The 250,420-nt window shown below is 44.0% G+C and overlaps 4 protein-coding genes and 4 long non-coding RNA genes across 12 annotated transcripts; 4 read left to right on the top strand and 4 right to left on the bottom strand.

The window, feature by feature from the left end:
• Window positions 1-19,139: 19,139 nt before the first annotated feature.
• Window positions 19,140-21,956, bottom strand: LOC128781936 (uncharacterized). The gene is made up of 2 exons (XR_008428570.1): window positions 21,822-21,956; window positions 19,140-20,170 (listed from the first exon to the last, which is right to left on the bottom strand). It is a non-coding gene; the product is annotated as an uncharacterized LOC128781936 (long non-coding RNA).
• On the top strand, window positions 21,738-155,254 carry RASGRF2 (Ras protein specific guanine nucleotide releasing factor 2). The gene is made up of 27 exons (XM_053931976.1): window positions 21,738-22,022; window positions 62,374-62,480; window positions 74,038-74,185; window positions 75,247-75,336; window positions 76,553-76,806; window positions 77,887-77,966; window positions 78,416-78,609; window positions 79,784-79,893; window positions 82,156-82,274; window positions 87,541-87,701; window positions 88,686-88,752; window positions 89,594-89,730; window positions 92,936-93,018; window positions 95,416-95,664; window positions 95,963-96,351; window positions 103,023-103,151; window positions 104,406-104,495; window positions 121,191-121,297; window positions 130,685-130,797; window positions 140,792-140,852; window positions 141,335-141,438; window positions 143,242-143,326; window positions 144,370-144,567; window positions 147,251-147,330; window positions 148,333-148,450; window positions 149,382-149,450; window positions 150,809-155,254. The coding sequence occupies exons 1-27, from the start codon at window positions 21,738-21,740 to the stop codon at window positions 150,899-150,901; spliced, it is 3,720 nt and encodes a 1,239-aa protein (XP_053787951.1). The 3' UTR covers window positions 150,902-155,254.
• LOC128781934 (uncharacterized) lies at window positions 44,545-49,013 on the bottom strand. The gene is made up of 3 exons (XR_008428568.1): window positions 48,829-49,013; window positions 47,113-47,261; window positions 44,545-44,714 (listed from the first exon to the last, which is right to left on the bottom strand). It is a non-coding gene; the product is annotated as an uncharacterized LOC128781934 (long non-coding RNA).
• Window positions 58,037-64,842, bottom strand: LOC128781935 (uncharacterized). Its single transcript, XR_008428569.1, has 3 exons — window positions 63,985-64,842; window positions 58,757-58,994; window positions 58,037-58,166 (listed from the first exon to the last, which is right to left on the bottom strand). It is a non-coding gene; the product is annotated as an uncharacterized LOC128781935 (long non-coding RNA).
• A 5,478-nt stretch (window positions 155,255-160,732) lies between the features above and the next one.
• Window positions 160,733-196,443, top strand: CKMT2 (creatine kinase, mitochondrial 2). The gene is made up of 11 exons (XM_053931737.1): window positions 160,733-160,795; window positions 165,999-166,072; window positions 169,328-169,485; window positions 172,464-172,662; window positions 173,603-173,698; window positions 182,444-182,665; window positions 185,112-185,197; window positions 187,845-187,968; window positions 190,206-190,340; window positions 191,350-191,475; window positions 196,223-196,443. The coding sequence occupies exons 3-11, from the start codon at window positions 169,334-169,336 to the stop codon at window positions 196,340-196,342; spliced, it is 1,260 nt and encodes a 419-aa protein (XP_053787712.1). The 5' UTR covers window positions 160,733-160,795; window positions 165,999-166,072; window positions 169,328-169,333; the 3' UTR covers window positions 196,343-196,443.
• Window positions 196,444-206,444: 10,001 nt separating this feature from the next.
• ZCCHC9 (zinc finger CCHC-type containing 9) lies at window positions 206,445-218,058 on the top strand. 3 transcript variants are annotated; one of them, XR_008435406.1, is made up of 6 exons: window positions 206,445-207,265; window positions 208,491-208,641; window positions 208,868-208,960; window positions 209,877-209,945; window positions 215,537-215,690; window positions 217,643-218,058. XR_008435406.1 is itself a non-coding variant. In XM_053968725.1 (5 exons), exons 1-5 carry the CDS (start codon window positions 206,984-206,986, stop codon window positions 212,185-212,187), a joined length of 930 nt encoding a protein of 309 aa, XP_053824700.1. In that variant the 5' UTR covers window positions 206,448-206,983; the 3' UTR covers window positions 212,188-212,845. The 3 variants fall into 3 exon arrangements, 2 of the variants coding, with proteins under 2 accessions (XP_053824700.1, XP_053824701.1); XM_053968725.1 differs by lacking the exons at window positions 215,537-215,690; window positions 217,643-218,058 and adding an exon at window positions 211,853-212,845 and having other exon boundaries at window positions 206,448-207,265; XM_053968726.1 differs by lacking the exons at window positions 215,537-215,690; window positions 217,643-218,058 and adding an exon at window positions 211,848-212,053 and having other exon boundaries at window positions 206,451-207,265.
• Window positions 214,780-239,924, bottom strand: ACOT12 (acyl-CoA thioesterase 12). Its single transcript, XM_053968724.1, has 15 exons — window positions 239,219-239,924; window positions 236,562-236,631; window positions 233,264-233,324; window positions 232,517-232,618; window positions 230,474-230,606; window positions 228,143-228,293; window positions 225,371-225,490; window positions 223,947-224,097; window positions 222,765-222,820; window positions 222,343-222,403; window positions 220,979-221,062; window positions 219,020-219,153; window positions 217,390-217,518; window positions 216,252-216,378; window positions 214,780-215,458 (listed from the first exon to the last, which is right to left on the bottom strand). Exons 1-15 carry the CDS (start codon window positions 239,391-239,393, stop codon window positions 215,324-215,326), a joined length of 1,689 nt encoding a protein of 562 aa, XP_053824699.1. The 5' UTR covers window positions 239,394-239,924; the 3' UTR covers window positions 214,780-215,323.
• Window positions 239,925-240,114: 190 nt separating this feature from the next.
• On the top strand, window positions 240,115-245,630 carry LOC128802401 (uncharacterized). Of its 3 annotated transcripts, none has more exons than XR_008435409.1 (4): window positions 240,115-240,877; window positions 241,636-241,701; window positions 242,351-242,472; window positions 245,554-245,630. It is a non-coding gene; the product is annotated as an uncharacterized LOC128802401 (long non-coding RNA). The 3 variants fall into 3 exon arrangements; XR_008435408.1 differs by lacking the exon at window positions 245,554-245,630 and adding an exon at window positions 243,081-243,251; XR_008435407.1 differs by lacking the exon at window positions 245,554-245,630 and adding an exon at window positions 242,722-243,251.
• Window positions 245,631-250,420: the final 4,790 nt, after the last annotated feature.

Below are 250,420 nucleotides of genomic sequence, written 5' to 3'. Positions count from 1 at the left end.
AGGAGGGGATTGGGGTGTAATCAAGGAGAATGCCATTGTCAGGAAAATTAACCCACAAACACCAGAGGTTTATGTCCAAAAAGGAGACAGAGGAGCCCTTTTACTGTATTTGAATAAAGGGCGAGGCCATGGGGCATTCCCCTTGGATCTTTCTGGTTTTTGGAGGATGCAGTCTCCTTTTTATCCCAATTTCCCAGCCACATTTCCCTTCTCTCTTTCCCCATTGGCTGAGGTACTTGAGAGGTACTGTAATATATGATTTAGAATGAATTCATGCTCAGGAAATTGATTCATTTATAACAGTACAGACTTCCCAGAACGCCTGATACCAAAGATTTCCCTCTAATGTATAACCCTCCCTTTCAATTTTTAATTCTTATGGAATTTTGGGTTTTTCCCCATTGTTTATTTCATCTTTCAATGTCCAATTTCATTTATCAGCAAACCTAAAGTTTATGTGTAAAAGCGAGTATCTTTTTCCATTCATCAATCACTGGAATCCTTCCCATTGTTTCTTTTATCTCCCAGTGCTGGTTTTATCTACCAGCAGACCCACAGCTTGTTTGTAAAGACAAATCCACTATTCCTCCTACCCTGAAACAGCATTTTGGTCCTGGTTTAAGCCACCCTACCCACAAAGTGCATCACCAGGGAGTGATGCAGCTTGTAATTCGGATTTCTTCTTTTCCCCAAACGGATGTCAAAGTAATTAAGTTTTACTAATGCAAGGAACAGATCACCAAGGTGCCCCGAGCCAGCCTTCCCAAGAACATTCCCAGTGCTGAGGCTGTTACACTGCAGGCAGGACAGTGTCCCTGGGACCACCCTCTGTGGCCCACAGCTTTGTCTGGGTTCTGTGCCCACCCTGAGCTCACCTCAGCTCACTCACAAGTGTTTCTGCATGGATTGAAATGCTGGATCTATTTGCAGTATTTTGCCTAAGCAAAGGCTCTATTAATGCAATTAAGCAGCTATGTTAAATGAGCTGATTTTCTAGGTAAGTTCCTATTCTGAATAGCTCCCACATAGGAAAAGAAAACTTTGCTAATCCTTTAATTAAATTGCAAACTAAATCTGTGTAAGCCTTTTGACACTTTTTTTTTGGAGAAGCAATTAAGGCTTAGAAGGGATCTGTGGCTGATGATACCTTTGGTCTGTCCCACAAACCATCAGGCAGCTTTCCTTTGCCCCTTTACCCCAAGAGTGAGAAAAAAATCTCAAAAATCAAAAATCTCACCTTTCCTCCCCTTTGTAACTGTTACAACATGTTTTGTTTTCTGTTCTTCACATCCAGTGGTGTGTGCTACAACCATCTCATCTACAATTGCCTTTTCATTCCTCATGGTATAGAAGGAGGCTGCTCAAAAGAAAATACATATTCTTTAAAAAGCCCTAGATCCTGTAATTTAAAGGATTTCAGTTTAAACTTTATTTAAATAAAAATTTAAATTAATGTAAACTTTCCCCTATACAGGAGCTCCTTGCAACTAAGGGGAATCCCTCTCCTTCAGTGGAGGCTCCAGCAGTGCTCTGGATTTTATATTCCCCACACTTTGGTGTGAATCTGGGACATTCCCTGTGGTGCTGTGTGTTCTGCATTCTGCCCTGCCCGGGGTGGGCAGAGCCCTGCCCTGGCTCACAGCAGGACCTGAATCCTCAGTGTCCCTTAAAAATGTGCCCAGGGACTTCAGAAGGGTCTGTCTGGGCTCTGTTAATTTATTTCCCTTGTGTTTCACCAAATCTCAGCTGACGTCCTCTGTCCACCTGTTTGCAAGTTGCTACACATTTAATAATTTCTGTATTTCTGAACTGTAGGTAAGAGAACAACAAGGAGAAGCATTTTGACTCTGTGCCACCTTTGCACACCAATCCTTTAATGCTCTGCTGATCACCACAGTATTGCAATGAAGCAGTAACAATATGGCATATTTTCAAATAAAAATAATCTGATTTATTTTCAGATCTCAGTCTCTCTTGTTTCTCAGGTTTAGGTCTCCAGAGTTTTGAGACAAGTTCACAGCAAGTATCCAGTGCTGTGTGTGAGTTTCCCTGAGCTCAGCAGATCTCTGTGGTCCCCATCAGGGATTTAAAACCTTCCCTTCTCTCTCCTGTGCCATTTCCTTTCTGCATCACTGACAGCTGCCCTGCCCAGCACTGCAGGAGCTGGGCACAGCGTTTGGGCTGGGATTGCAAGTGAGGAAATGGAGCTTCTGACAGGACCCGAGGCAACACAACCTTTCCTTTGCTGGCAGCACGAGGCAGGAGTGTCAGAAGAGTTTATAATGCTCACAACAGGGAGCGCAGAGGAATTATTTGCAAGAGCAAATCCTGGTCCTGCACCAGTGCCAAAGTGGTTTTGTCACACAGAGGTTATGAGCTACACAGTGTGCTCCTGTGAGTGCTTGCCTTAATGTTTACAAGCTATTGGAAGGAAAGTTATGGACAGAACTGCACTGAAAAGTGCACTTTTTGTTGCCTGATCCTGTTCTTTTTTCAGCATCCAAGGGCTGCACATGGTGCACACGCCTTCTGAGTGTCCCAGCACAAGCCCTTGACTCACTTCAGCTGCACTCCTTGTTACACTTCCAAAGAAATTCATACTTGGGTAGTCAGGCCCCTGCAGTGATTTGGAATCTACAGTTTTGTATGATTGGAAGAGATTGTCCAAAAGTAAACAGGATCCAAAATGAAGTGAGGGTAGAAACACGTTTATGAACAGTAAAACATTTTCAGCTGGTGCCACCCTATCTTGGTTTGGAAAGACACGTGTTTGCCAAGGAAGGCAGGAGCCTCCCCTGAAAGAGGAAAAAAAAAAAAAATGTAGACCCCCCCCTCCCTCCGAATTGTTATAAATTAGGAGTTATGTGGGGCTCTCAGGCAGAAATATGGGAGCAAGAATAACAGTTCTTTATTAGGGAAGAAAATAAAAAGATAAAATAAACAATGCAGTGAACCAAAACAACACGGACAGAGTCAGAACACAACCTGACACCCTGTTAGGGTGTTGGCTGCAGCCCTCCTGGAGTGTCAGCTGTGGTTCTGTTGGAGCAGGGATCCTGTAGAAAAGGGTGCAGTCTGGGCTTCCTCTGGGAATGCAGTGGGCAAAGGCTGCTGTGGTGTTCCCAAAACCTCAAATTGTATCCAGGTAGGAATGCTTGGCTCCTCCCCTGGGCGGAGCCTCTCCCTATGGGTTGATGGAATTTTATCAGCCATGCAGGGACACTCACTGGGCCTGAACAGGAGATAATTCATAATAGCCCATTAACAGAAGATATCTCCTGGAGGGAGGACTGGGTTGTCGAAGAGATAAAGAAAAAACTGCCCCATCTTGTTTTAACAGGTGGTGATGGAATACACACTTTGGTTACGTCTTGCATTGCAACCTAAGACATGCCCTCGTGGTCACACCACCCTGGTGGCCACACCACCCCTCACTGCTGCCCCTCACCTCCCTCCCAGCCCTGCAGCTTTTCCTGGCCGTGTTCCAGGCCAGGCTGTGCGGCGTTCTCTCTTTCTCCCTGGTCGGGGGCAGCTCCGGCGCCCTCCGGCGCCGCCTCCCCCCAGAATTCCAGGTTCGCCGCTTCTCTCCCGCGTGCCGCTGGAGAGATGGAACAGTGGAGAAATGGAGAAATGAAAACAGTGAAGAATCCTAGACTGTGCCCGCTGGCACCGGCACGCGGGTCAGGCTCTGCCGGGTTCTGTCGCCCGCGCTATGGGATCCGAGGTGAAGAGGGAAGGAATGTCCAGATCACCCACGAGGAGAGCAGGAAGGCTTTATTGTCGCTGAGAGCTGCAGTGGGGGGGGAGTGACCCGCGCTTCCCACTCCACGTGGGGGAAATGGCCCCGGGACCCGGGAGGGAGTGGGATGATGCAGGGGATGTGATAGGGAGGGCAGACGCCGCCCCGCAGTGATGACAGAGGACAGCGACCAACCAGAGAACCCCGCAGGGGCGGGCACCGAGCCTTGGGCTGAGTGGGATCGTGGGGATGGGGTGGCGGACACGGGGGTTTTCGGGGCTGGACGGGGGAGTGGTCACCGGAGCAACAGGGGGGGGAAATCCAACAGCAGGCAGCCTGGGGCCAGAAACTGCAGAGGGGGGAATACACGGGGAAAGCGCGGGGGTACGCAGGACTCGGCTGGCTAACACAAATAAGAACCCCTAAAACCCAATCCCAGGATGCAACAAGGCTGGACTGGGGCTTGGAGCAACCTGGGGCAGTGGGAGGTGTGAATGGGGGGTGTCGCAGGCACATTCTTCTCTCTCTCAGCATTTTTTCATAGAGGAGCACAGAGGAAAGAAAGAGAAAACTATTTCTATTCCTGCTCCTTGTTTTTCCCATGTGGAATGTGTTTGGAGAATTGTTTCCCTGGGGTGATTGCTGGGTTGGATTCTGGTGAGGATTGTTTGGGGCTGGTGGCCAATCCAATCCAATCCAATCCAATCCAATCCAATCCAATCCAATCCAATCCAACCCAACCTGTGGCTGGACTCTCAGAGAGGGGCACGAGCTGTGAGTGAGTTAGATATGGGAGTTAGAACAAGTTGGTTTGTAGTTTTAGTATCTTCTTTAAATAATAAGTTAATGAATTATAGCATAGTTCTAATAAAGAAATCATTCAGCCTTCTGAGCTGGAGTCACACATCAGCATTTCTTCCCACCAGGTTCACCTGCATTTACAATACGGGGGTGAACAGGGATGGGCTCGGGGGTCCCTTCAGCCTAAACTAATCTGGGATGATTCTGAGCCTCAGTTGGGAAGATGCAGCTAGCATCAGCCTGGATGCTTTAACTTCCAGCAGCTGATTGTACCTGAGCCTCTTACCCAAGAGTAATCTACCAACAGCAAATCTCACTGAGAGACAGCTTGTCTATTTTGATTCTTACCAAGGCTTTTTTTTTTTCCCTTCCCCACATTCATCAGGAATTTATATTGTGCTGTAAACAAAATGTAGTTCAAGGATTTTTATTTTTTTTTTTTCTGAATGGAAGGCCATCTGATGCTATGTGGAAAGCGAAAGCTTTCAAGAGGGTAATTCATTACAACCTTTGTAGAAAATACAAAACTAATCTATGCAGCCCTCAGCTGAGGGTTGTTTATGTGCTGCAGCAGTGAACTGTTGGCAGAAACCTTCACCTCACACACAAATAGGAGGCAACAGTCTGTCAGTCATGTCCTTTAGGAGCAGACATTGTTTGGATAGCATCGGCATCGGTTTCATATTTTTGCAGTCTTGTCAAGGTAAATCTCTCTGAGGTGCACAGAACGAGTATTTTAACATTGCTGTAAGCAGCAGCATTACCCACTGCTCCCAGCCCCGAGCTGGGAAAATCCAAATTCTGCTCTGGGGATTGCTCTTGGCTGCTCATTCAGCTCCCCAGAGGGGCAGGGCAGGGATGCTCAGTGTTGGGGTGCTGGGATGTGCCTCACGGTGAGCACAGAGGCAGCTCCTGCAGCACGTGGTGTGCACGGAGAGGGGTCAGCAGCTGAGAGCCAGCCTGCAGGAAAGCCCCACACCACACAGCTGCTGCCTCTCTCATTGCTCCTCGTCACTTCTCATACGCTGAATGATAAAAAGCAGGACGAGATTGCCCAAAGCACACGTTTTAGGCCAAAAAGGCCCTCTGCACACAGAGCAGGACACGGGAGGAGGAAATGTCCAAACGTGCCCTTTGGTCCTTGGGTGTCTGCTCTTGGACTCACAAGAGCCCAGACTATTTTGGGTTGGAAGGAGCCCTAAAATCCCATCCCATTCCACCCCAGCCATGGCAGGGACACCTCCCACTGTCCCAGGTGCTCCCAGCCCCAGTGTCCAACCTGGCCTTGGGCACTGCCAGGGATCCAGGGGCAGCCCCAGCTGTGCCAGGGCCTGCCCACCCTGCCAGGGAACAACTCCTGACTGCCAATGTCCCATCCAGCCCTGCCCTGTGGCAGTGGGAAGCCACTCCCTGTGTCCTTGTCCCCAGTCCCTCTCCAGCTCTCCTGGAGCCCCTCTGGGCACTCAGGTGGGGGCTCTCAGGTGTCCCTGGAACTTCTCCAGGCTGAACAATTCCTCTGTCTGCCTCCTTCCTGCCTCCAAGTTCCCTTCTCCACAGTTAACTCTTCCTCTGCCAGCAGGTCCAAGAGCACGGTGTGCCCAGAGTTTGGCAGCCCAGGTACCCCACAGCTCTCTCCAAAGGTTTTTGATTCTTCCCCCAAACCAGACACAGGTGGGTAACATCATGTGTGGCACGTTAGCAGAGACTTCAGGTCTTGCTCCCTGCCTTCAGATCTTGCCTTTTTTCTCTTTTTGGAGCTTTTTTTCTGGTCAGTTCTGAGGGCTGTGACAGTCAGAGGCATGGGGGTTGTGCAGAGCCATGGCTGGCACAGGTGTGAAAAACACCAATCACTGCTTTTTTTAAATCTTAAAAGTTTATTAGTAATAAAATAGTCAAAAAATAGGAATGAAATTAGAGTAATAAAAATGTGGACAGTGAGGATTAGGACACGAGGAGACAATAAAAATCAAAGAATTTCAGATGTCTGGATGTTTTTGGGCACTCAGCTGCCAAAAACACACCTTGTGAACAAAGGAACAGCCCTTAAAAGCAACAGCCTGCTGCATGTTCATATATCTCATACATGGTGCATAAATCCCTTGCAAATTAAGATTTTTTTCTGTTTTTTCTCAACTTCTTCCCCTTGGTGGCATCTTCAGGGCTGGGTGAGGCAGGAAGAAGAAGTTAGTTTCTTCTAATTAGGGAGCCATAAATATTTTCCTCTGGAAGATTTAGGTGTCCTGCGGCTGCTATCTCGATGCAAGTTCCTTCCTTCCCACGTGCATAGTTTCTGTTTTAACTACAAAAGCTCTATTGTAACTAGAAAACTGCGTCTACCATACCATTAAAATGTTAATACAGCACTTCTAATCAATGTAAAATAATACATATAGTGCTCAATTTAATATTTGCGAAAAGCCAGCCACAAAATACGCATTTTTCACGCCTCCAGTGGGTGCTCTGCCACCAGGGCCTCTGCAGAGCTGGTGGTCCTGGGAGGGGAGCAGGGCATTCCCAGCAGGGCTGGGGACACAGGGGGTGCTGAGTGCCTGGGACAGCCAGGGCTGCTGCACAGAGAGGAGTTAATGACAAACCCCTTGTCCCGTGACTTTACATGAGGAAAAGGGAGCTGCTGTTTGCACATGGGATAAGGGATGGCTCGTTTGTTTTCTAATTTGCATCATTAGAGGTATAATTTTTTTCTTAGCCATCTCTAGAGCCTGTTATTCACATAGCTGTTACAGCTACGAATGAGATAAAGCCTGTCTCTGCTCCCACACCTTAAAAAACCATCATTTTTTTTTTTGCATAAAGTTAGTTCTCTGGGTTCACAGAGTGGTGAGGGCAGAAAGCAGCTTCCCAGGGCAATAGGAATGGCATCGATTCTCACCTCCCCACCCCTTAATCACCAGCTGGGAAAGTGCAAACCAGGAAAAGCTCTTGGAGGAAAAAAGGCTCCAGGCTGAGCAGGAACCACCAGCAGCTGCCCAGGCTCGGGGCGGAGGCTCAGCTGAAATCAGCCCCTGGAAGCTGAAAATCCAGGCTGGTGCCAGTAGCACCTTCCCAAACCACGCGGCCGAGAATCCCAGAATGGTTGGGGCTGGAAAGGACCTTGAGGGTCAGCTCATTCCATGGGCAGGGACACCTTCCACAGGAAGAGCAGGAGTCGTGGATGGCTCTGGGGAATTCTCCGTTTTTGGGTATTTTTTACCGGCACGTGAGTGGAAGCTTTCGCAGGAGAGAGGGAAATTGATTTAAGTCTGAAAAGAACACTGCTTTTCCTGCAGAACTGCATTTGTGAATCAAAAGCACAGATAAAATCAGTAATAAGGGAAAAACTGAATAATGGAAAGAAGAGCTGGAAGCTGGGCAAAAGTAGGTGAGATTAACTTCAGTGCAAATAGTCTGCAGCAGTCATGGAGGGAGATTTCTGTAGAAATTGAAAGATGAAAATAAACTCTCACAACACAGTGCAAGTTCTCCTGCAGGAATATATGCTGATTTTTTTTTTTCCTTCACTTTTATGGATTTTTACTTTTGCATAGCTTTATTTCTCAGATTTTCACACACCAAAACTACATTTTCTCAATTAACAAATCAGCTTGTTTGACTGGCCCAGAGGATTCACAGGTGGATTACTTCAACAAAAGACACAGAGATTTAGAATGAAGGACACAAATGAAAAAAAAAAATCAGTCTTGTTTCTCCTGGTTTCAAAGCAGAATCTTTTGTTGAACCATGGTGTGTGTGTGTGTGGTACTTCACAGAAAATAAAGGAATATTAACTTATCTTTTCAGCATATGGAAGCCACAGTGTCTCATAACTCAGCTAAAGTTGTTAAGAACTGAAACCAACCAATGCAATACCATCTCAAGGGTTTCAAGATGAGTTTTTAATGCATTCTGCAAACAGAATCACGTTGATTTCTTTCAGAAACAATGAAAAAATTTCATCTACTGTTGCTAATAAAATCACAGTATGTCTCACTACAGTTACGGGCTGCAAATTGTATTTATTTTTCACAAAACAAATTATATTATGTCAGGCTGCTGGAGTGAACAATAGTTATTGTTGGGAAATAGGTTCAGATAAGTTGTACAAGCTACACTTCCTCCCTTAGAGTTTCCCAAATGGAAATTGCAGGTTGTGGCTTGGGGACAGAGTGTACCCTGAGCCCTGGAGGCTCCAGGACTTCAGTCCTGGCAGGTTTCCTTGGGGTCCGTGGGGGTGTGAAATAATTAGCACAGCAGCCCAGGTCTTTTCTTATTTCATGAATGTGAAAGACACCAATCACTTGGTTTTTAAAATTTAAAAAGTTTAATAATAATAAAATGGCTGTAAAAACAGTAATACAATTAGAGTAATAAAAATTTAGAGTTAGGACAATTACAAGACAATAAAAAGCAAAGAATTTTGGACGTCCGGATGTTTTTGGGCACTGAACTGCCGAAAACACGCCTTGTGAACAAAGGAACAACCCTTAAAAAACCATACACTGCTGCATATTCATACAAACTTCATGGTTATGCATACATTCTATTTAAAACAAGAAACTCTGTCTGGAATATGTCAACTCCTTTCAATCCCCACGGCGTCTTTGAGTCTGAGCAAGGCCTGAAGCAATTCCCTTCTTCTGATAAGAAAACCATAAATTCCTCTTCTCTGGGAGATTTAGGTGTTCTGTGACTGTTATCTCGAAGCGAGTATCTCATTCCTTTAAAAAAGAAAACCCACATACATAGCTTCTATTTTAACATTATGTTATAACCTAAAACTACATTTAGCACACTACTTAAGGGAATTAATACAGCATAACTTTCTAACATTACACATATAATATTCATTGTAACATTCGCGAAAAGCCAATCATAAAATGCGCGTTTTTCACAGTGAATAAAGCACACCAGTAACGAGGTTTTCCCTTCTCCCCACCTGGCTAACCCAGCACAGCAGCGTTGACAGAGAGCAGAGTTTTCACTGGGTAAAACCCAATTTCCACCAGCGTGTCCCACGTAAAAGTGTCACGGGGGCAGCTGGAGGGACAGGGCTGCGGGAGGAGCCCAGCCACCAGGGACTGCTCAGCTTTCTAGGTCAGTTCCTCGGGCCTTGCTGATGTGTTCAGGGAATTCCCCACAAGGAATGAGGAAGAGGAGCTGCAGGGGAGTCTGGCTGCTCTCCCCGTTCAGTTTCCAGCTGTCCGGAGCGTCCCTGCAGCACTGCTGGGCTGCAAGGAGCAGACAGAGCCACCTGAACTCGTTATTTGGGATCATTTCACATCCCCTCCCCGTGTCCATCTCCCCTCTGCTGCCACAAACCTGCTGGAGAAAAGATGGCACAAAATATTCTGGCATCATCCTCCACCTCTTCGTTGCCTGAGGTCCCTTTCCTTATTCCTTTTCCCTTCTCAGGCAGGTAACTAGATGAATAAAAATAAGTTTAATTTTTTTCTTCTGCATCCATTTATCAAATTGTATGTAGGATGCATTGGCCATTGTTCTGTATGTCCAGGAAGGCATTTTAATAAATTAATACACAAATATGGTTCCTGAAGTAAGAGTAATTATCTAAAACAACTATAAACTGTTCAAAGTCACCTTTATTATTATTATTGGCAAAAGAAGGTCATATATAAACACTCTCACTCTGACTGTGATTTGACTGTTCCTATATGAGAAATAAGTACTAAAATGGTGTGGCAGAAATGCTGACTTTCTCCTGGAAAATAGGAGTCTGAGGTATGTCTCGTGAGCTGGATTAATTTTTAAAACTGATATTTGGCAGTGATACTTTGTTGGCACTTGATGCAAGGAAGGTTTAGTTTCATGAAATGCATTTATGTCCCTTCAGAAATGATTTCACGTCCCCAAAACTGAATCATGGAATCAGAGAGCAGTTTGGGTTGGAAGGGACCTTAAAGGGCATCTATTTCCAACCCCCTGCTGTGGGCAGGGATCCCACTCACTGCACATGAGATTTTTGTGAGGCTTTGTTCCAATTTGAAAGCTCCAGCAGCAGCCTGTCATGTCATCTGGCTGGAGTGTGTGAAAAATGTGTATTTTATGATTGGCTTTTCGCAAATATTAAAATGAATATTATGTGTGTAATGTTGGAAAGTTATGCTGTATTAATTCTCTCAAGTAGTGCGTTAAATACAGTTTTAGGTTATAATGTAATGTTAAAATAGAAACTATGAGATGTAAGATATTTTACTAGCTCAAGAAAGGGGATGAGATAATCAAGAAACTCTTCACACAGAGATAACAGCGACAGGAAACCTGAAGAGTTACAGCCTCCTTATCAGAAAAGACAAACATCCTTCCACCTTCTCTCCTCTTTATGGAACCACCAGGATTAAGGGGAAGAAGCTGACAAAAACCAGGAAAAATTCTTAATTTGCAAGGAATTTATGCACCATGTATGAGATATATGAACATGCAACAGTGTATGGTTTTTAAGGGTTGCTCCTTTGTTCACAAGGCGTTTTTTTGGCAGCTCAGTGCCCAAAAACATCCAGACGTCCAAAATTCTTTGCTTTTTATTGTCTTGTAATTGTCCAAACTCTACATTTTTATTACTCTACTTGTATTACTGTTTTTATAACCACTTTATTATTATTAAACTTTTAAAAATTCTAAAAACAAGTGGCTGGCGTTCTTCAAACAGTGTTTGAGGGGAAAACTCCTCAAACTGAGGCGAGGAGGGCTGGTCACTCACAGAGATGGTGTGCAGCACCTGGGGGGGAAATCCACAGCCTTGGAGCCCCCTGAGCCTGCAGAGCTGCTGCTGCTGCTGCTGCCTTTGCTGGGCCTGCCCCGGGAAGCAGAGTGAGCTCCTCTGGTCCTGCCAGGCTTGTTCCTACTTAGTTTGAGATGTCACACACACAGGGCTGCATCGTGGACAGCATTCCCGGGTTTTAGCCACTCTGTGATTGCAGGAGTGAGGGAAGATTGCCGTCCTGCAAAAACCCTTCCTCAAAGGCTCGAGGGTGTAAGTTACATTTTTTTTTTTATTAATTTTTTTTTTTTAATATTTTTTTTTTTTTTTTTTTTGGTCACAAGAGGAAAAACCATTTGGAGCTGCTTAAGGACAAAAAGACCAGAGGGTGTTGGTGCTTGCAGGACATGAATTCGCTGTAGTGTGCCTTCTGTGTCTCTGTGTAAACGACAAAACTGCTGCCTGAACCTTTTCAGCACGAGCTTTGCCCCAGGTGAGGGGTGTGCAGCAGAGGTGTTGGGGTGTCCGGTGTTTCTTTGAGGGGTCTGGTGTTTGAGGGGGTCTGTTTTTGAGGGGTCTGTTTTTGAGGGGTCTGTTTTTGAGGGGGTCTGGTTTTGCTGATGGGTTTGGTGCCTCGAGGACGAGGGGAGCACTGAGAACTTGGCGTGTGGCCAAGGCTGTGCAGGTTCTGTGGCCCCGTGCCCAGGTGCCACCACGCCCTGCCCAGTTCCCCTGGGGATTGTGACAGGCGTGGCTGCACCGTGACACCACAGCCAAGCTTCCTTATTACTCCTTATTATTATTATTATTTCTTCCTAAATAATTTTTATTTTGAGCATATGATTGTTTTTACCACAAGCTGTGTTTGGCCTAAACTTCCAATATAATTGATTGTAATGAAAAACATGTCTGGGGAATGAACTCTTATTTGTAATGCAAATAGATTAATATTTCTGCTCTTACTTTTTTTTTTTTTTTTTTTTTTTTTTAAATTTTTAATCCGGGTAGAGGAGCGCTGCAGGAAACCGGTGCGTAGCTGTACTTTTGTTAGATTAATTAAGAAGATTAGCTGAGAAAAGCATGTTTTATCAGTAGCAGAATTAACAAGCACTTTGAGATTTTATTTTCCTGATTGTTCTCTTTACGAAGTGTCTTGCTCCATATGGGAAGAAAACAGCAGAGAGAATGGCAAGAGTGAATATTACTGGGAAATCCAAATGAAAGCAGCATAATTTTGTTTCAGCCTTTTCTACTGAACTTCTTTACCCAACTCCTTTTCTTGACTGTTCCTCAGTTGTGCTTGTACTTCTAATTTTAACAGCTATTCTGATGCATATATGTTAATAGACTTATATAATTCATAGGGTACATCCCTGTTAGGCTGACAAGGTACAGCTCAGAGCTCAGCTCAAGTTGGAGCAATAATAATGCAAGACAACAGAGCAGAGAAATGGTGCAGAGAAATGAAATCAAAACAATAGTTTTTATATAAATTATATATATTTCATCTATATTTCATACCCATTTTTATGTAATACTCAGTTTTAGTCCTATCTGATGTCTCTAATTTTAGGCAATTAAGATCTTTTAACTGTTACGAAGAAAGGACAGGCTGCACAGAACAAAAAAACCTTTATAAAACACTGGGAACAATAAAACCTTCACCTCTAGCTATCTGTATGTTATGTGACAGATCCAGATGCGAGCCAATAATTTACCAGAGGTATAAAGTATTCCTGCAGCCGTAGACGAACAGGCAACATGACAAAATTAGCCCAGCTGTGAGAGCTGCCTAAAGCTCTTGCACGTGTGTAGGTAGGATTAATCGCACAGGATTCATTTCAAGCCAGCAGGAAAAGGCATGGGATGCTTTGCTTTTAGGAATGCCATTTTGCGACTGCTAAAGTGCAGTCACTGCCCCGGGGGGCTGGCACAGGGACAAGGAGATGCCAGAAGCACCGGGAGGAGCCTGTTCCCTACCCGGAGGATTCCCCAGGGCTGTTGGGGTGCTTCTCCCCATTTTCTGAGCCCGGGGCCACAGGAAGGTGCTGGGCATGTTCCCACGCTGCCCAGACAGCAGGTAACCAAGCGGGGATGAATGACCGGTCACTTACTGCCGTGTAATTTCAAAAGTCGCGGCAGGATCTGTGCTGATTACTGTCTGTAGCTGAACGTGGCCCGGTGGCTGGAGGGCGTAAAGCTCTGTGTGCCACGGCTAACTCCACCTGCCATTCTCTGTCCTCGCTCTGAGCGTCTTGAAAGCTTTCCTGAGAAGAGATTGGAAACGCTGTACGTGGCTGCTGGGGGGGGGGGGGGGGTGTGGGGTTGTGAGGAAGAACCCCCAAGTCCGTCCCGCACAGACCCCAGACCCCGCCTGCTGCCCCGGAGAAACCCGGAGCAAACCCGTGACCGGACCCACTGAGGCAGCCGGGTGTGTGTGGCCAGCATCCTTCCCTTGCCCGGATCGGCCTGGCTGCCAGCCCGCATTACCGGGCAGGAACGCGGAGACACGGGGACAAGCCCTGCGGAGGGGAGCGCGTCCCTGCCGCGGCACGGGCGGGCAGCCCCCCAAAAACGCCCCCTCGCTCCAAAGGAACACGCAGAGGGAGGCTGATAGACGAGCAGCTCATGGGGATGATGGCCGTGATGTGGGTTAAGGGGATGTGTAAAACACAGAGACAGAAGAGGTCTCTGTCGGAAGTTATTGAGGATGATGTTTCTCGGATACAGGTTAAGCCTCACCGCCACTGCGGATGCCGCGGAGAGCTACCCAGGATGTGTTCTCCATCAGCATGGGGGAAATTGTTGAAAAATACGATTACCCTCATCCATTTCTTCCCCAGAGTATTGGAGAACCTTTTTTCAGAGGTTTCTGCACACCCCTGCTCTTCCTGTGCTGTGGGCTCCCGTGCCTGTAGGACGTGTTACTTACAGATATTTTCTACTCTTCTTGAGGAATACTCTAAGGGCATTATCTAATTAGCCTTTCTTCATATATGACAAAACTACTATGCAATAGCTGTGTCAGATCTGTGTGTCTACATGTGGCAGAAATTTAGAATTATTTCCCCAAAGCCATTAAACACCAGAGCGAGAAATAGAAAGAGTACAGATCATCAAGAGAAGTATTTTCATGTTGCCTTTTTCTTTGGTGAAAAAAGCACCACTCAAACAAGGAATAGTCTCACTCAAAATCCTCGAATATTGACAATCTAAGTTTATTATTGATGCAATCAAGCAGGATGGCAACTTGGAATAAATACAATTTTCAGCACTCCTTGCAACCATCATTGTATAACAAAAGGGTTAACGTTTGAAACAATACAAGTGACCCAAGAATTAAAACCAAACATAATAATAAAGGGCTGAACACAAATTTTATTTTTATTATTTACTGGTAAAATTATTTTAATTTTATGTTATTACTATGCATCCAAGGGGAACCTATTTGTGAAATAAACTCAATTTCTGCGTTAAAAGGACCAAGTGTACTTTGATATGGATTCAGGCCTTTGCTCATTTTAGCATGTAGCAGTAGTGGCTTTGTGACAAGTACAATAAATGTTTAGTTTTGTATTCTGTTTAAAAAAATATATATGCATAAATTTGAAGTGCAATTAATATACATATCCCCTGGAAAGCTTTCTAATATTATGATGAAGTTACAAATTTTATGGAAGTTGTTGATACAATTACAGATGGATTTTTTTCACTTTTAAATTATGTTTCTCTGAGCTATTTTTCCACTTTTTTTCCTCTTCATTTTCTTCCCCCCCCACCAGAAAATTGCAACCCACACCTCCCAGGCAGCCACAGAACTTCTCAGCTGAGAATGTGATCAACACAAACATGGTACCAGGAAGAATGTACATTATCAGCAGTGGGTCAGCAGTTACAGACACCTGCTGTGCACTTCCCACCTGCCCAGAAATCCCCAAAATAAACAGGGACTGATGTTAAGCTCAATTTCTTTGCTCTTGTTTAACAAGATGTTATTTGGTATATCTTTGCTTGCATGTGAGGGGTGAAAACATTGGCTCAGATCACTGTTGTCAGGGCTGCTCTGCCTACAGCCTTTTAAGACTGTTTTTTTTTTTTTTTTTTCTGCCGTTACACACATTTTCTCCAGGCGCTTGTACAGCCCCAGCTGCATTTGAACAGATTCATTATAATGATTTTCAGTGTATTGCATCCGTATCAAAAACAAAAGCATTGTTCCCCTGTGGAGGCATTGTCTCAGAATTTTCACACCGCCCTGAGAGGATGTGGGTGCCCTGGCAATGTTTGATCTCTGGCAAGTGGCTCCCACTTGCCACAAACCCCATTTTTACGGTCTGTGGGTCTGCCTGCCCTCCAAGCTGGGTGCAGGGAGGAGCTGCTCAGCTGCACCGGGCATTAAATGTCTCTTTCAAGGTTTCCACGGGGAATGCAACTTGTAGCTTATCAAACCTGCTTCTGTTGAATTATGCACCCCTGTGGCAGATTAGTTGCAGGCTTCATGCCAGATGGAGAGAATTCTCTGTATCAGCATCAGGCCTTGTAAACATCACCATTTCTTCCCAGGGTTACTTACTTATTCCAGATGGCACCCGCTGCGCTCTCTGTATCTTTCTTCCAATCTGTGGGGCTTACTTTTTCCCAAGAAATGAGAGTGCTTTAATATTTTACACATTTTTCCTATTTCTATGCCAATACGTGAGAGTATCTTGACAGAATAAGCAAAGAGTGTTTTACGTTTATACCCGGTTCACATGGAATAAGAAAAAAAGAAAGGAAATTTTATCCTACTATGTATTTTTAATTCTAAAGTCATTTTCCCATCTACCAAGGGCTTTCTGAAACTGAGAGCAATCACAGCCCAGTGTCTGCTGATCCCCCTGCTCTCAGGAGCTCAGCCATCACACTGCCTCTCCCGACTCACATTTGGAGAGCATTATGAAATCTGTGTAGGGGCATGCCAAAGCCTTTGGAACACTGAGAGCACTAACTTGAGATATCTCCCCAGAACGTCGAGACAGTTTCATGCTTTAGCAATTTGTGAGCTGTGGGACAATATCCTTCTTAAGGACACCGCAGTAATCACAGGGTCTGTGAAATTCTCATTACACAGCTCCCAGGGCAGGGGGAAAGGGGGTAATCTCTACTAACTTTCAAATTCAGGGCTCAGCTCTGGCACTCATATTTCCAAGAAGCGAGTGTGTGTCTCCATATGAAAATTTTAGTCATGTGAATAAAGTTTTGAAGCATTGTTGTCACTACATTTTGCATTTAGCGCTTAGCTAATGCTTGTTGCATCTGTATTAAATAAAATAGTCCTGTAACTTTTAATTAACATGTCTGGTCAACAAGCAGAATCCTGGCTCTTCCCTTTTAATCCCAGCTGGCAAACCTTTGCTGAAAAGGAACCAGCTGAAAACAGGCTTAAGGAGAAAAGCTGCTGTCTTTCCTTCCCCACGTGATTTTAGTGCTGATTTGGACTATCAGCATTTCCACATTTGAAACGCCACTTTCCTTCCCAGCATTACCCTCGACCTAATCCCTTCACTCCACGTACTGCACTGACCCTACACGACCCTCCTCTTCCTCTCCCATTTGTTGCCCACTCCCCTCCTCACTTTGCCCACGTGCTGGCCTCTTCTCGTCCTGCTGCAGAGTCCTGCTCTCACCCCCAGCACCTCAGTGGGTGTTTCCCAGCTCTTCTTTACCCCTGGTCCAGCCATGCCAAGCATCTAGGGCTCTCCTGCCACTGCTGCTTTGCTTTCTCCACGACTCCCTGCCCACCCTGCCCCAGCTCCCCCCTGCCCTGCCCTGGTTCTGTCTCCTGCAGCCCCACAGCTCACACGGTTTCCCTCTGCTCTCTGCCCACCATACTCTCATTACCATTCCTCTTCCAGCCAGGCTGAGTTCTCCCTCAGCCCACTCGCCTTTGCCTCCTGCCTTACTAGTGGTATTTCTCCAGTTTAATTGAGTCCCTTGATTCCAGCTTTTCTCTCTCTCTTTTTTTTCTTTTTTTTTTTTTTTTTTTTTTTTTTTTTTTTTTTTTTTTTTTTTTTTTTACTTCTGCTTTTGATTTCCTCCAGCCTGACTGTGAGACACCTTCTGCATTGCATTTATTTTTCTCGTTTCTTTTCAACAGTCCTTTGTATTCTCTCATGCTGTCCTTGACCACAGGCAAGAACTCACCAATGACCTCTGCAGACACACCAAACTGTTTCTTTCAAAAGTTGCTCTATAACCTTATTTAGCTATTCTTCTCCCAAAATACCAGCAGCAAATGTGCCAGCTGTGTCCTGGGGATGCTGCCTGTCACAAAGGGCAGCACGTAGTCCCTGTACTTATTTCTTGCCTCTAGGGATCTGATCCTGTGCTTATTCTAAGTGCCTTCTGACTTGGATGGTTCTCCTGTGGTTCTGCAACATTTTGCATGAAGAGGTTAAGGCACAATCATAAAAAATGATGATGATGATGACAATGGTGATGATGATGTTATGCTCACCTGCATAACATACATAGGTGATTTCCAGTTGTCTGCCTTCTGCTGGAGCTCCCACTGAGTTTTGGGCTGGGATTCCTGAAGGAGGGAATCTCATGGACACCTGTGTCACCACAGTCCATGTGTCTCACAACACTGAGCAGCCACAAGTCAATTCATCAGGAATGAATTGCCACTGTGGTATACACAGTGACTTAAAATTGATTTAACGAGAAAATTCCCCCCCAGAAATGTCTCCACAAAACAGGAACAGTTAATCTCATCAGCTGTATTAAACCCAAAGTTGTTTGCCAGATATTCAGGACTTAGAATGGCAGTGATGTGCAGCGTGTATTTCAAAATTTTCCTGCTTTATCAGATAACTGTATCTTAGCTGAATATTACAAATACCTTTCAAGTAGCCAAGTTATACTCTGTGCCTCGAAGAGCAATTAGATCAGCAAAAGTGAGTAAAGTCACAGAGAAGAGACTGGTTCAGTTCTGCTTCTCAAACAATCTGCAAGAGGAGACACAGAGGTGCATTCTTAGTGAAACTGGGCTTTTCCCCCAGAAGTTATTGCAGCACTTCTTCAACAGCTTTACTACATTGTTTTGTGTTTGATAGATTACTTTGATATGAAAACACAAATAGTGATTTAGTGACAAATAAACATATTAAAAATACAGCATGTATATACAAAACCAGACATAAAAATGGTATTATAACAACTTTTCCTCCATTGCTTTAGTCAGTTTTTATTACGTTTACATTAACAGTACTTTTCCCAAAGTGTTTTTTAGGATAGAGGCCTAAATTTTACATTATTTCTAAACTAGATTTTCTAGTTTTTTTTTTTGTTTTTTTTGTTTTTTTTTTTTTGTTTTTTTTTTTTTTTTTGTTTTTGTTTTTGTTTTTTTTTTTTTGTTGTTGTTGTTGTTACGCAGATGATTGACAACTCGCTGCCCTGCCCCCCAAATTCCCAGGGTCACTTCTGGGTATGGGACTCAGCAATTCCACTGTTGTGGAACACAACACAATGCATTTCCCTGCTTATGACAGCTTTGAGCACCTTGCACTGGACTAGTTCCCAGAGGAATAATTTCAGGTTAAATGTAGGCTAATTGGGTCAAATTATCTCTGCTGATACAGGACCACAACTTTCCCCTATAGCTCTACAGCAAGGTCCTCGAAGCCCATCCTGGCAGCACTTGGGAATGTGTTTTATAAATGAATCCTCCGGAATTAAAATACAATAAAATGAAGGTTAGGATATAAAATAAAGTAAAACAGAGTGCTTGTCTGTATGGTTTTTTCCGCAGAGCCCTATGGAATAAATTACATCCACGGATCCCTTTACATCTGTTTGCACATATAACTCGATCGTGTTCATACATATGAATTTGGCCTAGAATTCCTTCTTTTAAAAGCACAAGCAAGCCCTTCTTTAATGTTGATAATGAAGAATTTTAAAAAATAATCCCATATGGATACATAGATACATTTGGATGTATTAGATAGTATATACATTCGTATATATGTTGTAGACATTTAAAGCAAGAAAAAGTAGGTTGTCCTAGTATGAGAATGATCAGTGATAAGTAATAAAGATAATATAATGGAGAGAACTAAATCATGCTTGAACAATAAAGGACAGAGTGATGATTATACAAAGAGCATTCACTGTAGTGACCAGGAATATTAGACACCTTTTAATTCCTATAGATTGCTGTGCAATGACATATTCAACATTTTCAGCTGAGGAAAAGTGCCTGCATGTCTAGGAGAAAATTATGTAGTCAAAGAAAACCCTCTCTTTCTTTCTTTATAAATAAAATTCAACTCCTGTAATTTATTTTTCCCGTGTGTCTCAGGTGACCTGGTGGAACAGACGATGTGTGATCATTCGTGATTTGTGCAAAAGCTTTATTAAAGTACAAATTACGTCAGCTGGGACAAAAGCCTGCAACTTTATCTTGGCAAAGGTGGGTCCTTGCTGTAGGATTTCATCGTGATGTACGGCGTGCTTGTTCTGGAAGGCTCCAGCTCCTCACTGAGTGTCAGATGCCTGGGTGGCAGTTTGCTGCTCTCCCTGGTTTGGCTGCCTTGCCCTTTGCTCCCACGGTATTCCATGGAATTTTGCACAGGAGCTGATGCGCTGCCTCGGCGCTGGCTGGGAGGAGCCCGGGGGCAGGTGAGGACGCATCCACAGGGGCAGGTGAGTGCCCGGCCGGATGGACACGAGGCCGGTCACACATTCCAGGCGCTGCCCAAGCCCTGCCCAACGCCTGGCCTTGATGTGCCGGGCTCAGATTTCACTGTGTGAAGGCGCCGGGCAAACGAGGCCAATTCCAGCAGGGTTTGTGTATCTGTTTGTGTTTTTCTAATACAAAATTGTCCGCTGACAAGATGAGGGCCTTGCAACCCTGCACGGGCCCGTAGTTCCTGCAAATAATACACAAAACCACAGGTGCTGACACAGATCACGCAGGAAATATTTTCTAACTCATTCTGTGCCTTGTACAGCATTACTGAATATTGTAACTTCCACATTTTTATTTCTTTTTCTTTTTTACTCATGAGACGCAGTAAAGCAAAAGAGAGCGAAAGCTACATATGCAAAATATGTTTTCAAACGAAAGAGTTCCAAGGCTTTTCCCGAAAGAACCCTAAGAGGAAGTTTAAGTCTCTAAATTAAAGGTGCAGTGCGCTGTAGTTGGGTAGAAATTTCCACACTGGCGTGTTTTTATGTGAAACAATTCTGGACGCCAGCTCCCTGGCCAAAGTTTATTGCCTATAATGAAGCTGCGCAGGTACCGCTGTGCAGGAGCCAGCACCTGCTGCCGTCCCCGCAGCCCGGGCTGGGAGCACACCCGCCGCACTCCCGGAGGTTTTCCCTTCGCCGCCCTCTCTCTCTCGCCCCCTCTGCCCCGCGCTGCAGCCGCCAGCTGGGCTCTGTAAGTGGCCCCACTTGCGGCAAGGCGAGCCCCGGCGCACGGCGGGGGCCCCGCAGCCCGTGCCGGGCGCTCTCTGCGCGCACCGCGGTGCCCAAGGACGCGCGGGGTTGGGGTTCCCCCGGGGTGACACCTGGGGCGCTCCCCCGCGCCTTTATGGGCGTGAATTTCGGGTTAAAAGCGGCAGGTTTCTGGTGTTTCTCTCGGGTTTCTCTGCTGCCTTTTGCTTTAATTCTTCCGCCGCAGCTCGAGAGCGAAGTTAAGCGGCTCCGGAGGCCGCGCTCGCCCGGCCCTGCCGCTTTCCAAGATTTTCGCTCGAAGAATGGAAAAGGCGGAAACTATCGAGAAACCACGGGGCAGCCCCAAATCACCCCGCGGCTCCCGGCCCGGCCCGGCCAGCGCTGCGCTGCCCGCGGGGTCCTCCGCCCGACCCCCGCTCCGCATCCCGGAGGGATGGAGGGATGGAGGGATTTGGGATGGAGGGATGGGGAATGGAGGGATGGGGGACGGAGGGATGCAGGGATGGGGGGAAGGAGGGATGGAGGATGGAGGATGGAGGGATGGAGGGATGGAGGAAAGAGGGATGGGGATGGAGGATGGAGGGATGGAGGGATGGAGGGATGGAGGAAGGAGGGATGGAGGGATGAAGGAAAGAGGGATAGGGGATGGAGGATGGAGGGATGGAGGGATTTGGGATGGAGGAAGGAGGGATGGGGGATGGAGGGATGGAAGGATAGAGAGCGGAGGGATGCGGGGATGGGGGGAAGGGTGGCGGGGGGCAGGGACCCGGGCGCTGCGGCGGCGGCGACTTTGCTCTTTAAATCGCTCTCCAAAGCGGATTTACGGCTGATCCCCCACGTCAGCGCCCGGGGGGCCGCTCGCCGCCGCCGCCGGTGCCTGGGGCGGTGGGAGGCGGCGCGGGGCGGGGCGGGGCGGGGGCCGGGGGACACTCGGGCGGGGCGCGGGGCCGGGGCCGCCCCGTCGGTGCGTGCCGGAGCCCATGAATTGCTCCGTGAGCGCCCGGCGAGGCTGCGCCGCGGCCGCGGGCTCCGGGCACGATGCAGAAGAGCGTGCGGTACAACGAGGGGCACGCCCTGTACCTGGCGCTGCTGGCCCGCAAGGAGGGCACCAAGCGCGGCTACCTCAGCAAGAAGACGGCGGAGACCAACCGCTGGCACGAGAAGTGGTTCGCCCTCTACCAAAACGTGCTCTTCTACTTCGAGGGCGAGCAGAGCGCCCGCCCCGCCGGCATGTACATGCTGGAGGGCTGCAACTGCGAGCGGGTGCCCGCTCCCAAGGGATGCGCGGCGGGCAGCGCCAAGGATGCCGCGCTGGACAAGCAGGTACCGCCCCGCGGGTGGAGGGCAGGCGGGGAGGGACAGCCGGGCGCTCGGGCCGCCCCCTCGCACCCCTGGCGGTGCCGCCCCCGGCCCGGCCCCGCCAGGAGCTCCTGCGGCTGCCGGGGCGCGGGCGGGAGCTGCAGGCGCTGGCAGAGTGGCGGAGCCGGGGGGGGGGGGGGGGGGGTCCTTGAGTCCTCACTGGTGACTCTTCGTTCCTCCCTGGCCCTTCTGTCCCCACCCCCAGGGACGGCACGCCGAGTTCCAGTGAGGTGCCCCTCGCAAAGCAGGTGTTCAGTCCTCTCGATGCCGACAGCCCCTGCCGTGCAGCTGTGGATTTCTCAGGAAACTCAGCACGGCGAGGCTGCGAGGGGCCCAAAGTCCCAAAGCAGCACAGGGGCACTCTGAGGAGGCACTGAGCCCTTCCCTGTGGGGCTGTTGCCTCTCCCAGCGATAGCTCTGGTGGGCGAAACAGGCTCTCGGTCCCCCCCGGGGACGCGTGTGGCAGCCGGGCAGGTGGCTGGGCGGCCCGGGCGAGCCCGTGCCCTGATTGCAGCCTGCCACATCCCACGGGAGCGGGAGGGTTCCTTGCCAGGCAGGTGTGGCGAGGCCGGCCGTGCCCGAGGTGGGGATGGTGGCACAGCGCCCGAGCCGGGTCTGGCCCGGCTGCCGTGGGGCGGGGACCGCGGAGGGCTCGGGTGGGACTCCTTCCCCGCGAACTGCCAAATTCCTGCCCTTCTCCTGCCCCTGCCGGCGCCAGCTGATCCTCCCCAAGCTGATCTGTGTGACATGCGTGTGTCAGAGCAGCGAGTGGTTAAATACTCCCGTGCATTACATAACCGGCGAGGAAAGGACGCTGTGGTTGCTCGGCGTGGATAGAGATCGGGTGTCTTACCCACACACCTCCTGCTGCCTCATCTGAATTCTTGATCTTGTCTGAAATGTGCTCCAATCTGGTCCTGGCGTGCTCGGGTGCCTTTCTCCCCGCACGGGAGCAGCCCGGCGGCTGCCGGACTGGTTTGGGGAAGTTTGGGCGGCTGTAGGAGCGTGGCTTCGGGCTGGCTGCAGGTGCTTCCTCACGCTCGTGAGAAAGTGACACAGACCGCAGCCATGTCCTGAAACCCAGCTCATCTCTGAGCTCTCCTGGAGTGCTAACTTTGCAAGGAGAGCTCAGATCCTCGTCTTACACTTGTGCCTTTCCACCCCACCTATAAATAATCCCTGTGTGCTCAGGCAGCCTCCGGGTGTTTCACGGTTAAGTGAGCAAACTTTGGGGAGCTGGGATGGTTGTAGTTCTGTCATATTCACCCTCCAATTCTTGCTTATTGCTTTGAGGCATGTTTTTATAGCGTTATAAATGGAGCACTGGAGGATCCCCAGATGATATTAAACATGGATGTTGCCCTGCCTTCTTTACATTGGCTTACTACACTTATTTATCAGCGGGGTTGTTAAATTACAGCTTGACTGAGAGAGCTGCCTGAAAACAAATCCCTTCCATGTCTGTTCTCTGGGAGCCTTAAGTTGTGCTTTTACAGTGATGAATGAGTTGTTCATAATTACATCTAGTAATAATTACAGGGCAGGAAGCCGAGCTTTTATTGCTTCAGACATCAACTATGTTGGTGCTTTCAAGAATAGCAGACTGCTATTAAAGGGGCAGAAGAATGCTGTCTTTTTTTTTTTTTTTTTTCATGGGATGCTCATTTCAATTTTCAAGAGAGATCATCAGGAAATATCCTTTTCTGTTCACCTTTTGCTTGATCTCAAGCTTTATTCAAAGCTTTTGAGTGTCAGTAGCTTTTACAGATGTTTAATCATTGAAGTGCACCCTTGTTTGTATATACCCATACAGGCAAAAATCTTTGCTGAGGTGTACAGGAAATTCCCAATTCCCTCAGTGACCAAAACTGATCCAAGGCAAGGAAAAAAAAAAAAAAAAAGATTTGAAAATTAAGCAGTCTCTTTCATTGAGAAAATGTGCTCACATTCTTAAAGGTGTAAAGCAATAAGCAATAAGCCATGAACCTTCAGTTTATTAACAGAGGCAGGCAAACTTTAATCAGATGGTAACAAAAAGTCGATATTGCACATGCTAACTCCTGGCAGTGAAAAAATACTGCATAGATTTAATTTGCTTTGATTTCGCCAAACAAATGTATTAATGGAATGGAAAAAAAAAAATGAGAAGCTCTGTGGCTGTTTTGAAGAATCAGATCTCTCTTCTGCAAAGGAGGAACAAAAGACAAAAGTTTTCTCCTTTAGTCTGGGTTTTATTTACCTGACTAACTCAGATATTAGAGTGGTGTGTGCTACAGAATTACACAAATGAGGGAGAGAAAGAGGAATTAAGCACATGAGAGAGCTTCCTCAGCATACCTTGAGTGGATATTTGAAAAAGCAATGCATTTTCTCCAAGTTACATAATAAAGATTATGGAAAATGCTTGGAGGACAAATAGATTTTGTTTTCCTTATCTTGCAGATCCTCTCAGTGTTGGTTTTCAGTTGTTTGGGCATGGATTGTCAGGTCTTGTGCCTCGTGAAACTCTGTAAATTGTCAGAGCTGAGTGGGACGAGTGCTGGGCTGTGCTGTCCTGCACAGGACACAGAATTTTGGCCATCAGGTGTGTCCAGGTGTGGTGTCCCATCTCCCAGCCAGCCCAGCTGCTGGACAGTGACACGTTCCACCCTGCTGGGGACGTTAAGGTGTGACAGGAAGATGCCAAATGCCTTCATAAGATTTGTTCTGGTTTTGCAGCATTAAGGGCTTGAGAAACAATTGCAATGGCAGAATGCGCTTATTTTGCCTTTTCCACTACCATATTAGTATGGTTCTTTTTCCCTTCAGAGGGATATTTGCTTCAAAGAAAAATCTGTTGAAAGTACAGAACCTGTTTTAATAATGACAGCACAAAGAGTGAATCGACTGATATTCTGGAAATGTGTGATCAAATTGGGTATGCTGCATATTCTAAATGATCTGCAGAGGGAATTCTTGTTTTTAAAGAAAAGTGTTTTGATCTCCCTCAGATTTTAGAAGAGTTTTCCTAAACCCCAAACAGGTGTTGCTGCACACTCTGATTTCACATTTCAGGCCAAAAAAGAAGACATAGACTTATTGAAAGAATAACAAGGTGGAAGAGGCTGAGTTTCGAATCAGCAAATTAGGACATGTAAATACCACATGCAGATAGCTTCTGATTTTAGTTAAACTGCCTCTTCCCAGGGGAATTGAGGGTTGTAAACAAGTGCAGGTCCCAATAAATCCTTAACTGTGGCACTGAGAGTGAGAGTGTGGCAATGAGAATAGATTTCAGCTTTTCTTTCAGAAACTCTGGAAAGAGAATGGCTGGCTCTGTCTCAGTGAAGGGTCAGTCTCTTTCAAAAGTAAAGCAAAATGCCCCAAATAATGCTTTTTGCAGCGCTTCACAGAAGGCTGGCACTCATTATCCAGCAAGTTCACAGATACTTTTAAAAATACTACTGGAAACAAGTGATTAGAGGAATGTAAATATTAACATTATTATTATTGTCCGCGTTGGGAGGAGGCCCGTGTGTTTAGTTTCTTTCATAACTGTGCATTGAATACATGGAAATGTTCTGATACTGTTATTAATAAATGTCTCAGAGTATTTAAGGTTGTAAATGTTGCATGATTGGAGCAGAGACATTCTTTGTATCTTGCCTGCAATAATCTTCCTGCCACTTAGCAAAATTAAATGCAGTATTAGGTCCGTGTCCCCACAGATTAACAGAATCCAATAATTTGAATTTTTTTCTGCCTGCTGCAGCTCTGGTTTTGTGGAGTGATTTTGTGGATCCTCTCTGTTTTACACTTACTGCTTGGCACATGCCACCAACAGCTTTTGCTGTACCTTCAGCTACTTTAGTTATGTTTAACCAAGCAACAGCACTTAAAGGACATTTTTTAATGAAGATGAACTTAATTAATTAAAGGTTATTCAATTTTTTTGGGCAACACCCCCGCCCCAGAGTTGTTCAGCATCCTGTGCATGTTTAATGTTGTAGATGGCTGAGGGTTTTTTTGGCACCTTCGGGATTTTTATTGTCCATGAATCTTACTGCTTGCATGTGAGCAGGGAGTTCCCTGTGATGTTCCAGTGAAAGGTAGGCCAGAGACCACCACATTAAAAAAAAAATTCAGGAGAAATTAAGAAATAACAGATGAATTTTTCTTCTCATCACCTGAGAAGAAATAAAAAGATGTGTTGTGCTTTTGTTTTCTCTAAAGTTTTGTGTTTTTAATGGATTACCTCCAGCAGAAAGAGTTAATTAGAAAAGATGGCCACTAGTGCTCTTGGGGTTAATGTTTCTGTAAGATCTTCTCATGGCAGAGTCTCTAAATGGTTCTTGTGTGAAGACAGCTTTGGGGTAACCTGCTCTTGGTCACTTTCCCAGGTTGTCCCTGTCCCCCTGCTGTCCCTCAGTCACTGTCATGGGACATCAGAGCTCGTGGGCACATTCCCCAGAGACTTCAGACTCTTCTGCTCTGTGTTTGAGGGGCAGCAGAACACGAGTCACTGGCACTGTGCTTCATGCAAGCTTCAGCCAAGGGGTGGCCTCTTTCTCCTTGTGAAGAAATGAAAAGCGAATTTACGGCGTCCCCTGTGACCTAAGGCAACAGGTGGGAAATAAATGCAAAAATCAACAAAACCCCCAAACAAGCGAGCAAACTAAAAAGAACCCAACCCAAACCATCAACCAAACAAACAAGCCAAACCCCCCCTGTGATCCATCCAGGGACTGAGCTCTGCTCTTTGATAAATGTTTTGTGTTTGCTCAGCAGTGAGCACACTTCGTGAATAAGGAGAAGGAGAGGAAGATCTCACAGCCATATTTATTTGCAGTTTTGCCAAAATTTAGGCGTTTCCTCCTAACTTTTGAAAATGTATGTTTCTTCTGTCGTGTTACCAAAAGGGTTGTTTGTAACTGTGCATGTGTGGGGAACCTACACAGCTGATAATCAAATTACAGGTAGGCTTTTTTTTTGTTTTTTTTTTGACATGCCTCCTCAAAGGTTAGTTGAATCCGCACAGACATAGCTTGGAGAACATTGATGACATTTAATAGTTTATTATTTAACCTTTGGCAACCTTCATGCACGTCAAGTGGTTTTGGCCAGGAACCTGAGCCTGGTCCATTTTGGTTTCTGGTCTATGACTTTTGGTCCCCCTTGAGGGTGAAAGGCAGTAAGAGACCCCACCTGAATGTCTGAGAGTAATTAAAAGGACTGAAGGTAATGAGATCAGATTTTGGTGAGACAAAGTTTTATTGGATAGAAAACATGGACTGAGGTCCTCAGCTTTTCCCTGCGAGGCATTGTAGGATCCTGAAATATTACAGTGTGCTCTAACAGAAGTGCATAACCTGTAATTAAGTTATTGGATGATAATTAGATCCCAAGACAGATGACATTTGGCAAGGGCTTGTTTGTGGAGTTGCTGGGAAATGCTTTTGGCCAACAGGTGAAATGTCAGAGATTGGAAGCACGGGTTAGACCTCACTTGGAAATGCAAAATCCCAGAGCCCGAAGACTGAAAATGTCACTCAGTCACTTCGTTGTAGGAATGGTATCTGATAGTCACAGTCCCAGCCTCAAACACGCCAGGTGACCAGAAGCTCCTGCTGCAGGGCAGCTCATGGTGGGGATGAGAACCCTCGAATAAATTTCAGAAAAAGCACTCTAACAGTTTAACGGGAATTTCATTCTTCCACCTGTCTTGCAGCCAGTGCTGCTGCTCATTTCATTTTGTCTCCTTTATTGATGGAGTGGCATCGATTTGGCCTTATCTGTTTAGTTCCTCAAACATGCCAGGAGATCTACAGAAAGCAAATTCTGAGCACAGAAATAGCAACTCAGTCCCTAATTACTGAATAATTGCACTTCATTTATCTTAATTTACCTTGATTTAACTTTTAAACTCGATTTTTTTTTTCCCCCACTGTTTTTTTGGGCAGGGTTTGTCAGGGTGGAGAACAGTCCTGGTGCAGGTGGGGCTGTGGGTCAGCAGCTGCCTGCCCCTGTCCCTGCAGGAACATGAGATTTTGGGGAGCACCTCTTCCCAGTTGTTTCTGTGTACCAGTCATTACTGATTGAGGGATGGGTTTTTTTTAACACTGTGCCTCTGCTCTAAATGTTTAGGAACATATGCTTCCAATTGAGCTTCCAAAAAATTTTTTTTTTTTTTTGATTTACCAATCCCGCAAGGTTTTCTGTTTGAGCTACAGAATCAGTATTTATAGAAGCAGAGGCTTCCCCAAGTCAGTCCAGCCATTTGAGTTTCCTTTGGTGTTTGCCATGAGCTCAGAACCAACTGAGTTTTTTTTTGGAAGTGTTATAAACTGCCAATTCTGAACTGAGCTCTATTACAATTTTTAATTTTACTTCTGGAAGGGTTTATTTTGGTGTTTTTTTTTTTTTTTCTTTATGGTAGATCTGATCAGCTCCACTACATCTTAAAAAAAAAGGGTTGCATTTTAAGAGGTAAATGCTGTAACTATTGAAAAAAATCTGGAATTATATTCTCTCCTTTTTGCTCATGGTGCTGTGGAACTGTGACTTTTGTCCATTTTTTGCCTTCTGAGATTTTTGAGTGTGATATAATGTCTGAGCAACAGAAATGATCTGATTAATTATTCTGCAGGCTTGAACTGGTGTGATTCAAGTTCTTGAATTACTGCAAGATTTCCACTGCACTGCACCGTGCCCTTTGCAGTCATTCAAGCTCAGCAAGCTCACTGAATTGCTTTAATTCATTGCATTTAGTTCATTATGCTGCATTTTTAAGATGCTGTGCCTCTATCGGACATTCTGTGAGTAAATTTCTGGCTGTCTCTAGATGTCTGTACCTGTGCAGAGGTGGGGGGAACAGGAGAGTGCAGGACAGGTGCTGCTGGCAGGATTTTGGGAGCCCCACCTGAGCTGGATCCAGGGAAGTCCTGGACAGTGGGGCCAGTTCTGAGGAATTTGCCACCCCATCCCAAACCGGGTGTTTGCCTCTGTTCTGACATTCCCCGTGTTGGATCCTGAACCACACCACACTACTGGTGTTTCCTCTCTTGTGAAAAATGAGTTTTGCTACTCAAAAAATTTTTAATGAAAGTTTAGTAGGGTATAAAAGGGACAGTATCCAGTAGTGGGGTGCCTTGCCAAAATGCCAGAAGCACACCATTAGCTTAAAACAATTTCCCCATGTACTTCTCATTACAGTGGTTAAATGCATATTAATGAGAGTTATGCATATTCAAACATTTCAGTGAGTTTAGATGTTCCAGGAATTTCTTTTGCTTGGTTTTAACCTTTGACTGGTCTGCATGCCATCCTGTAGATTAAATCAATATATTTCATTCCTTCTTGAGGCTCCATTCTGTTGTTTTGACACTGCTTGATAACTGGAGGGTGGGTAGTAAATTTTTCCCTTGGTGTCCTGGTTTTTGTCACTGTAATCTCATCATTCAGATAATGTAGTCTACATAAATGTGAGAAACAACATAGCTATTTCACACTATTGTTTGAGTTACTTACACAAATAAAAGCATTTTACCATTACATAGTGTCTGTTTTAATATTATGCTAAGGCCTAAGATATAATACATATTTATCACACTACTATTTCTATAAGCTATACATATTATATGTATGTACATATGCACATATACATACATATATATGTATATATAAGCTGGCAGATCACATATATTTATCTTAATTTACCTTGATTTATATATATACACCAAAAAGCAGTTAACAGGAATTACAAATAGTACTATGTCAGAATATTTGTGATCAGTTACAACTTGCAAAAGGCAATACATAAATGTGAAAGCAAATAACTATATTTGTCATTCATAACACTCTGATGTCTCAGGACTATGCTGGGTCCTCACCTGTTGGAAATTTAGGATGGCTGCAGGTGACCACAGTTTCTGTTCCTTTCTGATTTCTCTTCACCTCCTCTGCCTTGCGCAGGTTGTTTTTTTAATATTCTTCTCTGGAATTGTGGGGATCATGTTCAACACCTTTGACAGGATGTCTCTGATGCCCTCCAGAATGGAGTCAGAATTTATTTTTAACCCTGTGCATTCATGGGGGATCAGGCATGACAAGAAAATTGCAACCTTCTTTTGCACTAGTCATGTTCTCTTCAATTTGGTGCTCACAGAACAATTTCAGTGAACTATTAAAAATGCTTCCTCCTAATAAATCTGCTGGGGAGAACTAAAATTGTGTAGGCCAACTGCAAAGGTCTCTTGAGAGAACGGTGGAAAAGAAGTGAGGGAGGAGTGGAGGGCTCCAGCAGGGACACCTGTGCAGTACCAGCTCTGTCTTGCAGGTGTTTTGTGTGCAGGTGAAGGGAACAGCAGTGCTGATGGCCCTGGGGTGATCCATGCAGGAGCTGATCACCAGTTGATAATCAATTGCATTTGACTTCTGAAGCATTGTGTCCTGTTCTGAGAGCTTGGGCAGGAGCAGCGGGCGAGGGAGGGCTCCTGGAGTGGAACTGAGCCCTGTGTGTGAGATTTTTCCCGATTTTTACGTTGATTTTGTGTCACTGAGGTCTTGCAGTTGCGCTTTCTTGGCCCAACACGTACATGATGGCTGAGAGAAAACAGCAGGGCCTCCTTTCATGTAAAGTACGCAGGAAGGAATTGTGGTTGTGATTAATAATGGCAATTAATGCCTGTTTTGGGGACCCAGCTTGGCTCAGGAGGGAGGCATGCTGTGAGGCAGAACCAATCCCTGTGAACGGAGTGGCTGAAATATAAAAGTGCCGCTTGAACACCAAAGATCAATGGCTGTATCTCACCAGGCATCCAAGCTGAGTTGCATCAGACCTGCTGGGGTATGTGCTGACCATTGTTGCAGCAATTCCTTCTTACCCCACTGGCTGTTGTGAAAATAAATGCATTAATTGTAGGGGAGCGATGAATGATGTGATGACAGGAGTCACAGGACATGGTGTGAGAATTTCTGAACTCTGCTGATCAGTGCACAGGAGATGTGCATCAGAACAGGTCTCACCTGCGTGTGGTGGCTGGGGCAGGGTCTTCTGAGAGGAGAAAGCTCCCAAAAAGGGCTGCAGTCACTGTGTTTGCACACCTGGGACTTGAATGCACGCTGCACCAGGCAGCCTCAAAGACAGCGCTCCTGTACCTGCCTTTGCAACCGAATGCAAAGAAAGGAACCCCAAAAACAAAACCAAAGAAACAACCCACTAAAACCCCCAAACTGAACATGAAACTGACAAACAAAAGCTTTTGAGAAGTGGAGTTTTTGACCCACGGGAGCATCACCTGCTGGCCCCAGGGCAGCCCGGGCTCGCTGGTGTGCAGCGCTTCCAGCCCGGGTGCAGTGACCTGTGATGGATGAGTGATGCCATGACTGACTCTCACAATTAACAGGCAAATATCATCTATACAGAAGAAATTAACAGGCAAATATCATCTCTACTTTAAGAAAAGTTGTATAGATTTATAGCTATGTTTTAACCCCCTTGTGTTATCAGGGGCTGGCCTGGGTTTGGGACATCTGGGAGGGTTGGCTCGTTACGGTGGCAACAGATGATCTCCAATTAAGATTTAAGGAAGGGATCTCCACCCCTGGGCAGCAAAGGAGGAGTCGGTGGACAGAACTTTGGGAGGGGCCGAAGGGTTAAAAGGCGAAACCCCCATTGTGGGGGGAGCACATGGTGGGAAAAATCCTCTGCTCCCGGCGCTGTGGTATTTTCTCTCTTCAGTCTTCTGTTGTGTTTTTGATAGGGTTTAATAAACCTTTCTAAATTTATTAAAAATGTGTAGCTATTTCTCACACCTGGGAGAGCTCTGCTGTCAGCAGGGTCACCCTGCCCAGAGCTGTCTGCACCCCTGGATGATGCTGGAGGTGTTTACAGACACAGGGTCTTGCCTGGGTGCTGCTCTGCATCCCTGTGGCTTTGGGCCAGCGAAGGGAGTGAGGCACGGCGGCCACTCTGAGACACCTCGATGCCTTAGGATATTAACTTTTATATTTTTTAATGATTTTGTGATCCTGCAGTTCTTTAGTGAATAACTCTAAACTCCACATTCAGTGTCAGCTGCTGCTTCCCCATTTTGGGCAGACACAGCAATTCCTGTCCAGGCCTGGCAATCAAGGACACCTCACTGCCTAAGGGCCCAGAAATGCAAACAAAAGTCAGCTGGGGAGAGAAACTTGGGCTAAATGACTTCATTAGCTGAAGCTGTAATTGGAGGATTAACACCCAATGTGCAAATGGACCAAGCTTACAAAATTATGAAAACTCATGACCTGTTGTTCATTTTGGGTGCAGCCCTTGGGGGAGTTTGTCTGCCCAAAATGTACCTGAAGGCTTTTCAATAAATGTAACTGCTTTTTATTCTCTTAACTTTGTCTGGCCCCTGTTTTTAGTAACCAAAAAGCCATCAGCCTGACAAACTGAGAGGGATGCCAGGTGGTTCTGTGTGAAACAAATAGATATATTTACCTCCCATGAAAAGGAAGGGGGGAAAAGTAAAGTGTCTTCTCAGCACTGCTTCAAACAGGTTTTCCTAAAGATCATTGACTTTCTGCAAAAGTGTCTTTGATTTTTTCCATTTACTTTCACCTTTTCTGAGGGTGTTTGAGTGTATATCTGACGTGTGTTCATTACCTGGGTGATCCAGAGCAGAAGGAAGCTTAGCTGGGCTATCTGTGTCCTGAGTTACTTGCCTCGTGAGCCCCTCTCACCCCGTGGCCTCCTGGTGAATCAGTTTCCTGTCTCTGCTGTAACTTCTGCAAACCAGCCTGAAATGTGGAATTCCATCCCATCTGCTGGCATGTGGGTGGCACCACCTGCACGGGGATGTTTGTTTATCCCTGCAGCCTTCCCGGTGCTCAGCTGTGGGTGACACAGGAGTGGCTCCCCCGAGGTGTCACCTGCAAGTTTCTGCACACAGCAACACCTGAGGAGTGCCAGGTCCCCTGTCCAGTGTCTGGGCTGTTCCTCCTCCAGTTCGTGGCTTCATTTTCCTCTGGGACCTGTTGGGTGCACCTTGCAGGTTTGTCCTTCCAGGCAAGAGGCTCTCCCTGGTCCTGCTGATCTCAGTTCTTCCACATTGTTTCAGGCAGCTGGGGTTCGATGCAGTTGGCTGCAATTTGTAAGAGTTTTTATTCCTACTACTTATTTTGTGAGTAAGTTATTTGTAATTGTAGCAGGTCCCCTTGATACCACTTGCATTAGAAGGGTGAACGTATGACTTTTTTAATAATTGACATTCCTCGCCAGGGTAATGTCAAGTGTTTGTTGACACATTTGCTCCCTCTTTGTGGTGTCCCCCTCTTTGACCTTTTCCCTCCAGCGTTTGTTTTGCTTCATGCACATTTCAAACTGCTTTTGGTGCATGTTCCTGGCCTGGTTTCTGCCCCACAAAGGTGAATGTGGTGCTTCCAGGCTGCCCCGTGTGCAGTGCTGGGAGCTCTGGGTCAGTCTCTGTGCTGTTCTCACCAGGAGCAGGACAGAAAGGGGCTCCAGCTGTGAGCAGGAGCAGAACAAGAACCTGTGCAGGGCTTTGTCCATCATTTGTGTCCTTTCCCATGGATTCTCCAACTCTTTGTGTCCTGCTGGTGCAGCTCCTTCAGCAGCTTCCAGGGCAACCACACTTTTATTTCTTGCTGTGAGCATTTCTTGCTCTCCAGAAAGAAATTCTGACTTTCTGCTGCTGTTTTTAATGTGGGTGGAGAAGTGTAAGCAACCAAGTCCTCTTATTCTGAGCAGTGTAAGGCACCTCATCTTTTTGAATTGTGTTTTTCATCTTTGCTAACAAGTTTTGATATTTATACTTTCCCACCTTACAATAATGTCAGCGTTTGACAGCTACATGCAGTAAAAACAGACAATTTTTTTTTTTCTCTAGGTTACCGTGGTGTAATACAAAAAAAATCAGATTTTTTTAAATTCTTGAGTGACTCAGGAACACGAACCTGTTTGACTTTGAATCCATCCATATTCTTCAATGATTTCCTAGTGCAGCCCAGTGGCACCCAGACTTTTTGCTTGAGCGAGCCTTGACAAGTGTGGAGTGGTCCCAGTGTCTGGGAGAGAGGTTCCTGAGGACTGGGAGAGGGCAGATATCTCCCAGATGTCATCCCTCACATCTCCAGGGATGGGCAGGACAGGGCAGGACCATCAGTCTCACTGCAGTCCCTGGGAAGGTGATGAGGAAAATCCTCCTGGGATGCATTTCCACAGACATGGGGGTAAGAGTGGGGGACTTGGAGTGGTCAGTGGGATCCACAAAGGGAAAATCACGCCTGAGCAGCGTGATAGCCTCCAGCAGGGATGTGGATTAAAACTCTCTGAATGACCAGGACAGTGAAAGATGATATTGAACCTTCACCCAGGACATTTAGTTCTAAGATGGGACTGCTGGCCCAGATAGTAGGAATTTTTTTTTTTTTTTTTTTTTTTTTTTGGTAAGGAAAACCAGCAAGGCTTCCCACTCTGCTTTTTTTAAATTTTCCTCTGTGCTTGCTGTCAGGAAGTGGAATCACGTGTGAAAAGAAATATATATGCCAGGACATTGTTTCAAGTTGCTGTACAGCGATCAGTCTCATCTTCTTTCTGGAAGAAATTTACTATTGGCTCAGAACCATAACCAAAAAATTCAGAATTCTTATGAGTTTATTACAAAATAAAAAGATGAAAACTTTCTGTCTTTCTGTGCTTTGACCATGCTTTCTTTTCTTTAATGCACATGTTAGTGCACCATGTATGTGGCATGTATTTTCTGTTTCACTTCTTTTTTTTTTTTTTTTTTTTTTTTTTTTTGCTAGGAGAGTAAAAGAGGTTGTTTTCTTTTTTAATCGCTTCCCATCTGATTTGAATTTGAAGTAGTCATTCTGGCTTGGCTCACGTTTAAACTGTAGCAGGAAAAAATTGTGCAACTAGAATAAACTTAACTTTAAACTTTTATGCACTAATGAACAGAATGTGATATAACTGCTGCTAACTCAAGCTGAAGCCTTTTTTCCTTGTCTTGAGTTACTTGGAATATATCCGTAATTCAGTGGTTTTCTGCCTTTTGTATTCTCCTTGTGCTGAGCAGTAACAATATTTTTAAAAAATACCAAGTTCTGCTGCCCTGGGGAATGTAAAATAAATTCTTTGGGCTGGGTTATTGCAGAGGTGGAAGCACAGAGGGGGACGTGGTTGTTCAGCTTCGCGACGTCCAGACACTGCCGGGTCTCACCTTGGCTCCAGTGTGTGTCACTTCCTTACCCATTTTCTTTCCTATTTTTCCCTCACTCTTTCCTTGTCCCTGCTGTTCACTCAGGTGGCTTTTTATTTAATCTCTTCCCCCTGGGGTATATTTGGGGAATCCCTACCTGGTACTGAAGGTGCATCACGTATAAAGCTGGGACACCCCCTAGCACAGGCCAGCATTGTGAAGATTTGTTTATTCCTACTCCACTTACTTTCGTAAAATATATAAATGGTGTTTCTTACATCAAAGACATGAATTAAATGTCTGTCCTTTACCTGATGTAATTTCACAGCGGTGGATTATTTAATCTAAGTGACTTCAGTAGACTTTTCTAAATATATCAAGTGGGACCAGGTGCCTGATCTGCTTTAATACCATGTACCTTTTATTAAGGGTTGATCAGCTGCCATTTCCATTTATATTTCCTGATGTTTTTTCTTGATTCAAGGTTATTTTTAAGTCACCCAGGTCAGGAAGGATATGAGTGGGGTGGAGTGCTGAGGGAAGTGTGGATAATTAATGGAGAACATATTTGAAAGGGAGTTTTGAGAGCTTCCAAAGAACAGTATTCAAATGTGATTGACTCATTTGATTAAAAACACTTACTAGATTCAGGCTGCCCCCTTTGCCCTCTTAAGACCTCCCGAATCATGAACCCATCAAATTAATTATTACTAAGTAATACTTATCAATAGTAGTATCTAGTTCTGCATGTATTTTATGTATAACCTGCAGCTTCTGTTGTAGATTACTCATGTAATGAAAATGTCAGTATATGTTCATTTTTAGTTGTTATTTGGAAACTGGATTGTGTTAAATGTGCTTAGAGTACCAGCACTTTCCACGAGCTATTTGAAAAAAGCATGGTGCTGCTAAGGTAAAATTATGGAAAGTTTCAGCCTGGAATTATTGGCACCCTGTCTTGTTGTCAGCGTTGGGATCACAATGTGGCACAATAGAGTATGTAATAACATTGTTTCTTGGGGTGATTTTTAATTTTTTTTTTTTTTTAATAAGGACTTAAAGGGCAACAACAAATTTAGTGAGATACTGGAAAGTCATTTTGTCAGTGAGGGCAGGCTTGGTTGTGGACAGTGTTTATATTGAATGTCTCATGGAATAAATTCTTATGGCTATAACTGTATGTAGGCTACAATATCCTTCTCTACCAGCAAACAGTCTCATTACCTCTCCTGCTTTCCTTCTATGCACCTTGTCCTCTGTCAGGTGGATGTGCTGGAAATCTTTGGTCTCTCCCTGCCTCAATAAAGTCCTTCTTCACAGGCAGGAGTAGCTGCAGGTTTTAATTAAGCAGATGGTATTGGGTGTTCCTGGAGCTGCCTGGCCCTGTGAGAGAGGAAATTTGGGGTGCTGTGAACTCCCTGCAGTGAGCGTGGGTCTGTGTGTGGATCAGAGCTGGGCCACCCTGTGCTGCTGTGATGTCCCTGGGGCACCCGTGAGCTCAGCCCTGCTGCTGACACCGGGCTGCTGTTCGTATTTATTTGTGTCACCAAAACCTCCCAAGCAGCAAAGCTCTCTGTGCCACATGGTATAGCACGTCCATCATCCATCCATCCATCATCCATCCATCATCCATCATCCATCCATCATCCATCCATCCATCATCCATCATCCATCCATCCATCCATCCATCCATCCATCCATCCATCCATCCATCATCCATCCATCATCCATCCATCATCCATCCATCCATCCATCATCCATCCATCCATCCATCCATCCATCATCCATCATCCATCATCCATCCATCATCCATCCATCCATCCATCCATCATCCATCCATCATCCATCATCCATCATCCATCCATCCATCATCCATCCATCCATCATCCATCCATCATCCATCATCCATCATCCATCCATCCATCCATCATCCATCCATCATCCATCATCCATCATCCATCCATCCATCATCCATCCATCCATCATCCATCCATCATCCATCCATCCATCATCCATCCATCATCCATCATCCATCATCCATCCATCCATCATCCATCCATCCATCCATCCATCCATCCATCCATCATCCATCATCCATCATCCATCCATCATCCATCCATCATCCATCATCCATCCATCATCCATCAATCCATCCATCCATCCATCATCCATCATCCATCATCCATCCATCATCCATCCATCATCCATCATCCATCCATCATCCATCCATCCATCCATCCATCATCCATCCATCCATCATCCATCATCCATCCATCCATCCATCCATCCATCATCCATCCATCCATCCATCATCCATCCATCCATCATCCATCCATCCATCATCCATCCATCCATCCATCCATCCATCATCCATCATCCATCCATCCATCATCCATCCATCATCCATCCATCATCCATCCATCATCCATCATCCATCCATCCATCCATCATCCATCATCCATCCATCATCCATCCATCCATCCATCCATCCATCATCCATCCATCCATCCATCATCCATCATCCATCCATCATCCATCCATCCATCCATCCATCCATCCATCCATCCATCCATAATCCATCCATCCATCCATCCATCCATCATCCATCCATCCATCCATCATCCATCATCCATCCATCATCCATCCATCCATCCATCCATCATCCATCCATCCATCCATCCATCCATCCATCATCCATCCATCATCCATCATCCATCACCCATCCATCCATCATCCATCCATCCATCATCCATCCATCCATCCATCATCCATCCATCATCCATCATCCATCCATCATCCATCCATCCATCATCCATCCATCATCCATCCATCCATCATCCATCCATCACCCATCCATCCATCATCCATCCATCCATCATCCATCCATCCATCCATCATCCATCCATCATCCATCATCCATCCATCATCCATCCATCCATCATCCATCCATCATCCATCCATCCATCATCCATCCATCCATCCATCATCCATCCATCATCCATCATCCATCCATCATCCATCCATCCATCATCCATCCATCATCCATCCATCCATCATCCATCCATCACCCATCCATCCATCATCCATCCATCCATCATCCATCCATCCATCCATCCATCCATCCATCCATCCATCCATCATCCATCCATCCATCATCCATCATCCATCCATCATCCATCCATCATCCATCCATCATCCATCCATCATCCATCCATCCATCCATCCATCCATCCTAAGGATGTCCTTACGCTTAGCAGTTGAAATATTTGCTTAAAAAACTTATGTTGGATTATTTTCTTGAGTTCTGGATGAGAAGCATTGTCTTCATGTTTGGCTTGGTTTGCTGATGCTCGCTATAGGTTGTTTCTGGAGCTGGAACATGCTGGGGTCTAAGAATGTTCTAAAATGTTCTAAAAATATTCTAAAAATGGCATTTTTGGTGTTATTAAATATTACATAAAATTTAATATATTTTGTGTTAGTAAATACCAAATTTATTAACTTTTAGAGCGTGGCACTGTATCCCAAAGCTTAGGAAAATTTTTAAGTTACGTTTCCAAATAAACCCATTCAACCCTTTCTCTTCACCTGGAAGAGCTCCTTCTCGCAGTCCTGCAATGTACTTAAACATTTAATACATTTAACACTTAGTTAAATGTATTTTTTGAGGCGTGCCTACATAACTCCTATCATCAAGGTCCTCCAAATGTGGCAGGAATAATTCTTTCCTACTGTACTTGTCACCCATTACACACTTAGTGTTGCCCTGTGTTTTTTTAATTTTTATGTAATTTCCATGTCCCTACCACAGGCTGTGATTTAAAAATAATGCTTGCACATCTCCTGTAGAGTTAGCCACAGCTAACGCCTGTAGAGTTAGCTGGCCAGAATTTCTGGTTTTCCAGGACCAGTTGACAACCAGCAGGAATAATATCTTTGTTTTAAGTATATACTGTCATCTAATCTATTAAAAAAAAAAAAAAAAAAGAAAAAAGGGATAGAAATAACCTGTTGAAAAAACTAGCACTACAACTGGCCTCCCAGTCAGACACCCACACTCAGATCTGGAAGCTGATGCCTGGTGTGTGGTCTGAGCTGTTCCGAGGGCTGCAGCACAGGAGGTCACTGACAATTACGGCGCTGCTGCCTGGCTCAGCATTTCACCACGAGCTCCAAAGCCCCCAGTTTGTTTTTTTCTGAATTGCCGTGTGCCAGGGCTGCACCCCTGCCTTTGAACGGAGCAGCTCTGCTGCCTTCTCTTAGCGGAGTGTGAGCCCTGGCTGTTTCCCTGGGGCAGCGCTGATGCCCAGCCCGCGGAGGTTTGAGGTGGTTTGAACCTCACACTGCGGTTTGAGTTTGTTTGAGAGCCTCTGAACACTTGTGCATGGCTGCAGACCTTTCATTTAGGGCACTTTTTGGTCGAACAAAAGAAAAAGGGACTGCGGTGCTCCTGTAGCGATGCCGTGCGTGGCAGCTTTTTGTCAGCGGACGATGTTTGCCTCCTGATGGCCTGCCCTGAGAGATGAGTGAGGCCAAAAATACCTCCGTTTTTGAGGCCAGAAAAAGCTTCAGTTGTGCTTGCAGAGCCCCAGGCAAAGCAGCTGAGGGCTGTGGGTTGGTGTGGCGGGGCGCAGAGCACCCCTGAGAGCAGGTTTAGGGACAGAGAGCACGAGACAACCTCTGCAGAGGTGGCACAGGCACTTGGAGTGTCAGCCCTAAGCTGTAAGTCACTAATTACCTGCCATTCATAATTGTTATGTAATTAATGTGGGACGTTTCCAGCCTGGCTCCTGCAGCAGATGGAGTGTGGATTATGTCAAAGCAGCTTCACCACCACACACCAAGAGTTTGATCTCCACTCTCTCCTGGGCTCAGCAACTGGTGGCTGGGTAGAGTTTTCCAGGGAATTGCATGAATTGGAGACATTGTACGTGATGTAAATATGCTGGTTTAATAAGCAATTATTGTCCCACAACATGCCTTAAACATACACAATAATTTCACAACAAAAGAGGACAGTAATTTTCAAGGAAAAACAGTTTTTCTGGGTATGTGTATGATACATTTAGCCTTTCTTTTACTTAAAAAATACAAGGGAAACTATATGGTAGCAGCCTTCCTATTTAGCAGTCAGAGCTTTCTTTTGTGGTCCAGGAAATTTTCACATTGGACTTCCGCCAAATTTTGTTATACGCCTTAAATACTTGAAATATTTGGAATGGCCACTTACAATGAAAGTAAGCAAGCACAAATTCGCAATGAATGACTTCCCAGGCAGTTAGTCACACAAAATCCAGTGATTTTTTGGTCTGGATTGCCACCTGAACTAGAATTAGCAGAAGTCAGGAAAAGGGCTTGAGGTCACCTGGAGGCTGAGCATGGTGCCTGTGGGAATAGGGCACTGGTTGTGGGAAGCAGGGAAGAGCTTTTGGGACTTGCTATGGGATGACTCCAGGTGGAGCCTAAGGCAGGGAAAGAGAGGGAGAAATAATGGAATAAGGTAAAGAGACCAGTCTGGCCTGCCCAGGTGTGTGATCAGCACAGTGGGTCCTGTCCTTGCGCTGAGCTCCGAGGTACAGGATATGATCAGCCCTGAGCAGCACAGCACTGAGGTGCTGATCAAAAACCAAGAGGTGTTTCTTTGTGATAGTGATGCCTTCAAATTTTAGCTTTTATAGTTTTCATGTGTTTGTAATCCTGCAGCTCTTTAGTGTATAACTCTCAGCTCCACATTCAGTGTGAGCTGCTGCTGTCCCATTTTGGGCAGACACAACAATTCCTCTCCAGGCCTGGCAATCAAGGACACCTCACTGCTTCAGGGCCCAGAAATACAAACAAAAGTCAGCTGGGGGAGAAACTTGGGCTAAATTACTTCATTAGCTGAAGCTGTAATTGTTAGATCAACCCCCAATGTGCAAATGGACCAAACTTATAAAAGTGTGAAAACCTGTGACCCGTGTCACAGGTTTTGGGTGCAGCCCTGGGGGACTTTGCCTGCCCAAAATGTACCTGAAAGCCCTTCAATAATATATCTGTTTTTTATTCTCTTAACTTTGTCTGGCCCCTGTTTTTAGGTAGCCCCAAAAGCCATCAATAGCTTGGAGTGATCCCTCAAACTGCCGGCAGCTGCTGAGGTTGGCAGGTAGGGATTCAAGAAAAAAGCATTTGGCAAGGTCTGAGGAGGAAGATGGCTATGAACAGCTCTTTACAAGTGTATCTGAATTGCAAAAATCACTGGAAAACCCTGTCCTGTGTCACTGCAGCTCTGTCCCCACACTGAGCTGTGTGAAGGTCACTTGTGCACCTCAGCAAGGATCTTTCTGGGGTGAAGAGTCAGGAACCTGGGCAAATCACAGCTGTGGTGGTTCAGCTCTCAATGTAAGATAGTTTAGTATCAGAATCAGTAGCAAGATCTTTTACCTCAGGACCAGATTGTTTTTGTTGTTGCTTCAATTACTTGCTGTAAGAATTTTATGCTCTGCTGTCCTGAAACGAGCTCTTTTCCACCCTGGCTTTGGTGTGAAGGTGGAGAGAGAAGGTTTTGCCCCATCAGCATTACAAACTGTGCCCGTGGCCCAGGAACAGTTTTTTGTTTTCTTGAATTGTGGGAAGCTCCCACATTACATTAAAAATAAATTCCTCCTACTTCTTGCACCTATAAAAATCTTCAAAAAAGATACTAATTATTATTTTTCCAACTCTTTGATTTGTTTTATGAGTCTGCCTGATATGAAGCACGTAGTATTTATTTTCTTTAATATTCAAGGATGGAAAAGAATTAGGATAGCAGACAGAATAATGCAAATTTTCTATTCCTAAGATACCTGCATCATGATGATAACATGCTTGTTGATCTGTGTTTGTGTCTGGTTTATGCCTTGTGGTTTCTTTTCTTTCAGAACTAATAGATAAAAACTTCAGTACTTTGTAATAACATGTTTTCTCTTCTTTGTACTGAATAAATAAGGGCTGGTAGGTTCTGATTGTCTCTGTTGAGGTTTTGCAAGTGAGCAGGTGATGTGACCTGCTGCTCCTCACACCTACACAGAGGACAGTGAAAACCCAGTGAGCAGTGGGGGTGGAGCACAGCAAGGGCTGGGCAAAAAACCCCAATAATCCCTGTAAGGAAACTGTGGTGTATTTGCTGTGCCTAGAAACTTGTTTGGGAGATAGTGCAGGAGGGAAAGATGCTGGGAATGGTGGGTGATGCAGACTGGAATCGCACCTTTTTAACCTCAGTGACATCAGAGTCAGACACGAAGGCCCCAGAGTCCTCTGCATTTAGGTGGAGCTTTGCATTTATTTTGGTGATTATAAGGTTTCAGCATGGTGGTCCTAAATCAGCCAGCTAAATCAGAGGACACATTGCTGGGAGTTAAACACCCACTCTCCTTAATTATTCTGGTGCTGTTGGATGAGTGGTTGACAGAAGCACACTGAAAATCTTCATCCCAACTCTCCACCCAGCAGTGTAAATAGCTGTATTTGGATGACTGACCTTCTTAGCAGGACATGGTGTTTTTCCTGTACACAGGCCCCAAATTATAGTGGGACATCTGTCACTTTGTTAGGCTGCAGAATTGCCTGCAGCTGGTTTTATTAGGACTCTGCTGCATAACCCCTTTAGCTGAGTGACATTATCACTGCATGTGTGCTTCAGAGGAATTGTGAGCACGTTGCTGTTCAGTTTGTCACCTTTAAATGGTCGTCATTTAGCTGGAGCAATGGCATAGACCAGCACTTGTGGAAATTTAAAGATTTATCTGATATAAATATTTACAAGATATGGGTTTCCCTGGTAACTTGAAATGTCTAAAAGGCAAACCTGTAAAAATGTAGGGAGCTGTGACGTGTCTCTTAGTGTTAAGATTTGTGCAACTATTCAAGCTGTTGTACTAGAAAACCATTTTTTTTTTTTTTTTTTTTTTTTTAGGGAAAAGCAAACTTATTTAGTTGTGCTGCAAAACAAAATTAGGTTCGTATCTCTTATGAAAAGAATAAGCTCCTTGCAGTACTGATAGTGCAAGTAAAGCATTTGCTTTGTAATAGCACATGCCTTCATTCTAAAATTATTAGAAAGAGAATAACTCTGGCATCTCAGTCACAGAGTAGCCACTGAAAGCAGCCCCTAAAAGTTGTTGTTTTGTGATTTTATGGCCCGTTTTTGGGAACGCTCTACTCTTGCCTCATTCTCTGGACCATTTAAGGACCAGCAGGTGGCTGTGGCCACTGAGAGGTGGCTAATTTGAGCCAGGATAGCAACACCTGCAACCACAGCTGGTGGCTATCTGTCACGCCTCTGTGCTGTATTCTTGTACACAAATTATTTTATAACACTGTTATATATGTGGTTTTACTCAGCAGCTCTTGAGACAACTGTAGCTTGTGTTCACAGAGCCAACAATGTTCTGTTGTAAGGAAGAGGTGTGGGAGGAGAATAAAAACGATCCTGTGGGTCTTGTCAACTGAGTTTAAAGTGGTTTTTGTGCTTTTTGATTGTACTTGGAGTTCCTCTGAGGCGGAGGAGGATGAGAAAGAAGCCCTCACACATCACAGTGGCACTGGAACTGTTTGGTGGTAGTCACACAAGGCTTGGGACACTGGGTGTGGACCCAGAATTTGGGTTGAAGTTTGGGCTTGGTGATCCTGGGGTTCATTTCCAGCCCTGTTGGTCCTGTGGTTCTCTGTGTGCCCCCCCTGCCTCCTCCACACCGGCCAGGAACTGATGCATCACTGAAGGTTTCACTCCCAAATTGCCAAAATCAGGGCAGCACCTTTGCTCCGGGTTGGTTCTCTGTGGCTGAATCCCACAGAACCCCTCCCCAAAACTTCCTGATGGAAATTTGTCTGCATGTGATGACAGTGATGGGAATGTCACTTGGCACTGAGCAGTATTCTTCCTCTTCTCTTTTGTCTCCCTTATTGCATCTGGTTGCATTAGTTTTGTCTGTACAGCAGGCTTTTCATGCTTTTTTTTTTTTTTTTTTTTTTTTTTTTTTTTAACATGGGGAAACAAAACTGGGATGTTACAAGACAGTACGTTTCCCCAGCTGTGTTCAAAATGTGAACTTTGAATCTTCTCTCTTTAGTTATCCAAGGCACTTCTGCACTGTTTTGTCTTTGGAAAAGATAATTTTATGCGCTTGGTAGAGATTGCTTTGTGGGTTTCTTTTTCCTAAGAAGCCTGAATTAACCTGGTTATCTTTCTGACACCAGTGTCAGGCAGTAGGATGGCAATCTCCATAATTACTACAACTCTTGCAGTAGTAGCAGTGGTATCCCATTTTATGTAAGCGCTAGAACAAAGAAGTTTATTAATGTTTTACATTACAAAAGTTAGAGAGGAGGTGTCAGAAATAGAATTCTAAGAATGAATGCATGAAGTGGGGAATCCAAGGGGAGGTGTCCCTGCTTGCTGCTCTTCACCTTTTTGTTAGAATGATTTTGCGTGGAAATAAGAGTTTCAAAGGACCTGGAGGAAAAAAAAAATCAACTCAATTGATTCAATAAACAAAAAGTGCTTTTATTTTTGCTTTGATTTTGTGTTTCTAAACAACTACTGATGCAGAGAAACATTTAAATTTCCTTTGGGATAGAAAGGTGTGGGGTTTTTAACCTGTTGCTACCCCCTACCCATCCCTTGCCCAACTCTGGTGTAAATCAGAGCAAAAGATTTCAGTAGTATTTTTCCTCTTGTTAGAAATAGTTTTTAAGGAAAGATGACTTAAGGAATATTTTATCTGTTGCTGCGGAAAAAAAAGTGCATTTTCAGCAAGAAAGTGATCGAGGCATTTCACTGACCTGAAAGCTGTAGCTGAATTCCTACTGTATTTTTTACATTATGCCCTGTATGCCTGCTAATGCAGAAAATTAGGTTTTTTATGGTTTCCCTTTCTAGTTATCAGCAGCAAAACTGGATGGCTTTTCCATCCTTACACACTGCTGTGTGTTTCTCTGCCTTTGATAAGGGTAATATTCATGTGGGCTACAAAGCTCTAAAAAAATGAGAGGATTTTGAGAGGAGAAATTGAATTTCTGACATAGTCTTCCCACAATACATTCCAGTGAGTTAAGAACAAAAAACAACAGAAACTGTTTGTATTTAGATGCAGCTCTGAGTGATAAACTGCTTCTCAGACATTTTGATGGAAACTGATGGCTTAAAAATTGGGTATTTTTCTGTATTTAAGAAAAAAAAAAAAGATCAGTTTGGATTACATTTAAAAGAAAAAAACAGGCAATATACTTTGCTTAACAGGAGGAGGGATTTCAGCTAAAACCAAGACTTTTATGTGCAAATGGAAAAAAGAGATGAGAAGCAAATTGAATTTCAACGTTTGCCATGTGGATACTTCTTTGATCATTCCGGCTGTACTATTACATGATATAAGATACGTGGATCTTTACTAGAGTTTATCAAAACTCCAGTAGAAGGGAAGAAATCACGACTTCTAAAACTTGGTATTGGCACCACTAAAAGGAAATGCAGTAACATCCCCCAGAATAATTCTGTTTGTATCCAAGCTGAAGCTGGTTTTGCCACTCTGCTTCATTTGCTGTTCCAGATTTTTTCAGCAATTTGTTTTGAAAAGCACTGTGAAGGAAACATAGTGGAAAGCAGAGCTTTACTTAAAAGTTTCTTCAATTGTATGGCAAGTTCAAGACTTAATGAACTGCAGCTATCAAACACAACTGTCAAACTGGCAAGAAACAGTAAATTTGGCCTTTTTCCTGCCACAGAGGAGAGATGAGGATGCTGTTCTGCACTTCTCAAGCCAGGGCTTCACAGGATTTATTGTGGAAGAGCAACAATGGGAAGGCTTTCCCTGCTCAGAGATGATGTCCCCTGGGAGCCCAAAATCTCTGTGTTTATTCAGGTTAGCTTGAGAAAGCTCTTGCTGCTGGGGATGTGTATTGACACAGAAAGCAAAATTTGAGGTTGCATAAGAAGGAGGAACATAAAATATTCTCTTTGTGGAAAATGAACAGAAAATCCCATTGTCTTGCATGCAATTTACTCATTCTGGGAGAGAGAAAGTGCAGCCTCTCTGCCCCCTCCCTTTTCAACCCTTCTGTAACTCTGTCCTCTCCAGAATGGTGCTGCCTGCTTAGGATTGCTCTTGGTTGCCACTGCCACCTGTGCCTTGCAGGGAGGTGACGTTCCCAAATGAATTCTCCAGTTCCCAAATCCCCTCTGTGTGCACAGCAGGGTCAGGCTCTGCTCTGCCCAGGGTGTTAGAACCCTGACTACTGTGGATTTTAAACTTTCTGTGCTGACAGACCCTGACCCCCTCCCAAAAAAACCCCACCATATTCGACCTGAGGCTGTAAAAAAGTCTTCTAAAATTAAATTATAAAACTGAGATTATGAGTGTATCATTTACATAAAAGTACATAATATCACACAGTAGAAAACTTAGAGTTTAAAGTTTTAGAATATAATAATAATACAACAACAATAGATATAATTTTTATATATTATTTATAATACACATATATAATATACTACATATTTATAATATATATTATTTATAATATATATAAAACAAAACAGAAGTTTTAAAACACAGGCTTGTCCTTCGTCACCTTCTTTTGCATGTGTTTGAGTAATATTGTGTAATTAGATAAAAAAGTTTATATTATGAGCCATGAACAGTTAGTTATTAAGTTAAAAATCAAAATAATTTAAGTATAATTTCTTAATTAAGCTGTTCATTTCTAAAGAAACCTTGTAAAAAAAGAAATACAACTCTATTGTTAATTTGTTAAGAGTGAATTACTGTAGAACTCACGCTTTGTGAGACTGTAATATAAATAAGAACTAATAAATATCTAAGGCCAAAAAAAAAAAAACACCAAACATCTCATACATGTAATCGTGACAGCAGAGTGGCCTGTGAGGGGACAGGAGCACGGTCCCTGGGACGCACAGGGACCTTGGGCACAGGGTTCTGCTTTGCTCTGGGCAGCTCTGGAGTGGATCTGCACTGGAAGTGGCTGTCAAAGTATTCCAGAAAACCTGTGAAAGAAAATGGCACTGAATTGTCACAGGGACATTGTTCTTTCTCTCGGGATTTTTCACACAGCAGCACAGAGGACAGAAAGAGAAAACAATTTCTATTTCTGCTCCTTGTTTTTCCCATGTGGAATGTGCTTGGAGAATTGTTTCCCTGGGGTGATTGCTGGGTTGGATTCTGGTGAGGATTGTTTGAGTCTGGTGGCCAATCCAACCCAATCCAACCCAACCCAATCCAACCCAACCCAACCCAATCCAACCCAACCCAACCCAATCCAACCCAACCCAACCCAATCCAACCCAACCCAACCCAATCCAATCCAATCCAATCCAATCCAATCCAACCCAATCCAGTCCAATCCAATCCAATCCAACCCAACCCAACCCAATCCAATCCAATCCAATCCAATCCAACCCAACCCAATCCAATCCAACCCAACCCAACCCAATCCAGTCCAATCCAATCCAACCCAATCCAATCCAACCCAATCCAACCCAATCCAACCCAACCCAATCCAACCCAATCCAATCCAATCCAATCCAATCCAATCCAATCCAATCCAACCCAATCCAATCCCATCCAACCCAACCCAACCCAATCCAATCCAATCCAACCCAATCCAACCCAATCCAATCCAATCCAATCCAATCCAACCCAATCCAATCCAATCCAATCCAATCCAACCCAATCCAATCCAATCCAATCCAATCCAACCCAATCCAACCCAATCCAATCCAACCCAACCCAATCCAATCCAACCCAACCCAACCCAATCCAGTCCAATCCAATCCAACCCAATCCAATCCAACCCAATCCAACCCAATCCAACCCAACCCAACCCAATCCAACCCAATCCAATCCAATCCAATCCAATCCAATCCAATCCAACCCAATCCAATCCCATCCAACCCAACCCAACCCAATCCAATCCAATCCAACCCAATCCAACCCAATCCAATCCAACCCAATCCAATCCAATCCAATCCAATCCAATCCAATCCAATCCAATCCAATCCAACCCATCCAATCCAATCCAATCCAATCCAATCCAACCCAATCCAATCCAATCCAATCCAATCCAATCCAATCCAACCCAATCCAACCCAATCCAATCCAATCCAACCCAATCCAACCCAATCCAATCCAATCCAATCCAATCCAATCCAATCCAATCCAACCCAATCCAACCCAATCCAATCCAATCCAATCCAATCCAATCCAACCCAATCCAATCCAATCCAATCCAATCCAATCCAATCCAATCCAGCCCACCTGTGGCTGGGCTCTCGGAGAGGGGCACGAGTTGTGAGTGAGTTAGAAATGGCAGTTAGAAAAGTAGGTTTGTAGTTTTAGTATCTCCTTTAAATAGTAAATTAATGTATTATAGCAGAGTTATAGTAAAGAAATCATTCAGCCTTCTGGAGTCAGACACCAGCATTTCTTCCCACCGGGCTCGCCTGCGTTTACAATAGTAAGTGACAGCAGTCCAACAGCAGTGTTGGCATGCAGGTGACATGGAGTGTGCCCGTGAAGGGCACTGCTGAGGGACTCAGCCCATGCTGCACTCACCTGTGCCCAGGGACACAGCACAGCTCCACCTCAGAGCTGGCAGTGACAAGGGCTGTGCCATCACAAAGGTGCTTCCAGAGATCAGGATCGACCAGCAGTGCCAAAATATGCCTGTGGGATGGAAGGGAAGCTAATGCTTCAACAGGGAGGTTCTGTGGATATTCTCAGTTCAGTCAGAGAGAAAAAGAGAAAGATTTCTGCCAGGCTAAGCCTGGGGAAAAGTCCAAGAGGAATGTAAACAATCTGTTATCTTGCTTTCTGTTCATATTGTTTATAGATATGTTCCACCACACTGACCTAAGTCCAGTGCACCAATCAGGTGAAATGTTTTTACTGTAAAAACAATGGAATTAATGTTCACGATGTTCTCTATAAAAGAGAGAAGTGCTTTTGAATAAACGCTCATTTTGCCTTCTGAAATTGTGTGAGTCATTTCACCCATCCCTGGCTCAACAGCATCAAGGTTCTTCAACTTTTCGATCACAAATTCTGTGAAAAAAAAAAAAAACCCAAAAAAAAAAAACCCAAAAAAAACCAAAAAAAAAATCTCTTTGCTCAACACCCAGAATTGCAACAGCTCCGGGGGAAAGAGTTGATTGATGGAAAGGTATCCTCAGTTACTGGGTGTTGGAAAGGAGCTCAGCAATGGAGCTGGGAAGGGGCTGGAGAACTCCTGAGGGAGCTGGGAAGGGGCTCAACCTGGAGAAAAGGAGGCTCAGGGGGGACCTTGTGGCTCTGCACAGCTCCTGCCAGGAGGGGACAGCCGGGGGAGAGGGAACAGGGACAGGAGGAGAGGGAACAGCCTCAGGCCAGGCCAGGGCAGGCTCAGGGTGGATATTAAGGATATTCCTTCATGGAAAAGGCTGCCCAGCCCTGGTCCAGCTACCCCAGGGCAGGGGTGTGATGCTGTTGAGCCAGGGATGGGCGAAACTCCTCGCACTATTTCAGAAGGCAAAGAATGAACTTTATTCAAAAGCACTTCTCTCTTTTATAGAGAACATTGTGAACGTTAATTCCATTGGTCTTACAGTAAAACCATTTCACCTGATTGGTACACTGGACTTAGGTCAGTGTGGTAGAACACATCTATAAACAATGTGAATGGAAAACAAGATAACAGATTGTTTACATTCCTCTCGGACTTTTTCCCAGGCTTAGCCTGGCAGAAATCTTTCTCTTTTTCTCTCTGACTGAACTGAGAATATCCTCAGGGGTGGTCTCCCCATCCCCGGGGGGATTTCAAAGCCCTGTGGATGTGGCACTTGGGGACAGGGGTCAGTGGTGGCCGTGGCAGTGCTGGGGAAGGGTTGGGCTCTGATCTTCGAGGGCTTTTCCGACCTAAAGTATTCCATGATTCTGTGATCCTGTAGCTCCTCCTGGTCTGTTTGGTTTAAGCCCCTTCTCCTCTCTCTCTCAGGGAAGTTTGGGTGGGTGGGAGGTTCTGCCACGGGGTGAGAACAGTGCAAAATGAGTGCAGTGGGTGAGGAAGAGATTGTACTTCCTACCGTGAGTAATTTACCTCTTGTACAAACTTTGCTGCTCTTTTAGTGGTGCTGGGGTGACAGGTGTGGCTGAAACCACAATTTGTGGGGGAACAGAAATCCAGGCATTCTCTGTAAGCTGTGAAAAGTTTCTACACTGTTATCAGAGAATATGAGTAATTGTTGAATTACTTACAGAGCAAAACTTCAACATGCCCTTTGATATATCATGACACTAATTTGGGTGAGTATTAGGAATATTGTGCACTGCACACTGAAAAACCTTCAAACTGAATCAACTCCAAAATCTATGTTACTAAGCTATTGGGTGCAGCACAGATAATACAACTGGGGACATATTAGTAAAAACCTGAAAAGAAAACGTGCTGTTATTCTAGTTGGGTAAATTGTTGGAAACTGAATGTGTGCTTAAGTGGGTCTTTGACAGTCAATATTATAAAATGAGGATTCTATCTGTAATGCTATTGGTTTTACAGCCTGAACATAATTTTATTTGACATAAAGCCTCAACATATTTCAGCAATCTCCAGCCAGATTTTGAAAACTTAATTTTCAGCTCACAATTGGTGTAGTGGAACTCAGTTCTTACCCTTCTTACAAAATGTTGGTGGCTGTGACCCTTGTCAGTGTGAGATTTTTTTTCCTATATTTGCAAGGTGGAGCAGTGGAGCATTTACCATTACAGCATGTCCAAATAATGTCAACAGTTAAGGAAATTTCAGACAATCTTTATGCAAAACCAGAAACTGAAAATGGACAGTCAGAAGTCCTGGGGGTTAGGGAAGGATTGTCATATGATGGAATCATCCTAATTGTTGCTTGGCCAAGGTGAGGTGCATTGGTTTGTATTTGTTTGTTTGTTTTGTTTTTGTTGGTTTTTTGGGGTTTTTTTTTTTGGTGGGTTTTTGGGGTTTTTTTTTCTTTGTGTGTGGTTTGTGGTTTGTTTGTTTTGTTGGTTTTTTTTTTTTGGTTTTTTTTTCTTTTTTGGTTAGTTTTGTTAGCTTGGATTTTTTTTCATTGCAAATTTGGAGAATTCAAAGGACAGTGGATTGAAGAATGCGTGTAGAAATGTCATGGAAATTTCATCCAGATTTCTTGGTGGGTGAGACAGGACAGGACTCAGTCACTGGATCTTTGATGTGCTGAGGTGAGGCCAGTGATTTATCTCCCTGTGCATCTGAGTGAACCCCATCTGCTCAGGGGGTCGGTGCAGCAGTCCAGACCATCCCCAGATGTGCTGGAGCGTCCAGATGTGCTGAGAGAGGCAGTTACAGGTTCCCTAAACGGGAACTTTTCTACTCATGGTCCCTGGGGGCGAGGTTGGGAAATGTCCTTTTAATGAAGAACCCGTTTCTCTGGGAGCTGTGGTTGGAGCAGCTCTGTGTTCTGCTCTGGAATGTCCCTCCCTGCCCTCCTGGGTTGGATCCAGGTGCCAGAGCAGCCAGTGCTCCTCTGGTGGGCTGTGAGTACAGGGAAGGTGGAGGTCGAGGCCTTTTCTTGCTCAAAACCAGAGTCTGTCACTTCTCTTGCCAATTTTTTTACAGGGTTATAATGAGGCTCCGACCCTTCAGGGCTCCTTAACCACAGAGTGTGGCAGCCACGGGGCATGGTGACAACAAAAGGTTGTTTTCCTGTGCAATAAAATCATTCAGGTGTCATGAAAACCTTGTATTTGGCTCTTTGCAGTGGTCTTTGATTTTCCATCAGAGCCCTGTCGGTCTCTGGTGTTGGTGTGTGTCTGTACCAGCCTTGTCCTCCATCTCACACCAAACTGCAGTTGCTTGAAATTTCAAGTGTTTGTTTTTTTTCCTTGAAAATGTTTATAGATAGAAATTATTATATATAACAGGGATGTAACAAGGTCTGAGATGTGCTGACTTCTTATTCTTGCCTCCCTATCGTGTGTTGGCTCTCTTCAGGGAGAGAAGATCTGTTTATAGCAGTCTTGAGTTGAACTCTTTTACAGCAGATCTATATTTGGGCATCTTTGCACATATCCTGGTGTCTAAAATGGGCATCATAATTCTTACCTTGTAGAGGAGCTCAGAGATTAGTTCTGTAAAGAGCTTTGAAAATGTCAAATGCTGCGTTTGCATATTTTGAGAATATAATTAGAAGACAGTCAATTAATCTGCTTCCTGTAAATAATTACATCAAAATTGTTTGCTCTGTAGAAATTGTTTGTGTGAATGCTTTGGGGTGGATTTATCTTTGTTCCTTTTTATTTGTGGTACATATGTGATGCTGAGGAAGCAAGGCTTCACTCTTGCAGTGCACAGTATAGGGATGCAATCTTCAAAATCCAGGCTGTTCATATAATTTTATTATTTACCTGCCTGCTCATTCTTTAAAATGGACCTGCATGTTTTCAGCAGAGAGGGTAATCATTACCTAGAAAATTTTAACTTGGGCTCAGGAGGGTTTTCCATTACTTTCTGTGTTAGGGTTGCTGAAGGAGGGTGTGTGTCTCTCATCTTGATCCTGTATGTTTGATGCAGGAGCTCTCTGGAGAGATTTTTCTGGTCCATATTACATAAGTAATCAAAACAGAAGGTTATAAATGTTCGTTCTGGCCTTTAAAGTCTGATCTTTTAATTAAAATACAGGGATGTCTTCTGCATGGCAAACCAGATGCTGATGTTTGTGTCAGAATTTGTGTGGAGGAGCTCTCAGCACTGACAGGTTTCAGAGGAAAGAGCTGGAATGCTCTGGCTGCTGTTTGGACAAGGAGGGCAAGGCTGTCAGTATGTGGAGAAAGGTTAAGGTTGTGACAACTGCTGAACAAATGAGACAGCGTGAAAAAAAAAGAGCAAAACACAGAAAGCTTTGAGTCCTGAAAAATGCTTAACACTGCAAATGATTACAGTACTCCCTTTGGTCTGTTTCTGTCTGTTTTCCCCATCTGTCCTTTCTGTGCCAGCTTGAACACCACGTTTTTTTTTAGTGATACAACTCTATTTCTATTAATTTAGTTGGATTTCTACTAATTTATTTGTATTGTGCTTAGTTATGTGGTCGGGCTGTAGTCCTGGTTCGCGTCACCTGTGCCATGCTCGAGGAGGGACCAAAACCTGGAGTGAGTTGAGTGTTCATTCCCTGCAGTTTGGGCCAAATGGAAGCTGCTGAAACCCTGAAAGGGGGGCAGGGACAAGGAGTGAGGGGCTGTGCCCCCAGCCCACCTGCTGGGTTAGGTCATCAGTGGGGAAAATGGGATTTCTGTGCTCCCTCTCCATCACTTGCACTGCAAACATTTCACTGCCGCGGTCCCCACAGGTACCTGCCCGTTTGTTGAACTCTCCACATGAGTGGGTGTGCCCTGAAAAACCTCTCAAATCACCATTGTAACCAACACTTTCCAAGAAAGTGGTTGTTCCCTTGCCAGCATAAGGAATATTTTACAGAGGAACCGAAGACTGGGAGGGAGCAGAGGCAACAAGTGGTGGCTGGAATACTTTTGTGTTTAAGAGTGAGCTGCAGCTCTGAGTGCTGTGTCCCGGTGCTTGGGAGGATCAGAACCCTGGGGATGGGGTTGAGGGTGAGCACAGGGCTGGCTGTGTCCACCACCAGGTCTTTGGAGCAGTTCTGCCTGTCTCTGGCCTTGGGCAGGCTGGATTTGGCCGTGCTTTGTAGGAATGCAGCCTGCAGAAGTGTCCTCAGGGCACATCTCAGCATCAGTCACCTGGGGAAATGAGATGCAGAGATGTGTCAGTGGCAGTCCCAGGAGCCCTGGTGCACGTGGGAGGGAGGCAGCAGCCCTGGCAGGGCTGTGAGTGTTTACTAGAGACTGTGCTGTCACTGCAAGGCAGCTCTCAGGTCCCTGGGAAGCAAGTGGCTTGTGGTTTCTGGCAGGAAATTCCCACTGGACTGTGTCAAATGCACTTTGAGATGAAGGTACCCGTGTTCAGTTTATTATGAGTGAATAATTTAGCTGCACTTACTTGTTGTACCCATTCCTGTAGGTTTTACTTGTTAAATTTTTCCTTTTATGTGGCAGAATTTTCCCCTGTTGATAAACTGCTGCTGAAGTACAAATGGTCTGCATTGAAAATAGAGCAGATGGGCCCATATTAGCCTGGTTCTCTCATCCATGAAAACAAGTGCTATAACCATTGTAATTTGGTGTAATTTCTATGCAACTCAACAGAGTTGCAGGAGGATTTAGGTCCTCAGTGACCTTTGTGTATTCCTTGACTTCTTCTTTGCATGCAAGTTGGTATTTTCTAATTGACAGAGTAAGAGTTTATAACACAGGGTGCATTTATGTGTAATCTCCCTAACTGGAAAACTGTTGATTGCATAATTACATATAATTACCTCAGTTGTTCTTGGCCTGACAATATTTGCAGGATGGCTCAGGAAGGCAGTCCACTGTCAGATGTCAGAATAGATTTTATGGAGCAGGCTGGCAATTGATTAATTCAATATTGGCCTAAGAAAGGAGACATCAAGCCGTCCCTCACCCAGTACAAGATATTTTGTATTTGTTCAGTTTGAAGCTAAACCTGGAGCAGATACCACAGCCCATCTCTGAATATCCTCAGTGTGGAAGATCCAAATCTGTACCTTCTAATGTGCTGTTGGCAGATAAAAGCCCTGTTCTCATTTACCTCTGGAATATTTTTCTCCCTAGTTCTGTTCAGTATCAGATGTCTACCTGTCAGGGATGATGAAGTAATACCAAAATGGTAAAAAAAAAAAAAACCCTCCTTAATCCCCAGGTGTCACCAGAAAGAAACACAGAACCTGAAATACTCCAGTGTGTCTCTACCAGGTTTGCAAATTACTTCCTTTTTTTTTTTTTTTTTTTTTAAAAGAACCAAAATCGAACCCAAAATCATCAAGAAAACCCCCAGGAAACTTGTTAGAGCCAGAACTTCGTGAAGGCACCAGCACATCTCATTTATAATCAGGTGCAGATCAATCTGTAGGCTGTAGAAGACTCTCATGCCACCAAGGGAAGTTTTAATTAGCCCCTCTAGGACTATGAGAAAGGCTTCAGCCAAAGGTCCAACTGCTCTAATTACCTGTCCCACACGGTGGCTGTGAGGACGTGCTGGGGAAGGCGCCTATTTAATCCTTATTTTACTTTTCCCTTCCCTCTGCTCTGAAATTACTTTCCAGTTATTTTCGGCTTCAGGACGGTTTGCATTACAAACATGTGAATTCTGTGTGTTTGCTAGCCCCGAAATTCTGCACAGTGTCCCCTCTGCTCCCCCTGCACATCACTGCCACTGCATTTACCACTTCCTTTGTCACAGAGCATCACCAGACTATCACCAGCTCTGTGAACAACCACTTCCTTCTTTGTTTGTTTTGAAGCTGTTTTGTCTGACCTTTGTTTAATAGATTTCTTTATTTTTACTTGGAAAAGAAGCAGACCTGTGACACCCTATTCATCCACTTTGTACACCTCCTGGTTTTGCAGACTCCTGTTGTATCCCCGAAGTTGCTCCTTCCATAGAATTGCAGAACATTCTGGATGGAAGAGACCTTTTAAGGGTTTCCTAGTCCAACACTCCCTGCAATGAACTGTGACTTCCTCACCTTGGTCAGGTGGGTCAGAGCCCTGTCCAGCCACACCTTGAGTGTCTCCAGGGGTGGGGCACCCACCTCCTCCTGGGCACCCTGTGCCAGGGCCTCTCCGCCCTCATGGTGAAATTCTCCTTCCCCATATCCAGTCTGAATTGGCCTCCTTCATCTCAAAACCATCATCCCTTGTCCTTTCTCTGTGCTGAAGAGTCCCAGATTAAGTTTCTACTTACCCAGCTGGGACATACTCAACCCTTTCCACACCACTTCTGGTTTTTTTTTTTTTCTGAACCTGTCCCAATTTATGTCTGTGTGAAAAGTCCAAAAGTACCCATGGTGTTCAGGGTGTTTCATAGTGTAACTGCCTTGTTCACTTAGTTCTGTTTCTTTCCCAGCCATCCCTGTAGTCTGATTTGCTTCTTTTGGCATTGCTGAGCATTGGGATGGTGTTCTCATGGAACTTTTCCCTGGGATCTTGCTCCTGAGTGCATCCTTCCACATGTGAAGCCTGAAATGTCTTTCCTCACGTGTGTGCCTTTGTGTTTGTGACAATTAATTCCATCTGCCATCTTGCAGTCCAGTAACTCAGTTACTGTTGAAATTCTTAATAATACATTCTCATCATTACTATCTGAAATAATTTACAGACTTTATCATCCTTTGTAATGGCTGCCCCAGTCCTCAACAGAATTCCTCAAGGAAGTCCTTTGATGACTTTGTTTCATTCTAAGAACTGACAGATGGCCCAATATTCCAACAGTTTCCTAGCCTTTGATCAGATTTTTTTTTCCTTTTTCTTTTTTTTCACCTGTTTTTTCTTTTAAGTCATAGATGCTTAAGCATTTCCCTAAATATCTGTCAAAATCATTGTGAAAACTGTTTTTGTTGCAATCCAAACACCTGCTGACCCTTCTGAGAGCTCCTCTGGGTTTACAGGAGATGCCATCTTTGTACAAAAACCATCTGACTCTTCCCGAGTACATTGTGTTAATTCTGATGTCCACTAATCCTGTTCTCATTATAGCTTCTACTAATTGGTGTGATACAAGCATGAAATGTGTTGGCTCAGTAGGTCTCCCTGGAAACTTCAAAATGAATTCTCAGTGCTGTCATCAACCCGTTCTCATGCTAATTTAGCAGCAATGGGATGTGGATTTCCTGCCAGGAGTGGTGGCACAGCAAGTCCCAGCATGGGGGAATCTTCTGTGGCAGAGAGGGACCCTCCTGCCCACCATGCTGCTGGCACAGCCATGGAATTACAGGATGGTTTGGGTTGGAAGGGACCTTACATCCCATCCATCCCACCCTTGGCATGGCAGGGACACCTCACAGTGCCCCAGGCTACTCCAACCTGTGGCAGGCACATTCTTCTCTCTCTCAGGATTTTTCATAGAGGAGCACAGAGAGAAGAAAGAGAAAATTTCTATGTCTGCTCCTTGTTTTTCCCATGTGGAATGTGTTTGGAGAATTGTTTCCCTGGGGTGATTGCTTGGTTGGATTCTGGTGAGGATTGTTTGGGCCTGGTGGCCAATCCAATCCAATCCAATCCAACCCAATCCAATCCAACCCACCTGTGGCTGCGCTCTCAGAGAGGGGCACGAGCTGTGAGTGAGTTAGATATGGTGTTAGAACAAGTAGGTTTGTAGTTTTAGTATCTCCTGTAAATAGTATATTAATGTATTCTAGCATAGTTCTAATAAAGAAACCATTCAGCCTTCTGAGCTGGAGTCAGACACCAGCATTTCTTCCCACCGGGCTCACCTGCATTTACAATACCAACGTGTCCTGGGACACTTGCAGGGATCCAAGGGCCTCCCCTCCATCCCAGAGCCTCCCCACCCTGCCAGAGAACAACTCCTTCCCAATATCCCATCTCACCCTCCTCTTGTTGAAACCATTCACCACGTGTTGTTATAAATGATCTCTCTCTGTGAGGCACTGCTGCCTTCTCCCCCAAACATTTCCCTCACCTGCACACGTTCATTCTTGCCCACTTATTCCCTTCTAGAGATGCTGCCTTCTTCCCAACATTTCCCCTTCTTTTCCTTCCCTTTCCCCAGGATGTGAGTAATACAGAATTCAGCTTTTGTATTGTGTTTCAGAAGCTGGGCAAAATACTGTCAGTAGAACACATCTGAAAACTCCATGAGTTAATGTGTCCTTGGATAGCATAAGCTGCTTTGATTTAGACTGCAATTTGCTGCTTTTCCTTCTGGGATTACTGAGGAGTTTTCAGTTGCTGCAGTGATTGTTCTCTTCTGCTCAGTAATTTACTTGCACTTCAGGTTGCACACAGGCTTACAGGTTCTGAAATGAAAATGTCTTTAGAAGTCAAGAACAATAAATATTTTTAGCTAGTCATGTTAAATTTTAATTAATCACCTCTGCCACCTTTTCCAGCATCAAAGGTTTGCAACACACCCTTGCAAACATCAGGCAGTGAATATAAGCCTTAAATACATGGCAAATGATTAAGCTTCCTTATGCCTCACATTGATGACAGGCTTTTGTTATGGCTCTTAATGTTTTGGTCGCAATCTTGGTACACAGACAAATTTTCCCCCATTGTTTTTCATCTCTGGTTTCCATTCTTATCAATATTGACTCCTATAATTTTCTTTTTAACTTACTCTCAACGTCCTGGCTTGAATAGTTAAGCCAGGACTGCAATGAATTGGTGAAAGATTGGGAAATAACACCTGGCCAGATCATGGCACAACTAAGTTTTAAAGCGACAATTTCACAGTGCATTATTATAAATTGGTTTTACGTTTAGCAAGGAAAGCTTAGGGAAGGGCAAACCATGGGCAGGTATCTATTGCCACACCCACACACACGCTCTGAAAGTTCACAGGGCAGTTTGGTGTCACCCTGGAGCCCCTTGGAACATAATTTACCTGTTGGCTGGCCCTGCTGATGGGAGGGTGGGACATCAAAAGCACTGCTGACTCTTGCATCGTTTCCCCAGTGTGAGCTTTGCCTCCTGGGCAGGGAAAGCTGAATCCAGGAGGAGCTGAAGGCAAGGAGCTGGCAGTGGAGCTGCCAGGTGGCATTCCCTGCCTGTGACAGGGAATCCTCTGGGTCCCTCAGTGCTTCACTCTGGAGGTTGTTTGGGGCATCAACACTCACTGACCTCTGAAAAAGCAGTATTTCTGTTACAGGGCATGTATCATTTGGGTTAATTTTTTTTTTCTATGGGTTCTTTTAAATTGGCTTTTTGATTTTTATTTCTTTGTGGGGTTGTTTTGTGTGTGTGGTTTTGTTTGTTTGTTTGTTTGCTGTGTTGTACTTTTTTTTTTCTGAGAGTTTGTTTGATTGATTCTTTTTGTAATCAGAACAATTTTTTTTTCCCTCTGAAGGGGAAATGTTGGAGCTGCAGAGGTTTTGCTGCCTCGCTTTGAACACTTGGGCAGTTTTGTAAGGGCAGAGTTGTGCTGTGAGCTGCTGGGCAGCCCAGGAATTTCTGCACCCAGAGTCTGAGCCTGGCTCCAGCCTTGTCTCTGCAGCAGGCACCCATCAGCTCCTTCTTCATTCCTCCTTCACTGCAGGGAAAAACTCTGGTTGGCCCCAGGTAGGAGCCAAGGAGTGACACAGACCAGTGCTCCTGATGTCCCTTAACTCTTCCCTTGGCTGTCAGTCGTGCCTTCATACCTGTGCCAGGTACCTGAAGCTTTCCCTCCTCTCTTTTCATTTTTCCCCAGCTTTACCTTCAAAAACTCTGCCAAAGGTGTTTTTGTGCAAATGAAGCCTTGCTGTGTCACTTGTGTGCACCTGAATACTGAAAAGACACCTTGAAGTGAAATTACTTAATTTGTTTTATGTCAAAACACAGGTTGTTCATATTCCCTTCTATGGTTCCAGTGGTTTTCAGAATAAACATAAACAACAAAATTGTCTAGCTGAACTTGAAACACAAGTGTGTTCCTGGTATCCAACAGACAGGATAATGATGGTGATGAGGGCAGTTGATGTAAATATGTGCTACAGTGCTTAAATATTTACTGTTTTCCCTTCAGGAAAAGCATGGTGTGTATGCAGAAGGGTGTTTTTTTACCTGTACTGTGCTGCAGTGATGTGCAAGCTGAACTGTTTGGCACTGAATGGCAGTGCTAAAATTATATTGTCTCTGTGTAATTATATATACAGGCCCACTCACATACAGCACTTACTGGATAATGTAATAGTGCATCACAGATACCATCTTATTTTCTTGTAGTAAATTAGATTTTTAAGTGAGCAACACTTAGTTTGAAAAGAGGATTTAAAGATGACTTTGAGATTCTTTTTAGAGGCATGTTATGATATTTTTCTTGCACTTTTGTTGATCTAGAGTTGACTATTTCTGGATAAATGAAGTGAGAGCTGATGCTGATGCTTGAATGCAATATGCCTGTTTGGGGGGCTGACGGATGTAGGTGATTTCAAAACAAATGCTGTCTGTAATTTAGCTGTAGTTGCCATTGGGTCCAGGCCTGCTGTGGTTGCCCTCTAAGTTAGTTTAAATTATGCATTTTCTTGGTCTGACTGTGTGTTTCTGGCGTGCCTGTCACCATGGTTACTGCACACCTCTGAGTTTAAATTCTGTGACATGAGATCACTGCAAGTCTTGCTTTACAGAGGTCTGAATTGCTGCACTTCAAAAGTAGGGAGGACTCTGATACTGTCTCTCCCTTTAACTTGAATCCCCACACAATGGGATTAAATCCAGTGCTTGTCTGCACTTGTGTCTTTATTCTAATTTTATATGTAGCAGCTTTATGAAACGCAAATAACTTGTTACATAATATGCAGTGCTGAACAGTGTGATTTATCTTTAAATATGCTTTTTAAAATAGACTATTCCACTCTATAAACAGAGCACATTTGTGTGTAATCTTGCTGCACTTTTCACTGTGCTGTAGGTTATTTTCAACTGCACTGTATTGTTGTAAAAGTTTTTATCTTTCACTGCTATGGAGAATCCTATGGACCTGATTAAATGGGTTTTTCCTTCCTGTTCATGGTGTTCAGGTTCTTTTGAAACCCCAGAGGTTATAAGATCGTCCTTGTACTCATTTATTATTTGGGCTCTGGAGCAATTTAATTTCTGAGACTTAACAGGTCTGAACCTGACCTTCCTTTGGTTAAAGCCTGTTAAATGTGAAGGCTGCTTCTGATTTGTCCTCAATTCTGTTGTGATTGTCTGCAATCCTGCAGTTCTGGTGCCCTTCTGCTTGAAGAGTGCTTTGTTTACATGTAGTGATGTTTAACAAACTAATACAATGCACGAGTGAGTAATTTCTCCTCATGGAATGCCTTTTTTTATGCTCATGTTACCCAAAAGGAAGCCAAATGTAGGAGTGCTCGAGTTTGGCTCGAGTTGGAGCCCAGACAGGAATTTCTGTTCCCTGTGCACAGGTGTGGAGGTGGGCGAGGGCTGGGGGAGTTCTGGGCAGTGAGGACAGTGGAGGGATCCAGAGAAGTGCAGTCAGAATTGCTCCTGAATTACCTCAGACCCAAACCCAGATGTTTTTATGACCCTCACTCGTCCTCCTGCCTGTGAAACGTCTGGATTTCTAAAGGGTGCATTTAGGGCACCTGTGGAAATTAAAGGTGTGTGTTTAGGTGGCATATTTTCTGACCTGTTTTCAGCCGAGCTGGAAGAAGCCTGTTTGCTGCCTGGCTGTAAGCTGGTACACAAGTTGTGCAAAATAAGGTTCTAAATAACCATCCCTGTGAAATGGGAGCTAAGGTGGCTCTTCCCTCCCCACCAGCTAATTCTGGTAATGCTGCATTCTGACAGTGGCAAATGAAAAGTGGCTCCTTGAAAGTTCTGTGGAACTCAGCAGGGCAATGCCCTTCATGCAAGAAATGCCAGATTTTGGGTGAATAGCATTTTCTTGTGCAAACAAAAGGTAGCTGCCGTACAGTTATGGGTGAGGCTTCTTGGGAGAGGGGAAAACATGTTTTGGGAGTGCGATGGATGAGGAGGGTCCCTGTTCTTGTGGGAAGGTGGGGAATAAACTGGAGCCAGTGCAGAGTCTGCATTTTTGGGAGGAGGTGGTGGTGGTTCCAGGCTTGGGTCCCCACGCTGGCTTGTGAGGGAAGTTTTGGGTTAAAAAAATGCGAGAGAGAACTGCAGACACCGCGCTGTGGTTCTGTTATTGTACTTGGCTGTAGGAGCTCTTCAGGGAATTGTGTTTTGTTGTCTTGGATGTGGGAGTTTAAGAACAATAAGTTATCAATGAGTACATGAAAGCTATTACCTTGATACACAGGGGAATATTTTCAGGGTAGTTTTAACTTCAATCCATGTTTCAAGACTAAAACTTAAAACACATCTTCTTTGGGCTGGCAGCGCACTGGGCTGAGTATAGAAAGTCTTTGGGTGGTTTTTACTTGCTGGGTGGGATGTCTTTTGTGTTTTATATTTTTTTTTTGTTTGGTCATTTTTTGTTTATTTTCTAAACTTTATCTATCTTTTTCATTTAAGAGTTTCTTCTGAACCTTTTTTTCCCCTTCTTGTAATTTGCAGCATTACTTTACTGTTCTCTTTGGCCATGAGGGGCAGAAGCCACTGGAGCTGCGTTGTGAGGATGAGGCTGATGGGGATGAGTGGGTAGAAGCTATTCACCAAGCAAGGTATGAAACTCGTCTGTGACCCTCTGATCCATTTTATTACAGATAAATGGATAATACTTTGAGAACCTAAACCCACCTTCCAAACAGAAAGAGATGTTTACATATATTAGTTGGATGCTGTTTGCAATTCATGAGTATTCACCAAGCTATTCACCAAGCAAGGTATGAAACTCGATTTGTGACCCTCTGATCCATCTTATTACAGATAAATGGATAATACTTTGAGAACCTAAACCCACCTTCCAAACAGAAAGAGATGTTTACATATATTAGTTGGATGCTGTTTGCAATTCACGAGTACCTTATAGGAAAAAAACACCTTTAACATTCAATGCTTATTTCACTGTCTTTTATCTTTCATAAGCAATTGTGCTGCAGTTGAAATTAGTTCAGGGAGAACATTATTTTATTAGAAAGAAGCCCTAGGATTAGTCTTATGTTAGAGACAAGTGTGTCATGTGAATGAGGAAATTAATGATATGACAGATGAATAAATGAGTTTTCCCTTAAAAACTCTTACTGAGAAATAAATGTAAGAAAGAGGACGTCAAGCCACTAAGATGATGAAGTGTGACAAATAAAATTTTGACTTCAAAACTGAAATTCTGAGCCACCTGAACCACCGTTTTATGGAAAGGGATGTTTTAGGACCTTGAGCCATGCAGTAGTCTGTGCCTGAGGAGAGGCCTGTGTGGCAAGTGGCCACAGTTTAGGTGTAATCTAAATTAAAGTCATCTCACTGAAGGTCTGACGAATGCAGGTCTTAGGAGAAATGATGTTCACTCTTCAAAATTCCTAAAAGTTTAATAAGGGGTAAAAGGGATAAAAATCCAGTCCTGGGGTGCTTGGCTATTTGCCAAAAGCACACCCTTAACTTAAACCATGTTCCCTATATACTGTTACATTACAGGGGGTACATGCACATTCATAAGAGTTTGAGCTGAATATGTATATATTCAAACATTCCTTTGGGTTTAGGTGTTCTTTTGCTTGGTTTTAACCTTTGACTTGTCTTCATGCCATCTTGTAAATTCAACCAATATATTTTATTTCTTCTTGTGGTTCCACCCTGTTGTTTTTACACTCCGTGGTAACGAGGAGTCAGTAAATTGGGTTCTGGTTTTTGTCACTCTTATTTTACCGCTCAGATAGTCTAGAAATGCAAGGAACCACATAATTATCTTACACCATTCTCTGAGTTAGTTACATAAAAGCATTTTAACATTATGCTATGGCCTAAGATATCATATACTTATCAAATTACTATTTTCTATTTATATAAACTATACAGTGCATACATAAACTGACAGATTATAGAATACGAAAAAGCAGCTAAAATGAATTACAAATTGTACTATATCAGGAACTTTGTGATCAATAATAACTTGCAAAACAAAAGCTAATACGTAAATGTGAAAGCCAATAACTGTATTTGTCATTTATAACAGGAGGCAGAGCTGCTGCTGAAATGCACTTTCTGCAGCCTCCTCCCATCCACACTCACCTCAGCTAATCTGCAGTGCCATGGTAACGCACAAGGAGCCAGGCAGCTCCCGGATTGCTTAGGACATGAGCCATGTAAACAGAAGTGATTCTGCTTCAGAACTAAAATTGAACATGAGCAGCTCGTAGTTTTTAATTTAGAGCTTGTGAAGTGAGGCCCTGGGGCTGCAGGCCTGGCGCTGCCTGGGCAGCCAGCTCTGGGATCTGTGTCCTCCTCTTGGTGCTGGTGGTGCCTGGAGAGGCTGCCTGGAGCAGAGGCTAGGCAGTGTTAAAGCAATAAAGTGGGTATTTATTAGAAGGCCTTCAAAGGATGCACCTTGGGCAGCACAAAAGTCTGGCCAAGGCTCCACCCAAGATGGACCCAAGATGGACTCTGAGTCACGAGTTTTCACACTTTTACAAGTTTTGGTCCATTTCCACATTGGGGTTCATTGCCCAATTCCAGCTCCAGGTTGTGCAGTCCCATCCTCCCAGTTGCTCTCCTCAATTCCCTGTTTTTTGCACTTTTTGGGCATTTTGGGCCTTTTTGCTGTTTGCACTTTTTGGGCCTGGAGCTGCAGCGGTGTCCTTGGTTCTGGGGCTGGGAAAGGATTGTTCTGTGCGACTGAGCTGTGGAGGAGAGCTGCTGACACTTTACATGAAGCTCAAGAGTTACACACCAATGCAGTGCAGAGTCTGGAAAATATGAAAGTTTAAGCTTAAGGCATCAGTGGTGCCAGTGAGCGTGGCTGTGTCCTCTCCCAGGACAGCCCTGGGTGGCCACATCATGGCGTGCCTTGGGGGTCCCTGGAGCTCAGGGCTGTCCCCTGTGTGACAGCCACAGCCCCAGGGCTTGTCCTGGTGTGGGACAGCTTTTGCTGTGCAGTGCTTGATGCCTTGGAGTGGCTGGATAAGATTAGGAGACTAAAGTGGGTGCTTATTAAAGGCCTTCACAAGGTCCATCTTGAGCAGTCAGAAGTCTCCCAGAGGCTGCACCCAAGGTGGACAATGCTCACGAGTTTTTCACACAGTTATAAGTTTGGTCCATTTGCATTTCAGGGGTTCATCCTCCAATTCCAGCTCCAGGTGATGAAGTCATTCACCCCCAGTTTGCTCCCCTCAATTCACTTTTGTTTATACTTCTGAGGCCTGATGCTGTCAGGTGTCCTTGAGTTTCAGGCCCAGAGGGATTGTTTTGACCAAAATGTGAAGCTAGTAGCTAGCACTCTATTTGGAGTTTAGAGCTATCCACTAATGCAGTCAGGGATTTGAAAGCTGTAAAAGCTAAATCAAGGCATCCTACTGACAGTGAGTGAGGAAGGGAGCAGGGCTTTTTGCCTCGTGCTCGTGGTGTTCAGGGACAGCAGCATCCTGGGCTTCCCCCTCTGCAGCATCACTTTGGTTTTGCCACAACCTTTCCCTGCCAGGAGGGGACAGCTGGGGGGATTTGGGGTCATCCCAGGGGACAGGGACAGGAGGAGAGGGAACGGCCTCAGGCCGGGCCAGGGCAGGCTCAGGGTGGGCAGCAGCAGGAATTTCCCCATGGAAAGGGGGTCAGGGATTGGAAGTGCCCAGGGAGGGTTGGAGTGCCCATCCCTGGGGGTGTCCCAGGAATCCCTGGAGGTGGCACTCGGAGCTCTGGGCTGGGGACAAGGTGGGGATGGGGGCACAGCTGGGGCTCAGTGTCTGAGAGGGATTTTCCAACCTCACTGATCCTGGGATTCTTCTCCATTGCCTAGTGTAAAAGGTGTGTAAGCAAGAAGAGCTTCATAACACGAGGCAAACCTTTTGCCCCTTGTAGTTCAGTCTGTAAATGTGTCACACAGGAATTTTCAAGGTAGAAACTGACATGAAATTAAGGCAATGGTAAACAATGCACAGCTGACAATAATGAGAACTTGCAGCGAAGTTGGTTGTTACATTCAGCATCAGGACATTTGACTCCACCAGGGAGTTGTAATTTAAAGTAATTTAATTTTGTAATAAGAACCTGTAAAGCCACCAGGCTTTACAGGACAGCTGGGTCTCTGAGGTAACTACGATTAGTATTTTTATCTCTAACCCTTTTGCTATTTGCCCGTTTCCACCTTTTTTGGACCTACCTCCTGATGATATTGGACATCTCTGTGAGGGACAGTCTCATGGTCCTGTGCCATTTAGGGGATTTTCTTAATCACCTTTTCTGCACAGGTATCTAAATTTTCATGGGGAGATTTCCCAGGGATACGGACACGCCCTTCTTGTGTTTTCTTGGACAAAATTCCAACAAGTGACCAAAAAAAAAAAAAAAAAAAGAGTAAAATTTACTTGGTAAGCATGGAGTGTCATTTCCTATTGTGGGTTACCTCCTTGCTCTGATGATTTTCTACTTCACTGCTTTTGTTTGCTTTGCATTGTGTGGAGCAGAACAGCCTGGAGTTTCTAATTAGTTACTAAACCGTTGGGTCTTTTGCTGAAGATACATAAAAAGAGGCTAAAGTAATAGTTTTTGAGTATTGTGTAAGACTTTTCTTGCCAACTTAATGGAACAAAAGAGCACAGATTGTCTTTAGGGATTGAATTTTGCCTTCATCATGATCTAGACCTTTTCCCTTGAGTTTATCTGTGTTTTTGACAAATGGGAGAAGTTTTGGCAACTTCAGAAGTGCCACTGTTGATTTGAGCCTAACCTAAGGGTTTTTTTAGGAACTGATGAATGGCATTTTATGTAGCACTTTAAAGATGCTTCTTTGTACTATCTCAGGTGTCTTAGTTACAAATTGTAGGAGGCATTGAGAATACTGGCACTACTCTTATATTGAAAAAGAGACCTGGGAACATCTTGTTCCATGTGAATATGCTGACATTTGAGAAAGGGAAGTATTTAATTGCTTTCCAGAGAGTAATATCCTCATGAGGAGCTGTGGTAATCCCTGTGTTAGGTGAGACAGTGCAATTCAGGTAGTTGAGGCTTTTTGTTTTCTTAGATTGGCACATAGAAAACCTAATTTTGGACTGCTTTTCATGATTTTTTTTCCCCAACACATATTTGTAGCGATTAAAATTTCTTCCATGTCTAATTTACTTTGTCAGTTGTAAACAGAGTGTTGATAAAAGGATGCTCCAGTCTCAGTGCACCCCATGGTCCACTCTGAGTAAATAAAAATTTTATTTGGATGCTGTACCTAATTAAAAGGTCTTTTCTGCTGTGATGTTGTCCATTGCTCCTGTCCCTAGAGCCCTCTCCTCACATGGGGGATTGTTTGGCTTTTGAGCAGGAAGTGGGATATTTAATCCAGAATATTTTAGTGGAACCTCATTATCAGTTCCACACCTGTACGTACTTTTCTTCTCCTTCCATTTTATTTGAATTTTCACTAATTTTGTTTCTCAATAATAACCAGGGTGACAGAGCATGGTTTGCTCTTTCTGAGCTACATTTTTGGGCAGGAGGATTTATTCCTGGCAAGTCCTAATTCCTCTGTCAGTGACTGCTTTGGGAAGTCCTGGTTTTGGCTTTCTTCCAGAACTTGTTCTCTTATGAAAAAATCTGTCTCACCCTCAATACACTGAGGTGTACTTATCACTCTCTCTTACAAAATCTTCTATATTTTAAGGTCTTTTTGCATTTAGCTCAAAAACTCTTTTTTTTTTTTTCATATTAATGCAGTATTACTAAAATTTATTGGACTTCTCTACTTTAGCTTATTCCAAAGTCTTAAATTTACCACGTGTGGGAATAAAAACCCTTCTTTCATGTGGGCACAAGTATGAACTTAATTGGGAAAATGATTGGGAAGGGAAATGTGCTTTTTAAATTTATTGCCCGCTTAGTTGTAATCAATCTCATTCCTCCAGGTCTGCTCACTGCACAGGTGATGTGGGAGAAGAGCAGGGAGGAAAATGGGAATAATTCCTTCAGCTGGGTCACTGTTTAAAGTGTACGAGGAACTACTGCCCTCTAACTGGCAATTTAAAATTAAGAACAAACAGAAGCAGAAAGGCTTTCTCTCAGATTTGCAGGCACACTTTGCTGTGTATTTTACACAGTGTTTTGCAGGTGCTTGTAAGCTCAGTGTGGCAGCTCAGAGCTGCCCTGTGCTGATGCCTTGCTGTCAGTAAAACTGTATTAGCTGAGGCCTGGTGCTTTAAAAACCACGATTCTGTGGTTTCTGGTGGGCTGTAAGTGAAGGCAGAGGGGTGCATCCAGTACAGACACCCAGCGTGAGCCCCCCAGGAATCCCTGAGCTGTGCAGGTTGTCCAGGGGCTGCTCCTGGACCCTGTGATGCCTCGGAGTGGCTGCCTGGAACAGAGGCTAGGCAAGATTGGGAGAATAAAGTGGGTATTTATTGAAGGCAATCAACTGGTACAGTTTGGACACTCAGAAGCCTCCCAGTGGCTGCACCCAAGGTGGACAATGCTCACGAGTTTTTCCCACAATTATAAGTTTGATCCATTTGCATTTCAGGGGTTCATCCTCCCATTCCAGCTCCAGGTGATGAAGTCATTCACCCCCAGTTTGCTCCCCCCCAATTCACTTTGTTTATACTTTTGGGGCCTGAGGCTGTCAGGTGTCCTTGAGTTTCAGGCCCAGAGAAATTGTTTTGACCAAAACGTGAAGACAGCAACTGACACTGTGTGTGGAGCTTAGAGTTATACCCCAAAGCAGTGCAGGATTTTAAAAATATAAAAGCTAAAACCTGAGGCATCGCCCTGCAAGTGCCTGTGCTGCTCTTTGGCTCCTTCTGGGCCTGCAGAGCCATCTCTCAGCCAGCCACCCTAGCCCGTGGTGTTCCCAGGAGCTGGTTTGGGTCTCTGGCACCCTCCAGCAGCCAAATCTGAAAGTCCCTGTTGGTCCAGCCCGGCCTTGGCGCGTCCCCAGCGCTTGGCTGGCCCGGCTTGGCCGTGGCTGGTGGTCACACCCGGGCCAGGCTCACACCTCCCACCCCTCCTGCGTGCCACTGGTGCCACAGGGACCTGTGGCCTCTTGGTCCCAGCTGCAGAAAGTGGCACTGAGAGCTGCAGGGGTGCGCACACAGAGTCCCCTCACCAAGGAGAGGAGTGGATTTGCTGAGAAGGCGGGATGGGCAGTGGTGGTGATGTGCAGATCATGGCCAGACAAGTCTATTGATCACTGTGGTTACCTGTGATCCTTTATCCCTTTTTATCCCCTTATCTGTGTTTTCCAAAGCTTCCTGCTCCTCAGACCTATTCCATGCCTCCCTTTCCCTGCCTTTGGCTCCTGCACTTCCGTAACAAATCTGTACCACCCTGAAATGCTCTTCCCTGTAGCCCATAAAAAGTTTCACACCCCTGTGGTTGGTGGCTGCTCTCAGCCTTAGGGAGGAGATGTGGAGAGCCTTTCCCCGGACTCTGGGCACACCTCGTGGCAGCTTTTCATGAGCTTCCCTCTGAAAGGGGGCTCCCGAAAAAGAGGGACATGGGCAGATAGCAAGAGGATGAGGGGGGAAATGGTTTTAAACTAAAAGAGTGAGTTAAAATTGATATTAGGAAGGAATTGTTCCCTGGCAGGGTGGGCAGACCCTGGCACAGGGTGCCCAGAGCTTCTGTGGCTGCCCCTGGATCCCTGGAAATGCTCAAGGCCAGATTGGACACTGGGGCTGGAGCAGCCTGGGGCAGTGGGAGGTGTCCCTGCCATGGCAGGGGTGGCACTGGGTGATCTTTAATGTCCCTTCAACCCAACCCATGCCACGACTGTGTGATTCATGCTGCCCATGCTTTGAGTTGTGTCTCAGTTTTGCACAGTGGGGTGGGCTGCCATTCTCCCACAGTTTGTTTGTGGATGAATTCCTATGGTCCGATTTTCCTGGCTGCACTGCCAGGACAGTGGGAACAGCTGGTTTTGGTGTGAGGTGTGAGTCTGGTGGGTGACACACTGGCTGATGAGAGGTGCTTCCAGCACAGTCTCCATCCCACACAACAGGGTGGCCTTCCCTGCCCTCACACCCTGCTCCTGAGTGAGCCATTCCCCATGGACATGGTTGTTGGGCCCACTTTTCCAAAGGCTCTGTCTCCCAGCTGGTATTTCACCCTCTCGCTCAGAAGGATCATGTAGTAAAAACCATTTGGGGTCTGGAGTTCTCACGGTGCCTTGTGGCTCTGGCTGGCCCTGGGATCCCTCAGAACCCTGGATCACACCCCAAGGCACCTTGCTTGGAGTCACAGGGGTGGGTTGGTTATGTTCTAGTGCAGCTTTTACTGTTCCCATCCCTGCTGTGGCTGTGACTGTGCCATCAGGCTTTAAAACCTGTCTGGAAGCTTTTTCTCCTCTGTTAAGGAGTCCTGCAGCTGCTCGAGGTGGGTGTGGGGACAGATGCAGGCAATTTCTTCTGCCTTCCAGACAGCCAGAGCCTGGTTTTCATAAGGAGTGAGTTAGGCTGTGCATTTTGCTTTTCAGGAGGGTGGTTTGATGTGGCCAGACCAAATGCCTGCTTCTGCCAGCAGCCTGAGCAGCTTTAGTGCAATTAGCATGGGCTGCTCCAATGAGCCATAACTCTGGTCTCATTTTGGGACAAAACTCAGAAGTATTTGCTGGTAGCACTGCGGGAACTTGTATCCTGGCTTGCTGCCAGAGCAAGGAGACCTTAATAATGAGGCTATGGTTAAACTTCCTCCAGTTTTCCTAGGTTTTCTGAGCATGTCTGAGACTAAATGGTGCAGCACTTTTTAGGAGGGTTTTATTAATTTCTTCCTCTCCTCTCTGTGGTGGGTGATAGTCAGTCAGAGGTTCTTGAAATACCTGGTTTGAGCCCTGTTCCTATAGATGATGGTAGTAGACAGGTTCAGCCTCAGCTTTTGGGATGTTTTAGACATTACAGAATTGCTTCCCTCAATAAAATATTAATAAAAATTCATATAAGCTGTGGCTTGCAGCAGTTGTTTTTTTCTATTAAACGATGCCCCAGACAGAAAACCAGACCTAGACTGGCTGATTACAAGTTGTTTTATATATTTCTCTGTGTTCCTTTGACATCTGAACATTTTGGTACAATTTTCTCTTGCAAGGGTTTTTTAGACATGTGTGTTCATGTCAGTATTGATGCCCTGTCCTCTTGTAAGGCTCCTGGGATTACTCTGGATATTCAGGTCAACACATTTGGACATGGTGATCTCTACTCAGGCATGCAGAGAGATGGATGGATGGAAGGGGCTGTTGGAAGAATGTGAAGTTTATTCCAAACGCCTCTGATTTTTCCTTTCCCAGGAGGAGTTTTGGGAAGGAAAATGGATTTAGCCTATTATAAGTTAGTGTAGGTGTACACAGGCTTTTCTAATTAACTCTTCTTCGTACTGCTAATTATGGGAGTGAAGGAGATGTTGTTTGGCTTCCAGGCTGAGTCTGACATTTTTGACAGCCAAAGCCCCCCCACTGATTTGCTCTAAGAGCATCTCAAAAGAACAAAAACTTCAGTCTTCCAGAGCAAAGTTTCTCATTCCCCAGTAAAGCAAAGCTGTCCAGCTGAATGCATTTAAAGAATCCTGGAAATACACATAAATTTCTTCCCCTCTTAAAGGAAGAAACTAAAAAGTGAAAGAGAAGCACTGTATGTAACAATATCTTGAGTCCTACATCAGCAGTTCATCCTTTGTGAGTCTGTGTCCTACTATTTTCCTACAATTTTCCTCAGTTGGAATAAAACCAAAGTGAAACCCCTCAAATTTTGTGTTGAAAACAAATGGTAGCAAAACTTCTAGAACCTTTTGAAAAGGATGAATAGAAAAAGAGATTGTTTCACCTGTCTGGACTTGGTTTTAGGTAAGAAAGATTATTTATGTTAAATTTAAATAAAAGCATTTTATTACATATTACATATATTTTTATCTTGATAACATTGTAAAACAAGTAGTGCTAACTCAGACATGATTAGTGCTTTTGATTCAGACAATTTTTAGAATGTACACATGCCTTTTTAGGGTGCAAAGAGGTGAAGTACTCTGGTTTCTGAAAAAAACCCCAGAATTCTTGCAAAACAAACCAAAAAAATTTGAAAAATTTTAAAGAACTGATCTCATACTTCGCTGCTGTTTCTTGCACAGCTGAGTGATAAGTGGATTGCTTCATGACAGATTTACTTATGTATGTTTTTAACTTCTTGGAAGTGGTGGCCTGACCTTCCTTTTTCCACTGTGTTGTTTACTTCTGCAGGAGTCAAAATATAACAGCAGCTGTAATAGAATTAAATTTACTTCTTATTCTTTTTATAATCTGTACACGGAGGAAAAACTTTTACTTTTTGACAGCTGTGGGAACTTATCCTAATTTCTTAAAATCCAAGCTTATTTTCCAGGTTAGGTGTTGAATTCAATAGCTGTGGTTAATATTGGCACCCCCCAGTGTGTAAGTGCACTAACACTGATTGAAATACAAGTAAATATTTACAGGAAAACCACATTGTGGAGGATGCACATTGCTGCAATTTTAAGGGCCTCGCAGTATTAGCAAATTTTCATTGTTTTATGAGTGCTATAACAAGGAGGAAGAAATTTAAAAGGAAGATATTTGCTGCCTAATAGTTCCTTCTGTTAAATGCTGTGCTCAAACTCAGCAAGGGAAAAAGAGGTGATACCAAATAGTGAGGGGTCCCTTGTCAATGATTTAGGGCCTCCATTCTGCTGTGTTTGGTTGGGTCTTTATCTTGTAAATTTGTGTCACTCTCAGAGGAACAACCTTTGTAAAACCTGGCGTAAGAGGCAGCAAACTGTCTGGATTTTGCTGCTTCGGGGTCAGTCTGGTGAAGATGCTGCACAGGGAGAAAGTGATTTCTCCTCTACCTGAAGCTGGGAAGCATTTCTGACGTAGTGCTCTGATCGTGGCATCTGATTGCACTAGGGATATTGTCCCTTCTCAGGGAAGAGCTGCCCAAGAGCTAAAAGATAGACTGATGCCGTGGTTCCTGATGCTGATTGGATTAAAGGCATTTATTTACGTAATTTTAAAAGGGTCTAAAAACTAAAACATGTGTTAGCACACTAAAATGACAGTTTTGATGGGAATTCTTCCATAAATTGATCTGGCAGATGGAGAGGAATAGCTCTGATGAAGTGCTACATGCTCCCCCAAGTCCTCCCAAAAGATGGGAAAGAATCAAGACCTTAAAATAAGTAAAACAAACTGAATTTACCGAGTTCTTAGCACGAGAATTAGAAGCTCATAAAAAGTGCAGTTATCTTGCTCTCAGTAGCTGAATACTGTGAAACTGGGTAAAAAGGATATTAAACTGTCTCAGTTTGGGTGATTTGGTGATTAAGATTTGGGTGGTTTATGATCACACTGCATATTATATTTTAAACCAAACAAGCATGGCTTTGCAGGCTCATTGCCAGTGGGGCCGTGCTATCTGTCCATGTCCCATGAGGGGGTTGTGATGCCTTGAGAGGACACCTAGAAGACAGGCTAGGCAGAATAAAGAAATAAAGTAGGTGTTTATTAAAAATATATTGGGCCGGAAAAGGGTTGTTTTGTCTAACTAAACTGTGAGGAGATATAAGGCTTTATATGAAGTTCAGAGTTATATAGTGATGCAGTACAGAATCTGGAAAATATGAAAGCTAAAACTTAAGGCATCATTTCTCCCCCTGTGGAGTCTCTATTCTAAATATCTACTAATAATAGGCACTTAATAATAGATAACTATTTATTGATTTAATGATAGCAAATATCTAACAATAGTAAATATCTAACTATCTAACTAAATACTATCTATTTTCTATCGACTATCTATCTAAACATCTAACTAAATACTATAGATTTAATGATAGTAAATATCTAACAATAGTAAATATCTAGCAGTAGTAAATACCTAACAGTAGTAAATATCTAACAACAGGGAATATGTAACAATAATAAATATCTAACAGTAGGAATGTTTTGCACAGTCAGCTATCATGCAAAGAAGAATAATGAATAATGTGAACAGTTCTTTGGGCACAGAAGAGGAATAATTTAAAACATGTTTTCATCTGCATCACTCCCTGTTTTTTTTTTTTTCAGTTCTTTTTCAGAAGCCTTCTTAAACCAAAACCACTAAACCCCAGTACGTGGCTGTTTTTAGTGACCTGATCTCTCTCTGGCAGCTACTCGGACATCCTGATCGAGCGGGAGGTGCTGATGCAGAAGTACATCCACCTGGTGCAGATCGTGGAGACCGAGAAGGTGGCGGCCAACCAGCTCCGGCACCAGCTGGAGGACCAGGACACGGAGATCGAGAGGCTCAAGTCGGAGGTGAGCTCCAGACCCACCAGGCAGTCACTGACGGGAGCCTTCTGCTGGGTACAGGGCTCAGGGGATGCCTTGGGAGGCCACCTGGAGCGGGGCCAGACAGAGTTAAAGGAATAAAGTCGGATTTATTGGAAGCCCTTCAAAGGATGCACCTTGGGCAGTGCAAGAGCCCGGCCGCGGCTCCACCGAAGGTGCACCCAGGGTGGACTCAAGGTGGGCTCCAAGTCATGATTTTTCACACTTTGATAAGTTTTGGTCCATTTCCATATTGGGTTTTCATTGTCCAGCTCCAGCTCCAGGTGATGCAGTCCCATCCTCCCAGTTTGCTCTCCCCAGTTTGCCATTTCTTACACTTTTTGGGGCTGAAGCTGCAGCGGTGTCCTTGGTTCTGGGGCTGGAAAAGGATTGTTTTGTCTGATTGAACTGTGAGGAGAACTTGCTGACACTCTGTATGAAGTTTAGAGTTATATACTAATGCAGTACAGAGTCTGGAAAACATGAAAACTACAACTTAAGGCCTCAGTGGCATTCAGTATTTCTGTAATATTCTGTGAAAATGGCAGAACCCAGTGAGGTTAATATGTAACAGTCCCCCAGTGACTCCTTAGGTAAATAATTTTATTTGAAATATTGGGGCCTGTTGGGCTGATTGGGTTACTTTTCCTGACATGCTGTCATCCTTTCATCCTGTTACGATGACACACACTGCTTTGCAGAGTGGGTGCCACTGATTTCACAGTTTCCTCCATGCCTTCAGGTTTGAGTCTGCCTCTGATGGTGTTAAGCACTGTCCCAGACTGCTCTGATTCCCTGGATGTTGTTATAAACCTCGTTGCAGTCCCAGGCTGATAAAGCCCAAAAGGCACAATTACTTTTGGGGGCAGAATTTGCGTCCCCATACCAGCTGTGCTGGCCTGAAGTGCTCCAGTCCCTGTCCCCAGATGTGTGCTGGTCATTCTGTGCCCCTTCCACAGGCTGGGGGAAGGGGAAATTGTTCTGTTGGTTCTCCAGCCAAGAGTTTCCTTAACTCGAGGAAGCATTTAATGAGTGTTTGGTTTTGTCAGATTGTAGCACTGAATAAAACAAAGGAAAAAATGCGACCTTATCAAGGCAACCAGGAAGATGAAGATCCAGATATTAAAAAAATTAAGAAGGTAAACATGTAGTCTTTTGTGCTTAAAGGGAGAAGGGTGGGATGAGGGGTGTACTTCCGTTTTTTGGTTTAGTTTTTTAGGTTTGTTTTTTTTTTTGTGCGTTTGTTTTTTTGTTTGGTTTTTTTTTAAAGTACAGTCAAATTGCAAATTTTTCTTTGCCCTGCCCCTGCTTAAATCTCTTCAATTACGTGTATTTTTGTGCCACATTTAGTCTTGTGAAGTATTTGCATGAAATCGTTTTTGAGGTGTCTGGATTCTGTCTTTTTCTGGGGTGGGCAGTTTGAGCCAGGGTCAGCCCTGAGCTGATAACTTGGTGTGAATTTTCCTTTTTGTGTAGGTGAACCCTTGTTGCAGAAGCTGGGAAAGCCCCTTTTAGTAGCAAGAGAGCTTTGAATCTGTATGAAATTCACTGTATTCTGTGTCTTGGTCATTTTGACAGTTGGGCCCCTTTTATTTAAAGTTGTTTTTTCAGAGTAAACGGATACCAGTGAAATTTTGCACTTCTCATTCTTCTTATGAAGATGAATGATCTCCACATCAAGTCAGGGCACAGACATAATGAAATTTCCTGTGACCAGATGTAGACCTCTTCTGTAATCTTTAATCCACTTGCAACTTCAGTAGATACTGTGCTTAGTTAGATTTTTCCATGACATAGAGGTGCCTTTTAAGAATGCCAAGAATCTGTCTTTTTGAATACCATGTTTGTCGCCTTGGTGTCTGATATCAAGCAATGTATTGATACCTAGCTTTAAATACCCATACCAAGTGTTATCCGTTCAAAATGGAAAGCAAACTGAGCTTAAAAAATAATTTAAGAGTTCTGCCAATAATGATACAGAGTCTGTGATGGAATTTGTTACCTGGAGGAATTGCAGGATACCTTTGGGGTATAAGAGAAATGCTTTAGGGGGAGGAAGAAGGAACTGCACTCCTGCTGATGGGAAGAGGACAACACTCCAGCTTGCAGTGAAAGATTCCTTTCTATGTATACCATGTTGTACAGTCTGTCTCCTGGCAACAATTATGACCCTTAACGAACAGAAATGTAAAATATATTTAATTACAGAACAATTACGTATCAATAAGGGAACATTTTTATTTTTGAGCAAAGACTTTTAATTTTGACAGTTATTTCTACAGTGAAGAGCTTGTGATAAGTCATGTAATTTTTTTTTTTTTTTTAACTTTCTTTTCCTGCATGATCCCTTTTTAGGTTCAGAGCTTTATGCGGGGCTGGTTGTGCAGAAGAAAATGGAAAACCATTGTCCAAGACTATATTTGTTCTCCTCATGCAGAGAGCATGAGGAAGAGGAACCAGATAGTTTTCAACATGGTGGAGGCTGAGTCTGAGTATGTGCACCAGCTTTATGTCCTGGTGAACTGCTTCCTGCGGCCCCTGAGGATGGCAGCGAGCTCCAAGAAGCCACCCATCAGCCACGACGATGTCAGCAGCATTTTCCTCAACAGGTATAGAGGATTTATTTGGGATTTTTTTTTGTTGTTGTTGTTGTTTTGGGAGGTTTCTGTGGCTTTCTGTTTGAGGTTTTTTTGTTTTGTTTGGTTTTTTTTTGTTTGTTTTGTTTGTTTTTTGTTTGGGTTTTGGTTTTGTTTTGTTGTTTTGGGTTTTTGTTTGTTTGGTGGTTTTTTTGTTTTATTTTGTTTGGGTTTTTTTTTATTTGGTTTGGTTTGGTTTGGTTTTTTGTTTTTTTTTTTTTTTGTGTGGGTTTCCCTGGGTGCTTGTTCCCATTCTGGTTCAGCTGAAGGCAGAGTCCTGACTCCTCTTTTGGCTCTGATGCAGGTGGTGTCACTGAACCAGACACATTTCCAGGTCTGAAAGGCAAAGGTGCTGCAGGTGATGCTGTTGGAAACCAGCATGACCTCTCAACCTTCCTGCATTCTGTGTCTTCGTCTGCTAAAGGCAAAAAAAGACAGATGGTGCCTCTTGGGGCAGTCCTCATAATTTTCTGTCACCTTTCCTGTTTCTTTTTTTTTCTCTTAAGAGCGCAAAACTGGACTTAGTGGCCTCAAATGATCCCGATGAGACCCCGAGGATGAGAATGTCAAAGCTTCTATTTTCTGTTGTCCTGCCTAAGGAATCTCCTTCCCTCTCACTTGTCTTTTCATATCCTGCACAAAAAGAATTGTTCTTTCATTAGGCATCCAAGTACTGCTGTAATGAGCATGTTCAAGCAGCCCAGGAGGCATCTAACATTAGATACAGGATTGGGACTGCATCCAAGCCTGCCCCAAACTTCTGAGAAATAGAATATGTTCCTTTAGTCATGAGGCAGGTTTTCTTTCCCTTGTTAGAATATGAATACAATGTTAGAATATTTATATTGAATACTATGAGTTTTTTAGAAGCACTGAGCTAGTATTTTTAAACAATGCACTAAAAGGAAGCACTTATTTCCATAACAATAACTGTCTTCTGTTTTTTTTTTTTCTAGCAAAGTGCAAAAGAGGAAGAGATGTTTCTCTGTGAATTATTAATCAGAAAATAAAACCAGAATTGTCTTTTTGTTTGTTTAAATACTTGTTTTTCAGTGAAACAATCATGTTTCTTCATGAGATATTTCACCAGGGCTTGAAAGCAAGAATAGCTAACTGGCCTACCTTAATTCTAGGTAAGTTACTTTATTTTCTGTAGGGGTATAATTTTCATATTCATTTTTGAATATTCAGTAGGGATTTTTTTTTTTTTTTCTGAAGACATGACTTCTTAATAGTCCCTTTTGAAGGGAATTTATTTGCAGGGTTAAAAGCACAAGATCAGGTGTAGTGGGAATCCCATGTGGGCAGTAATGGTCTGTATATGAGAATTCCTCTGCCCTAAGCATTGATTAGACCTGTGTTTTTGGTAATGCTCTCTGACCATTAGGTAATCAGAACAACCATCACTGGGCAGGTGAAAGAGCTATGTTTAACGTTTCTAAATTGTCAGTGTATTGGAAACAGAACTGATTATAGTAATTCACTTCCAGAGGAAACACTGGAAAACACCTTTTTTTTAAAAATGTATTTCAGTACATGGGTAGCTGGGGAAAAAAAAAAGGCATTTTTCTGCTTTTTCTAGCTGACTTATTTGACATTCTGCTGCCAATGCTGAACATATATCAAGAATTTGTTCGGAATCATCAATATAGCCTACAAGTGCTGGCAAACTGTAAGCAAAACAGGGATTTTGACAAACTCTTGAAGCAATATGAAGCCAACCCAGCATGTGAGGGCAGAATGCTGGAAACTTTCCTTACCTACCCCATGTTTCAGGTACTCCCTGTGTATTTTTTGTGTATGTTTGGTTTTACTGTTTGGTAGATTCATTTTATGTTACTGACATTGAAGGCTCGTCTTGCTTAACTAGAAATACTCTCCTGAAAATTAGTTTGGTGTAATTTGTTTTGTTGCTGCACCAAGACTCTGCCTGTGGAGATCTCATCTCCAGCTATGCTGGCTCATCTTTGTTCAGGAATGTTGAGGGGCAGTGTGGGATGAGGACGGCACCAAAGAAAATTGGCAAGGAGCAGGTCCTTGACTTAGGACCCCAGGTTAAAAAGCCCAGAGAGAGATGATTTTCAGTAACTTAGAGCAGTCATAAGCACCTTACTGGGAATACATTTTTGTATCTTTCTCCCCACTTTGCTCTCGAGTGACTTGGTCTTTAGAAAATGAAAAATAAACTGCAGAAGTTTTGAAAACGGTGCTTAACCTCTTGATATTTTATTGTGATCTGCCTGGAGCAGACGTTTGCTGCTGTTTTAAGATGTCTGTAAAGCACTGGCCTGAAAATTTTATGTCTTTTTCATTTAACCTGACATTTTACTCATCAGAGGAATAGTGAACCCCCTCAGTTTGTGCAGTTAATGGCAAGCCAGATAGAAAAAAAAAAATTAAAAAGGAGCATCAGTGACACTTATGCTAATGGTAGTTATTCATATTAGCCTAAGGAGCCATTAGCACCTGCAACAATGCTCTTTTTTTAATTTTTGAAGTGGTGTATTTTAAAATTTTTATGAGTGTGGGGTTTCTTTGGGTTGAGTTGAAACCAGGTCAAGGGAGGGAAGGAGAGGGTCCTGTTCCTGTGTGATGAGGAATGTTATTATGTCCTTGCTGATGACTTTCCACATGAGCATAATTTTGCCTCTCCTCCTCCATAAATCTTGTTGTGTCAGACCAGTTATGCTGCACCATCACTTGGTTAAAAGCTCTGAAGGGTCCTTCTTCCTGTGGTTAAAAGCTCTGAAGGGTCCTTGTTACCCTGTAGCCTTTAACAGTCAAATACTGGACATTCTTCCATCTCCTTTTGTGCAATGTGAATGTTATCTGAATGCAAACAAGTCACCTGGTATTTTCAATGTCAAAAGAAATTTACATGCTCGTAATCTATTAAAATTGAGGGAAGGTATATATGGATTTACTGATATTATGTCTTATTGGTTTCAAGATTCCCAGATATATTATAACACTTCATGAACTTTTGGCTCACACACCACACGAACACGTTGAGAGAAAAAGCCTTGAATTTGCTAAATCTAAACTAGAAGAACTTTCAAGGTAAGACTTTTCTGCCTTATGTCTGATAATTTTTAATTAAATGTTTTGAAAAGAAAAAACAGTTTTTCTTTATTTTTATTTGTTTTTGCTCTTTTAAAAAGATATGTTTTTCAAAGAAAAGGATCAAACCCAAAACAGAAGATAATGAACAATAACAAAAATATCTCAGTGCAATATTTAGTCTGTTCTATTTATTTTTTTTTTGGCAAATTTAAATCTCCAAGTGTCTCCTTGTATTTTGGTTAGGGAGAATCGAAATCACTATAGAAACCACCTACTCCTGGGTTATGAACAGAGCAGTTTTCTTTACATAAAGAAATTTTATTTTTCTTAATTTAAAGAGAGAAGGGCATTTTAAATAATCATGGTCTTGGAAAGTACTTAGTTCTCTATCTGTGTCATAATTTTAGTGTGCCAGTGTGAAAATTGACTTTCATATATGCTTCAAACAATGCCAGATAAGGAGGAAGTAAAGATATATTCTGAGAACTTTTGCTCCCTGTGGAAACCTGCACAATGAAGCTCTTCCCTGAACCCCCAGACCTTTCTCAGATGTTCCTCTCATCAGCCCAGTGAGAAATGTGTTTCTCCTCTCTGGGAAATGCAGTTTTCTGCTGTGAACAAAGAGACCATGAGTGAACTCCAGGATATAAATATTCAGTGTCTGGAGGATTCACTAAAGATGTGCTTGGAGGATATTTAGTTGTAGAAGATCTGCACGAGCAGATAAATCAGCTTTGGACTGGCTTCATCACATAAGTTAAGAGTTCATTGCTGATCCAACTGATTAATCACTGAACACTCAGATCTGGAGTCTGAGACCGACCGATCCTCTCTGCTCATAAAGTCAGTAGAGACCATAAATGTAAAATAAACTGACTCATTTCCATCCCTTTAAGGTAGTTCTGAGGGAGAAGGAGATTCCAGAAAGTGCAGTCCAGTCCCACTTTAGGAAAATATCATTGCAAGATCATATAAGCTCCTGGGTCGGTTTCAGCACAAAAAAAAAATATAAATTAAAAAAAAAATTTATATATATATATATATATATATATATATATATATATATATATATATATATAATCTGTATTTTTCTCTGTAAGGGAAGAATGCCTATTAAAAACATAAGAGAAAGGAAATGGTGAAATATGAAAGCTGTGGTTGTTGAGGGAAAGGGAAAGGGAAAGGGAAAGGGAAAGGGAAAGGGAAAGGGAAAGGGAAAGGGAAAGGGAAGGGAAAGGGAAAGGGAAAGGGAAAGGGAGAGGGAAAGGAAAGGAAAGGAAAGGAAAGGAAAGGAAAGGAAAGGAAAGGAAAGGAAAGGAAAGGAAAGGAAAGGAAAGGAAAGGAAAGGAAAGGAAAGGAAAGGAAAGGAAAGGAAAGGAAAGGAAAGGAAAGGAAAGGAAAGGAAAGGAAAGGAAAGGGAAAGGAAAGGGAAAGGAAAGGGAAAGGAAAGGGAAAGGAAAGGGAAAGGAAAGGGAAAGGAAAGGGAAAGGAAAGGGAAAGGAAAGGGAAAGGAAAGGGAAAGGAAAGGGAAAGGAAAGGGAAAGGAAAGGGAAAGGAAAGGGAAAGGAAAGGGAAAGGAAAGGGAAAGGAAAGGGAAAGGAAAGGGAAAGGAAAGGGAAAGGAAAGGGAAAGGAAAGGGAAAGGAAAGGGAAAGGAAAGGGAAAGGAAAGGGAAAGGAAAGGGAAAGGAAAGGGAAAGGAAAGGGAAAGGAAAGGGAAAGGAAAGGGAAAGGAAAGGGAAAGGAAAGGGAAAGGAAAGGGAAAGGAAAGGGAAAGGAAAGGGAAAGGAAAGGGAAAGGAAAGGGAAAGGAAAGGGAAAGGAAAGGGAAAGGAAAGGGAAAGGAAAGGGAAAGGACTGATACATTGAGATGTAAGGATGAAGCAGGGATAGAGAGGGGCCCTAAATCCATGGAGAGTAGATCTACACTGTGCCCTACACAATTCTAGGCAATGCTTCCCTGTTTGTGGCATTAAGGATTAGGTTCTCTTCTATCAGCTGTGAAGTGTTGTAGCTTGGTGGCATCTGTCAGATGTGTTCAAGAACAGTCACTATTCTGCCAAACTGGCTCCACTGCTGAAAAATCAAAATTATCACAAGAATGATTTGAAAAGGAGAAGAAAAAAGGCAGGAGACCTGCTCTGGAGTGATGAGATCTGTTCTCTAGCAGCTGGTGAAAGGCATGTACTGTGTCTTCAGAGACACAGCAGGTGTGAGGCATGTTTTGGGGAGATAAAGTGCATTTTGCTTTGTCCCCAACAGAGTGATGCACGACGAGGTGAGTGACACAGAGAACATCCGCAAGAACCTGGCCATAGAGAGGACCATAGTGGAGGGCTGTGACATATTGCTAGATACCAGCCAAACCTTTATACGCCAAGGTAAGACATTCCTCTGCAAAACTGCCCCATAATCATGAAACAAAAAAAACTGCACTGAAGGCAGCAGGGCTCACACTGCCATCGTCAGGCTGGGCACTGCACTGGGCACTTGTCCCCTGTCCCTGCAGGTGAATCACCTGAAAACAGGTGATTTTGGGCCGTGATTTTGGTGATTTTGGGCTGTGGTTGGACCTCAGTTCTGTGCTGTTTTCTGCAGGAACCACGAAAATCAGCAGCACGTGAGAGGCAAAGCCCCTGTGGGGCTGTGATTCAGATTCTGCCTGGACTGTGCTCCCAAGGGGATGGAGCAGGGGAAGAGCAGCACTCTTCTCCTCTCTGTCTATTGATGGAAACTCTTTCTGTTGAAAATTAGTTACAGCAGAGGTGGAATTTGTTGTTAAGTTCCAAAAAACTCTGCTAGAATAACATTTCCATTTTACATAAGGGACAGTATTTTTGCCAGGAGCTGCAAATTACAATTCTTACTTGGTGGTGTTTACTTTAACTGCTTATTTTTCTCCCATTATATATTATATAATATTTTACTTCTGGATCTCTTGATCCAGAAGTTATGGGTTTGTACACAGTAACTACAGATCTATAGTGCAGGATTTTGACAGGTTTTGCTCCTTTGTGCTGAAAAGCATTAAATATACTCAGGAAAGGTTAGGAATATAATTTAGGTGCATCCCTTCACAAAACCTTTTCCAGATAACCTCAGCAGAATATCTGGTATTTGATGGGGCCATATTGCATCTGGTAATTAATAGGCTTTCTGTACATTTTGAAATGTGTTTGATGCTGCTTCTGTAGTTATGTGGCCAAACTATGAATTTTCTGTAATAACTTGCAATATTATTTTTACAATACGCTAACAATATTGTTTTTACAAATCCTATTAAATTACTAGATTCTTCATTAAATGTATGCATTTGTTATCTCTAAGGTGTTTTAAGAGTTATGAATATAGCTTTAAGGAAAAAACCAAGTTGTTTTGCACCCATAGCCAAAGAATTATAATGCTGTGATTATCCTAGGTTGACTTGTACCATGAAATCTAATTAAATTTTAGGGTTTTTTTTCCCAAGATTATTACAATATGTAATACAAATATGTATTTTTATTTATTAAGGTTTTCCCATTAAATCTGACTGATAATGTTTTATCTGTGTACTCACTGCTTCATCACTAAAATTTAGAATTTTTTTTCTGCGGGAATCCATCTGAACAAATTACTGTTGGCTTGTTAGGCCCAGACCAAGCCCTGTAAGTAAATTAAATTCAGATTTATTTCTAGACACACAGTCAGAGGATAGTGGACAGGAGTGTGTGTTACAGAGGGTTTATCAGCTTATCTGGTGGAACATCCACTGCCTGTCATTCTGTGCAAGGGCAGAAATCTGAATAAAGCAAATGAAGTAATGGAGCCCATTTTCTTTTTACATCTCACAGTAAAAGGAAGGTCAGTTTGGGAGTGGTGTCCATCTCCTCTGGTTTCAGTTAGGCTTCCATTTGTTGTGTTGATTAGTGTAGATGGGCACAGAAACCTCTTTTCCAGCTTAAAACAGGAGAGAGCTGCCATTACCTTTGTTCAGGCTTTTTTTTTTTTTTTTTTTATGTTAGTGACAATTTTTTTATGTGTTACAGACTTTACATTTTTAGAAAGAGATTGATTCTGTTGAGTTGTGCATGCTGAGACCACAGGAACTGTCCCTGGCAGTGTTTTGCAATGCAGATTGTGAATTCTCCTTCCAGTTCCTTGGGGTCTGATTTTTCCCTGCCTCTTAGGTACAGATTTTATAGTCAAGCACACAAACAAGCGAGGAACGTTTTCTTTGTGAGGCTGAAGGACACTCAGGGAATCTCAAATCTGCTGACATCCAAACAACTGGGCACCTTGAGCCCCTGTGGTGCCTTCAAACACTCTGATGTTTCTGCCATCAGCTGCTGTGAACGTACCTCTGCTGATAAAGATATCATAGCCACAAAATCACACAACAGCTGAAGCTGGAAGGGACTTTGGAAATTATCCATTCCAGTCTCAAAGCAGCACCAGCTGGAGGAGGTTGGTTTCTGCCATGTCCAGTCAGTATTTTGTTGTTTCCAAGGACAGAGACTCTGCAACCTCCCTGAATGAGCAACCTCTTCCAGTGTTTAACCCTCTGAGCAGTAAAAACAAACAGCAAAAAAAGAGTAAAAAAGCCCAAAAACCTCCAGCATGGGGAAAGCCAGGCTGAGTTGGTAAATCAGACAGTTCAGTGTAGACTTCTGAATGCTTGAGCTTGTTTATAAATACAAATACAGCCTTTTATATTCTTTGGATTGAGCAAAGGCTGAGAGGGTGACTGTTGAAGCACTGAAGTGCTGAAAGTGCTTAGGCCTGTGGCTGGATAAAAATTCATGGGATTACACTATTGTCCAAACTATACTGTTAGTGAATGTTCTAAAATTAGCTTCACTTGCTCATTGCATCTGTACATTGGCCAATTGTGACCATTTTTTTTCCTTAAGAGGAAATCTGTGGTAGAGCCAATGCCCAGTTTTGTTAACCACTAAAACCTGATGAGAATGCCCAAGGTCCTTGCTTGGTGTCAGCCATGCAGAATGTGTAGGAGACGTGTTCCTCCCTGCAAATTTGAAACAGAGAAAATGCATTCTCTGTTTTCTGCTTTTTGAGAGAGGTTTGCTCTCTTTTACCTTATTAAACAGTATTTCAGCTCCCTGAAAGAACATTGTTTAACCTCAGTCCATTATAGAAGAACAGGGCATGTTAGTCCTGAAAGCATTCTAATGAAAATAAAAATAAATAAACAAACAAAAGTTACCTGTAAACTTACTTCTGTAAGCATATCATATTTATGAGTACTACTAGTCTACAAAGCAAAGCAGAAACAAAATGTACAGTTTGAATATTGCTCCCCTAAATGTGTAGATGGAATTTTAGGACTAAAAGTACCCTGGGAATTTTGTCTGGGAGTTGTTTTGAACATGCTGGCCTTGCAGTGTGGCTTGAGGGACAGTCAGTGTAATATGGAAAAGTCACTGTTCCAACATATGGAAATGATCTCCTCCCTCTCTCTTACAGCTGAGGCAGGTTGGCTGTTTGTCCAGGGGAAATGCACAACAGCCAGTAAATATTTATGGGTTTGGGTCAGAATGTAAGTGAATCTGAAATGCTCCAAATTCCTTTGCAAAACTCTGGAGCATAACTCCACTGTTCTGTTTCGGTGACACAAATTGTGTTATACACTTCTAGACTAAACGTGAAGTGTCTGTCAGAGAACACTGTTCTCTGGCAAATTTACTGCTGTGTACTTTTCCATGTCAGTAGAAGTTTACATATTAATAACTTAAGGCTACTTAAATATATAGAGAGAGCTAAGTGTAGGAAAACTGTAGATAAATAGCACCTTTCTCAGTTACTGCAGTTTCTTTGTGTGTTAATTTAAGATTGCGTATGTGAACTTTGAGAAAGATAATCCTTTTGACAACACAGGGTAAGAATTGCTAATCTAATATTTCATGGATAATTCTGTCAGGCTGGCATTGTGTCAGGATGCCACCACTACTCTGGGCTTTGATGCAGCTGTGCCATTTCGTATCTGGAATGGGCAGGTCAAAGCCTTCTCCTCCTGCTTGTTCTGCTGTGCAGCTCCCTTTGCATCATCAGTTTCTTGGTGCTTTTGTGACCTTGCTCCTCTCAGGGAGCTAAGTCAGCTGCCTCTTCCCAGCCTGCTTTCCTGCTGGTTTAGCTGTGTGAGTACCTGATGCTGGAGCAAGGCACGAGCCAGTGTAAAGGTAATAGTGAGGAGAGATGTGTGGGAAGGAGACAGGAGGTCTCTTGGCTGCCCTGTCTGCTAACAGCAAGTTGTATGGTAGAAATCTTTCTGTTTAATCTACAGAGGAGTTGCACTCCACCACCAAATTTAACTCCTGCTCCAAATTTGGAGGTGATACACTTGGTGGGATCAATCTGGAAAAGTTGGTCACAGACTGAGATGTGAAACAGCAGAGAAGCAGAGCTGTCCCCAGCCCAGAGCTCTGCAAAGCAAAATTCAGGCTTATGTAAGCAGGTTCAATTTAGTTCAGGAGTGTTTTACTGCTAGCACATTTCAGATGAGCTGTGGAGCACTGACAATTATGCAGTACAAGATAAGAAGCAGAAATGAGCTTCGTTTCCATCTCTCTTGTGCACAGGCACACACACAAAATCTTTCCCATCAAAAAGAACTTTTCCATGTTCTTTCCATTCTGTGTCTCTTTGGTTTGGAAGTGTCTTTTGCAAGTGTAGTGGCTGTCAGAGTGGTGTTTGCTGTTTGTGGAAAGCCAGGGCACTGGAAATATTCCCCTGTCTGCTCTGGGGTGTCCTGACCCCCAGGGGGGCACTGACCCTGACCCTCATCCATGGAGAAAACTTCCAAAGCCTCAAGGTAGACCAGAAACCACAAAAGTGTGAAATAGATTGTAGAGATTGTAGAGAGCAGTGCAGTGTGTCACATGGGTGAGAAATATAGGTTTTAGGATTTTTAGTATGTTACAGATGGGTTCAAGATGGAGGATACAGGGTGTTGTTGAGTTCCTTTCTTCTTTTTCCTCTTTCATCTTGGGTTTGCGTGGTATCTTGTAATTGGGTAGAAAAATCTGCATTGTGGCTCTTAAGGGGTCAGTTATTGGGTTAGAAAGGAAAATAATTTAGGTGTCACTTTTTAATTGGGCAGCTTAGTTTTTGATTAGACTCAAAAGGCCTTGCAACACGAGGTCGTTGCCATTTTTGTGCTGTTTTTCCTGCACGCAGAGTCTGCTGCAGACAGCTTGCTGAAGTTTTGATAACAACAAACAGAAGCTGAAGACCGAAAAAGTCCAATGCGCCTCTCGTTCCTGACACAGAACTGCTCCAGGAGGGTCTCCCCTGCCAGGGCAGCCCCCGGGGAGTTGCCCAACTTGGGGCCTGCAAACTCACAGCTGTTCAGCCACATTTTCTGATCAATGGCCTCTTAGTGTGTTTAATTGCCTAATCAGCCCTGGATCTAATCCTGCCATGCACACAAGTGTTACAGTCCGGACTGTACTTGAGTCTATTTATGATAACAAAAAAAGGGAACCTGTGTAGTAAAAAAAGGGATTGTCTTGTGCTGAAAAGAGACACATTGATACTGGAATGAAGAGTTGTGTTAATTAACGTAATAGTGTTCAATGAATTAACAACTTGAGCACTGCCTACTAAATATTACTGTAATGCAGTAAATTTTGCACCTTCCATTACCAGGTTCCCTTATCCAGGTCCCCTCAGTTGAGAGGGGAAAGCTGAGTAAAGTTCGCCTGGGCTCGTTGTCTTTGAAGAAAGAAGGAGAAAGACAATGCTTCTTGTTTACGAAACACTTCTTAATTTGTACAAGAAGTTCAGGAGGAAAACTGCATCTTCTTAAGGTATGGACTTCATAATATGATTTAGTTTTCAAAATGAAAACACATCTTTGTTGAACTGACAACATTTTGCTGTTTTATGGTTTTCACGTGAGCGTTGCATTAGTGGTTATAAACAAAAGTGGGGTGGTGCACAATGTTTAACTGCTTTGTCTATTCATTGCAAATAATAGAATTCAGCCAATTTTCTTTTATTAGACCCAGTTAATTGTAGTACACTGGGGATTAGAAACAAGGCATTGATGTATCTATTTCTTTTAAGTAGTGAATAAATTCAGTGTATGTAGCACTGAATTTAAGTCAGTTTTCAGTGCATAAATCAGTCAGTACAACCCTGCAGAATTGCCAAAGAACATTTTCCAGAGCTCTAATAAAATTAATTTTCAAAGTCAATTCAGTTTTCCTGAACAGCATGTTCTCTTAAAATAAAATGTCATCTAAGTACAATCTAGTTATATTTGTTGAGAATCAGTCTTTCATAGTGCTAGCTAGTGGGTAAAGAGATGTTGGTAGTTCATTGAGTGGGTTATGTTGAATAACCAAATTTTAATTTGGCATACCAAGAGGTTATTAAGGGTCATGTGCTTTCCCACTTTGCACCTCTTACATAGTTCAAGTACTTATACACAATACATAGAGTCTAACGGAACCTTTAAAAAATCTTGTATGTATTTCACTTAAGTTGAAAAGATGAAATTCTAGTTAACTTTTTTGAACAAGCCCGCTTTTGCCATAAATTAAAGTGTGGTAAAAGTGAAAGAAGTTTTGTGCATTGTACTATTGATCTGCTGGATTAAGAAAACCATTATATTTAATCAGTTTGGGTTTAGATCTTTTAAGGGAAAAAATGTGCATCATGAAACTGATGTATCTTCCTTAGAGCTCTGAGTAATGTAAAATGTTAGAGTGAGGCCCGTCAACATTTAAGAAAACCTGTGACAAATGGGAATAAATACCATTTGTGTGAAATGTGCTTTGTTTCCACAGACAGGAGGTGTTCTGTCTCTGATAGAGTGCACACTGGTCGAGGAGGCAGAAGCGAGTGATGATGATTGTAAGTTAAATTCAGCTGTCAGTAGTAAGTACAGTTTCTAGTTTCCTAAAATTAGTACCCTTTTTTATTTTTTTCATAAGAGCAAATAGATATGTTGTTGTGAAACCAGTAGAATGCAGTGTAAAACTGATCCGGCAGAATTGCTGTTCCAATAATGGACATGCTGGCTTGTATGGGGCATTGTTTTATTGTGTTTGTTCCTGCTGTTAACACCCCTTACAGGATTTTCAGGAGGGTTGGCTGGAGAAATGTGACAAATTATTTGCTAGCTTTTGTATTCAGGTTCACCCAGAGCATCTTGGAAAGTAAAATAAAAATAAAATTTTAAAATTAAAAAAAAAAAGGAAAGAAGCCTTAAATAAGCAGTAGATAATTAGCTTTCTTAAATACATGGGAGCTGAGTGGTTTAGAAGAATTAATGGAAACTTTTTTGCCTTGGGCTCCCCACAAATCTGGACTGTGAGCTTATTCAAATGGAATTACAAAATGCAGCCTTGGGCTGATTTTATTGTTACTCCTTTTGTCTTCCATCCTGCAGTTTGTCAAGTTTTGCGCTTGAATTGTGAAAGTAGTTTAATTAATTTGAGTGATACTTGTAGTATAGTGAGGATGTATTAGCATACAGGTGTTATAAGAAACTTTATCTTGAAGAGCAAATCCCAGTATTTTTGTGCTTGGCATATGTGAATAACAAGATGAGTTGCTGGATACTTAATTGGATTTGCTCTTTATCAGAAAGACATTTTATAGCATTTCCATTGTAAATGAAATCACTGTTTTCTTCGTCTTATGCTGTGACATTTCACAGTGTGGCTTTTTTCCTCCTCTTCTGGCTGTAAAGCAAAAGGTTCTGGACAGGTGTTTGGACACCTGGATTTCAAGCTGATAGTGGAGCCCACGGATGCTCCTCCTTTCACTGTTGTCCTTTTGGCCCCGTCACGGCAGGAGAAAGCTGCGTGGACAAGTGACATCAGCCAGGTACCCCAGTGCTTTTCTGTCTTGGTGTGGAAAGCCAGGTGTCTGCTAAGGAAGGCAGGAGACTTGCCTGAAATGGAAAATGCAACCCCCCCTCCCTCTGAATTATTGTAATTTTGAAATTAAGGAGCTCTCAGGCAAAGATATGGGAATAGGAATAACAGTTCTTTACTAGGAAAATTAAAATACAAATGCAATAGTACAAACAAACCACTGCCAGGGTCAGAGCAGGCCCTGGCAGCCTGTGGGTCAGGGTGGTGGCAGCAGTGCCATTCCATGGGGGCTCAGCCCTCCTGCAGTGCCAGCTGTGCTTCTGCTGGAGCAGGATCCTGGACAAGGCTGGAGTTTTCCTCTGGAGCTCCAGGGCTGGTGTGGATGGACCTGGGCTCCCTCTGGGAATGCAGTGGGGCAGAAAGCTGCTCCTCTGGGAATGCAGTGGGGCAGAAAGCTGCTCCTCTGGGAATGCAGTGGGGCAGAAAGCTGCTCCTCTGGAATGCAGTGGGGCAGAAAGCTGCTCCTCTGGGAATGCAGTGGGGCAGAAAGCTGCTCTCTGGGAATGCAGTGGGGCAGAAAGCTGCTCCTCTGGGAATGCAGTGGGTAAAGGCTGCTGTGGTGTCCCAAAGCTCAGATTGTATCCAGGTAGGAATGCTTGGCTCCATCCCCTGGGCAGAGCATCTCCCCATGGGATGATGGAATTTTATCAGCCATGCAGGGACACTCACTGGCCCATGAACAGAAGATAATTAATAATTAATAGCCCATAAACAGATGATAATTAATAATTAATAGCCCATTGACCGAAGATAATTAATAATTAATAGCCCATTAACAGCAGAGATCTCCTGGAGGGAGGATGGGTTGTGGAAGAGATAAAGAAAAAACTGCCCAATGAACAGAAGAGAACTGCCCCACCTCTGACAGGTGGGATAGAACACACACCCTCGTTCCCAACCTAAGACATTTTCTCACCTGGTTTTGGTGAGGTCTTCCTTCACTCTGTGCTTCTGGAAACCAGCCTGACACAGGGCCTTTGATTTGCTGTGTTATGTGTGAAAAACCATTAGTGCTGCCTGTTCTCCTCAAAGTTCTGTCGTGGCGTTTGAGTTTCCAGGGAAGTGTGTTTCTCAAAAACATAGGTGGGGTATAAATTTCAAAACTGTCCATGGACAAACATAGTGGTAAGCATTTTTATGTCTAAGGAGAGCCTATCTAGACATATATTTTGATTTAAGAAGAAGGATAGAACTGGTTTATTCATGATTTTCATACAGATCAAAAACCACCTGAGAGTCCTAGTGTGAAAATGATACCATATCACATCAACAATGAAGTAAGAAAATGGGATAAACTCTTTTTTCCACCAAAAATGAATACTAACAAACTATTATAAATGATTGCTGAGCATTCTGACAGTGTGCAGGAACTGTCTGTATTGTGAATGAACAAAAAGGGTATTTAAAATTTTTGAAATGTCAGGGATATGTTGTGGGTTTTTTTTTTTTTTTAAATCGCTGTTAGTTAAAAACATAATAGACAAACTTTGTCATAATCTATTTGTGGAAAGAAGTTGAATGCAATTAAAAAAACTCCCTGAACTTCCAGCTAACCAGAGCTAAATCAAGGCTATTTGTGTTTTGTTTATGCACACAAACAAGAACATACATCTCTCAGAGTTCTGAATTCAGGTCCTATCCTCTATTAATTTAGAGAGAAATAGCTGATTAGAGGAATATCAGCATGGAATGTCATGCATTTCCAAAGTTGCTATCATTTCTGGCAACATCTCCAGATGAATCATCATCATAATGAGGAGAAATTGCTTAAAAAATAAGAATTCTGACTTATTTTGTGCTGGATTAACATTTTTGAAAGAACAAAAATAGGCAAATAAAAATCTCAAAATACAGTATGAGCTACAACTTGCTGTCTTACAGACAGACCTGGTTGAAGAATTTTTTACAAAACAGATTTTCAGGGAATTATAATGTTCAAATGACATGTAAAATTATTGGAGCTATTGGCTGGTACATAAAGACCATTTAAGAATGCTACTAAGTCTATTCTTGCCTAAATTATAAAAATTTTAAAAGTCATCTGATACCATGATTAGTGCTAAGGACTTCTTTGAAAAATTTCAAGGTCAAATAGGGGAAATATAAGTACTTCTATTAAATGTGTTTGTCACTGCTTTTAGGTAATGACTTGAGAAAATCATACTGTGAATTACTGCAGCTGCACTTTCCAAATAATCTTAAAATCCTGAATTGAGACCCACATAAAACTGCATAGATGATATTTTAAATTAATAGATGTAATCTAAACCTGAAGAGGCCTGTGATTATCAGGTTTGAGCAATCCAGTATCAATCATAGCTCTGCTGTGAAATGTTCCAAAGCCTGAAGGCTGCATTTATTCTTGAAGTCAAGATAAATGCGTGTGATAACTTCTGAAACTCCTTTTTACTGATGTAAGGAGATTGTCCATATATATATATATATATATATATATATATATATATATATATGTATACGTGTGTATATATATATATATATAAAAATAAAAGTGGAAAGTATAACGAAGACAAGAGCCCTGTAGGGTTTGCTAACAGGTCCAGTCCCTTCCCCAGCTCCGTTCCTTTCTCATCTGAGCTACATAAAAATGCACATGAAAGTCCCTCCTAATTCCCAGCCCAAAACATTTATACAAGAGTTTGCAGGGAACAGCTTGGGCAGCTTCCTCACAGCTGCATTTCACAAGGAGCACCACTTGAATTTGTTTTTACAAATGTGTTTCTGGAAGCTTTTTATATTCCCTTCTAGTCTTTTGCACAGAGTAAAGGTTAAGGTATTACTGTACCTCTTGGAGTATAAAGCATGCTGACTTTCTTGTGGTCTTGATTTCTCAAGCTTACACTCTTTCAGAAAATACTAGAAATAATGAGTTTTGTTCCCTTTCAAAGGAGCTTCAAAGGAAATATCACTTCCAACTCAAAATACTTAATCATGTGGAAAGAAAAGGCTGCTGAACGGAATACCCCGAGAGTCAAAGCCTAGAGAAGCATGTCGACTCCAGTTCTTGCATCACTGCTTTTCATTTGAGAAAATACCTTATCTTAATCAGCCCATACCCTGCAAAAGCTGTGCTTTGAGCTTATAGGGATAATGAAAAGCGTTTTGATTTTAACAGTTTTCAATGTTTATTTTCACAGTGCATTGATAATATAAGGTGCAATGGATTAATGACAATAGTGTTTGAAGAAAACTCCAAGGTCACAGTGCCACATATGATCAAGTAAGTGCAACAGAGAACAAAATAGATTGTTGTTTTTCTTCAATAAAAATTTTAACAAGAGAAAGCATGTCTTTAGGAAATGCAAACCTTTAATTTTTTTTTTCTCCCATTTTGGGTGAATGGAAGATATTCTATGTCCCAAAATATATATTTTCAAATCCCTTTCTTGGAATTGTCGGGATCACTCAGAATGGTGAACTCTCAATTCACAGTGTTGGATCACAACTTAGGTTTTTCTGTGTTTTCAGTAGTTGGCTTCAGCTATGCCTCAGATGAATGATTTTGTTCTCAGCTTTTCCTTCTCATCTCATAATTTTGTTGGAGATTTTTACAAAGTCTTCAAAATTTATGTGACTGCAGAAAAGTATTATTTTCAAAGGTATTTTGTTATATTAGCCAAGGTTTTTGTTCTCTGTATTTCTGTTCAAAAACTATTTTCTCTCATTATTTTATTTGATCACATCAAAGTGGCATCATTGTTTATAAGGCTGCTTCCCTTACCTTTGGATTTTCTCAGTTATTTATTGTAATAAGTGTTTTTTGTTTCCAGTGAGATATTTTCAGTACATGAATCCAGATTTTTAACACAGTTTGGATCTTCTGCATACCTCAATTTACATGAGTTTTACTTATTAGAATCCAATGAATATATAAGTGAATGAAACATAAGGATAGACATAAAACTACTTCCTCTCTCACTATTATCTGTCACATCTCTTGGTTTCTCAAATGCCTCTTCTGTAGTTGTTTCCTCTCTTCACTTTTTGCTTAGAAATGGGAGAGAGAAAGAATCTGGGAATGCACTGTTAGGGCACACACCTTTGATCCCTGGAAATAAGGCATTTTATTGTCTGCAGCTTTATTCCAGGAACTCTACAGTGCGTAAAAACTTATGTCACCTGCTGAGTTTTAAAAGTACATTTGTCCCCTTTCAAAGTACAGCAGGACCTCAGTCCCCGTGCCAACAGAAAGGAATATTAATTCTGAAGAACATACAGAACATACTTCACAACAGACACTCCTGAAATTTTACTTGCCTGATTTGCAGCACAGTTCGACTTTCAGAGTCAGATGTCATGGGATAATATAAACAAAAAAATTTCCACTTTTCAGAGAGCCTCATTTAAGAAACAGGATTTTTTGTTGTTGTTTCTTTTATGTAATACAGTGTAGAATTGTGTGGAATAACCTGATCTTTCTTCTGAGAAACTCCAATAATTTATAAAAAAAATATGGGGTGTACTGAAAGATGCTTTACTTAGTATTCATCCTGTTTATTTACAAACTAAGAAAAACTGAATTTGAGGGGAAAAAAACCCCATTAGGGTTATGTAAATGATTTTTTTTTTAATGTCCAAGCAGAGGTTGATTGTTTTTTGGTTTTGGTTTTTTCACTAAAATAAAGATTTTTCTTTGTTTCTGCTTTGAAATTCGAGATGTTTTGTGCTGTTCCCTCTTTCTTCTCTTAAAACAAAAAGTAATTCTTGGAGCTGAAGGCAGGTGTTAATTTGCAGGTAAGCCTTAAACCTAGCTAAGGGGTTAATATTTAGGATCCATTACTTTATTTCAGATAAAGCTTGATCCCAGCAGAAAACACTGCAAACAATTATTCCATACTGAGATTTTAGTAATATTGACCTATGGGCCACAATAGCCTGAAAGAGACAAGAGGGGACAATTCTGCCACCTGTTCCATTTCAGAAATCTATGCACGATTAACAGTTCCTTAGGCTTTGAAGAGTAAAGCATTTGCCAAAAACAAAAATTTAAATTCCCTTTGTTATGGAAGCAGTTGTCGCCACAAATTAAAGTTTTCCTGCATTGATGAAACACAACAGTGCATAAATATTTCTTGCTTTTATGTTGACAGGAATGGCTAAAGGGATGCCTTGAGAGTCTGCCTAGAACAAAGGCTAGACAGAGTTAAAGGAATAAAGTAGGGATTTATTAAAAATCCTTCAAAGGATACACCTGGGGCAGCAAAAGAGCCCAGCCATGGCTCCACCCAAGATGGACTCTGAGTCATGACTTTTGACACTTTGATAAGTTTTGGTCCATTTCCACATTGGGATTCATTGCCCAATTCCAGCTCCAGGTTGTGCAGTCCCATCCTCCCAGGTTACTCTCCTCCATTCCCTGCTGTTTGCACTTTTGGGGCATTTTGGGCCTTTTTGCTGTTTGCACTTTTGGGGGTTGAAGCTGCAGCGGTGTCCTTGGTTCTGGGGCTGGGAAAGGATTGTTTTGTCTGACTGAACTGTGAGGAGAACTTGCTGACACTCCGTATGAAGCTCAGAGTTACATAATAATGTAATACAGAATCTGGAAAATATGACAGCTACAACTTAAGGCATCACGATCACTCATTGGTAAAGTGTTTTAAATTTGACTTTGGTGTAGATCCGACGCCCGTCTTCACAGAGATGACATTGATATTTGCTTCAGCAAAACGCTGAATTCCTGCAAAGTCCCCCAGATCCGCTACGCGAGCGTGGAGCGCCTCTTGGAGCGGCTGACGGACCTGCGGTTCCTGAGCATCGACTTCCTCAACACCTTCCTGCACACCTACCGCATCTTCACCACCGCCGCCGTGGTCCTGGAGAAGCTCTCTGACATCTACAGGCGGCCCTTCACCTCCATTCCTGTCAGGTGAGCCCGGGCTCTGCACCGTCCTGGGGCCTCCCTGTCGCAGATTTCTGGGTGAGATACGGCGGCCTCGGTCGCTGTTCATTTTGTGGGCATTTTTCTCATTATTTTCTGCTTGTAAATAATCTAGGAGGAAGGTTCTTTTAGGTGTGCATACAGGACGCCAGTTTTTTGGAGGGTCTGTCTCAGCTATATGCCCAAGCTCTGAGGACTAACCATCACACAGATTTTGCAGCGCCATGCAGATTTGCTCAAAACGGAAGCGTTTTCACTTAAATCTGTTCGTGTTTCTGCCTCTCAGGTCCTTGGAGCTGTTCTTTGCCACCAGTCAGAACAACAGAGGGGAGTACCTGGCTGACGGGAAGTCGCCACACCTCTGCCGCAAGTTTTCCTCTCCTCCTCCCCTGTCACTCTCCAGGACCTCCTCACCCGCCAGGACCCGCAAACTGTCCCTGACCTCCCCGCTGAACTCCAGGATCGGTGCCCTCGACCTCTCGGCCTCGTCCGTGGCCAGCAGTCCTACCTCAAACTACAGCCCGGCCACGTCCCCGCCGCCCACGGGCAGCAAGGCGCCGCTGGACCTGAGCCGGGGGCTGTCGTCCCCCGAGCAGAGCCCGGGCTCGGCCGAGGACAGCCTGGAGAACCCGCGCCTGGACCTCTGCAACAAGCTGAGGAGGAGCATCCGCAGAGGTATTCCATAGCCACGGAGCACCGGAGTCCAGCGTGCTGCTCGCTGCTTGTTACCAGTGGCTGTGGGGTCTGGGTAACTCCCTGCCCTTTGCCCAGGCCTCTGGCAGCAGGCAGGAGCTTTCTTGAGGTGGCCAGCACCCCAAAACCCACTCTTGTTCACAAGTTCTTTAATAATGGCTGGTTCAGACTATTAGAGAATGAATTATTTATTTGATAGACAGAAAACTAACAGAAGTAAGACTTAAAACAAACTAATACTACACAGGAATAAGGACAAAAAGAAAACTACTAATAGATATATACAGCATGAGGTTAAAGGTACCTATTAATGTTACAGCTAGTAAAGAAATAATACAGCTTAGGATTCAGTGGATCTCACCATCCAGTTGTTGGTGGGGCACACACTGAGATCCTTTCTCTCAATCCCCAAGGAAGTAACAGCAGAACCTGTGTCCAAACTCCAGGGAAAAGTCTCAAAGACTTTCAGGGTGTAGGAGGCTTCTGCCTCTGTGGTAACTCGTGTGTCTTTTAGAGTTTGTAAAACAGTCAAGAATATTTCTTTTATCTCTTCCCACATCTGCTCTCCAGACTGAGATGTTGATTCTTAGCTGGGGCCTGAGCCCTTTTGGCGCTGGAGATGACCCCTTTGGGCCTTTCAGCCTGGGCTATCTCTTCATATCTGCACCCACTGTCTATGGCAGAGAGGGGAGGACAGTCCTGCCACACTGCTGCTTCTCTGGTCGAGGTTCTGATGAGCTCTCTGCTCCCAGCCCTTTGCTGCTCCTTCCCAGGAAAAGCAGCATGGCAAAGTCATAGGATCACGGGATGGTCAGGGTGGGAAGGGACCTTAAAGCTCATCTCGTTCCAACCCACAGCACCTTGTCTGTTTTCACTTCAGTAAGGAGAGAAGGCAGAAGAGAATATTTGATGCCAGTTTTGTTCGCTGAGGTGAGAGATTTTTGAGTTGCACCATGTACTGCAGGAAGTGAAATATTAAGTTAAAAAGAAAGACATAATAGTTTTAACATGTTTTTATAGAAGGCTGGTTTTCCAGGGACATTCCACCACTAATCCAAATAAATAATGCATGTGATGCGCTCAGTACATCGGTGACATTTGTACCAGGTGGTGTGAATGTCACCTGGTTATCCCTCCAGAAGGTACAAGTCTAAAATAGATTAATTGCTCCTGAGCAAATGCCTGTTTCCTCTAGGGATTCTTTAAGGCACCTTGGAATAGGTATTACTTCCAGAGGGCTGAAGCTGGTTGATAAAAGCCTCAGTGTGAGCATCTAGGGTTGGGAGCATTGTAGTTATAGATGGCAAAGCAAGGAAGCAGCTCCAGTCTCATAGGAAACAGAAGTGGACATTATTTTTCCTTTGGGGACAGAGGAATGATCTTCTTAATTGGAATAGAAGTTTGCAGTAATTTTTTTTTATTGTTGTTACACTCAACAGAAAACTATGCAATTTAAAAATGCTTTTGTTTATTACTAAAATTAACATTTAAAAATGGTTGTACATGGCCTGGCTTACAGTCTGAGGAATTTGATCTGTAAATCTGAGAAAAATGTAGCTTGGTTGTAGTTGGTAGTACTATAATAATAAAAAATTAAAGAGAGGAAAGAAGAAAAAGATTACCAAATACGAAGTAAGACAAATATAATTAAGAAGTTCTGTCTGCTCCCCACTGATGAAGTAGCAGTGCCCTGCTAATAAATTAGATGTTTTATTGTGCCAAGGGATTGTTTTTACAGATTGCTGCTATTGTTTAACAAAAAAAAAAAATTCCTTTTTAACAGGGAAGTTATCCACTGCAGCATTCTAGAAGTCTGCCTATCAATAGCAGGGGCTGGGGTCATCAGAATAATGTTGGGTTTCTGACCATGGGATGGTCTGTACAACACCTGATCTGCTGACACGTGATGGGATGCACCTCTCAGAGGGGAAAAAGGTTTCCAGCATAAGAACTAGGAGGATTTGTTGAGAGAGCTTTAAACTAGTTTGGAAGGAGGAAGGGACAAAACCAGCTAGTGAGAGGCAGTGGGCTGATGCACCAAAACTTGAGGAACTGAGCGCTGGTGGGAAGTGTTGGCTACAACAATCCAGAGCTGAAGTGTTTCTGTTCCAACACAGCACGAAGAACAAACAAGAGGAGCATGGATCCTTGGCCCAGTCCCACTGATTTGACATCACTAGCATAAGTGAAACCTACCAGGATGAGTCCTGTAACTGAAGTGCCCTATTGAACACTTACAAACTCTTTAGGTAGAATAGGCAGGGCAGATGAGGCAGAGGGAGGCACTGGATATAACAGAAGAGTTAGAATGTAGGGAGGTCACAACTGGCAGTGGCACAGTTGAAAGCCTCTGGGTAGGAATCAAGGGGCAGTGAAAGGATGCAGATGTTTCTGTTGGAGTCTACTATAGATCTCCCAGCCCGGACTGTTGCCTTTTTCCCAACCTGGAAATGAAACTCGGGATATTTTTAGTAAGAAGGTAATATAAGAGTGGAGCTTTATTTGAAGGCCTTCATAGGCAGTTATTGGAAAGATGTCCACAAAAGCCTCCCCCTACTCCCAGGGGTGAGTACCTTTTACAGGTGTTAGGGAATTTGTATAATTGATAAAAAGCACCAATTAGGAGAACAAATGGTGATGCAATTCTCTCCCAGCTTGAGTCCCTTCTCTGGAGTCTAAGATTACTAAAACACTTGGATGACAACTTCATATACAAGTACGAGGAGAGCTGACTGGGAAAGATGCCCTCGATTTGTTGCTTGTTAACAGAGAGAGTTTGAATGACATGATTGATGGCTATCTTGCTACAGCAGTCACAAAGTGATTGAGTTTAAAATCTCTTTTACTAGGAGAAAAAGTGTCAGAAAATTGTCACCCTTAGACATGAGTAGAGCAGACTTTAGGCTGCTCAGGGAAATAGTGATCAAGATTTCTGGGAAAATTCTTCCAAAGGTGCTGGAGTCCATGTGGATACTTTTTAGGTATCACCTCCTATGGGCACAGGAAGCGGCAATTCCAAAAATTCTGTCAAACAGAATTCAACAATGTTGAATTCTATCAGTGCAGATGAGACAGAAGGCTGGCTTGGCTGAACAGCCATCTTCTTTTGGAGGTAAAGCAGAAAAGGAAGGTGTATGCCCAGCAGGAGAAGGTTGGGTGACATGGCAGGACCACAGAGATGGTGCTGTACAGGGAGAAAATTTTTGCAGCCAAAGCATAACTGGAGTTGAAACTTGCCAGAACTGTGGGGGATGATAAAAAAGAGGGTTTTAAAACACATCAACAAAAAAACAGGGCAGAAATGACATTGGCCTATTGCAGAATGAGGGTGGTCACCTCACAAATAGAGAGTTTGACAAGATAGGGATATTTATTGTTTTCCTTACCTCTCTTCAGCATGGGCTAAGGGAGTCCCCGTGCCCTCAGCTGAATGACCATGGCTTGAGAATGATAAACTCACAGTCGATCCTGAAGTTGTAGGGATCTGCTGCACCAGCTACATTCCTGTAAATCTATGGAGCCTGATTGGATTCATCTGAGACTACTGAAAGAGCTGACTGATGTCATTGTGAGGCTTCTCTTGATATTTGTACAGTCTTGGAAATCTGCAGAGATCCCAGCTGAGTGGATGCTGGTTAACATTGTCCCAGTTTTCAAAAAGCACAGGAAGGGTGGCCTTGGAAACTACAGGCCCATCAGTCTCACTTCAGCACCTGGTAAGGTCATGGAGAAAATTACCCTGGGAGGTATTGGAAAACACCTTGAGGCATCATGTTACAGAAAAATGGACAAAACATCACTAAGAGCAGTGCAGCACGGAGCAGCAGCCACTCCTCACCCAGCTGCAGGCACGAGGGGCTGTCTCCTCTCAGACATTTGTGCTGGGCACAGAGAGGGCTCCTGCCCCCAGGCTGTGTGTACAGGTGTGCCCACAGGTTCTCCCAGAACAAACATACATATGATAATCATTCCCCCAAAGTCATCAGCATATGCTCCTTCCCTTTTCACATGAGTTTGTCTGTCTCAGGGGTCTGTACAGTGGTCTCTGGTGGTTGTAGGCCCTGAAGTGACACTTACCCACCCCATGAGTTCAGTGTTACTTTCCCAAATACGGAGCCGAGTTAGCAGAACCGATGTAATTCGTTATTTTGGAGATGAAAGTGTATTCTCCTGCTCCTCTTCTTGGTTGATGTTTAACGTGATCCCCATTATGCAGTTCCACAGGCCAGTGATTTCACAAAATAATCATTGTCTTCTCCCTACCAGCTGAACAAACAGGTATTCATCTGGCAACAATAGGTCAGCGCAGCTTCACAAGGGGGAAGGTCCTGCTGGTCACACCTGAGTTCCTTCTGTGACAGGGTGACACACCTGGGTGACCCAGGAGAGGCACTAATGTGATCTTTCTGGGCTTCATCAAAGCTTTGGATACAGTCTCTCCCAGGATCCATCTGGACAAAGTGTCCAGCCCACAGGTGGATAAAAACATCGTGGGCAATGGGCTCCTGAGGCGGGCACAGAGGGTGGCGGTGACTGGGGTGACACCAGGCTGGCACTGGTCACTGCTGGGGTTCCAGGTCCTCGGCCCTGTGCTCTTCAACATCTTCATTAGCAACCTGGACACAGGACTCTAAGGAGTACTAAGTAAGTTTGCTGATGACACTAAATTGGGAGGAGCTGTCAGCTCCCTCGAGGGCAGAGGGACCCCGCAGAGGGAGCTCGGCAAGTGAGGGGTGGGAAATCACCAAGTGTGTCGGGTTTAACAAGGGATTCTGCACCTGGGATGGGCACCCCTGGCTGTGTGGATGCACTGGGGAACAAGGGGCTGGAGAGCAGCTGTGGGATGGGACCTGGGCGTCCTGGTCCATGTCCACTTTGATCTGAGTCAGTGGTGGCCCGGAGGCAGGAGGGACATCCCTGTCCTGGGGGGTACCAGGCCCAGCATCACTCGCTGGTGCAGCCTCACCTCGAGTCTTGGGGGCAGTTTTGGGCACCATCGTATCAGAAGGAGCTAAAGCTGTTAGAGAGTGCCCGAAAGAGAGACCTGGGGATGGTAAAGGGTCTGGAGGGGCCACACGAGGAGCAGCTGAGGGTGCTTGGTGTGTTCAGCTGGAGGAGAGCAGATGAGGGCAGAGCTCACCAGGGGCTGCAGCTCCCATCTCTGCTCCCTGTGACAGGGACAGGAGCCAAGAGCTGGGCCAGGGCAGGCTCAGGGTGATCCTGTGGGTCCCTTCCATCTCAGGGGATTGTGTGATTCTGTGATCTTAGCTCATGCTTTATGCTTTCAAAAACACTGGTTAGCTGTTGTGCATAATCATGGATATTATATATACAGTATGTTGGATGTTTTTACATTAATTGCACAACAGACTTTATAAAATAGAGGTTTTTCTATGCAAAGTTGAGCAAATTCTTCTTGTGCACTACTTTAGCCACAGTCAAACCAATGTGATGATAGCACAGCATACCCCAAAATACAGGCCATGCATTGAAATTAATCACAGACAGGTAACTGCTGTCGTAGGTGTAACAGTTTTGCTACACTGTAAAGTGAACTGGTAAAGAGCAGGTTGTTCTGCCCGAGTGTAGGCAGTGGGAGTTATCCACATTTCTCATTGTGGTGGTCTGTCAAAGCTGGACAGCACGAGGAACATTTGGAAATGGCCAGAGGCCCATATAAATGATAAATTGCTGTCAGTGCAGTCTCCCACCCCTTTGGGGATCTCCTGCTGAACAGCTTGCACTCAGTCTGGAGGAATTTGCAGGTAGAGAGCTCTGTCCTGCAGTAGCTCTGTCCAGCTGCATGCAGAACGTTGACAAATGAGGAAGTTTAAAAAGAAATCTCCTAAGGGGGATGAAAATGGGTAGTCCTGTTGCTCTGATACTGCCAGAGTTAAAAAAAAAACAAACAAACAAAACAGCTCTGGCTTACTTTTAGTCCAGCACAACTGCACAAATTCTGTTTCCCAGGACATGTTATTATGGTGACTGCTGTTCTCTATGACTGTTGTCCATTTACAGGCTGGGATTTTCACCTTTTTTCCCTACCTTCAAAGTTGTTTGCTTTCAGAGTTTTTGTTTTCCAAAGTTTTTGTTTATATTTAGCCTTATATACACAATGCTTGTGCTGCAGGCAGAGCTGTCATTCACATCAAATGCAGGATGTATTTTATCAGCTTGTTTTCCCTCATTTTGGAAGGAGTGTTTATCCCATTCCTTTTTTTATTCTTCTGATAAAAGAACTCTACCGTGGACTAGTCTGCTCTCCAGTGCTGTTTAGCAATTTTATTGGACAGATTTTGATTACACTTTGTTACTCAACAAGGATTATTTTCCCTAGGTCATGGAACACCAATGAGTTCAAGTACCCTTATTATGTGTGCATGTCACTGCATATTCTCCTGATTGAAAGTGCAGTTTTATCCAACACACTTTAAAACTGACAACTTGCTGGTTTTCACCAAGTTCTTTGTTTATGAGCTTTTGTGTCATTGGTACAAGACTTTCCCACTCCTTTAAATCCATCCAGAGGGTGATTATGGCTGACTTAATGGCAAAATCTCACGGCAAGTTACAGGCGCGGCACTGTTTGAAACAACTGTAAAACCGAACGATGCCTGATCACCAGTAGTGACATTTATTCTCTTTTAAAGCAGCAGTTCTGGAAACTGTGTCGGTGGACAGGACCATTCCTGAGAGCACCTCCGTGGTGGACACGGCAGAGCTGTCCCCGTGCAGGTCCCCTTCGACACCGCGCCACCTCCGCTACCGGCAGCCGGGAGGTGAGAGCTGTCCTGGCTCTGCCAGCCACTTCAAACTGAGTTTGAGCACTGTGATCTGTGCAGGACAGCAGAAAGCAGTAATGATGTTTGAATCGTCTGGTTTGCCTGTATTTTTCTTGCTTCTCAGGTGTTAAAAATAAAACAGCCATTAAAATGTGAAGTGTGCCCGTTAAATTTGAGCAGCAATAACGAGGCACTGGAAGCATGTTGAGACTTCAGTATGATTCAGTGCTCTGAAATAGCTCAAGCAGGATGTGCCCAAGTTCAAGACTAATATTGAATCAGTCCTGTTCTCACAGAACTCTCAAGACTCTAACATATTTTTTTCAGCTGATGAGGGGGCATATTTTGGGCACCATCTGTAATCATGAAACACACAGCACCCATTGTTGTCAATGGGGAGGGACTGCGTCTGTTTCTTTGTGTAATGCTGAACGTTTACAGATGGTCTCACATTATTCATCCCAAAATTTGAAAAGGCTGCTCAATTGAAGAGGAAAAAGGGAGCTGGAGCTCCTCAAATAACTCTCACGTGGCTCTTTCAAAATCATTAGCAGGGCTGTGAGCTGCGTCCATGAAGATTTAAAATGCTGCCAGGTCCTGCAGGCCAGGTTTCTGGGCAGGTGTTTCATACCTGGGACTAAAACAGAAGCAGAGCAGAGCCTTCTCACCTGTTGCCAGGACACTTTAGATTCAAACCAATAGTAGTTTTATGTGATTGGGCACATTTGTGGCAGGAAGGCAAGATCTGGGAGCTGGAAACTGTGGGCAGTGTCATATTATCTGAGTCCTAGAGACAATGTTCACATCACTCCCTGTAGAGAAAGCTTGATAAAACCTGCAAAAGTCTGTTCATCCTGGGCAGTGACCAGGGAAAATGTGTGAATCCAGGTATCAGAGGATGGTGAATATGCTTAATTCTCTGACATAACTTTTTGTTTAGGTTAATTTTCTATGCCATTGTTTTTTCTTTATCTCTTTTCTTCCCCTCCTATTCGGTTAATATCTTGTTCCTCACCTCGGCAGCGTCTTAGATGTTTTTTTCTATAGCAACATTAATTATACCAATGTGGAAATATAAACCATAACTATGATTACCATACTTCTACTGTCTTTCACAGAAAACCATCTGACAGTTTTAATAAATACAATGCCCACAAAGTGACAAACATTACTGCAGACTCTAAGTCTTGTTGTTGCTTGATAAAAAGTTTGTAGAAGGTAATTTTTTTTTCCTGTCCTTCCCCTTTACAGTGCAGACTGCTGACAACAGCCACTGCTCCGTGTCTCCTGCTTCTGCTTTTGCCATTGCCACAGCTGCAGCCGGGCACGGGAGCCCACCAGGTGAGGGGGTGTGCTGTGCAGGCAGGTGACACACAGGTGCTCAAGAGGTGCCTCAAGAACAGGCCTCTGTGTTCTCATGAATGATGTTCTCATCTCAACCTGGTCTAGTGGCAGGTGTCCCTGCCCATGGCAGGGCTGGAACTGGGTATTTTTAAGGCCTTTTCCAACCTTATTTGTTGATATCTTAATATTTCTAACCCAGCCTGTTACTGGATTAATATTTGGCATGAATTTGATCTGCTAAGCATCCAGATAATATATTTCTTGTTTGAGTTTTTTTTTTTTAATACACTTACAATGTAAGATTTTATTTTTCAAAATTTTATTTTTCAAAATTTTATTTTTCTATGTCCAGAGATGGTATGCAGTTTTACTTATTGTGAGTGTATACTGTATTTTTCTTGGAAAGCAATTACTGACTGAAGGTATTTACTGCAACATGAAATACTTGATTTAAGTTTTGAATGTGCTGCTTATCTTGCTATGTACTCTTTGACATATTAATATCTTCCACTAACAGGGTCCTCTCATAGGTCATGTTGCAAATAAAAACCAATTTTTTTAAAGTCTACAAAATCAATTTCCCTTTGGCTTGACAAATCCACAGTTCATTTTGATTATGTGTGACAAAGCACAATCCAGCTGTAAACTCATGCTTGCCTCTTTCCCACTGGAATGTCAAGAAATTGCTTTGAAGACCCCAGTCTCGAAATCACCTGTGAAAATCTGTGTAAGCCAGTAAATGATCCCTGTGGATCTCAGTGGATTTTGTATCCACTATGTCTAGAGCTCTGGTCATTAATTGGTGGGGGAGAAGACATCAGGAGAAAATAATTTCTGCATGAGCATGGATCACTGCTCCTCTTAGTCTTGTGTACTTCCCATGATCTTTGGATTACAAGACAGTGATGTCTAGTTACAGGACATTTTAAGGATTTATTGACCAATAAAACACTGCCAAGAAGGACATTTATGAATTAACCCAATCCTTAAATATTTCATCTTATGCACTCATGCTCCAGTGTAAGCTTTTTTAGCCAATCCTGTTATGACACACAAACTTACAGTAGTACACTCTAAAACTCTAAACTTTCCTTAGTTTAACGTGTCTCTGCTTTAAGCTATAAATCCACGTTCTCTGACAGGGCTCACCCCCAGATTGGGGTGACCCCGGGAGGTGGAAAAGTCTCTCCTCCAACCCAGGCCTTCAAAGAAAGACTCAGCAGTCTTCAGTTGTCTGGTCTCAAGGCAGTTCATTGTATGTTATCTAAAAGATTTTCTTCTGAACTGCTGTGGTCCATTCAGCAGGTCAGACAGAGGCACACACACACACTGATGCTGTCTCTGACTCCCTCTGACTGCCCAAGGGCTGGTGCCATCTTTTATATCACACATTACCTATTAAATGTTTATAGTTTTTCCCCAATGCCTATCACCTATATTGAACAGTGACTTTCTACTCTAAACCAATCTGTGAGTGCCAACATCACCAAGAACATGGGGAATAGGAAGGAGAAAGGAGGAGGACAGGGCACGCCCAAATCCCTCCATCTTAGAACTTCTGACCCCCATGTACAAAACTCAGACCCCTCTGTACAAGGCCTAAACCCCCCTGTACAGCACTCAAAAATCCTACCTTTCACTTTGTGATTACTTCTATTATATTATAATATATATATAGTATATCTATCTATCTATCTATCTATCTATCTAGATAGATAGATAGATATTATAATATCTAGACTTTTGTGATTTCTTGTTCTTCCTGCAAGGTTGGTAAATTGTTCCATGGGTCAGATTCAAAACCACAGGGGTTTCTGGCTGCCTGCCAGGGTCTCAGAGGCTTCTGCCCTGGGCCAGGAACGTCCAAGAGTGTCTGAGGGACACCCTGGGTTCCAACAGTTCTCCCTTCCAGCACCTGAGTTTGGAAACCTTTTCCAAGGTCTCAGATCAAGCCCTGTGTTTAATTCTAAGCTTTGGCTCACAGGCCCAAAGTTCTGAGAGTTCCCTGCATTTCAGATTCCAACAGCTGGGTCTGGCTCTGTGCTTGTCCTGTATGTGCTGTGTGATCACACTGTCTGGTGAACCTGTCACAAACTTCTGTTTAGCAATTTTTATTTGAATGATGAATAGTCTCTGCCTTTGGAATCAGACTCTGCATGAAATCACTGACACAATTTGCTTTATTAAGTATTTGCTTTATTTACTGATTGTTTAGAAAGCAAAGTAAGGATGAAAACTACTTGGGTTTTCCACTAGGAACTAATTAAATTAAAAATTTTGCTTTTGCATTGTTAAAACCACTGCTTTTCAATATTCATAATACTGAAGTATGAGAGAAAATGCAATTTTCAATTATGCAGTCATTAGAAGGAACATCAAAGCTTGGGAATGTTAAAAGGGAAAAACAACATTCCTAACGTTTATAAGTTCTTTTTAATGTTGCTGTTTAAGTGAGCTCTTCATTAAAGGTCATTCTCCCAAGTGATGTAGAAAACAGAAGGCTGTGCAGCAAATTTGACAAGAAAATGTGTGTTTTGGGGTCTCAGAAGATTAAGTTAGAGTTATCTAGTGTCCACCTGAAATGAGTAGAAAAACTGAAGGTTACAAACCAGACCTTGCACCATGGAATCACCTGTTTTGTAACTTGGTGCAATTATTCATGGTAGAGATAACTTCAGAGTCATGAAGTTAAAATTTGGCTACACCAAATTTTATTTATTTCCCATGTGTGTTTTATCATGACTGTGAGATTCTTTTGAAGAGTGACTTTCTTTTTCCCAGTGGCTCCTGGCGCCGTTTGTTTTGTAGGATAGACCAGTCAGTGAATCAGTTCTGGGAGTGAATGACTTGGTGGGGTTTTTTGGTTTTCTGTTCAGTCATTCCTTGGTTTCCCTGATGCTGACACTGTGACATGTGTAATTTACAATACTCCTACGTGGTGCACGAGTAGAGTGGCAGATGAAATCCAGTGTTGATTAATACCAAGTGAGGCACACGAGGCAAAACAGTCTGAGCTCTGCACCTGAAAGGACTGGCTCAGGACTGAGGATGAGAACAGGTCCTTTCCTGAAATGATCTGGGTGCTCAGCAGGAGCCAAAAAGGTGAAGAAAAATGTCAGGAATTGTACGGAAAGGAGCAGGGGAGACTATTATGGCACCACAGTACAAATGCGGAATTTGCACAATATTGAAGGGTATGTACAGTCCTGATTGAGGTGGAAAATTTTGGGAGTTTGAAATCAGGGATGAGGTGAGGTATGAAATTACTTCTGTGCATGTGGAGTTTAGAGAAGAGAGGGCTGGAGAGTTGATGAGAACATTCTGTAAAAGGCTGGATGGGGGAAGGGGAAGGGTAGCAGCAGTGGGTAAAGGGTTGGACTCAGTGCTCTAAGACGTCCTTTCCAACCCTATCAATTCTACAATTCCAAGATTCTCTGCCTTTTCTGATGCAAGATGTAGGACACCAGATGGTTTTCATGGGGCCAAGTTTCAGAACGAGCAGGAGTTTGTGGCTCTTTGTGCCATCGGTAGAAGCTCAGCGGGGTTCTGCTGAGGGACACTCCACAGGGAACAGACTCACCTGGGATCCAGAGCAAGCAGGGGTTGTTTGAGGTTACCAGACTGGCAAAGTAGAACAAGATCAGCACCTGAAATCAGTGGGGGAATATCAGGAGGTACAAGTCACCTGTGTGTCTTCTGTCCTCACTGCTCCCTGCAGCCTTCTAGCCATTTTCTGTTTTGGTGTAGTTTTTTTTTAATTTTATGTATTCGTTTATTTAGTTATCTATTTTATTTTGGGGAACTTTGGGGTTTACTGCTGGTTGTTTTAGTTTGTTTTCTCGGGATATGAGGCCTTAGCTCTTCTCCACTGCCCATCTCCCAGTTCTGACTGGGATGCACTGTGACAAGCCGGGTAACAGACTCCCATCAAGGGCCTGTGCTCACACACTGTGTCAGAACCAGCCATGAAGGACATGCAGCTATCTTCTGTGGAGAGTTCTGGCCACAGCATTTCAGCACTGCTGTCCCCATGCAACGATAACTTTATAAAGGGAGAAGTATGCAAAGCCCTGGACAGCTCTCGTGTGGTGTACATTGGCTTTACCTCTCTTTAGATGAGCACCTAGGGGAGCACTGCCTGTGGTGGTCCTGAATTGTGAATGAAACCTTTCTCTAAATCAGGATGGCTCAGGTTCTCATGCCTTTCAGCAGGTGTTTTTTAACTGACTGATTTTATTGCTATTATTTCCACTTATTTTACACTTAAATGCTTTGATGATGCCAACCAAGCTGTGCTACTTTTCCTATTGTTTAATTAATCTGCTTGGTTAAATATTAATCTCCACCTATCTTAAAAATATTTTTTCTATTCTCTTTGAGAAAACTTGCATTTTAGTTTGTTGTTTGTTTGTTTGTTTGTTTTTTGTGGTTTTTTTTTTTTTTTTTTTTTTTTTTTTTTTTTTTTTTAACAGCACGATAAAGATAAAAAGAAACATGAAGTACAGAGAGTTAAATAAGGCACCCCATGTGCACAGCTTGGGGCCTGTATGGATGATAATATTCACAGTAGGGACAAATAGAGTAGGTTCTGTCTTTTACATGTCATTTCTCTTCTCAGGGATGTGAGAAGCTCATGGCATGCTGCAGCTGAAGTGCTTTGTCACCATTAATTGGCTGTCGCACACCTTAATCTTTTCCCAATTTATAAAAATAGTACAGCAATACTAACAGATTCTAACATAGGAATGGACTTCAGCAGTTTCTTCTCCCTCTGTTTATACATCTCTATAAAACCGGTTCTTGATTTCTGCTTTAATCAGTGACAAAATCCACACAGAAGTTCTTTAGATCTGCTCCCACATCTGCCTTGTAATATGGAAAAGTCCCTACAGAAATTTGAATGTGAGTGGTCCCATCCTACCAGGTATCCCTTGTTTTAGCTTTGCCATGAATAGTCCTGGAGCAGAGCTGCAGCTGCAGGGAGCCCCATCTCCTCAGGAGTGAATTCCTCCCCTCTCCAAGTCTGTCACACAGCCAGTGTCAAAACAAGCAGAGAGACTGGAAACGTGGGAGAGGAACCTCCTGCCAAAATACTCACCAATCGTCTGCAGTCTTGCTGCAGAAATCCTACAGATGTTGCAGCAGTTCAGCAGCAGCAGTGTAATCTACACAGCACCCACACAAACCCTGGCACTAGATAAAAACCATTTACATGGAGAATTATTTCTTCCACCTGTGGCTTCTAGAACTTGTGAATTTCCCTGGTTTATTTTTGTACAGTTCTTTGAGACATGTTGTTGCTTTTTTCCCCCTTAATTCCTTACCTTTTTATTTACATCTGTTCTGCGCAGAATCAGTGCACAGTGCCAGCATTAGTAAGATATCACGCACTGATTTTTAAAGAAAAAACACCTTTTGGTGTTTATTTACCAAAACTGCTCTCATACTTGTTAACACTCACAAGGTATGAAGGTGACTTGAGGAAATTTGAATTTTACTTAAAATGTCTGAACAGTTCTATGGATGAAGCCAGCTTAGCAAAATAATTCCATTTTTGTTAACAATTAATAAAGTAGAAAGTACTTGCATAAACATAGGAAACATAGAGATTTCTCCTCTCCTGAGAATGTAATGCAACTTGATGAAAAGTCGTTGATTCCAAAATCAGTAGTTTTATTTTGAAATGGTTCTATCGAACATGAGCTTCAGGGAGGCTGCTCTGACAAAAAACTTAAATTCAAGATCTAAACTAATCCAGGGTGTTTTTTCTTTAACATTTGTACCAGACAGGTTAAAAGAACTTTGAGAAGCTTATGTCCTCCTCAGCTCGAGCTGGAGGGTAAAGATCTCCCCGCACGGACAGCGAATATTAGACAAGAAACAAATACTTCCACCCAAACAAATGAGCTGTTCCCTAATGAGCACACAGCAGCTTTGTTTCAACGGCTCTGTCACACGATTTTAGCTGGTACACACTGTATTTCCAGCGTGCCTCAAAGCTGCCTTCCTCCTCCTCCTCCTCCTCCTCCTCCTCCTGCCGACCACGCTGCGGAGAAGGTCCCATTTCTCACCAGAGCAAGGTGACATTATGGGACAGGCTGGGAGTGGGATGGGAGCTGTGGTTGGCAGGAGGGCCTGGCTTCCTCAGTACAAGCGTTTGTTTTTTAAAGCACATGTGAGAGGCAGAGGGTGAAAAAGATGCAGGGGAAAAGAGAGTCTTTGGGGGAGTATCTCTGACAAATAATGATCCTCACATAAGGAAATCTGCCCTGGGCTGGCGAGAAGGACAGATAGGTTTAATCTCTCTAATTTTAGTGATTTAAAGGAGAGATTTAAAATGACGGCTTGAAGCTGCTCCACAAAAATGAATTGCATATATATGACCCTTTTCAATTAACTGGCTGCACACATCCCTGGTGCTAAGTTACCTTTGGCTTGAGTTACTTACCTCCATCTCTTTTCACAAAGAAGAAACCTTAATCTAAATTGCCCTCAGTTTTAGTCTAGAAAAACGGATCTGACTGTTGACTAGAGCATTTCTTGGCATCCTCTGCTTCTGCACAGCTCTCACAGTCTGCCTGCAGAAGCAACCAGACCTTTCCAGCTGCAGCAGATTCTCACTGGAGTCAGTGCAAAACCTGCTCTGCTCATTTGCTGCAGGTGCTAAATGCCAGTGGTATCATCCTTCAGAGCAATGCAGTACACCTGGGCGCTCAAGTGTCCCTCCTGGTGCTGCTGCTCCTCTGGACGAGGTCCTTATTACAGCCTCTGGGTTCTGGACTGATGGATCTGCCTCCGTGTCACTGCCTATGGAGGGATAGAGTTCCTTTCTGAATCTAAAACAGTGTAAAAAAAAAAAAAGGTAGTTACAGGCTACATTCCACTGATTTTTAGTGCATTAGCTACGTGCATAATGTGTGCATCAGTGAAAGAAGAGATGTACAAAGGGAAGCGTGTAATCCTTTTGCATTGTAAATGTCTAATTTATTTTGAGCTGGCTATTACTGTATTCTTGATCACTGCCTGTGGTGAAACATTGTAGGCTCTTTCAATAGTTTCTGGGATGTAGAGCTGCCAAACTTCAATTTTAGAGCAGCTGAGTGTGGATGAAGATAAACACTGTGGAAACACTTCTGTGGAAGTGTCAAATTCAGTAGCCACTGGAATGAGCATGGAAAGTTCTCCTCTCTCAGAGGTGCTGTAGGAGTTTGTCAGCTGCAACATAACCCAACTGTAACAGCAACAGCAAATAGAAATGGACCTTTGTAAATTACAGCTGTGGTTTCCAGAATGACAAATCTCTAGAAAGCTATATAAGCACTGAGGTTGAGCCAGATGAGTCCTGTGAGCTCTCAGGCTGACACACTTTAGCCCTGCTTGATTACTCTCACAATATTAAGGGGGTGAAAATTAGCTGGAAGTAGTAATTCACGTTTCATAAAGATCCACAGTGGGTCTTGTGTGGGTCTTTCCATTCTGATAAATCAGGCACAGCTTGATTAAGGCTGTTTATTTTCAAACATCAAAACTATCGTGAGAAAGTTTCACGAAAGTTTTCGGGGAGAGCTGCTTGGCTTATTTTGGGCTGTGACCAGCGGAGCTGTTCTGCAGTCATTTGAACAACTTGCCAGCTCCCAGTGCGACAATATTTTTGTTTTGTTTGTTCTGGCAGAGGCACTAATTGGAGTAATGGAACGACAGAGCTCGTGCCAAGTGATGGCAGGGAGCTCAGGCCTCGTGTGTGCTGGGAGGGGACACGGTGGCTGCTCCTGCTGCTGCCAGGTGCACTCAGCTTTCAGCTCGCTGATGTGGCTTGCAGGGGCAGCACAACGTGGGCAGACACTCCCAGGGGGATCCTGCTGGTCCCCGAGATGGAAAACTGTGTACAAGCACACATGATGCTTTAAACAGACGCAGAATTTCCCTGGCTGTCGCTGTCTTGCACACACGGACATACATAAAGTTCTGCTTTCAAGGGTATCAGCTGTCCTGTTCAGGGAGAATTTCCCCTGTTCTGAGCACAGGATTAATAAAGTGGCATTACACCATCATGTTTCCTGAGATGGAGATTCTGGTGTACGCAGCTGAGCTAGTATGGGCTTTGGCAAAGATTAGAATTAAGAGAGGCTTGTAAGGGAAATATTTGCTTTCTTTTTTCCATGGTAAGAGGACAGGCTGAGAGAGATTTCCTTGCTGTGTTACGTGAAAGGCAAGCAAACAATATCTGATGTGATTTCGAGCTGGATTCTACATTGTGTGGCTGGCTGGGTAATCCAGTCCAGTGCTGTGCTAAATGCCTCAAATTGCATCAGCAGCTACATGCTGACCTTTGGAAAGGTATATATTTCTTCCTGAATTTGTGCAGAAGTATCCATGTCTGAAGCAAAACTGGAAAAAGTGTGTCATTTTGTAGTTGATCCTCAGTGTGGTGCCATAAACGTTGCTGGTTATAATAGCAATTCTGCACTCCAGTAATTTTCTGGGCTATAACATCTCAGTCCTCTACTGGGAAAGCTTTGTGGAACTTCCTCCTTCTGACTCCAGACATGAAAGAAAACTAATTTGATGGTGCTATCCCAAGTAAAGGTTAAGATGAGATTCTGTCTAAACAGTTGGTAGAAGACTGTAATTTCATCTGCTGTTCCTCAGGTCTTGGTGAAATTCCAGGATTGAGTCTAGGGGCACCTCATCTGCTGTCAGAGAGACAGGATGCCATCACACTGTGTCCTGCTTATCAATCCTGCTTGTGCTCTGACTCTGGCTCCCACTGCCAACCTTCTGTCAGGGGTTTAACATGTTTAATTCCCAGAAAATAAAGATGTAGGATCTGTTAACCTCCCTGGGCCCTTTACACAGGACAGCCAAGTCCTTCTCCTGTCATTTTTGTGTAACTAATGGCTCTAGGCAGGAACTGGGGAGGCGAGTACTTGTTCCCTCTTGGGGACACATTTTAATGAGTTTCCCAGACCCATTTCTGCAGATTCACAGAGGTTTGAGAGGCGCTGAGGCCTGCACACTGAACTTCCTTGACGTTCCTGTCTCATTTAAAAAACTCCGTGTGGGAAATGCTCACTGAGTTACTCCACAGCTGACACTGCTCTCCACTGAAAATGGTTGTGTGACAAAAAAAAAAAAAAAAAAAAAAAAAGGTCAGTTTAGCCCCAAGCACTGTCCCTTTCTGAGGCTGCAGGGTTTGTCACGAGCTGCCCTGGGTTTGTTACCAAAGCAGAGTGACCAGGGCTGTGCCTGATGTGGGGTCTCTGAGGGGTTGGGCTCATCAGGGGCTGTCCATGCCCTGGCAGGGGGCAAATGGGAGCCCTGTTCCAGGCTGCTCGTTCACAAAGTTTGACAAAAAATTTTTGCTTTGCAATTTTAGATAATTGGCTAAATGGTTGAATCTTATTCGCAGTTTTCTTAGACAATGGCTTGAAAATTAAAGTTTTGCTTCAAGTGATCCCTGCTCTGGGAATTAAGAAATAGGAGAAAATGGTGAATTTTTTTTGCTCTTAATTTAGCAGAAGTTTAGTATCTCCTGCTTTTACTTATGTCTTCCTTTATTTTGAAATAATATCTTGCTCTTTTGGAGGAGCTGGCTACTCAGGAAATAAGTATTTTCACTGGACATTTACTGAGTTACAGAGCTGTGAAACATTTGTTTCCTGACATATTGGAATAAGTCCTGAGCAGCTGCAGTGGTGTGGGGAGAGAAGTTTGGGGAGGATTTTTATGTCTTTTTTCTTTCATTTCATTCCCCCCTGTGCCCAAGTGTTGCATGCATAATTAATATTAGTTTAAGCTTCCATTATGACCCAGTCCTAAATGGTCTGAAAGCTGCTTGCGAGATGGACATTTTGTTCAGAGATTTTTTTTTTTGGTGACTGGTGTGCATCCTGCCAGCTTTTGTTTTTCATGACAGTCAACTCTCTGTTCACAGATGGTCTGAAAAATGATACATTTGGCTCCTTGCAATTATCGCCTCCTTTCCATTTAACCTTTATTCCTATTGACATTATAAAAATATGAATAATCTCACAAACTACTTCCTTCAACTTTAATGAATTACAGGTAAAAATTCCAAAAGCCATTTTATTGGATTTTCTCTTTTTTATCTGTACATTGTCACAGCCTGTATTTTAATTTTTTCCTTTGTGGTACTGAGCACTTTAGGCATCTGAAAGCTTCCTTTGAATAGTTCTTGAAAAGACTGTGAACATTATGCAATAAATATCTGCTGTACTCCTCTTCATATTGATGATAGAGCAAGTTACGAGTGTAGATGAAGTGTCATTAAGGAAATCAAGAGCTAGGGATTATTTAAAATGCAGGAAAACATCAATAGGTAAAAATTGCTTATCTCCTCCCAGAAAGATAAGAGATGTAGCAGGAGCACAGACAAATGTGTAAATTCAAAGAAATATCAGCTGCAGTGTTGCCATTCTTGTGTTCATAGCAGATAACTCAAACATTAATGCAGTGGGGGGAAAAAAAAGAAGTCTAAGGTGTACTAAAGATTTGCCAATATAATTGCTAAGGGTTGCTCAGAAAGGCTCTTCTTTGTCAGCTGCTCCTTATAGTTTTTTATGTAAGTTATATTAAAAAAAAAAAAAAAAGTGCTGTCACATAGCATGTTTGCCATGGTACTCAGAAACCTGAGAGCACAATTGGCAGCAGCAGCCTTTGAAATCCGGGATCTGCTCCTTCCTACAGATACATCTATAACCAAAGGCACAAGATTTGGGTGGTTTTGTCCGAGGCTCCACCAGGAAAAACTGGCCTTGTGGGTTTACCCATGGATGCTCACACAAACGTTCTTCTTGCCTGCAAAGAAACGTGATTCTGAAGATGTGTACAAGTGGTTTTGGTTATGACATTAACCCATTTTTGTGGTGCTGAAATAAGAAAAGGACAGGATGTTCTCGTATTGCTGCTGAGTTTTAGCTTAACCAAATACTGTGCATTTTTATATTTTACTTTGAGTTACTGATTTTTTAATAATAAATTGTGTAATTAATAACAGCAAGTATGTTTTCAGTGTTTAGCAATTTTTAAATATATTTTTTTTCAAGAGTGGGACTGATGTGCTCTCCTGAGAGAATATTTCTATTAAAAAAACGAGAAATCTCAAGAGTGCGTGCTAATTATAGCTATAGCAGCAATCCTGTTTTTAAGGACTTTTGAAGGACAAATCTTCAAATTTGAATATTTTTGTGAGCCTAAAGGGATATTTTCATTCTTTTTGGTAGTCATGTTTTAAGCATATAATCTCACAGATTATAATAATTCTCGGCGCAACCTTAGTGTTATTATGAGGAGATAAAATACATTCTTGATCTTGAAGGTATTCTTTAGCCACTTACCTTTCTCTCCCAACCATTAAACTAAGATTATTTTGCTGGACTGATGTATTTTTAGACTTCTGGATTTAGTCCAAGTTTACTGCACAATCTTAACACGACTGCTTTATCTCAATGCTGTGTTCTTTAAATTTCTCTGATTAGAAAAAGCCTTTCTAAATCAAGGGTCATTTAAAAATAGTTTACCAACCCTTCCCTTAAATATTGTGCAGAAATTAGACACAGTCACTAGGTCTCTATCTATGTTACACTACTGTACATCAGCTGGTCCATGTGAATCCCTGGGATTTACCTTACTAAAACCATAATCCCTTGACTTGATTTGATAGTTAGATTGTATGTGTGGCAGAGGCTTTAGGCAGAAGAATCAAGTACATACTTGGAATTATTTCTGACGTGGGTGGTTGCAACAGGGATTTTCAGTGGCATATTTCTTAGAACAAAATGATTTCATATGTTCCAAGGACCACTGAAAGTGAAATTAAATGCCTGAAATGCGTTGGACTCTGGATTGCTCCTGGTTCCTAACAGTCGGTTCTGATGCTGAATTCGTTTGTGGAACAAACTCAAAGCCTGGCATAGTGAATGATTAAATATTCCTCTCTTATGAACAGAGGACTGCTGCTCAATGTTACAGTCTGTGCTCTCAAGCCTAAGACTGCTCATATAAAACCCCAGAGAATGGTTTAGGCTGGGAAAGAAGTCTAAGATAATTCGATAATAACTGAAAAAAAAAAAAAATAAAAGGAAGGACTGTATTATTGAGCAAATACACTGTATTTTACACAGTGAATGGGATCTCATCACCTTCATCCTTCTTTTCATCACAGTTCACATGGTTTCCTTTTCCAGCTCTGCCATGCTCTGGCTGGCTAATGTATGACAGCCCAATATCATAAATTAAGAAATGGATGAGGGCAGGATCACTGGCAGTTTAGATTTCTTACCAACACTAAAATACTCACTTTTTGACATGTTTCTGTGCAAATGTGTGAATCCCATTGACTTGCTTGAGAACTCATGACCAATAAGGATGGGAATCTACAAACACTCATCCAAACTTTTTTATGTATGTTGAGGTAAGAAAAATACAATCCCTTTTGGGGGGCTTCTTGTGCGTTGGGAAGCCTTTTCTTTTGTGCTGCATATATTGGAGAGGCTTTTTCCGTTTTAATCTGTGGATGAAAAGCGCTGTGCCCCAAGCCTGGGGTTTTTTGGTATTTGCTCTGTATGCAGGTCAGAAAGCAGCACTGGTGTTTGCTGAGGTATCAGGATTCAAGGCGGGCTGGTTGGTGAAGCTGGCCTACAACTCAGTTCTGATTATTTGCCATGTGCCTGGTGGGCCCTGAATGTTCTCCTTCCACGTCCCTGGGACTCTCTGGGGCTTGCTGGGGTCTCCCCAAAGTCTGGAGTGCGATTTTCTCCCATTGCTGGGTGCTAACACACCTTCAGTGTGGGACTCCAGGGTAGGTCGATGAAACTGGCACATCAAATCAGCCTCTGAAATGAAGTTTTTTGCTGAGAAAGACACCAGAAGCTTCATGACTCTGAACAACTTGCACCAGTTCTTGTGAACGGATTTCTCTTTGTGTAGATAAACCCTTAAAAGTGGATATTATTATTATTATACCATCAAAACTTTGGACAAGTTAATTACTATGGTCAGGAATCATGTGCTATTTTATTAATCTCAGGCTAATCTTAGAATGGTTTGGTTTGGAAGGAACCCTAATGACATCTTCTTCCAGCCCCCTGCCATGGGCAGGGACAACTATTGGATACAGAAATGCTGTGACTGGAGTGAGAGGTTTTGACATCTTAACTGAAATAGGAAAGAAAATGTGCATGTTTAATTTCTTTAAAGTATATGGTGCAGAACTTACCGTGATATAAATGTTCCTCTGGGGTGAGGTGGATTTTAAAGGTGCAATACTGTAATTTATCTCTCTATCCAGCACATACTTTTTTTAGTCTTCGGTGACAGTGGAAGCTATAAAAGTATTAGCTTTTTGATAAGGTGTTTAATGTGGAGATTTATGTCTATTCAGCACCTATCTTTTTAATCTTTGGTAATAGAGGAAGCTATAAAAATACCAGATTTTTATTGAAGTGCATAAAAGACAATATGTGAAGGTGAGACTGGATTTTTTGCATAACACAATCTAAAGACAAGTACATGAACAGAGTGATTAAATAATATTGAAAGAAGTAATTCAGTGAAACTAGCAATGCTGTCAGGTTAACTTTGTGTTTGACAGCCTGTGGTAAAAGTTCTGTATCACCATTATGTGAAGATACTATTTGTGGAACCAGTGCATATTAATTTCAACAGATAATGGTGAAAAACATTGCTTGAAAGTAGCACTCACTGAGGTAGCTGCCCACTTAGATGATTAATAATTAGAAATACTGCTGGCATTTCTAATGTGGAAAGATTGTTTCCTTCAGGAAGAGGAACAGATATTTACCATGGAGTGCTTCAGGTTGTTTCACCACCGGGTCTGGATGCGGACAGGTCCACACAGAATCCTAATTAAATTATTTGTTATTGTCAGTGTGCACACCAAGATTTGTGGAGGTGTGGAGGGAGCTGGGGGGCTCAGCCTGGAGGTTTGGGGGGGACCTGGCTCTGCACAAGTCCCTGACAGGAGGGGCCAGCTGTGCTCACCTCAGTTCCTCTCTCACACAGTTCTCCATTTATTGGTTCAGCGCATCAACATCAAGTGCAGAGAATGTGGATCTTGGTGAACACGTTGCTCATTCTCTGCAACAAGCTAATTACTGCTTAAAAATTGATGAAATTCTGAGGGCCACATGGGTTTGCTGAAGTGATCTCTGGAGGCTTTAATTTTTTCCTTCCCTCTTTTTTTTCTTTAATTTTTTTTTTAGCTCATTGAAAACTGTGTCTGTAGGCTTCTCTCTCTTTTTGTCCCAGCTTACTGCAGTTCTTTTCCTTAATGTTACCTTGGTAAAGACTTCGCTGCTTTAATATATAATTTTCATTGTGACTTTCATTGCTGCAATTAAGTGGCTAATTGAACAGTTTATAATGTCTGTTCCTAATTGCTTCTGCAATAGGTTAACTGTGAAAGGCATAGAAAATTAACATGCAAAATGTTGCCTGTGTTACCTTTTGCTGAAAAAAAGCCTCAGAGATTTTCTTTATTTTTTTTTTCTTTATGGGCAAAAACACCTGCTTAAAATGCTTCAATATTAAACTATCTTTGATATTGAATCTTAGATGCCATCTACAGTGTAAAATGCTGTAGTTTAAAAACGCCCATGAAATGTAAGTGTAGATAGAAAATACATTTGGGATTGAGGTCTAACCTGCAGTAAAAGATGTGAGACTGCAGTTAAACACTTCCTGTCTTGCTTATCTTGCCAAAAATACAGAGCAGCCATTTGGACTCTCTGGATTGTCTGTTGTAAGAATAGAGCAAAACTAATACAAGCCTCCAGAAAACCCTCCAACGGGTTTATCACAGAAGAAATAGAAGTTTAATCTGCCTGTGCTATTTATAATAAAACATGGGCTTTCGAGCAGCTTTTATGCAAAAAAAAAAAAAAAAAGTAAAGTACAGGTCATATGGGAGGGTGTTCCCAGCTGTTCCTGGACTGTGCACTGAGTGGAATGGAGAGCAGCACAGTGCAAGAGCAAATCTGACAAGAACTTAGAAAAATGCAAGCTTCTCAGGTCTATCTTCAGAGTTATAATTTTTAAGAAGACATTCAGGGGCTTCGTGTAGCAATTTCATTATTCTTATTAAAATAATAATATAATCATCATTTTAGCATGTGGATTTTATTTTTTATATAGCTACGGCAGAATGAAAAGAGAAGTAGTAATATGAACTTTATCTAGGGATAAAGTTTCTTCTTTATTATTAATACACTTTCTTTATAAATAAATATTGCTGACAAAAAAAAAAAGAAAAAAAAAAAAGGAAAAAAAAAAAAGAATAAAGAAAATAAAAATAAATTGTCCATAAGAGATGAGTGGGGAAAGGCTGCATCTAGAAAATCTTAGTTTTCAGGCAGCTGGATCTATGAATGTGTTTTCCATATATCTTCCCATTTTCTTGTCATGCCCGTGGTAAAATCTCAAATAACTTATTTGAAGTGTTGATTGGTAGAGCCTGTACAATACTGCTCTTGAGAAGGGAGATTTCTTGCACTGACCTTTTTCTCCTCTGTGTTTAAACTGTTCTCCTCCCCTTGTTCTTTCCTAGTTCTGAAATTTACCTCTTTCCCTTTTCTAAATCATACTGACTTTTCAAATCTGTTTGATTACAGGCCTAGCTTTGGTCTGGTCCTTTTCCTTGCTGTAAAAGTCTTCCATACTGGAAAAAAAAAATCATTGTTTGTTTTCAGGGGTTTTTCATTCACTTTATTTCTTGATGCACTTTATTTTATTTCTTCCACGCTGAAGGGAAACCTTGAAATTTAATTGCACAGGCAATTATTCTCCACCTTTCTGAAGCTGAGTGCTGACCCCGCGAGGTGTCTGTGTTGTGATGGGCAAGGCTGTGTTGTACTTATGCTGCAGAATTTCTTTGGTCTAGACATTCACATTTTACCATCTGTCAGGCACCTTTCCTTTTATTGCACAGAAATATCCTATAAGCCTGCAGTTTACCCAGGTCACCTCTGTTGTGTTGGGGTCTGCTTTGCATTGGAATGACCCCAAGATTGTAAAAGTTTTTGCCAAAGGAGGAGTCTGGAATGCTTTGGATCGCGTTCTCAAGGCTGTTTATTTCTCCTTGTCTGTAACATTCTCTCTCTGACCTGCCGAGCTCTGCCTGGCACAGAAGCCATGGCAGTCTGCCTCTGCCTCAGGCTGCTCCCACATGATAAACTCAAAATTACGTGTGGGATGTTTACAGATCTGTGCCAATGCCCACCACCCATGTTAGACAGTGAATCTCTGCCTTAAACCAACAGAAAAGTGTCACCATCACAGCAAGACATGGAGGGCAAGGAGAAAGGAAAGAAGGCCAGGACATGCCCAGATTCCTCCATCTTGTACCCCTGAATTACATTCTAAAAATCCCAAAATTCTGCTTTTCCATCCTGTGTTAATTCCCCTATCACACTACTCAAACCCTTTTGGCTTGTAATTCCTCACTCAAAATTGACAGTTTTTTCCACCGGCTAAAATCGAAGCCACAGGTGTTTTTGACTTTGTGCCAAGGTCTCTGAACCCCCTGCCAGGGTCTGGAGCCAGCCAGGGCAGCCAGAGGGATGTCCTGGACTCCAACACAACTGTATTTTAATTTTTGTTTGTTTTAAATCCTCCCCATCCCGTTGACTCCAGCGTGGGTTTGTTTCTCTGCAGGGTTCAACAACTCGGAGCGCACGTGCGACAAGGAGTTCATCATCCGCAGGGCGGCCACCAACCGCGTCCTCAACGTCCTGCGCCACTGGGTCTCCAAACACTCACAGGTACCCCCTCAAACTCGCAGGGGTCGGTATCCCACACTGTTTGTGCCACGGGCAGCCCCCGCCCAGCTGCTCTGCCTGTGTTAAACAACTCGTGTTTTCCTGCAGAAGTTTATTCAGTCATTTATTTGTGGTGAATTGTGCACGGGAAATCACGTCCATCCATGGGCCTGGCAGGAGCATGGGTCTGGCTCGTGATGGCAAAATGGTGTTGGCAGGGGAGGGAGGGCAAGAAACCCGAGTGGTTGGTGCAGAATCAGAGATAAAATATCCTTTAGGGGTATTTTCCAGGTGGGAAATGTGCTGGGAGAATCTGACATGGATGGAGAGGAGAATTGAAAATTTGGGAGGGAAGGGAGGAGGGAAGGGAGGAAGGGAAGGAAGGGAAGGGAGGGAAGGAAGGGAAGGAAGGAAGGGATTTTTGTACACCTTGTGCTTCATGGCACCTACAGACTGCTTTGTCACTTCAGGCTGCTAATAAATGATACTTACTCTCAAAAGCAATGCCAATGTCAAACTCTCTTATGTGAAATCAATTCCCTTTTTCCCATGTAAAGGCTATAATTTTTGTAGAGGCTAAGTTTGCTAGAGAATTAACTCAGTAAGAGATGTAAGTGGGAAAACTGGTTTGTTTGGAAACCTGAACAGCCCAGAAGAGAATACTAAAATCTATCTTGGTATCACAGGAGTGATTAATCATTTCAAGTTACTGGGAGCAGCCTATGTAAACCAAGTTTTGACTCCCTGTTAAATTAAAGTCAGAATCAAGCAAATATTGAGCTGTAATAGAAGTGGCAGCAGACTGTTATTACAGTTTTGTGTTACTCTAGGTGCTTATTGTGTTCCAGTTCATATTAAATATCTTCTACGACTTGAGTTGATCCTCTCTGCTAATTAAAATTTATGTGATTGTGGAAATGTGGAAACTTTTATCTACATTAGGCAGTGTCTGCAAGTAGCTTCACTGAATTCTTTTGCAGTTGCTTTTGCATCATGTTTACAATTGGTATTGTAAAAATACCAATAAAAATATGAAGAGCACAAAGATAATGAGTAATAGTTCATTGTGGATTTTCAAAGTGGAAGCTGTTACCTGCACTCCCTGGTCTCTCACTGCCATTTATTTTTTCCACTGCAAAGGTGTCAGATTTTAATTCTTTAGCTCTCCTAGTCTGTTGCTCTTCCAAAATAACAAATAATTTAAAATGCAAGGGCTTTGGCATGGAAAGTAAGAAATGCTACAGCAGCAGAGCATATAATCAGATCTCTGTGTTGTTTACTTGTGAGACTAGAGAGAGAGAAAGGACAAGCCTGAGGAAACCAGAAATGACTGACTAGCTGCTGCCAAAAAATATGGGACAGGACTACTTTAAGGAGGACTGGTGAAGAATTACTGTCTGGCCAAACAATGTGAAATGTTGGCAGTAAAGACATAGAGTCCTGGGAGAGCAGTAGCTCCAAGCTTATTTTACAGTAACAACAGAAACTGCAGATCCTGAGCCACCAGTGTCTGGTGAGGAAATCCTTATTCAATTTCCAAAGTGACAAAACAATATAAGCATTGAAAATCTGTAAGAACAATAGACCTGCCAAAAACTTTTTTTACGTTTTAAGGTTTTTGCATTGTTCTCAGCAACCTTAGTTGAGATATCCTTCATCTTCATGAGCAGCCAAGGGCAGGTTTGATTCTCAAAAGAAAGGGCAGATTTTATTCTTAAAAAACTCCAAACAAAGAAAAAAAAAAAAAAAACCCAGCTTACAGAATAAGTGAAAATAAGTGAAAATAAGTGAAAATAAGTGGATGTTTGCAAAGACAAACATGCAATTTTGATATTATTTTTCCTCTACCTGGCTTTGAATTTGGTTTTGCTGCAAAAACTCCCAGCACCAAATGGGCAGTTCCTTTCTGTGCAGAGACTGTTCTCCTTGCAGTGTCCTGAGATCTTTGTGGTCATTAACAGCCCCACACCACGACTAAAGGTGACCAACCACACACCCTCTCTCATTTTGGCAAAATGCCATTTCCTCATCACTGGCTGCAAAGAGAGCCAGAGCCAATGGCTGTGTAAAGTGTGTCCTTATTTCTCTGTCGGCTGTGAGATGGTGCTGCAGACCTGCTGTAGTGCTGCAGCTCCTGAACAATTCTGCAGCACAGCCAGCTCTGTCTTGGTGCTCTCTGACTCTCCAAGAGCCTAAAATGTCGTCCTGCCTTGTGCACTGGTGCAGGACTCACACACAGCCATCTGCTCCAGGGCTCTGGCATGCATCATCCTACTTCACTATTCCCTACTCTCCCTGCCTCCCTCTGGAGCCCTTTGGCTGGCTCAGCCTGCTGCTCTCCTGCATGTAAGAACATGGGTCAGGGTTAGGGCATGAACCAGGGATGCAGGAATTATCCAAAGAAATGGTTCAGGGCCTTGTGTTTGCTCACTTTGCTCTAGAAAATCCTTGGCTGGCGTTTGGAAGGTCTGTGCTGGGCTGTGGAATCAATTAGCTTCCACTGCTGTGCAGCTGTGTCAAAACCACACTTGGGGATGGTTTAGCAATGCTCTATTTTTTTTTTTTTTTAATTTATCTAAGCATGGACAGCATTTAATGTAGAATTGTCTGCGAGAAGAAAACAGAATAATTAAAATTAATGAATCAGCCTATTCAGTGAGGATGGGCTTTCATAAAGTGGTTTTGTTGTCTTGAAACCATGCTAAGCAATTCTTTAAAAAGAATTAATTGATCTTAAAACTTGGGTCACACACTGTAGAAGCCTCACTTAAATTTCAAGTAAATGTACACATGGCAGTGCCAGATTTCCAGCCCTTTGTGGAGGGCACAAGGAGCTAATGAATGTCCTGAGGAGCTGTCAAGGCACAGATAAAAGTTTGGGAACAAGCCATCCCCAGGTGAGGTGAGACACACTTCCCTGTTTTTACCACCCTGAGCAAGAGCCAAACCTGTGCTGCTCATCAGCCAAAACCAGCTCAGTATGAAAGGTACCTTTAGGTATTCCAGATTGTTTTGTTTACATTTCTGTTCTTTTTATTCCATACCCCTCCTCTTTTTTTTTTTTTCTTTTTTTCTTTTTTTTTTTTCCCATTCAGACGCCTGCAAGCCAGCAAATCTTTCTTTTTGCCCTAAATAACAGCAGAGTGCTCGTGTTTACATTTTGGTTTTGAAATGTGACTGAGAGGAGCAGAGCAGGATTCCACTGTTGTAAACAATGAACACACAAGTGATGAGGCCGAGGATCACTGGGAGCAGGAGCCTTGCTGGGGCTCACGAGGATAAAACTCCCACTGGCTCCTGCAGAGGTGGAAAAATAGGAAGGCAAAAGGGGGCCAGGGGCAGAAAGTCCCAGTATGAGTTATCCAAGTGAGGTCTTGCAGCCTTGTTTTATTCAGCAATGCTTCCTTGCTTCTTATCTAAACACTTGTGTTGCAAAGTGAAGCTCCTTCTGCTCCTGTGGCAAGCAGGTTGAAGTAGGGCTTGTCCAAGGATGAGACTTCCACATCTCCACATTCCAGTCTCCCCAGCTCTGAGTGGCAGCTGAGGGCTTCTTCCCACTGCCCTCTCTGCAGATCTCAGCTGGAGCAGCTCTCTCACAGTCCCCTGGCTGCCAGACAGTGTCCGTGAGTTATTCTCTGGGTGTGAAAAGCCAGGTGTCTGCTAAGGAAGGCAGGAGCCCCCCTTGAAATGGAAAATGCAAACCCCCTCCCTCTGAATTATTGTAATTTTGAAATTAAGGGGCTCTCAGGCAAAGATATGGGAATAGGAATAACAGGTCTTAATTAGGAAAACTAAAAATACAAATGTAATAGTACAAACAACAAAAAAAACCACTGCCAGAGTCAGAGCAGGCCCTGGCAGGCTGTGGGTCAGGGTGGTGGCAGCAGTCCCATTCCATGGGGGCTCAGCCCTCCTGCAGTGCCAGCTGTGCTTCTGCTGGAGCAGGATCCTGGACAAGGCTGGAGTTTTCCTCTGGAGCTCCAGGGCTGGTGTGGATGGGCCTGGGCTCCTCTGGGAATGCAGTGGGGCAGAAAGCTGCTCCCCTGGGAATGCAGTGGGGCAGAAAGCTGCTCCTCTGGGAATGCAGTGGGTAAAGGCTGCTGTGGTGTCCCAAAAACTCAGATTGTATCCAGGTAGGAATGCTTGGCTCCATCCCCTGGGCAGAGCATCTCCCCATGGGATGATGGAATTTTCTCAGCCATGCAGGGACACTCACTGACCATGAACAGAAGATAATTAATAATTAATGTCCCTTGAACAGAAGATAATTAATAATCAATAGTCCATTAACATAAGATATCTCCTGGAGGGAGGATTGGTGGTGGGAGAAATAAAGAAAAAACTGCCCAATGAACAGCAGAGAACTGCCCCAGCTCTGACAGATGGGGATAGATCACACATTTATCTTACAATCCAGGACACTTACTGAATGACCAGAAGGCCTGGGGGGATGACCATGGCTCGTATTTGAGAATACAGGTCATGATGTGTGCCTGCCCAGCCCCAGCTGTGACACTATCCAGTGCAGCTCCTGCTCTTGGCCATCCCCACAGAGCTCTGGTGAGCTCCCAGCAACGTTGCCGCTGGGAGTTACTGACAGCACCTGGGAACTGGGGACAACACCTGGAGGCAGAGGGCCGGCTAAGAAAAGATTGTTTAAGTTAGTTAAAAATAGCATTAGCTCACATAAGTTGGCCAATTCCATTTCTTTTCACTTCATTGGAGTAAAAAAATAGATAGAAAATCCAGTATATGAGCCCCACTTAGCTCATATTAAATGGTATGAAGTAATGAATAAGTTATTTGGTGAGTTTATACTAAGATAATTGTAGAAATATTAACAAACTACACTTCAGCCACACTTAGCAAGATACACTGTATTTTGACTACATTGCAAATTGACCCCCAGCTGCCTTGAAAAAGCTTATTTCTTGAAGTAAGCCAGACTTATTTCAAGCTCAGGGATGGATTTTCCTGAAAGGCAGTTACAATTCCATTTATCTGTGCCAACATTTTGTTGCGTGTGAATTTGCACAGATTTTGCTCAACACAATTGTGTGTGGTAGGTGAAGTGTGATTTTATGCTTCAAAAGGAAATACTGTAGTGGAGGACTGCAGCAGTGGAGTGACTTCACTGAGCTCTGATAGTGTTTGATGTGCTGTGCACAAGATTAAGACTCACTCATCTGCTGCCATTGGAATAATTACCTGCTTTCTTTTTGGCCTGAGGGCAGATGCAGTAAAATTGTAAGGCAATCCCCATTTATTTATAAATATTCCAAATTCCTTGCCCAAAGTCTTCCAGTAGATCTCTCTCCCCTCCTGCCTCTTTCTTCCCTCCCTCCTGTTCTTTTGTAGTTATTCTCACTGGCCTACTCAACCATAAATCATGTTTCAGCTCGATTTTACCTGTCTGGATTATTCAGTGTTCCCCACATCTTTTAGATGCAGAATGTTTCCTCTCACTGAGGAACATTTAAAGAAAGAGGAGACAAAAAGCTTCTGGGGTTTCACTGAACTCATGTCAAATCTTGAAAATATATCCTGTGTATAAACCACTGACAATAAATCTACTGGTTTTAGTTTGAAAATGCACCTTAGCATGGTGAAGGTTTTTTTCCTTGCTTTCTGCTGCCTCTGCTGCACTCTCTTTTCTTCTGGCCAGTGATTCCAAATCTGAGTAATATCTTTAGGCTACTGGAGACTCTAAAATATATTAGAGGTACGTGACCCTCTCATGGAGAACTGAATCACTGTCAGATTGAAATGTGCTGGGAAATTGAAGGATTCCTGTCTGACCAACTGTATTCCTCTCAGAAATGTAAATTAGAACCAGAAGTCAAAAAGTGGTCTGAAATTATTTAGAGAGCTGTGATACACATATATCTAAGGCCACCTGTGGACCTAAGTGTCCTATAGTATAAACAGATAAATATTCATGTGTGACACCCATAATACAGCTAGAGATAATCTGCATTTATTTAGAGTTATTTAGCTATTTTTAAATTATATTAAAATTGGTTGCTAAGTGTTTTGGTGTTTGTATCATTCTTATGATACAAACCTTTCAACCTTTCTCCACAGAAGTTAAGTGCATGTACATGTTTAATTGCAGTATTTTCCCTATTATTTTTTTAAAATATATGGCTCATCACACTGGAATCTCAGTACCACTTATATAATGAGAAAAAGAGATGAGAAAAAGAGATGAGTTCTTCATTTTTCTTCTGATTCCCACCTTTTTTCACAGTTTTCTTTTTCCTCATCACACTATGAGAAACCAATGACATTGCTTTAAAAATAGAAAACCATAAATTTGAGTTTCCCCAGCAATTCCAGCACAATTATCTTATGGAGATTACTCAGTAAAACAAGTTTTAATGTTAATGGCCAAATTATTGATTCTCATTATTATAAGAATTAGCATGTAATCATGCAAAAATTGGAAATACTTTGGTTTGGCTGAATCTGATAATTACATGTGAGGCTCTCCCATCCTATTTGCAAGTGAAAGAACTTTTAAAATTCTAGACTTTTTTGGTCATAGGTGAGTTTTCAATAAAACAAGACATCTTGACAGAAAATATCTCATCATGAAAAGAATCAACCAGTTGTGGTTTGAAAGCCGTGCTTGGAGATAAAATCCTGGCCATGACGATGTGATCTGCCTGAGGATTTTACCCAGCAGTGCTGAATGGGGCTGGGGGATGTGTCACCTCCTGGACACCTGTTCTACCCATTTGGGATGTTTTTGTAGCACAGCTTGTGGAGATACCATCCTCTTTCACACAGCGTCAGCCACTGAGGCACAGCACAAACTCATTAATTGCACTGGTTGCTTAGGCTTGTGCAGACTCAAGGTTTCTCCTTTAACTAAGTTTTGATAGTTTTATGTTTCAAATTATTTTCTTTTCGAAATCACTGGAGTACGCAGTACTGTCATGTAGTTTAGTTACATTCCTCGTGTTTTCTCTAATTAGTCCCATTTCCATACCCCAAATGTATGGAAAGGCTCTCTTGTCTTTCCTTGCAAACAGGCTAAAACAGCTCCTAAGGGAGGCATTTCAGAGCGTGGCTATGCAAAATGTGCTTTAGAAAACAAGCAGAGTGCAGCGCCCAGAAATAATTTTCGCTTGGCTTTGAGCTGAATGCTTGATGCCCCATCCTAAGCTCAATGCTGCAGCTTCCTGTTCTCCAACACCCTCAAATATGGGTAAACATCCCCAGAAAATATAAGACACGGATATTAATTGGTTCCAGAGTATGAATTAGCTGAGGCCCAGGTGAGGAGACTCTGGAGGAGTCAAGAGGAGGTGCTGTCACAAGAGGGAAATGCCCAGGGCAGGTGATATCTGAGTGCTGACATTGGAACAACAACCCCTTCTCAAAAATGCTGTGAGGGTGGCTGTGGCACGTCCTGTGACGAGCACTCATCCCCCTCCTGCTCTGAACTGTTCCCTCCCATTCCCAAATGAGGCTCCACCTAATGCATCAGGGTTTAGCTTTTCTATTTTTCACATTCTGTGCTGCTTTGGTGTGTGGGTCTGGGCTTTATATCAGGGGATGGAGAGCTCTCTGCACAGAGCAGGGAGACAAAACAATTCCTGCTCCAGCTGGGCACCAAGGACAAATGATCCAAAGCTCAGGCCCAGGAGCACAAACAGCGTGGGCTGGAGAGAGAAAAACAAGCAGGATGGGAGTGCCTGGGCTAAAGCTGGAATGGGACAATGAACTGCAAGGTGCAAATGGAGCAGAGCTGATCCCAGTGAGAGCCCCCGGGAGCGCTCGTGCATTTTGGGACCATTTTGGTTCCTCTTGGCTGCAGCCCTGGCTGGGCTCTGGTGCTGCCCGAGGTGGATCCATGGAGGAGATCCTTGGAATAAATCCCTGCTTTATTCTCTAGCTCTGCCCAGCCTCTGCTCTAGGCCAGCCTTGATAAAGCATCAGTCCTGCCTTGGTGGCTGTGGGAGTGCTCTGGTGCTCACCTGAGCTGGGCTCACCTGAGCTGGGCTCACCTGAGCTGGCTCTGCTATCCCCAGAGGCCAACATCTCCAGAGCCCCTCACCACAGGAGGGGTTGTGGGGGGTTCTTTGGGAATGAAACACCAAGCTCTTGTGCCAAGGTGCCAAATCTTCCCCATTTTCAGTGACTTGGTGCCTCCTGTTGCCATGGAAACGAGAGGGAGCTCTGCACACATGTGGTCCTGCTTGCGAGCAGCTGTGGGTTATCAGGGAAGATCTGTGATGCACCAGGCAGCTGAAGGCTTTGGGTTTGCTTTCCTATCAAAATGCTAGCTCACAGCTGAATACAAGAATTTTTGGAGTCTACCCCAAGAGTTGCATGTAACTTCCCACCTCAAAGCTTGTACATTCTGTGTTGCCCTGATTTTTAAAAGTGTTAAGTTTTCTTTTATAGTTCTTTTGAAAGTTTTAAAGTTCTCATAAAACTTCTTCAGCCTTCTGATAATGTTTACATATTTGAGAGTCAGAGTTCCCACACCATCTCATGTATAAATAGAATAGTTTACATATTTCTCTGTGGGTGGAGAGAAATGATTGATCGATCTTTGGACCAGTGTGGTTGGAGAGGTGGCCATTCCATCCTCCAATCCACGGTCACCTTTGGAATTCTATAAATACCAGATGTTTGAATAAAACTTTCTCTTTTTCTCCTTGAACTTACCAAACTTCTGTGCGCTCATTTCGTGTCCAGTAGCGACAATTCTGTGTCTGTAGAATGCCCAATACTGTCTGATTTCTCCAAATTCAGATAAGTGATCTTATCAGATTTAAGAGATCAGACAAGTGGTTGCTGCCTGTCCTTGAATCTCAGTCCTGTGCCAGGTATCAGTCTGCCCCAGAGGTAATTAAAATGCTGAAGCTCTTCAGTGCAGGGACAGATTATTTAGTGAATTTATTAGTTTTGAGCGCTCCACAAAAAGCAGACCTTTCCAACGGGGTGGGTATGAGATAAGAAACACCAGAGGGGAGGCAGATGAACAGAGAACCTCAAGGAAGCAGTGAGAGGAAGGGTCCTGCCCTGCTGGGCAATGGTGCTGTAACTGCAGTTAAACAGAGGAGGAGAGGGGTATCCTGTGGGTCTTGGCCAGATGAAGGTGGTAATTCAGAAAAGGAAGGTTCCCTGACCATCCCATCTCCACACAAAAGGCAAAAGGAGAGAAATCCCAGCCTTTGGGAGATCCTGCTTGTGTGGCCAGTTTACTTTTGTACCACAGCTTTCTCTAAATATTTTCAAATGTAGTAGGAATTAAAAAAAAAAATTCAAACCTAATTGAAAAAGAAAAGGCAAACCCATTAAAGTATAATTTCTCAGTCGTTTGTTAATACTGTTAAGACTAAAGGTAGTAAAACTTTTTTTTTTCCTTTTCAGGATTTTGAGCTGAACAACGAGCTGAAAATGAATGTGTTAAATTTGCTGGAGGAAGTTTTGAGAGACCCTGACCTTCTGCCACAAGAAAGGAAGGCTACTGCAAACATACTGAGGTAAATGCATTTCTAATTATTTCACATGTTAACTGCAGCACAGAGTGAGATTGACTGTGTATCATGGAATTCACAGGGTTGGGTTCCCCCCGCCGGAGTATTTAATTTAGAAGGATTACTAAGTGTTTTATGAGCCATAAAGCAGAGCCTGCTTTAAGTTTCATTCATAAAAATACCTGTATAGGAAAGCTTTGCTGCAGAACAGCAGGCAGCCGTGAGTTCAGCCCTCAAGTACGACTGAAAACAGCTCTGTCTAAAAAATGTGAATATTTTATAGCCACTGGTTTCAAGCCCATTGTCCTGCAATGATTAAATAAATAAATTCAATTATTAAAAAGCAATGATTAAATGCAATGATTAAATAAATTAATTAATTCAAACATCTACAGACTAAGGAGTAATTTCAGTAAAACATAATGAAAAACATAGATAAATCTATGGTGTGCTTTATTAACATTTATGTAGGTATTCTGCAGGTAAACCAATAAGTGTGCAATAAATAGAGTATGTCTGAGTTTTCTAAGACCATTTGACAGCTTTCCAACAGATACATGAAAAAAAAAAAAAAGGGCTGAAAAAATCACTTGTGAGGACAAAAGATAAGAAACGCAGATAAGTTCTTATAAAAAGCACCTTTCTTCTTACATAAACATAAACAAAAATAATCCTCATTTTAATAATACTGTGTGTGCTGCTATTCCAAGTAAAAACATTGTTTGTTTTATATGTTTCTTTGGAAGAGACAGCAAGTCAAAAGAGCAGGAAGGATGAGGATGATGTGGGTTTTTGTATCATCTGTGAAAGCAAAGGTTCTTCTCACAGTGGGTAAAATTACCCTAAAACTTTCAGCCTCTTTAAGGAAAAGTTTTAAAACAAGCCTGGGTTGGCTTCTCCTGGGAGAGAAATGGATTTATAGGCCTTTACCATACAAGCTGGTGAACAATTTCCTGTACCCAGTTTCAAATCAGTCAAGTTCCACTAGAATTTGCATCCAAAAATGCACCTTTGTATTTATGTGTAAGCGATGATTTGTGTCCATTTGCATCCTTTAGCTGCTGTTCTAGGAAATGGTTGTTATTGCTTGTCCTCTCTGCCCTCCTGGAACTTATTGCTGAGTACCTGAGCACACTGTCTGATACACCAGTGAATACAGTTCATCAGATATTTCCATTTTTACAAATTTTTCAAAAATTCAGACTGAATTTTTGGCCATTCTCTGAAACTTTTTGGGTTTTTTTTGGTTGTTGTTGTTGTTGTTGCTTTTATTTGTTGTTTATTTGTTGGATTTTTGTTTGTTTGTTTGTTTGTTTTTGTTTCTTTTCCAAAGGAAAGAAAATGGAAAAAGAGTTGTTTTCTTTTAGCCTTGGCTAAAAAGTCCTTTATTGCTTTTCAAGGCTGGCAGTGCTGCTAAACATATGTGGGTGCTGGACAACTTGATGTGAACTATTTCAATCCTACTTCTATGTGAATTAAATTTCAATGCAATTTCTCACCCTTTCACTGGAAGGGGGAGGTGTTCAGATCACCTCTGGGAAATGTCTGGTAATTAAGAGTGATTTCCAGAGTTTAACAAAGCACTGTAATTGCTGCTGGAGACTCAGGCTCTCAGCAAGGCTATGTAGTCAACTGAGTAAAGGGAATTACAGGATATAAGGAATAACCATGTGAAAAACACCAATGACTTGTTTTTTAAAATTTTAGAAGTTTATTAGTAATAAAATAGTTATAAAAAAATAGTAATAAAATTAGAGTAATAAAAATTTGGACAACGAGGATTAGGACACTAGGAGACAATAAAAAGCAGTGAATTTCAGACGTCTGGATGGTTTTGGGCACTGAGCTGCCAAAAACACGCCTTGTGAACAAAGGAATAACCCTTAAAAGCAACAGCCTGCTGCATGTTTATATATCTCATACATGGTGCATAAATTCCTTGCAAATTAAGAATTATTCTGGGTTTTGTCAACTTCTTCCCCTTAATCCTGGTGGTTCCATAAAGAGGAGAGAAGGTGGAAGGATGTTTGTCTTTTCTGATAAGGAGGCTGTAACTCTTCAGGTTTCCTGTTGCTGTTATCTCTGTGTGAAGAGTTTCTTGATTATCTTATCCCCTTTCTTGAACTAGTAAAATATCTTACATGTCATAGTTTCTATTTTAACATTATGTTGTAACCTAAAACTATATTGAACACACTGCTTAAAAAGGATCAATACAGTATTACAAAATAACCCTCCGTAATACATACAGTATTCAATTTAATATTTGCGAGGAGCCAATCATAAAATATGCATTTCTCACAATCAGCAGCTGTTTGTGTGTAACTGTCTGTGGTACTGACACAGGAGCGCGCGTTCCTTTGCTCTTCCACAGTGCTTAATTTTTACTGCACGTTCTTAAAAACAGAAATATTGATAAGCTTTAAAAAGCCCCGCTGGAGTTGCTGGTGGGAGCAGGGACCTGCTGTCCTGTGGAGACTGAGCACTCAGTCCTGGGGCACCCAGGGCTCTGCTCCTCAGTGTGGTGCTGGACTCACCAGCTGCTCTTTGACAGCTCAGCTTGGCTATAGTCAGAATATGATTAATTAGATTAATCAGAAATGGGGGAACAGCTTCTCTCAGGGGGGGTTTAGCCTTCCTGGCAGGTTGCAAACGTCCTTGTACAATTCTGGAGCTGATTTTGTTGAGGGGTCAGCAACGAACAGAGTCAGGAGAGGTGGCATTGGCCTGCCTGTGTCCCCTCTGAGACCACAACTGCTCGAGCCCCGAGGGCAGACAGGTTTCCAGTGCCAGAGCGTTATATGTAAAAATTATCAAGCCTGTTATAAATGAAAAATGATCCAGCCAAATTAAAAAAAAAATAAAAATAAAAAAAATTATTTTAGCAATAGGGATCTAACTTAGCCAGCCACAAGGAAAAGGACAGAGCCAAGCCCGGGATCGGCGCTGGGTGCAAGACACAGAGATCAGCCTCAGCAGAGGTTTCACTCTATGCTCCCACACCACCATCCTGGTACAAGCGATCTTTATAGGGAAAATTTTGCCTGAAGCCAGGATTTCGGCATTCAGTCCTTTGTTTCATTCAAAGTCCCATAAGTTGAGATTTCCTTCTCAAGGCAGAACAATTCGAAGTCCGGTGTCGTTGAAACCCTTGATGAAATTTTTGGGAACACGATATTCACATGTATCGGCCTGGGGGATGTTCCTGATGCCCATCTCGGGTCGTTCACGCCATGATCAGCGCCTGGGTGTCTCCATATCGCCTCAGATAAGGCCCATCTCCTGGCGAGCAACATCCCTTTGCTTGTAAATCGGGTTTCAACACCTGGTTTTGCCTGAGAAGGGGGGCTTCTAATGCCAAAGGGTACATTCTAACAGCTATTTAATATTATATATATCATGCTAAAAATGGCACGAATTATACCTGTCATAATACCTAATTATGGTATTATAGGAATTATACCTGTCATAATACATAATTATACCTATATAATTACATATAGCAAGCCGAATTAATAATTAACAAAATAGATTTTTATTTTGTGACCGAGATTAGGTCGTAGATAGCCACAATCAAAAGGGCAGTGCCGAGCCCGGGATCGGCGCTGGGTGAACACTGATCCGACCTCTACCGCATCGGATCCCCTCTGTTCACTGATGCTGTCCCTGTCCAGTCAGTTTTTATGCAGTTTTTTTCCGCCTGGGGCAGAGGTTCTCCTGTTCTTCTCTTTGCTTCACGTACTCGTGGGGTTTCCTTTTCTCTGTGCTGAGCTGGACAAAGCTGTTTCTGGGAAGTGATGAGTGCTGATGTTGGGTTACAAGAACCTGGTATTGAGATGCGTGTTCCTGACGACGCTCCTGACGACTCTGACTACCTCGATCACAGATATCTCCCTTGTATTCATCACTGGGTGTCTCCTGGATGGCCCAGGAAAGGGCCCATCTCTGCACTGAGGCACGCTTTTTCGTTTGTAAATTAGGTCTTTCTGCTTGCTGCCATCTGTGGTTTCCCAACCTTTCCCCGGCTGCAGCTTGTGGTTTAAAACTTTAAGGATTTTTCGTACAAGCACCATTTATTACATATACATTTTACATAACCACGAGTTATTCCATAACATATATCACAATAGGAACACAGCTTTTTCTCCATTCCCATTGAAAGCAGAAGTGCTGCTGTGGTGCAGGAGCAGCAGGAGGAGGAGGTGATGCCGTGGGGTTTGTTCTGTGCCCTGTGGTGCCCTGGCTGGTTCAGTAGGTCAGGCCAGGATTGAACCTGCTCTGCCCTAGGCTGGTGAGCTCCGGCTGTTTGTTGTCTGCAGAGATCACTGAGCTCCTGCTGACCCAGAAGTGCTCAGCTTTGGGCCAGTGCCGGGGTCTGCTTGCTTGGAGTGACCCCAAAAATAAAAGTCCCTGTTCCCCAGCCCAGCAGCTGAAGAAGAGGTCAGGAGTGCGTGAGGCTGAGTTCTCAAGGCTGTTTATTTCTCCTTGTCTGTAACATTCTCTCTCTGACCTGCCGAGCTCTGCCTGGCACAGAAGCCATGGCAGTCTGCCTCTGCCTCGGGCTGCTCCCACATGATAAACTCAAAATTACGTGTGGGATGTTTACAGATCTGTGCCAATGCCCACCACCCATGTTAGACAGTGAATCTCTGCCTTAAACCAACAGAAAAGTGTCACCATCACACCAGGACATGGAGGGCAAGGAGAAAGGAAAGAAGGCCAGGACATGCCCAGATTCCTCCATCTAGTACCCCTGAATTACATTCTAAAACCCCCAAAATTCTGCTTTTCCACCCTGTGTTAATTCAACTAGCACGCTACTCAAACCCTTGTGGCTTGTAATTCCTCATACAAAATTGACAGCTTTTCCCACGGGCTAAAATCGAAGCTACAGGTGTTTTTGACTTTGTGCCAAGGTCCCCGAGCCCCCTGCCAGGGTCTGGAGCCAGCCAGGGCAGCCAGAGGGATGAACTGGACTCTGACAGGCCAGGGCTCCACTGAGCCTCCCTGGAGGGGCTCCACGTTCCGCAGGGTCCCTCCCTCTCCTCCATCACCCTGGGCATTCTCTGCCATGTCAGCTTGCAGTCACTGTTCTGAGTGTGGAGAGAGGGCCTGCAGTGGGAAAAATTATTTCCTGAGTTCCTTCAGCCTTCCATAGGCTCTAGGGGCCATTATGAAGGGTTTGCATTGCCAAGGAGCCTGTGGTGTGTCAGGAAAATTAACCCACCAACACCAGAGCTTTATGTCCAAAAAGGAGACAGAGGAGTCCTTTTACTGTATTTGAATAAAGGGAGAGGCCATGGGGCATTCCCCTGGGGTCTCTCCAGATTTTGGAGGATGCAGCCTCCTTTTTATCCCAATTTCCCAGCCACATTTCCCTTCTCTCTTTCCCCATTGGCTGAGGTACTTGAGAGGTACTGTAATATATGATTTAGAATGAATTCATGCTCAGGAAATTGATTCATTTATAACAGTACAGACTTCCCAGAACACCTGATACCAAAGATTTCCCTCTAATGTATAACCCTCCCTTTCAATTTTTAATTCTTATGGAATTTTGGGTTTTTCCCCATTGTTTATTTCATCTTTCAATGTCCAGTTTCATTTATCAGCAAACCTAAAGTTTATGTGTAAAAGCGAGTATCTTTTTCCATTCATCAATCACTGGAATCCTTCCCATTGTTTCATTTATCTCCCAGTGCTGGTTTTATCTACCAGCAGACCCACAGCTTGTTTGTAAGGACAAATCCCTCATTCCTCTCAGGTGGGACACTGTGTTTACCTGGAGCACCAAACCACAATGCAACGTGCAGGCAGGGAATGCAGCACTCCTGGCACAGTCTCTCCCTGCCACGGGGGAAATCCTCTTCACCAAAATGCTCTGAATTTAGGCATCTGTCCCTGGCAGAACCCAGGCAGGGACTTGTGTCTTGGTCTGTCACCTTGCAGAATGTGCAGAGGCGGCCCCAGGGTTTGTGTTCCTCTCCTGGCTCCTGCTCCAAGGTCTGGCTTGGGGAAAAGCTGCTCAGCCTATGCCCTGCACCTTGCAGAGATGTCATCCTTCTGAACTGAGACCTGTCATGTAATACCACTTAGAGGGGAAATATAAATTACCTGGAACTGAAGGGCTTTTTTTACTGTTGTTAGAGACCAATTTGTTTGAAGATTTCTGACAGCATGCTTTTCATGAGCAAGCACAGATCTGTCGTAACTGGAAGATTTGATGAAACTTTCATTCAAAAGCTTTCTCTGGGATGGGTTGGAAATGGGAAGAAGGACTAATCCAGTTGATGTGTCCTTCATAAAAATAGTCACTCACCCACTTGCTAAGTGAGTACTGTAAATTTTTGTTGTTCTGCAGAGGTGCTTGCTGCAGGCATTTTGTCTAAAACATGTATTCTATCAGAATTCTGGGTTGCCTGTCAGCTGTCACTGTAGGCCCTGGCTTCCCCATATCTCAGTTTTTGTAGTCTACTCTTGAGTCTGAAAGGTTGACAAGTGCAGAATGGGCTTAGGACAAGCATTTCTTGTAAAACATTAAATTTCAAACACTCATGGAAAAAAAGTTCATGCTTTCTGAGTTATTTTCTATGTCTCCCTGAAGGACATTGGGTAAAAATATGTCTTTTTACAAGCTGCCCCAGCCTCTGCATGCATGCACATCCTTTGAAAATCCACCCCCCTGTTAGCAGAGATCAGAGGAGCAGGAAAGGTTGGTTTGTGTCCCAAAGATCCATCGTGGTCAGCTCTGGGAAAGGCTCTGTTTAGAATATGAATGACAAAGAAAATGTTGATGGGAGATGCTGAGCTGCTTCATGCCCTGAGTCATCAAACAAAGCAGCTGGCATTTCTTGCTTGATGGGATTTCAGTTGTGTGGACTGACAGGGTTTCTCTTCAGGGTAAAAATGCTTATTTTAATTCACTATCTGTTCTGAAAGCTAGGCAAACCTCCCAGTGTATGTTTTGCTTGAGATTTTATCAGCCTGATTTACTAACCCTGGAAATCTAGATAAAATTTAACTGATTTTGAAGCAGCAAGGTGCAAGTTCAGACTGAACAGCAGTGAACAACTTTGATAGATAATCCTATTTGGAGAAAAACAGATTTCTTCCAGAAACAGTTCCTCATTCTTCTTCTCCTTCTCCTTCTCCTTCTCCTTCTCCTTCTCCTTCTCCTTCTCCTTCTCCTTCTCCTTCTCCTTCTCCTTCTCCTTCTCCTTCTCCTTCTCCTTCTCCTTCTCCTTCTCCTTCTCCTTCTCCTTCTCCTTCTCCTTCTCCTTCTCCTTCTCCTTCTCCTTCTCCTTCTCCTTCTCCTCCTTCTCCTTCTCCTTCTCCTTCTCCTTCTCCTTCTCCTTCTCCTTCTCCTTCTCCTTCTCCTTCTCCTTCTTCAGACTAAACATAAATGAAATCGAGGGATATGCAGGTGTCAAAATGTGATGGGTGAAGTTTTTCTGCCTCGTATGATCTCACCAAACAACACATTTCAGGCTCTCTAACTTGCCCTAGCTTTTAAACGTTTTTATATGCTTTATGTACCACAAAGAAAGGATGAGACACATGCTTAATATTTTCAAGTAGAAAATTATTTTAATATTTGGCCTGGTCAGGCATGAAGAATAGTGAGAAAGAGAGAGAGAGAGAATCTTAACTGGTGATTCTAAGAACTAGAAAGGTATTTCTTTTATATTTTCTTCCTTCATTTCTGAAGATACTGGAGGAGTCACCCTTTTCAGTCCTCAGCAGTGACCCTGCTCAGGAGAGCCCCTCTGTGCCTTTGCTGTCTCCTGTGACTCTTTCCACAAGGATCTGGTTCTTCCCAGCTCCAGAAGCTCTCCAGGGAGTGCAGTGGGAGCTGTCCAAGCAGGGCTGGGCAGCCCAGTGAGCGACCCCAGTCCTCTGTTGAAACTGGGTGTCCCAAGGCTGAGAACAGCACAGACTGAAGTGGAAGCTGTTGTTGATGCTGCCAAAACCATTATCCAGTCTACAGATCTGTTGTCCTCTGCAGATTTCATTGCAGAATATTTAGGCATAAAAGTAGAGTTGATTTTGGGTTTTTTTCATGAGACCACTGTGGTAGGAAAAAAGCATCTCTTTAGAATGACAGATTGAAAGTCTACATAAAACATGAGATGTCATGGTAGACAGTGTCAGGAGGCAAAGCTGGTGAAACGTTGACTGTTTTCAGTCTTTTCAGAATCCCATGTTTCATACTTTATTTCATATTAAGCAAATACAACAATTTCTGTATCAAAGGCGGGATCCTGACAGAACATAAACATAACACAACATAAAGTGATATTGAAGTAACTTGGATGATGGATTTTACAAGACTGATGAGAATTCCTGGGGCAGGGGGACAGGGCCTTTATGGTTGTCATTGCCAGAGGCTCTTGCCACAGGGTGCACAACACCTTTCTGCAGGCCCCCAGGCATGAGGAGCAGCACAAAATAAGCTGCTCTGCAGGACAGATTGGCAGGCTATTTACAGGGACTGAGGCTGCACTCCTTATTATCCAGGCAAGAAGCTTAGGGTTCTCACAGAGAGGTAAACTCGCCTTGCCCTGCAGGCACAAGGTGTTTCCAACCCTTATGGGAAAAAATAGAAGGTTGTCGGGGTCTGCTTGCTTGGAATGACCCCAAAAACGTAAAAGTCCCTGTCCCCAGCCCGGCAGCTGAAGAAGAGGTCAGGAGTGCGTGAGGCCGAGTTCTCAAGGCTGTTTATTTCTCCTTGTCTGTAACATTCTCTCTCTGACCTGCCGAGCTCTGCCTGGTACAGAAGCCATGGCAGTCTGCCTCTGCCTCGGGCTGCTCCCACATGATAAACTCAAAATTATGTGTGGGATGTTTACAGATCTGTGCCAATGCCCACCACCCATGTTAGTGAATCTCTGCCTTAAACCAACAGAAAAGTGTCACCATCACACCAACACATGGAGGGCAAGGAGGAGAAGAAGGCCAGGACATGCCCAAATCCCTTCATCTTGTACCCCTGAATTACATTCTAAAAACCCCAAAATTCTGCTTTTCCACCCTGTGTTAATTCAAATATCACACTACTCATACCCCCTTGGCTTGTAATTCCTCATACAGATTTGGCAGCCTCTCCCACCGGCTAAAATCGAAGCCATGGGTATTTCTGACTTCATGCCAAGGTCTCTGAGCCCCCTGCCAGGGTCTGGAGCCAGCCAGGGCAGCCAGAGGGATGAACTGGACTCTGACATGCAGCAGAGCTTTGGGATGGTCACCTGAGCTGTGCTGGGGAATTCAGCTCGGGGCCCCCCTGTACTTCACCTGCACCCTGAGGTTCAACAGACCCACCCTGAGAAGAACCAACAAGGTGGCTTCTGGGCACCTTGTTCTGTCCTTTCTGACAGCCTTTTACATTCTGACCTATGTTCCTTCTCCCTAAATCTCCTCACTCCTGTATTACATAAATCCAATGTTGTCACGGTTTCTTTGTGTCTGTAATTCCCACATGAAGGGGTAAGATCCTGTAATTATGTGCCAATATGCTACATCAGGGTTGATGTTTGATCAATACTTACTTTTGCAGAGTTAATTTTTGACCCATTACTCTGAAATAACCATAATAATCACAGGTTTTCTGTAGCAGAATTGGAAACATTCAATAATACTTTACTGAAAAGAAATCATGTCCTCACTACAAGGAAAGGCTGCAGTTTGCTGTCCATTTCCACATGCTGAGCTCAGTGTGGGACACTGAACAGGACAATTTCCAGGATTCATTAGCTGAGAGATCTTAAACCTCCATGGAAATATTTCATCTTATATGCCTCTGATGCTGTAACAATTTATATATTTTTACTTAAAGCAAGACATGACTTTTTAGGCTACAGATTTATTTTTCTTTTTCTTTACCTCCTCAATTTCAGACTTAGGATTTATTTTAATTAAACCATTTTGCTGATCTACAATAATGTTTTGTCATAACAATGGACAATTATATTTATATAGGATGTTCTTCTGCTTTATTTTTCAGGACTCTTTCTCAGGATGATCAAGATGATAACCATTTGAAAATAGAGGATATCATTCAGATGGTAAGTTCATCTTGAGAGTTAAACATAAATACTCCTAGAGAAATGTTGTGTGTTTGAATGAATAAAATGTAACACAACTGCAACTTGTAAAGTACTTCTGGATAGATATACTGTTTTTTATACCAGGAATGTCCATTTCAGTTTAGAGATTGTAAGATTTTGGAGCCCCTAACAAAAATGAACACGTCAAAACTTTAGTATTTGGATAAAATCTCAAGATTTAAAAAAAGGGGAAGATATTAATATATATGAAATTATAAATGCAGAATATGCAGAGTTTAATTAACCCATGTTCATACTCCTGAGCTGGTGTGTGCCTGTTTTATGAATTTCCAGCTGGGCGTTCGTGTTGTCTGCGATTGTTGTTAATCCTCATTTCTCCTGATCCCAAAGTTAATGACAGCCCCATTGAGGGCTCCCAGGCAGCTGCTCGTGCCCTGTGGCACACAGAGAGACCCCTCAGAGTTGTCCTTGCTTTGCAGCCAGACTGCCCCAAGCCCGAGTGCTTCGAGACGCTGTCGGCCATGGAGCTGGCGGAGCAGATCACCCTGCTGGACCACATCGTGTTCCGCAGCATCCCCTACGAGTGAGTGTGCTACACATGGCTGTGGGGTTTGGGTAACTCCCTGCCCTTTGCCCAGGCCTCTGGCAGCAGGCAGGAGCACCCCAAAACCCACTCTTGTTCACAAGTTCTGGTTCGGTCTATTAGAGAATGAATTATTTATTTAATAGACTGTCTGGGTGTGAAACGCCAGGTGTCTGCTAAGGAAGGCAGGAGCCTCCTGTGAAATGGAAAATGTAAACTCCCTCCTTCCAAATTGTTGTGATTTTGAAATTAAGGGGCTCCCGGGCAAAGATATGGGAATAGGAATAACAGTTCTTAATTAGGAATACTAAAAATACAAATGCAATAGTACAACACAACAAAAAACAGCACTGCCAGAGTCAGAGCAGGCCCTGGCAGCCTGTGGGTCAGGGTGGTGGCAGCAGTCCCATTCCATGGGGGCTCAGCCCTCCTGCAGTGCCAGCTGTGCTTCTGCTGGAGCAGGATCCTGGACAAGGCTGGAGTTTTCCTCTGGAGCTCCAGGGCTGGTGTGGATGGGCCTGGGCTCCCTCTGGGAATGCAGTGGGGCAGAAAGCTGCTCCTCTGGGAATGCAGTGGGGCAGAAAGCTGCTCCTCTGGGAATGCAGTGGGCAAAGGCTGCTGTGGTGTCCCAAAAACTCAGATTGTATCCAGGTAGGAATGCTTGGCTCCTTCCCCTGGGCAGAGCATCTCCCCATGGGATGATGGAATTTTCTCAGCCATGCAGGGACACTCACTGGCCCATGAACAGAAGATAATTAATAATTAATGGCCCATGAACAGAAGATAATTAATAGCCCATTAACAGAAGATATCTCCTGGAGGGAGGATTGGTTTGTGGAAGAGATAAAGAAAAAACTGCCCAATGAACAGCAGAGAACTGCCCCAGCTCTGACAGATGGTAAATAGAATACACACCCAGCTAAACCTGAGACATAGACACAAAACTTACAGACACAGGACTTAAAACAAGTTAATTCTACACAGGAATAAGGACAAAAAAACCCCCAACAACTACTAGGATGTGTATACAGTGCAAGGTTAAATGTACCTATTCATGTTACAGCTAGTTAAACATAATACAATTTAGGATTCAGTGGATCTCACCATCCAGTTGTTGGTGGGGCACACACTGAGATCCTTTCTCTCAATCCCCAAGGAAGTAACAGCAGAACCTGTGTCCAAACTCCAGGGAAAAGTCTCAAACACTTTCAGGGTGTAGGAGGCTTCTGCCTCTGTGGTAACTCGTGAGTCTTTTAGAGTTTGTAAAACAGTCAAGAATATTTCTTTTATCTCTTCCCACATCTGCTCTCCAGACTGAGATGGGGCCTGAGCCCTTTTGGCGCTGGAGATGACCCCTTTGGGCCTTTCAGCCTGGGCTATCTCTTCATATCTGCACCCACTGTCTGTGGCAGAGAGGGAAGGACAGTCCTGCCACAGAGTGTCCCTTGCTGGGCCAGTGGCCACAGGGCTGGGGTGGCCACCACTGCCCCAGCTCAAACCCCTGACAAAGGGTTGCACACAGACGAGGATAACGTGCTGTAAATAGGGTCACAGCGCTGGAAATTAGGATGAGGTGACAGGGGAGAGGGGATTAAGAGAAAAATAAATCTTCTTTACACTATTTAGCATTTCAGTCAACATTAAAAATGGTGTAGTGAGATGCCAGAATTAGTGTGAAGCTGTGTTATTAGCTTCCAGCAAATTAAGGTATCCTTGAAGTCTGCTTAGGCTGTGGTTGCAGACAGACTCTGTACTGCATTTATGAAGATTTTGATTGCTTTTTTCTCTCCCATCAATGTCTAGAGAGTTCCTTGGGCAGGGCTGGATGAAAGTGGATAAAAATGAGAGAACGCCCTATATTATGAAAACTAGTCAACATTTCAATGATGTAAGTACTCTCAAACACAGACTTGCTTTCTAGGAACCCCATGGACTGCCTCTGACCTCTGGAACAGAAATACTGGGTTGTGTTGCAATGTGATGTGTTATCTATTAGTGACTGAATGCTGCAGCCTCTTTGTAATTAACAATTTAAATCAAAGCAGATGAAGATTCTCATTTTCAATAATTGGTACTCAGCATTTCAATGGCAATTTAAGAGAGTAGAACATTTTAAACTGTAGCACAGTGCCTTTCAGCCTACTGAAGAAACTTTAATTTCTCCAGAGAAATATAACACCAATCCTGTTTAATGCCTTTGTATCCCTACACGCCTTTCTCCTTTATCTTTTTCATTGAATTTTACTGGGAGACTTCCCATTTGGGTTTATGACTGGTGGCTGGGAGACCTTCCCATTGCATCCCCAACCTTTCTTTCCTGTCCCAATCGCTTCCACCTGCCCTGAGCTCTGTTTCCAATGTCCTTTCCCTGGGTGTATGAATCACAGAATTCACAGAATCACCAGGTTGAAAGAGACCTTCAAGATCATCGAGTCCAGTCCATGCCCAACACCTCAACTCAACCCTGGCACCCAGTGCCACATCCAGGCTTGTTTTAAACACATCCAGGGATGGTGACTCCAGCACCTCCCCGGGCAGCCATTCCAGAACTTTATCACCCTTTCTGTGAAAAACCTTTTCCTGACATCCAACCTGTATTTCCCTGGGTGCAGCTTGAGACCTCTCGTTCTTGGTGCAGCTCTTGGTGTCCTCGGGTTCTATCAGTGCTGCCTGGAGAAAGAGACCAACCCCAGCTGGCCACAGCCACCTTTCAGGAAGTTTAGAGAGTGATGAGGTCACCCCTGAGTGTCCTTTTCTCCAGGCTGAGCACCCCCAGCTCCCTCAGCCGTTCCTCGCAGGGCTCGTGTTCCAAGAACCATCATTTCTGTCATGCTTAGCTGGGGGTTTTCCTGCCTTGCCCGTTAATTCATGGAGTGATAGAAGGGACTGTGCTCCAGCTCCCTGAGCCCCTGCCTCTCTCTCTGTGGCCAGATGAGCAACCTGGTGGCCTCGCAGATCATGAGCTACGCCGACGTGCCCTCGCGGGCCAGCGCCATCGAGAAGTGGGTGGCGGTGGCCGACATCTGCCGCTGCCTGCACAACTACAACGGCGTGCTGGAGATCACCTCGGCCCTCAACAGAAGTGCCATCTACAGGCTCAAGAAAACCTGGGCAAAGGTGTCCAAACAGGTGAGAGGGACATGGCCGCGGCAGGCAGCTCTAGATTCCATCAGCCGCTGTGCCCAGGGGTCTCGGGGTCTGGGTGTTGAGGTGACCCCAAGGGTGTAAAACTCCTTGTTCTTCCAGCCCCACAGCCAAAGGAGGAGTCTGAATGCACAGGGTTAGCTTCTCAAGGTTGTTTATTTTCCCTTCTCTAGAACATTCTCTCTCTGCCCTGCCGAGCTCTGTCCAGCAGCTCGGCCATGGCATTCTGTCTGCCCTCAGGGCGGTGTTCACATTTTATACCAAAACTCCGTGTGCCGTGGTTACAATAACGTGCCAATGTCTGTCATTGATGTTGGACAGTGTGTCTGTGCCTGAAACCAACAGAAAAGTGTCACCAGCACAGCGAGACATGGAGGGCAAGGAGAAGGAGAAGAAGGCCAGGACATCCCCAAATCCCTCCATCTTGTCCCCTTGAACCCCATTCTAAAAAGCCCCAAAATTCTACTTTTTCACCCTGTGTTAATTTAACTACCACTCTACTCAAACCCTTGTGGCTTGTAATTCCTCATACAGATTTGGCAGCTTTTTCCACGGGCTAAAATCAAAGCCACAGGTGTTTTTGTCTTTGTGCCAAGGTCCCCGAGACCCCTGCCAGGGTCTGGAGCCAGCCAGAGGGATGTCCTGGACTTGGACACAGGGGATATGACAGGACCCCTTTTGTGAATATTTCTGTTTTTCCACCACCTGGGATGTAGGAAGTGGAAAGATAGGAACTTCCACAGACACGGGAGTGTTTGATTTGCAGCCTTGGAAGAAGCTTGGATTGATGTAAAAATAAAAGTACACGAACATTAAGCAGAAAAATTATAAGCTTGTTACAACTTCTGTAGTTGTAAGTAATAATATGCCTTAAGTAAGTGAGAAACTGTATTGGGTAAGATGGTGAAGGGTTTTATAGTGTAGTAATGGAATTGTACTGAGCAAGCTAAGAGTTCAGATGTTATAACAGAACCATATGTGTGTATGTGTGATAGTAGCCCATTGGATAAAATTATCTGCAGCGCAGCACAATTAAGTAAAGGTGATAGGTTAGAAAAGCAAAATAAAACCTGTGGCAACTTCCCATTGGATTAGAATGTTATAGATTGCCTTGTAACGAAGAACTTGTGACTACCTTGAACTGTGGCTGACTGCTTGCTCCTTTAAAATCTCACACCCTCTGAGGCTGATGTTTATCTGAGCGATAAATAATTTTTTACCCTGACAGTAGTCTCATCCCTTCATTAAGGCACTGAGAATAGTGGGACTGGCATTTTCTGTCCAGGAGTTTTGCATGTAGTTTTTTTTAATCTGTGGAAACAAAATGTTTTCAAGGTAATTGGCAGGTGCCAGAGACTGTGTGGCCTGAATGGCTGAAATGTTCAAGTAAACTGAATTTAGGCATTTTCTGATAGATGCATCTTGGTGGCTAAAAGCTACAGTTAAACTCTGATCATGTGCCTAAAATAGGAACTACCTGTGCAGAAAACCTTCAGGAAGGTCAGAACCTCTCAAATTCCTGAGTTTTTCTACCCAGAAAGAGACAGTTGATAAAAAGTCTTTTTCATTTAAGAGTTTAAGTTTAGGTGCAGTGAACACCTCCCTTAAACCCTTGCCTGGCTGCTGAGAATGTCAGCAGAAACTATGAGAATGACTGCCAGCCACAAAAACAAGACACACACATGGAAAAAGGGACCTGTCAGGATGAAGACAATCCAGTCTTTTATGTTCTGTGTACTAAATGGTTCAGAGAAATACAATTTCCACCTTCTCCAGTCAGTTTTTTCTCAGCTGCTTCACAGCTGGTGCAATGTTCTTCTATTTAAAAATCTGTTTAAAATTCTTTCTATGCAAACTGCTATAAGTGAGCTTACCTCCAAAAAGTTTTATGGATAGAATTAGTTCTATTTTTTAACTTTTCAATTAAAAAAGAAGAAGCCAAACCTGCAGCAGATTGATGTTGTAGCACAGTCCTCTGGTACTTATTAGGAATGCAATCTGGGTTTTTCATCAGCCTGCTGTGTAGAAGAAAGTGACCCTGTCTGCCTACAGAGCTCTATCTTAACTGGAAATTCAGTTTCAAATTGGATAAAATTCTCATCATTCTCTACACTCAAGTCTCAAGTCAATAGAATAAACAAGCTGAAAATCAAATTTATTTCACTTGAGGAGGAACCAGGGTCCCTGGTGGGTCCCAGGTGGTGCCCACCAACAGTGATTTGTGTAAGACATGAATATATTCTCATTTACATGCTCAGCTTTTCTCTGGAACTTGGAGGCAAAATCAGCTCAGTGCAAGCTCCAAGGCAGTGACCACCCTGAGGATTCTCAGCAACATGTAGGGTCTGTTATGTTCTTGTCTGCCCAGCAAACTGAATTCCAGACCATTAATGCAATAAATGTGTGGGTTTCCCTCCATTTGCAGGGTAGTATCAGTATAAATACAGGTTCTGTGTATCACTCATAGGGAAACTGCAATGCTGCCTAATCTCCATTTGCAGAAAGACAGGAGGGACTGCAGTAAAGCTAATTTCCTAATTCAGTAATGCCTGTTGTACTACTCTTGAAAATGGGGTGGGGGTGATAAGTGAATTACACCTTTGATAGAATCTAATTCCAGTCCTTTACATGCACCAGCAATGGCATTTGAAATGCATTTTCTTCCTAGACAAAAGCACTCATGGACAAGCTTCAGAAGACTGTGTCATCAGAGGGAAGATTTAAAAACCTGAGAGAAATGCTCAAAAAGTAAGCTTCCCTACAGTATACAACTCTGTTTTGTTACAAACAGTGGATAGTTCATGTTAAAGATTAATTGGCTGTGATTAAGGTTTAATAATTCTTTTTTTTTTTTTCCTAATAACCTTTTAAATTTTAGGTTGGTTCTATTTGGCATTATTGTTTTGCTGCATATGCTGTGATTAAATACCCCTGATGGGTAAACATAGTAGCTCCAGAGAATTACTGAAACAAATTAAACTATTTTTCTGTGTGAACATTCCCTGTTGGGGTTTCACTTACACTGATAAACTTTTTCAATAAGTGTATAGCCAGCTTCATAAATTGAAGTTTTTATGAAAAACAGGATTGTTCTAGTTAAGAATTTCAGGGTCTGGGACTAAGCCTGTGTCAGGTCACAGACCCATTCGTATGACAATAAATTATGTTTCTGACAAAAAAATTATGAGAGGAACATAGAGACAGGCCAAAGGCACAGGGATATTTTTTTCTCCTGTGTCCTCCCAGCCTGCTGCAAAACAGCCTGCTGCTTATGTGCAGCAGTCCTTGAATATTGTTTTCTTTAATTGATTTGCCAGATTGCGTTTGACATTCTGTAATTTTGGTATCCAGAATATTCCATGTCAAGTGTTCTACAATTTATGTAAAACTGATTTCAGCCGTACAAAAAACCTGAATTTTTGTGAGCTTTGTAATTGGAAGCAGTCTTTTCAGAATCGAGTGGCACAACTACCTCAAGTGGTCTTGAGAGGAGCTGAGAACTGAACAGCCAGAATAATTAATGGTATATTTTTAAAATGCCATTAATATTAGATATTGGGCAGAATGCATTCAATTTATCACAGGCAGAGCAAACACAACTCAAGCAGAGCCAGAGGAGCTGTTTGTCCTGGAAAGGAATGCAACCCATGGATTAGAATTGGGCAAAATAATAAAGAGCTTATGTAAGTTAGAGAAAAATGCATTTGCAAATGTAGCTGCAGGCAAATAAGCTGATTTGTTGGTTTACAGCTGTAACCCACCTGCTGTTCCCTACCTTGGGATGTACCTGACTGACCTGGCATTTATTGAGGAAGGAACACCCAACTTCACTGAGGAAGGCCTTGTCAATTTCTCCAAAATGAGAATGGTAATTTTCAGTTTCCTACATGCTTCACCAACAGGTGTTTAACTGCATGAGTTAATTATTGATTTTGTTGTAACTCCTCTGAATTTACCTTTTGAGAGGCTGCTGTGGTGCTGTGCAAGAGAGGCAGCGTTGGGAGAGCGATTACTCGAGCCAGTCTTCTATCCCCACCTTCTGGCAGGCTGGGTATTTTCACGGGCTGAATTTGTTCCCAGTTCACTTTCTCAGAAAAAGGGCAGCAAAAGCAGCTGCCTGAAGCTCGTGGAGGAGCAAGAAAAATGTTTTTTAAATAACCAGAATCGCAGGAATGCAGTGATTCACCAGGAAGCAGTAATCCCAATGTTCTTCTCAAAGTGTGCTCTGGTCTATCTGAAAAGCACTTTAAAGTTGATGTCTCTCCCACTGCCATGTAGTGCTGTTTTGCAACAGCTCCTAGGAGGGAGGCATGGAAATTTCTCCTCTGATCTCAGCTTAATGCCCATCTTAGGGCTCCCCTCTGCAGCAGTCACTCGAGGCAGAGAATGAGGAGGTTTCATTGCGGGCAGAGTGGTGGCTCACTCGGGGCTGGCTGGGGAGTAAATGTTTGATTTGGGAAAGTGAAGTCCTGGGGAGCTGCTGGGAAACGATCTCTGCCCTTCCCTTCCCTCCTCCTGACAGAGGAGGAGTTAGCAGAGGCTAACAGAGACACAAGGTCTTGTCAGGAATGAAGTGTTGTGGCTGTAATTGTGACAGACAGTGATCCCTACCAGTTCTAAAAGTAAATAAATACATAAGCTTCCTATAACTAAGCTCTGTATTTTATATAGATAAGTTGAAGTTATGTATTTATATATACATAAGTTGAATGGAATAATTTGGTGCAGAATTCTTGCTTTGCGTGGCTTAGCAGAAGCAGAGCTGTGTTTGAACTTGCATCCATGTGTTCTTTTGAAAGATCTCACATATCATCAGGGAAATCCGCCAGTTCCAGCAGACCTCCTACCGCATAGAGCACCAGCAGAAGGTGAGGCTCCTGCCTGCTCCTGAAATCAGGCTGTGGCAGCAATGACTTGTGAGGCACAGCTGCCACTGAAAGCTAAAGCTGGTGTCTTCTGCTCCCACGCGTGGAGGAGAGGACAGACAGACACACGGACGGGTCCTTGGGGCGGTGAGACCCTCACCCTGCAGGACCTCTTTGTTTGATGCCTTGTAAAGAAGTTTTTTGCTCCTTTGGAAGGTCTCTGGGGACTGCAGCCTTGGAGGGTATGAGGGGTTCAGAGTGTTCAGGGTGTTCTCCCTGCCCTGAGATCCTGGGATGAGGGTCAGGATGATTTATAAAAGAAATATGGATATTGATCTAGTACTGATGTCCAACTGTGACGGACAAAAGCTCTCTAACAGTTTAAAGTTAGAAAGTGTATGTTCATTGCGGCGCCGGGCAGCGTGCGGGATAGCTCCCAAATGCACACTGCACCTTTCCAATGATTACAGAGTCCTTTTATCCACACCAGAATTGAATACCCAAAATACAAATACATATTCATCATTTAGTACATCCCATTCCTCGCTTCCTATGCTAATCATTCCAAAAGCTATTAAGCATGCGTAGTTTGTTCCTTGAAATGGGTGGGTGGTCCCTTTCATGGGGAGGGGTCCCAAAATGAGGAAGTAAATGAAGTCTTCCTCATTCTGACCTTTCTACCTTTTCAATGCAAATATGACAAATGAACCTCGGTAGAACTCCCATTCCTTGTCTTCAATTGGTTTCAGAACAGAGGAGGCCCACAATTGTCTCATGTTCCTAAAAGCTGTTTGTCAGTTTCTGTATTCTCCATTATAAACCCAGCTAACTAAACATCGTGTCAACAAGCAATCAGTTATTAGTTAACTACTAACTCTTAAACTTCATCAAAACATACTCATTTATTTTAATTAACTCTAGTAAGGCTTATCCCTAACTAAAATCTTAGCTCCTCTAAAATCTCTAAATCCCTTAAAGTTTACATTTCAAGGAGATGCCCCAAGCACCTGCTGAGGCATCCTGCAATTCCTTGTCCCTTTGCCCCTCTCAGGAGGGATGCAGCTGTGACCAAAGCTGGTCAGTGCCTTCAGACAAGGCACATCTCAGACTCCAGAAGAGTAGTTTGGGCTGAGGTCACCTGGCAAAGGATTTGCCCATTCCTAAGAGGAATTAATCCTAATTAATTCTCAGAGTGCTGCAGGTGCATCTTCATGCCAGCAGCATTCCGAGCAGCTGTTGGTTTTCTCAAGAAAACAACACAAGGCAATCTCAGCACCCGAAATGTGCTGAAAGGGAAGGAAAGCTGGGAGATTTCTGTGGCAGTTACATGCAGCCTGTCCATCTGTGTTCCCCCACCCCAGGTCACTCACTACCTGCTGGACAAGACTCTCATCATCGACGAGGACACCCTGTACGAGCTGTCCCTGAAGATCGAGCCCCGGCTCCCCGCCTGAGCCCTGCACAGGCCTGCAGACAGCTCTGGGACAGTGGAACCACGACTGCCACCACCTAAAGACAGCCAGAGAAACTCTGAGAAGAGTTCCAGCTCTCTTTTCCAATAAGAGTCTCACAGCCTTTCCCTCTCAGACAACACAAACGAGTGTTGGAGGTGAAAGGCAAAGACCCTTCCTACCCGGCTTAAGCGATTTCTGCTTTGCAAAAATCATGTTTGATCTCTGGGATCATTAGGGACCATGACTTCCTGGAAAACAGGAGACTTTCCTGTGAACAGGCACTCATTGCAGCCATCTCACGTGGCAAATCAAGGGTACAGATTTAAATGGTGGCAATAGACTCAGGTGTGTTAGGATAAATAAGCAAGGTGAGGTGGCTGGGTTGATGGCTAACTATGTGTTCACTGAGGCAGCAATGGTTGTGGTGTTCTCATTGTGTTAATTTCATGGAAAAAGCAGCATTTTTGCACTCATCTACCACTTTGGAGTGATATTAAGACAGCATCTAGTAACTTTAGACCTGCAGCTGTTCAAAACACCTGCTGTACATTTAATGCTACTCCTTATAAAACATTTTATTCCTTAAATGTCTCGCCGGCCTTTTCTAAGGTGACTGATTGTATCTATAAAAATGATTTGTAAAGATGTTTTTAATCAGTGAGAGTATTTACAGCACGGAGAGCAAATGGACTGGTGGAATAGTTGTAAATAGTTGCCAGCTGGGAGGGTGGGGGACCCAGAGGGGTGGTGCAGGGGATGGACAGTCATGTTGCACACAGCCCTGGAAGAGGCACTTTATTTTCCTGCACCTCCTGCAGCTTCTCTGACAAGGCAGGCTACAGAGCACATTCTGGACACACTGTGGAGAGAAATACATGTCTGTCTGGCAGCAGGTGGTGCTCAGCAGTGAACACTTGGAGCTGCAGTGGTAGTTTCGTTTTATGTGAAAATCGGTGGTTTGAAAAAGTGAAAAAGTCTTTTTTTTTTTTTCTTTTTTTCTTTTTCCTTTGTTCAGCCATTTGGCATTGACTTAAGCTGTAAAACTGAACGTGTCAGTGGCAAACATGGAATGCCAGCAAACACAAAAAGTATGTATTTTTATCTGAGCTGGTAATTATCACTTGCTTTTGTTTGAGAAAATGTGCTATTTGTAAATGTTTTCAGGGCCTCTGCTTTTGTGATGTACCTGGTAGACAGATGCCATTTCTACAGTAGTTGTTGTACTTGTATTTTCCTCATCAAGAGTGGCCTGTTGTAGCTGCGTGGGAAGCAAGCTCAAATGCTGTAAAGAGCATCATAGTATAAAACACAGGTGTTAGCACTGTTGAAAACAAAAATTGGCTGGAAAAGTGTCCTTACTTTTCCAATGATACTCAGCCAGTTGAAGAAATAGGGCTATATCACCGTATACCTCCCTTAAATCCTCTCAGGGAGACAGATGTTTAAAATAGATTGTGACTTAGGCCTATTTGATCTGACATATCTTACACAGTCGTGATGCTTCTTAACGCTGGCGATGAAAAACGGACCTGCCTGGCTTGTGGTTTTTTTGTCTTTATTTGCACTTTAATTACATTGCTGGCCCAGCCCAGAGCTGCACAACGAGTTCCATTTGTTCTGTCTGAGTGTGAGCGCCAGCATCTACAAATGTACCTTAGCAACTGTAAATTTCATTAAGGTCCTTCTCCACAAGGACCATCTCCTTGTAAATAACTGCATGGGGAGGTGTCACAGAGACTGGAAAATTCCTCCATTAGAAAAGCAGACAGCAGGAGAGAAGGACGTGCTAGGAACACTTCAAACAGTTCTGGCTAATGATTGCTGTAGAAATGTTACTTATAGAAGCTTTTTGTTGTGAAAAATGTGTTTGTTTCTTTCGACTAATGATTGGCAAGAAGCTGATTGCATCCCAATGCATGATATGAGGAGAAAAAAAAAAAAAAAAAAAAAAAAGAGCATGGTTTATTTGGACCACAAAACCAACTGACTGTGTATTTTCTGTACAAAAGCAGCTGCCATTCAGTAGTTTCATAAAACACTTTGAAGTAATGGAGCAACAGGGAAAAAGTGGTCCAGAAAACGTTGGTTTTATTGTTTCCTTGTTAACAAAGAAAACGTGTAACAGCTGTCAGTGTGAATGGGCATCTCTGTTGTACGCTATGAAGTGCTGCTTTATCTCTGCCTGTACCCCGTTTTACCAAATCTCCTCGATGTTCTTAGGGTTACAGGGTACAAATCCTCGTCGTGCCCCTGTCAGAGTTCCTTGCTGTGTGCTTCACACGTGTGTGTTGTTCAGTGCATTTCACATTTCAGCGCTGGCTCGCGGGGCTGTGCTGAGCTCCTGTGGCGAGAGGAGGACACGGGGGCAGACCTGGGCCGTGCCCGAGGGGCTGAGCTTTGAAACCACTGGAAATGTGCTAGTTCAACCCCTCTGGGAAAGCACGTCCTGCTCATATGCCAAAGGTTGCCTCTTGCCCTAGTGGCCAGTTTAGGTCAGAACGGGGAGAGTCGGATGCTCGATCTGTGCTCGTAGCAGCAGCAGCAAGAAAATTGTTTGAAAATTGTTGTGGTCACAGTAATGTTTGACTTGCTGACGGCTTAATGTCGATGTTTTTGCTTGGGGATACAATGCTTTTGTTAAAGCACAGGGAAAAGTGAGGACGCACCTTGTCACCCACAGCCCTTGCCGGGGCCGCAGCCCCGTGAGCACAGCTGGACACAGCTGTTCTGCAGGCCCTGGCAGCTGGGCTGCGGGCTGAGAGCTGCACCTCTGAGTGGCCCGAGTGCCTCTGCTACAGCCCTGCTGCATGTTTGGGCTACGGCAGCAGTCAGCAGGCAGCAGCACCCCGCTTTGTGTGAGGCTTTGCCCAGTCCCAGTACGACCAGCTCGGCCCGGCGGTGTCCCAGTGCTGCGGAGCTCCCTGTGCCCCCCCCCGCCACAGCCGTAGCGCACGGAGGGAGAGATCCCGCTCATCACACAGCCACTCCTGGCCTCTGGTGTTCCAGGGAGCGCGGCTCCCGCCGAGGACTCTGTCTCTGGCGTCTTTTAGGATTTTGTGCCGCGGGAGCATCACGGACTCGCCAAGGGAGCGGGGGGAGCCCCGCGGGGCGAGGATGCCCTGGACAGAGAAGGGCCAAAGCGCCTCTCCACTTGCCTTCTGAGCCCCCAGCCTGCCCGCAGCGGGCGGGGGCCGCTCCCAGCCCGGCGGGGCCGGGCGGCGATGGGGATAAAGCACTTTCGCCCGCTGCTCCGCGGTGGCTGCGCCGCCAGCCCCGCCGGCGGCTCCGCCGGACCCTGTACCGCAGCAGTAGCAGCCCAGAGGTGACCGTGGTGACCTGGGCAGCAGCACAGACACGTCCCCTTCAGCGACGGAGAGCGCTCGTCACACGCTGACACAGGGTTAGAGTTGCCTTCACCCCCAGCCTTCACCCCCAGCCCTCCGCCCCCCGGACCCAGCAGTTGTTGTTAATGACCGAGCCCCCGAGTGCTCATGGTGTAGATGAAAACCTGTAAAGTTCACAGCGGCAGTGTGTGTTCGTTCTGTCCCTTTCCTCTGGCTCGTCCTGTGACACACGGACGCGTAGCTTCGTGGTGAGAGGTGACAACTGGCACTGATCACCCTGGTTTCGGAGTAAGGAGGAGGTCCCCGTCCTCTTTCTGCTTTCCTAGTTTTTAATACTGATTATTGTTCTGTAGGATAAAAATGAACCTAATTATTTTAATTATTTATTAACTTAAGCCATGTTGATTTTGATTTCAGGTCATGTTAATTATCCCAAATTTTCCTTCATGTGTATTATTTATTTTAAGGGTTTTACAAAGACATTGTTTTGTTTGTCTCAACATTCAGTCTTTCATCCTTTCACTCTTAGCGACAACACTAAACCATGATGATTTACAACTCTCACCCACCGTGACATTTTTACCTACTCATAATTTCACTCACCAAGGGCAAAACCCTTCAGACCTCATTCTGATAATACCTTAGGCTTCACCGAGAGCTTTTCATAAGTCTTTGGGGATCTGGCTCTCAGCTATTTGCCTGTTACAGTTTTTGCCTCCAAAGGTCAAATGTCTCTGTGTAGGATGCTTCATGTCCGAAATGCTGCTCAGTGATGGTTGTTCTGTTGTACCTGAGGTAGTCTCTGAAGTTCTGTTACCTAGGGCAGTAGATGTGTGTTTATTTGACAGATTGTACCTATATCGAACGTGTTGCTTAGTGCACAATCCAGATGTTTTTGCATGTATTGCATCTTCTCTTCTGACCCGAGGTTATTGCTTTGTATTGTTAGTAAGGCATACCAGGCAAGGTGTTGTGCCTGGGTGCTAATAAACATCCTTTTCTTTCCTGAGTTTCAAGAGTCCTCACTGGAATTTATTATTTTAGCCCTCGTCATGGAAAATCCAGTCTACTCCTTCTGTCGCACTACGACACGAAATAACTCATGCACTCACACTAAAATTAAAAGAGCAAAAGGAAGTAACTTTTATTTCTGACCTTGCAATATATAGAATTCCAAAAGTGACAGTGGATTGGAGGGTGAAACTGCCACCTCTCCAACCACACTGGTCAAACCAACAGTCCATCAATTCTCTCCTCCCACAAAGAGGAATGCAAAACAATCATTGTTTACATGAACTGTGTGAGAACTCCTGTAGAAATATATAAACATCAGAAGGCATAAAAAAGTTCTAAAAGAACTTTTAAAACTTTTAAAAGAACTTTAAAACTTTTAAAAGAACAAGGCGACGCTTCTGAATTACCGAGTCTCTTAGAAAAACAAGTCATTAAAGAGGAGAAAAAAATAGGTGAAAATTTTGGGACTGTAACGGGAAAGAGTGGTTTGAATTACTGCATTTTACTCCTCTTTTTTGCTCAAGATGCATTGCAGCTGCCATGGGCATCACTGGTAATAAGTGACATTGGGTTTGGACTTGTGTCGACACATCCCTTGCTTTCTCTGGGCTGGTGTCCTGCCCTGTATTTAAAGGAACAGCAGAAGCACATTTTACACACAGGGAAAGGCAGAAAACGCAGTGGTTTATAAGTAGGTTCTGTCTCTCCCCTTGTGATGGGAAAACAAGTTACATGGAGGTAAAATTAGTTGCAAACTGAAGAAAAATACGTGACAGAGATTGGGAGTTCAAAGCCAGGTCTCCAGCTGGTGTTACATGCTTTAATCACTGGTTACAGCTTTTCCGTGTTGAACTCAGTAATTTCATGAAAACAAAAAGATTCCTCTTAAATTTGTTTAAAGAATTAACATTTTAAATAAGTGAACAGCAATGGCACAGCGGGTCTGTGTAAGAAGGAGATACAGCAAGTGACATAATAAAATCAGCTTCTATTCGGTACTTGTGACCTTGTGGCCACATCTTCTCCATTCTGCTTACATTTTTGGTGCTTCACATGAAAACTGAAATTAACTGAGAGAGCAACTTACCCTTGAAGTTGTCAGCTACTGTCAGTGGAAGAAAATAAATTACAACACTTCCCAAGCAGCCTTGTTTATAAGAGCTGCAGGATAATGTGATTTCAAGTAGTTTTCCCAGCACTTTAAATCATTCATTTTACTTATGCCAAGCAGTTGGCTGATTTACAGCTTCATTTTAAGGCCATCACTGTAGGATCACAGACTGGTTTGGGTTGGGAGGGACCCTAAATCCCATCCAGTGCCACCCCAGCCATGGCAGGGACACCTCCCACTGTCCCAGGCTGCTCCCAGCCCCAGTGTCCAACCTGGCCTTGGGCACTGCCAGGGATCCAGGGGCAGCCACAGCTGTGCCAGGGCCTGCCCACCCTCCCAGGGAACAATTCCTAATTCCCAATCTCCCATCCAGCCCTGCCCTGTGGCAGTGGGAAGCCATCCTGGAATCTCCAAATAAATCTGAGAGCACCCAGCCCTCTGTGTTGTTGACCACAAAGGAAGCAGGGGAAGCTCATGGGGAGAGGTTCAAAAACCTCAGCTCTGTGAAGAAATCAGCCTTGAGTGATCATGCAAAGGTAACGAATAAGAATTGTGAAGACTGAATTATGCCTTGGAAGTGACATTCCAGTATTCTGGCCCTATTAATATATAGCCTTAAAAGAAGTGAAATTTGAGCAGACCAGATTTTTGCTTGAAATTTCCAGTTTCAAAGAGGACTGAAACAGTGACTGGTGCTTGTTCCAGCTCCTGGCTGCTGGACACAGCTCTGTACAGGGGGGATTGGTAAATGTAGGGGCAGCAGGAATCAGTTCAGGTTTGTTTTCTCAGAGGTGGCACCTCCACTGTGTGACACTCCAGATCGGGTGGATAGGCCAGAAACACTGACAGAATTATTGCTAAAAACTTATCTTCTCTCACTCTCACAGAACTCCATGGAACTTCTGTGTTTATAGCACTGGGGACAATATTGCACAAATCACATCTAGATCCTTGATATATCTCATGCAGAGCAAACCCAGAACTTTGCCAGACAGAGAAGACACAAAAAATCTTATTAGTACCTCATATTCCATTTGAAATAGTAATACTTTCTTTATTCCATTTCTTTTGCTGTGAAAATTTCACATCCAATGGGAAAACCATCTGAAAAAAGAGCACCTTTTTACTCCCTGGGTTTCCATGACAAAGAAATGCTGGATCACCATGGTGGAATGAGAGAAGGTGTCCAGAGTTCAAGATACCTTGAACTCTGTGGTTCTTGTGACACCTTGTCAGCTGTGGTTTTCTGGTCATTACTGGTGTGAACCCCTGACAATCACCATCTCAGAATTGAATCACTTGTGTCTGCGATGTAGGTGGGGAAAAAAATAAAAATAAAAATTAAAAACAAAACAAAACAAAACAAAAACACAAAAAAAAAAAAAAAAAAACAAAAAAATAAACACCAAAAAAACCCCCACTTTTTGGATTTTGGAGATTCCTGCTTTTCCAAAGGGTCAATTCCATGCGCAGGAAAACCTTTTCTCCTCCCTTTAGCCAGAAAACACACTGCTAATTATAGACAGCCTTTCCTCTACTCTGTAGTGTATGTCCTGTGAAGAGCAACTTTAATAACTTAAAAATAGCCGGGGTTATTTTTAAAAGGTTGGTTGGGCCTCGTTGAGCTCTTTATTTAGTGGAGATGCATTATCACCTTGAGGAGCCTTTCCCTGGAGGAGTCACAAGTGTAGGATGACTGCTCTGTGCCTGCTTGTCCCCTTGGCCACTGTGTGCCCGTGACTGACACCAAGAGCTGGATTTACCTCCCCAGCCCCTGTGGGATGCAGGGCTTGGATCCCCTCACAAAGGGAATTTTCCCCCAGCCTGAGCCCTCGGTGGCTGCTCAGTGTAAGGGGATATTGAGCATCCACAGTCACGAGGAATTCTCAGGGAGAGGTCAGGGTAACCCCTGGGTATCAGCTGTGTCTGCTCCTCTGCCTTATTCTGAATCCCAGGAATTACAGACCCATGGGGCTGGAAAACCAGGAAATGCCATCACACAGGGGGGACAATCCAGAAGGACATTGTGTCCAGTGGCTTTTGCTGCTCTAATTTAGCAGGGCTCTGACTTTGGCAGCAGGAGAGACACTGATCTGTGTCCTTGCAAAGCCCCTCAGGACACACAGAGCCCCCTCCAACCCCTAATTCCACACACAGGATCTGTGAGAACAGCTCAGCTCATCACTTCTGGCCCGACTCCTTCCACTGCAAATAAATTATACCCTGCACACAGAAACTTGACTGTGGCAAGCACATTTCTCTCTCTCTCCCAGGATTTTTCATAGAGGAGCACAGAGAGAAAGAAAGAGAAAACCATTTCTATTTCTGCTCCTTGTTTTTCCCATGTGGAATGTGTTTGGAGAATTGTTTACCTGGGGTGATTGCTTGGTTGGATTCTGGTGAGGATTGTTTGAGCCTGGTGGCCAATCCAGCCCACCTGTGGCTGCACTCTCAGAGAGGGGCACGAGCTGTGAGTGAGTTAGATGTGGTGTTAGAACAAGTAGGTTTGTAGTTTTAGTATCTCCTTTAAATAGTAAATTAATGTATTATAGCATAGCTATAATAAAGAAATCATTCAGCCTTCTGAGCTGGAGTCAGACATCAGCATTTCTTCCCCCCCCGGGTTCGCCTGCGTTTTACAATACTTGACTTCAAATAAATTTCCTTCCAAAAGATTGTGGCAATCAGAAAGGCCCTTCCATAAAACACGGTGACCTGTGTCTGGCCCTTGCAGGTCACTCCCCTGCCCAGCAGCTCCCACACCAAACTCCAGCTGCTGCACCCCCTGGGCAGGGGCAGATGGATTGGTATGAACTGCAGCTGAATTAACACTCAGCTGCTGCTGCCTCCCCAGCATCAGCGATGAAACCACAACAGCACTTTAGCTCTTAGATAATTATATTAGAGATGAAAATAGGGGGTTATTTATGGATGATCCTTGGCATCCCAACTGTTTCAGCAGCTGAGTTTCTCACAAAATAGACCACAGGCCAGTAGTAAAGGCACACTATTTTTTTAAGTATTAATGATATATTCTTCGGAAATCATTAGGGAACTTGCAAACCATGTTTTTTTTCACGGTGTTTGTGCTGTAAATTCACAGTATGGGGTTGGTTTGCATCTTCTGTTCCCCCAGGCTCTCAGCTGGCAGATAGCTTGAACCTCTGCATAATCCAGCCAGGCACTTCATGCCATCCCCTGCACCCAGGAGAAGTCCTGGTCTGTTCAAGGCCTTTATGAAAAAAAGGTGGAAAATATAAAAGTAGGTGTGTGCCTCCACCACGAGCCATGGATTTGCTGGACCCCTATTGCCTTACTCATGTTACCTCAAGAGATCCACAGTTGTTTTTTTGTTTTTCTCTATCAACACCAGGAACACACCATTGGGTCAATAAAAACCTGGTGTGCTTCACAGGCTGTTTCCAGATGCATTGATCTGGACTGGCTGTTCTGGTTTTAATCATTGTGGGTGTGTGTGGCTCCCAGTAGCCCAAAGAAGGCATGACATTTTGGGGGAGAGATGTCTGTGTTTTGCAAAGTTTCAAAATTCTGAAATGTGGGTTTAGGAACATCCTATGTAAAATTAAAAGAATATTAAACGTACAAAAGGAAAAAGGTTTGTTTTTTTTTTTTTTTTTAAGCTGCACAGTGCTGGCCTCTGTGCTCCTCTGTCAGCCTTGACACATGTTCAGCTCTGGCAGGAGCAGAGCCAGGTGAATAAAACTGATTATTCTTTCCTGGTTCCCAAACCATCGTGTGTTATTTCCTACTGTAATTCACTGCTACACAGCTGTAGAGATACAGCAATTCTAAATGCAATATAGCAATATAATAATAGTAATTCTAGATGAGAGGCTTCAGAGGCCACTTCACGTTTCTGGGCCCCTCTGCCTTACAAACAGTCAAAAATCAATGCCAGGAATTAAAAAGTGAAGGGGAGGAAAAACAACCCCAAATCCCCTGCTGTGACCTCAGCTCAGTTCCCTGTCCCAGGTGGGATGTGAGCGAGGAACCGTGGCACTGCCCTGCCCTGGTGTCCCTCTGGGGCTGTTTGGGCAGGGCTGACCTTTCCCTTTCCCTTCTGGCCGGTCCCTGGGGGAGGACCAGCTTCCCTGCCCGTGTCCGTCTGTGTCCACCCCTGCCCGTGTCCGTCTGTCCAGCCGCGTTTGGGGGATGATGTTGCTGTCACCCCCGCTGCTGCTGCCACATCCTGCTGACGCCCTCAAGGGCACCCTTGTGCGGGCAAATGCCACTCACGTAACCCAGCCGGGCAGGATTGGCCCCTGCAGCAATTATTTTGGTTTCCCTCACCTCCTTCTGCCCGTGTCTCAAATTACCTGGGCTCCTGTCCGTGCCCAGCCTCCGGCTCCCTTTACACTCTGGGCTCGCTGCAGGCAGCAGGACGTCCCTACCTCCAGCTCCAAGGTCAGTGATAATACACAAATATTGCTTTTCTAGCCTCAAACTGTAGCATTTCTAATGCAAGGGTTATTAAATAGTGAGTCAAAGCACCACAGGATGGTGGTGTTAATTTGGTTATAATTTGTTGATTCGTGTAAGTACTTGGTGCAGGGAAGTATGTGCCAGCCCCCACTATGCAGCTGCTTCAAATAATCTGATCACAGAATTATTAAGGTTTGGAAAAGACCTCTAGGATCAAAAAGTCCAGGCATTAATGCTGACCCTTAAGTAACAATTTTAGTTAAAGATTAGTCTTTTTGCAGATGTGTAACAAGTTCAGCGAAAATGTCTCTAATTACATGAGTTTTTTGTGGTTTTGATTGTAGCTCTCTGCACTGCGAAGATGAGAGGTTTATACTGCAAAATGGCACCAGATTGGCTCAGAAGGGTGAGCGGTGCCTGCACCTTGGCTGGGCTTTGGCAGGAGAATTTGGGCATCTGGGTCTCACCTGGTCGGGTCTGACCAGCCAGACCTTCAGCTGACAGAAACCAAAAATCACCAAAAACCAGTACCAAGGGGTTGTTGTCTGATCTGTGAAGAGCTACCGTGCCTTCTCTACTCACACGAATCTGGTCACAGGTTCATAGTTTGGAACTTTATCCTTTTTTTTTTTTTTTTTTTTTTCCCCCAAATTAGTAACTGTTTATAACCTTTTGCTGTCCTCTGGAATTACGAGGAGGAAGAAACCGAAATGCGGTTGGTATTTTTGGTAGAGATGTTCTGCTGTGCTGTGACTGAGGCACTGTCAGAGCCGTGTCTGCACTTGGTGCTGTTTCTGCACTTCGGAGACTGCATCTCAAGCCCAGATGGGTCAAAAGGGTTTGAGTGATGCCGAGGGTGAGCGGGGAGAAACCAGAAAAAAAAAAAAAAAATCACCAATATTGCTTTGTGAGGTTGGCTGTTCTAATGTGTGCCGTATTCTCTGGGCTGCAGGGTGATGCAGCAAACCAAGAGACATGTAAACTGATTTCTGGGTGTCTAAAAATGGCCTCTGAGGCGAGCAGTGACTCATGACAGCCACTGCTGATGTTTCTGAGGCTCCAGAACCTTCCATGGACGGGCGGGGAAAACTTTCCACTGCCCTCTGTAGGCTTCAGCTCGAGCTAAGGGTGGCTTAGAGGAATTACTTCTCAAGTATAAAAGGCCAGGCTCCCTGTCCCTGCACCACGTGAGGGTCCAGCTCAGCACAGGGATCGTCTGGCTTTTGTGGGGTGAGGTGTGCACACACATCCCCTGTGCTGCTGAGCCCGTGTGAACTTGAGCTGGGACTCTGCCATTCCTCCAAAATGTCACTCAGCATCACATGGGGTGGCAATTAATACCACCCATGGCACGGCTCAAATATTTAATCTACCTCTATTTCTAGAAATGTCACTGTAACCCTGGCGCTTTCCTTCCCTCCAGGCAAGTGTGAAATATTGGATAACCAATTCCCGTTTAAAAGCACCCAGGGGAAGATGGAGCAGGAAACCTCCTCTTTAAAAGAAGTTCAAGAAAGTGAAGGATTAACAGGAAAAACACTTTTAAATGTTATTATTTTTTTTTTTTAATATTAGAATTGGTTGTGAAGTTGTGAGGTTCCTGGGGTTCAAGCTGTGATTACAAAGAGCCCCTCCACCTGAAGTGACACCTGCAATCCTTTGGGCTGCTCTTCAGCCAGCACTAGATTTGCTGCAGTGACTTCTTTTAAACCTTGGCGCTGGCCTTTGCCTCCATTTTTTTTTTGTGCACGGCAGGTGACACAGATAAGAAAATGCAGGCTGAGAGCCGAGGTGCACTCCTGGCAGGACAGCAGTGTCCTGAGGGCTGGGCACAGGTAGCTGAGCAGAGGGACAGGGGCTGTGACCTCTAAGATTGTGACCTCTCGGACGCGCGCTGCCTCGCTGGCCACGGCAGGTGGGAATTCTGCCCTGGGAAAGGCAAGGCTGGGTTGATTCTGCACTGGCCCACCCTCCGTGGCACCAAGGGGGTGAGGATGAGGAGGGTGGGAGGAGGAGCCCTTGGTTTGCAGGCGCTGGAGCACAGCTGCTGTACTGGCTGCCGCTCTGAGTCAGGGCTGCACGTCCCTGACCTGGAGGATTCCTGTGGGATTAACCAAAACTGCTCCTTGTGGAGGGAACCTGGAGCAGGGAGGCTGTTTCTGGGACAGTGGCTGTGTGCTCCTCCCCTGTACAGCAGCACTTGTGCCTTCTCTGAGAGGTGGCACTATTGTAAACACAGGCAAACCCGGTGGGAAGAAATGCTGATGTGTGACTCCAGCTCCAGAAAGCTGAATGATTTCTTTATTATAACTGTGCTATAAAACATTAATATACTATTTACAGGAGATACTAAAACTACAAACCTACTTGTTCTAACTCCCATATCTAACCAACTCCCAACTCATGACCCTTTCTGAGAGTGCAGCCACAGGTGGGTTGGATTGGATTGGGTTGGATTGGATTGGATTGGATTGGAATGGATTGGATTGAATTGGCCACCAGCCCCAAACAATCCTCACCAGAATCCAACCCAGCAATCACCCCAGGTAAACAATTCTCCAAACACATTCCACATGGGAAAAACAAGGAGCAGGAATAGAAATTGTTTTCTCTTTCTTCTCTCTCTGCTCCTCTGTGAAAAAATGCTGAGAGGGAGAAGAATGTGCCTGCCACATGGCACGAGCACAGATGACCTTGGGAGTGAAACTTTCCAGGACTTTGTGCCACAGGCCAGCCCCAGGGCTGCGAGCTGTGCTCCATCCCCTGGCCCGGGGCCATCTGTCAGCCTGAGGGGGGCACAAAAACATCCTCAGCAGGAGTTTGGGGCAGCTGCTCAGAGCAGGCTGAGATAAAAGGGGGAAAATGCACCAGGTGAGCTGTGGAAACATTTTGTCAAGCTCACACAGCCTGAAACACCTTGCAGTACGCTTGAGCAACGAGAGGAAAACCCAAACCCTGCCCTGCCTGCGGGTGGAATCACCTGTAGGAAACACACCTGGTGCAGAAGGTGGGCTGGGACACGGAAAACCTGAGCCTCCATCCCCACCAGAGAGAGGTGGCAGTGCTGAGGACAGGAGCACAGACAGGCTGCAGGTGACAGCAGAGCAGCTCAGCCCTGAGTGCCACTGCAGCAGCTCAGTTTGGGTCACACCTCTGAGCATTTCTTACACGCTGGGCCAAAGTATCTGCATCATTAAATCGCTCATGAGGAAGCTGCCTCTTATTGTGCTTACCCATCACATTTTGGATAAAGAGTTTTATAGCTGCAGAGCGTTGCCTGAGTGATTGCATGATTGAGGTATCGTGCCAGGAATCCTGAGAGTCTTGTTAAAAATCTAAAAAAAATGCAATTGTTAAGGTTTATACCCAAAATAGTCGCTGTGTCTAATCACACAGAAATCAGATCTCTCTTGGACAGATGACACAGAAATAATCAGTGCAAGTTTAGATGTAGCTAGTCCTGTCTGAAACAAAGCCCAAATTCTCAAGTAGCTTGTGGTGCACTGAAAGATCTTGAAACTCATGGAAGGTTGGTGCAGTTAACAAACCACTTACCACAGATAAAATTTTAAGTAGAAAACAATAAATCATAATCAAGAGCTCTTTAAGGATTTTTTGTCAGTGCCTTCAGAATCCTCTCGCAGAGAAGAAAACTCCTTTGCTTATGAGGAGGCATTCCAGTTTCAAGAGGAAATGAAAGTAATGGTAATATTCATAATTTTAATTTTTTTTAAAAACTTGGTGGGACTGATAGAGTTGCAGACAACCTCCTCACTGGCCATGGATTCACACTGAACAGATATGCAGGCCAAGAGTTAAGAGTCTTGGGGTTTTTTTTTAACCTCAGGTTGATTAATCCTTAGAATTTATTTCTCTTTTCCAGACCATGCTGTCTCTAAATGGTTTTGAACACAAAACAGATGCCTTCCTAAGGGAGGTGTCCTCCTTCCAGCACACCTGATCGGCTCACGAAAACACTCAATTCCTTCCCAAGGGTTAAAATTGATACCCTCAAAAAGTCTTCTGATGATGAAACAGTCTTCCTTCCCAGCTGCACTATGGCAGCACCACAGACACTCACAAGAACATGGATTTTCTATCTTGAGCACAAGGGAAGACACTCAGGAAAGTCCTACAAGAGGAAAAACTGCAGTTTCAATTTTTTAGGCTGTGCAGTGGCTAAATTGCCCTGATGAAAGTGAAATCCTTGCAGTGGAGGCCTAAAGATGGTCTGTGGTGGGACCTGAATGGCAGCACAGCAATTCTGGCAGAGAGCTCCTGGGGAAAACAGGTTTAAAAACAGGAAAGTGCTCCTAGGGGAAACAGGTTTTAAACCCCTTTAATCAGAGGTAATGATGGTGCAAACCTACAGCAGTGTCAGGCTGACAATTTCTGTGGGGAAACAAGAGCTGAAAATACTGATGAGTTGAGGTCAGACTTCACAAAAATCTTTGATGAGGACCTTTCCTTATTTTGGGGCCATTCCATTTGGACTCTTTTCAAACGAATCTTTTAAAATGTTTGTTCTGAAGCAATGCATTACTTAAAAATCACCCTATCTTTTGAAGAATGGACCACCCCCCCCCCACCTCCACCGCCCAAATGTTCCTTGTCAAATAAAGCTTCTTATTCATTTTGTGCCCTCGTTTCGTAGAAACTGGTTTTGCTGAGCTGTGCACCACGTTTTTGAGCAGCCTGTGGCAGTTTTTGTGGCACTGCCTGTGCTGCAGGACATTCATACTCAGGGCTGCAGCCCACCCGTGTGGCCGAAGCTGTGAGTCAGGAGCCACGGCGCTGGGGTAGAAAGGGTTATGCTCACTTTCCCACAGCACCCCAGATGATGTTTTTTTCTTGTCCTTTCACGTTCCCCTCGGCACTGGACAATCACAAACTGGCAATTCCATGCTTCCTTCGGGGGGTTGTACCTTCCACTGTAGAAGAGATGTGTAGTTAAGCACAGTGGTTAAAAACAAAACAAAACAAACCAACCAACCAAACAAACAAACACAAAAAACCAAACCAAACCAAAACAAAAAAAAAACCAAAAAACAAAAAAAAAACCCAAAAAAAAAAAAAAAAAACCAACCCAAAAAAACCCACACAAAAAAACCCCACCAAAAACCAACCAACCAAACAAAACCCAAACAAAAAAAAAACTGTTTTTCTCTGGTTTCTGTTTTTTTAGGTAGACAACCTGCGCAGTCTGTGGCGTCTCCAGTGTGGGAGGCTTCTAAGAGCTGCCAGAGAAGTGTCTGTCAGGTAAAGCAGAGCCTGCCTGAGGATCAGGAAAACCTTTTCTGTGATCCAGCAGTGCCAGACCCCGTCCTGGGGATGAGCCTGCAGCCACAGTGGGAGATGGCACTGCCCACAGGGGACACACCCGGGGTCTGGGACATCACACAGTGATAAAGCTCCCCGTGCTGTGGGGATTAAAGCCCAGTGAGGCACAGCCAGGCATGCACAGGCAGAAATAAGAGTGAGGAGGGTCCCCAGCTCACGCAGCAGCAAAGCCACAGGCTCCCACATCAGCCATGGCACGAAGCCTGCACCCTCTGGCTCACCAAGAAGGTCTCTTGGCCTTCCCAAAGTGGACCCTTCCCTCCAGGGCTCATCTCTTTCTTCTCCCAGGTGTTCCCTTCCCCTCCCTGCTGGCAGGTTCTGGTTTCTGCTTGCACCCTGTGCCCCAAAGTGCAGCACAGACTGAGCCTCCTCCACGGCCTGGGCACGCACAGAGCCCCTGGAGCCACCCTGCTGTGCCTCACCCTTCTTCCTAAACACACCCTGCACATGATCCCTCTAGTTTAATCAGATGTACAGACCCTTAAACATTTAAACCATTCGTCCCTTAAACAACACAGGGTTCAGAAGCGTCCCAAAAATCCAGGCTGGTGGAGGAGCTGATGAGTGCCTAATGGCACATAAGTCCCTAATGGGTTGCTTAAGTCATAACATCATCATCTGCAGCGGGATTGTGATGTGGCTGACAGTTTTCAGGACAGGTTTTTGACTGCCAGCCAATTCCTTGCAATGGTGAAACGGAGCTATAAATACGCAGAGCTGTTGTGAAAATACACATGGTTCTTCGCAGACATTTAGGTATGACAACAATAGTTCTGCGCAGATTAGTCATAAGGAAATATTTCCAGAGTGTAGGATCAGGGTGCTACACTGCAAAAAGGCCCAAGAACGATCTGCTAAACACACAGAAAAGAAGTCATCAGAAAAATGTCCACCAGAAACCTCTTACTTGATTTTTGTTTACAGCCAAACACACGCATACTGCATTTTGGGAGGGAAAATCCTGCTGCAGTCACAAAAGCCTGCCCTGAAGCTCACCTAAATGGATTCATAGATTCAGGGAGAATCTTCCAGTGAAAAAACACTGAAATTTCTGTCAAACAATCAGCACCTTTCTCTGGTAGTGAACTTATACTAACTGGATATTGTGTTTCAAAGGCATGGAGGACAGAGAATGAAAAGATTCTGGTAAAAAATTGCTGAAGCACAACAGAGGACACGAAACAAATTGCTCCAAACTTGGAACACACCGTGTTCCTCATCTCACAGATGTGACTGGCACAGAAAGAAGATACTGGTTTATAACATAAAAATATGCAAGCACAGAAGATTTTTTTACCAAATGAGAAGATGAAGGTGCAACATTGCATCTGTCTGGACAAGAAAAAGACAAAGAAGTAAAGGGTTTGGGTCTAACTAACCCAGACCTACAAGAAAATTACTGGGAGTTTGCTCACTAAAAATAAAATTAAATGCTTTGAGGAGTTTAGGATAACCTCCAAAAGAATGGTGAAGATGTTGCATTAAAAAATCACACTCAAAAAACTTTTGGTAAAACAACTGAAACAGCAGATCCTGAGAGAAATGTCATGGGTGTTTTTGTAAATCTTCCATGCTTATTTTCCAAAGGTGATTTACCAGAGTCCAGCTTGAAGAAAAAGCTTTTCTCAGTTAGGCTAATTAGAATTTAGATTCATAGAATTGTTCCTTATTTGGACAGGAGTTGTATCTTCCCAAGGAACTCGCAGCCACCAGCAATCCTAATCCAAACCTGATTCCTGCAAGGAGAAACACTCACTGCCTCCTTCGGACTCCCACGGAACATGCCAATTCCTTGGCCAGCATTAGACCTCAGACACAGTCCCAGCAGAACCAAGCAGGACAAATATACGTTATATTTTCTGCAAATCCCCAGATTTCTCTGAGCACCCCAGAGCAGCAGGAGCTGCTGAGGGAGATGAGTTTGCTGAGCTGTGGGGTGAGGTGGGGGTGCTGCTGCAGCGCTGGAGCTGGAGCTGTGAGAAGCAAGGCTCTCTCTTTAAGATTTTTTAAAGTTTAATAAGGGGTAAAAGGGACTTTTGCAGCCCTGGGTGCATGGCAACTGCCAGAGGCTTAACTAGAACAATTCTTCTCCTATACCTTTTTATTGTGTTGGTTAAATACACATTTATGAAGATTATGCACATTCAAACATTCCTTTGAGTTTACATGTTCTGGGAATTCTTTTGCTTGGTTTGACTCTTGACTGGTCTTTTTTAAAGTATGCATATATCCATACTGCAGATGAAATTTATGTATTTTATTTCTTCACAAGGCCCCTTGTTCTGTGGTTTGACAGCCAAAGGGCCAGTGGTAAAACTCCTCTTTGCAATATTTTTTCCAGTGTTTATTAACTTGGTTCTTTTCAGCGTTATCTTACCATACAGATAAGATACTCCACCAGTACATTAAATCGACATTAGCCATTTCACACAATTATCCAAACTATACTCACCACTGTCAGTTTGGTACACAGATAAAGGCATTAGCTACTTCTGCAACAGTTAATGTTATAATACACACAGTTATAATATACAATGTTATAATATACACATAATTATAATATGAAGTATATATATTATAATATACAATATACAATATACAATATACAATATACAATATACAATATACTATATATTATATATTATATATTTTATCTTTTATCTTTTATCTTTTATATTATATATTTTATATTATATATTAATAATATAATATATTTGTATATTATATGTTTATATGTTATAATATATATTATAACATATAGTATATATTATAATATATATACTACATAGTTATTGTATATTGTATATAATTATAGGATACAATGTTATAATATACATATAAGACACATAGTCTCTAATTCGATATTTTGAGAGAGCCTAAACTACAATACATTTATCACACTAAAACATATAATCCACGGAGGGATTGGGGCATTAACAAATTACACTACATCAAAAGCAGTTAAGGAGTGACTGCAGGCTATATTAAAATAACATTAAAATATTATTAAAATATTCATAATAAATAATATCAATAATAACTTTAATAATATTATTATTGAAATTATTTATTATTTATTATTATTTATGATAATTATTGCTATATTTATGATAATTATTAATAAAAACAGAGCTATTTCTGCCAGAGCTGACCCTGGCTGTGCTCTCCCTGCAGAGAGGAATGGCTGGCACCTTCTGCCGTCTCCTGGCCGGGCGCGCGGCCCCCGCGCTGTTCGCCGCCGCGGGCACGGGGGTGCTGGCCACGGGCTACCTGCTGGGCCAGCACAACGTCAGCGCCGCCGTGCCGGAGAAGAGGAAGCTCTACCCGCCCAGGTAAGCACACGGCAGGGGCAGGGTGGGGAGGCCTCGGGGTTCTGGAGGTCGAGGTGACCCCGAGATGGTAAAAAAGTCTTTTTTCTCCCAGCCCGCGCGGCCAAAGGAGGAGTCGGGATGCGCAGGGTCGGCTTCTCAAGGTTTATTTTCTCTTACCTATAACATTCTTTCTCAAGGAGCTGGGTCTGTCAGGCAGGTCAGTCTGCGTCACACTGCCACCCCCTTGGGGTGGTGTTCACATTTTATACCAAAAACTCCCTGTGCTGTGTTTACAATATTGTGCCAATATCTGTCATTTATGCTGGACAGTGTGTCTGCACCTTAAACCAACAGAAAAGTGTCACCATCACAGCAACACATGGAGGGCAAGGAGAAGGAGAAGAAGGCCAGGACATGCCCAAATCCCTTCATCTTGTTCACTTGAACCCCATTCTAAAAACCCCAAAATTCTACTTTTCCACCCTGTGTTAATTCCACACTACTCAAACCCTCGTGGCTTGTAATTCCTCACACAAGGTTGGCAGCTTTTCCCACGGGCTAAAATGGAAGCCACAGGTGTTTTTGACTCCGTGCCAAGGTCTCTGAGCCCCTGCCAGGGTCTGGAGACAGCCAGAGGGATGTGCTGGGCTCCCAGAGGGAGGGAGGTGGTGCCACCACAGCAGCACAGCCCCAGCCTCGGGCTGTGGGACACGGAACCTCTGCCAGCACCTCCAGGTCCAGGCAGCTCCGTGACAGCCTGCAAGGGATGTGGTGATGCCTTGGAGTGGCTGCCTGGAACAGAGTCAAAAGAATAAAGTGGGTGCTTATTAAAGGCCTTCAAAAGGTCCATCTTGAGCAGTCAGAAGTCTCCCAGAGGCTGCACCCAAGGTGGACAATGCTCACGAGTTTTTCCCACAATTATAAGTTTGGTCCATTTGCATTTCAGGGGTTCATCCTCCAATTCCAGCTCCAGGTGATGAAGTCATTCACCCCCAGTTTGCTCCCCTCAATTCACTTTTGTTTATACTTTTGGGGCCTGAGGCTGTTGGGTGTCCTTGAGTTTCAGGCCCAGAGGAATTGTTTTGTCTGTCCAAAACGTGAAGACAGCAACTGACACTTATACCCCGAAGAGTTATACCCCAAAGCAGTGCAGGATTTGAAAACTATAAAAGCTGAAATCCTAAGGCATCAGTGTGATCATATCAGCTCTCAAAAAATGCCCTCAAACCAACCAAAACCAACACTGCTGAATGACAACAAGCCCAATATATGCCTCAAGTTTACTACTATATCACTCTATTTAACTCATCACTGACCAACCAACTGTTGGACCTGCTGATTGTATGGACTCTGCTACAGGGAAATGTGAAAATAATTTCTCCATGCAAGCAGTAATAATGATGTCTTGTGTTACTGCTGTACTGGAAATACTCCTAATTCTGTTACAAACTGACTGGCTGATGGTTAGAAATGAATGACAGGCCTTTTCCTCTGTAGATTGGCTTTGCCAAAGGTAACGTGGATCACGCTCTGACAGGCTCATTTTGTTATTTAAGTAATTAATACAATCCTAGCTTAAAATATATTCTTAGAGAAACACCACAGTTGTACATAAAGCAAATCACTACCAGGACAAGATAGCTGAGGACTGACAGAGTTGAAAAAATCCCTTGCTGAAGCCTAACATCTTTATTTTCCCTGGCTTCATGCACCCTGCCACTTTCTGCAAATAATGATGCCACTAAACCAAACCCTGGTATTCCAGAACTAAGTTTAATTAAGACCTGCCCAGCTGTCAGGTCACACAGTCCCTATGACCTCCATGAAGCTGTGAGAGCACCTGGGGCTGCAAACTACAGAGCACTTCTTCATCTAAATGTAAATCTCTGTCCAGTGAACAAATCAGCGCTGGGGTATTGCAGCAGGGGTCCCCACCAGGTAATAATTAGTATTGACACTATGATTTCAGAAGGTTGATTAATTGCTTTATTGTATTATACTGTACTATTAAGAAGTACACTTTACTCCTGCAGTCTGATACAGTCCTTGAAAATCTAAACACCATTACCACTGGCCAATTAAGAAATCACTTTTTGGTAAACAAATCTCTATAACACATTCCACATATGCACAACAGCAGGTGCAACAAGTGAAGCTAATAATTGTTCCTAGTTTCTTTTTTTTTTTTTCTTTGAGCTTTCTCACAACTTCTCACAGCTTCCCAGGGGCATGTTCAGCACCAGAACCTTCCTTCTCTCCCCTCTCGGGGTCTGGGTGTTGAGGTGACCCCGAGATTGTAAAAGTCCTTGTTCTCCCAGCCCGCGCAGCCAAAGAAGGAGTCTGAATGTGCAGGGTCGGCTTCTCAAGGTTGTTCATTTTCCCTGATCTAGAACATTCTCTCTCTGCCCTGCTGAGCTCTGTCCAGCAGCTCGGCCATGGCATTCTGTCTGCCCTCAGGGCAGTGTTCACATTTTATACCAAAAACTCCGTGTGTCGTGGTTACAATAACGTGCCAATGTCTGCCATTGATGTTGGACAGTGTGTCTGTGCCTTAAACCAACAGAAAAGTGTCACCATCACACCAGGGCATGGAGAGGGCAAGGAGAAGGAGAAGGAGGTCAGGACATGCCCAAATCCCTCCATCTTGTCCCCTTGAACCACATTCTAAAAAGCCCCAAAATTCTACTTTTTCATCCCCTGTTAATTCCCCTACCACACTACTCAAACCCCTGTGGCTTGTAATTTCTCACAGAGAGTTGGCAGCTTTTTCCATGGGCTAAAATAGAAGCCACAGGTGTTTTTGACTTTGTGCCAAGGTCCCTGAGCCCCCTGCCAGGGTCTGGAGACAGCCAGGGCAGCCAGAGGGACGTCCTGGGCTCAGACACTCCTCAAACTCAGTGCAGCACGTAAGACCAAGAACAATCACACTTTTAGCTTCACGAACAATCCGGGGTGACCATCCAGGGGACACACTAATGCCCTGGGCTCTCTCCCTGCAGCGCTGACTACCCCGACCTGCGCAAGCACAACAACTGCATGGCCGAGTGCCTGACCCCGGGCATCTACTCCCGCCTCAGGGACAAGATGACCCCCAACGGCTACACCCTGGACCAGTGCATCCAGACCGGGGTGGACAACCCTGGCCACCCCTTCATCAAGACGGTGGGCATGGTGGCTGGGGACGAGGAGTCCTACGAGGTAAGAGGATCCCAACGGGACTGGCCGGGTCTGTGCTCGCGGTGTCGTTCCCATCAGGTGAAGACTCCCAGTAGGGAGCATGTTCCCAAGACAAAGTTGTGTCCTCGAGGGTACACCGGGGGCAGGCTGGTGTTTTCCCTATTTCCCCCTGCTTTTCCACACTGGGGAGAAGCAGGAATATGTGGTATGAGCACAGGTGCCCCCCTCTGCTGCAGCTGAAGGTAATAAAATGTACCAGCTTGGCTGCAGCTGCTACCTGCCTCCAGCACCTGTCCTCCTCCCTGCAGCTGAACCCAATTTGTGGGAAAACTGCCCAACTCTGAGACTCACCAAATGAGCCTAATGTGGAAATCACATTGTGAAGGAGCAGAGGCAGAAGCGAAGCAGAAATGTCTCCTGGGCAGAGCCAGTCGTCGCTAAGCCACAGCCTGCAGATCATGAGGGAAACTGAAGACAAACACCATTAGGGTGCACAGCTCATTTAGCTCTGCAGTGAGAGATGGAAAACAAAAGAAAGGCCTCATTGTTATTGCTCTGCTTCCTTCGTGCACCTGCAGGGCTGCCTGTTCCTCTGCAGCCTCCCCAGTGTCCCCGTGAGGGTGGCCTGGGACATCTGCCATCTCCAGACTCTCAGCCCCTGCCTTTGGGGTGCCTGTGCAGATGTGCCACTGCTGCTCGCCTGCAGGGAGCTGTGCTGGGGCACACCTGAGCCCGGTGGCTCTAGCCAGGACTGTCCCCACAGCAGGGAAGGCTCAGGGTGCTCCTGCATGGCTTAGAGCCAAGAAGGAAGTGGCCGTGGGGGTGTGTTTTGGTTGGCAATGAGCCCCAAACCCCAGCCTGGCTGTCGGGTCCCTGTCTGTGGTAACTGCAGACAGGAGCTGCTGTGAGGATGTGTTTCTGTGATGCTGCAGACTCTCTCTAGATTCTCTTGCCTCCGCAGGTGTTTGCTGAGATTTTTGACCCTGTCATTAAAGCCAGGCATAATGGCTACGATCCACGGACAATGAGGCATTACACGGACCTGGATGCATCCAAGGTAGGACTGAAATAAAACAAGGAGGCAGGAAAGGCTCTGAGCTGCTTCTTCCACTGATGATGCTGTGTGCAACAGTACTTTCATTTTTCTTGATTCAGCTGTGAAGACCTGATTTTGTGTTTAAGGAAATTGGGACGCCAGTCATGGCCCTGTCAGCTGCATCCCTTGCTCTCAGCAGGGAATCAGTGCCAGCTGTACCAAACACCTGGGACGCAGCCTCACTGGGCACTGGGGTTCTGTTCATGAGCTTACAGATCATGGATTCAACAGAAAATAGGTTGGGTTGGAAGGGACCTAAAGCCCATCTCATTCCCACTCCCTGCCAAGGGCAGAGACACCTTCCACTGCCCCAGGCTGCTCTAAGCCCCATCCAACCTGGCCTTGCACACTTCCAGGGATCCAGGGGCAGCCTCAGCTTCTCTGTACCCATCCCAGGATGCCTGTCCTTGCTTTCACCCCCTGTAAATTTCCTCTGTGTGTCTGAGCTTGTTCAGGAGCTCCTTGCTCATCCACACAGGCCTCCTGATGTTTTTTCCTGATGCCTTCTTTCTTGGGATGGATCACTCCTGAGCTTGGTCGAGTTGATCCATGAATATTATCCAGCATCCTTGAGCCCCTTGTTCCCTCCAGGGGTTTATCCCGTGGTGCTGGGCCTAGCAGATCCCTGGAGAGGCTGAGGGCTGCTCTCCTGCAGTCCAGTCTGTGATCTTGCACTCCAGCTGATCACCACTTTAAAGGGTGACACTTCGTCCTCATCTCCCCTACCTGCCTTCCCTTTCCTGTATCCTTCTGTCAGGAAAATTAACCCACAAACACCAGAGGTTTATGTCCAAAAAGGAGACAGAGGAGTCTTTTTACTGTATTTGAATAAAGGGAGAGGCCATGGGGCATTCCCCTGGGGTCTCTCCAGTTTTTGGAGGATGCAGCCTCCTTTTTATCCCAATTTCCCAGCCACATTTCCCTTCTCTCTTTCCCCATTGGCTGAGGTCCTTGAGAGGTTCAGACTTCCTGAAATATCTGATACCAAAGATTCTCCTCTAATGTATAACCCTCCCTTTTAACTTCTAATTCTTATGGAATTTAGGGTTTTCTCCCATTGTTTCTTTCATCTCTCAAATGTCCAATTTCATTTATCAGCCAACCTGCAGTTTGGTTGCAAAGGCAAATATCTTTTTCCGTTCATCAGTCAGTGGAATCCTTCCCATTGTTTCTTTTATCTCTCAGTGCCAAGCAGACCCACAGCTTGTTTGTAAAGACAAGCCCATCATTCCTCTCACTTCCACTCCAGCTCTCCTGTCACAGGAGTGTCCCTCCACGTCCCTGTGATGGCAGTGAGGTGGCAGCCCTGCTGGCATGCACACATCTGGCCCCTCCTGCTTATTCCCCATGCTACAGAGCTTTGTACAGAGATTTCAGTTGGAATATTGGTGTGTGTGGAATTCCTTGGGCTGGGATTCCTCAGATTAGCATGGCTCTAAGGCATGGAGTGAAAGCAGGAGTTGAATCCTGTATCCCCACATACACGTGGTCAAACCTTGCAGTGCAGCTCAGTCTTTCCTTCATAGGAAATACTTTCCTTCATTTCCTTCAGCTGCAGAGTGGTTCAGCTCATTTTGAGCTGCCCTCTTCCAAAGGATCTCCCTTACCTGGCCCTCTGCCTCTGCCCATATCCATATTTCCCAAAAGCCATGGGTATTCCTGCATGTTGGGGGACCATGAAGGACTAGCTGGTTAGTCCAACACGTTCATTCAGCCAGAAAAAGTCATTTCTGCTAAAAACATCCCCTGGTGCCCAAAGCCCTGGAAGGGCTCCCTGTGTCCTGGGTGTTTGTGACCTGGTGGAGAGGACGCCAGGGCTGGGCAGAGAGCTGCCCCTCCTCCTGCACACTGGGGTTTGGGTTCTCCTGAGGGCTGTGCTGGGTGTGCACTGTGAGAAACAAAGCTCACCTTTTAAAAATTTTTAAGTTTAATAAATTATAATAAAAGGGATTAATAAATGATAGTAAGGGATAATACATAAAGCAAAAGATGCCTGGGTGCCTGGCAAAGCCACTACACCCCTACTTCTTTAGTCTGCAGTGTTTTATAATGTCACAGTTGTGTTCCTTCCTTGGATGACTGCACAGATTTATTCTGAGCTCGTTAACCACAGTCTCACTTCAAATTTTTGCAGTTTTTGCACAATTCAGTAATTTGCAGGCATTGGCAGCCTAGGGTGGTCTTCTGATGGTCTTCTGATGCTAATTTGAGCTTGGTACTTCTCTTTTTATGGTTTTTGTTTCTCTGCTGTTGGGGTCTGCTTGCTTGGAATGACCCCAAAATCGTAAAAGTCCCTGTGCCCCAGCCCGGCAGCTGAAGAAGAGGTCAGGAGTGCGTGAGGCCGAGTTCTCAAGGCTGTTTATTTCTCCTTGTCTGTAACATTCTGTCTCTGACCTGCCGAGCTCTGCCTGGCACAGAAGCCATGGCAGTCTGCCTCTGCCTCGGGCTGCTCCCACATGATAAACTCAAAATTACGTGTGGGATGTTTACAGATCTGTGCCAATGCCCACCACCCATGTTAGACAGTGAATCTCTGCCTTAAACTAACAGAAAAGTGTCACCATCACACCAGGGCGTGGAGGGCAAGGAGAAGGAGAAGAAGGCCAGGACACACCAGATTCCTCCATCTAGTACCCCTGAATTACATTCTAAAAACCCCAAAATTCTGCTTTTCCACCCTGTATCAATTCACCTGTCATACTACTCGAACCTTCTTGGTTTGTAATTCCTCATACAGAGTTGGCAGCCTCTCCCACCGGCTAAAATCGAAGCCATGGGTATTTCTGACTTCATGCCAAGGTCTCTGAGCCCCCTGCCAGGGTCTGGAGACAGCCAGGGCAGCCAGAGGGATGAACTGGACTCCAACACTCTGCTTATGCTGTCCTGGATGTACATTTTGCAATATCAAACATACCTTAAAGCACACCTTACGCAAGCCCGCTTACACCTTGAGAAAGCCTTGCTTCTCCTTTTACAAATTTCACCATACCTAAAAGCAGTTTAAAACTTGCAATGGTTAGCTGCAAACAATTACAGTTTTATAACTAAAACCTGTCGGGCTTTAGCTGGACCTCGGGTCTTCAAAGAGGCACGAGCAGCTGTTGGTTGCTATAAAGTTATTTTTTGCATGAGTACATCAGCCTCGTAGGCAAGGAGTTCAAGGTGTTAAAAGCTAAAAACTTTCTGGCATAGAGTCCCAAGCAAAAGCTGCAGCTGCAAGGCTGTTCTCTGGCACAGAGTCCAGGGCAGAGGCAGCAGGCTTCTTTCTTCTTGGTGATGATGAAGATGATGAAGGAGAAGAAGATGCAGCAGCAGGCAGGCAGTCTTTTTTGCATCTTCTTTCTTCTTGTGCTTCTTGTTGTGGTTCTTCTTTTTCCCTTCATGCCAAACACCCCAATACAGGGTGTTTTTATTCATAAGAACATCCAATCAGCTAAAAACACGATTCCAAAACATTCTTTCTAAACCAATGTAAACTTAATTCTAATGTGCAAAAGTAGCACGAAGGTGGTGTCAGTTCTTACCTAGAAAACTATGTGTAAGTTTATCTATTTATGTGAAAATTTTTGTCTATTTATGCTACAGCTCTATCTATTCTAGTGGCAAGGTTCTGCTATGCCTTTATTCTACCTAGAAATGCAAGCAATGTTCTGGTATGTTTTTTTAAGATTGGAACTAAGTTATTGAACTTTAAACCTAGGCCTTAGGGCCTTTACTAGCAAGCACAGTTTCTTAAGGCACTTAAAATGTATTTCTACTTATTTAAAACTGAGACTTATACTTCTATTTACTTAAACTTACACTTCTACTTCATATATATGTGGCTTAATATATTTTATTTTCTCTAAAGGCTTTAATTCAGCCCCTGCATTTATCTCTCCCTCTGAGGAACTCAGACAAGCTTCTGTCTCATGCATTCCAACAAAAACCAGCTGTAGCAAAAGCCAACTGCACCATGGCCATTTGTAACACACCTGTGAAAAACAGAATTCACTGCTTAGAGTTTTTAAAAGTTTAATAATAATAGTAATAGGAAAAAAAAAAGGACAATATTTCCAGCACTGGATGATCCCAGCCAGCAGCCAAAGAACACACTGAGGTACACAGACAGTGTTATGTTTATACATGTGTTTATACATGCATATTCATGTGTTTCATGCATTATTCAAACATTCTTCCGAACTTTCTGATGTTTTGGGAACACCTTTGCCTGACTTCTTCACACTCCAGCTTATCTGCATGACATCCTGGCTGTCAGGGCAATATATTTTATTTCTTCTTGTGTTCCCATCCTGCTGTTTCACATCCTCTGATAAGGATTTAGTATGTCCTCCTTACATTTAACATGCTATTCTGTAATTGTCCTCCTTAATTTTAACATGATATTCTCTAATTGTGCTCCGGTGCTCTGGTTTGTGTCAGGGTTATCCTATCACTTGGACAGGTTGGTCAGTGGATGGTCTTACACTGTTTTTGGTTGCACAAAAGCCTTTTTCACATCTTATGTTTTGCTAAGGCCTGCAACACAGTACATTCATCACACCGTCATTTCCATAAATGATACATAGATATTATATTCATTACACTACTATTTCTATCAGCAACACAGTGCACACTTAGGCTGATAGATTATATTATACTAGCAAGCAGCTGATATCAGATTTTGATAGCCAAAATGAATTTTATTTTTATATCTTCCATTTTAAAGAAGGCAAGCAAGCAATGCTGGGTGGCTGGGGTGTCACCACTCCACTAACAGCACACACAAGCTTTTTATTATTCATAAGCATTTTAGTAATTTTGTTGCAATATCCCTTCAGCTTTACCACAGCTTCCTCTATTTTATTCTAAGTGTCAGTCATCTGGCTACCTCATCTCTTTTACTCTACTGGGCTTCTTCTATTTCGATGCTTTATTTGGCTATTTGGCCAGAAAGTTTCAAAGCTTCTTTGTAGCTATCCCAGGGAACGCGCCCACTTTCGACACAGCAGATCCAAGTGTTAAAAAATAGGCTAGAAACTGTTGTGAAATAGTTGATAGTTGTTAAGCATGTGTTGGTTTGGTTATGGGAAAAGGGATTTAAAGGGGTAGTTGTCAGAAATACTGTACTCAACATAATACACCTAAGTAAAGTGCACCACCCCCACGCGAAGCGAAACAGCCTGGACAGAGCTGTAATGGGCCAATCAAGCACCTTAAACCTTCATGCAAATTGTGAAAAAACACCAATCACTTGTCTTTCAAATTTTTAAAAGTTTATTAGTAGTAAAATAGTTATAAAAATAGTAATGAAATTAGAGTAATAAAAATTTGGACAGTGAGGATTAGGACACTAGGAGACAATAAAAAGCAAAGAATTTCGGATGTCCAGGTGTTTTTGGGCACTGAGCTGCCAAAAAAATGCCTTGTGAACAAAGGAACAACCCTTAAAAGCAACAGCCTGTTGCATATTCATATATCTCATACATGGTGCATAAATTCCTTGCAAATTAAGAATTTTTCTGTTTTTTGTCAGCTTCTTCCCCTTCATCCTGGTGGTTCCATAAAGAGGAGAGAAGGTGGAAGGATGTTTGTCTTTTCTGATAAGGAGGCTGTAACTCTTCAGGTTTCCTGTCGCTGTTATCTCTGTGTGAAGAGTTTCTTGATTATCTCATCCCTTTCTTGAGCTAGTTAAAAAAAATCTTACATCACAGAGTTTCTATTTTAACATTATGTTGTAACCGAAAACTATATTTAATACACTACTTAAAAAGGATCAATACAGTATTACAAAATAACCCTCCGTAATACATTATTCATAATACATAATACAGTATTCAATTTAATATTTTAATATTTAATATTTAATATAAATATTTAATAATTAATAATTTAATATTTGCAAAGAGCCAATCATAAAATACGCATTTTCACACAAATGAAGGATCCAAAAAGAAACCAGTCCAAAGGGACAGAAAACAGGATAAAAAGAGGGCATCTGACCCCCTGAATTTGTGCTGCTCCACCTGGAACATCGCTGCTCAGAAGAGCCAGATTCCTTGACGGGAATGCTCCTGCTCATCCCACTTCCCCCCTTGCTTTAGGCCTTTCTTTTTATTACAATAAGTTCTGAAATCACTTTTAGTATTGGGAGTGTGGTCCCGTTTTTAACACAAGTATTTGCTGGCTCCGTTGCCAACTGACACGACTCACAAAAACACTTTTCACACAGCTAAAAGGAGTTATAATTGGTACTATTCCTAAATACTTATAATCACGACGTGCACAGGCTAATACATAAATGCGAAAGCCAGTTGTTATCCTGTTATAAATGAATCAGTCAATTTAATAATTAAAGGAATTTATTAAAACAAATCAAAATAAAATTGGAAAAGCCACAGGCAAATCAGCACTGAGCCAGGTGATTGGTGCTGGGTGAGCTGGGTCTGGACTATTGAAACACAGACGAAAAATCAAAACCCCACAATTCCAATGAAGATTTGTAGGGACGGTATGTTTATTACAGCGCTGGGCACATGTGAGGGATCGTTCCCCTTCAAAGGACATGAGTGCCCCTGAGGACTCCTGATCCTTTTTTATTACCCTTACTAATTTACATATTCATAGAGTTTTGCAATAGGTTCATGTATATTCATTCTGCTGATTTCCCGTTACACTTGCAGATAGTTACACTTGTACCCAGTTTTTTGTCAGAAAGTACAGAAAGAACTCCTGGGTCACTCTGCCCTGTTTCAAGGTCTGAGGAGTCTTTCTTATCTCTTTTCTCTTCAGCTTGGAAATTCGCATTCTTTCTCCCCAGCTGGGGCAGTTTTATTAGTGTTGCAAAGCTACCAGACTAAACAACAGATTTTACTTACGCTAGCAAGCTCAAAGCGGCACATTTCACCTAAATCCACATGGATTTCTACCGTGTCAAATTTTCACTCTGTCTCACTATGCAGCACTGTACCCTGGCAGTTCACAAGGTACTGATTTCACAGGGTCTTTTTATACTGTTTCCAGACTTAGCAGGATTCTGGGAGGGCCCTCCAGTTTCCTTTTGTCCTTTTTCATGTATCAATGCTTGTTCTTTTCTTGTGGTGCTTCCGGGAGGTTTTCCCAGAATGCTCTGATTGCTGAAATCCTGTTAGACAGTAATCCCCTCAAATATCGTGTTCTGGCGACGAATATTCATCTTATCATTCAAGGCATATCTTCTGGATAGAATAATCCTTCAGAATAACCATCTTTCGAGGCAGGAATTCATCCTGTGTATATTGCTTTTTCCCCGTCACTTGGTTCCATTTAAAAGGTGTTATAATGCTCCGATTTAATAATTAAAGAAATTGATTACATTATCAAAGTATAAATTAAGAAAAAAAAAAAAAAAAAAAGGGGCCACAAGTGATTCCACTCTGAGCCAGGCGATGAGTGTTGGGGAGACTTAGGACTTGGCCTCTATCACACCAAAGTCCCCGTGGGTCTCTGAGGGTCAGTTCTAAGGGGTCCATTTTTATACAGTTTCTGGGGCTTGGAAGGGGGTCTTCTTTAGCATATTATTGTGTTTTCCCGGAAACGGTGGAAAATTGCTGGAATCCTGTCAGGTGAACATTTCCAGGATAAGCTTCTGATGATGCCTATCAGAATTCCTCCTGCAGGGGTCTAGTCAGACGAGAGAAGTCACTCGGAATATACATTTCTGGAGGCAGTGTCTCCTTGGTGTTTGGATCTTTATCACTTAGTCTGTTGCTGCTGCTGATGCCTATCAAAAATGCCTCCATCTGGGGTCTTGTCAGACAAAAAATCCTTTGGAATGTACATCTCTGGGGACAGTGTCTTCCTGGTGTTTGGAATTTCTATCACTTAGCTTGCTTGTTGCCCGACACTGGCTTTAGCACACAAAATGCTGAGGTTTTTAATTTCATTTAGCACGAATTATTTTATAACATATATTACATAAGGATACTGTATTTTTTAGTCCTGAGCACGAATTTATTCTAAGCCATATATTACAATCCGGTTGATTTACTGAAATATGAACATCGATCTAATATCAATATCCAACTGAGACAGACAAAACCTCTCTAACAGTTTAAAGTTAGAAAGTGTGTGTTTATTACAATGGTCGGGCAACACGTGGGATAACTCCCTAAAGCCCACTGCAGAAGTCACAGTCTTACAAAGCCCTTTTATTTACAGAAGTTTTGAATACACAAAATATGAATGCATATTCATATCCCTGTCACCTCCTCTGCTCCCTTCGTATGCTAATTGGCAAAAAGGCTATTAAGCATGCGTAGTTTTGTTCCCTGAAATGAGTCGGGGGTCCATTTTGGGGAGGGGTCTCCAAAATGAGGAAGTAAAGTAAGTCTTCCTCGTTCTGACCTTTCTACCTTTTCAATGCATAGGTGACAAATGAATCCTTGTGCTTTTCCTGTGTTCAATGGATTCCTCAAGTATGGGAAGTTTGCAACTGTTTTTGTGTCCCTGAAATCTTGTTTATCACATTCTGTTTTACGTGATAAGCACAGCTACCCAAACATAAAGTTGACAAGCAATGAGTTACTAGATCCTGGATATCTTGTCTAAGATCCGGCTACTGCTAACTACGAGCAGTAACTCTTACTTTCCACTAACTCAGCAACGTCTAATTTAACCATCATCTTAACTTTCCTAAAATTCTTAATTCTTCAGAATTAATGTCCCGTGGTCGGTTTCCCACCACAGATCACCCACGGGCAGTTCGACGAGCGCTACGTGCTCTCGTCGCGGGTGCGCACCGGGCGCAGCATCCGCGGGCTGAGCCTGCCGCCCGCCTGCACCCGCGCCGAGCGCAGGGAGGTGGAGAACGTCGTGGTCACCGCGCTCTCCGGCCTGCGCGGCGACCTGTCCGGCAAGTACTACAGCCTGACCAGCATGACCGAGCGGGAGCAGCAGCAGCTGATCGATGTGAGTCGCGCCCCGGCAGCGCCCGCACAGGCTCGGCTTTGGCTTAATCCCCCGTCTTGCCCGCGGGAACGCGCTTCCCTGCAGAGAGCCTGGCAGGATAACCGCATCATTAACCTGTGCTTAATGGCCTGCCAGTGTTTTTAATGGCATAGCGAGCCACCCCGGGTCGCTGCTTCTGTTAAGTACACCACTGTGCAGGTCTGAGGCGAGGATTTATATTCCAGAGAGTGAGGCCAGTGTCAAATCAAATCCACGTGGCTGGTGCCACCTCTCTGGATGAGCAAGCAGGTCAATTCAGGACTTTTCCTTGGTCATCTCCTTGAGCAAACGGCGATTCTTTCTATATTAACCATTCTAACTAAAAGCATTACACTGAGATAGGCATTACATGGTATCTGTGTTGCGTTCTGTGGGGGTGGGGAGCTTTGCCTGTGATTTTTTTTTTATATCAGAATAACACTAATTCCAATTTCCCAAAATTTGGCTGCAATTTCATGAGTGAACACTATGCTAATTCTAATTTCCCCTAAAGTGGCCGTAGCCTATTGCACACAGGTGACCTTTTCCCAGTCCTGTCATTGTGTTCAAGGAATTGAAGGGCCAGGCCCATAACAAGAGTTTTCGTTGTCACACAGATGGAAACACAAGGATTTTCATCATGGATTTTGTCACAGCATGTGACATGTCAAACAAAGCTTGAATGTGCATTTTAAGTACCCAAAGGAGTGGCTGTACCCTCTTAGCTATACTCATGGCACATTATTCCATAACATCAACCAAAGGGGAGCTGATGAAGTAAGGTAACTATTTATAACCCTGGAACAGGGTGTCTGGATTAACCAGGAGTTAAGAATTTATGTAAGGTCAGTAACTTTTTTAATTGAATGTCCCTGGTAATATGTTTATTGACGAGATGTTGATGGCCTGTTGCAGGTTTTATTTTCAGCAGGAGACAGCACCTCAGGAAGTAGAGGTTGAAACAGGAGCGTGGAAAATGTAATTCCTTCATGGTTTAAGGCTAAATCCTGGGGGAAGTGGAATAGGCTTCACTGATTCAGCATTTCACCTCGTTTTGTTTTGTTTCATGATAATGTAAATTTGTAGGCATCAGGCACTGATGTTGTAACCTGAGATTCATTCCTTACCTCACACCACTGCTTACCCCTCCAGCACCTCAGGACCTGGCACCTCTGTGGGATCAGGCTTCCTGCCAGCTTCTAGAGGCACCATTTCAGCTCTGTAAGATCAAAGTTTATTTCAGTGAGATAAAACAGTGCTACTTGAATTGCACTCAGCACAGAAGGCATTTGGTGCTTTGCAGATTTGGGCCATAAGCTCATGAGGAAAGGTAACAGCTTTTTTCTTGCAAAAAGGGGGATTTCTCTTTCAAGCAAAGTGTCAAGTGGAGCAAGCTGAGGAAGGAAATTTGGTGTCCCTTTGAAGAATAAAGAGAACTCTACACCTTTTCTTCCTGCATGGCTGGAGTTCTGCAGGCACTGTGTCCATTACAAAGCATTCAAAGATTAAAAGCTGGGTGAAATAAAGAATATAATAATAATTATTATATTCTTCATTAAGGGAAAAATGATGTAAAGCACATCAATGTGCCTACACTGTCATATGCCTTCTGGATAGATTGCCTCACTATTTCTAGTTAAGCTCTAGGTTTAAAAAGAAAAAGAATAAAACCAACAACAGCAAAAATCCATCAACATTTGATATGGCAGTGTTCAAGGAATTAAGAAATAATAGTTTTTTAGCACACACATGAAAATCGATGTAAAATACTTATTTTCTTTGGAGGGAAAAAAAACCCAAAGCAATTGCTTTAAAAATTCTAAACTATTAGGCATGGGGCAAGTTGGTGGCACAGCATATGCTACATTTATTGAGTCACAAATAGCATCTCTGTTAAGGAGCATAACAAGCCTGTGATTCTAAAAGGTTGAGATTAGCATTGATTCAATTCCTACCTTGAGTTCACGCTCAGAATAAATATCTAAATCTCCATGCTGGAGAAGTATATTTTCAGAACTAGCACTTTTTTTTTTTGTTTGGCCTTTGTTATTTTTTTTCCCCAGTCTTTAAGAACTCATTGACTTCTCCTATGCTGAAATGTGTCTGAGTGCAGAGGAGACCTCTGGAGCCAGGTCCTCCAGAGCATCCTTTGGTGTGTCCACATGGACTCAGGCCCCAGCACCCATCCCTCCCTGCATCTGAAAAATGTTTTTGGCAAAACGTGTCAGCGAGCATCTGCGAGAGTTAAGAAAATCAGAGTAAAGAGATTTTAGTTTCCAGCAAAGGAACCAGGTTCCCAGGCTGTACTGTGTGATTTCCTTGTGCTTCCACTGCCTTCACAAAACATGTACAGCGTTATGGTGCTTCCTGGCTAAACTGGAGTTTTGTTCTGTTTTCTCTGTCTCTTTGGCCCTGTCCTGGTGCCCAGGATCACTTTCTCTTCGACAAGCCCGTGTCCCCTCTGCTGACATGTGCTGGGATGGCCCGTGACTGGCCGGACGCCAGAGGGATCTGGTAGGTTGTGTGTCCTGCAGGGTCCTGTGTCCTGCCCAAAGATCACCTTACAAACCTCCTTGCTTGTGCTAACCCTGCGAGCACTCTGGCCCCGCACTCACAGCATGTCCAGTTTCCTTCAAAAAGAGAAAGGTTTTAATTCCCATGCTGAAAGCAGCACCCCTTTCCTTCCAAATGAGCTGGATGAAAAGGAGACAGGGAAGAAATGTTGATGTCCAGCATCAGTTCAGAAGGGTGAATAATTTCTTTATTATAACTATGCTATAATACATTAATATACTACTTAAAAAGGAGATGCTAAAACTACAAACCTACTTGTTCTAACACCATATCTAACTAACTCACAACTGATGACCCTCTCTGAGAGTGCAGCCACAGGTGGGTTGGATTGGCCACCAGGCCCAAACAATCCTCACCAGAATCCAACCAAGCAATCTCCCCAGGGAAACAATTCTCCAGACACATTCCACATGGGAAAAACAAGGAGCAGGAATAGAAATTGTTTTCTCTTTCTTCTCTCTGCGCTCCTCTGTGAAAAAATCCTGAGAGAGAGAAGGATGTGCCTGCCACAACAACACACTTGGTATCGGGCCCAAATGCAACATCTGCTGTGCAGATGAAGGGGTGACAGCTCTGAGATGAGCGCCCAAACCAACGGCAGAGGATGGGGCAGCTGCGCAGTGCACAGCATCTGCATCCAGCCTGCTGCACTGCAGGCATTGCCAGGTGCTTTGACCCTGAAAAAACAGGCAAAAAGCATTCTGAGGAACTGCCTAGTGTGAAACCTGGTCACCCCCAAACCCAGTGACCTGCTGGAAAACTGTGAGGATTTTTTTTAATTTCAACAAGCTTCCTGTGAGATTCAACAAGGTGCAGATTCTTTAGTCCCCAGTGAAGTCTGAGGAAGAGGAAAAGGATAAAGCTTGGGACACCCATTCATTGTCTCTACAAACAAACAGAAGTACCAGTAGCATAATTACTATCCAGGGATTTCCTGAAAAAAAAACAGACCTGGGTTTTGGCTTCTTTTACATGTGGCATATCACGGGGAATGAAAAAAAAAAAATTAGTGTGATTGGAAAGTACTTCTGTAAGCCACATATTGAAAATCTGCCTTTCTCTTGCAAAAAAATTGTTATCAAAAAGTGTGCACATTGTGGAAATAATTCTGCTTTTGATGATTTCCACCCTGTCCTTGTCATGGGCTGCAGGACCATTTCCACCAACAGCACTGTCAGCAATGGCACAGTTTAAATGCACGGTCCTGGCAGCAGTGGGGACACTCGCTGAACTAAAAGGGGAGGTGAGTTAGGCCAAGCTCAGGCTATTTATAAAACCCTCCCTCAGCATTAGTGCATGACTGAGGAGGAGGTGCCTGGACCTGGCCTGACCCCAGCGTCAGGGCACAGGATGTTTACACCTGCTCAGCATTGCACTGGCCAGCTCCAGCTGCAAAAAAAAAAAGGAGACGCTGCAAAAGACCAGCTGAAATTCAGGCTCTCGGCGACCTTGGGCTTTCCCTTTCATGTGTCTTAAACCTGGTGATATTTCACTGCTGGCACAAATGAGTCTGATCCCACCATCACCACCTACGTGCTGTAGGAAGGCAGTAGTAGGAGACTCGCCAAGCAGAGAAAAAGCCAGGAGAACTTCACAAAGCCAGCCCTGACTGCCTGTCTGGGGCAGGAGTGGGTTTCTCAGGGGCTCTGTCCTTTCTGGCAGGGTCACTGAGGGATCCCAGACACATCCCTTGAGGGATGCAGACACCCAGTGCTCCCAGGGACACTGAGGCAGGGGAGAACAACATTAAGTAAGCACACATTACTTGGCTCCCAGCAGCATGCAGGTGTTTGGGTTTTCTGAGAGCAGTAGAACCCTTCCCTGAGGACAGAGGGGGCAGAGCTTGGCTTCTCCCTTGGCTGCATCCCCAGCTGTGCTCCTGATGGAGGACTGCAGGAATGTGCCCCCTGTTGAGGGAGTAAACAAGTTACCCTTTGTCTCCTTAAAAAGGAAAAAAGCCCAGAAGTTTCTTTCCTCGGTTTGGTTAAAAGACACCTCAGAGGACCTTGGGGACTTCACCTCAAACTTAAGGACATCCAATTGGACAGGAGCCAAAAAGTCCCACCTAGGCAATTCCCTAGAAAAAGAAGAGAACAAAAGAGTTAATCGCTTTTGTGAAGTGTTTTAGCAGGAGCAAGAACCTCTTGCCCTGGCTCAGTTTTTCTCTGTAAAGAGCTTTTTTATTTTGCCTTTTATTAAAACTTTTTGTTTCCAACACTGTCACAGGAGCCATCCTGCTTCTTTTATGCCACCTGAGGTAGCTGAGCTATCAAAGGTATAATGCTTACCTCTGAGAGCTTATAAGACCTGGCTTGAAGAGAAAAAGCATTAGAGGACCACAGCAGCATGATGTGACCAGAAAACTCTCCTCACACTGTGCCCAAGAGGCCCTGCAATGCCATAGGCATGAAGGATCCAGAGCTGGAACCAGCCCCAGTCCCTCACTCCAGACAGCAGTTTGATTATGAATGTTTAACATCTCTCCTGCTTGGAAAGGCTGTGATAAAACTAAGGAAGCTGAGAATTGTTTCTCAGGACTTGCCTTTTTAAAGATACTAAATTTTTTTTTTCCTCCCCTCTTGACTAGGCACAACAATGAGAAGACATTTCTCATTTGGATTAATGAGGAGGACCACACCAGGGTGATCTCAATGGAGAAGGGTGGCAACATGAAACGTGTCTTCGAAAGGTTCTGCCGTGGATTAAAAGAGGTAGTGTCTCAGTGAGTTCATTATTCCTGTTTGTTCACTGCTGTCACCCCTGCTTACCGTGGTTCCCACCGAGCTGACATCTCCAGGGGCAGTGAAATGAAGTCACATCAGTCCACACAACAACCCACAGCAACACAGCTAAAGCAGAAAATATGGGCAGATTGCTAGCTGAGTTGTAGGGAAAAATAAATAATTTTTTTTTTTTTTTGCCATTGCAGACAGTGGGAAATAATAAATGAAGCACTTTATTTGCGTTGTCTGATTTGCTTGATTGAGGACTTTATTTGGCCCATCCTCCTGGTTCTTATTTCTGAGGCTGGGAGCAGAGTGGAGGCTGCTGAGGTTGTGCGCAGGACTCAGGGTTTAGGACCCACTATTTTGGGGAGAAACGGGGATTTGTGATTAAAATGCTAGGAACTGGTACTCAGGGCTCCTGGGTATTGTTTTGGTATAGCTAATCACAGTGATAAGAAAGGCTTCCTGGGACAGGGTGTGGGTTAAAACAGTTTTGCCCAGACAGTTCAGGTATGACTCAGGTTGGGTCTGGACCCAGTGCAGCCCCTGCTCTGGCACAAAAAAAAAAAAAAGTTGATTTACCAGAGAAATACAACTTCATTGTGCCCCACAGGTAATACCAGGGAACCCTGGAATGGTTTGGGTTAGCGTTAGGGCTTGCGGTGGGTTTTGGGGCACAGAAAAACAAATCCATCTGATTTATGCTGTGCTTGGCACCAAGGTGGTCACTGAGAGTTCCCAGGGTGGGTTTCCAGGCACACCTGTGAGACTCAGCAGCGCACAGGTGGTGGCCCAGGTGACACGGCCCCCAGGTGCTGTTCCCAGCTTTGCCTCTGCTGTTGAGCTGAGCTCATGCCAGGCTCTGGACATGGATGTGGGAAGTGGTGCGGCAGCTTTGGGAGCTGTGCCCTCAGCAGGTCCCTGGGGCAGCAAATCAGGTCTGGTTTCCCACCGCCCATTGCGTTGCCCTCAAAAAACACAGAAATCATCTCGGGAGAGTAATTTATTCTGTATCCTCCTGCAGACCTGAAGTATTCAGCAATATTCATAGGAGTCTTGTGAGCATGAGCTGGTTTTATGCATCCAGTTCTCCTCAGGGGGAGATGAGAACTCAGCTGAAATTGTGTTGGGTTTGCCCAAGCACAGACGAGTGAACAGAGCACCAGGTTGTTCAGAGGGCAGTAGACCATTGTGATTTTCCTGCTGGTAATTATTTCACTCTCCTGTCAATTCTGGTCAGAGACCTGTAAATGAGGAGTCTTATCTAAAAGCTGTGTCGTCTCCTTATAATGGAAGCGTGGCACTTAGAGGCCAAATGTTCTCTTCCAGGAGTCATGGCATCAGCTAGAAAACTACACAAAACTCAGGCTCAGCTCCTTCTGTTTGCTTTGTAGTGTTTGAGTCCTTTGGAGTCCTGTGTTGCAAACCTGTCCAAAAATTAATGAGTTATAAACAGATGGCAAAAGCCACAACTCTGAAGTGAAGATGTGGCTCCATGGGCCAAGGCTTTACCAAAACTCCACGACAGGGAGTTCTCTGGTGAAGTGACCAAGAGTCTGCAAGATGATTTCTTGGATTATACTTTTTTCTGACCCAGAGATGGGGCAGCTGAGAGGCGTTTTAAAAACTTATTCCATTTTCAGTCTCTTGAGAAGGGTGAGACAATGCAGGTGTTATAATTCACACCATCACAATCAGAAGTTACCATTTCCTAATTACAAAACACTCTAAGTGTTTCCTGGCCTGTCAGCTTTCTGCTCACCATGCTGTCTGTGCCTTAAGGCCAATAATCTAAAATTACCCCTCGTGGGTCCCACTACAATGCACCTTTCATAGCTCTGTCTCTCCAAAGTATCCAGTCTTATTTGTGACTCCACTTTTTGAAGTTTGTTTCTGGCTCCATCTCTCTCTCAGCAGTGTCTGTCCTATTCCTGTTCCATGGCATTCCTAAGCCAGCATTTCTTGTCTCGAGGTTTGCATAGGTTTGCACACTGTGGGGGCCTTCTGCCAGGCCCTGAGAATTTTCTACAAACCCATTTCCCACATTAGCAGTCACGAGAGGGCGGTGAAGAAATCCTCCTGGGGCCTGAGGAGTGCAAACATTTGTATCACACCTAGAGCTGACTGCACCGGGGTGTAAATCCCTGCCACTCCACTGGCACCTTACGACAGGACCCTTGTAAATGCTGCCCTTTTTGTTTCGTTCCTGTGCTGCCACCCAGGTGGAAAGGCTGATCAAGGAGCGGGGCTGGGAGTTCATGTGGAACGAGCGCCTGGGCTACGTGCTGACCTGTCCCTCCAACCTGGGCACGGGGCTTCGTGCAGGAGTCCACGTCAAGCTGCCCAGGCTCAGCAAGGTACTTAAAAGGGACAAAAGTGACATAAATGTGACATAATTTAAATGTGACATAAGCCAGCTCTCCTGGGATGTAAAGGAGCAGAGGAGAAATGACAGCTTATGACAAATGCACGTTAAAAGGATGTGTGTAACCAGGTCCTGGGGATAGGCTGAAGGAGCTTGCTGTAATGCTGCAAATTGCTGTATTTGTCATGGAAATCAATCTGCTTAGCGGGGGGCGGGGGGGCGGGAAGCCACAAAGAGGGGCTGTAACCCAAGGAGTGAGAAAACCCTCCACCTCTGCCTGTCCCTGTGGCAGTGCCGTGAGGATCACAGCATGGCAGTGGCTCTGCCCAGTGCATGCAGTGGAAGGCAGGAAGCTCAACGCTGTTCCTCCTGCTGAAGCGGAATAAATAAACAGCCCCCACAGCCTGGGGTCGTTATGAAGTGGGTCTGTATGTCAGCGCCCGGCACCGGTGAGCTATCTCTCCAAAACTTGTGCCCCGAGCCTCAGTCTGACCCACACCTTTATTCCCAAAGCTGTTCCATGTGCAATACATTGCACAACTTTCTCATGCATATTCAACCCCTGGCCCCGCCTGTCCTCGCCTCTCATGCTAAATGAGTCCACGCCCTTCTGGGCACGCGTGGTTTGCTGTGGTGGTCGTACGGGGGTCTCTTGGTGGTCCTGAGGCTGAAGATTTTAGTCTACCTCATGATTGAACTTTTGAACTTTTCCTCTCTGCGCGTGCGCTTTTGGTCCTTTGGTGCTTATCTGAGTAGGTCTGTCAGTCCTGATGGGCTTGTAGAGAGAGGAGCTTCTTTATCTGGGTTCTTTGCATCCCTTAGTATTGTTCTTTATGCAAGAAGCTTCAGAAAGTTGCATTTTCCTACGCCCTTTGTACCAGGCAGAGGTTTCCTTAAGTAAAAGCTTAAAATTCAACGCATAACTCTGCAAGCTAAATTATAAATGCTTAATTCATTTTGTTAAATTAAGCTAACAAAAAAAATCTCTATTTCACTGGCAGGACCCCAGGTTCTCCAAAATCCTGGAGAACCTGCGCCTGCAGAAGCGTGGCACCGGCGGGGTGGACACGGCAGCTGTGGCTGACATCTATGACATCTCCAACCTGGACCGCCTCGGTCGCTCAGAGGTAAACTGCTCTTTTTGGGGTTCCCTTCTCTGTTTTCCCCTTGCTTTTTAGTTCAGATCTGTACTGACATGGGCCAGTTTCCCTCTGCTGGCCTCAGTGGATCCTTGGCAGTTTTTACTCCTCATGAATCTGGACCAGTGGAAATGCTCACTGAAAGGAAAACTTTTAACGTTCATGAAGAGCTTGTTAGGTGCTCCTGTCCTGGCAGTGAACAAACCCAACCCTGAGCAAGCTGCACAAATTATGGCCACGTGCTGAGGATCTCCATGAGGGTATGCAGGTGATGTAAGGAAGCAGGCACGGAGTCCTAACCCACCCAGGGACTGAGGCACTAAAGCAAGGCATGGTGAAGGGTGTTGTGTTCCTCTCACTACTGAGCCACACACCTCCTCCACGGTTACACAGCAGCACAAGGCTTCCACCCCATGGTGACTGAGGAGCTGGGGCTGTTTTCAGATCTCCTCTGTGGCTCTCAGACAAGAGAGCTGTGTTGTCTTGGTGTGAAAAGCCAGGTGTCTGCTGAGGAAGGAAGGAGCCTCATGTGAAATGGAAAATGTAAACCCCCCCCAATTATTGTAATTTTCACATTAAGGGGCTCTCAAGGCAAAGGTATGGGAGTAGGAATAACAGTTCTTTACTAGGAAAATTAAAATATAAATGCAATAGTACAAACAAACCAGTGCCAGAGTCAGAGCAGGCCCTGGCAGGCTGTGGGTCAGGGTGGTGGCAGCAGTCCCATTCCATGGGGCTCAGCCCTCCTGCAGTGCCAGCTGTGCTTCTGCTGGAGCAGGATCCTGGACAAGGCTGGAGTTTTCCTCTGGAGCTCCAGGGCTGGTGTGGATGGGCCTGGGCTCCCTCTGGGAATGCAGTGGGGCAGAAAGCTGCTCCTCTGGGAATGCAGTGGGCAAAGGCTGCTGTGGTGTCCCAAAGCTCAGATTGTATCCAGGTAGGAATGCTTGGCTCCTCCCCCTGGGCAGAGCGTCTCCCCATGGGATGATGGAATTTTATCAGCCATGCAGGGACACTCAATGACCATGAACAGGAGATAATTAATAATTAATCGCCCATTAACAGAAGATAATTAATAATTAATGGCCCATGATCAGAAGATAATTAATAATCAATAGCCCATGAACAGAAGATATCTCCTGGAGGGTGGACAGGTTGTGGAAGACATAAAGAAAAAACGGCCCCACCTGGTTTTAACACAGTGATGGAATACACACTTCTGCTTACATCTTGCTTTGCAACCTAAGACATGCATTTAAATCAGGGATTGAAATCAGGGCAAAGATTGAATCGTGAGCCCCGAGCCTTCCCCGTAGGGCACAGGCTGTAGCAGATGGGTGCACCCCGGACATTTGCTGCAAAGCCATTTCAGTGAGAAGGAACATTTGTAGTGCCAGAGCGTGGAAATGACCCTGCAGCCTGGAGCAGCTGCTGCCCTCCTGGCAGCTCCGGTCCCACACCTCGTTCCAGCTTCACACTCAATGATTTCATGAGCCAGAGCAGTTCCTAAGAGCACAGCTAATGAGGATGGGGAGAAACAGCCCTGGCCAGGAGCTGCAGCCTCCTCCCACAGCTCTGACTGGGCCAAACCCCATGGCTGTGGCAGGCTGGATATGGATGCAGGCTGGTCCTGGTGCTGCAGCCCAAGACCTGGGGCCAGCCTCATTCTGGGTGGGTTTTCATAACAGAAATATAACCCTGGGGTAATGCACCTGGGTGACAACAACGTTAACCCAGCCCACAGTGCCTTCCCTTCCAGCCCAGCCAGGTGACCTGTGCTCTCTGATCCAGACATGCCTCTGAATGTCCCCACAGCCAGGGACAGATGTCTGGAAATCTTAAACATCGAAGTTTGATGTAGGCACCTGTGTTCCCTTGGATCCAGAATGAAATAAGTAACAGGAAACAAAGTGAGTAAGAGTGAAATACTAATAAGCTGTATTATTTGCCAAAACAGCCTGTGACAAACACATCTATTGACACCTGAGACATCATCTCATGTGTGTTTTATATTAAAGTAACATTAATAATAAAAAAAAAGGATTACACAGCATGATGAATTGAGTCCTGCTGACAGACAGCCTAAGCCTACAAATTTTTGCTTATATGAAGAGTTCCACTGAAGTCAGTGATGCCTCCTACAAAGGATTAAGGCAACAGATAAGACACAAACCCTACCCTGGAGATTCTGAAATCTAAATAAGACAAGACATACTCAAGTGGATATGAAAAGTTTTATTATAGGATAAATTTCTTTCCAGTACATAATTAAATAAATGCCACTATGTGGTAAATGTGTTTGCAGAACTGAATTATGTTCCCAAAGGTGCAAGATAAAACTGTTTGTATTCCTGCTCTGTTTCAGTTACTGGTCAATGCAAACTTAATATGAAATTTGTTTCTTACGGAGGCTGCAAATTCAGACCTCTGACTTCCCAACACACTTAGTCTGTAAAAGACAATACAATAAACTGCTAAGCCACTGAAATGCCTTATAGTAAAAACAAATCCCTTGAAAATCAGCAACTGTCACAATAAAGAGACAATGGGAGTTAGTCTTCACACTTGGTTTTAACAAGCCAGTCATTAAAAGGTTGCTAATGAACCATTTCATGGAGATTAAGAAATACCAGCTTTATCTTGCTGCCTCACAGTGCCACAGGGTCTGTGGTCCTTAAATGTCACCTGTCTGCTGGGGACAAGGCCCCTTTTATTCTCCAGCAATTTTGAAACAGGTTACGAAGACACCACCACCCCTGACATACAGAATTATGAATTTTGGTGCTGCTCTGGGCCTGGAGCAAATCCCACCCCTGGCAGTGTCACTCTGATGCCTTGGAGTGGCTGCCGAGAACAGGGGCTAGACAAGATTAAGAGAATAAAAGCTTGGTGTTTATTAAAGGCCTTCAATAGGTACAGCTTGGGCTATCAAAAGCCTCCCAGAGGCTGCACCCAAGATGGACAATGGTCACAAGTTTTTCATAGAGTTAAAAGTTTGGTCCATTTGCATATCAGGGGTTAATCCTCCAACTCCAGCTTCAGGTAATTAAGTAATTTTCTCCAAGCATTCCCCCCCTCAATTCACTGTTGTTTGCATCTGAGGCAATACAGTGTCCTTGATTTTCAGGCCTAGAGAGGAATTGTTTTGTCTGAATAAAGCAGGAGAACAGCAGCTGGCAGGGTGTGGAGTTTAGAATTATACACTAAAGCAGTACAGCGTCTGAAAAATATAAAACCTAAATCCCAAGGCATTAACTGAGGAGCGGGGAGCAAAGGAGTGCTGGGTGCAGATGAGTCCTGAGCTGTGTGCTAGGACAGAGAGGCTGCTCCCCACGGCTGTGGGACCACCCCACAGGGCCATGGCCATCTGCAGGGAACGGGCACAGCTGGGCTTTGATGAGCCCCCTCAGGCACTGTGAATGCCCCTGGTTGCCCTGCCCTCCTCCCAGTGCCAGCCACATCAGGGACACCACCCTGAGCCCCCAGCAGCATTCAGGGCTGGTGTGAACCAGGGCAGCAAGGCTCCTTCGTGCTCTCCTTGCACCAGCATCCCTCCCAATTCCTTCCATGTCTCCGTGCTCACACAAAGGTTCCTGCAAGCATGGGGTGTTTCGGGCTTGGGAGCTGGGGGGACACAGCAAGGACTTTAGTGCTCCACCAAGCACTGCCTGGCAGGGCTGATCACTCACAGCACAGCTGCCCTGGTGTCCTCACCCTCGTGCTGAAGCAATACGTGGAATAAATAAATAGACTCCATAACTTGGGGTAGTTATGAAGTGGGTCTGTATGCCAGCACCCATCACAGGTGAGACAGCTCTCCAAAACTTGTGCCCCGAGCCTCAGTCTGACCCACACCTTTATTCCCAAAGCTGTTCCATATGCAATACACTGCACAACTTTTTCATGCACATTCAACCCCTGGCCCCGCCTGTCCTCGCCTCTCATGCTAAATGAGTCCACGCCCTTCTGGGCACGCCTGGTTTGCTGTGGTGGTCGTACGGGGGTCTCTCAGTGGACCTGAGACCTGAGGCTGAAGATTTTGGTCTTCCTCATGATTGAACTTTTGAACTTTTCCTCTCTGCGCGTGCGCTTTTGGTCCTTTGGTGCTTATCTGAGTAGGTCTGTCAGTCCTGATGGGCTTGGAGACAGAGGAGCTTCTTTATCTGGGTTCTTTGCCTCCTCTGGTATTGTTCTTTATGCAAGAAGCTCTAGAAATTTGCATTTTCCTATGCCCTTTGCATCAGGCAGAGGTTTCCTTAAGTAAAAGCTTAAAATTCAACAAATAACTCTACAAGCTAAATTATAAATGCTTAATTCATTTTGTTAACCTAACTCTAAAAATCTCTGTTTCAGTGCAGTGTGGGGAACACTCTGGGACAGGCGTCCCTGCTCAGCAACACCCTGCACCCTCTCGGGGTCATGTTTGAAACAGGTCCCTCAGCTCCCACCTGAACACTTCATACAGGGACTTTTGCCCGGTTGGTTTGTTCCTGTGGGAGCACAGTTTGGTGGAAATGACTTTAGGGACCTAATTGAAAGTTTCCTCTGCTCAGGGCAAAGAGGAGAAGGGAATTACTGTGGCTTTGCACAACCTGTAGTCCCTGAGCCAGAGGAGGTGTGATGTCTGTGACCCTCCTCACTTTCAGCTTTGCCCAATCTGGTGACAGCACAAGCCAACTCCTCTATTAACAGATGAGCTGAACCCTCTGTTACTACACATTTTTTCTTCTTGTTGTAGGTGGAACTAGTCCAGATTGTCATCGACGGGGTCAATTACCTCGTGGACTGCGAGAAGAAACTGGAAAAAGGCCAAGACATCAAGGTGCCACCCCCCCTGCCTCAGTTCAGCAGGAGATGAAGCTGCTGGTGATGGCCGCAGCTGAGGGTGAACGTGGCTGCCGTTCTGATGGAAAGGCACCCCTGTACATCTCTGTATAAATGCATTGTGTAATAAAACACTGCCTGAACACCTGAGGTCTCCTCCATGTCTGGCTGCGCTGGCACAACGTGGTCTGCGCGCAGCTTTACCGGGGTGTGTCGATTTCCCTCGGGGTTCTGAAGGTCAGGGTGACCCTGAGATTGGAAAGAGTCTTTTCTCCCTAGCCCAAAGCAGCCAAAGAAGGAGCCTGGAATGAGTCCGATTGCTTCTTCAACGTTGTTTATTTCTCCTTATCTGTAAACATTATTTCTCTGACCTGCCCAGCTCTGCCCAGCAAGGAGGCCATGGCCATCTGCCCCGAGCCTCAGGCAGCTCCCACATTATACACTCAAAACTACGTGTGCCATGTTTACAGCTCCTGTACCAATACCTAAGATCTATGTTGGACAGTGGGTCTCTACCTTAAACCAATAGAAAAGCGTCACCAGCACAGCAAGACATGGAGGGCAAGAACAACAGGAACCAAGGTCAGGACACACACAAATCCCTCCATCTTGTCCCCTGAACCCCTTATCTTAAAAACCCCAAAATTCTATTTTCCACCCTGTTAATTCAAATACCACACTACTCAAACCCTTGTGACTTGTAATTCCTCATACAAAATTGACGGCTTTTCCCACGGGCTAAATCGAAGCCACAGGTGTTTTTGACTTCATGCCAGGGTCCCTGAGCCCCCTGCCAGGGTCTGGAGACAGGCAGGGCAGCCAGAGGGATGTCCTGGACCCCAACAGGGTGCACCCATAGAACCACCTTGGGATGCTCTTTTTGGGGGTCTGCTGCCCTTTCTTGGTTGGTGACAAGAAAAGTACCGCTTCAGATGTGCAAAAAGCACAAATCTCTAATTCCGTGAAGCACCTGCACTTCTGGACATATTTACCTGTACGGAAATCCTCCTCATTTCTGCCCTGTGCCCTTGGGCTGCAGCAACCTGGCCCAAAACCCAGCAGGCAAATCAGTTTGCTGGTGTTCTGCATCCCAGCTAAAGCTGCCCAGCTCCAGTCCCCTCCTGCAGCTCTCAGCCTCAGAGGTAACGGGGTCTGGCTCAGCTGCCACTCCCCAGAGTCCCTGAGGGTGTGCTGCCACTCCGAGGGACATCTCCATGCTCACCCATGGTCCGTGTGCTCAGCAGCACAGTGAAAAAAACCCAAAAAACAAAAAAAAAAAAAAAACAAAAACAAAAACAAAAAAAAAAACAACCAAAAAGAAAACAAAACAAAACAAAAAAAACCAAACAACAACAAAAAAAAAAAAAAAAAAAAAAAAAAAAAACAAAAAAAAAAACCCCAACCAGCAAGTGCTGACAATCCCACTGATTGCTTCTTTTTTGCATATGGAAACTCAGTGTTTCACAGCCAGAACAGCAGTTCCCAGGAAGGTCCCTGGGTGAGTCATATCTGCAGAGCTGTGGCTGGATTGCTGGCCCATAACTGTCTGCAGACTTTAAAACTCACAATTGGAAGCTAATTGAGAGCTAGATGGTGAATTAGCTGCTGTTGAAAATCAGCAGCATGGTGGGCTGGCTCACAAGGAGAGCTGCTGAGCGTAGAGCAGGCTGGAGCTTCCATGTGATTACTGTTACTTCCTCATCTATGCTGGGCACGCTCCGCAGCATTTTGCTGCTGGCTTTCCAAATGGTGGTTAATAATAGTAATTCTGGGGGAGGGAAACAGACTATTGCTGGTGGCAAATAAGCAAAACTGGAAAGGCTGCACTGCTAGCTCTCCAAAACTCTCAGCTCAACACCAAATCCAACTGTGAGACAAGTGTCCTCAGATTTTAGCCTGTATTTTGCTTTTCTCCTGCTGACGGGCGGCAGCACGATGTCCAGCGGGCTGCCACTTGCTAACAGCATTCCTGAGGGGCTGGTATGGGGCTGATGGCTCTTCAGCGACAGCCTGGAGGATGAGGTGCATCACTCAGCCAGCCAGTCTGTTATAAATTGAGGTGAATAATTTGTTCAGCCTTTCGAGAGTCAATCAGAAATTCATTGATTACAGCAAGCGATGGCAAGCAAACAGCGCTGGGTGCAGCCGGGGAGTCCCCGCTCCACAAACGGCTCACACCGTTTCCCCCTTCCCGCAGTCTTTTTATATTCTTTTTTCTTCCGTGTCTGCGGTATCTCTGGGTGTACTCTGCGCTTGAGCACTCTGTTGCTAGGGCGTCTTCTTTTACTCTCTGGTGGTCGTTTGAGGAAGGCTCCTCTCTTCTTCCTCGGTGAAAGTCCACAGCCCTGTAATGGTCTTTTCATTATAAGGTTATATGTTCTAATTACACAACCAGCTTAAGTAATCAACATACTAGCTAGTTTCTGTCTGGCGATTTCCTGTTATCTACACAAGGCTTCTCCTTTGGCTCTCTGTTATCTTACACAAGGCTTCTCCTTTGATTTTCTGTTATCTTCTCCTTTCTGTCTGGATGAACAAAGAGTCTTCTCTAACTTATCACAAGTCCACTGATGGTACTGCGTAAGAGCTGGAGAGCAGGGCTGCTCTTCGGAGAGCACTTCACAGGGGAAACGGGCTGCTGGAAACCTCAAGGGGTCCAGCAGAGGCACAGCCTGGCAGGAGAAGGCTAAGAGGGCAGCTCAGTGATGTCCACCACTGTCTGCAGCAGGGGAAACCAGGCTCAAGGCTCTCCTTGGGGGTGCAGAGTGACAGGACAGGAGGCAACAGGCCCAGGACGGGACACTGGGAATTCCTGTTACTTTTCAGAGAGGGCCTCCTGCCCTGCGAAGGTGGTCAAACATTGGAACAGACCCAGATGTTATAGGTAAAAAATGATCAAGCCGAATTTAAGAATTAATAAAAATAGATTATTTCGTGACCGAGATTCGGTCCGAGATAGACACAATCAGAAAAAAACAAAAAACAAACAACAAACAAACAAAACCCAAAAAAACAAACAAACAAAAAAAAACCCAAAAAACAAAACAAAAAAAAAAAAACAAAAAACAAAAACAAACAAACAAAAAACCAAAAACAAAACAAAAAACAAACAAACAAAACACAAAAACAAACAAACAAACAAACAAAACCCAAACCAGTGCTGAGCCCAGGATCGGTGCTGGGTGAGACACAGGTCCGACCTCTACAGCATAGGGTCTCCTATGTTCACACCGACTGTTCTGTCCAAGCAGTTCTTATACTGTGTATTCTGCCTAAAGCAGGGTTTCTTTTCTTCTTTTCAACAGTTCAAATATTCATGAAGTTTCATTCCTCTTCGTGGAGCTGAACAAAACTGTGCCGGGAAGCAGTGTATGCCGATCAGGGAGTTACTGGAACTCGGCATTGAGATGCGTCTTCCTGATGGCTCTGGCTATCTCAATCTGAGATATTTATCGAGCATTCATCATCTGGGTGTTCCTCGGATCACCCTGGAGAAGCACCTATCTCCTCGCTTGCAAATGAGGTCCTCCTCCCTCTTGTCAGCGGCGGTTTCGACATACTGTGAAGCAACCTCCCGGCTCTGGCTTGCATGCTTAAAACCTTATAAGAATATTTCTCACCAGCACAACATATTTTATGTATCTTTTTATATGCACAAATGATCAAAAATACACATAACACAGAGATACCCAAAACTCAGGGAGCAAGGTTCTGATCCACACTGGGGCTGGGGTGGGATTGGTGGGTGTTTTGGGACAGAACACCTCCAGACCCCCAGCCTACACAAAGGTGTGATCCCTGGCTGAAACAGTCCCTGAAAAATGCCTGAGATGAGCAAATAACCCAGGGCAATGCTCTGGCCATCCTGTGCTCTGACCAGACAGGGAATTGTGAGTCTGCACAAAATTGGGACACCCCGGTATGACTTACTCCCTGCTCTGCTCCAACTGTGGCATTCTCTGCATTGGTGGCTTCCAAGCATGTCCCTCACACCCAAAATACTCCTCTTCGCATGGATTATTTTGCAAAGGCTTGTTGTCACCCACATTTTCCACCTCTGTGACCTTTTTCTGTCTCCGTATATATAATGCCAGCGAGAGCAACTCAATGAATGGTGTATCTTCATTCTTCATGCCACATCACTAATTAATATTTTAAATTAAACTTGGACAATTAAGTCACCGCAGGATGTCTTTGCTCAGTCCTACTCCCTCATGACAATGCTCAGGGCAGATTTCTGTTTGCTTGAAGCCCATTCTCCTCTGAGTGGAGCCCACCCTGGGGATGAGGGGTGGGGAGCAGGGTCTGTGCCCCTCAGGGCCTTCAGGAGCAGTTGGAAGGTGGCTGCTCTGCTCCACAGGGACATGTTCAGGAGAATGAAGATATCCTTGTGGAGCAGAGCAGCACGCACCATGCAGAGTTTGTTTCCTGTTGTACCTTGGATGCTGCAGCAGGAAACAAACAACCTGAGAGGCTGTGTGCCCAAACAAAGAAAGAAAAGCATACAGATAATGACTAAACAGGAGAATATTAAAGGTTCAAAAGCTGGGTTAGTGCACCAACTCTTGACATAAAATGCTACTTCTTGTTTCTCATATTTATTTTCCCCACGCCACAAGTACTGCACTGCTGAGACCCTTTTCTGCCAATAAAACTCCTTCCTGATAGACACTGATTCTCTACAAATCTTTGAAATTTATTTGATTAAGTGCCCCAGGAGCTATGTGCCATGCCTCAAGCACTTCTCTAATGCTCTTGACAAAGCAACTAGGGATCAGCAGAAATAATCTCTCAGGTCAAGCTCCATCAAAGCCCACCTGTGCTCCATTGGGCAGTTCATGAAGGGTGAGGACTGGGCAGGAATTTCCCATTACAAGAGAAGAGAAAACAGGCACTTTAGATGAGATATTGGGAAGGAATCCTTCCCTGGCAGGGTGGGCAGGCCCTGGCACAGCTGTGGCTGCCCCTGGATCCCTGGCAGTGCCCAAGGCCAGGCTGGACACTGGGGCTGGGAGCACCTGGGACAGTGGGAGGTGTCCCTGCCATGGCTGGGGGTGGCACTGGGTGGGATTTAGGGTCCCTCCCAACTCAAACCAGTCTGTGAAGTCTGTAGCTACAACAGACATCTTACATCACATAGCCTCTATTTTAATATTATGCTATAGCCTAAAACTCCACTGACACTTCACACCTGAAAACCTTGGCTGCCCCAGCAAAAACTGACAACAGGCTCTGCAGGCTCGTGACTCTCACTCCTACAGGATCCATGCACACCTGAGCACACCTGATAAAAGGTTTCTCTGGCAACATCAAAACCAAAAGGGAGCGGATAGCATGAGGAACGAGTTACAGCTAATATTTACATGCAGAATTACTTTACTAATGAGATTCACTGGAATGCAATTTAAGAGCTCATCTTTCTCCTGCAATGCCTCTTACAGTCTGCCTTCAGCCCAAGGTTTAATTAAAAGATTGAAGACTTAAACAGTCACTTCTTTTGCCTGCAAAAATGCCTGTGGGAAACACCAAAATGCACTGCATCTGGCACAGAACTCCTACCAAGCCAAATCTTCCAAGAGGGCACAGAGTCACCTACTGCCCAGTGCTGATGACTGATACCACATTTTTAATTCACTCTAAATTATTACAGAAAAACACCGGGCTCCTAATGAGAAAATATCAGTTATATTACAGTAATAAGTCTGTCAGTAAACAAGGGCAATGAAAATATTGTTTTAAATGTACCCACTGTTCAGGGAACTTAGGTGGACACAGCAGAGAGGAAAGAAAAAGTTGATAAATTATGCCAGTTAATTTGTAGCTAATTTTATGCCTATTCTGTTTTGAAAATGCTGTAAGTTTTCAGTATACACCTTTAAGAAGAATCTGTCTCAACTCTCATTCCAGTTTTATGCTCTGCTTTCTGAACCAGTATTTGGGCTTTGAAGTTATTGATAATCTACCTGGTACTTGGCCATAACTGCATGAATTACTGGCATCTCTTATTTTAAAATTTTATTTTATTTAAAAAAATATTTATTTAATTTTATTTTTCTGTAGAAATGAGGAATTTATCCTTTTCTTGACTGAGAGGAATACAAGAAATTAGTAAGACTGAAAAGACTGGAGCTGATCCCTCTGCCAAGGGAATCTGTACCTCTGCTGCTGCCTGCAGTTCAGCCTGTTCTTTCTCCTTTTCTCTGTGAAATGCAGCAGTTTTTCAAAGTACAGCCAATCCTGCAGAAAAGGCCATTGTATCCAAACACAGGAGGATAACCCATTCCTCCTGTGTTCAGTCATACCTTCAACTCTAGAAATGACAACTCTGTGATCTGAAGACACAAGCTTAAGTGAAGTGCTGTGCAAATCAAGTTTAAATTCAGTCATCTCCTCACTGTGAGTTTCTGAGAAAAAAAAAAAATATACTCTCCTGTGAGAAAACAGTGTTTTCTGCTTAACAGCAGCCACCAAAGCTAAAACCAGGGGAAATTCTTATGCTATCCTGACAGTGCATGTCTAACAGTCCCACTTGAGCCAGTTTCTCAGATTGTCATTTTGATACAAGAATAACAAAGCTTTGCAGTGGAAAACAGCCAAATAAAATAACTGACCACAGACCTTACCCTTCAAAGGCTTCAGTGAATCCAGGCACTTAAACCAATAAATACCTGAGTTGATCCAGCAAGAGAAGTTGATGGAGCCACTTATTCATGTTGTTAAATATCCTGAAAGAGTCACAGCTGTGAGCAACACAGCCTGGTGGAAATGACATCCAGTGCTGGTCAGCTGAGCAGGCTCACTGAAGGGCATGCTGCCCTGCTTGTAGCCATCAAAATCCATAAATACTTAAGATTAAATATAGCATAGGTAATCATTTAACACTGGAAGAAAGAAGAGCAGGAAATGCTAAGCAATCTGTTCATCTTATGGAGAATAAATCAGAGTGAACCACCTGCACAGGAGCCTCCGAATATTGCAGATGTAACAGAATTTAAGAGGGAACAGGGCCTAATTTTCCTTTCTCTCCCCAGGCTTACATTAAAATTAAAACAACCAGAAAAAATGTCACCCTGACACTCTGCCAAGTAGTATTAACTACCCAAACCATGCAGGCAAAAAAAGAGTGAACAAAGATAGCATCAATTGTGTGTGTGTGTACAATCACAGCCCCTGGTACCCCTTCAGCAGACAAAACCTCCTTCTTGGGGTACGAGGATTACGAACATATGAACATGTGCTGCGTTCAGACAATTTGCTGTTTCTTAAGAAAATATTAAAAAAAAAAAAATTAGTTACAATTATTTGCACCGCTGCTGTCTTGCTCACAACTCACCTGGTGCCCAGGTACACGGGAGCTCCCAGCCCAGTAAAACCTGGAACAAATCCCAGGTGCAAATTTAAACAGGTGTGGCCCCTGCCAAATAAATGACACTTGAGGTAAATGCTGTCTGACTGATTGAGCAGGAAGGTGTTAAACACCCTTTTCCACTGCCTGCAAAGCTGGATCTTAAGGGTGGCTCATCCTGCCCAGACACACACACATAAAATTCCAGGCTGGGAAAGACAGGACAGCACACTTTTCACCAAAGCAGAAGGAAAGCAAGTTGCAGGAGCAACGGGGCCCTCATGCTGTGGCTGAGCTGTAATTAACCACACCGGCAAAGGAGGTGGTTTTAATTTGAAAAAGACATACTGGTCCCTTCTGGTTTTATTTCCTGGCTTTCAAACGGCATTCATCAGTGTGAGAAATGTGTGTTAAATGATTGGCTCTTAGCAAATATTAAATTGAATACTGTATGTGTTATGTTGGAAAGTTATTTTGTAGTACTGTATTAATCCTTTTAAAGTAGCGTGTTAAATATAGTTTTAGGCTATAGCATAACATTAAAATAGAAGCTATTTTGATGTAAGATACCTTTTTGTGACCAGCACAAGGAATGGATAAGAAATATTCCTCAAGAATTTCTTCAAGAAATTCTTCACATAGAGATAACAGCTACAAGAAACAAACCCAAAAAAACCCAAACAAACAAAAAAAACCCCAACCCCCCCCCCCAAAAAAAAAAACACCAAACCAAACAACCAAAACAAAACAAAAAAAAACCCTCAAGACAAGATTTATTGCCTCTTTATCGGACCATACAGACTTCTTCCAGACACCCCAGAGCCAAAAGGATTGATGTATAAGATGACGGGAGAAGCTGACTAAAAACAGAAAAATTCCTAGTTTGAAAGGAATATTTGCATCATGTGTGAGATATATGAATATGCAACAGGCTATTGCTTTTAAGAGTTAATCCTTTGTTAGCAAGGTGTGCTTTCTTGAGGAAAGCATCTGGATGTCCGTAATTCTTTGCTTTTTTATTGTCCTTACTCTGATTGTCCAAATTCTTATTGCTCTAATTTTTATTACTGTTTTTTTACAACTATTTTATTACTATGAAACGTTTAAAATTTTTAAACAAGCAGCTGGCGTTTTTCACAATCAGTTTTTTTTTTTTTTTTTTTTTTTTTTTATCTGCAGTCAGCGCTAATTGCTCCTAAAGGCGTGCTCGTCCTGCCTGGCAGCGGTGCAGAGTAGAACACGCTTTGTGCACACCTCCCTCTAGTGGGCTCAAAACCCCGGAAAATCGGCAAAATCCGCGAATTCCTCTGAGGAGACGCAAGCGTTCGGGATAACTACTAGAGAAAGTGTAATACTCCTTATATGTTTTATATAGCGTGTGAAAAATGCGTATTTTATGACTGGTTTTTCGCAAATGTTGCAATGAATATTACATGTGTAGCGTTGGAAAGTTGTGCTGTATTAATGCTCTCAAGTAGTGTGCTGAATGTATTTTTAGGTTGTAACACAATGTTAAAATAGAAACTATACTATGTAAGATACTTTTTAACTAGCTCAAGAAAGAGATGGGATAATCAAGGAATTCTTCGCACAAGGATAACAATTACAGAAACCCCTAAATTTTCCAGAGGAGAGGAATTTATGGCTTTCCTTATCAACAAAAATTAACTTCTTCCAGCCTGACTGAGACTCAAAGGCTCCTGGGAATTAACAGAAACTTTTTGACAAGCACCAGACGAAGTTCTTGTTTTAAATAAAATATATGCATAATCATGAAGTGTTTTGTATATGCAACAGGCTCTTGTTTTTAAGGTGATTCCTTTGTTCACAAGGCGTGCTTGTCGTGGCTTAAGTGCCCGAGAGCATCCGGACGTCAATAATTCTTTGCTTTTTATTGTCTTGTGATTGTCCTAACTCTGAATTTTTATTACTCTAATTGTATTACTATTTTTGTACCCATTTTGTTATTATTAAACTTTAAAAATTTTAAAAACCAAGTGATTGGCATTTTTCACATAGCGCATGCATAATGCACGTACCTTTGTAACACCAACCAGGAAGCGTCGCGGGGATCGAGTGAAATGCTAAAAACACAAGATGCGGCAGCCTGGCTTGGGGCGGGCGAAGCATTATTTGTCTCATGAACATTGAATTCAGCTGCGGAGGGGCCTCCTCCGAGAACACGGCCCCGGGGATCCGCCGGGTCAGCCCTCACTGTCCCCAGGTGAGACTCCACACCCCTGGGCTGGGCTGAGCCCAGAGCCCAAAGCCTGAGCTGGGCTGAGCCCAAAGCCTGTGCTGGGCTGAGCCCAGAGCCCAAAGCCTGAGCTGGGCTGAGCCCAAAGCCTGTGCTGGGCTGAGCCCAGAGCCCAGAGCCTGAGCTGGGCTGAGCCCAGAGCCCAGAGCCTGAGCTGGGCTGAGCCCAGAGCCCAAAGCCTGTGCTGGGCTGAGCCCAGAGCCCAAAGCCTGAGCTGGGCTGAGCCCAGAGCCTGAGCTGGGCAGAGCCCAAAGCCTGTGCTGGGCTGAGCCCAGAGCCCAAAGCCTGAGCTGGGCAGAGCCCAGAGCCTGAGCTGGGCAGAGCCCAAAGCCTGTGCTGGGCTGAGCCCAGAGCCCAAAGCCTGAGCTGGGCTGAGCCCAGAGCCCAGAGCCCAAAGCCTGAGCTGGGCTGAGCCCAGAGCCCAAAGCCTGAGCTGGGCTGAGCCCAGCGGGGGCAGCAGGGCAGGGGGGATTCTGCCCCTCTGCTCAGAGCCCACCTGCAGAGCTGCCCCAGCCCTGGGCCAGCACAGGGAGGAGCTGGAGCTGCTGCAGCCAGGCCAGAGGAGGCTCCAGGATGAGCAGAGGGATGCAGCAGCTCTGCTGGCAGGAAAGGCTGGCACGGCTGCCATTGCTCAGCCGGGCAGGAGAAGCTTTGGGCTGAGCTCAGCGTGGCCTTGCAGGGCCTGAAGGGGCTGCAGCAAAGATGGAGAGAGACAATTGCCAAGGGCTGCAGGGACAGCACACAGGGAATGGCTCCCACTGCCACAGGGCAGGGCTGGATGGGACATTGGCAGTCAGGAATTGTTCCCTGGCAGGGTGGGCAGGCCCTGGCACAGCCGGGGCTGCCCCTGGATCCCTGGCAGTGCCCCAGGGACCGCTGAAGGTGTCCCTGCCCGGGCAGGGTGGCGGGCTCCCCGCATCCCCTCACGCACCGCCACTCCGCCCTTCCCCACAGCCCCGCTCCCGGCGCCGCCCGCTCCTCCTCTTCCTCCTCCCGTCCCTCCTCCTCTTCCCGTCCGTCATCGCCGTGCGCGGGGCCGGGGCCGGAGCCTTTCCCGGAGCCGGGGCCGGGCCATGACCCGCTGGGCCCGGCGGAGCGCCCCGCCCGGGGCCCGGGCTCTGCCCGCCACCCCCTGGGAGCAGCTGGCGCCGAGCGGGCCGGAGCCGCCGCGGGCAGCCAGGAGCGGGAGGAGGAAGAAGAAGAAGAAGGAGTACGAGAACCAGGACGTGAACGGGTTCGCGGCACACCGCGGGGAGGAGGAGGAGGAGGAGGAGAAGGAGGAGGAGGCGCGGAGGAAGGACAGGCGGCGGGAGAGCAGGAGGCTGAGGAGGCAGGAGAGGAAGAAGAACGCCATGGTGAGCCCTGCAGGAGGGCAGGAAAGGGAGAGACGCTCCCGGTTCTGCTCGAACCCCTCGCGTCTGGGCAGTGTGTCGGCGCCCCTGAAGGGCTGGCATGAGCAGTGAGCGCAGTTACGCCCTTTGTAATAAAATGTGCCGGGTTAAGGCCCGAGGGATGCCGGTGACAGCGTGTCCAAAGCGCTCTAAACAAAGCAATGCACAGACCAGCTCTTAATTCCTAGTAAAGCTCACACAGAGCGCAGTGTTCACTCTGTGGGGAAGAGACAATAGGTTCAGCTAATCCCACAGATCACGGTCTTCCCAAAGTCCTCCCCATTCCTAACTCGCTTTTATACTGTTTTGCTTACGTTTTGAGTGATACACGTCTTAGTTAGGGGTGGTCGTACCTTGGGAGCGGCTCGCTCAGGATAGCCCTGGGGTGGGATGTGCTCAGTCCGAAGACAGGGATTTCACCACAGCTGCTGGTCCAACAGAGCATCCTCCTTTAACTCCCCTTGGCTTTCAGCTGCTGTGTGGCTGATCAGCTGCAAGGCACCACCAGCTTCCTTCCTCTGCAGGGATTTTGGCAGAGCTGTGGGCTGCCTTCCTCACTCCACCCTCCTGTTAGTGCTGCCTGGGTTGTGGTGTGTGCGTGTGGGGTCCCATCCCAGGAGCAGCCACTGCATTTCCCCCTGAAATTTCCCCCTGAAATTTCCCCCTTTCACCCCCCCACCCCGTTCATTTTCCCACAGCGTTTTTCAAAGAGAACCCCACGTGGGATGCACAGCTCTGTCCCTGTGGTGGTGCTGCTGTGGGGCTCAGCAAGAGCTCGGCCCTCCCCTGCCAACAGGCACAGCGTGTTTCAGGTGAAAGACGTGAAGTTTGGAACAAAAGGTGGCTTTCAGCTCCAGCAGTAGCCGTTAGCCTGGCTCTCCTGGCTCAGCACTGTTCCCCCTGCCCCTTTGAGGAGTCCCCAGCCCCTCTTGGTTCCTGGGTGAAACTAAATTCAGGTAGTTTCTGTGTGTGATTCATCAAACTGTGTTTTGCTGGTTGAAGGAGAAAAGTGCCCATGTTTTGTGGTTTGATGGCACAGAGCACAGTTTGATGGCAGAGCACAAAGTCTCTTCCTGGCTGCTTTTTCCTGGGGGACAAAATAGTGTTTACTCTTTAGCCCCCGTGAGGCTGGGATTTCCAGGTTTTGGGTGCCACTCATGAATTCATCACTGTGTTTTCCTCTTCCAAGGTGTGTTTCCACTGCAGAGAACCTGGCCACGGCGTGGCTGATTGTCCTGCAGTGCTGGAGAGCCAAGACATGGGGACAGGGATTTGCTACCGCTGCGGATCCACGGAGCATGACCTCAGCAAATGCAGAGCCAAGGTGGATCCAGCTGCTGGTGGGTCTCAGGAACTGGTACTCTTGTGAAGTGCTTGGGTCTGAATTGTCTTGACTGCTGACCCTGAAGCTTTGTGTGTCAGAAATTTAACTTTTGCAGCATGACAGCGGGGAACCTGACAGTAATTTACAGCATGAAGTGGTTAAAATATTGTCATTGCAGTGTGTTGGGTCTGTGAGTTCACAAAGGTTTTGATGTGGACCATAAACCCTGTGGAATTTTGCAGGGCCATTTCCATATGCAAAGTGTTTCATCTGTGGTGAGATGGGGCATCTGTCAAGGTCGTGTCCGGATAATCCCAAGGGGTTGTATGCCGAAGGTGAGTGTCCTGAGTCACTAAATTCAGTAAAACTAAATTTCTGTGTCCTTCCTGTCTGATACAGAACAAAATAACACTGCAAGAGAATGAGAGTGTGGCTAAAAGGAATTCCTGTGTATCTTTCAGTAAAAGCAGGGTAATTCTGGGGAATCCATTGTCAAATAAATTACCTGGGGATTTCTGTTCTAGGTGTAGGTTTAGTATTAAGTGACAGGATGAGGTGCAAAGTGTGAGACTCTGCTTGTGCCTCAGCATCAGGACATGCACAAAGGAGCAAAAAATCCTGTGTGAATGTAGGCAGTGTGTATTTACATGCACCCAAGTAGGTTGTAGGAACATTCTCACACAGTAGCTTAAAATTCTGGGAGGTGGCAGAACAGAGGCTTTCCCTGTGTTTTGGGGCATCTTAAATCTGAGTGACTTCAATGAGAAATGGGTTCTAACTTTGAAAGCTTCACTCCTCCACTGGCTCCAACAGCCAGCATGGTGTTTCCCAGCAGAAACGTGGGGTCTTGGCAAACTCCAGAGGGTGATCTTGCAGCACAGCTGAAGTGGAACAAAAATCACCTCGCTCTCAAGTGTTTGTATTGGGGAATTCTGTATTGTGTAGAATTTCACATCTCAGTACCTGCAGCTGGATTACCTGCCTCTCAGGAGCCCCTGTCAATTTTGTGAGTTCCTTTTCAGTATGGATTTCAGCAGATTTCAGCCTGTTTCTCAAAAAGAGAGCTTCCAGCAAATCAGAAATACCCAGTAAGCAGTGGCTGGAGTTTGTGCTGTGTGGTGCTGTACAGCACAGTGCGATCTCAAACAGCTCAGCCCCTCACAGACACAGGAAGGTTGTTTTCTTGGGTGTTTTTTGTGGTGTTTTTTCCCCCACCCCTCAGATGAGTAACAACTTTCTGTTGTTGAACAGGTGGGGGCTGCAAACTCTGTGGCTCTGTGGAGCACTTCAAAAAAGACTGCCCGGAGAAGCAGAACGCAGGTGAGCTGCAGGGCTGTGGGGTGGCTGTGGGTCCAGCAGGGTTCAGCTACTGCTCCACACGGCTGTGGTCAGGGAAAAGGCTGTGGGAAGAGAGCTTGGAAGCAGCAGAGCTGACCTTTTGCTGGGACACTCAGGGAGGGTGTGGAGGAGGCACTAAGTTGCACTGCAAAACTAAGATAATTATATTTTTTTAAAGGGAAATTCATCTTGTGTGTATCTGAAAGCCATATGAAATAATCTGGGTTTTTTTTTTTTTTTTGGCCAATAATTGTGCTGCTGTTCACAGTCTGGCAGCTGTACAGCAGAACTGGCTGCTGCTTTTTGCAGATTTCAGTGTGGAGTGGTGGATCTGAACCCAGTGCCCGGTGCAGGGTGGTGGTGGGTGCAGACAGGTGTGTCAGGCACCCAGGACAGGGACAAAGATCTGTCCAGCTGGATTCACAGCTAATGAACTGTTTCCTTATGTGTTCCTCAGCTTTCCATGTGGGTAGAAAAATTAATTTAGATACCCCGAGCCCCCACTGTGCTACAGGAGGCAAAGCATCAGAAAAGGGTTTGAAGAATGATCCTGTTCCTGGAGTGGTGACACACTTGGGCATTTTTCTACTTTGTTTCTGTGACACTTAGTTAATGTGCCACTTAATAATAAGCCACTTTGGTGAAATTTATGTAAGAAATATACATATATATATATATATGGGCTATATCTGATCCTACATATATGATATTTTTAGGTCTGAGACCATATGTAGGATTCTAGGTGTGTGCTGCTTTGCCACTTTAGAATGGGTCAGATTCAGTCTGAATTGGTATGACAGAAATTTATGACACCAAAAGACTCTGAAATTTCCCCAAACTCATCTGCAAATAGCAAGACTGTGCCCACTTGAGTGACTGATGTTTAAGAAGCCTGTAAGTAGATTTCTTTTCTGCCTTTTTCTGGCAAGTTTAACATCCATAATGAGGACTGTGAGTGATGTTTATTTTCCCAAGGGACTTTCAAAGCTAGCACCGCTGGTTAAAAGCAGTTAATTGGAACTGTGACACCACTGGCAAGAATTGTGATATTGTTGGAGATGAAGTGAGCATTGTGCAGAGTATGTTCAGGTACAGGAAGACAGGGGAGAGCTGCCAAAGGCACTACAGCTTCCAGTTTCCTCAGGCAGATCGGGCCAGCCTCAGTGTCCAGAGGCTGATGTGGGTTCCCGTGTGTTCTGGTTTGAGAGCAAAACCAGTGAGAGACTCCAAGTCAGAAATACAATTTATTAGGAAAAGGGGAAAAAACAAAACAAAACAAAACAAAATACATGCAATAATACAAAAGAAAAACCACTGACAGAGTCAGAATAGAACCTGACACCCTGCTAGTTAGGGTGGTGGTAGCAGTCCAGATGAAATGGTCTTGTTGAAGTGGTGATCCTGTGGAAGCAATCTGGTAACTGGTAACAAACCAGTGGGTAAGGGTGGCCGTTCCTGTGGGGATCCAGTGGAAAAGAGCTGCCTGCTCTGTCCCAAACCCCAGATTATATCCAGGTGGGGATGCTCAGCTCCTCCACCCTGGGCAGAGCATCTCACACTGGGCTGCTGTCATTCTGTGAGTCGCGGGTGGATCCTTGACTGCCGAGATTAAACAGAAATGGCTCCGGAGGGAGTTATCTCTGAGGGAGTTATCTCTGAGGCACGGCATTGATGGCTGCATTTAGCAGGAGATAAGGAAAAAACAACGCCCCTCCTGTTTTCAACAGCTCTTGAAGATGTGGAATGAATACGTCTGTATATTGTGAGCTAGGGCACCGTGGCATTCCCCCGCTGCAGAGCTGGGTGTGCTGCCTGGCTGGGCAGAGCCCAGGCTGTGCAGGTGGCAGGGCTGGCCTGGCACTGCTGTGTTTTGTGTCCCTGCAGAGCAGGTGACAGTGGGGCGCTGGACCCCCGGCCTGAGCGCGGACCACGAGGACGTCGCGGCCGCGCCGGCGCCGCAGAGAGCGCAGCCCAAGCGACCCAAGGTCGTCACTTTCTGAAAGCTCCTGGCTCTCAAACTCTGCTCCTGCGCCGCTGCGCCCGAGTGCTGACGACAGAGAGCGGATCCAGAAAATCAAGCAAGCTGCAGAGGAACTGTTGGTTTTCCGTCTCCCCTCATTTTCCTGGTTTGCCTCCCAAACTTGCCTGGCTCACTGTGAAGCTGGCAACAAAGGGAGCACGGCAAGATGGCTGTGTCATTAAAGGAATTGTGGGTGTTTTCTAAAGGTTCTTGCTGGATTCTGGTTTGGTTTTGCCTTTTCCTTTTAGGAATAATGAACTTATTCCTCCATATGTTCCAGCTTGAGCAGTCTTGTGGTGTAGGTACAGATCAGCCCTGTGGGCTGCCGAGCTTGGGGTGCAGTTCCTGATGGTTGTAGTTGCTATTGTCAGCCATTAACCTGGTTGGTCATACACCAATTTGGGTCATTTCAGTGTGTTCACTGACAGAATCCAGCCTTTCCTCTGAAACCCTGTGCTGAAACACACCCCGAAGGAATTGGAGAGCAAGTGAGAAACTTTCTTAGTTTATTCACTTCTTTTTTGAAGAAAATGCTCAAAAATCTGTACTGTTTACATGCCTTGGTGAGCTGGGAGTAAACTTTTCTTTGTTAAAAAAACAAACAAACAAAAAAAAAACCACAAACGAAAAACCCAACAAAAACAACAACAACAACAACAAAAAAACAAAACCAGAAAAATTAAGAAACCCAAGTCCAAACAGAGTTCCTGCATCCACCAGTATTACTGGAGAAGTGCATCCCTGAGCTCCCCTCACATACCTTTTTTTGCAGCCAAAAACAAATGCAGGGAATTAAATTGTGTGGAGATACTTTATATTTGTACAGGTAATTATTTTTAATAAAATGTTGCTAAAAAATTCAGTGGTTAGAGGTCATATTTTAGATTTCTTGGTGCTGCCGTGAAGACTTGAGATAGGGGGTGTATGTTCAGTTAGTATTAATCAGAGCACATTTTTAAATGGGTAAGAGGAGTGGATGTGAATGAAACCAAGGATTAATTATGGAGTTTTAATTAACTATTGGATAACAGCTCAAAGCTATCCATTTCATGTGGACATTTTGGCAACAGACATTTATCCCAGCTTAAGAAGCATTTTCCTTTCTATTCTATGAATTGAGTATATTGTTTAAAAAGCATCTTTTTAGATAATTTCCCAGCTCCTTGGCTTTGTAATGTGTTCTTGCAGCCCTGGGGCCGTGGACTTGGCCTGTCCTGGTGGTACTGGCGCAGGCAGTGCTTGTGCAGCTCCTGCAGAGCAATCTGAGCTGTACCTGCTGGACAAAACCACTCCTTAGGTGCACCCACTGCTGTTCCACGGAGGCGTGCGTGGCTGCTTTGGAAAGCACCTGCAAAAGGTGCTGCTTGTGAAGGTGTAAAAACCCATGAATTTACAGCGCTGGGTGCAGGCAGCCTCTGGGCTGGCTGTGTCCAGAGCCGACATTAGGGGTCTCTCTTCACCAGCGCTGGGATCCCGCGTTACCTGTGCGGCCCGGGGCTGCTCTGCCGTCACCTGCACAACGCAGGGCTCGGGCAGAGAGCTGCTGCCGGCAGGGAGCTGCACCCTCCTCGGCTGGGAGGTGGCACACCCCACCCTGGTGGCTTCCGTGCTCTGCAAGGGGCTTCCCAGAGCGAGGTGCTGCGCTTTAGCCGCGTGAAGGAAATGCTGATCCAGATCTGCGGTCCTTGCAGCTGAGCCAGAGGCCAGGGGCTGTGTCTGTCTGCATTCCCGGTGAAGCACACAGCCCGGTGGTGTGGCTCAGCAGGTGGGACTGTGCCCAAATTGGGCCACAGACCAGGGGACACGGAGAGGTGACACCCCCAGGGCTCGGTGCCACCTCTGCCACGCTTCTAATGTGCGTGGCAGCACATTTCTCTCCCTCTCAGGATTTTTCATAGAGATGCGCAGAGAGAAAGAAAGAGAAAACAATTTCTATTCCTGCTCCTTGTTTTTCCCATGTGGAATGTGCTTGGAGAATTGTTTCCCTGGGGTGATTGCTTGGTTGGACTCTGGTGAGGATTGTTTGAGCCTGGTGGCCAATCCAATCCAATCCATTCCAAGCCAATCCAATCCAATCCAATCCAATCCAATCCAATCCAACCCAACCCAACCCAACCCAATCCAATCCAATCCAATCCAATCCAATCCAACCCAATCCAGTCCAATCCAATCCAACCCAACCCAACCCAATCCAATCCAATCCAATCCAATCCAATCCAATCCAATCCAATCCAATCCAATCCATTCCAATCCAATCCAATCCAATCCAATCCAACCCACCTGTGGCTGGACTCTCAGAGAGTTGTGGGTGAGTTAGAAACGGTAGTTAGAAAAGTAGGTTTGTAGTTTTAGTATCTCCTGTAAATAGTATATTAATGTATTATAGCATAGTTATAATAAAGAAACCATTCAGCCTTCTGGAGTCAGACACCAGCATTTCTTCCCATTGGGCTCAGCTGCATTTTCCACTGGACGTGCAAACTGCTGGTGGGTTCTGTAAATCCTGGCGGCGGTGGCACCGCGGTGACACGGAGTGGCCGTGCTGCAGCTCACCCCCAGGCCCTCGCCAGGACCCAAATGCTGATGGCACAGACAGAGCAGCACACATGGCAGACACACCTCGGCGCAGCCCTGGAGCCATCCCCGTGTTTGCTGGGGAGGAGTGGACCCAGGGGTTCCTGCTGTGTGCTTCTCCAGCCTGGCACTCGGGGCTCTCCTGCAGAACCCACCAGCACTGCAGGGCAGCCTTCTGCACCCCCAAAAATCCTGGGGTGAAATCTGCGGTGAGTCTGCAAGCTCAGAAACAATAATTTATTGGGAGTCACAGGTAAATCGACATAAAGTACAGACATCAGCAAACACCAGTCTACATGGGCTGTAATTAGTTTATAAATAATGGTGTGCGAGGACCTGCACGGCCAGGTCAGAGCACTGGCAAAGCTACTTGGTAGCACTGGTTTCTGCAGATTACAAGGGATGGTATTTTAAAATAGCCTGGGTGACACTCTGTTTAATGTAACATTAAAATAGTGAAATAATCTTATGAACTACAGCTCTACTGAGCCAAGTTCTGCCTCCATTTTTATAAAATTCATTAATGCAATCAAAAGCAGAATCTGTTCCTTAATCTTTTTTAAATTACAGATTGAATTTAGAGCCTAAGGCCTAAGCTTGGTTTGATAGAAAATGCTTGTACCAGGTATTTTCAGGCTGAAGCCAAATACTGACTACATGATCTGAAGCAAGTCACCTACAGAAGAGAGATCAACACCCTTGCAGGAATTTCAACCAGAACTGCTTGATAATCTTCAGATGTCCCTTCAGAAATCTGTTTTTGACTTCAGCACTTGCTGTCTTCCAGCTCCAAGAACTTTATACACTCCAAAGCAGTGTCTTCAATGGATTTTGATGAGCCAGTAAGATTTGCAGCTAAGTAAGGCGTAACTCCTGATGTCACTTGATTGAAGTAACACACCTGTTTGAACAAAAGTAAATGAAACAAAAAAGCCTATGGATTGCAAGTTAGTAATTTTTTTTTTTTTTTTTTTTGCAGAGCCTGGATGACTACCACAGCTTTTAAGAATGTGAATAGAAGCACATGATGCTTCTGAAACTGAAGGCAATAATTTGCAAAACAGCATGCCTTTTTTACAGCACTCCAGTGATCTGGGTGTCCTCGCTGCTCTCAGACCCTCCAGCATCTGCAGGTAAATGTACAGAGCAGTGCAGCTAGAAACACTTGTGCATAACGTGTTAAATACGTGTGCTTTGTGAACAAAGCTGTTGCCTGAAAAAAGAAACGGCAGCCACCAAGAGCTGCTGAAAGTTTTCAGAAATGTGTTTTCTTAAACGGGAAAGTTTTAGCGTTCCCATGGCAAAGAAGATTGGCATGGGTCCAGAGATGGGAATCAGATTGTGTGATTATTGGGATATGAAAGTTCAAGCGAGGAATTTAATTTGAACTAATTCCTTGGCCTTTGTAGCCACTGGAAAGAGAGAGACACCACCAGAGACCAGTGTAACGCACATCCTCTAGAGGAGTATTTTAGGAGTCAGTGAATGACTCTGGAGGGGCAGAGCAGCCTCCAGTGCTCAGTTTAGAGCTAATTCCTAACAGTTTACCCAAATCTGGGCAAGACAGACTCCACACACCCCGACTGAACTTCTTTTTTGGAGGTATTTTGCTGCTCCCTCTGCAGACTGTCAGCTCAGGTGAGGTGACAGCCCCCAGGGCAGGGGGCACAGCTGGGCCCCGCAGGGCTACTCACAGTGCAGGAGCTGCTGCTGTCGCTGTGGATCTGGAACCCAGCGCAGAGGATTTCACTCCTGCAGAACTCCGGCCTCGGGGGCACCGCCCTGAGGGTCACCGACCTCACAGCCACCGTGTAGGGCTCCCTGCAGGGCAGGGACAAGCATCACACACGCTCGCTCTTGTTGAAACCGTTCACGGCAAGTGACTAAGACATGTCATTGTCACCGGAGGGCAGAGGAGCGCCGGTGTTTTTCCACGATCCTGGTTCAAAGCCGGGGCCCTGCTGAGCCTCAGCGAGGCTTCAGCACAGTCCAGGAGACCTCTGTGGCAGCCAGGGAACAATTCCCCACCTTTTCTTTTTAATTTACCCTGCTCTCCTCAGCCCACGTTTACTGCATCAGGGAACAACCCTTACCTAGAGGCTTCACAGTGTGGCCACAGTAAAGGTATCCAAACTCATTCAATCCCCTCGAGGAGGGGGAAGGCAAGCACAGTACAGAATACTGCCTTTTAGTGCTAACTTGAAGAATTACTGAATGTGAAAAAGAAACAGAATAGGGAAGGATAAGGTACACCAAAAGGTTCCATTTGCCCATGTTTCACTATGTAAGAACAAAAGGAGATCTAATAAAAAAAATAAATAAAACTTTAAAAAGCAAGGTATGTTAAACTGAGCAAGGAACTTGGCAGAATTTACAGATACAATAAATGTGTGAGGTTTCAAGAGCTTCCTTGACTAAGTAAAAATGCTGTAATTACATGGAAAGGGAGTACAAAGTCACTTCAAACAAGCAGAAAACAAACTGCCAGCTAGGTGCTTCAGCCCACTAACAAGCTCTATGGGACATGATTTTTTTTTTTTTTCCCCATTTGCCCATTTGGAATTCTGGCCTATTTGCCCTCCTGGTAGACCAGAGATTCACTATCAAAAAATCAATACTGGACTATGCTAAAAATCTCTAATAATCTGGATTTATCTCACTGCACCTTCACATTGCAAAGCAAATCTGGTTGTACAAACTCAGGCATCAACAAAGGAATCTCACACCTTGGGAAGTAAAATGCCATCTTTGTCACCCGGGGACAGATCAAGGTGACAGGACTCCAGGCTGTGGCCCCGAAGTGCTCAGAGTGAAAATCAGAGCCCTACTCACTGTGGCCTGCAGGGCTGCCTTTGGGACACCAGAATCACAAAGTCTCTGGGCTGGTGGCCTGTCATGGGGGCAGAGGTAACGTGGTAGATCTTCTCCTCTTCGCTCACAGCCTGCAGGACCTCGCACGTCCTGTGTGAAAAATGAGTATTTTATGATTGGCTTTTCGCAAATGTTACAATGAATATTACATGTGTAATGTTGGAAAGTTATGCTGTATTATTTCTCTTAAGCAGTGTGTTGAATGTCTTTTTAGGTTACAACATAATGTTAAAATAGAAACTATGAGATGTAAGATATTTTACTAGCTCAAGAAAGGGGATGAGATAATCAAGAAACTCTTCACACAGAGATAACAGCGACAGGAAACCTGAAGAGTTACAGCCTCCTTATCAGAAAAGACAAACATCCTTCCACCTTCTCTCCTCTTTATGGAACCACCAGGATTAAGGGGAAGAAGCTGACAAAAACCAGAAAAATTCTTAATTTGCAAGGAATTTATGCACCATGTATGAGATGTATGAACATGCAACAGGCTGTTGCTTTTAAGGGTTATTCCTTTGTTCACAAGGCGTGTTTTTGGCAGCTCAGTGCCCAAAAACATCTGGATGTCCAAAATTCTTTGCTTTTTATTGTCTTCTAGTGTCCTAATCCTCACTGTCCAAATTCTTATTATTCTAATTTCATTACTATTTTTTAATAACTATTCTATTACTAATAAACATTTAAGATTTTAAAAAACAAGTGATTGGTGGTTTTTCATGTCCTGTGAAGACATTTAGCACACACCTCAGGCCCTGGTGTGTGCAGCAGCCCGCCCAACAAGCTCAGTGCAAACAGGCTCCATCCTGACCCTGGAACTTTAATTTTCATGTTCCAGCAGCAAGGCAGAGAGGGTGAAACATTTAGGATTTCTGCAACACCTCATCGGCAGTATTTCTTTAGGTTTTGTTTGTTACAAGCTGTAAATTCAGTAGAGTTTGTAGATTTTTTAAATATCCCTGAGGTTCCACTTCCACCCTCTGGTAAAAATCTCTCAAGATGGAATAATTAGCTGAAAATGCTTCACCAAATCAAATTAGTATAATTTCAATTCAACTGTCTCTAATCACTATTCTACACCACAAAAAGTAAATAAAAAACCCCAAACACCTTGTAGAGCCATTCCAAAACCTGTTTCAAATCATACAGACTTTCAAACACGTTATTTTTCTGAAAATATGCATTTTGAAGGACCCCATTTCTTGATTTCTCACTTTGAGTGAAACTGAGCATCAGTGTCCCCAACAGCACAAACATGAAGGAATCCAGTTTTTCCTTAATTTTTAAAGCTAGCACACACAATATATCCACCTCAGTTCTTACTTTTATTTTTTCACTTGTTTTGGATTTTTGTCACTTTTAACATACACCTGTCTAGGACTGGAACTGTGCTCATTTAAGACAAAGATGGCCTCTGTCCTATCCCTCTCTTTTGACAGAGCACTTTGTATGTTGGAACCAGATCCAGCACAAACCAAATTTTACTTCTACGGTAAAAAAAAAACAAAAAAACAAAAACCCATACTTTGACTAATGAATGTTTGATGTCAAATTCCTACAACACTTTGTTCCTAACGGGGCAGGGTCTCACAGGAAGTGTCTGTCCCAGCGCTGGCGGAGGCTGAAGTCGGACAGGAGGGAGAAGGCCACGTGGGATGGCACCTTCACCTGCATCTCCACCTTGAATGACAGCACAGCACCCTCCTCATGGGTCCAAATTTTCACCTGGGGAAAAAAAAAAAAAAAAAAAAAGGCCAGCATCTTGTTAAATACATGTTAAAAACATCATGTTAAAAGCAAAGAATGATTACTGTAAACGTTTAGATGCATAAATGTTACGCATTTAGGACTTCAAGCAGATTTTCTCAGGAGCTCCTGGGAAATGCCACATGCCTTTGTCCAGGCAAATCAGCCACACCTTGCCTTAGCCCTCCTGCCCCTAGAGCAACCCAGCACTTCCCTTTCCAAAATATCCTTCTTTTTCTCCCTTGCTCTCTTCTGTGAAGCAGAGCACCCAGAACCAATGATACCCTGAGTAACTACTTAAAATCACAGTTTTGCATCTCTTGCCCCACACCTGTACTATCTTGCCTTCATTATTTTGGGTCTATTTCTACTCATAGGCCTAAACCCCAACACAGAGAATTCTAAAGGAATAACCTGTACATAACAATGAACACAAAAAAGAAGGGTTTGGCACCTTCCACATACCCCATATAATGGAAGAGAATGGGTACAAGAGAATGCTTAGAATTAGGGGATTTTATTTCCAAATTCACATGCTTTATTGCTTCTTAAATCCTGAGAAGTTTAACAGATTTTCATTTCCCATGAAAAATTCATAAGGTTCATCATCACTGCTGAGGTTTTGTTGGGCTTTTTTTTTTTTTTTTGCTGCATCAGAAATGAGCAATCTTTTGGTTACGCTGCATTTCTGCAACAACATAGATTTACAGATTTTATATTTCTCTGGATTGTCCTATCTTGGAAGAGGAAATAAACTCCAACATAACCCACCAAGCACTTTGCTGAAGTAAAGTTTGGTGTAAAATTAAATGCTTAAGAGCTTTAAAAACCATCTACAGGAGGTCTGTATCAACATTCCTCTAAGGCACAGAACAGAAATCATGTCTGTGAGTCTTCTAGACTTGAGAAATCACAAAACAAAGCAGGAGGTGCAGCTGTCAAAACACCTCTCTGCTAAGTGAACACTGGCAAGGCTGGATTATCTCTACAGCCTTACAAGTCTTGTGGTTCTGTGTCAAAGACATCAGAGTGCTGTTTCTTACCTCCAAAAACTGTCAGTCAGCTTGGGGTCATTCCAGATGCTGGGAAAAGGGAACAAATCCTCTGCACCTTAGGGTCATTCCCCCTTGTGCTGTCCCTCTCCAGACTTCTTGTAAGCCCCCTTTAGGCACTGGGAGGTGCTTCAAGGTCTCCCCAAAGCCTTCTCTTCCACAGGATGAACAACCCCAGTTGTTATCTCTGCCTGTCTCCACGAGCTGGTTCAAGATTGCTTCTCCCAGCACCAGTGTTGTCTGCTGTTTATTTGGCACAGCAGTGTTTACTGAAATACGTAAACCACTGGAACAACCTACACTTGGCACTGGCAGTTTTGCCATCACTGGATTTCCTCATCATTTGTATCTGCTCTTACTCAAGTATCTTCTTGTCTACGTGCAGGAGTCACTAAGCAATGTTTGTGCCTGGGATGCACAGGAGGTCAGACTAAAATACTGCAAAAGTCTTTTACTGTCCCAAAACAGCTCTGGATCTACACAATCTTGAAGTAAACTGCCAATCACTAGCCACATTTCAGAAACCCAGCCATGGCAGATGCCAGATGTCTCTCCATTTTCTGGAAAACATGCACTGCAACAGGGTTAACACCAGGTTTTCCCTTGACTTTCTTCTGCTTTTCCTAGCAGCATCTTCATCTGCTAGAACTGGTTTACTCAAGTGTCCTCACTGATTTTGGGTTTATAGCACCACTTCACAAACAGGGAGGTGCTTTGCTTTCAGATTTCTGTAATTTCTTTTCTGCACTTACATTATCCAGACTCTTGGTTATGTCCCACCCTGGTTTTCCTGCCAGGTGTGTCAGCGCAGCTATGTTGCTGTAACTCAGATATGCCTGAAACACAAGACACGTGTCTGAAAATGGAGGGGTAAAGGTACATTTCACTGAACATTGCAGAAATGAGGTGTTCTTTTTTTTTTCCCCATCATTATGCTTTAACTGCAAACAAATGTTTATTCTCCTTGTAAGTGAAAACACACTTCAGTAGTTTCTGAAATAAAACACTTCCAGTGGCTTCCCGATGCACTCACACGGCTGTTGGCAAAACAATCTTAATTAAAGGACAACAAAACATTATTTTCAGCTTCTCCAGTTATAAAGCTGTGAAGAACAACTTTGACCACCAGGGAGACAATACAGATAACCTCTCAGACCACTGAATTAATGGTTTTGCCCATCTTCCTCTTAAGTAATTAGAATCCACTCGAAAATTAACCTCTTCTTTGCTACCAAGCTGGGCCCATCTCAGCAATTGCTTTACACAGCAGGCTCACAAGCAAAGAAAATGCAAATATATCCATTCTTTATGCTTGGCTACAATGGATGGAGTTCTCATTTAACCACTCTATAAAGAGAACACAGCCTTAGAGTCTTTACTGACAGGTTTTGATTTCATAGGAAATAAATCTTAAGCAAGCCTTTTTTATCATTGTGTGCATATTTATATTTATTGTTCTGCAGGAAAAAAAAAAAAAAAGCTGCTTTAGCCACAAAAACTGGACACTGAAACAACATTTAGCTTATCTATAAATCCACCTAAATTTAGGTTCAACACCATTCTCTGCAGGACATGGGCACAGTCAATGGCCCAGCACGTCCAAACCAGAGACACTCAGTGCAGGAAATCTGGGAATGAACATGATTTCTGAACCGTTCTTTCCACAGATTTCTGCTATTCCAATGTTCATCTCTCTGTTGCTATCTCTCCCCCCACCTTTAGTACTTACTAAAAGGTTTCCTCACTGCAATTTTTCAGACATTCCATGGCTGGATAAAAACAAAAACCAAAACCCCAAACTACTTCCTCTAAAGGAGAATTCAGCTTTTACAACAGCTGGGGACACTGAGGAATAAATCTGCAGGAGACCTTAAGGGACCACTTGTATGCATCTGCTTTAAGAACAATTTTTTATCCTTTCTATTGCACTTACATCCGTAGTGAATCATCTACTGTCTCTTTTTTGAAGAGAAATTTCACTGTGTTACACATCCATCCGTTCCTCACGACTACCACGGCACTTCAGAGGGTCCACCTGTACTGCCACAGCCTGAACAGCTGCTTCACACACCCCAAAAGGTGCACAAACACAGCTTTTTATGCACCTACAGATTACCTGGTTGCTTGTCTCCCAGGCATCAGAGGGCTTGTCTCCTTTAGCAGATAGCATGCATTTTCTAAAACATAATTAAAAAGAGACATAGTAGCATAAATTGGTTCTTTACACGTCTTGTGTATGCTAGGAAAAATCACTTCCTATAGGCTTAAGTGTCTTCTAAATACAGGTACTTTATCAATTTTTGTTTTGCAATAACTGCTTTTTCTTTCCAAGAAAGACAGTGAAACACAATAACCTCCAGAGCAAAGTAATTTTGAGACAATTAGCCTCTAATAATTTCAGTGCCACTGAAACAAAATTATTTGTAAATGTAAGCCATGTAACAGTCATATAAACATTAAGGGGAGTTCAATGACTTTATTTAGAGGATTATGAAATTAAGTTTTCAAAATCAAGACCTGCCAGTGACCCAGCTATACCTGGTGAGTCGAATCCTCCTCCTGGCAATAGCTCCGTGGTACCTCCTCACACCATCCTGCATGAAAAGTGAACCAGAGAGCAACACATCTCATTATTTTAGAACAAAGCCTGAAAAAAGACAACTAAAATTGATTTATTACAGATGGGCAAATGCCAGAGCAGTAATACAAGCAAATGAACAGTAATTGTACAGTGGCCTTTCCACAAGCTAACCCAAGTAAACTGGTGGTTTACTTTTTGCCTTAGCAATATTCTCTGAAATTTGAAAAAAAAAAAAAAAAGAAAACAACAGCGTGATGGAAGAGTTGTATCATTGTGGCATCCTCCTGGTACTCTGTGGTCCTAAAGCAGTGGCAGCTGGGCAGTGCACCACACACATTCTGCTCTTTCTAAATGTGCCACCCACCAAATAAACAATTAACCCAATTTATCATCATCTGGTGTTCAAAGCACAAAGGAAAACTGTATTTTTCAAAGTCAGTTTCTCCTCTTGGGACAGCCTGCAATGGGCAGTAGAGAAACTTACTGCACCAGTGAGTACATAAGGCACCTTGATTCATTTGTCTAGTTCCCATCCTATAAAAAATAAGGTCTCTGATGTTAAAAAATAATTTCACTTCTGCCTACACTGGCTCTCTAAAATTCTTGTAACTGAAGCAGGAAGATTAGTGACAGGTGTCACCACAGCAAATAATTCAACAATAGCGTTCAAACTGCTTCAAGTGCTTCATGAACCACTTTCAGGGAAACATGAACTGAGATCTCCATGTCAAAGGAACTGAAAAGCCCACCCACGTCATGGGATTTGACTCCCACAGACTTCTTTATTCACTCTATTTCTCATTTTTGTTAAGGGTTTATAAATATAACTATTCCCTGAATACTTATAAATTTAATCTACAGTCCGTGGAACTTGCACAAGGCGTAGACAAGTGGAAAAATCTCCAAACACATCAGATTCTTCTTCTCTGCCCATCAACCACAGAATCTCTAGTCATGAGGATCCTCCACTGAGCCTGTCACTTTTGGAAGACTAAAGCTAACAATAACAAACCTCTCACTCGAGGGCAAACATTTCATTTGGAGCTTTTCTCTCCTGGGAGAAGATGCACTGCAGTGCCCTGCTTGGTCCTTGCTTCCCCAGGAAGGCTGTGCTGACCACCCGGCTCCTGAGAGCTCACCTGAGCAGTGGGCTTGACCCTGGGGAAGGGGAGCAGCTCCCCTTTGTCATTCAAAGCATTAAAAATGAGGAATGCACTGTTAATGTGCCGCGGCTGGTCCTTGATCCACTCCTCACAGTTGTAAGCCTCCACACGGACACCAACCTCCACACTGAAAGGGAAGTTTGAAGGAATCACTGGACTGCTGCAAGTGATGCAGAAGCAGCCCTGAGACATGCTGGAAAGGACTGCAGTACCTCCAGGTGTGACTCGAATACCTTCTGTAGCATAGCAAATCAATTACTCAATCTGGAAGGACACACTTCTGAAATAAAATGTGAAAAATGCGTATTTTGTGATCAGCTTTTCACAAATACTAAATCAAGCGCTCTATGCATTATGTTATGTTGATGAGAAGTGCTGTATTAACATTTTAATAGTATGGTAAATGTGGTTTTGTAGTTAAAAATGAAGCTTTAGTAGTTAAAATAGAAGCTATGCATGTGGGTTTTCTTTTTTAAAGGAATGAGATACTCGCTTCGAGATAACAGTCACAGAACACCTAAATCTCCCAGAGAAGAGGAATTTATGGTTTTCTTATCAGAAGAAGGGAATTGCTTCAGGCCTTGCTCAGACTCAAAGACGCCGTGGGGATTGAAAGGAGTTGACATATTCCAGACAGAGTTTCTTGTTTTAAATAGAATGTATGCATAACCATGAAGTTTGTATGAATATGCAGCAGTGTATGGTTTTTTAAGGGTTGTTCCTTTGTTCACAAGGCGTGTTTTCGGCAGTTCAGTGCCCAAAAACATCCGGACGTCCAAAATTCTTTGCTTTTTATTGTCTTGTAATTGTCCTAACTCTAAATTTTTATTACTCTAATTGTATTACTGTTTTTATAACCATTTTATTATTATTAAACTTTTAAAAATCCTAAAAGCAAATGATTGGTGTTTTTAACATAAAATAAACTACGGCAGTAGCTAAATAGCATTAACAAAAATAAGCAATAAATAGAACCCAGTCTGTCAACCAATGCCAAGATGGGAAGATCCTGGCAAGAACAATCTTCTGAAGAATCAAATCTCTGGGAGCAACTCAGCCCTTGAAAAACCCTGAATTTCAGAGGAATATTTATTGTCTGCATTTGCAGGTGTGGGATCTGGTGACAAACGATCTTTAAACTGAAAGTCAGAGAATAATTTTTTTTAAGACTTCCAATGATAAAAGCGAAACAACAACGACAAAAAAAAAAAAAAAAAAAAAAAAAAAAAAAAAAAAAAAAAAAAGGCACATATAGGCAGTTACACATATAGATACGTGCTTCAAAGTCACACCTGAAAAATAATTAGTTCACTAATGAAAATCCTACTGATGAAACCTGAAACACACAGTGTAGGCTGGTGCTGGAGATGCCCAGGGAGACCACAGACGAGGAGCTTTACCTGTTGTGAAAAGTGTTGTTGACAATGGCGTTGAAGACGAGGCGGTCGCCCACAAAGGATGGCCCCCAGAATTTGAACATGTTAACTGCCTTCAGGATGGGGTGTGAACGACACAGGCGGCTGAAACGGAAAGCCAGAGGGACAGACCAAAACACACAGTGGTGCCAAACGCACAGCCAGCGTGACTGACTACAGAAACAGGGTTTGCAGGACCTGGAAGGTCACTAAATTGCAATGATCTACTCCATGCTATAGCATGTTCAGCTCCAAGAGCATGCAACTCGAGCTTCAACCACACTAATGCCACTTATGTCATGCTGTTTCATTTCCAACGCGTTCTACAAACACCGGTTAATTCTCACTGCTTGAGACTGCCCTCTCTTAAAGCCAGACCATGAATCCCTTACCTGCAGAGTAACCACTTACCTCACAGTTTCATTAATTTCTGTGGGACTGCACGGGGAGCAGGCTCCTGAGCAGTGTAAAAATGCCAGACCTTAGAACCTTTAAACAATTAAAGGAAACCTGAGCAGAAAGCCTGAGCACCAGGGCCAGTGTCCAAGCAATGCCATGTCAATTTACCTAGTCTTAATATTTGTATTTTTGCTTGTTTTTAGATGCTGTCTGCTAGTGTGAGATGAAATGAGAATACAAAAAACCTCACATGGCTACCAGATGCAGTCTGTGTGAACAGAATCTCATTTCCAAGTTCTCTGGAGCAGGCAAAAATCAGTTTTCTTCACCAGTTCTGCATGTAGTCAAAGTCCCTCACTTTCTACTGGGATGTCTGTGCATCACAATATACAACATATGACATATATTTTTAGCCTCTGAGGCAACTCACTGCTCTCAGTGAGGAGCCCGTGTGCACATCTAGGATAGATCGTTCCATAGTGAAGTTTTCTAAATTTGAAAACACAGTTTTGTAGCACTTCTAGCTTTTAACTCAACTGCACTTTGAAAACTAATGTACCAGTATTGTTAAATGCACACAATTATCTGCAGCTAATTAACTGACTGGTACATCTCTTCAATAGTCTGATACATTTGAATTACTTTGTAATTAAATTAAAATAATTTGCTCCTCTGATTTTAAATGCTAAGCATTGATTTTATTTACAGTGTTCACTCTAAAGATGCAAACACAATAATGATGAGGAGAGGAACAAACCAGAAATCAGGCTTAAATATTCATTTCTTTCCTGGAGAAGTACACACTGAATGCTTTTATTGCAAATGTAAGGAATAAGGAAGTATCCATAAAATTCAAGCTAATATTACTAATATTCAAATGGTTTTACTGCTATCTGCAAGATTTTAATGTATTGACCAAAAATAGGTGGTGGGGAGGCGAGAAGGAGAGTGAGTAACCTTTAAAATGCCCTTATAAATTTATTTTCCCATGGCTGTTCCTCCTGTTCTGTTCCTTCATCACAGTCTGTGGCCATAAAAACTCTTACCTGGCACCTTCAAAGGTGGGGTCTAACTCTGAGTGACCTCACAAAAGGTTCATAGTGAGAGTAGTTACTTCTCAAGCAAAATCTACAACATCTCTGCTTTCAACCAGCCTCTGACACCAGCTATTATTCCTGAAATTTTCAACATGAGTAATCATGTTTGACATTAATTAGCTGGAAGAAAACTTGTCCAGTACTCCATTTGCTGATGTATCCCTTTCTTTTTTTTAAATCTAAATGTGACTCCCACAAGGTAAAAATTATCAGATGAAAACAGGTAAATATTCTGAGTCATATTATGGCAAGAATATGCAACAGTCCCTTCAAGCCACTGGAACTGCATGTGGGGGTAAGGTCAGGGCACTCAGTTGTTACTAAAACAAGTTGTTTATGCAACCACTACAGAAAGTCTGTTGTTATCAGTACAACCACTGGCTACAAATCAAAACCATATGAATAATGAATGGAGAAGTCATTTAATTATTAAAGATAAAAAGGGAAAACACATCTAACGTCCCTGCAGTGAATTAGGTCACTCGGTATGCAAGGAGAATTCAGACTGAAACTTGAGTGCTGCTTACAAAGAAGCTTTTGTGCAGCGTCCAGGAACAGGAAGGGAGACAAACAAGGGTTTGACTCCAGGGAAGAGGAATTAAGTGATTATGTGCCTGGGTCACACTGACAAGCAGCGTCACAAAACGTACTTTGTTCTTTTTACCTGAAGATGCCCCAGCTCTTTAAACTGCTAAAATTGTTGCAAGCCATAGGATGTGCAACTCAGAGGGACTGAAAGGTCAAGTGACTTGCATCCATTCTGTGTAAACACCAACAAAACAGAGCCTGTTTATGTGGATCCTTTTCCTCTGACTTATTTGTCTTCTGGCATCATGAGGATCTGCAGACTAAGTTCTAGCAGGCTGTTCATTTTTGGATGCCACTTGATACAGGGTGAGTATTGGTTTTATCCTGATTAAACAACTATCTTTGTTTCTAAGACACTGCACCAAGCACAAGGAGGGCAGGTTTTCGTTCCTGTATCCAATGTTAGCTTTCTGCAGAGATCCCCAGGAAGGTAACACAGCCTCTTTTGCCTTAGGCTCTGTATGTGTAACAGAATAATGTGAGTCTCAGTGCCATGGCATGCTGTGGGAGATGTACCACTTAAATAGTTCAAAGGCCTCCTGTAATGCGAGAAGGAAACAAGTCACAAAGGCCTGGGTCTGTACTCTACACAAAATAAATCCCCGTGAAACCTTTAACATTAAAAGCACATCCACTTAGAACCACATGCACAGACAATGCTGTAGGAAAGTACCTTGCTGAAATGCTTGCCACTGTCTGCATCCAAGCCATGATCTGGCCACCAAAAGTGTTTCCATGATGGTTTGCATGAGGAGGCAGGACAAGCTCAGTGCTCTGAACGTGAGTATGCTCAGTTGAAACTGCATCTTTCTCTTCACAAGTGTCTGAAACACAGCAGCAATGCATCAATGAACACTTTCATAAGAAGGCACACCTGGTGAAGAGAGCAGTTTGCTTCTGACTCAGTGAAAAGAAGAAAAACAGGCACAGAAGAGCCTCGTGGTTTGCAAGGGAAGGAACAAGCTGAACATTTGCTCTGTTCTCCCAGGAGCTGCTGCTGCTGCCAGCCCTCAGTGCATGCCCACATCCCTGTGTCAGGGGCAGTTCTGTGTCCTTCTGTCAGGGGCAGTTCTGTGTCCATCTGTCAGGGACAGTTCTGTGTCCTTCTGTCAGGAGCAGTTCTGTGTCCCTCTGTCTTGAGAAGTTCTGTGTCCTTCTGTCAGGGGCAGTTCTGTGTCCCTCTGTCAGGAGCAGTTCTGTGTCCTTCTGTCAGGGGCAGTTCTGTGTCCCTCTGTCAGGGGCAGTTCTGTGTCCTTCTGTAAGGGGCAGTTCTGTGTCCATCTGTCAGGGACAGTTCTGTGTCAGGAGCAGTTCTGTGTCCATCTGTCAGGGACAGTTCTTTGTCCTTCTGTCAGGAGCAGTTCCTGTGTCAGGAGCAGTTCCTGTCCCAGCTGGGGAGCAGCAGCTGAAGCCCCAGTGTGTGCTGGGCTGCCAGCAGGGCCTTTCAGGGGCTGTCAGAGCAGTTCAGCACCGCCTCAGATGTTGGTCAAAGACTCTGCACTGTGTGTGACAGGCACCTGTACAGGTGTGTTTAATTAAGGTTAGAGCAGGACACGATTATTTAACCTTGCTACAAATCTTGTGATTGCCTGAGACAACACCTGAGTGAAATGACTGAAATGAGGATCTGAACCACCTTGTATTACCTGAGCATTTCTGATGTTACTTTCAAGTGTTTAGCCAAGCATCCTCACTCTAATCTCAATTCTTTTTGGTAGTGTTTTGCAGGAAAAGATTTAGGCATGAGATTACATCAAGTAATTTTAAAAGTGCCTATCTGTGCTAGGAGCTGCTTGACCTGAATGGTATTTTGACTTGTGCCACAATTAGCTAACTTTGTGATTATCTAAGTGTGTGGAAACATATGACTAACTTGTACTTTGGACCTACTCAAGGTGTTCCCTAAGATCCACTTGTCAAATAAACCTCACGTTCAGGCTATGATTTGTAAATATGTTGCTACCTAGCAGCCTTTACACACAATGTTCTTTCCTCTCTTCTCCCACTCTGCTTGTTCTGTCTCCTTAAGGAGGTGAATTAGTGATACAATAATATCCTTCCAGGATATTATATATATATGCTGGAAGGATATATTATATATATATATATATATTATATAAAAGAAGCTTCCAGGAAAGGCAGTGGAAACAAAACCCATCGACCTCTGATTTGTCACTCAGGTTACTAAACTGTGCCCTGTGAGACAGTTACCATGAAGACAAATAGCTTGTTTTCTCCCACCAAGCAAGAGTCTTCAGTTCTATGAAGTCTTACTAAATTGTTAAGGCTAGATCTTTGCTTATAAAAGGCTTAATCTCTCCTCAGTAAAACCACATAATGCCTGTTATTTATACATAGAGCTACAGCTCAGATTTTCCAAATACCAGCATATTTTCTTAACTGCTCTGAGTAATTTCTTTTGTGGGGGAACACAACAACTTATGAGCACAACTTTCTTTAAGAACAGAAATTACTACCATAAATAAAGAAGAACCTGTTTCTTCGTTCAGTTTTTCTAACTTTTTTACCTGTTTTGACCTCCATGTTAATGAAACTTCTGCTTGTTGGGAATCATCTCGGGACATAAACATAGTTCTTTGCTTTCTGGCAAAGACATGGCCACAAACCTGAGTGAATTTCATGCTTCTGTCTACATCACAACGAGTGTCACAGAAGTTTATTGCTGTGTTTATTGTCGAGTTCTGTGTGAGCTGTGAAACCTCACACACAGAATCACGTGAAGATCTGCATTTCACATCTATTTAATGCATGCCTGGCCTGCAGCCCTGTGTTTTTACATCTGGAATTTCTGAGAGACAAAGAAATACCACTCTATTAGAATAACTCCCTAACACACCTCTGACACCTCTATCCACAAATCTGGCACAGACTTTTCTACCTGACACCACAAGCCCAAGGAGATGTTTTGTCTGCTTTTTCCCTTCCTTCCTTCCAGCTGCCCATAAGTGTTTGTTCCACCTTCTGTGCTGAGTACAAAAGTCACCTTCTTTATTGCTCTCCTGCATCAGCTTCTGAAAGACCTGGACATAGCCCAGACGGATTCTTCTCCTCTCAATAGCCAGGCTGTGCTCCAGGTGGTCTTCTGCAGACAGAAGCTGTACAGGTTTTAGCTCAACCTGTGCAAATGGAGAGGAAAAAAAGCACAACAGTTCTGAATTTCACAACCGTAACAGAGCACGCTTTGAACTTAAAATGGCATCAGCATTTTCTACAACTTTTTCCTATCAGCTGTCCAAGATGACAAGTTTAATAATACAACTAGCACAGAGTATAAAGTTCAAGAGGTTCTGCATTATCCTTTCAGAATCATTCATTAAAACTCAATGACAAAGTGCTTTTCGCTTCTAAACACAAACACCCATGAGAGCACACAGTATTTAAGACAGTTCTCATTTAAGAAAAAAAAAAAAAAAAAAGACAGGAAAATATGAACTTAATATGAAAATGATGATAGAATTTTTTTTGAGGATAGAATTTTTGAACCACAAAAAAAATTCAGCTGCACTGGTCAGTGGTGTCAGTGCAAATCCCTGTGTATGTCAGTTCAATGACAAATTGCATCCAAACCTATACTGGCTTAAGAAAATTACTACATTTGGATAATTATACCAGAGGTGACACTGAACTATCACTTGTGAGATTTGTCTAGGCCTGGCCTCAGAAGCATTAAAATGATGCGTAAGGCAGTACACCACAGACAAATTCAACATTTTGTGTCTTGCAGTGCTGCCACTAATGTTTCTCAGCTTTTGACTCTTCCCTCTAACCCTCTTGCAGATTCATTTCCTCCTCTCCAGTCCTTTTCAAGAGCTTCCCAGATTTTCCCAGGTGGCCCAGTTAAAAAAATTAAGATGGTAGGTATGTTGAGGTTCTCTCTGCACAACTTTAGAAACAGTTGTTCAGAAAAGTGGATTTGAAGAAAATATTCTTCAATGTCTCTGAGACTTTAGTTTGTGATGGAATTTGAACTGAACTCTCAAACTCCCTCTGGGACATTCCTGTCTTAGGCCTAATCTTAGTTAATCATCACCAATTTAATCCTGAATTAATCTCCCCAGAAATTTGGGCAAAAGGTAAACAGGTTTATGTTACGAGTATGATATCAAACTAATAACAAACAATTCTTACTTGATAATATTTTAGTGCTATCAGGGTAGCAATTTAGCTTCAGAGACAAGAGCTGGGCTTTAGTTGTGGTAAAACTGCTCCAGTCTGTTTCTTCTCCAAACTGTGCCACATCCTCAGAAGAGAGAACAGTAATGATTGGATGTATTAATTGCTCATGGGATGACTCTGCCTATTTCCAGTGGATGTTTAACAGCTGTTTTAACACATGCAGTGAGACTGGAAAGTCAGATCCATGATGTCACATTCAAGAAAGTCGAATTTCACATGCAAAGGGAGTTTATTAAGAGAGTCTGAGGAATATTTGGCCTTCCTCACAAGAAAACTCTAAAAGGACTGTGCCTGTCTGGCACAGTGATGTGAAGGCCAGTGGTACCATGTCTGATTTCCAAACACCTCCAGGGAGCCAAACACTGGGGAGAAGAAACAGCCCTGGCGTGAAAACTAATCAACATAAATGGCAAAGAAACAATTTAGACTGGAAGTGAGCTTAAAAATAATGTCTTCTGTCTGAACAGTGATGTCTGAACAACCTCCCCAAGAGGAGAAGTGAAGGATAAAAAAGCCCACCCTGCAATCAATTTCTGAAAAGGAAAGAGACTCACTCCACTGCTTGCTTCAGTCAACACTGTAGCCCTCACAAAGACCTCACTTCTATAATGAACAAATGTGCAAAAGAAAATGGAAACAATAACAAAAACAACAACAACAACCTAATCATTTCAGAGAAGTGAATTAGAAATAAACCCCCAAACTCTTCATTATAAAGTCTGGACTTCGTGCTTTTTTCCTATCACTGATCAGAATAAACAGTGTTCCTGCTGTGTTTCACAACCAGAAAAGTTGGGTTATTTCACAGAAACTCAGTTACTCCAAGCTTAGGAGAAAACAGGAAAAATACCTTTCCACCACCAACTGGTTTGGCCACATATGTTGCATATGCCACACTCACAATCTTTTCAGCACTAGTCAAAACATCCTGTACTGTCACCTTGATGCCAACCTACAGGGAAGAAGGTGGTGGAGGAGAGAGACAAAAAAGGTATTTACATCATTGTCAATTCATTTGAGACAATACAGTGCTGTTTTTATCAGTCCCTTACACCTAAAGGGAAAAGGTAAAAAAACTGCTCTAATCACTGATACATCTTTGGTCATCACAATATTAAATCAGCTATGGAAGTTTTTCAGTATCACAACTTTTATGTTTGTTTAGCATCACTTGTAGGGTAAAATTACAAAAACAGGAAAGACACTTAAATGTAGTTATATGGATATTTCCTTCCATTTTCCTCTGTGGCATTTGGAGTCACTATCTGAATCAGTTTCTAAAATCTGTACATGCAAAAATAGTGTGTTAAGGGGTGCAAAGCACAATGAAACACTTGATGTGAAACACTGGGTTTGATTCTGTGGCACAGGCCTGACACACATCAAAATTCTGATTTTTTCTAATTTTTAGAAACATTTGGAATACATTACCTGTGAGATGAATCGCTCCCATTAATAATAATGAGAATTGGACACAGGCACAATGCAAAAAAAAGCACCCCAACTGAAAAAAAGTTCAGTTCTGATTTGAAGTGATTGGGCAAGGCACTGCTCTACTCCTTCAACGTCTTTAGAGAAAAGAGTGGTGATCTCTTACCTCCATGCTGGTTTTGAATGCTCTGTTCACCTTTGTTCTGATGGCAATGATTTGTCCAACCCTGTTAAGAAGAGTAAGACCTTATAGCAGGCAAACATGCAGCTTTATAAGGGCTTGAATCTGCCTCTCTGTGTACTCCTAAAAGTAGTGAAGAACATCTCATTAATCAGTCTGTGTCTTCCACACTGCACTGTAAAAGTGAATTTTTCACTGTTTTCAATGCAACACTCTTATTCACCAGTTCACCAGTAATTCAATAAAATTACAGCCACTCAGAGATTGCACAACCTTAATGGCAACATTCCTTCTCTCTGCTGGTGTCTGCCTGACGGCAGGTGTGCTCCAGGTACACCCAGAAATTTTGGCTTTTGCTCAAAAGCACGTCCAGCACCAAATCACTGAGTACAGCTGGCTGCAGGAGCACTCGGATACACTCTACGAGCACCTCTGGCACACAGGTTTGTGCTGGTGAGGAGATAACCCCAGGGAAAAAGTGCTCTTGGACATGCTTAAAGGATGGGGAAAGAGTTCATGTCCCAAGTCTTGGCCAAGAACAGGACTGCTGGTCCCTTCTGTGCTAACACCATCCCTCTGAAAATCACTCTTCCCCATTTGCCTACATAAAACATCTAAAAAGAATTTTTACTTTATTATCTAGTAAAAATTCTAGAGATTCTAGATTACTAGATTATTATCTAGTGTGATTTCATTATATTATGTATTATTTTTACTGTGTTTTATATTTTTATTTTATTATTTATTACCTTTTCAATTTTCCTTATTATGTCATCAAAACAAATTTAAATGGGGAAATATTTTCTTTCCTTCCAGAATTCCTAAAGCACCTGCTCCATGTTGATAACAGGAGCAAACCTTGCTTCCAAACCCCTCAAATCCCAGCCTCAAGCAGTGCTGAGAGGGTGGAAGGAAGGCAGTTTGCCCTCAAGTTTTGCCACTGAGCAGGAAGTAAAAGGACACGGTGTGCAGGGTAAGCCAGAGCCACAGCCAAAACAGAAGGGCATTAGGCCACTGCCTCCGGGGAATTCAAACTGAGTTACAAATGCTAAAGAGCAGCCCTGGGGCAGGAAAAGTGGAGCTGATTACAGCCAGGACTGAAGTAAAATGTAACTCAGAGCACTTGGGTACTGACAAAACATTCACTGCAAAGGATTTTACACAGTTATTACCCCAGTTTATTTAAAATAATAATAATAGTTGCTTCCTAATTTAAATGAATGAGGTTGGGACATTTAAAGGTAAAGGCTTACTTAAATTGCTTATTCCACTGCAGAACTAGAATGGGAAATAGGAAATCTGCTCCTCCAGAGGGCCTGACAGGAACAACAAACTACACAGCAATTTTCTCTTTCTTGTCCTCACCCAAGAACACAGGTGGGATCCACAGGTGGATAAGGCAGGGGAAATGGTCAGTGCAAAGAACTAAGACCACCTGCAGGTGCACAGCCCTCATTAGCTTCTGCAGAAGATGCTCAGAAGCAGTTTTTGCATTATTCATTGCAAAGAAAAAGCTGAACTGTTAAGGCAGTTGCTCCCAACTGCGAGCCACCAGCTCCCTCCCAGAAAGGAGAGCGTTCAGAGCTACAGATATGGAAGGGCAGAAGTCACACAACACCACACTTCCACTTTAAAACTGTCAGAAACTTCCCAGAATGAACTATCACTCACATATGGAACACTAACAAAATACAAATAAATGCAATTTAAAATCAGATGTAATTGAAAATCAGTACCACTGAACTGCTGTGTACTATAAGAAAAGGAAGAGGTTATCATGGTATAAAGCTAAGTTTTGAACTGTATAGATTTGTGACAATTTCTGTTTACATCTCAGCTGAAATAAGTACAGAAGACTTAATCCTTGCAGAAGATTTATTAACCTGGTTTAGGTAAATAAACCTTACAGTAAGCCACTTACTTAAAAACCATCTTATTAATTTACCAGAGAGAGAAGCAAGAACTCTTTTATTTATGCAAGATGTTTGTGTAATGAACTAAATCTGGCAAAATTTAGGAAACTGCGCAGTAAGCTACAAGAAAGATGTTAGGGATGACCTGGCAGAGAAAAATAATTTCTTAAATAATTTCTTTCACAGTTAGAAGATTTGTACCTGAAATTCTTGTTACAAATGGAACATTGGTATTGCAAGTGAGAGAAGAGCTAGAAATATTTGGAAACAAATTTGGAAAGAAAAGTGTTTTCATTGTATTCCAGAAGCTCTATTCTCAAGAAAAAAGACAGAAAAGTGCTCTGAAGCTACTAACTCTGAGCTATTACACCTGAAAAGGAAACACTACCCTGACTTTGATTAGTTTTCACAAACAGGATTTTTTCCCTAAGGACAAAATTAAAAACACAGAGCAAAACAAGGCAGGACAAGCACTTCAATATTGTGAAACAGACTAAGAAATTCTGAGTTCCATATTGGGTATGATCACGTTCTCTTCTTTGTCACTGGCTTTAGTTCTTACTCTAATGGACACTGCTCTAACAGTCTCAAGTCTGAGTGGGTGCTTATTTTACACTTATGAACAGTTTTTAGCAGCCATCAGCTGTACCTCTGGCAGCCAGTGTTGCTTTGTTCACAGCCACAACAACTGCATGTGCACTGCTCCGTGCAACCAGGCCTATCCCATCTAACCACTCATTAATTCCCAGATTGCTCCGTGTAAAACCACACAAAACACACAAAGTAATGGGTTTAGGTGTCTGTAAAGGTATAGTTTAGGAATAAAGGCCTTATTTCCTCTTATGGTGTCTTTTATCCCACTGGAAACCATGAAAAATGGTAAAACAAGTTCAGTCCTGTGTTATCTTGTAGACTCAGTAAATTCAGTGTGCAGTGAATGTAAAACATTTATCTTTTTTTCAAAAATAGCTGAAAGAAAAAGATGTTAAGAAGTGAACTGAAGGAGACCTTGCAACAATAAAAACAGTGATAACAGTAAGTTTATAGGTAGTATTCCTTATTTAACAGAGATAAGCAGTGGCCTGCAGCCATTCCCTAGAGCCAGAGACCACCGGGCCATCAGTTTCTCACCAGGCATCTCGACTGCCAAGTAAAGTTGATGACAGTTTATTTCTGCCCTGTGAGATGGATCTGCTCCCTGGGTGGGTCAGGCTACCACAGGTAGAAGAGAGCAGTTTTGAGACTTAGCCCTGTGACTGTGGTGCGTTCACGGGTCTGCTACCTCCCATTTTATAATGCCTCAGAGTTTGTCTCTGCCAAATGAGACTGTGCAGAACGACAACACCTGGCTGTTGTCAGCTGGTTTGTACCTGGCAGCCTCTTCAAACTGAATGTCATCCATGGACGCCGTCACGCAGGACATCCCAGCATGCTTCTCAGCTTCAAAAGAGACACAGGGGCACACAGTTACCACTCTGCACCTGCAGGGAGCTATTCACCTGTGGGCTGTGGTGCCTGACAGGCAGGGACTGCACGCAGCAGGTCCTGATTCTTCCTGTGAACACCATAAGGCAACTCTGCAGCGTGCCCCTTAGGAAAAAAGAGAAGGTAAACGAGGTAAAAGTTTACATGTTTTATCACGACTCTGTTGTAAAGGGTGTTTGTGTTTATGGGTAACGTCAGGAGACGAGACTAGGTGATAGCAACTACCTTACTCAGTTTGAAAACGTCTACCTAAGGTCTTTTCCTAAAAATGAGCATTCTGGTAAGAGAGCCTTAACAAGCATTTTGAATGACAGGAAGAGTCACAAAGTGTTACCAAGCTCACAGAAAGCTCATCATTCACCGTCAAAACAATATGTCATGAGCATCAGCTAGGGCAATCCAGTGGGGGAAGTTTTATGGCAGCTGAGGATTCTGAGATACAGGAGAAAAACCTACTTATTAGTAGGTAAAAATCTTAGTTTATTAGTGCAGTCACAACAGTGGAAAGCAGCTAAATACATGTCCTTAGAGCCGCACCAAAAATGCAGGAATTAAATACAAACAAAGACAAACGAGATTTAGAAAATTCAAAACCAGAATTCACCTGCTGTAAAATGTTTTCACCTAAATTTGAACGTTAGTCATCTCCCTGGGATACATTTGGCTGTGAAAAAGAACACACTCTTTTTGTATTAATTATGAAAGCTAATCTGGAAAAGGTAAACATCTTATTTACTGTTAATATTTAATCACCTCATAGTTTAGTTTTATAGCAAATCAATATGATATATTATTTACTTGACCGTAGCACCTAGAGCTTCCAGTCAAAAGATAGATCTGCAGTGAACTAGGAGCTGTATGAACACAGAGAACCTCTGCTCCAAAGTCCTGAGTGACAGAGGCAAGAGAGGGGACCAGCAGGAAGCCTGGAAAATAGCACTGCACAACGGGGCTAGAGCTCTCACTCCCAACCAGCCCCGTATTTTTAGTGCGCATCACAAGAGGAGCTCAGAGAAAACAGAAGAGAAAATCTGAAGAGCTCTCTCTGAAAATACGCGGGGAAAGCAGTGTCTCTCCTCAAAAATCACCTCCGAGGGCTAAAAGGGCTGAAATGGAATCACTCCGTCACACGCCTGAAAGAAGGGGCGTGCTCCTTTAGGGGAGCTGGCGCTCCTCTGGTGCTCCTTTGTGGGTCCTGGCTGTCGGTGCTGACCCCCGCTCGGGCACGGGGGGCACTCCGGGGACAGCCAGCCGGGCACGCCGGCATCCCCGCAGAGGCTCCGGAACGCCGCCGGGCTCGGGACGAGCCGCTGATGGCGTGCGCCGCGATCGCAGCTCGCTGCCAGGCTCTCGCCGTGCTTCCCCCCGCAGCCTGCGCTCGCAGCACTCGCGAGTCACTTGTACAAGCTGGCGAGGGGGTTTTGGGAGATTTGGAAGCCGAGATACGGGCAGGCACGGAGCGCTCTGCACGCCGGCTGGATTTGTGGTTGTTTCACAGAACCACAGATTCCCAGAATAGTTAGGGCTGGAGGAGTCCTCTGGAGACCATTTAGTCCAATCCCCTGCCAAGGCGGTGGCACCTCTCCTTTTTGGCACACATTACTAGATTACTAATCTTAAATTAGTACTTTCCTTCCTTCTCTTACTTATCTTTTACCACCTCTTTTCTCCCCTTCTGCTGCTCCTTTTTAAAATTCTCCTCATCCTCACGTTCCTACCACCTTCCTCGCTCTCCCGTGCCATCTGACGCCTCACCCTCGTGTTCCTAACGGGACCCCAAAACTCCTGGGCTCCTTGAGAGAGACGTGGAGCTCCTGGAGTGGGTCCAGTGATGACCGGGGGACTGGAGCATCCTTCTCACGAGGGAAGGCTGAGGGAGCTGCTCAGACTCGGGAAGAGATGGGTGAGAGGGGCCCTCATGCGCGTGTACAAATGTCCAGAAAGGGTGTCAGGGCATGGATCAGGCTCTGCTTGGTGGTGCCCAGCAATGGGACATGAGCCAAGGGGCAGAAAATGAAGCCCTGGAAGTTCCATCTGAACATGGAGCTGTGTGTCAGGCTGGAGACGAGGGGAGGGTTCTTCCCCCAGAGGGTCGTGGGGCACTGAACAGGCTCGGCCAGAGCTCCAGGAGTGTTTGGACAGCGCTGCCAGACAAGCACAGGGTGGGATTGTCGGGGTGTGTGTGCAGGGCAGGGGTGGGACTGCGTGATCCCTTCCAGCTCAGGGGATTCTGTGATTTTATGATGAAGAACTTCTTCAGCGAGCACTGAACAGATCTCCCAGAGAGGGTGTAGAGCGGAGCCCACCGGACCTGTCCCAGCAGTGTCTGTCCCATCCCGTGTCCCGTGCTCTGCGATGACCCCCGAGGCGGGACAGGATGACCACTGTGGCCCCTTCCACCCCGCCCCACCCTGTGACCCGCTGCCACCTCCAGAGCCCTCTCTCCCTATCACGGGACGAAACCTTCCCTCAAGCCTCCCCAGGGCGGGGGCCGTCCCCTCCCGCTCCGGGGCGAGCAGCGGCCGGGCCCCGCTGGCCGTACCTGCGAGGCAGGCGGCGGCGTCCATCCATCGCAGCAGCGGCCCCGCGCCCAGCTCCCCGCGGGGCCCGGCGTGGGCCGGCAGCACGGCCCGGCACATGTACACAGCCATGGGGGAACGCTGCCCGCTCCGAGCGGCACCGCGGCCAGCGCCCGCCGCCGCCTCCGCCTCAGCCATGGGCGGGACCGGCCCGCCCGGAGCCGCGGCACGGGCCGGGATCGCCCCCGCCGGCCTCCCGCGGAGGCGGGACGGGCTGAGGGGAAAGGGAACCCGGGATGAGGGGAAAGGGAGCCCGGGCTGAGGGAATGAGGGGAAAGGGAGCCCGGGGTGAGGGGAAAGGGAGCCCGGGGAGAGGGGAAAGGGAGCCCGGGGTGAGGGGATGAGGGGAAAGGGAGCCCGGGGTGAGGGGAAAGGGAGCCCGGGGTGAGGGGAAAGGGAGCCCGGGGTGAGGGGATGAGGGGAAAGGGAGCCCGGGGTGAGGGGAAAGGGAGCCCGGGGAGAGGGGAAAGGGAGCCCGGGGTGAGGGGATGAGGGGAAAGGGAGCCCGGGGTGAGGGGAAAGGGAGCCCGGGGAGGGGGGATGAGGGGAAAGGGAGCCCGGGGAGAGGGGAAAGGGAGCCCGGGGTGAGGGGAAAGGGGTGGCTGGTATGAGGTAAAAGGGGTGCTCGGTATGAGAGGAAAGGGAGCCCAGGGTGAGGGATTAAGGAGTACCTGGGATGAAGGAAAGAGTGGGACGGAGCTGAGGGGAAAGGAGGGCCGGGGATGAGGAGAAAGGGCGTGTGAGGATCTAGGGCCGGCGGTGAGGTGCTGAGGGGAAGAGGGTGCTTGGGGTTAGGGGAAAGGAGTGTCTGGGGCTGAGGGGATAGAGCTACCAGGGGTGAGAGTAAGGGAGTATTGGGGATGAGAGAGTGGGCTGCCAGTGCTGAGGGGAATCATGGAGTGGTTTGGGTTGGGAGGGACCCTAAATCCCAGCCCTCTCTAAGAAACTTAAACCTCCCACTGTCCCAGGCTGCTTCCAGCCCCAGTGTCCAGCCTGGCCTTGGGCACTGCCAGGGATCCAGGGACAGCCACAGCTGCTCTGGGCACCGTGTGCCAGGGATTCCTTCACCAGTCTTCACCAGTTTGAAGCCATTCTCCCTTGTTCTGCCACTGCCTGCCCTGGTACAAAGTCTCTCACCAGCTCTCTTTAGACCCTTTAGGTACTGGAGGGTGCTCTCAGGTATCTCCATAGCCTTCACCTCTCCAAGCTGAGCAGCTCCAGTGAAGGGGATGCTGGTAATGTCCAGGGCACCAGGGACTGGATGTTCCCTCCACTCCTGCCCCAGGACTCCTGAGGCAATCTCATGGCTTGGCACCAGCCACTGCTAGCTTTGGTGTGTCCAGTGTCACTGAAATGCCTCAAATCTGGCTCATATTTTCATTTTTATTTCTCTTTTGGAGTCTTGCCCTCTGGTGTTGTCACCAACTTGACAGACCAGCAGATGCATCCAGGGTAGACAGGGTTCCCCATTCCAGAGGCAGTGGAAACAGTGGCACTTCCAGCATGGATGTTTTGATTCCCACCTCTGTGGCCATGGCCCTGGTCACATATTCCTGCAGCAGTCAACAGCTCAAGAGCCCATAGAGAGCTCCTTCTCTTACCTCCTCCTTCTCACATGGCCGGTAAGGATATTGCTGCCCTTGCACACTGTGAAAATACAAGCTCTGCCGAGGAAGAGCAGAGCAATCGCTTCTGAGCTGTCAGGAAGGTCAAGGTTTTACTTTTGACACAGTGTTATTGCTGCAGAAGGCTCAGCCAATTTGGGGATGCTCAGTGCCCGGGCTTGTCAGCTGTTGGCGAGGCAGATGTGTTACTGCAATGTAGCAGAGGGTATAAACCAAAAATGGTTTTCAGGAAAGAATGCAAGGCTTGTATTTGACTACTGTGCTGCGTGGTTTCAATGCAGCAGCAGGACTGTTTTCTGTAGCCCTTCCTTACAACCCTTCCTCTTGGTAATTACAGTTCCAGAGAGGGCTTCCCGTGTTTCTCAGAAGTTCCCATGAGTTTACATCGTGAACACTTGTTCATTTAAACATTGTTAAACATCCAGCTTTAGCCTGTAACAGCCAGGAAAATTTGAATTTTAACCGAGTTTGTCAGTGCAGTAGAGGTTCTCTTCCCACATGGTCTGTTACTGTCACTGCACTGCTATAGCACTATCTCTGTTTCTATGCACATACTCTTTTTATCAAGCAACACCATGGCTGTATCATCTCACTTGTTACATTTCAGAAGATACTGGCTCTGAAAATCAGAATGTTGTGCTATTCCCTACATTTATTTACATTCTGTTGCTTCAGAAAAAAAAAAAAAAAGAAAAAAGAAAAAGAAAAAAAAATTAAATTACTGGTCTTTCTCTTCTTCTGTGGCTCCTGTGAAGGGAAAAGCGAGACTGTCATGGCAGTGAGACACCTTGGCCTTGCTATCTGAAGAGGGTCTGTAAAAGGTTTGCACCCAGTGTTTTCTCCTCCCTCAACTCCTCCATCCAGATGGCAACACCTCAAATTATCAGTTTCTCACACTGTAGATCCTAGGTGCTAGAAGAAAAGGTCTGTAAACAGAACTAAACATTTTCCTATTTAAAAACTCTTACATTTTGCCTGCCTCGGCCAGTAATTTGTTTTCAGGTTTACCTTGTCACGCTCAGGCATTCCCTAGGATAATGCTGTTTGTTGCTCTGTTGAACACAGTCCCAGTGATGAGGGGCCTGGCCTGGTATAGATCTCTTGTTTGCTGTGAGATGAGGAGCTACAAAGCTGCTGGAAATCACGGGCGGGGGGGGCAAAGGAAAATCGAAATCTGCTCATGTGAAAAACCTGCACTGTTGTGGGGAGAGTGTGCTTGGGGTGAGGGCAAAGAGGAGCAGCTGGAGCAAGGGAAAGCTGCTGTTTCAAAATCACACCTCCGATGTGCACGTAGCTCTGGGCCTTCAGGGAAGGATTAATTCAGGGGGAGTCCTTTGGGGAACAGGGATACAAATAAGCAGTGCCCACGGCAGACGCACCTGGGCAGTGCAGCCAGGGAACTCGCACTCTAAAATGAGCTCTCCCGAATGATTCTCTGCTTTCACAAGCTGCATTTCCTCTGCCCTCCAGCTACAGAGATAGAAGCTAAAGGAGCGTAATGGACTGCAAAGGAACCACTGAAGCTGACTCCTGTAGTTTCTTACACAGCCTCCATTGGACTAAAACAGTGTTTTACAGCTTTTGGTGCTCAGGTAATTCCTGCCAAGTCAGTATTGGTCTCCTCTCATAGCTGAAAAAGAGAAATTAAGCTGCTGGCCCCAGTGTGGTGGTTTCAGTTTGAAACCGGGTAGAAACATCACTTTTGTGTCGTGGTTTTGCTTTGTTAATTTCAGATTTTACTAATTTTGAGATTTCCTGGCTAATGTACTAAAGAGTGTGGTGGGTTTGGTGTTGGTAAATTATTAGTGTTTCCCACTTGAAAAGTACTTTCTGTGGCACAGCTACAGCAGCATCTGCGGAATCACCGAGGTGCTGGACCTAAGGCAGCCTTTGTGGAAGCACCTTTTGTGCATCTTTTCCAGTTAATAAACGACAAGCTCAGTCTTAGATGTGAATAAATCTGTACAGTAAAGCCATTAGAGCTAGCAAGAAGTGTTCCAAAAAGCATCGTTTTGGGAACGTTTTAAATACAGATGTCAGCTACTGCAGTAAATCAACTGCAGTGTAGAGCTGTGCATTTTGGTAGGCAGCATACTTCTATGTTCTAGAAACAAATGTGTTACTGCCTGAAGTTATAAATGTTTTCTGTATGCTTCTTTCATAATCTTAGTTATTTATGGAAAAAGGTGTTTGCTTGCAGGTTTCTTTGGGACACAGCTTGTGAAAATACAACTACTTCTTGTAAAATGAAACTTTATTCTAAAATGTATCCAAAATTGCAAGACACAAGCACCATTAAACAGATAAATAGACATATATTTATATACAGAGAGCATCAAAACACAAAACAATTGTTAATATAATTCTTATACCATTTTAATGAGTATCCATCAATAAAACTTTACAATTTAAAGGAGACTTTTCAGTTGCAAAACAGTTGTAAAATCATATGTATAAATTATGTTTACTACAATTCCAATAACAGAGGCAAAGTAAAATACAAAAATAATAATCAATACTGCAAATTCAAATACAAACCCCAAAAGTAATGCTGCACAGGTACGTATGTACACTGGATGAATTCATGCAGCCAGGCAGTGCAACAAATTAACTGCTGAGTTTAACTTATCACAAAATGGAACCACCATGTCGAAAAACAGAAGAAAATATACTTTTGTAATAAATCATAGTGCATTTTGAAGTTAGACTTTATAAAATGATTGTTGAGTGATATACTTCTAATATTCCCCATGTGATCTGAGATCCCCCCAACTCCTTTTTTCACAAAATAAAATACAAATGACAAAAGCTAAAAACCCCACTGTAGAACAGAGTCTGATGTACTGGTACCATCGTGAACGCATTTGTTTTAATTCTCGGTATCAGACTTGTTTGCAAGTGTCCATGTCCACAGGGACACAAGTTTTTCCTTGCTACCAGAAGTAAATCTTTCACGCTCCAATGCTATCTCCATAAACTGCATCTCACACGATGCTTAGACTGCACTGGTTTGAAGAGACACAGCTGAGCCTTGAAAAAAGAACCCTTAAATCCCTATGAAGCACAGAGAGTGTAAATGGAGGATAGAGAGACCTCATTATTCCTGAAGCTCCTATCCCTAATTGCTTTAATTACATAAACAGAGATTAACATAAGAGGCTTTTATGGCTTGGGTGAAATTTCTGCTAATTTGCTGGGCAAGTGCAAAGCCCGTGTCTCTCCAAGAGCTTTGCCTTTCACAGTGCAGAGGGCTACAGATTCTTTTGGTTGGTGAAAGGAAGCCTCAGGTAACTATATAGAAAAATACCTCTGCAGTGAAAATGTGGTAAAGAAATAAAAAAATCAAAACAGAACCTCTGGAAAACTGTGACTTCTTGTGTAACAAAAACATGGCTGTCACCTTTCAGGTCTGTGTTGGTTGGTATAGCATGAACACATAGATAAAACTGGTTAAGTGTCAAAATTATATGAGATACAATTACACAGTCTGACACTTTTTTTCTTAAAATCTTAAGTGATAAGCACGCTCAGTGTTTTCACTAGGAAATTACTGCTAAAATGCTACATTTCGTTGCTGAAAAGACATTTATAGCAGCCTGTAAACTACTGAAGAGTTGCTTCCTGCATCCTTTGTGCTTCCAAAACCCCCCTTTGAGCCATCAGTAACTTCTGAGTTAATGGGAGTTTTGAGCAAAAAAGGGATGCGGAAAACCACCTGTATTGGGTAAATAATGTAGCAATTTACACAGCTCTTCAGATCTTCCAACATGCAAGCACGTGTAGAGAGAAGCTAAGAGACAGCATGCACTGCAGTGTTATGTCATTGTGCTTATGTCTGCTGAGGGCACTATGGCATTTTCACTCAGAGAAACAGAAATGTTAGCCCCAGAAGACTAAAAGAGCCAGTATTGATGAAGCCATCAGCTACTGTTGTAGTAAAGAACACCCCAAAAGAGGGAGGAAGTTCATCTGCTCGTAGCGTATACATACTGAAGCTGAAGAGAATTACAAAGGCACAATACAAGCCTATATTTCTGGTAAATTATATATATTCATAAATTTCTGCTCATACCACCTCAAGATAGTGAATGGTACAATAATAACTGAAGGTACAAATGTTAATTGAAAGTGAAGCTCTACAAATAAAGGACTGTTGGAGAACATAGCTCATTACTTGCTACATTTCTACTCTTCCCAGGTGGTGAGCTCATCCACCTTTCCTCCACTGGCTGACAACAACATGGTGACCCAGTGAGAAAACTGGAACACTGTCAGGCGACAGACAGAATGGCTTTATGCATCTGAAAATCTGTCAGTAAGTGGCTGCCACAACAATATTTCCCACTGCTTTACCTTTGGCTCAGAATTCACAGAGAAACCAGGAACAGCAACTGGAATTTCATGCCCATTTTCATGCAGAGCTGAGGCTGAGATAATCCATGGAAGTATCATTTTGGTTAACTTCAGCACTCAAAAATATTGAACAGCAGAGCAGGAAGTGTACCAGCTCATCATAAGAAACAAATCTCAATTTTTCTATTCACAGCTACACAAGATCTGTATCATTTCCAACAGCAAATGACTCACAACTTAGGAAATAAAGTGAATGGATCAATACTGCTCTTGTTAAACTCATAAGAAGTGACATCCACTTTTGTGTGATAAAATTACAGGGCAGCTGTGGAGGCGACTGCTGTCCCAGCCCAGCTCTGAGAACGTGGACACTTGATGAAGGTGAAAGGTGCAGCTACAACATCTCAGTTTTCACCCTGAGCTGTTCCTTAGCTCGCCACAACAACTGGCACAACTGCTGTCAGCATTTCGTACCGGCAGGTAATGGGGAAGCTGTCAAGGGGAACCAGAGGAGGAACCTGCTGGAAGCAGGCTCTGCTAACCCACAGTAACGCTGCCTGCAGATCTGCTCTATCTGAAACGGGATATTCCCTCATCTCCAAACCAGCACACCAAATCCCAACACGTTTATCGCACATTTCCCCCCAAAAAACTTATCGTAAACTGCCATTACTACATGTATTCTCACAATCCTCAACCAGGACCTCCTAGATTTATTCCTTAAAGCTCTCAGGAAAGGAATCTTTAGCCACACCTGGAAAGTATGAACATTAATACCTTAGTTACAAGCTCACAGCTGAATTTAAAAGCTGCATATGCTATTGCTGGTGTTGATTGATCTATGCAATGGTTTCTCCCTGTGTTGCTTCCAAAGAAAATCAGTGCAGGTAACAAGGAAGCTCTCTCTAACAAATAAAGATGAGGATTCCTAGGCAGGGGTAATCCCTCCACAAATGTTCCAACAGTTTGCAAGTTGAAGCTACAGTTGTTCATTAAAATCTAAGTAAAAATAAAGAAAATAGCACTACAGGGCAGAAATCTCATGCTTGAGATTGAATTCAGAAAGTCATCTGTAAGACACTCAGATTCAGGTTCAAAGGAGCTGCATTATTCTTGCCCATTCCAAGCTCAAATAAATACACTTCTGTGTAGAGGTGTGAGAAGCCAATTGTACACACTTGGATTCATCCCACCTAATTCCAGCCGTTCATCAGTGGTGAGGGCAGATGATGCCATAATGCAATCTCTTCCAGAGGCATCTCCACTTGTGTCCCTCCTCTGACTCACACGCAAGACCCAGGCTGGTCATTTTTAGCCAGCTGAAATTAGGGCAGGATGAATCAGGCCACAGCATGGAGCGGAAACAAGTCTGATGTGGTGGCACAGTATCACCACGACAATCCAGTCTGTCACAGCCCTGTCTGAGGCTCCCAGCCAGACACGCTTTGGGTCAGTGTCCCACACCACCCGTGCCTTGGGAGCTCACGGTCTGGCAAGGAGCTCGTCACACGTTACACAGTGAGGCTTGAGTTCATGACGATCCCCCAAAGCAAGGCCCCGGAGCCACCTGGGGTGGCAGCGCTGCCAGGCAGCTCTGGGGCACAGGGACTGCAGCCCTCCCAGATACCCCAGAGGCTGCCCTGGAGACTTACACACCAGGTCTGGAGGGGTTTGCAGCCGGAGTGGTTACTCATCCTAACACAACACGCACACATGTCCACGTATCCATGGTGCTGTGGGAGTTCTGCATCCCCACGCCTTGGCTACGGCGTGGGCTGGCTCTTTGCAGGAGCTGTCGGTAATGAGGATGAAGCACACACTGAGGAGAAATACAGCGTTCTGAAACACACATTTGTGAGATCCCCAATAGTATCAATAGTAACGATTAAGGTCAGAGGCAGTATCAAGTTTTGCATGCACTTTCTACATTAGTATTTATATAGACAAGTTTCATTCTTGCTGGTTTGCAAAATTACTGAGGTTTCCTTTACTTCCAGAGACTGGAACATTGAACATTAGTTTCATTTATGATGTTGAAAGTCATTCTTTGTCTAAAATACACCTACAAATACTTGGGATTATGGGACAGGGATTGCCCTGTTGTTCTCTGTAAAGGGATGAAGTAACTGTAGAAATATTTTTTTAATCTTAGAAATACAGGGAATTTATCTACAAATCAGACTGTAAGCATGAGGAACACTTATTGCAAGTTCTCAGTCTTACATGAAAGGATGAAGGTGCAAAGTCATTAAGACTGCCTTGATTCTAAAGATTAGCCTACTTATTTAATTAAACTATCAATAGAAACACAGAATTTAAAGTAATCCAAGTAAGAATCCCCTTCAACTTTCCAAGCTTCTTCACTTTTCCCATCATTGCCTTTCAGACTAGACAGGACTTGAAATTCTGATGTCAGAAACCAGCAAAGAACACACAGACATTTTCAGGCCTTTGTTGTATATCATAAAATACTGTAAAAAAGAATGCAGAGTCCCAGAATTCAGGTTATTTTTCTCTCTTGGTTACCAGGCAGAGAGTTCAAATCTCCTTAAAACACCACCTCAGGTAAAGCCTGCGGTGGGTGGAGATGAGGACACAATGCAGAGGCAGGTCTGTGCCTCGGGTATGCCCCTGGAGATGGGCTTCTGTCTTGGCACTGCTGCAGTTTGTGGGGAATAAAAAAGACACCAGCTCACACATCTTTGTAAGGCAGCAGCCTGCCCAGGTGCTGTGCCTGGGGCACCCCTTTGCCAGGGGACACTGCACAGGTGTGACACCTCTCAGGTGTGCAGGCACAGGCACCTGGGACACCACAAAACCTGCAGCTGCCTGCTCCAATCCAACCCCGAGCTCTCAGAAAAGGATATGAACTGGGTTGAATTCTCTTACATTACATTTAATATTTTCTGTAAATGGCTTATAGATCTGCTGTTTGAAATAAATTCTGAAACCACTAAGCGTGCTTAACAGAGCTTCAACTCTATGTGGACAGCGAGTTCAGAGGACAGAACAAGGACTGTTGCAGTATATAATACACATGGCTGTACAGTCAAATGCCACCTCTTGCTCCAAAACAAGAATTTACAGTAGCAAGCAGTGGTGGCAAGATTTCTTACACAAAACCTACAGAAATTTACAGGATATGCATGGATCACCGAGGTTATAACACCAGCAATAGACAACACAGAGTATCTTGTGCAATGTGAACAAAGTTGACAGTAGTTTACCAATGCTGTAAGTAATTCACATAAATATGTTAACCCACCAGCTAACAAATCCTCCTCTTCCCACCAGAACCAGATGTGTGTACAGAAATCCATAAAAACAAAAGTGGTTTGTTTTTGTAGTTTTAGCCAAACATGCACAAAGTAGATGCACTCCAAGGGGATACTTGCAAAAAAAAAAACAGAAAAAAACCCCTCAAAACCGGTGTCCAAGCACACACAGCAATTGGATTCACGCTTCTCAAACAGCCATGACAGAGCCAAAGTGTATTTTATGGATGCTTTTTGTCCTGGAAAAATAGTAATATAAAAATTTGCTTGATTTATAACTGACAGAAAACTCCAGCTTTACTCACACCACTCTTCTGTGTCTCTAATTCTAGCCCTAATTCATTCCAGCCCTACTTTAGGAACTTGTGTTCTCTTCCTTATCCATTAATGCAAATGCAAATCAAATCAAAACTACAACATAAGCAGAAAAAAAAAATACTAGAAAAATGAAATTGAAAATAGCTTATACCTGCTTTTGGATGTTATGTTTATTGACAACAATTTAGTAACACCACTTTGCTTTCCCACTAAACCACTGGATGTGCTCTGTGCCTCTGCTACAGAGAGCTTTAGTAAATTCCTACCTCAATTAAATATATCCTGTATTTGGGATTTTATTTTCATCCAATCTGCAAGACAAAAACGAGCCTGTCTTTCAAGCTATTTTCTATCATTGTTAGGAACCATCTTGTCTAATTTGTGAGCATGTGGGATGCTAACTGTCCTGATCTCGAGCAGTGAGAGCTCTCAGGATGCTGCACTGCCACTCCTTATCTGGTGTTACACTCAATTTCTCACTAATGAAATAAACTCTCTACAGCAGGGCTCTAGTTACAGTTATGAACAACCTTCCTGCATGTTTGTTGGGCAAAATGCTCTTATTTTTGTGCAAAGATCTGGCATAGTACATTTATTGGGGAAGTCCAAGTGAGAGAGGGTAAAACATGAAGATTAAAAGAACTGAAGTGAAGCCTAAAATATCCAGTTCATCCAGCGGACAATTTGACTCCTCAGGGATCAGAGCAGTTGTTCCACAACAATACTTTTTCCCATCAAAGGCAATTACTGATGATTTCAGTATCTCTGTAATAGCCCAAACTCCTAGACTGTACAGTCCATTTCCTAGTTCACCCAGGCTATTGTGAACACATCACCTTTCAAAATCCCCATGTTTTGTGCTGTTTCCCTATGAAAACCGATGCTAAAACTGCCAGAATTTTCTCTTAGCAAAATCCAGCCTCTTGTCTCAGCATTGTAAAAATCTTGAAAGGATCCCCAGAACCTAACGGCAAGAAGAGTTGTGCAAGTTCTCAAGAGAACAGCGAGGTAGCGAACTAACACCTTGTTTCTGGTGGATAATTGCCCAGTCCTGAGCCACCTGACCCTGGGAACAAGCCTGCTCGACCACTCGGTCACTCTGCTGAGACCACAGAACCCTGAATCATCCACGCGACACACTGAAAACACTGGCCAGGCAAATCAAACCACTGTTGGTGAATTAGGCTGTGCACAAGGTCACACTATTCAGACGTCAAGCAGTACACTTTTAGGGGATGTGGAAGGAGCTTTCAGCAGGAAGTCCAGATGTATTATTTACAGCAACTAGGCAGCAAATCTCTTTTTGATCTGATTTCCCCAAAACCATGTCTTTCAGCAAATATTTACAATGCTGAAGTAAAATAAAGAGAATAAAAAAAAAGGTGATTTTCTTTTTGTCTCTCCATTTCTTTTGCACACAAAATTGAAATAGTGGCTAGAAAGTGACCATTTCAAATTATAACCGAAAACTGCATTTATTAAATTTGAAAACATGTACCCAAGAAAACCTTTATACATTTTTATGGCAAGTTTTCCTATTACATGAGAGGCTTTCTTACACATTTTAAGCTTAAATGAAGAACAGCAACCAAAC

This window comes from Vidua chalybeata, chromosome Z (assembly GCF_026979565.1).
Source record: "Vidua chalybeata isolate OUT-0048 chromosome Z, bVidCha1 merged haplotype, whole genome shotgun sequence".
Classification (NCBI taxonomy): Eukaryota; Metazoa; Chordata; class Aves; order Passeriformes; family Viduidae; genus Vidua; species Vidua chalybeata.
The sequence above is the reverse complement of the archived record's forward strand: the minus strand, read 5'-3'. Positions and strand labels throughout refer to the sequence as shown.

Coding starts and splice junctions, on each gene's coding strand:
- RASGRF2 (XM_053931976.1), top strand. CDS start 21,738: ATGCAGAAGAGCGTGCGGTACAACGAGGGGCACGCCCTGTACCTGGCG. Junction 76,807..77,886: donor AGCAGCATTTTCCTCAACAG/GTATAGAGGATT, acceptor CTTGTTTTTCAG/TGAAACAATCATGTTTCTTC. Junction 147,331..148,332: donor CTGAGAGAAATGCTCAAAAA/GTAAGCTTCCCT, acceptor GTTGGTTTACAG/CTGTAACCCACCTGCTGTTC.
- CKMT2 (XM_053931737.1), top strand. CDS start 169,334: ATGGCTGGCACCTTCTGCCGTCTCCTGGCCGGGCGCGCGGCCCCCGCG. Junction 169,486..172,463: donor AGGAAGCTCTACCCGCCCAG/GTAAGCACACGG, acceptor CTCTCCCTGCAG/CGCTGACTACCCCGACCTGC. Junction 185,198..187,844: donor CCGGACGCCAGAGGGATCTG/GTAGGTTGTGTG, acceptor CCTCTTGACTAG/GCACAACAATGAGAAGACAT.
- ZCCHC9 (XM_053968725.1), top strand. CDS start 206,984: ATGACCCGCTGGGCCCGGCGGAGCGCCCCGCCCGGGGCCCGGGCTCTG. Junction 208,961..209,876: donor CAAGGGGTTGTATGCCGAAG/GTGAGTGTCCTG, acceptor GTTGTTGAACAG/GTGGGGGCTGCAAACTCTGT. Junction 209,946..211,852: donor CCCGGAGAAGCAGAACGCAG/GTGAGCTGCAGG, acceptor CCTGCAGAGCAG/GTGACAGTGGGGCGCTGGAC.
- ACOT12 (XM_053968724.1), bottom strand. CDS start 239,393: ATGGCTGAGGCGGAGGCGGCGGCGGGCGCTGGCCGCGGTGCCGCTCGG. Junction 232,619..233,263: donor CATTCAAAACCAGCATGGAG/GTAAGAGATCAC, acceptor TCTTCCCTGTAG/GTTGGCATCAAGGTGACAGT. Junction 222,821..223,946: donor GGGTCAAGCCCACTGCTCAG/GTGAGCTCTCAG, acceptor CTTTTCATGCAG/GATGGTGTGAGGAGGTACCA.